The sequence below is a fragment of the Xiphias gladius genome, chromosome 6 (genome assembly GCF_016859285.1).
Source record: "Xiphias gladius isolate SHS-SW01 ecotype Sanya breed wild chromosome 6, ASM1685928v1, whole genome shotgun sequence".
NCBI lineage: Eukaryota > Metazoa > Chordata > Actinopteri > Istiophoriformes > Xiphiidae > Xiphias > Xiphias gladius.
In genome coordinates, this window is record NC_053405.1 from 14,179,489 (window position 1) to 14,467,846 (window position 288,358).

At 39.4% G+C, this 288,358-nt stretch overlaps 7 protein-coding genes and 1 long non-coding RNA gene across 18 annotated transcripts in view; 3 read left to right on the forward strand and 5 right to left on the reverse strand.

Annotated features, from left to right (window-relative positions):
* Positions 1–6,206: 6,206 nt before the first annotated feature.
* Positions 6,207–42,136, reverse strand: xxylt1 (xyloside xylosyltransferase 1). 4 transcript variants are annotated; one of them, XM_040129598.1, is made up of 6 exons: positions 41,757–41,854; positions 38,437–38,513; positions 36,208–36,848; positions 28,029–28,176; positions 19,049–19,181; positions 6,208–10,129 (listed from the first exon to the last, which is right to left on the reverse strand). In XM_040129598.1, exons 3-6 carry the CDS (start codon positions 36,742–36,744, stop codon positions 9,733–9,735), a joined length of 1,215 nt encoding a protein of 404 aa, XP_039985532.1. In that variant the 5' UTR covers positions 36,745–36,848; positions 38,437–38,513; positions 41,757–41,854; the 3' UTR covers positions 6,208–9,732. The 4 variants fall into 4 exon arrangements, with proteins under 4 accessions (XP_039985534.1, XP_039985532.1, XP_039985531.1 ...); XM_040129597.1 differs by lacking the exon at positions 41,757–41,854 and adding an exon at positions 38,781–38,938; XM_040129599.1 differs by lacking the exons at positions 38,437–38,513; positions 41,757–41,854 and adding an exon at positions 38,781–38,938 and having other exon boundaries at positions 36,208–36,750.
* Positions 41,147–51,479, forward strand: LOC120791268 (serine/arginine-rich splicing factor 11-like). 3 transcript variants are annotated; one of them, XM_040129594.1, is made up of 12 exons: positions 41,147–41,239; positions 43,715–43,848; positions 46,766–46,875; positions 48,084–48,173; positions 48,271–48,317; positions 48,428–48,561; positions 49,033–49,114; positions 49,265–49,378; positions 49,867–49,956; positions 50,163–50,234; positions 50,336–50,513; positions 50,664–51,479. In XM_040129594.1, the coding sequence occupies exons 3-12, from the start codon at positions 46,792–46,794 to the stop codon at positions 50,868–50,870; spliced, it is 1,098 nt and encodes a 365-aa protein (XP_039985528.1). In that variant the 5' UTR covers positions 41,147–41,239; positions 43,715–43,848; positions 46,766–46,791; the 3' UTR covers positions 50,871–51,479. The 3 variants fall into 3 exon arrangements, with proteins under 3 accessions (XP_039985528.1, XP_039985527.1, XP_039985529.1); XM_040129593.1 differs by lacking the exon at positions 41,147–41,239 and adding an exon at positions 41,338–41,715; XM_040129595.1 differs by lacking the exons at positions 41,147–41,239; positions 43,715–43,848 and adding exons at positions 44,179–44,927; positions 46,379–46,498.
* Positions 51,480–54,272: 2,793 nt separating this feature from the next.
* On the reverse strand, positions 54,273–142,359 carry LOC120791028 (ankyrin repeat domain-containing protein 13C). Of its 4 annotated transcripts, none has more exons than XM_040129128.1 (14): positions 141,906–142,359; positions 79,194–79,235; positions 72,809–72,913; positions 67,928–68,013; positions 66,314–66,359; positions 65,136–65,202; positions 63,655–63,799; positions 62,456–62,587; positions 61,448–61,609; positions 59,489–59,539; positions 56,694–56,773; positions 55,971–56,069; positions 55,553–55,653; positions 54,273–55,322 (listed from the first exon to the last, which is right to left on the reverse strand). In XM_040129128.1, the coding sequence occupies exons 1-14, from the start codon at positions 141,931–141,933 to the stop codon at positions 55,192–55,194; spliced, it is 1,275 nt and encodes a 424-aa protein (XP_039985062.1). In that variant the 5' UTR covers positions 141,934–142,359; the 3' UTR covers positions 54,273–55,191. The 4 variants fall into 4 exon arrangements, with proteins under 4 accessions (XP_039985062.1, XP_039985059.1, XP_039985060.1 ...); XM_040129125.1 differs by lacking the exon at positions 141,906–142,359 and adding an exon at positions 81,855–82,528; XM_040129126.1 differs by lacking the exons at positions 59,489–59,539; positions 141,906–142,359 and adding an exon at positions 81,855–82,528.
* On the forward strand, positions 67,501–69,236 carry LOC120791030. Its single transcript, XR_005707596.1, has 2 exons — positions 67,501–67,823; positions 67,937–69,236. It is a non-coding gene; the product is annotated as an uncharacterized LOC120791030 (long non-coding RNA).
* On the forward strand, positions 85,126–97,099 carry cth (cystathionase (cystathionine gamma-lyase)). Its single transcript, XM_040129129.1, has 12 exons — positions 85,126–85,389; positions 88,297–88,378; positions 88,603–88,698; positions 88,919–89,028; positions 89,388–89,522; positions 89,661–89,718; positions 90,217–90,294; positions 90,788–90,940; positions 91,311–91,432; positions 92,137–92,189; positions 92,416–92,554; positions 95,753–97,099. The coding sequence occupies exons 1-12, from the start codon at positions 85,204–85,206 to the stop codon at positions 95,768–95,770; spliced, it is 1,230 nt and encodes a 409-aa protein (XP_039985063.1). The 5' UTR covers positions 85,126–85,203; the 3' UTR covers positions 95,771–97,099.
* A 6,521-nt stretch (positions 142,360–148,880) lies between the features above and the next one.
* On the reverse strand, positions 148,881–155,963 carry ptger3 (prostaglandin E receptor 3 (subtype EP3)). The gene is made up of 2 exons (XM_040127761.1): positions 155,051–155,963; positions 148,881–154,309 (listed from the first exon to the last, which is right to left on the reverse strand). The coding sequence occupies exons 1-2, from the start codon at positions 155,900–155,902 to the stop codon at positions 153,983–153,985; spliced, it is 1,179 nt and encodes a 392-aa protein (XP_039983695.1). The 5' UTR covers positions 155,903–155,963; the 3' UTR covers positions 148,881–153,982.
* A 2,534-nt stretch (positions 155,964–158,497) lies between these two features.
* On the reverse strand, positions 158,498–163,329 carry zranb2 (zinc finger, RAN-binding domain containing 2). The gene is made up of 10 exons (XM_040129660.1): positions 163,163–163,329; positions 162,435–162,487; positions 162,235–162,343; positions 161,801–161,883; positions 161,636–161,712; positions 161,264–161,413; positions 161,007–161,167; positions 160,373–160,432; positions 159,673–159,822; positions 158,498–159,430 (listed from the first exon to the last, which is right to left on the reverse strand). The coding sequence occupies exons 1-10, from the start codon at positions 163,216–163,218 to the stop codon at positions 159,373–159,375; spliced, it is 957 nt and encodes a 318-aa protein (XP_039985594.1). The 5' UTR covers positions 163,219–163,329; the 3' UTR covers positions 158,498–159,372.
* Positions 163,330–230,629: 67,300 nt separating this feature from the next.
* The window catches only part of negr1 (neuronal growth regulator 1), a 135,937-nt gene continuing 78,208 nt past the window's right edge, over positions 230,630–288,358 (reverse strand). For 2 of the 3 annotated variants that reach the window (XM_040129654.1, XM_040129656.1), the window contains exons 4-7: positions 282,228–282,359; positions 272,826–272,946; positions 270,241–270,389; positions 230,630–230,861 (exon numbers count right to left, since the gene is read on the reverse strand). In XM_040129654.1, the coding sequence (XP_039985588.1) occupies positions 230,761–230,861; positions 270,241–270,389; positions 272,826–272,946; positions 282,228–282,359 (503 nt within the window). In that variant the 3' untranslated portion in view covers positions 230,630–230,760. Of the gene's footprint in view, positions 230,862–258,913; positions 258,956–270,240; positions 270,390–272,825; positions 272,947–282,227; positions 282,360–288,358 lie in introns of all 3 variants that reach the window. The other variant, XM_040129657.1, reaches the window with a different exon arrangement.

Consider the following 288,358-nt stretch of genomic DNA (forward strand, 5'->3'; position numbering starts at 1 on the left):
AAGAATTCAAATGGCTACGGTGATTTTTGCACATGAATTACGTATACGTTTGAGAAGCTTGAGCGCATTTATTGAAATAGATAGGACCACTAGTCACCAGTAATACTGAATGAAATACCAATTTTTATCAGCCATTTACTTGTTTTCAGTCTAAAACTATTAAAAAACCTAATCTGTCCATGAGAGAAAAGATGATAAACAAAAATAAAGACATTAACTTACAACAAAATCATGCAAGTAAGTAATGTCTTAAGCCCTTTTCAGACACAGAATACTTAACATTGCTGGCTTCATCAAGCTGTTGAAGTGACAGGTTTGTGTCTTTCAGACATGGGTGACCTTTATCATTATAGAAAGAGCCAGGGTACACATGTGATATTTGGCATCTAACATGCAAAACTAGACAGCACAGGAAGTTACGTATAACAACAGTATCCCTTTTACTCCCGTTAAGATGCCTGGTTATCTCGCCCTTGGCGCAAAGGGAGAGCTGCTTTCTGATCTCAGCGTCTGACCAATTTCCAGACATTTTTGCTAAATATTTTCACTTGGGTTGTTATCCAAAAAATCCCAAAACAATTCTTTTTTGCAGTTGAACCTACTGCTCCTCGTTGTTGATTGGTGGGCATACTATACATAAAAACCTCCTACGTCACTACAGCATAATCTTGGACGTGCCTATCCGTCAGTTTGACTGCGTTCATTCAAACTTGTTCCGTGTTGAACGTGACATGGAAATATTTCTTGGTTCCACCTAGTAAGATTGCCGCTGTGACTTTTACAGAAAAGTGACCACGGGCCCTAAAGTATTTTAAGACTAAGATTATTTTAGTGCCATTGTAAGTGTATGGGCTAAAATCCATTTAGCATTATTATTATTAGCCGACATGTTAAATTGCCATTAATCTGAGTCAGACTCTGTGCACCTTAAGACAAGTTTGCCACCCCTGATTTTAAATCAGATTCTGCAGCTGAATACAAGATTAGATGTTAACGTGGACATTTCTCCCCATGGACTTTGAAGTGTGGCGACACGGAGACCTAATTTCTGCTAAATGGAACCATATATTATGTGGGTCAGCCTCCCAGCCAGTGTTCACAGTTTTCAGCCTCCAACAAGGCATTGTGATTCCATATCTTGTGAATAAATGGCTATAATATGTCTAGATGTAGTTCTTGAGACAGTCTGTTCATATATCTCACAGTTCGCTCATTGTGAGACGACATGTTCCCTGTGGTTTGTGACGCACCGCCCAAATCCATCTTCTGTTCGCAACTGATCTCGCGTAGGTTTTCTCGTGTCACTCATACGATTAAAAACTGAACATACAGTACATATGAGAAAAATGGGCTTACATGTCTGGTTTTTGTGCTTCCTGTTGCTGTATTTTAATTGTGCTGTGCTGTAGGTACTGTACAAATTCCCTCTGTAGCTTTTGGTTACACATTACTTCACAGTGGCTTAGTTTATTCCATACCGTGTTCAATGGAAACTTTATTTACACTTGCAAATATAGTCTGTGACAGTCTCCATGTTACATGATGTATCTAAATTGGCTTGACAGCACACGACTATGGTGCTAAATTAAATTAAGTTAGTGCAGTTCAGAGTGCTTTACAGGTGAGTGACACACTAACAAGACATATAAACAGTCAAAAAGAGGAGACAAATGCACACAAGAAGAAAATTAAAGAAATGTAAAATTATAATTTTAAAAATCAATCAGTAAAATAAATTAAAGACAATTAACTTTATAGCAAACTCATTTCGGCAAAATGGAGCTTTTTGCTACCTTTTAACTGGTTAACTGCTTTTTGTCAGGTCTGCACCTTTTTGCTTATACCCGGAAATCAGCTGGGGGTAATTTCCTGTCAATGGTTTGAATTGTTTTCATTTATAAACTGCTCCAAACATAATGAGTGTGAATCTTCCAAATCACAAAGTCAGCGTGTAAACAAGCCGATATTAAAATGTATTTATTAAGTAAACCCAACAGTGTGTCTAAAGCTGATTAATTACACATTATATCTTTGTTTAATACATACAAAAAACTGAAGAGTAACAACAACAGGTTGCGGTCTGGCTCATAACCCCCCCCCCCCGTAGAGGTTGTGGTAGGTGGATTTTGTTGTTTTTGGACAGAGCTAGGCTAGCTGTTCCCCCTCTCTCTCCAGTATTTATGCTAAGCTAAGCAAAGTGGCTGCCGGTGCTAGGTTAATATTTACTGTACAGACAGGAGGGGGGTATCGATCTTCTCATTTAAGCGCTCTGCAAGAAAATGAATAAGCAGATTTTCCCAAAATGTCAAACAATTTCTTTAATTGATATTTTATGTGATATCCTGAATCTAAAATGAAATACCAAACCTCCAAATCTCCCCTGAAAACATGATGGATTATGGGTTGTAAATTTGTTTCTGGTGTCAAGGCCTTAAATCCAGCATCAGATGAAAATATTATATAAATTTATAGTATAACATATGACATCCTATTGATCTTCTCTGTCAAACAGGATCATTCTGGGGGTTGCAAGTATATTGTTTCATCACTTTTTATTGTTCCTGTTTGTAATGTTGTTCATCTACAGATTTCAGGTTATTTTACTGTTGCAGTCAGTGAATGGCAATCAACTCAGTGTGCACAAGAGACATTTTAAAATCACACACGTGAATCAGACGTGCTATTTACTTGAACTAATGAGCCGCAGAAATGATGTTTACAGTCAGTGGCCCAATTTAGAGCCACGCCATTTCGGCTGATGTTTCATCTGTTGGTCATTTACAAAATGACCCCCTGCTGTCAATATAATCGCCCCTCTTGTTTATAAGTTACAGCTGTTCTGACACTGAGAGGTTGAAAACAGAGAAATCTCTGAAGGCCACAGATGTTGCTGGAGTGTGTGAGTGGATCTTAATTTGTGTCTCTCACTTTGTGCATATGGAAAAATCCAGGATGTGAAGATGAGAGCATGATGAAAAACAGGAACGGACAGAGAGAGAGAGAGAGAGAGAGAGAGAGAGAGCGCGCATCAAATAATAACCCTCTGTCGACTTAAAAGGTAGCTTTACAAAGTTGTGGCTAGCTACGTCAGAACTACTTTCCCAGCGGATGGAATCATGTGTATGTGTATGATCAGTGGTCACAGTCAAGTCATAATTTTCCTACGTTTAAGACGGCTTTACTGAATGACTGGTGATACTGAGAAGCTCCCCTTTAGCAAGTTTCAACTTTCTGGTTCCTTGAGGCCACAGGGGCAACAGGCACATGGAAGGTTTCGACGCGTGAGCCGCAGCACCCATTGTTTCTGATTGCTGACGTTCACCTTGAGACCAGCCATTGTTGGCAGACTGTTGAGTTGTCAGGAAATAATAGGAGGTAAGTGGGTTTTGTGCCAGCCTCTTGAATGAAACACTGTCATGCATTTTGACTGTGTAAAGGTGAGTCAGAGCCACTGGTAAAAGACGGTGGTGTAGTGGGGCACATGAATATGGCAGATTTAATTAATAACCAGTAGAGACTGGGAGTGCAAAGTTACTTTTACAAACTTCAAGGAGTTTTTTATTTTTTATTTAACACTAAGTCATATAGTCATACATATTTGCACTTAAGTTGAAAAAACTTTCAGAAATAAAAAATAAAGTTTTTATAAATCAACATGGTGTCTTGCACATAGAGTCTGGGGCCTTTGTCTCATGTTTGCGTGTTAGAAGTTTAGGAAAAACAACAGAACAAACAACAATCGAACAAGAAGAATAATGGGCAGAAAATTTGAGTCCTATCTTTTTGGTAGAACTTAAAACTTCAATTTATGAAGCTTTCATTTTGTCCCTTTGCAAAAGAAGCCAGGAGAAGCCATGTGGAGGATATTATCAAAGCAAGGGGGGCGGTATGTGTAAGGCTTCACCTTTTTCTCCTACAAATCGTCAGTAGAAAAAGTTAGACCAGACTTATGTTTTTAAAATCATGCTTTTTAATTTTAGGGATTATAGACTATAAATGTACTCTGGCCTGAAAGGCCTTAGACTTACCATTAGAAAAGAGACAGGTTTGGTCCAGCTTGGGTTTAGCCTAGTTTAGCACAAAGACTGGAATTAGAGGAAAACAGCTAGCATCCAATAAAAGAAGAAAAAAAAAAATGCCCTCCAACTGGAGGCGGGTCATTTGGGGCAAGGTGGGGAACAGCAGAAAGTTTATTTTTAGTGGTACCGAGTAAGTCTATTAACCGTTATGTTGACAGGTGGTCCTTTTATTTTGTCCAACCTATTCAAATCAATCAGGGTAGGCTAAACAACAGAAACACATTTCTATATAATGCAATACAGTTAAACAGCACCACAAACTACATCCTCCAAAACAAATGACCACACAGCTGAGTCAACACCTTTTTAACAAAACCTGAACATTATAACATTCATGAAGGTGGATGTTATTGCAGGACTGTTGTATTAGACTGCATTAGTTTTAGCTAGGTGTTCCTAATAAACTGCCAACTGAGATCATGTCGGGAGCAGGATCTCCCTGGTTTTGTAATGCATTAGGCCGTCACTCTGTCTGATGGTACAAGAGAGAAAAAACAAAACGTACAGTGCCAAAATAAAAACAAAAAATAGTTTGATTTACTGATTGAATGTGTGGGTGTCAGAAAGAGTCCTTTCAAAATGGATTTGGAGAGACTCAGAGCTCGAGGTAATGCAGACCAGCCCGTAGTCAGTGTTTTTCTCTCAGTACAGCTAAGATGAAAGCGAGCCAATGTTCCTCTAAATGCCCCTCCATCGCCAAACAAATCAAATGGTGCTATGATGGTATGAAGTGGTATGAGTGTTTGTCCAGCTTTTTTTTTTATTTTTTTTTTATTTAATTCGACTTCATGTTTTTTTTAATGCCTTGAAAAACATGTGTAACATCTGTTTTCTGTCCCCAAAAAATATTGTCATTACTATAAAATGTGGTGAGATTAGCCAGGTTCAGAAGTGTCAAATTGCCAGACAGATCTGTCACAGCCAACAAGAAAAACATAGTCTAAGGCGCATGTTTCTTGAATTACAACATGGAGAAAGTTTAAGAATGTCCATGTTGTATCTGTGCTGTCTGCTAGCAGCGCTGAACATTTAAAGAGTTTCAGTGTGTTAAAAGCAAGTCACCGTCAGTCAGTCAGACAAACTGGGCTTGAACTGAAAACGAAATATGTTCCCAGCTAATCAGTGGTAGAGGCACTCGGCACATATACAGTACTGTTCCCTGTCCAAGAGCGTGCAGACTGTGCACCTCCCGGCGGCGCACAGAAAGAAACCAGGTCAATAGGTCACCTGTTGACATTTTTTTTTGGCTTTGTGTGCATGTTTTGTGATGTTTCTGCTGGCTTTCAATGCAGTGCTGATTCAGTGAGTCATCTATGATTAGCAGTTACAGCAGCAATGGAACCAGAGCTGCAGAGAAACACTCGGAGTCTCATTAAGCTCGGGATTGAGCTGTTTGTGTTTCTTGGATGAGACATCAATGCTGCTTCTGTATCAAATCTATACCAGCCTGCAGCCTGCCCGCCCTTCAAGGTAAATGTGCTCCAAGTGTTTGTCAATGAATCCAGGCTGAGGGATTTTAGAAATCACAACACACTAATAGACTGGATAGCCCAGGGTTATTATGTCCAACCTAATATAATTTCATCAGTGAAGGAGCTGTAATGCAAGGCCAGGCACTCGAAATTCAAACAGCCAGGCGAGGCAAAACAGTGTAAAAAGCTACTTTGTTAATGCTGCAGTCTGTTGACTGTCTGTTGAAACACTGTTGCTTATTCTCACATTTTAGTTGCTGTTTTATTCAAGCCAGTGAGGCACAATATCTGCTGTCTGATACAACACTACATATAAAGCTAGAAATGCATGAGCCTGCCCTCTCCTCACCCGTTGTCCACATTATAGAACCTTTTGTGCAAGAAAACATCTTTTAAAAGAATGTAAATGTTACACAGACACGTGAACCAACAAAAGTCTGGGACTTCTCTTGAAAGATGACTCTGATGTCATTGCAGACAAAGTCATCATTATACTCCAGCATATCTTGATACAAGATGCGTTTTAGTTACAGGGTCAAGGCTGATTGATGCTGTTTTTCTGTCTATGAAGCATTAGCTGCCTGCGTTGGCAAAGTTGAGTGACAGAAATAGCTCACGTCCAGATTGTGGCAGACAAACAAGAACACGGCCACAGGTTTGTATAATGAGAAACGTGAGAGCGCCCTGTTAACATACATTGATTTTTACCATCTCATTCTAACCCTTAAGTGACTAAAAGCATTGTTTTCTCCCTCCCACAAACACAAAGAAACAAAAAGATCATCATGTATGTGAGCTGTTTCATTAACTGAAACAAGAACAGAGAATAATTTGTTTGCATTTTTATTTCCCATAAAAAACATCATAAAAGATGATCATTTAATTGATTTAGTAAAGCTGAACACACAAGGGTAACAAAATCAGAAAGTTACTGTATTTCTGTCACAGGTAGCTCATCTATGAAATGTAAGGCTACTTTCACATTTGCTTTTGTTGTGAAAGAAAAGCGCCACCTTGAGTCTTTAACACTGAAAACAGCAGCCCTCTAATCTGTCGAGGGGATTGTAAGTGCGAGATGGAACATTTATTTACACTCTTACTTTCAAACATTTATTAGCCCTTTAAAAATATCATTGCACATTCATATATAGAACAGTCGACACAGAACAGTCACTTACCCCTTTCACACAGACACAACTGGGAAAAAAATGTGTTGGCTGTTGGTGTGAAAGGGGGAATATGGGTCAATACTGTAAATATAAGGTTACTACCTTTTTATCATTTATTAAGTTACACCAGATCATTTATGCCGCCCTCCATCCTCTACTCTACCTATTTTCATTAACGCATGTTATACACAGCAGAGAGAAAAGGGGCAAGAACAACACATAAAACGACCTGTACAGTACACAGTGGAAAAAAAAAAACAGCTGACAAAAACACAAAAAGGATTTTTTTTTAAAGGATGATATGAGTGGTTTTGCATGTTTTAGCCCATTAGCTACAAGACACCAATATTTTACATGACTGCCAACTAATGCAACATGTATAATTCTGGTATTTATAATATATAACAGTAATCTATAACATTGAACAACTTATTGCACTCATCAATTGGTGATGTGATGTTGAGCAGGGCCTGTTGTGGGAACTCAGTGTTGCTGTGGAAAAAGAAGCTCTGTAAGTGGGAGATTTGCAAAGTCTGCTTTTTAATTCAAGATATGACAAACTCAGTTGGCCCTTTTCACAATGTTTATGTCTGCACATTGCTTTCCTTCGACATCAGACTTTCCAAATACTAGTTCATCTCTGCAATTTATTTCAGCAGATGACTTTACTGTCTGGAATACTGGAGTGTCTTCGAATGCACCACTACGAAGAATTAGTTTTACCTTACTTGTGACTGCAATGCAGTAGTGAAAGGACTGGAAACCTAATGCTGCTTAAGGATTAGGGAATCAATCAAAAAACTACTATTACTATAAATTTATGGTTAATGGGCCAAAATGTAAAAAAAAACATTGGTAAAACATAACAACTGATATTAAAGACAGTAAAGTAAATGCAACCACCGACTTGTAAACAAAACCCTCGATGATAAAGCCTGTGTTTTGAAGTTGTAAAGTGCAGTCAAGATCTGAGAATAGAAGTTATTTTTCAGTATTTACTCTTTCTATTCTATGCTTCTCTTTCTTGCTAACAATTTGTGTCAGAGCTATGGAGACTGAAGAGTATTGTTCTGAAAAAGGCAGAAAAAACACTGACCAGTTTCAAGGTGAATTAAGGGAAACATAATAATTTGGAGTAATGTTTATTCTCAAGTGTCTTCAGTAACCTTTCTTTGACTCCACTGATGGGACAGCGCATTCAGCTTCTTCACTTTCACTGTGTGTATCTGTGTGCTTAATTGTGCATCACCTCTGACAACTTCCTGACTGATGAATATTGAGTGATGACATTTCTTTGGATCTGGGGGTTTTTCAGTGAGCACAGCAAGAAAACTCAAAAGTGGGTCAGTGTCGGCAGTCATGCTCCTGGACGCAGCACTCCTTATGAAACGTGCGTTTGGCCTCGGCTAAACTGCAAATGCAAAGCACTAACAACAGCCATCAGTAACATCATTGTTTACCATCATCTCCCTGACCCCTCCTCCACCCTCTGTTGTGATTTTTTTTTCCTCCCTATCTTCCAACCTACAGAAAGATGCGTTTGAAAGGAACCATGGCAGTGTGTTGGGTTCAGTGCCCGCCTGGCTCTGGAAAGATGGAGTCTACTGGTGTTAAACATACGCCTCCCTGTCTTCCACAAGTCACAGAGGTGGGGAGTAAATGGCACCAGATTAGCCCTCACCTGGTGTGGTACTGCAGGCAAATAAAGTGAAGCAGGGTGAACTGGGGCCACTGCTGGAAAGCTTGAGGTGCAGGGAAATAAAGTGAGCAGTGAGAGGGAAGTGAAAAACCGTACAGGAATCTTTTCTTTATAGGTGGCAATCAACACATTTGCTGACTCTATACTTAGTACAGATATTTCAATATTTGTTAGCAATTGGGGTGACAACTAGCAATTATTTTCATTATTGATTAATCTTCAGATTTTTTCAGGATTTACTAATGAATTTTGTTTATAAAATGTCAGAAAAGAGTTAAAAATTAAAAAGTATAATTTCCTAGAGCCTATGGTTAACGTCGTCAAATGTATTGTTTTATCCAATCAACAGTCCAAAACCTAAATGCATTCAATTTATCTATTTATCATATGACACAGAAAAGCATTACATTCTCACAACTGAGAGGCTACAACCAGCAAATGTTATGCATTTTTCCCCAACAATTTTCTGCTAATCAAAATAGTTGCTGGTTAATTTTTTGTTGATCTAATCTGTGCAGCTCTATTGAATGAATGAGTGAATTCCTTAATTGCTCAAAAATACAGTATCTTACACCACTATGTGCAACGGATAGATTCTCCTCAACTCAAATAACCAAAAAAGCTGTATGTTACATTATGCTACATCCCTATAAACATAAGTTCCCGCATTCACTTAGACGAGGTCAACACCGACAAAGCGGTGGTGCCGACGCAGAGTGCTCTGGCAAAAAAGTTGAACTTTTATTGTAATGCCGTGCGACATCATCCAACAAGGCGCAGCTTTTGCCAGTCACAGATGTGCAATAGCACGTTCCTGGTAGATTACTCAGTAATGCCGTGATCTTTGCAACAAAAAATTAAATGATTTCCACAATGATAGATTTCGAGGGCAGTAAAATCCTTCCTGATAATGTTGTAAACCGTTGGTATAAACCTAAACACTGGTATAAACCTACACTGATTCATGTATAAACTAATTCATATTAACGGATCTGTTGCTCAAATTGAACTTCATTGATCATATTTCATCCTGTACCTGCAGAAATGCTAATGCAGCCCCGTGCACTGCAGTAATGCAGGGCTGCTTTCTTAGTCTAAAATGACACCGATGAAAACCATACTTGTAGCGAGTGTGGGAGGGCCCTTCAGTAGCCCCTTGACCAGCAGGGGGCTGAGTCTGGGACTACAGCTGCAGGGTCAAGAAAGGAAAACTGCCGTAAAAGTCACGACCCTTCCTCCCAACAAGCAGGAGTAATTAGAACTGTAGATGTCATAGACTCCTTCTCAGTTCCGGCAACAGTGTGGGACATACATCAGTCATCTGGTATAGGGGAGTTACAGTTCCCATGGTAGATATAAAAAGGTCCATCGCAGCGATAATACAGCTGAAACACGTCTGCGTATCCGTGGTCCCTCCACCACGTGCACAGCTGTCTGTTCCAGCCACAGGTCAGGGAATAAAACAGTTCAGGATGCTCCATGCCAATCATGGTGAAGAAGTCCTGGTCACCGAGGTGGCCCCGGAAGCGATATTGGTCGGCCAGTTTGGCCACGTTGCTGGGCTCCAACAGTTGGTTGTAGAGAGCTGAGGCCCTCATTGCGCCTAGGTCCAATAACATAACGCCGCTGTTGAAGCCTGGGAGGCCATCAGGAGGAGGTTCACCTACTCTTGTCTGAGGGTTCTCTTTACGATACTGCCAAAAGGTATGTCTGCGGAAAGGGAAAGAGGTGTTAGGTGCCAGGCTAATCAGCAAACTGTGAGAAGTGGTTTACATGACAATGAATGATGAAAATATTTTACGTTCTGGTCTATATTTGGCCTCACAGTCACATCGGTATTTATAACAGGCTCTCTTTAAAAAAAAATAAAAAAAACAAAAACAAAATTACTTCCAATGGAATGTCAATTAGCAAATTTGCCTGCAAAAGTAAAGGAAATTTGTGCAGAACTTTCAGGTAGAGCGTACTTTGTTAAATTTTGACAGATAAATTACCAGTTGACCAACTGCAAATCTTCTCAACAGTGGTGAAGAAACAGCTGGAGTCCAAAACTAAGAAATCATCATATTAGTTGTGTTGCAGCATCTTATTTATTATAACCCTGCTCTGCTGGACTGTACTCTCTGAAAGCAAAGTTTGGCAGCCAGTTGAGAAACAGGAGTCAGTGTTACCAAGCCCTCACCAAGGTGCTTATTTTGAATACGGATTTCAATGTGCCAGTTTCTGGTGCCTGCAGAAATACTTTTCTCTATGGCCATTAATGACACCCAAACGTAAAATAGGTAGAGCCTATTGAAAAAAATACTCTTTCAGGTAGTTAAAAAAATTTTATATGATAAGTAGGTGCAGAAACGTCAGGAACTGTGTGTGACACATCTCCCTCTGTAAAACACAATCAGTTTTTGGTTTAGTGATTAAAAACAATCCCTTCCAGAATCTGAACCCATCCCTGTGCACAGTCAAGAACCTGTACACCATTAAAGTGTCTCACTCACATGTATGTTTGGGCTGCTGTTCATTTAGAAAAGTGAGGGGCAACTCCATTTCATTGGTTTGCTGAACAAACAACACTGTGGCCAAAAGCAGGAGGAGTGTTGGTCCAGGACTGTCAGAGTCTTGTGCCAACTCAGCGCCCTGTTCTGTCAATATACCAACTCTGAGGTAGCTAAATGACACAGAGCTTCATTCAACAAACTTCTGTATGCACAGACTTGATGTATGTACACACAAGTAAGACCTTGCCCTGGGTTTCCTAGGCAAGAAACGTTTTAGTCTAGTGTAATATATAGTACTTGCTTTATATTATGTTATGCATAAAGTAAAGAAGGGTCACTATTTTGGGGCACACTTGACTAACATGGATGTCAGCAAATCTATCAAGCAATCCTGTTGCATTTTTAGGCTGTATGAAAAACCTGATCTAGTTGAGTTATAATTTCTCAAGTGAGTAAAATATACTACATTATTCCAGTATTAGTATTTGCTGTATTCATCTCACACTTTTTGCACCACTGACAAAACTGGACTGCAAAGAGATGATGTAGTGGCATCAACGGAATATACTGAAGGTATCTGTAAAACCGAAAAGTTTCTAAACTGGGACAAGATGTTCAAAGAATACTGAGCTACAGGAGAAGAGCTACTCTTGTGTGAAAGCCAAAGAAGGAAGGGAGAATTGGGTAAGGGCCAGTTCGTCTGACCAAAGCTGGGGAAGAAACACGAATGTCCCCCTTTTTAAGCACCGGGTTGTTGGTCTATTCAACCCCTGATGTTTGAATATGTATGTGTTGTTTTCTCATCCCTCAGGAGGAATTACTAAGAAACGAGGGGGGGGGGGCAAAATTACAAAACAAAAAAAACAAAACAAAAAACTGTCATGTCTACATCTGTTGTTTTGTTTTCTTAATTTGCTCATTCTGCTGTGGTTTTAGTACTTCTATCAAGTCTATGGACAACACCGGTGTCTAAGTTGAGTTGTACTACTTTTATTTCTTGGGGCTGTAAAGTATTCACTTCAAAAAAGTCTTTTCTGTATTCTGACTAAGAGCTTGTGTCTCATTTCTACCAAACACAAAGATAAAGAAGAATGTACTGTTTCTTGAATGCATGTGTACACACATATGCTCTCCACAGATTTGAGATTATTCTTAGTACTGGCCAAGATGGATGAAAACCTACTGTAGATTAAATATTAATGGCAAACTGTACTGACTAAAAACACATTGGGATAGAAGACAGACAAAGGGCAGTAAAAAAAAAAAAAGAATAATTTTAAAATTTACAATCACCTGAGCTCTGCTTGTTCTCTTGGTGCAGATAACGTGGGAAAATTGTGTAGAATAATTATGCTTGTTATAGTTGAGGTTACTTATCTCTCTCTCTCCCTCTCACTCCCCCTCTCTCTCTCTCTCTCTCTCTCTCTCTCTCTCTCTGCAGTTTGATCAAATCTAGTGGGAGCAGTGGATTCTCTGAGTTGCACTCTGATATTATTACTGACCTATATTCAACAGCTGCACTTTGTCCACACAGTTTTATACAGTCTGTTGGTTTGGTAGCTCCACAGGGGACTTGTGGCCCCTGTGGTGCATTTATCGTCTTTAAGACATACACTGGGTCTACGTGCCCGCAGACACATTCAGGGTGAGCATGGTCAGTAAGGGAACATTTACACAGACTTTTCCATTCTGCTGTTTTCACATAAGAATGTACTAAGTGATTTAAACCACATTTACTTCAGTGTCATGACGGCCATGATATACGACTGACACCATACTGGTTATGAAACATGACAGATGTTAGCGGTGATGGGGGACAAAATCCACAGTCCTCGTTTATTGAAAAAAAATATACACCAACGTTTAGCTGGAGTGAGGCCTCAGAATTCTGCGTTAGACACTTAAGTGCTATCTTTGGCAGCTATACACATTTTAGTACAAAGTTGCTTCTATCTCTCCACTACCCCACGATAACACACAGAGGGATTTTTTTACTATAAAGGACTGTAACTTTGGAAGATTATCAACTGCATCTGTGTAATTGCCTTAGAAGTAATTTTTACACAAAACTAGGACTGATACATCTTCTTCACTAGCACAATTTGGTTGATTGTATCATGTCAATTTCACACCAAATGTGTAACCTCAAGCTTGGTTTTAAAAATGTTCATCATGAACTTTACTGTAGCCTTTCATTTCATTTTAATAAAACAGAGAATCAGGGTAATTAAAATCAGCAGCTTAAAATACGTTTGAAAATGTTTCAAGTCAAGATCTTACATAAATAACATCAGGAACTATTTACAGAAGAAGGCATGTGTTTACAATCACCAGCCTAACTAAAACCCTCTCACATTTTGTATCAAACACCTCTTTGCTGTTTTCATGCTCATTTTAGGGCACAACAAAACAAAAAAAACTGCAAAGAGTTTGGCTTACATTAAATATTAACCTGCGTGGCCATAAGAGACACATGGGTTAACTTCAATATATAGGAGCATGCTGCGATTACTTTCTCTTGCTCCAGTCCTCAATAAAAAGTAGTCACTCTGGCCTTTGAGAAGTTGTGAGATTTGAGTGTCGAGAACAGAATGCAGCTCTATTCTCTGAGACAATGTCTTCAGGTTTTTCTGTTCCTTTGTACCAGAACACTCAAAGCAGGCTCAGTCAAACTACACATATAACCTCTCATAGTAGCTTAGATCACCGCTCCTACAAGTGCCTCTTCTCCTGCTCTGCCAATTCACAGATCCATCGTCTCCTGCCTCCAATTTTCACTGCCAAGCTTTCAAGTGAAGTGTCTCTCTCTCACTTGCAAAAGAATGAAAAGCATTAGCAGGTGACAGGGACATTCTGTGCTGCCGTCCTATCCAAATGTGTCCTCCACTTTGTTCTGGACAAGTAACAGACTACTCTCTGCAGGCCGCATAAACCACTTGCTGACAGAGGGGAGTGTAGTTCTGGTGTACACAAATGAAATGTCTTGATGAAAACTTGATGAAGATATATTAAAGATAATTCCAGTATTGATGGAAAAGAGAAGCCTTCAAACAAGAACAAGGTGTAGAGTTAAGATCCAAATTTACAGAATCATAAGTAGTATGACTGAATTCATTCATTGCATACCTTATAAATCTAGCTTTACTGTAGCCTTTAATACTTCCTGTCCATGGAGTTAGGGGATTATGACTGTACAATGTTTTTTCATGAACATTATATCTGTCAGTTGCAAAACCTAATTTTGATCAGAACAAAGACAGACAAGGAAGCCACAGTGAGACTGCTACACAACTCGGAACCATCTGACTGAAAACATGGGGATACATAAACACTGGAAAATATGATATTTCGCATTCAACATTTGATTCAATTTTAGAGCAAAAACTGGGAATACGTGGGATGTATCACAAAACAGAGACTCGATACACAAAGCATAAAGAGAGTGACTTGCTTCTGGCTAATGTCTCTCATTGTGTTTGTTGCTTTGACTGTGACACTTATATAAGTGGGTCTTTTCTCCCGGGTTTTATAACATTACAAATGCAGCTGCAGAGAAAAGACATGGGGCATTTTTTCCAATAATGAACTTTTCAGTGGCAGGATGTGTTCTGAATGTGGCTGGTGGGAGGATGCGTTCTCCTGCATAATGCTCTGTCCATTAGCACTGAAACAGAGTGGGAGCTGAGAGCCCTCTCAACTCCACATAGGAAAACACTCCAGTGGAGAGGACGCACACAATGCCTCGCTAATACCAAGTTCCAAAACTTAAAATATTACGAAGTCCTTCGGCCACTGGCTAATGGCTAACAAGCCAGCTTACTGGGCTGAAAAGCTGGTGGTGTATTTGTTTCTCAAATGTTCTCTCTGGCTTTTATTTATCTATAAATTTTAAAATAATAGATTTAAAACAATGACAGTGTAACAATGCTGATTTCTTTTGGGATGCAGTGCAGCTGCACAGATGAACTTCCCTTCTCCTTCCAGTGAATTTCCAGCAGGCCACCATATTTCTTTAAATAAAAGACAACCCTGATTATGATTTATGTTTTCCCTGGATACTATTACTCCATCCAGTCTTTAGTCTCGTAAAATGAAACATGAACGTCTATTAAGGCATTATGTAAATCCCACATTTATCTAGCTCATCGCTCCACCAAAAAATATGTGTTGTTCCTTGAATTATTACAGCAAAGCTGCAGAGCTCTACTGACTGGATATACAGCAATATCCTTGAGTCTCAGTGACGTGAACCCCAACTGATATCAACACTTTTTAATTACTTTAAAAAGAAGATAAGGAAAATCAACTGCTGGTCCTGGAATGTGATCCAAAACTCTGAACTTGAAAACTCAAATAGGCTGGTACAGAGAGTTGTTCTTCATAACACTGCAAGTGTTGGACTCGCACACAAAGATATCACCACGCACGCACGCACGCACGCACGCACACACACACACCCCTTACATTTCAACCAGCGAGGCTGTTCATGCTAAGAGGCACGATCTCCTGCTACGCTGCCGTTTGTTCTAAATAAGAGTGTCTGGGCACACAGGAACAACATTAGCAGGGGATTCCCAGGGTTAGTAAACCATTGAGCCAGTGCAGTGGTGGGGCCAAGATACAGATCTGTTTAGAGACGTTGGTGCCAACTGAAGTCTGTCAGGAAAACTACGGCTCCACTTCTAAAACTACTTGCTCAGAAACCTGACACCACCAACATTAACAGTTACGAAAACTAAGCTTTACCGTCTCACCTACACACACCTGCTCACACAAAAGCAAATGACATAATCATATATCAGCTTTGTTACACCATGACAACCACGTCATCAACAAAATCATGAGGCAGACAACATACACTAGCATAAAGAAGCGTTTCAGGACTCGACATTTTACTGCCATTACACATTCAGGACATTCTCTCTTAAGTGAACTGATATCATCAGTCATAAGATGTGAACGCATTTACTGTATAATTTCAGTGAGTGATAGTGAGAACACACTTATCACTGTCAACAAAAAATGCACGTGGTTGAAAACCTAAAGCCTTCAAACATTTAATGTAGAGCTCCAACGATTAGTTGATGAATTGATTAGTTGATCAGAAAATTAATTTGCAAATATTAATGATCTGATAGACATTTGATGACATCATCTTTGGCTCTAGGGAGTTGTGACTAGCTTTGTAGACTTTTTAAAAATGTCTTTTAGCCCAAACAATTAATTGGATCAGATTATTTGATTATAAAAACAATTGTTAGTTGCAGCCCTAATTTCATAAAATGGCGCTCGTTGATAGTTCATAAAATTAATAAAGGAACCCTACACACACATTTACAGAGAGAGAAGATACTAAAAAATAGGACTACTTATTAGTAAACCATTTGAACGATCAAACTTGAAAGTCATTATCTCCATTTGCCTCCTGACTAAAATCATGTTCTGATTTGTTGTTTCATTCACACACAGTCTTTAAAACCCCAGAGGAAACCACCTGGCTGTGTGTTTATCCCAGTAAGCAGCTGCTCTCATGAAACCTCCCACCTGACCTTGCCTCATGTAATCTTGCTACCCCCCTCACACACACACACAGTCCAAGTGATGTCCTGTTTTGATGCTGTGCCTGGGTGGAAAACAGTGAAGTAGTCTAAACCGACCAGGCGTGTTTGTTTTACTCTCTTGGAGAGGGACGGAAAAATTAGCTGAAGAACAAAGAGCTTGAAAGTCAGTTACGTGTGCTCTCACACATGCCCAAACTCACATACACAGTAACAAATCTGGATAAAGCTGGTGTTACAATTTAGTGGACAAATCTGCTTAGCGTGTATCTTCATTATTTTAAATCAGATCAAAAGTCAATATGGGGAAAAAAATGGCTGATGGGAAATCTGAAGTCAGATGATAATACGAAAACTTGATGTGTACTAATTCCAAGAACCTCTTACTCAACAACTTTCCAGACTGATATGCACAGACTTACTGTGCCAAAAGAAACAGAAGTTTATTTCAACTGTACAAACCTTTTTTCCCGATATAACATAACGTGCCAAACTTCTTGGTGAATTTGAATGTTGACTTAACACAGGCAGCTGTACAAGAACTTTGCCTGTATAAAAATCAGAATTGAAATTAAAAATGGAAAAGTTATGATTTAGATTGGGGACATTGCTATTCACAGAATAAGCAAACAAGTCTAAGAATCTGTCCATTTATAACTTTCCGTAATTTTTGCAGTGACTCTTCCACACACATCCTTCCACTGTGCACACTGCTAAGTTATGAGTTGTGTTCATAAGGAAAAAAACAGTGGTTTGAGAAGGCGGTTAATTCTTCTTTTATATCTGGAGAGCAGGACTACGGATGAGAGAGGGGACGAGTTCAATCTCGAGCCATCCATGGCCATCAATGTGCAACATAACCTGAAGTCAAAGGGCGTTCAATAAGTTTACTTGAATAAGGTCAAGTTTCTGATGAACCTGATATGTAGGGAACACACTGGTGGGTAACCTTCTCTAACACGCTGTTAGAGAAGGTTACCCACCAGTGTTGCCATAGTTTGTCAGTTCGGAGGATAAACAGATTGTTTATTTACTTCAGACAGGTCTAACAAAGAGACAGGAGGCACAACTGATTCATAGGATGAGAAGAGGCGTCTCCCTGCTTAGATCCTGCCAAATCCTAAATTATTACTCTATCACAAAGGACTTAAAATAGCTTATTCATGAAAACATCCCATCATACTGTCAGTGTTGCACCGTCTTGCAACTGTTACTTCAGGGCTGCTGTGATGGATCACTGTCTTGCATCACTGTCTCGATGCTGCCAGGTGAAAGGATGGTTCTTGGCAGATTGTGATAGGTGGCTGACTGATTTTTGTACGATTATTTATCTGATTATTGATGGTTGGAAAAATTTCCAGAAGGAAAACCACCACTGCACTGATCTGGGCTTTATGGCAGAGTGGCCAGACGGAAGCCTCTCCTCTCCTCTCCTCTTGTCTGGTCTGATGAAACCAGCCAGCTCTAGGAAGAGTCCTGCTTGTTCCAAACTTCTTCCATTGAAGAATTATTGGGGCCACTGTGCTCTTGGGAACCTTCAGTGCAACAGAAATTTTTTTTGTAGCTTTCCCGAGATCTGTGCACAATCGACACAATCCTGTTTCTGAGCTCTGCAGGCACTTCCTTTCTATCACATGGCTCGGTTTTTACTCTGATATGCATTGTCAGCTGTGAGACCTTTATATAGACAGGCGTGCGCCTTTCCAAATCACGTCCAATCATCTCAAAGATGATCAACAGAAATGGGAGGCACAGTTATTCATGTGCATGTCAACAGTTGACAAGCAATGGCAAAGCAGCAGACTGGTTCAGTGCGGTCTGTATCAGGTGAGACTCAATGAATGCGCACTCAGAATTTTTGTATTTTGTAAGACCCTGACAAATTGGCATCACTGATACAGGGTATCTACAGGTCTTGAGAAATCTTAAAAAGCACTGAATATAGTTCTATCAAAAAAATGATTATTTTATATTTTTTTTTCTTGCCTACCATAGACGGTAACAGTAGTAATAACTTTATTTTGAATAATGTTAGGCTGTCAGGAGATCTTATACATCTGTAAACCACAAGTGAGACTGGTGCGACGGTTGATTTCGCACACTGGAGGCTGTTCAGTCTCTTTTTGTTTTTCCCTTTTCTTGAGTTTCAGTCAACACTTTCATATGTGTAGCAAAAACTGTCACTACCGCTGGCTACATTACAGGTCAATGGAACGTCCAAGCTAATTGACAAGTGTAAATTTAATCATATATTAATTAATTGCTGCTTAATCCATCCATACATTTTCTGCCTCCTATCTGAGTCCAGGTCACGTTAAGTGATAGTAATATTTGTACAGTAAAAACAGACAAAAATGTGACACAATTGTTCATGTCCTTATTAATAATAATAATGGGCCTTATTTTCCTACTGGGTTTCCATCATTCATTGACTAGTATTACAGTGAAAAATGTATTAAATTGCATTCTCTGTGGTATTAAAAAGGTGTTAAATGTCTATAATTTAGTCTTAATTTAATGTTGTGAACCAAGCAGAAGCCCTGCCATAGCTGGTGTGTTGTGTGCACATCTTCTACCTGTAGACTGGCTGCATCTCTCTGGTGATGCCTATTACTGCTCCTGGAGGAAAGCGGTCAAATTCCTGGAAGAGGTCCCTGATGTTGGTCCTGTATTTCAGATCCAGGTCAAGCTGTACTATGCGCAGCAGACCTGAAAGAAAAGAACCCTGTTAAAAATCACCAAGTGTACAACACAATGAGGAGATGTCAAACTAATCACTCTAACTATCACCACCCTCTGCACAGTGACCTCTTTAAAGCCACTCATCCGGCCAAAACTAATTTTTATCTAAGATCGTTCTAAACATATGTAAACGACTAAAAGAATGGTTTATGTTTGATAAAGAACAAGCAACCTTCCTTCATGTGGATAAACCATAAATAAGAGTTTCTTTTTAACCACGTTTAATAAATGATAAACATGAGTTCTCCGTTTTTAAAATGATCCCAGAAATGTACTTCTGAGTGAACTGTAGATGTAGGCTGAATTTGTCTGACCACTAGCACATTGTTCAATGACTGCCTTCCTAAGCACTGCGAAGAGTCCTTCCGGTAAGACAGAGTTTGAGGAAATAAGAACAGACCGATAGATTCTTGAAAAGCTGGTTGCTCTGCAGCAGTGTATTTGACTTTTGCCTTCTGTAACGTTACCATTGACCTAAAAAAAAAAAAAAAAAAAAAAAAAGAGGAAACTGCTTGACAAGGTCTATAAATTGTAGGGAGAAATGTATATAAAGTTGAGAAAACTGCAAAAAGCACAAAGTGCAGGTTGTGTTTGACAACTATGAGTTTACACATAATAAATGATTAAGACTGTAGCTTGTTGTTTGTAGATGAAATCATAACAGTAACCAGGATATTCAGGCCCTCATCTGTTCATTGTTTCAGCTTCCTATGTTTTGCTGGTTGGCATGGTGATGAAAGGATGGGAAATACTCAGGAATGGTGCAGCATGGGCACAACGCAATCACTGGACTGATGAAAACACTTGCCATGCCAGCTTGAGAGGTACTGTCAAAGATGACGGCCTGTAGTTTGAGGGCAGTAAACATTTATTGGCAATGCAAAAGGTTGGTTTAACAACAACTGTAGAACTGGTGCAGCTGGTGCTGACAGACTCACATGACGGGGCTACTTAGAAATTATGAAATGCATGGTTTGTCTTTGTATTAGTGATATAAGCTACTGAACTCATGAATCTTTATCAGAGCTCAATATAATATTTCAAATCTGTTTTTAATTCATCATAGCCTTGTTGAGACCCAGCATGTTTCAGATATATTAAATCACGTTAATTAAGCTTAAAATTTTTATAATTTAATCAGAATTATGGAGGCACAAAATGTGTGCAACGATACTAAGGGACTGCAGAAAATTTAGTTTTATTTTTGTTGCGTTATCCATCCATAATATCAATAAGTTTTAACCCTAGAAAGAAAATAAAATGTAAGAATAAAAAATTGTTTATTGTAAAAATAAACTTACTCATTTACTACTTCACTTAATGTAAAAGCACGGCATAGAAAGTTTAATTTCCCCATGTAGATTTTCCCAATAAAGAGAATCAAACTGGCAGCACATTAGCTGTTACATTTTAGGGTTCCCAGGGTAGTCGGTGTTGCCGATGTTACCGGTGCTACATGGTGTGACACGTTGTTCAGGCACACACACCGATTTCATAACTTGCCCACCGGTCCCCACCGTCTGTTTTCATTTTTTTTAATTGACATAAAACACATTTGGTACATTTTTGCATATCTGTGGTAGCAACCAGGTTAATCCAATACAAATCTCGAATCTGTAAAATGCTAGTCATCAATACTTTGTTGGACGCTACAATTATAAACTGAAAGTGTCTGCTCAGTGCAGCAGCAGAGCAGAGTTGCATCACAGAGTAGTGGAGTCTTATCAAGTGACGAGACGAGAGTTGACCAACAAGACAATGCTGTCAAATTGGTGTCAAGGCGAAAAACGAAAGTGCATATTTGGCAATATTTCGGATTCAAACCCAATGCCAAAGGGGAACCTGATAACATTAATGAGGCAATCTGCAATCTATGTCTGATGAAAGTGGCAGCACCTGGAGGTAACATGCATTCGTTTTGTTCAAAAAGTAAGAGGAAGATCTGAAGATCTAACATTAAAGATCAAAGTAAGCGCTCACCAGATATTGAGCTGACACAAGTCGTTTCCTGTAAAATGTCCGGTGTAGTCGGTAACACCAGTGTTGTCATGAGTTTATTACCCAGTGGGAAAATTTCCACACCGTAGCATCCCTTCTACATATCTTTCTTGTTAATGCTAATGTATCATCCTGAAGCTGAAAAACTTAATCTATAACAGTTTCCTAATGTAGATCTGTGTTTTCAAGTGATTAGAAAACAATGCAGTGGTGTCTTGTCTCTATAATTTGATTTAATTTCGGTCCAGCTAAAAACTGGATCCGGAGGTTTAACATTCTACAGGTAGTAACTGTTAAAAGTTGGTATTTTGGACCATAATCAGCGCAATACTGAGCAGTCAAAAATTCCAGATGTTCCAAAATGACTAAATTGTACCATGATACCTCATGACACAGTTATTGTGTACTGTACTACTGTGTGTACTGTAATTAACAGGCAATTGTCAACTATTACAGACATGGATGGTGTCTGTGTCTTACTCTATTGTGGTAAAAAATAGACAAGCGAAATTCCAGTGTAGTACCTGACTCAGCAGGGTCAGCAATCAAAGACCAACAGAGTTTTTTTCTTGGAGAAACAAATCACAACCTTGGCCTCAACAAAGCCAACTCAACTGCACAACAATAAAGGGTATAACCATGGGGAGATCATGGCTGGACTAGAAGTATGTGCTAAAAGGTAGTGTGAAAACAAATGATGGAAAAAGAAGACTCAGCAATACGGCAGTGACCTGTTTTCTGTGCTCTCAAAACAAGGAAGCTCCCATCACAATGCTTTCATGTACTGTGGCAACAGAGAGGGGCAAGGAAGAGTAATCTCCGAGTGGTCAGCGCTGTTTGTTTGTACTAACGGGGCTTAACTAGTGGGAATATAACAGGAAGGGGGGGTCTCTCTAGTTGTTATAACTTTGTGATGTGGTGGGTTTGATGTTAGATCAGTGACTCAACACCAACTTCTGTGAAGGTGAAAGTAGGGCTGGATAGTATGGGCGGTGTTTTTAAGCACAGCTTATATTTCGATTAAATGGTAATGAGAGCAAACCGTATACTTTATTAGCCCCTCATGATTTCAACCGAATGTGATTTGAATGTAATACACAATTACGTTTTCTTACGGCAGCTGTAGTGCAGCTTTGTGAGTATGTTTCAGGTGTAATATTTGCCGTTTGGTATTACATCTCATAAATCCAGTGTTTTCACTGCTGCCTTAGAGCCATCTCTCTCAACATTTCATTTAGGCAGCATGTCTTTCGTAGATGTCCTATTATGGCATGTATAAAGGTTCTTCTACTAGTGGCTTTTCTTATAAAAACAGAGACCAGTTAATCACCAAAGCAACCTGTCTGAATTCTTGTTATTTTTTCCCCACAGCTAGAGTTGCTCGTGTCAGAGCTGAAAATCCATTGCTTGATAAATCATAAAATGGTCATTATCAAACCATTTAATGATAAACAGAATATTAAAGGGAAAATGATTATCTTGAAAAGAGTGTGAGACAGATTCTGCAATAAAAAGTGCATTAGTATTTCAGGCTCTTGCCAGTGAACAGAAAGCTGGACATAAGCCTGGAGAGACAAAGAAAAGGAGACAGAGGGTCCATTTCTTATTTGTATCCTTGCTTCCCGCATTTGCATTTCTTCCTCCTCCATCATTTCCTGTCAGCATGAGGATGGAGAAATCAAGGGAACGTGTTTCTTTGTGAAACAGAACTTCCTATTCGGACAAATTTTCTTCTGTAGTGCTGCCAACTACTGATGACTGTTACACAGCTGGATCACCGCTGGGGCTTTAACCTGCTCTGCACTGTGTGTTTGTCCTAACGTTAAAAGCTTAAAATAACTGCAACCGCAATTTAGCCAGTGTAAACATAAATCAACCAACAATTTGTAAGTGTATTTCACTTGCGTCTAGGTGCTAGCCACAGTATAAATTTATTTTTCAAATAAGTCAGTGGTGTTTTATATATGTTTGTGACCATGGTCTTTTTAAACTAGATGACTCTTTGGAGATGCAGATATGGCTAAGGCGCATGTTTTCAATTTTGGTGCTTTTCACAGAAAAAAAAAACCTGAATTTTTTTTTTTTTTTAAAAGGAGTTTAAACTGACTTTCACCTGAATTGACTTTTCATTTCCTCCCAGCAGAATTAAGAGAAGTGAGACTTTCTTAAGGATGATAGAGGATATGAAATAAGGGGAACTAAATGCACTTAAATAGGAAGAATAAACCCAGTAGTAGGAGTCTACTGTTGTAGACAGACAGTGGAATGAATTGTATATGATTGAGTCCGTGTACTGCATAGCACTGTTTTATTTCAATAACCTCTTAACTATATATGATGTTTTTCCATGTTTACAACAACAACTTTTGAACAAAATGGACAGATAGAAATAACGTTGGCCATGTGCATGGATGTTGTAAATTTATTGCAGGACTAATGTCATTAGGATGGCTTAGTGCTGGCCCGAGGCTCTGGTTAGATCACACATTCGTAAATCGACTAGACCTCAACTCAGCCACAAAAACCAAACAACAGAGATACCGTTATCTAACATCACTTTTTTTTTTCAGAGAGAAAGTGGGTCAACTTCATTAAGCCCTAACATCAGTCTTGATGTGAGCACTTAAAGCCTCTTTGTAAGGGTCAGGGTTGTTTTGTTTTTTTTCCTTTTACCTACGTTCACTGGAAAAACACACTGGTTCTTTGTTAAAGAGGTGATCACTTGAAATTCATTTTCCACAATCATTAGGTTCCCATGCATCCAATAGCTGATATGATTCCTGCAGCAAGAAAAACTGTCTGCTGCTAAATAGTGTCCTCTAGTCATGAGCACTACTTAGAGAATACTATCAGAAATATATAGTGAGGAGAAAAACAAAACGACAATGGGGAACTCCATCAGTTATTAATTTTATTAGATTTCATTGCAGATTCAAGGGATTCGTATTTGAAGCTGTCATACGTGCATTTCAACATCTGTTGGTTAAACAGTAATGGTGTTTTTCAGTCGTCTGTCTCACACGTCTGATGGATCAGATATGATTCCAGTTTAAATCAATACAGCTGTCTACACAGGCCACGTAGCGTCTCGTGTTTTACTCATGTTTTACTTGCCCTGTATGTTTGTCAGCGTGGGCCAAAGCATATTTTCATGCTCCAAGTTAATTTCCTTCCATTTCACACGTGTAACTATAGTGATTGTTTATTTAGCTCTGAATCACTGCCAAAACAAGGGTGATGTATAACTCAGTACTCATTTTGAAGATGAGAATAGCCCAGAGCTCTATTAATACTGGAGGTAACCTTTAAGTAATATTGCAGTTTTTTAATACAATAAATCAGTACTGTGCAATGTTTTAGTCACTAAAAGTAAAGTTAAGATACTTTCAAAAATAATGCCATGAATAGTTTTTATCCATCAGCTCACTTCATACAAAGTGCAGTAAATGAAATCAATATTTAGTGCGACCACTGTTTGCCTTTAAAACAGCACCAATCGCACAAATTACACTTGTGCACAGTTTTTCAAGGTACTTGGCAGGTAGCTTGTTCCAAGCATCTTGGAGAATTTGCCACAGCTCTTCTGTGGTTTTAGTCTGTCTCTTTCTGTCTCCGCATGTACTCCCAGATTGACTGGATGATGTTGAGATCAGGGCTCTGTGGGGACCAGACCATCTGTTGCAGGACTCCTTGTTCTTTTTGTCTCTGAAGATAGTTCTTTATGACTCTGGCTGTGTGTTTGGGCTTGTTGTCATGCTTCAGAATGAATTTGGCTCCTTTATTATTTTGCGTGATAGATAAGAATCTAAACATCTTAACTGCCTAAAACTTTTGCACAGTACTCGATAAAACATCCATATTGCTGGGATTTTTTTTGGCAGCCCCACTATTTAAGTATGGTGAAGTCTGTCCTCAGGTCACTTCTCTAAAAGTCCAAATCAAAGTCCACATTAGACCCTTTGTGGTCCTGATCAGCTTTATAACTAGACAGCCCTCGGGACATTTAAATTCAGCTCTAGCCCGATCCACTCCACTGTTCCAGTCACATTCAACCCTGGCCAGTTATTTTCTATCAATAAATCCATGGGGCAGAGTTATTAGTTCTGGAGAAAACAGGGTGGGAAGTATGATTACAGCAGCAATGTCTACTAAATTTTGACTTTGTTTAAAAAAGGCATTAAATCATGTATTAGAAAGACTAAAATTATTAAAAGATTTTATCCCCAAAGAAAGTATGTTTTTTGTGCTCCATCTTGGAATTTCACCAGTCTCTGATGGGAAGTGTTGCTGAACCCATCGATTTCATTGTTGTCAAAAAGCAAATAAAGACGGAACTTTCAAACTACTGAAATAAATCTACACTTTTGACATATATCTGCTGTTATTTTTGGCCTGTCTGACAACAAACAGATCAGCTCCTACTCTCACTTCCAGGTACCATCCTTCTCATTTAAGTAAAGCAATTCATGCATGAGCAGTGCCACTTCTACCTTATGTGAAAAATAAAGGTCAAGGTTGTTGAAGAGGCTCATGTTCCAGCATGCTGAGACCTCTAGAGGGGATGCAAAACATGCAACACCTTTCCACTAACAAAAGCAGTGTTTGTTAGGAACCTTATCATTAATTACAACAGGTTTCCATTGTGCAGCTTTATTTCTCACCCTCCAGGGACAGGTGGTGTGAAAGCAGAGTCTTCTCTCTACGTGATTCCTTTCATTATGGTGTGAGCCTTTCACAGTGTTAGAATTTTCACAACAAGTTGTTGTTAAATGCTGCCAAATATTTGGCAAAATTATCTTATCTTAAGGTCTACTTACTAGCCTTTTCCTGAGCTTTCAACCATATGTCATAGTCTCCATCAGGAGACCACATGCCAATTTGCTGTGTGTGTCCCTTTAAAATTTGGTACACACAGTTCAAAGTTAAAGCTCTTCCTAACATAAACTAATAGAGTATATAATCTATTCCTACCTTTGTAAAAATGTGTTTTGCACTTTAAAGCTTAATTTTACTTACAAAGACATTGTGGTGTATGGTAGATGGCTGTCTTACAATATATTATCAGGTCATGAACAAATGTTTGTTTTGTGATACTGTTTTTATTATGAGAAAAATATTGTGGTGGTATTGTGTTATTTGTCAGTCTAGACGTAATAAGTCTGATAAAAATAAAATACCGACCTCAAACTATTTCCATTTATGTTGAGAAAAACACTTTTATTCAGGCTGTGTAGCTGGCTTAACAATGAATCCAAAGTCCTGACAATTTCTGCTAAAATCACTTCTCCCACTTCACAAGTCAGAAAAGAACACTGATTTAGGTTTGTGCACCACATTTCCACTCTCTCTGTTAAGACAACCACATTATGACCTTTCTAGAAGAAAGCATTCTTTAAACAGAAATGGGTACTTGGATACTCGGAGCAGACGGGTAGCACATGTGGTTGATCAATAAGCCTTTTAAGGAAACAACGTGAGACGTCAGCAGACACGACAACAGATCAGCTGCCATACAAAACACCCAGTGCCACTTTATGAACATATTGCCAATCTAGTTGAAACAAAAATATACTGTACCACAAATTACTTTTCAGAACTGACAGCTGAATGACAACCACACACTCAAAAGTTTCCCCCAAGCAGAATCTTTTATCTATACATCCTTTTTGCTTGGATTTGACCACAGGGGTTTTCAAGCCTCCAAATGTGGACATGGAGTATATTTCTTTGGCAGAAAACTAATTAAATTGGAAAATTCAGGTTCTAGCTTACACATATGAAGATGATTCTCAGTACTTCCATGTTTACAAAAACAGTTTTATGAATTAATTCATCATGGAGTGCTAAATGATTATTGATATCACTATACCCTCTGTTATTAAAATGTCATAACATAACTTCAAAGGATAAAAGTGTTATGATCCAAACTGTCCACATTATTCTCTCCACTGTGCACCCTAAGTTAAAGTTTAAAAATATTCATTGGGACGATGCCCTGCTGTCTGCAAGACAGAATTTTCGGGTTTCATATGTGTGCCTGTGTTGTCAGTTGATTCAAATCGGCCTAATGGTTTGGTTCATCTGGGGACTGATGCCCCATGCTGCACACCCACTGACGTGAACCACAACAGTGACCAACAGAAGAGATTGCTGCTGCGGTCAGCACCAACACAGGGGGCACTAATGTGGGCAGCAGTGACACAGCACATCCCTCCTTTCTTCACTCCCCAGGGCCTGCGCAGCATGCCATGTGTCTGTTAGATACCTGTCCATACTGCTTTTTCCAGCTGTGCACTAACAGTGCTGGAATAGCGAAGTGAGCCTCTGAGTGAAATTAAAACACGGTCTGCCAGAAAATCAAAGCAGAATGCGGTGTTTTAAACTAGAAAAGGCAATATAATTATGTGGACATCTGAATATTCATCTATAGGACTTGGACTTTAAAAATACATTTCGCTGTCAGTGTCATTTTTCAATGGTCTGAGCACCATAATCGAAGGTCCTTTCTTCCCTGCTCTTTTAGTTCGGCAAAAGACATCCCAGAGACAGATATCTCAAAACTCTGGTAAAAAACACCAAAACTATTTGCATGGGCAGTTACCCCTTGGGGTAGGAGAGAGAATATGTAGCTTCAAGACATGGGCAAGGTGACCCTTTGAAATTATAGCAAGTTACCGACACCTGTAACATTTACCTTCAGACTCTTCAGAGTCGATTTAATCCAACACTCCAACCAGGTAAAGCTATTCTAAAGTGAGCTATGTCTGTAGCTGAACAACTACTACAAAGAAATGTGAGAAAATGTGCTTTTCTTACTTTCAGGCATGATGTGATGCATGGCCACAGACATGAAGAAGATGGCATCGCTGTAGTAAGCTCCAGAGCCAGCACTGAAGTGCTTCTGCATGGCCTCCACAATAGGGAAGAGCTTCTGCGTTAAAGCCACCACATCATGAAACATCACCTGTGGGGAAGATCAACACAGTGAAATCATGTTAGTACAACAATCTCCAAACTGCAGAAGAGCTGGGAACTACTCAAGATGTTGTTTTATTAGACTCTTTGTACATATAGTCTGAGGTTTTGTATTGGCTTAAATTTGTGTTTCCCTTAACACAGTGTTAAAGTTTTGCATTGGATTTTATTAGAATGTTCTGAGAAAAATGAACAGTGAATGCCTCTATTTGCTTGGTTATCACATCAACCTCAACAAAAATCTGCGTCACAGCCACCACATCAGAAAAAGGTTCTCAGATACTGTAGTAGTGTCTCAGAATTGAACTAGTATCTCAGATACTGAGACACTACTTCATTTGTTCACTGAACAAATCCTAATGACAATGTCACGGCATGTAATGGAATTACAGTGGATTCATAAAGTATTCAGACCCCTTCAATTCTTTTCACATTTTGTTATGTTGCAGTCTTATGCTAATTAAAAAAATTTTTTTCCCTGATCAATCTAAACTCAACACCCCATTATGCCACCGAATCTAGATTTTTTTTTGAAAAAAAAAACTCAAATTGAAAAAAGGACAAAAAAGGACAACCAGACATGATGCTTAGCATGGAGGCCAAACAGTTTCTTGGTTTCTTTAGACCAGAGAATCTTGTTTTTCCTACTCAGAGTCCTTTAGGTGCTTTTTTGCAAAATTTTCCATTGGCTTTATGGCAGAGTGTCCATAAAGCCCAGATCGGTGGAGTGCTTCAGTGATGGTTGTCCTTCTTGAAGTTTCTCCCATCTCCACACAGGATGTCTGGCGCTTAGCCCGAGTGACCATCAGGTTCTTGGTCACCTTTATTACCAAGGCCCTTCTCCCCCAGTTAAAGTCACCAAGACCTGAACTGGGGGAGAAGGGCCTTGATAAGAGGCCCTTCTCTCTGGAGTAGAGGCCCGATCCATTTTACTGTCCACAGTTTATCAAAAAGATCATGGTGTATTTGGAAGAATAAGACGACCAAATGTTTAGTTTTACCAGATTTTTAAGGTTTAATGTCAGTTTTAAAGTTTGGTCAGACAAGACACACTGATCTACAACCCAAATTCTATTAAATGCTGTCGTCTTGTGTCGAAGTTTCCTGCCTCTCAATGCTGCTCTTGTGAGCTTTAAATCCCACAGCAGCTGTGAGGCTGCTGTTTCTGCTCTGATCATATACAGTAGATATCTCTACAGATTACTGAAAGAGGATTTTTTTAAAAATACAGCAAGCACTGATTATCATTAAAGCTTTCCTGCGGGAGAAAAACTAAATATGTTGATTTGGGGCAAACAGTATTGCCTGAGGACGATCAAGGCATATCGTTTTGAGCCTGACATCAGTAAGTGTGTATGTTTGAGGCTTCGTGTAAACCAGGACAATATGGCTGTTGTGTTATAAATCAGACCCTTTGATGGGCAAACATCATTTAAGGATTCCTCACAGATTAAGGTAAACCCTTGGTCGTTTATGGAAATCGGTGCTGTCCTGGACTGCTGTTAGTAATGTGATGCAATGGCATATAAAATCACTGCTGTGGGCAGAAGTAGTAATATTTCCAAAGGCCTCATAAATAATGCTCACTAACTAGGACGGCAATGGACAAATTCAAATTCCATGCATTTGTGATATTTTGTTGACCCGTTCAGAATAACCCAGTTGCATCACAACACTTATATCAGACCATAAATTTGTGTTCACCGTTTCATGTCAGAATACACATTTTTAAATGACTAAAAGAGTTACAACAGCAGGAGGCATCTCATTTCCACTTGTTGCTGCTCAGTTTCCATGTTTCTCTATACAGAATAAAACTAAAGAAATTACATCTAAAACCTAATGCTGTCTGTGTTTTCTTAAAGAAAAAACAACTGTCAATCACAACCAATACAAGTCAATGGACAAACCAAAGGAAGACATACGATTAAAATCAAGGGAAAGTAATGTTAGGTTTTCTGCTGCACAGAATGTAACCTAGCAAGACAGATCTAACAGTAACTATGGATGGAGAAAGTTAGTTAAGGACAATAAATCCTAAATCCAACTTTTATGGCATGTTTATTATTGTAAGGTTTTTGTATATTTCATGAACTATTTTGTAAAATTTCCCATGAACAATTCATGTAGAAAACACAGCAAATCCATAACCTTTTAACTTTCCCACAACTGTGCCACAATTATAAACAAAACAAGGTCATAGAAACTCTTAAACTTAATTGCTTTACATATTTCTAACATGGACTGATATTTACTCAAATAAATCACACATTTGACATTCTGATCAAAAGGTTACAAATGACTGTTTCAGTGAGTCTTTTGAGAACAGGTGGATAATTTCTGAACAAGACAAGGTCAAAACCTAGAATATGTCTGGACAGTGTACGGTCAATGTGCAAAACTAAGGACGTAGCTGAAAACTGTTGTGGATCACTATAAATTTGCATTCGTTCTGTAGCTTTTGCAAGAAGACCAGACCTACATTTTTATCTTTGCAACATAAATGCATGCTTTAAGATTTTTTTGGAAACTGATCAGAAGCATTAAATGTAGCCACCTTCGATAAAAGGTCCAGAACCAGGGGAGTTCACTGACTAACCAGCCTTTAAAAGCTGAGATGCTTGAACGCACAATTCAAACTTTGTTGTTTTTTAGTAGCAGCCACGTTTAAGCACGTAAGTGATAGTATTTAGAGTATTTTGTAATTAGACCATGTGGTTTGTGAGCAACAAGTTAAGGACCCACCCTTCCCCAGGAGTTGAACACAAATGAGTTCTCCACCTGTGAGCAGCTGTTGATGGTGTTAAACATGGAAAGGGATCTAATGTTTGGTGAGATGTTTTAATTAAATTAGAGGAACGTTATACTTTGCTTAAAGACTATTGCTTACAATTTTAGAGTGCATAAAAACACATTGTATTTCAATACAATGTGTGTAAATCATACCCCAGCTTCCAACCCAGATTTTTCACAGATCACAGATTTTAGGACATACTGACAAATGTCGAGTAGCCCAACAGCATTTTATATTCAGTGATAAAATAAATACTGTTCTGTTGTATTATCGATACTTCTGACACCTCTGGTATTCAGTCTATCTGGCTAAATATTATTATTAGCTTACAAACAAAACTAGCTGCACGATGCTGACTTGAGAGACTGGACATGTTTGGCAGTCATTGGCATATTGTGCTTTTCGAAGGGACGCCAATACTGTATAAAATGCCCTCATTTAACTTTAGTGGCAGTGCTCGCTCACCATAACCTCTACTTAACAGAGTATGGGAGGGGGAAATTGAGAGCTTTAAGCATGTATACATTTTAATAGTAATAAAATAAAAATCAATAACAATAATGCACAAATCTTTTCATCTAAACAAGGACACTAGAAGAAGATAAATATTTACAAACATAAAACATAGTTTGGCCTTGGTAGCACTACTTTAAATGTATTTTGGTCTGTACTGGGCTCGACCGTCATACAGCCTTGACAAATTACACACTGTTTGAAAGCTCTAAGTCTCCTGATTCTGTCTGTGCAAAGCATTTTCAGCTCCAGATATCACTGCAGCAGCTGTTGACACAGAATTAGTTTAGACTTGTGGCTATGGCTCCAAAGTGTTTTCCACAATTTAAAAAAAAAAAAAAAAATAAATTACTCTAATCAAAAGGGTTAAAGAGCAGTAACCATTTTTATACTGGGTACATTATTTTTTAAGCATGTGAACAAAAATAGGGGTGTCTGGTAACAGGTTAAACTCGAACTATTCTGGATCCATTTATGGGGTCCTGAGGCCTCCAAATGTCTTCATGATAACTTGTGATTTTTCCTTATTGTAAGTTTCATTATATTAATGTACTGTATGTACACTGCTGCTGACAGGAAGAGGATTATAAAATGGAAACCATATCACAACACTGCTTGATTTTTTATCACTCATTAGCACCAGAGCACACGCTACTCAAGACTCGAGTACATTTCCTGAAAGATGGTCAGCAGTAATGAGCACAGCCTCTGGGCAGCATGACTCTGCAGGCTGTTTGTTACGAATGTCAAGTGAGTCATTGAATTTACTGTTGTTGGGAAGTGATGGAGGCTACAGTTCTTGCATAACCGCTGCCTTACCCTCATGAAACTCGGCATGTGCAGCAAAGTATGTCAATGTGCTCAAATACACTGCCACAGTCACGCTCTGGGGTCTCCGTCCCATCCCTAACTTTGGCAGGACTTCTCTGTGTGAACGTTTGTGTGCACATCAAGAGAGACATTGGCTGCACCTGTGTCAGCGGTGTTAGAACATTATTTCATGATTCATTATCTCAATCCCTGTTTAAAAGCAGTGGTCTGGAATTATACCATGAGATTCATAAAAACCACTGGGTCATCGGCCTGCGGGTACAATCCAGGCACAGTTTGAATTTATGGAGCATGTAACGTTGATTTACAGAAGCCCACAATTGTGTAACAGAGTTATGAGAACTCGTTTCCCTAGACCACTGTATAATAACTAGAGCCTGACTGACACAGCACTGATATTTTTGGCCAATTTTGTCGGCATCAGCGCGTACGTCATCAGGTAAGTAACAAGATAGTGCAGTACATCAGTACAGAAAGCTAAAGATAGAGTATGACTTTTTAATTAGGAGTTTTTGGGGGACATTTAGTGCCTTTGTGAACAGTAGAGAGATGATAGAAAACCAGGGGAGAGAGAAGTGGGGGGAGGCCCCAGCCTAAAATATATTTGAGGTAATTCAGGAACAAAGTTGCCTCTTCATAGTTTGTCCACTGCAGACAAAACAAGTAAAAGAAAAAAATAATTTTGATAACCTTATCAAAATTATAGCCCGATTGATAATGAATTTTTGAGGTAGATACTGAAATGGATATTTAGCCATTTAAAAAAATTCCATTAATGATATATCGGACGATTGTAATTTTACAGAACATAAACACATAACATAAACAAACTTTTGATACAGGCCCCTTGGATTTAATTTTTTCTAAGAATTGTGATCAAGATACACACTAAGTGTTACTTTTTACAATTAAAAAATCCACTTGTCAGTGCCCTCTGGTGGACAATTATGTAATAGTGACACTTTTTCTAAATAACTTCAAACTTTGTTTGTCATTTCTGTCCCGCAGTTTCTTGTTATTTATCAGCTGCCATATATACCAATACCAATATATCTGCGATGAGCTACTAACGGCCAATATGTCGGCCCCGCAGATTTATCCGTCTAGCTCTACCAAAAATGATAAAAAATAAAAATATTAGACAATACTGTATATCATAATCAGATTTTAACTCTTATAAATCAACATCTATATCAGCCTCAAATTCCAGTATTTGTCAGATTCTGCTATGTAAACCTGTGGTTCATTGAGAGCACACACCACCAATGGCTAACAGCACCAACGGTTGGTCTGTAAACCTGAACTTATCTCTTATAAACTTAAAATATCTCACAATATTTACACTGTATTTCCACAGCAACACTCTGCTTCTAAATTATTCCTCACTGAAATGTTTCTGGCTGACAGTTTACATTAATAAAATCAAGATTTTTTTTGTCAAAATGTTTGGGTATTTGTTTTTGATGCTGCTACGTCAAGACCCTTACAATTCTGTATTTTTTTTTATAATTCTATAAATATACCAACATCTTGCTAATGCTGTCAATATCCTGTCCTACAAATGTGTTTTGTATCTGGGCTAAATTCAATAGTTATACACAGTACAATTATTAGTATTATTAGCTGAGTAAAGCATTAAAAGGAAGGGGTTGGGGTTGGGAAGTATTCTTTGCATGCCAGTTTGAGCTCTACTGGTCTTATCTGGTCTTGTCTAGTAGTTTGGTAACGCAACAGATTAGTTTTATATTAGTGTAGCCGCTGTCATGCTTTGACACCTGCTACACCTAGTCAGACCTGACCAGTAAACGTGTCCAGTATTTTACATTACACACTTCAGCTGTGTCCCTCCGAGACTTTGAGCACAGTGTTCAGTATGGAGAGTTAAACGAACAGTAAGCAATCTAATCCGCAGGCTCAAAACTGCAGATATGCCAAGCTGAGCAAACCTCCAGCCAATCCAAAGCAGGCACGGGACGCTAACAGAGCGCTGTAACATCTATACCAGATGTTGCAGATGATAAGACATTCCTGAGAGAGAAGGCCTGGCTGGTGATGAGGGCTTGGGAAGGGATAAGAAATTTGTAAACAAGTTTAGGATCGTGTGCTCTGTGAAGAACAAAAGAGGAGAAATGAGGCAGGACATTGCATGTAACAGAAAAAGCAACAGAGAAGGGATATAATCCTCTCTTTTGGCACAAAGAGCAGAGTTTGGGTGGGATATCCCCATTACTGAGGGATTTGTTTGGCAGGCCAACACTGCCCCCATGTGTTTCAAATTTAAACCACATCTACAGCCAATATTCTTCTGTCAGCGGAGGCCTTTTTAATTTGGGTTGAGGGGTCAGGTTGTTTTAAAGTAAGTGCTTGTCATGTTTCTGAACAGAGTCTAAAACCCCCCCACACATTTTTGACATTTGGGGGCTGCGACATTTTCTGTAATTTACCTAAATCGACAAGCACACCCACTTCATTCAGCAATCAGCCAGAGGTGTGGAGATGTGAAAAAAGTCAGGACTGAACTTCTCTTTCTAGGCCCCCCGCCCTTGTAACTTTACTATTTCTGTCAATTTTCATGCTGACAAATGAGTGCAACACTATGAATGCCTTTGGAAAAAACTGTCCAAAAAGTGTGTGTCGTTCGGAGCTACAATGATTAGTAGATTAATAGGAAATTAATTGGCAACTATTTTGATATTTTCGAGGATGTTTTGTCAAATAAAAGAAGCAATTTCAATACATCATCTTGTTCTTGGGAAAATACAGCAGACACCTTTCACTATTTTCTGACATTTTTTAAATCATTTCTAACCTATTTAGAGCAGTCCCCATCTCTCAAAAATGAAATATACCACATGAATACCATGCTCAAATCCAAATAAAAACTTGACTATTCTCCAGTCATGTGAATTTTGGGCCCTTAAAATGGGGGCAAAGGCCAAAAGAAGTTGAAAAACTCAAGTCTTACTGAAATGTAAAATTATAATAAGCAGTCGACCCACCATATTTTTTGGATTGCTCATTTCTTCCTGTTAGAAATATGCTGGGAAATCTAGTTTAATACACAGTCTTTCAAATGGTGTATTTTATGTCGAATGTGGCTGGAACTAACACTTATTTTAATTACTGATTAACCTGACAATTGGTTTTTTTTTTGATTCATCAATCAATTGTTTAGTCTACAAAATTTCAAAACAGTGAAAAATGTCCATTACAATCAATAAAGCCCAAGTGGACATCTTCAAATATCTTGTTTTGTGTGGTCACCAGTCTAAAGTCCAAAAATGATTGATCGTCACGAGAATAAGACAAAGACAGCAAATCCTCACAATTACGAAGCTGAAACAAGGAAATGTTTGGCAGTTTTGCTTGTCAGTTGGGAAAAATTTTTGATGCTTAATTTTCTCCCAACTGACCAATTGATTATTCAACTAACTGTTTCAGCTCTAATGTGCAAAAGTTATTCTCCTAAGCAGAGGTTAACTTGTGAATTCTTTTTCATCTGACTCTGAAGTGCTGAATGTTGAACTGATACTAAATAAATTTGCAATACGTAAGAAGCTTTTGTCCGTCCAACAGAGTTGTGCAGTAAAAATACAAGACAGATGCAACAAGAAACCAAATAGTCTAATAGCGTGTCTCTAGGGCTTTTCAGGACAAAAATCCTAATACCAATATCAATTTCCATTTATCTGCCCTCACTGAACTGAATAAATATACTTTATAATGTAAAAAACCTAACTGACTGTAATGCACATCAAAGGAAACTTTAATAAAAATTAAATTTCCTTCCTTAAGTAAAACATCTTATAGAGTTCTTCTGTCTTGAACTCATTAGATAATTGACAAATGATACACTGCAAACATATCATTTAAACTGCCTACCTCATACTTAAATGTTGCGTCAAGGAGAAATTCCTCCAGCATCTTCTCTCCCAGTTCTTGGCTGGCCTGGTCGCTCACAAAATGAAGCACCAACACCTCACCTTCCAGAAAGTGTCCATGCTTCACCATAGACAGCATGGCCACCCTGAATTTGTCCTGCAGGCTCCGGCTCTTATCCACCTTGGTGAACATCATGAGTGCGTGGTAGCGTTGGTCAGCACCCTCAATGTCCCCTTTCGTTGACCTGAAACCCTCCCCCTCTCCTCCTATCTCTCGGCCTTCCCCTCCTTGCTCCTCAGATCCAGCTGTATGTGAGAGCCTGGTGTCCACAGTCAGGTCTGCATCGTTTCTGTTGCTGTTGTGGCTTGCCTGGGTCTGCTTGATCCTCTTTGTGGTGCTGGAGAAATTCTGCTTCTCGGAACCAAAGTAGTAAAAAGCTACAACAGCAAGTGCAGCAGCCAGGAGAAGCACGAACTGATAGGACCTGAATGTACTGATCCTACCCATGGTTCTGGCTATCAGTCTTAGGATGCCCATATCTCCCTGTTGGCGTCATGAGAAAGGGGGTGTAAATTAGAAAACATTCACCATTTTGTGTCCTTCCAGTTCATGGTTATTTTTCATAAGTTGCCAACATTTTCCTGTAAGAGAAAGAATACTAGTTTTAGTCTTCATCTTGACAATGGAGCTTAAATGAAAATTCAATTAGCCGATTGACAGAAAAATAACTAAGCAATCTATTCATTCAGTCATTTTTTAAGCAAAAATAGTGGAACAAGAGGCTGATTCTAGTCTCCCAAATGAGTGGATTTCCTGCTTTTCTTTGTCATGTGTCATTGTAAACGGACAATTCTGGGGGCATTTGGACTTTGGGTTTGAATAAAACAAGACATCTGAGGATGTTACATTCAGCTCTGCGAAGTTGAAATGGGCATTTTATTGACATTTTATGGACTAAATGATCAGCAGATTAGTCGATAATGAAGATAATCGTTAGTTGCAGCTGACCAGTACTTGACACAGTGTAGTGCCAGCCAAAAATAGTAAAAAAAATTGAAATTTGTGCACTGACTTGCAGCATGTTACCTACATATTAGAGAAGGAGACACAATTTAAAATGAAATTCAATCAGTGAATTAGTACTGAAACTATTCCTTGTACCTGTTGTTAAATTGAAAATGAAACTTAAGATTGTTTCAATGCTCCCTATAACAAATTGTTGTGGTTTGACATCCACAGCTGGATCTTATTTAGACTTAGAAACATTTCGAAATTCACTCTGAATGACATACTGTACTCTCCAACTCAGGTATAAACAAATATAGCAGATTTAAATTATTCATTTTAATTGTGGGTAAATACCACATTTGTTGCTGCGAATAAAAGGGTGCGTGTCCTTCAGTCTGTCTTTTCTTAAATGAATTTTCAAATTTGCCCCAAAACTCAGTGAGAAATGTAAGAAAAACGTGAAACTGAATAATGATCTTTTCTTATAGCTCCACTCTTTGACTAAGCCATTTAAAGGTGTAAGTGAGATGCTTTTACAAATATGGTCCTTTGTATGTTTGTTATTTTATTGTTTTCATATTGGTCCCATACAGTGGATCAGGTTTTAAGTAAATATGAACTTGACAAAGTTAAGAGGGACTTTTTCTGGTCAGGTCAGAGCTTATTTATGGCTATTAATTACATGTTACTTGATCCAATAATCTATTTTTGTGGTTTATAGGTGTACTGATGTGGATATTTATTTAGTTTTATTTTTGGTTTAATTTGCACTGATCTACGTTTGGTTTATAGATGAATGAATTATTGTTCAGTTTTATGTTACATGTTTTATGTATGACTTTTAACATATTAAAATAAATGTAACAAAAACAATTAACATTTTATTCCTTGGATTGGTGGGTTTTATAGACCCATAAATAAATCCAATCAAATGTTGTAATATTTAAGGTGTTGTTTTTAAGCCTTGCCAATCGCTTTTTTGTCTCTGGGTATATTGTTAGGTTTAAAATATTGTATTATGTTTTGCCTTCGTCTTAATTGTTCTGCTTGATACTTGCAAATAATACTGGTTTCTGGTCCCTCTGGAGGCAGTGTTTTCATGTATTTCGCGCCACCGTTGCACCGTCAACTCTTGACACTTACAAACTTCTAAAAAACCTATCACTACCATGCACAGAAAATATAATTTACCTTTATAAACAAAGTAGTTCATCCACTTACCTGTCTCATGTTGTAGCTCTGTGCAGTCCCATCCTGACAGCTTGTCCGGGGATTAGACTGCCCCGAGTTGCTGGATCCTGGAGTTTATGAAGCAATACTACATTAGCTAACGTCAAAATAAAATTTAACGCCGCCGTCACCGTTCACTCAAAAGGCATTAAAACCAAAACAACCGCAGTTACAATGTAGCAACCTGTTGACACCGACTGGCTACGAGGACGCTAAGTTAGCAAGCAACGACTTTGCGCCCAGATGTGTGTCGTTGAGTTGCCTTCCGACGTTGTGTTTTTCACAGGACTAGGAACTGTTTTATTGTTTGAAATAAAAGATGTGTGTGAGCATACCTTTGTCGATCTCAAACTACCACGGTGTTTGCACAGTTAGGTGATTTAGAGAGGTAAAAAGGCAGTAATGTTTGTAGCAGAAACCACCAGCTAGCAGCCTAGCAACAAAATCCTGTGACACAACGTTAACCACGCCCACTCTGGGTTCAGCCGTATTCCGAGTCATGCTGCCTTTACGTGCTGTCGGAAAAAAATTGAAAAACCTAATTTTTTAAATACCCCCTCCACACGTTTTATGATTTTCTGCTTTGAATATCAATTTGTATACGATTTTTTTCCTCCTTCACAATTGTAAAAGAAAATTACATCTATTCCTTCATGCTCAATGAAAAATCCCAAATTTATGAATATGCAAATATTTTCATGACGATAGAAATACCTGAGGAGGTGTGTTGTGGATACATGCTTGGGAAAGTCAGTGTATCCAATTCATTGACCTATTCAGCCTAACACTGGGCTTGTGTCTTAAACTCATATTCAAGGTGACGACAGAGAACCTTTACTCCAGCAGATTAATGTGAAAACAGACTTGTAGTGTCAAACTTTGAACTTACTTAATTCTGCGCAGTGAAGGTCAGAAATTCAAGTTAAGTAACAATAAACAAAAACACTTTTCAGTGGAAGGGATATTTAATTATATACTGCACATGGTGCACATTTTCTCTTCTTTATCCTGTGTCTGCAGATTTATGTAATGTCATCAGTGGAAAGTAACCTAGTACATCTATTCAAGGACAGTACTACAAATTTGAGGTACTTATACTTGCATATTTCCATTTGATGCTACTTTATACCTTTACTCCACTAGATTTATTTGACAGCTAGTTACTTTGCAGATTAAGAGTCTGCATACAAAACATATTAACTCATAAGATGTGATGCTACAACATTAAAATGCTGCCTTCATATCAAAGCATCAACAGTAATAATATGTAAATAGCATGTAGGTAAAAGTAGAATCGTTGCTTTCCTTACCTATCAATCAGTTTGACTGTCTCTCTTAACATTGCTCTGCTGATGATGTCCAGCTGTATGTATTTGTGTAACCCAGCAAACTTTCAAATGTTGCCATTTTGTCTTAAGGACATTAATGCCTGGAAGTTTCCTGCTGTTAAATTACAACAAAACTGACATTCTCGTCATTGTGCAAAATCAGATATTTGAAATTTTTTTTAACATACCTAGAAACCTAGAGGTCATTTTTTATTCCCTGTTGAAATTCATCTTGAGTCTGTTACTCAATTCCATCATTTTCATTGAAGAAACATCCCCAGACTGGGATCTTTCTTAAGTTTGCAACAGCTCGAACAAATAATCCATTGTTTTGTCTCCTTGTGTCTTGACTATTGTAATGCTCTGTATTCACTGATTAGACCAAGAAACCATAACATGCCTCCAATTAATTCAAAATTCAATTACTAACAAAGACTCCACTGTGTTTTACCCTGATGCCGGCTTTGTTACGCTGTCTTTCTGTTAAATTTAGAATTGTATTTTAAATCTCTAATTACTGTGGAGCCATATGGCTCCACCATATGTCAGCGAGTTGCTAATTCGGTACAGGGAACTTTGAGCTGAGCACAACAACCAGGGCTCCTGGTTCAAGACTCATGGTGACCAAGGTTTTTTTAGTTTTTTAAATCTCAACCAAAAACCTTTTTTTGCAACAAGGCATTTTATTGAGTCTTCCTTGCCCTAATTTTAATGTTTTTTGCTTGTTTATAGTAAATATTTATGAAATGCTTTTTATTTTCTTTTTTGTAACCAAAGCACTTTGTAACCCTCGTTTTGAAAAGTGCTATAAATAATTACTTCAGCTAGTACTTTTACTCTCAATAATCAAAGAACATTTCTCAGAACCCATCATATTATTGTCATTTTACTTGTTTACAGTTTTGAATAAGGGACTTTTACTTGCAACAGAATATTCATACATTGTGGTAAAAGTTTGAGCTACAATGATTAGTTAATTAATTGATTATGATAATTATTATTATTCTTATCTACAGAGCATTAATCTGCAACTATTTTGATAATTGATTAATCATTTCATGTTCTGTTTTCAGCCTCTCAAACATGAGGATTTGCTGCTTTTCTTTGTCATAATAAGAAGAATAACAACAACAACAAATCTATTTATAGAGCACCTTTCAAAACAGTTACAAAATACTTTACAGTAAAAACAAGGAATAAGAGTTTTTTAAGAATCACAAACTTGAATCCAAAACAATATAAATAATTAAAAAAATAACAAATACCAAAAAGTTCATAAAAAAAACACAAGAAAGAAGGGAGTTTTAAGAGGAGATTTAAAAGAAGATACTGAGTTTGCCTGTAAAGTGATCAAACAAAACATGCAAACTGAAGACATCACATTGGGCTGTGGGAAATTGTGATGGGCATAAAAATAACAGTAATTTTAATCCAGAAAAAGCATCGGAGTACTTCTTCGACCACTGGTAAATATAACCGAAAAACATACTGTCATTATTATGTTGTTTCGCCCCACTTTAATGGGAACAGTTGTCTTTACTATGATAAAAACTCATACGTTCGAGTTTACAAGTTGCAATTGAAAGCCCCATTTCTGCCTCACGACAGTTTTGGTCGCGGCATTGTTGCTCTCTGCTCGCAGCGGTCGTCTTTTGTCCGTAGCAAACGCCAACCACCTTGTGTTTTACAGGAAAGATGTTGGTTTTTCTTTTCGCCTAATGTTGTTTTTCTCGTAAACGTTTCCTAGCTCGTCTTTTTTTGTTTTAAATCAGGGCACGTTGCTAGCATAACGCTAGCCAGCTTGCTAACCAGTCGCGAAAATGAACTCCAACACGCACGTCATTCAGGTGACTAATGTCTCCCCGAGCACGACGTCCGAACAAATGCGGACTCTGTTCGGATTCCTCGGAAACATAGAGGAGCTGAAGCTGTTTCCACCTGAGTGAGTATTCTCCACTATACCCGGGTAAAACGTTGTCTTACCTTAGCCCACGCTGGGCTCCTCTTGAGGCCTTGTAGCGTCGGGTAGGCCTCACCGCACGGCCAGCTAATGCTAATGCTAACGCTAACGTTTGCCCGCGCCTTCGGTGTGCTGCAGTTACTCCCAGCAGAACATATAGAAACCATGGTTGCCAAAAAAAAATAATCATCATCCGACTAATTTCCTTGTTAATCGATATGTTTATAAAATGTAACAAAATTGTAAAAATGCCCGTTATTATATCCCAGGTCATGTCTTTAAATGTCTTGTTTTGTCTGAACAACCGCTCAACACCAGAAGGTGTTTACACTTACATTGTCATAAATGACACAGAGAGTCTTAATTTCTCACGTTTGAGTATCTGCAAATACAAAATGACCAATGGTTTAATCGACTAATAGTTACAACTTCAATTAACACCTTTTTTCCGGGTTGTGTCTATACATGAGAGAATTAGCCCAGATTTATATTCCCTCTCTTCCCGTAATTTGGGTCAAAAGCAGTTAGCCAGCTAAACTTTGATGATGGTCTAACTGTTTGATTCAATTATCAAACAAATATTTGTTAGGACTGCAACTAATGATCTATTGTCGACTAATCTGCCAATAATTTTTAGTCGCTAATATTTTAAAATTCAAGAAAATGGTAATAACATGCCCATTGCAGGTTCCCAGCTCCCAAGGTTACGTCTTTAAATTACTTATTTTGTGTGACAGGCAGAAAAGGAAAAATATTCAGTTTACAATGAGAACATGGTAAGAGGTGGAATATTCACTCATTTTATGAACTGAAAAGTAGAGCTGATACGATTTATTGATTGATAAATTATTCGATCGACAGGAATATAATCTGCAGCTATTTTGAGAATTGATTAAGCATCAAAAGTTGCCGTTTTCCGCCTCTTGAAGGGGAAGACTTTCTGTTTTCTCTTTTTTTTGGTCAAAGTAAAGTGAATACATATTGGTGTTGGAATGTTACTCCTCTGACAGTTACTCTAAAAATAATCGGCTGATTAATCAATAATGAAAATAATCATTAGTTGCAGCCCTACTGAAAAAAAAAGAAAACTCACTTGTTTGATAAATGACTTAAACTGATTATCAAAATTTTTTTATTTTTATTTTTATGGATTGACTACTTGATCAGTTGACCTTATTGTTTCAGCACTGAAGAAAAACAGACAGGCTGTTTCATCTTTTTTCTTCTTACTGTGTTTTGCATTACTACAAATTCTATAACGTTTTTTCTGACAATTTACATACTGAACAATTGCGTAAACAAAAAAGTAATTGTCAGAAAAAAAATAAATAAACATAAGTGCCAGATCTAGCTTTAGCAGCAAAGAGCTGAGCTAGGACATTTTCTGAATTTAGTAAATACTTAATAAAAATGGAAAACAAGTGACATTAATGTAAATATTATCACTGACTCCCTTAGAAATCCCTTGGGTTGCCCAGATTAAACTAGGATGCTTTGATTGAAGTACTTTCACATTGTTTATAGTAGGAAATAATTGTTCTCTGCTTTGTATTTTTTTTCTAATGAAATACACCTGGCTACTGTGCAGGTAGGAAATGTCTTAGACTGCTTTTCAGGCAAGATAACAGCAGCAGTTCAGTTGTAACCCACTAGTTCACTCACATTACAAGCGTCTGGTGAGAAGATGATGAATGGTCAAAACATGAGTTATTGGCAGTCTTCCTTAAATTCTCAACAGATTGTTGATAAATATTGTGGTAACAATACAACACGCTAAAAATATTATTTAAGCAGACTTAAGTTGTATTTCAAGATGATATCGTGTAGTAGTAACTAGAAGAGACAGAGCAGGAGACGCAGTTTTGTTCATAATCCATTATTAACTGAATTGTCCCTGGGGACACACAGTCACAGTTTGAAGAAGGCATGTTGGGTCTCCTTGTTTGTATTCTTTGCACAACGTATCTGTATTTTCTTCCAGTGACTCTCCCTTGCCTGTGACTTCACGTGTCTGTTTTGTAAAGTTCCTTGAGTCTGAATCGGTGGGAGTGTCTCAACACCTGACGAACACCGTCTTCGTGGACAGAGCCTTGATTGTGGTCCCTTTTGCTGAAGGTGGGTGTCTGTTTTATTCTTATGTCACTCACACAGCTATCTCTGAACGTACATCAAAATGTGTAGGTGTATTTAATAGAATTGCAAACACTATCTGAGCCATTGTGAGTTTTTCCGACCAAGCACAATTAGCTAAGCTTTTCAGTGCTTGGCATTTCTAGGTATGTAAAAGGGAAATGTACATTTGTGTCCATGTCTGACAATCTAGCTGTAAACTTCTCTCTCTGTTATTTGTGTTGTGGTTTTCATAGTGAACAAGTCATTTGCAGAGAGCCCCTTCCTTGCTGGCTGAAAGTGGTCCTCTGCTGCCATCAGGAGATTAGAAAAAATAATGGCACCAGGCTCGCAAGCCCCCTTCTCTCTCTTGTTCTGCAGTAAAATATTAACTCTTCATTTTTTTCTCTCTGTTCAAGGCATCTTTTCCTTAAAAAATTAGCCACACAACTCTTAAGCAAAATGAGGGGTTGGGGGAGAAGGTGCAGGGCAATCTCTATTCCTCACACTTTGAAGTATTTGAATATTTTTCAAATAAAATGTATGTCGATTAGTAGGCATGCACCAAACTAGGGATGCCCCGAGCAGATCTGTATCGAGGCCGATCAAGGCATTTTTAAAATTAATTTATATCTACTCTCAAGCTTGAACCATTTCTTATCCTCTGTTTATATTTTAACCTTTCTCTCTATGGATACACCACTTGTCAAAATTTCCCAGTGTTCATGGTCCACACTAACAGCATGCACCACTGAGAAAACAACTACAGCTAAAAACAGTCACTTTGTCTATTTCAGATGCATTTTTCAGGTGTTACACGCCTCTAAAAGACTTGCAGTTGAAAATGGTGTTTAAAGTAGGATATACTGTATAACTGATGTTATGTACCATGCAGCTAAGTTGCTGCAACAGATCCACACTGACACTCCTCTGTCCGTTGATATTTTATGCAACACTATAGGAAACCATTTAATACCCTGCGCATACACACAGGTGTTTTCAGTTACTGGCTGATTAGACCGATGTTTAGCTTCAAGTTGTGTGGGGCTATGGTGGGAGTTTGCTGAGGTCACCAAACTCCAGGTGTAAGTTGTCCCACTCTAACAGGTGCAACAAAACTTAGAATAGAGTGAGGGAGATGTCAATCAAGCATAGTCTTACAGGTCCACGCCGTCCTGAGAGGAGGTCTAATCGGCCAAACAAGTGAAAAAACCTGTGGGTTTGCAGTGGGTGTTCTGTTTTGTTAATGCAGAGCTGTTTAACAAACGCATCCAAACTGCACTGACTTTTCAAATGTAATCTTTGCCTGTTTACGGCAGGTTTACACTGTGCGACTGCATTACAAAGAAAAATATAAATACTGGATCAGGACTTGGTATTGGCAAATTCATAAAATTAACGTGCTCAGATTGGGAACAAAAAGAAATGTTCGGGACCTCCCTACACCAAAGCATGCAAGATAGATTAACTAATCAGCTCTGCATGCAAGATTAGATTTCAAAAGTGTGTACCATCATCTATTTAGTTATTTTTTCATCAGATGTTGTGGAAGTTAATTTGCATATAATTTGGTTATTAATCATGATAAGCACACAAACTGCCTTTGGCTTGTACTTGCTTCATGTGCCAAAGCCTTGTAGTATTTTACACTGTGCATTTGTATTGCCAAATTTTCACTAACACACAAGATGAAAAGTAGTATTAAGCCTCTGCTTGATGTTGCAGTAAAAATGCTTTTTTTATTGACCCTCTCCACACATGACTCTGAAAGAGTTGAGTAAATCTCACGTTAACAGTGGTGTTTCTTTTGTTGTTGTGTTTTACAGTTCTTTTTCCTGGTTCAGCCAGCCCTATATACCAGGCCCTGCTGAAAATGCCACCAACAGTTTTGTCTTCTGCAGCCTTATCCTGTTTCTCAAGTGTCCTTTCTGTTTGTGTGTGCGTGTGTGTGTGCGTGCACCTCTCTCTCTCTCTCTTGCTCTCTCTCTCTCTCTCTCTCTCTCTCTGTCTCTCTCTCCCTTTTTTAAAATGTAAAAATGTCAGATTAAAAATAGCCTGTTTTCAGATTGCACAACCATGGATGATCATCTCTTTAAGATTTTTCCCTTTGATTTTACTGTTTGGTTTTTCTTCAGCTTTGGGCACAGTATTCATGATTTTATCTCGGCTTTTGCTGGCATTAACTGTTTAGTGCAGATAATATTGGACATTGTTTAGTGTTGTTTTTTTTTTTTAGTGTGTGTGACATACTTTTGGCTAACACTTAGTACTGTAGCTTGTTAGCAGTACTTTATCTGATTGAGAAGTAAGTTTTTATTTATTTATTTATTTATTTTTTCCTTTTGTGGTGGGATTGTACATGGTAACCACCAACAAAAGCCCAGAAAAGGTAAATGACTGAACCTTTTCTGTTTTTTTTTTGTTTTGTTTTTTTTTTAAATTGGTAGTGGTAAGTGATGTTGAAATGTACCCTTGTGTCTACACCCAAATCATGAACTTTGTTTTCTGTATCTCAATGTTTTTGTGTGCTTTATAGCGAAGCAGCCGGCGCGAGTCGCTTGTTCATAAAACATCTAATGAAAGTTGAGAGCACATCCCACGGGACAACTGGCTGTGCTTGCTTACGTTTGGTTCATGACTTAAAAAACAAGTACAGGTGATAAAATCTTGGCAGTGTTGACCACAGTGTGTATTGTGACTTTTAAACTCATAGCTGCTAATCCTACAATCATACTTTGACAAAAAAAAGTCAGGGATCAAGATTTACAGACGAGACAAAGTGGATTTTTAAAAAAGACATTTTTTTATTTTTTATTTTTCACTACAGAGTAGTTAGACTGAGGTGGCTTGTCTGCAAGTCTTGTCTGAGTGTTTATCAATTTTTGCTCGGAGCATGTACTGAAATGTTGTTGTTTTTCTCCAGGAGTCATTCCTGATGAATCTAAAGCTATGTCGCTGCTGGCTCCAGCCAATGCCGTGGCAGGAATGATGCCTGGTGGAGGCCTGCTTCCAACACCCAATCCTCTGGCATCTGTGAGTTCTTACATTCATTTTGTTTAAAAGCTTACATTGGGGTTTTCTATTGCTTTATTTAGTGCTATTCATATACACCACTAATTGTAAGCCAAATTATGTTGTACGTGACATTTTAAACATTTTTACTCATTACATAACTGTTGCCGATTCTTTTTTTGATTTTGGATTGGTTTCAGTAACTCACGAAATCTGCCCACACAGTTTAAATATGCATTATATATGCTAACAGTGAATATTTAATCACCTATATTTGCCAAAGTTAGAACTGTTGCAAGTTGATGCATTTACAAGCAAGAGTCTGTAACCTTTACTTGGTGGTGTGTTCAGTGACACTCCGATGTCTGACTTTAAGAGTTGACTTAGAAATCTCAGAAATTAACATTTTATTTAAGGAGCCACAGGAGGTAAACAGCAACTAGGCATATTTAGACATGGGGGGGGGGGTATAGCATACAACTTTGAATTTCTGCCATTTAATGGCAGTAATTCACAGAAATCTAACATGGAGGAAAGGCACTTTGAAAATTGGCGTAAGATTTTCTGATGCAGTACTTTGAAGCGAAAGCCCATGCACTAAAATGAATACATAGATTTTTCCCTATTTACCATGGGCAGCCACAGTGTGACGTGAGCCTATTAAATGCTTCATGATAATGTTCGAGCCAGATGTACCCTGGCTACAACACTTTACTGTCAGGACTTAAAAAGGTGTTCATGTTTTTCATTTAATGGGGCATCTACTAACATTGATTAATAAGCTACTGCTTGTAATTAAGACTGGATGGTGAGCTATGTAAGAAATATCTTTCACATTTGGAAATCCATAAAGCACTGCAAGCGTACCTTTTCTGCTACTGAGTTTAAAATTGACCTAAGTAACCACAACCATACTTCAGTGCAATCACATACTCTTCTTTCTGGATGAAGGAATGTTATATGGTGGTAAATGGCAGTCAGTAATGTGGTAAACTCAGTATAGCCTGAGTTAGGAGCCATACTGGGAAAAATATAGAGGATTTAGAGCACCCCCGCCTTCGTCATGTAGTCCACCATGCTGACGATTTTCAGTACAAATAAAAACTGTCACTGTAACATCCAAAAGCCTCTTAAAAGGTTCCAGAAATCCGTAGTAAGTCAACTATGCTGTCGAATGCTGTTCATCAAGCTCTGCTGAGTATCACAACTGACTTTGTCTAATATTTCAGATGGGAGGGACACCATTTGGAGGTCTGGGAGCTCCCAACATGGAGCAGATGGCTGCCATGGGAATGCCGGGACCAAACATGAACCCCCAAGTGAGCAATTGATGAGTCACGTTCATAGTCGCAGCATATTCAAAAAAAAAAAAAAAAATGTGGGGTGTTTTTAACATCCTGTTCGTCTCTATTTCAGGCTCTGTCTGCAGACTTCCTGAAGCTCATGCAGTCCATGGACCCCAAGTAAGAAACCATACATAGTCTCGTCCAGAGTACGCAATCGAGTTTGCCCTAAAGTATTTATTAATTTTTATTTTTTTGAGAAAAATCTAAATGATCGATGACACTTGCAGATTGAATCCATTAGCGGCTGGACTGAACTTGAATCCAGGGCTCAAAACCGATGCCTCCAATAAAGAGATTGAAGAGGCCATGAAGAGAGTCCGAGAGGCCCAGTCGCTCATTTCTGCAGCCATTGAACCAGGAAGTGAGTAGTCGGTTTCTTGCTTGTGATGGTTAGGGTTACCCTAACCCTCTAAAAATAAGTTTTGGAAGACAATTTTTAGTTGGGCTGGTGTATTAGATACTAAATTTCTGGGTGGGTTCTTATAATAAGTACAGTTTGTTTCTCACAGCCTCACAAGTTTTAAGGTCGCAAAATGCATCCCTTTTTAAAAAAAAAAAAAAATGAAAACTCAACAACATGCCAAACACTAATCACAGAAAACGTCATCTGATAATTGACTCTTTGGGATGATGCATTTATTAGAGACCGCTTGCTTTATTTAGCGGTTTATAGTACATTATAATGACTGTACACAGTGAAGTCCTGTTCAGTTTCATTTGACAAGATCTCTAGAATTATAATTAAGCATTTAATTAGGAAGCATTTAGTTCATATTCATTCCGTCATGTAAGCAATACGTATACTGCATTTAACATTGTCATTTTTTTGTAGATAAGAAAGACGACAAGCGTAAACATTCCCGATCCCGTTCGCGTTCTCGGCGCAGACGGTCCAGATCCCGCTCAAGACACAGGTAAAGACACCAATGTCACAAATTCTGCCACCAGACTATTAACATCGGGTGTGAGAGGAGTTATTAGCTGTGTGTCCACATAAAGAACATTAACAATGAATAAAATGGTGTTATAATGTTTTAAAATCTGTTGTATCTTAATATTGGCAGACGTTCGAAGAGCAGGTCTCGGCGGCGGTCCCATTCGAGGAGTAGGAGGAGGTCAAAGAGCCCACGAAGGAGGAGGTCCCACTCCCGGGATAGAAGCCGCCGCAGTAGATCGAGGTCAGCAACTCTAATGTTGTCTTTAGCACCAACGTAACTGCCGTTTTATTTTATTGAAGAAGGACTTACTGACTGCATGTGCGACTGCCTCTTTGTCTCGCTGCCTGTTTGCACGAAACTTCCCACAGTACATATGCTTGCCTGGCATTAATCAGTCTACAAATAAGACTATTACGAACAAGTTTACAATAAATTAACGTATTCGTTATTCTTGGCTCTCGAAATATAGGTGTTGTATTAGAAAAAACAAGATTTTAAAATTTGTAAGATTAATATTATCAGTTATTGTATTGGCCGCAACAAACAGATCATTATCGGTTATCAGTGCGTCTGCATCCAGTGTTATACTGCTGGTGTTGAGCAGCTCCTCTTCTTGAACTTAAGCTTCCTGTGAGAGCAGGTTAAAGCAGGTTGGCTGTATGATCAGTGAACTTGCAGTCAAAGCGTTGAATGTCTAATGTCGTACACCTTGCTTGTGGCTTGAACAGGGACAGGAGAAAGGAAGAAAAGTCTAAGAAAAGGTCCAAGACGCCCCCCAAGAGCTACAGCAGCGCCAGGAGGTCTCGAAGCATCAGTCGGTGGGTGGTCTGACCAAAATCACTTGTAACAGGTTTACTTCCTTTTCAGTGAATGTTCTGTTATATATACAGCAAATCAGTTCAGATGGCAGCAGTCCAAAGTTTGAGAGCCAATAATGGAATTCAATGTAGACATGCCAACTTGAAGGAGTATTTGTTTTTTTTATTCTATTGATGGACTTTTATTTAATAATTTTGCCTCTCAGGAGGCATAGGCGTAGCCGCAGTGCGTCTCGGTCCCCCAGGAGGAGGCTGTCCAGGTCTCCATCACTGAGGCGGTGAGTTGTCATGTGTAATGCATCTTCTGTTTTTACATACAGTAAGTACACATTTTGGAGCACAGCAGCTAGATATAACCATCTATTTTTAATGTTCACAGTCACAAGAAAGAGAAGAAGAAGGATAAGGATCGTGAGAAGGAGCGGGATAGAGACAGGAGGGAGGACAGGGACCGGAGTAGAGATGAAAGAGAACGCTCCACCAGTAAGAAAAAGAAGAGTAAGGACAAGGAGCGAGATCGAGACCGCAAGTCTGATAGTGAGAAAGGAGACGTTAAGGTATGTGTGGTTACGTTCTATGTGATGTTGCTGAAATATATATTGAGAAGGAAGAGTGTCTGAAAGCCGTTGACTAATCCCAGAATTGTGAAATCTTCCGAACTCTCTTTACACTTTTTTTTAAACACCTTTTTAAATGTTGTGACACAGGTGACTCGGGATTATGATGAGGAGGAACAAGGTTATGACAGTGAAAAGGAAGGAGAGGAGGATGATGACGAGAGGAAGAGCGACTCTGGCTCTGCCTCTTCCCCCAAAGGCCAGGAGGAGATGGAGAGATCCGAGGGCCAAATTCCCAAAAAGTCCAAGCTAAATGGAGATGATCACCATCAGGAAGACATGGAAATGAGCGATTAAGAACAGCCCCGAGCCTGAACCAGACCGTGTTATCTTTCCAATGTCCTTTTATATTTTTAACATGGGCCACAACATGTCTGTGCCTGATCACTCAAGTTAAAAAGATTTGTTGTCTTAACTGTAGAAGCCTTGGCGAGAGGAGAGGGTGTAGAAGGAAAGGAGTCAAATAATTTTCGTAAAAACACGAGTAAACAGGGACTAAAATATGAATAACATGAGACATGGTTTTAAACTGTCATTGCTGTAATTTTTTAAGATCCTGTCGGTTTTTCTTTTTTTTGCCTTTGTGTTCAAACATTGTCTTCCTGACAGTAGAATACACAGCACTTGCTACCAAAATGCTGTGTTCGTAAATATTTTACAAGTCAGGATTGAATCCTTTCCTCAGTCAGACTGTTAGTCACTCACCACCCAGCAACAGCTTCATGTTTTTCTTTTGGTTGCTGAACCATTTTTGCTTAAACTGTAATGCACCCAGTCGTGTTTCAGCTGACCTTCCTATTTACAGCCCTTTGTAAGTGTACACTGTAGATTGAAATGTGTTGCAATGAAATAATTTGTCTTCAATAGGTTTTCCAAAGGAAACTAATAAAATTGGGTCAAACTGCCGACTCGTTTTTTTCTAACTACAGAAACTGATAAAAGAAAAGTTTGGGATTTTGGAAAATATGGTTAAAAATGATTTTTTTTTTTTTTTTTTCTGACGGTTAATCACATTCTGTTACTCTTGAGGTTTTGCTGGTTGCCTGGCAACTGTGCAGAGCTAAGGAACATGCCGCACGTAAAATGGTAAATTTTAATTTTTACGCTTCTTTTTAAGTCTAGATTAAGCAAGCAAGCTATAACATCAAGTACATGGATAGTGTATGTGAAAATGGGCCCCTGGGCACAGACCGATTTAAAAAGCCCCATCACTCCTTCTATAGAACCCCCCCCCCCCCAGTCTGAAAGTTTGCATCTCCTGGTCATTTTGTCTTTTAACTGAGAAATATGAAGTCACTTCTTATAGCAGGTCCGTGAGATGAGTTGGTCAGAAACGGTCCATGACCAGATCAAGTTCTGTCAAACTATTTAGGGTAGGGAAGTTTTTTTTTTTTTTTTGGGGGGGGGTCTTCATGAAAATGAAATTTACTAATTACAATCAAGAGATTAGCAATGACATACAAAGCCTTAATAACACATTGACATTTGGTTATATTAACTTGAGCCAGAGCATCTAGTTTAATTGAAAGTAAAGTCCTTTATGTCATTCAAAAACCTAAATGCCAAGGGGCAACCACAAAACAAATGCATTACTATTTCTGCCGTGTTTTGCAAAACGTGCATTCATAGTCAGTGTCAGCCATTTTGGAAATTATGTAGTTACAGGAGTAAATGCTGTATATGATCTTACAATGAATTTCCCTGTCCTCGTTTGAAATGCTGAATTGGAAGGCTTAAAACCACGTCTTAAGCCCATCAAAGTTACCAACTGACTTCTGGAAGAATCTTAATTGCAGTAGTGAAGTTCTTTCCATATATTTATTTTTGCCTTTTGGATCTGAGATTTTTACTCCACCAGCTTTTAAAATGGGGCCTGGTCTGATAATATTTTGATAAACTTAAGTGACATTTCAATAACTATTATACCTGTAGTAAGCCTTGGTTAAAGAGAGAAATTCTATTTTATTGGAAAGAATTTAATTTCAAGAAAATCTTCAAACATTTCAGTAGCAAAGATTATCCCCTTTCAGTCAAGTTTTCTTTTTATATATCTATATCTTTAGAGATAGATATACACACACACATATACACAGATTATTGATGGCAATGTTACTTGTGTTCCAGTGGAAAAATTCTGAATGCAAGATCATTTCCTTATAAATCCTGTAGATGGAACTTTGAAAGCTTTACTGGCAATTGGGAAATACTGTAATCGAATTCCTTCCAGAAACTGTAAACCACCTAGTGTTTTAGCTGTAGCTTCATAATTAACAGACAGATATGGGAATGTTTGTCAGTCAGTTATCAATCTTCTCATAACGCTAAAGGGAATACGCATATCTCCCAAAATGTCAAAATTCATTCAGGTAAAAAGCTTTCAACAATTATGGGTGTGAAAAAACATGGAGTCCAAATTTAGTTAGATATGTTGAAATTTTATTTTAGTACATTTTATATGAAAATAGTGTTGCAGACTTATACAACAGTTTTTGCTGTACAATGGACATGTAGATAGATGAATAATTTCCTAAAGAAAACGTAGAATTCAAGCAGCTGAAGTCAGGAAGGAGCATAAAGTCAGTGTCAGTGAGGGGACACACTTCCATTAGTTTCACTAGCTGGAACTGAAGAATGCAATGTTAAAAATTTAAACGTACTGTATTTGGTTATAACGATACTGAATGTGGCTATAAATACGCATGTTCTATTAATGTGGAAGCTGAACACTTTCAGCCACCAGAACATGTTTGTCCAGACTTGAGGGGCAGCCAATGAGCAGGCGTAGTATCCTCAAAAACACTTGTGTGTTTCAATGTCAGTAAGAGCTGATGAATCATAGCAACAGCTGTAAAGGCTCTTTGAACCTCTCCAGCCTCCATTTAATGCCTCCTGGCCTTTTACAGAATTACTTTCCCTAAGAACTTTGGTGCCTTGTGCTTTTTTCACATGGTGGAAATGATTGTTGGTTCCACACATCTGAAGGAGGTTTGTAAAGTTTATCAGATAGAGTGGGATGAAGGGGGGGAAAAAAATGACAGGAGAATAAAAAGATTATTTGTTTCTTTAAAACAACACAAGTATGTACAAAAATAGCAACTGCCACCATGTTTACAAACCAAATGACCGAATGAACTCACGTGACGCTACATAAAAATTTTCCACAACTCTTCCTCTTGTAGAGGACATCTTAAAACTCATCGGCACAAATAATAAGCAAATGTAAGATAAAAGACAAAAGCAGTAAGTCGTAAAACATGTATTTACATACTGTGCAGGGGAAAAGCCTGGTTCTTGTTATGTGTAAAAATTGGCATAAATGTTGCAGTCCCTCATTCCCTAGAATCTAGTTTCTGTACAATCTTCTGTTAGCAGGATTGTACAGTTTGTTACATAGTTTACAAATGTGAAGTAAGAAACAAAAGGCTTGGCCGTCAAAACTTACGCTCGCTGCCACTCAAACAAACACAGAGCAAAACTTCGTGGTACCATAAAAATCTGCAGCGTTTTCTAGCGTTGCTGTGAAGAAAACTATTATAATTGAAATGAAGTAAGGGTTGAGTATCACAAAATATGTGTTTATGAACTCAGCTGAATGTAGAGTCGCTGTAGTGGATCTAAATAGTGCCAAAAAGTTCAGTGATGCTACTCTATGCCCATGAAAATCATCGTTTTTACACACACACACACACACACACACACACACACACACACACACACACACACACACACACACACACACACACACACACACACACACACACACACACAATTTTATAATGTGCAGAGTTAAAGTGGAATTCTACAAAAAACTGATTTTTAGTTTTTTAACCTACAAAAAGTAACAGCTTAACATTTTCCAAAACTGACTTTTCAGTTTTGTGAATTTTAAGTGACATTTGAACAATGTTTATTAAACCTTTCAGGAACATTTCTAAATCTGATAATGTTCAAGAGGTGAGTGTAGAAAAGCTGGGATTTTATTCCCCTGTACACCTGTCTACGAGTTGTGCATTAGATTATAGACAGTTTTATGTCTTATTGACCTTATATCAAAATACTTAAATGACTTTGCACCTTGAATTTAAAAAAAAAAAAAAAGTCTACTTAAGTAGGAAAAGAACCTAAAAACTTATTTTTAGTGGAATTCCTCCCCAACATCTCACACAGTAGTATCAGTGCTTTACTACAGGTCAGTTAAACACAGTCCCTTTAAAAACATTACTTACATACTTAAATACATGGCATCAACTGAACTGGTTCTCTTTCATGTCTTCTACCTACACCCCGTATTCAGAAAACTCACCTGCTCGGCTGTCTTTCATTTTAACTTCAATGCCCTTTTACTGAGGAGACAGTCACACTCATCAGATATCGATGTCTCTGCCACGTTGGGCCTCCATCAGGGTTGACGATGCCAGTTTTGTCATGTTTCTCAAACGCTGCTCGTCCTGTTGCCGTCTGTGCTCAGATTCTGGATGGGCGATGGAATCCGTAAATTGTCGAGGAGCGGTTACCGTTTATTTTTTCCCCTCAGTTTTTCCTTTTGATTTTTAAAAAGTATGTTTTGTGGCATAATTTTGCCCTGTTGTACATTGATTTCCTGTTCCAGCTTGAGAGGTTAAAGATCGGGGAAGCGACTAGGGTCTTCTTTATATTCGTTGGGAATGGTAAAAATGGACTCATCAAACTCGTCGTAGCGAAACTCCTGAAACGTCACTGTGGCTGTGATCGTAGGAAAGACCGGGATGTCTGCAGGGAGGCATGAGCAGATTACAAATTATACCAATGACATCTCACAGGCCTACTTTTTTTATTTTTTTTTTATTTTTTATAACATTTACACTGTTTGTGGAAAAATTATCAAAGGGGGGGGGATCCCTTTCAATTACCACGTCATTTAGTTTACTCTTCCTTTATCTATTTAATCAAACTAATAAGCATGCCGATGGTGTACGCTTAACTGCGTAACATCTGCTTACCAAGTTTGACAGGAAAGCCGGGGGGGAGCTTCATCTGCACAAACTCCCTGAGTTTATTAAAGTGCTTGAAGGGTGCAATCACCTCCAGAACATTCAGTAACCTGAGGGAGGACAAAACAAACATGGTTTCAGAAAAATCAATCAACAAACAAACTTTTGGCCGAAATCCAGACAAATATAGAGCAAATTTTACTGGTTATAAATCATTACTTCTTAGATTTTGGCATATTCTCTTAGTTTGGGTACTTTTATTTCAATATTTTTTTCATTGATTTCCACAACAGTATTACTTCATTGGCTACTCCTATCAAAACAATTTGATCAGCTACCTGTCAAGAGAAAATAAATTAGGCGCTGCCTGTATTTGCTGCCTGCTTTTTAATAACCGCCTGGATGCCACGTTAAAGAGAAGACTCACGATTCAATGCCCAGAGGGAAGTCTTGACTCATGGCTATTGTGGCTTTGAAGTTTTTCTTGCTCTCTTTGCAGACCAGCTCTCTTCCTAGATGAGGTGCTCTGAGGGGAGACAGAAACAACAACCTGTCAGAATATTATCTCATGATGAAGCTGAGCTCACAGAGGAAGAGCTGAACAGACGCTACTGTTACACTGCAGTAGTTGTTAGTAGAATTTTATTTTTTTCTATATCTATATCTATATATCTATATAATCTATATAATCTATATAATCTATATATATACAAACACACACAATGGATGAGTGTAATTCACTCTGCTCTCTATCATTCATGATCTTCCCCCTGAACAGTGACTAACATGACCTTTATCAGTTAAAGGAAAAATCAGCCCTGAAAAGTGCAGTTAAATGTTCTGTGATCAGGAAAACTCAGACGTCTGCATGTGAGGATTTATGTAAAATCTATTACACAAAGAAATAGTGATGTGTATGGAAATTACACAAATTACACCCCAATTATATCATTTGCTATAAAATTTGATTAAGTTTAAGTCTATATTTCTGTTCTTTTAAAACAGGAAAATAACACAAAAGTCATCAGAAGTTTAGTTCCTTCATTCACAACTGTATCTATGACGTACAGTAACATTACGTCCTCTTAATGCTCCGGTTTGCTCTGTAAAAGTCTAGAAAGTGAAGTCTTCCATCTGTTTCGACACATACTTTCCATTGTCAGCAGTGATGTATTCTTCCCAGGATATAGTGTTGGGTGATGGGGGAGTTAGAGATTGCCTCCTCGCCGGCTGAAGCCCAGAGAGAAAAAAATAAATAAAACATGTTAATGTCAGATGTCACTCTAAACCACTGCAGGGTACACAGGGAAAAGACAGGTTCAAAGCTACACCAACAACGGACAAAACAAAACAGTATTTGATTAAAGAGGAGTCTAACATTAGGCTCAACCTCTGTGTTCTTGAAATGATAATTTGTAAAAAATCTGTGAGCTGCCAACTTCTGACCAGCTACAAATCAAAGTGGGATCTCTTTACTATTATTTTAACACTTGTTTTCTATCAGCCTTTCTCAAGTTATTCCCACAGAGCAATGACATGCACAGCACAGGCCACTAGAGGGACCCGATGAATCACTAAACCCACAGTAACTGCAGTTTGGCCCTTTTAGCCTCACACACACACACACACACACACACACACACACACACACACACACACACACACACACACACACACACACACACAGTATAGCACCACTAAACATCTGCAAAGACAAATACCTAACATGTGATTCCATTCAAAGTGGACTCTAATCTAGTTTTGTACATCTTGTCCTTAGTTTCTGAACAGCAGTGTTTTTGCTCTTAATCTTTTGCGCATTCATACTTCCCAGGCTGACCTTGGACAAGTGTTAAATACAACAATAAGAAGTAAAAGCAGTAAAATACGTCACCTCAGGCCACATACTGTTTCAGTGTACAGCTCAAGAGGAATGTTTGCTTTCCCTATGTATTTTCTCTTACTGTTTACCTTCTTTTTTTCTGTTTACTTTCGATGCTGCCTCAAGACAAACAAGTTGCAGCTCGTAGCCTGTTGTACACACTAACAAGACATCTACATCTGTGGCCTGGAGGAAAAACACCCGGGGGATGGAGGACAGACAGACAGAGCATGTACAATACAAACGGTCAATCCAGCGATGTAACAATACAGCTTCAAGAATCAGTGTTTACCATCATGGACAAATGTACAATATAAATCTCAAAGATACAGTTCACAACAGAAGATGTGTAAATTACGATACTGAAAGATACATAATGAATAATAACTAAAAGCGGGATTGGCTTAACCTACCCTCACTACACATTTGCTTTTACGTGACCAAAATACTTGTTTAATCGTCACTCATTACCTGAATTACCTGAATAAAATTCAGTGTGCTTCATAATGCTGTGCAACTTATTTTTTGTTCTGCCTTTGTTCAAATTCACCTGTAGTGCTTCTGGGGTCAATATCACAGATTGTTTTTTCCATTTTTATTCACCATCAGAGACTCTTCCCGCAGCAAAAAAAAAAGCATTAGCGAGAACAAATCTCTCCAAAACAAATCGTATAATCTTAGCTTCCTGAGGAAAAGTGTCTCGTCTCTGCCTCCTTGAATAAACTGTGAGAGTTCTCATTCAATGTCAGTTTATTTTAAAGTCGGACAGTCTGTTCTTGCTGACCCTGAACTGGAACTGGGATGAGCTCCATTCTCTTTCTCCCAAAATTGACTTTCTCCGAAAATGAGCTCGCTGTTCTTGCCAAGGTTCAGGTTAGAAAAACTGGAATCCCACCAGCTGACCTCTCTTTTGTGAGCCGTGGTTAAATAAGGCAACTAGGGCAGAATAATGTGGAAAAACGTGGGGGGTGACGAGACACCTGACTGTGCCAAGAGTCAGCCATATGAGGTGTGAATACAAATGGAGACAGCATCTGAGCTTCCCTTCATTCCCACTGCAGTCATTACAGAAACGTTTTGGTGGGGGTTTTTTTTCCCTGTGGCTTGGTTAAGTGCTCACTCTCACGCTGTGTGTATCAGCTCTGGCTTGTTGTTGTGACGAGGACAGAGTACACACAGGCTGCGGAGGCCCTGATCTGCTGGTATGCTGCGCCCGCCCCTCCATCATTCCATGGCACCAGGGGTTTTAGCCTTCATCCGTGTGATCAATAGTGTCGAGCCCCGTTCGAAAAGCCCCACGCTTCCCTCTGTCCACGGGCACGGAGCTGACCTGCTCTCCGTCGCTGTGGTAAACAAAGCTACGTCACGGCACCTGCTTATTTTCCTCTCACTCACTTCCACAGATCACTTTCCACCAACGTGGAAGGAGAAATTATTTCCACGTCGACACCGAGGCCCACTAACACACCGCTTTTTTACTTTAAACATGAGTAAGCACTGATTCAAACCCGTATATACAGACGGACAAACAACAGAGGACACTGTGATGAGACAAAGCCCCGCACAGAACAAGGGGGAGTCAACAAAAAACAAGCGAAACAAGCGAGCAGTTAAAAGGCATCTATTGAGTGTTGAGAGGCTTTGTCTTCACTGTGTGACTGGCTTTATGCTCAGTGTTTAGACAAGGGCTTGCTAAGCAAACTCTGGAACATACTGTAGTGAGGGGACGGTGGGTGGGAGAGTCGTCCCTGTGAACATGGTGCTGCTTTTTAGCTTTCACCACTAGGTGGCAGTGCTGGGACTCATTTCCATGCAAAGTGTGTGAGGAGGGGAGTAAACCTGTCTCATAACAAAAGTGACTGGAGCAGCTTTTCATGTCGGGAACAAATAAAACATCAAAGAAAACAACAGCGGGGAGTCAGACAGGAATTTTTCAATAAACCATGCAAAGTTGATTGACAAAGTCTGGCAGGAAGCCCATGCTGTTTCTACAGGATTTATCTTTGTGAAGATACAGCAGGGAAGTAGTGTGAGGTTTATTTTTTCTGAGACTTATGTCCTACCCCAAGGTTCCAGCGGGACAGGACAGTTTCGGGACTGGACTGGTGGTTACGCTGCAGGAGGTATAAGTAAACAGGATGTTTATCGAAAGAGCAGATTGTGCTCCAACCGGTTTCTCATTTTTGCTATAAAGTTGTAACATTAAATATGCACCTTTGCTCTAAGGGTACAGCTACACTCTACTGGCCATCCTTTTTTTCTGTTTTATCCTGAGAAAACCTCCAAGACTCAAAGGTTCATGCCTGTAAAGATCTGTCACAGTTATTGCCCAACAGAAGGCAATGACAGCAGTGCAAGTTTAACCAGGTTTTTCTCACTCGCTATGCAACTTCATCAAGGAATGAGAACCTGTAAGAAAATAAAGGCGGGTATATGGAGACAAGGTACGCTGCAATAATGGCATCAAAAACTCACATATCTCAAACAGAGATATTAGTCAAAAGTACTTTTAAGTGCTGGTAGGCACCTCCAGGGGACCAAGAATCTTCTGAGAAACCTAAACCCGAATTTCAACCGGTGGAACCCAGAACTATATTTAGTTCCTGTATGATAGCTTCAGGTTTAGAAAGCCCTTAGTGCTTTCTGTGGGTTTGGGAACTACTGGGATGAAGTTTTGCTTGTCGGAGACCCCATGGCAACTTCAATTTGTGCACCACTGCATTCATAAAACAAGGAAGTACTAGAAGCCACTGGTATTATTATTAGGTTGAAAGATGGACATTTACTCTTATTTATCAGCGTTAAAAACAAAGTTAAGCTTTTAAGCTAGCAATGAATAAGAGCGGGAGCAGTGGTAGAGAGAACAAGCGATTGAGATAAATCAAACTCTATTTTCAGATTGTTTAATAGTGGTTACATTCTAAAACAGAAAAAAATGACCATTAAACTGTCACTGTGGTATTATGAAATTTCAGTCTCCGTTTACTTCTCCGTGTGTCTCCTATTCATTTATTCATTACACCCAACTCAGACATCAGTCACAACAGTAAATGAAAAGAACAGGATGACTCTGATGTTTATTCAGTTTGTAAATTCAGTTTTATCTGTCATCGTCCTAACTTACGCAAACTTCACAGTTGTTCAGATGCGGCGGGAACGCAAACAGGAACGCACAAAAGAGACTTTTAGTTCCCGAATTTAGCTCCGCTCGTTCCGTATTTGTCGAAAAGGTCAAACTTCAATAAATAAGTCAGATCAGAAATCCTTAGTTCTACAGTGTCCTGATCAGTTTGTTTGTTTTCGTGGGCGGATGCTTCCTCCTAGTATGTAAAGTCAGCTCAATAACAGCACTATGGGAGAGGAGTTGTCCAACCACGTTGGACATCAAAAGTGTTTGTACCTGTTTCGAACTGTCACATTAGAAGGCAGAGTAAAAAGCCAGCCATGATAGAGAGCGGGAGAGACACAATATTGTGGAAAATTAGGTTATTTACATGAAAAGTGAGAAAATTAGTTGCGTAAGAAATGGAAAAAAAAGAGAGCTGAGAGACGTTCAATCCTTGGCTCCTCTCTCACCTCTGCACAGCTCGACAATCACCGAGTGAGGTCGGTGTGAAGGTCTGATTGTTGGTTTTGGAAAGCTTACAGAAAGGGTTGCAAAGAAAACCCCTGTATCCGATGCTGGAAAGGCTTGGGGGGGACGGGTTTTTTGAAGCTGTACGATTATCCAACAAGCAGTTTCGGAGAGAGTATAAAGCCTGCTTGAGGATTCAGTGTAATTTTTTAAAGGAAGGTAAGATGGGTTCTTGTATCATTTTATGTCATATAATCAATGTGCAGGTTTAAAGCACCAATCTAAATTAGATGTCAGGCTCAATGGGCCCTAATAACCTGCAGCAACACACCAACTGTTGACTGAGGCTGTAATCATGACTCTCTGATGGAATACCCATCTCTCTGCGTACTCCATCACCCTGCTGAGATGACAGGGGACAATCAGCCAGATTCGGTGCCCGACTCACCTCAAAGTTCTGCTCTATGAGGTTTCCTCCTTTACTCAGGCTCTCCATGATGGCTTTGTTCCTCAAGATGTCCTCCTCGCTCAGATGCTCCCGCCTCTTCCTGGACTCAAGGACCAGGCCGTTCACGGAGTAGAAATCTGCCAGGAAGTTTCCCACGCGCTCCTGGAGATAGGAGAAACAGTTCCCCCGCTGAGTCACCAAATTTACATTTATAAACACATGTGAAAAGGACAAAGGAGAGAAAGGACAGAAAGCAACACCCATGTAACTTATTCACGGCCCGCACACACACTTCTACCCTATCTGTGTTGTTGTTACCCCTGAGCCTATCACCTGTGGTTCCTTCCTGGGGTTATCACTGCTGCTCCTCAGATTAATTTACTGTCTTTTCCTGCCTGGTGTGGATGATGTAGCACAGGAATTGTGAACAGGAAAGTGGAAGGAGTCGACAGCACTGACAAGCAGAGCTGTAGTTTCTAAACAATAGTAGTACTTTGGCAGAAGAAGACTGACAGAGGGGTGAAATAGCAAGAAAACACAGAGAACCAACATTAACACGTCCAGCAAGTAAAAGATAATGGTGAAAGAGTTTATTTTCCATAAATAATTCAGAGCGCTTTTATGACCTTAAAACATTCTATCACTCTTGGTTTTTCAGGTCAGAGAAGTTGTACAGGGGTCAGTGCTCTGGTTCACTCTTGAGAAAACCAGCTGAAAAAGCATCATATATTGCAACTGATGTTATGTTACAGCCAAAGTGTACAATATATGCTGATATATGGTATATCTGTGTAATGATCCCCTGTTTGTTGCTTTCCTTCTATTTCCTGTTTTTACCAAAGAATTAATGAAATTCCCAACCTGCTGTCTGGGACAAGCTCCAAAAAACATTCCACAAATTCCACGACCGGCTGGAACACTACGACCCAGAGCCGTGTTTAGAAAAACTGCGGTGGCGGGAATAATAATATCATGATAACAACATCGACTGCAACAACTGACACCGACCGTCTTGTCTTCTCTGAACAGCCAGCCAGTCTGTGCCCTGGAGAAAGTGATGGACTTGGTGGAGAGTGTGGCAGAGTAAACATCGCTGCTCATCAGGATGTCCACTTCCTCCTCTGTCTCCATCTCCGACTCCTGGAAATTACAGGACATAGGTATCAACAAAGGAATGGACACTCAATATAAGATGTAAGGAAGGAAAGAGGAATGCTAACAATGATAACAAGCCATTAGAACAGGCTGGAGAGCAAGCTCAACTTGCTTATCAAATGAGTGCTAACAGAGGGCGTACCAGTGATTTCACTATTTTTATCACAGTCATTTTTCCAGCTAACTATATTTTTAAAGTCGAGCATCCACAGTTGAGTATGTGAGCTTACCAGCCTGTGGCATTTATGTGGCACTGATTTTCCACCATGTGAGGTGGAAAATCATGATAACAAACCCAGACTACCAGTTATGTTTTCCAGCTGGTGGTGGGAACAAATCTATTTTATATCTGTTGATCCGTCCAATCAAGATATCTCGAAAACCTACTGGCTTCATCACACTGAAATATTCTATAGGTATTCAGGGTCCACAGAAGCGGGCTGCAAATATTTGTGACATCTGACCTTTTCTTTAGCCCTACCCAGAGGACAAATTTTTCACTTGTGCACATAAAAATAGCATAATAAGTGGGAACATTGCCGTATCGTTTACAGACAACATTCATGCTCACCAGGGGATTGGCCTTTTTGATTTAACGTCCTTTACTAGCATCACTATCTGAACAAACCTTTACATTTTTAGCCCCACAACAGATAAACTACAAGGACAGTAACGGGGTAGCACTAAAACAATTAACAGTTAGTCGATTTAAGGAAAATTCATCTGCAAATAGTTTTAAAATTGTTTGTGTTATTTTTTAAACATTTGCTGCTTCCAATTTCTCAACTGTGAGGATTTGCTGCTTTTCTTTGTCTTGTGACAGCGAGACTGTTAGCTGGACAAAACAAGATATTTGAATATGGCTCTGACAAAATATGAAGCCATTTTTCACTGTTTTCTCATATTTTGCAGACCAAACTAGAAAGAAATGGGCACTGAAAATGATTGTCAGCTGCAGCCCTGAATGTGGGTTGTAATGAACACTGCAGCTTTCAGGGGCCATAAGTGAGGCTTTAGTCTTTCAGTGTTATATCTGTATGTGTCTCACACACCTCATGGTGTATTCGCTGGTAGACTTTCTGTTCGTTGTCCAGCACAACAAAAGACTCCGAAGGGATGGCATTGCCGTTGAAGATGAAGCTGAGGTCACCGCGCTGGCACTTCATGTCCGTGAAGTCTATCAGGGTAGTGTCCAATCTATACACACACACACACACACCCAGGTGCACGTGCATAACGGAGATTAAATTGGGTTTAGTGTAGGGAACTTTAGATAAGTGAAAGAAAGGAGAAGGAAACAGGATGACAGCAAAAGAGCTGGACTGAGTTTAGTTTTTGCCACATTCAAGCCACCAGCAAACACTGTCAAAAAACTGTAAGCTAAAGGAAAACAGTGACGGATGTTACACCTTTGCTCTTAAAGTGGAGAGGCAATGCGTATGGTAATCGTCGCCACAAGAGACCAACAATCCATTTCGAGAATCCTTTTTTTTAACTTTGTCGAAGTGGGTAGTCCTGGAATGAAGCATGGCAGCAAAAAGAAGAATGGATCAGCTTGTGAAGACCAGGAACAAAGGGGTAGGTGCTATGGGTAAGTATGACAGGCCTGGCACACTGTGGCACTAGAATGTAAATGAACTTTTTCTGACAGTTTTTTTCTTTCACTCTCTTGCTCGCTCTCTCTTCTTCCAACTCCAGGATAATAAGAGGGCATTTTGAATACCAAATTAGACAGCCAGGCGCAGTTTCAAAGAATAATGACAAGCTCCACATCAAGGCTATCTCACACACGAACAGCACGCAGTCACAAACACCCACCTTTAAGAACTGAATTCATTCTTCAAATAGATTTACTTGATATGTTATGAAACCCAAATATAAAAGCATTTGGGTTTGCGTTTCTGTCAAACATGTAACCCTGTAACACTCTTACTACACTATTAATGTGCGTGCATACGCCATAGCTGTGGCCATGAAACACGGCAGCATAGATTCCTGCTGCAGATTCGTTGTAGTCCGTGTGTCAGCCTGCATCAGAGTGTGACGAATTTCTGCCCACGCCCTTTGTAAGTGAGCTCGCCAGCACCTTAGATTCTACGGTAACTCTCCATCTATGGAGCTCTGATTTAAATTGCAACACAAAAGTGAAAGATCTGTGCAGAGGCATCGCCGTTCAGCTTCCTCATACAGCCAGGAACTGATTTCACACTCTAGTTAACTAAACTATCGTTGAGGAGAGAAAATGGGAGGTAGAGGGAGAAGAAAGAGGAGGAAGAGATGTTGTGTTGTGTGCAGCACAAGATGACAGTTAAATTAGTAAGCTTTAACAGCAACTAAGTGCCTCGATATAAGGATTTTTAATCGAGGAATTACTTTTATAATTGATGTGGTTTCCATAAGATAGTCGTTGTGTACTTTGACATTAATCCACAAAATATAATTTCGTTACAAGGCAGCTGTAGAACCGGCTTTCCTTTGTCTTTAATCACCACATATTTTACATAAATGCATTACATTTGTTGACGGGACTTGCCTGATGTTAATGCCCTGCTTGTAGATCTTACACGCATCTGAAGGCAGGATTCTGGAGAGCAAAGGCACTGCAACATGAAAAGATACAGTAAGGACATGTAACACATCTTGGAAGTGTCTAAATTTAGAAACCTCGCTCAATAATGAAGACAACCATCCACCTCAATGCTCCAGTAGCATATAGCGCTGTAGACTAGAGGGCCATATAACGTGTAGTTCTGTCGCTAAATACTTAATAATTCACAGCCTTCACCAGGTTAAGTTACTGTAGGCAAGAGACTTCCTTTGCTGTTCCATCATTGCACAAAACACAAGAGGGATTTTTAGCAATCCAGAATAATAACTGCACTGGGGGGAGAAAAAAAAAGGAAAAAAAAAAAAAAGCTGTTACAAAAAACCAAGTGGCTCCTCCAACCCAGCAGAGCACCACATGTAGTCTAAACGGGCCTGAAGGGCACCAAGCCAGAAATCCCTCTGACGTGAGCACAGATCAATGGTTTAAACCAAATTCTTTTCTGAGCACATACGTAAATCTGTAGCTCTCTGACCTACAAATATCATTTCTAGTTGTCCGTCACTATATCAAAGCCTTTACTTTCTTATCAAATTTCCCCATTATAAACACACTGTTATGCAACAAAAGTACATTTAGTTACTGTCATGCGTCCATTACATAATCTTTTTTACCTTGTCAATAATTCACAATGACACAGTGAGTACACAGAATGCAGTCCTGGCTCACACTTTGGGGCCAGACTTGTGCAGACTAAGAGAATGCTACTACATCAGTACCAGCAGATACAGATTTAATCTACCGTCACAAAATATCCTTAATTTGTATTATTTGTGAGGCCCTGCATTGTTTAAAAATGTGTGTACATTCAGCACAGGTGGAGAACAAATTCCGCTTCTGGTGTTGGCACATGTCACTGACATACTCATAAATGGAGGAACATCCACATTAGAGGATGGTATGTCAGTTCATTTCCAGCAGGAGGAGTAACTTGACTCCAGCAGTGGAGATCCCTCATAGCACAAGGGATGGTGTGTTTGGTGTTTCAGTCTACACCCTAACTGAGGACACATGGTTATTTTCCAGAGTGGATGATGTTTATAAAACTAAGATATTTTCTGTCAACCTTAATATCACGAGACAGCAGAAGGTGCAACTTGACTCACCCCAACTTTGGAAGTCCCAATGAAGCTCCAAGTAAAAGTCACCAAGCTGAAAATGAAGATAGAGAAAACTCATCCACAAGTAAAACTATATGGGTGGAAAAGAAAATACAAATTCATGCTTAAAATGCTGTATACCTAAAGGATAAGTCTGGTGATATTTTCGATTTTTCTTATTGTCAACAAGCACCCATGAAAGACCAAACAGGAGTAAATAGAGTGTTCGTTGGGGACTATTTTTAGCTGCGTAATAATCTACATTTGCTGCCCTAGTGAGTATTTACAGCACCAGGATGGCGTATGTGGAAATGTCTCAAAATAATCAGTGCCCATGTTCATGGTAATGAGGGAACATGCCAACCACTGCAACAGTGTGGTTCACTGATGTTAGGCGCATCAAGTCATTGCTGCTTTTGGACTTTTGATGGGATTTACTGACAATAAGAAAAATACAGAATATTTCCAGTCTTATCCTTTTAATAGCAGCAAAAGGTGCTCTTTGGATTGGACTAAGTAATTATTGTTTTTATGTGTATGCAACAACAACAGAGTAACTAGTCCCATTTTACAAACAATAAAAAAAGACACCTTTGCAGAATAGGAATCAAAATGCTGTATCAAAGCCTTTTAGTTTGACAGGCCTGAGTAAACATTAGCCTCTTCGTCTGTCCATGACAAATCATGCCTGACTCAGTACATCCTGATTATCCTCTGAAGTATGAGGCTGGGATGTACTGATCTCTTCACCACTACTGATGGTCTCAATCATCCTTCACTGATGACGTCAGGCTGCCAAGGGGATCATCAGTTCCCAGAGGTTTATTATCTCTGAGAGACGATGACGCAGAAAAATCATCCCTGGCATCTCTGCCTCATCATCCGGGAAGGCTCACATCATGTCACATCAAACACAGGCTCAGCTGACTCTCAAGCAACTTGTAAAGACGTCAAAGTCTGACGTTTACACTAAGCCTGAAGGTGAAAAGCCACTGAAACAGGCCTGTGATATGACTTCTTTCAACACAGTAAAATAAAAACACACATGGACTTAGATAGTTTGCAGCTTTCGGTCTTGTATTTCCCCATCTGTTTACTTTCTTCCTGACTCTCTTGTGGGCGTGGCGTTGCAGCACAGCTGACCTACAAAAGCACTGTGAGGCTTCATTTAGCCTTAAAAACCACGTCTCTAACTCTGACTAGTTGATAATGCGAGTGTGCGTCCCTCCTGGCTCTGCTTCGTTTTGATGACAGTAATTAGTGAATGACAAACTTGACTGAGGTCTGGGATGGACGTTCGTGTATTTGTGGGTGTGTATTTTGTATATTTAACCTTTTGTGTGTGTATTTGGTTTGACAGGGACACTAAAATAATTATTTCCAGTCAGTCAGTGGTGTTTTTGACTTCTAAGAGGTCGTCCGAGGGGACAGTAAGAGAGAGGAGGTTGGACGAAGAGGAATAAGAGAATAATCAAGAAGAAAATAGACAGGAGCAGAGCAAGAAGGCAGCAGGATGGTATGTAATAAGAGCAAATGGCCAGAAAAAAGGAACAGCATCAAGACATCAGGAGCAGCAGCATCAGAGAGAACATTGCAGACAGCTGAGTAAGAACTACATACCTCTTTCAGGGCTTTCAGCAGCTTGGGCCTCTTGTCCTCTACACTCTCCCTGGACTGTTGCTTCAGCTTCCTCAGCAGTGCTGTGACTGAAGGACACAGAGAAACAAAGACACAAAGAGAGATGAAGAACACAACTGAGACCAAAAGCATCAACAATGAGGAAGCTTTTTGCTGTGTGGCTTAAGAGCTTCATGTGGAAAAAATTATTCAAAAGTGGACTGGATGACAGCATTTGTTCCCTTAACAGAGGACTGTTAATTTTTTCAAATAAACTTTTGTTATGTTGAATCTGATCCCACCAATTAACTTGCTCCAAGTAAAGGATTTAGTCACTATATTCAAAAACTAATTTCTCCACCATGTTTTTGTTGTTTTGGCAAACGACAAGCATCCTTGCCAACCTCTGCAAATATGATAATTGGTTGCCTGAGAAGAAAAAAAAAAGAAAAAAAAACTCTTTTTCCTTTTTCTAAAACACTGAATCTTTCTAAACTTTAAAGACCGCTACACTCTTCAGTAAGGAGCTTTTTTGAGAGCGCCTGCATTGTGAGTGTTTTGAAGACTCTCTTTGATTTTATTTCAATGTAAAGAAGGTGATGGAAGTTTTGATGCACGAACACTTCCAGAGATGGCAGCTGATATTGCTGTACTATCCGTCACCCACCTAAGCAGCTAAAATGTGACTAAAACTAATTTCATATCAAAAAGATCAAAAAAATATTTTCAGGTGCAAAAATTACTGCAGCATTAATCCAGCACTCTACAGGAAAGTAGTTCAGATTTTGCCGCTTCTCTACAACACAGATGGGTCCTCTGAGGGTTAATGTTTAAGTTTGCCACATGCTGCAAGAAATGGAAAGTCTTATGTTTATGAATGTACCATAAGTCACCCCCATTATCGTAAGAACAGTATCTCTATGCAAATCCGGCCAACAATGAGAGCTGCTGATGGCAAAGAGCACACAGTTTACGGTAACAATGGCTTTTGGTTCAGAGGTATGCCAACTTCCTGTGGCCACGTGGGACACTCCCAGCAGCATCCGACCTTTCCCAGTGCACCGCCTGCAGGGATCAAAACGTTCCAGGAAGTTTAAAGGGAACAAGCACGGCAGATATAGAGCTCCCTGCTAATGAGCTGCACCTTTAACCTCCTTAATGACCTTGGGGAGACACTTTCTCACAGGAGACTTTTAACCATGGCGGTTTACATTAACAAGTATTCACAGCTCTTTAGCCCATTGGCTGCAGAAGACTTGTTTTTTAGTGAAAAAAGAAAATGGGGTTAAGGAAAAAAAAAAGAAAAAAAAAAGATCCACACCCAGATATCAAGCATTTATTTAAATATTATTTGCTGTTTCTAAGGGGAGTGGGACCGCAATTTTCTAATTGACATAACTGTGGTGCTTTTATGGAGCCAGGACAACATGAATGCGTCACTTATAAAACTCATGGAAACTAATGAAAAAAGATCATGTTTGGGTTGGGACACGCAGAACGCCCTACATTTTAACAGGACTACTAGCAACATTGGACATCATCATTAGCCTAACTAGCTCCTGTGCTCCTCTATGTCCACATGGTGAGCCAACATACACAAACATGTTGTACATATTGTCTGACCGGTGGTCCCCACGTGGCAGCGCAGAGGTGGCGGAGGGCTCAATGGTAAAACTAGGCCAAATGAGAGCACAGGCTCACACACACGAACACAGGCGAACACACACAAACACACAGAAACACATGAACGACACGCGTGCCAATTGACACAGACACAAATACCCGACGAGGGGTGTCTTTGTGGCCCGGCTGCCTAATAAGTGTGGACAAGCTCTAGATGGGGCTCCTCCTGATCCTCGCTGCCTCTCAGCGGGACAAGGAAAGAAGTACAATCTCACCATCTGCCTACGGATGCCCCAGCCAACACAGGCCGAGAAAGCAATCCTGACTGCTTCAACACTAAACCAAACTGACTCTCCATGCTGGCATTAATTCACCCCGATACTTATTAGGGCACTTTCCTGCCATTAATTAGGTGAGGGAACTCAGTAATCTAACTTCCGCACATTAATGAAAAGAGACAGAGTCAGGGCAATTTTGCACTTACATCGCCACAAGCTGCTTCTCTTTAACAATTAGTTCTTGGATCTATCTGGACAACTGTTGCTGGCTGGTCTCCAAGAACAGTCAATATTGACACAGGTACACCGTGGAGTCGCTGTGTGGTAGAGCAAAGCAGAAAGCCTGCTGCCGACAGGCCTATTGGACTACAGTCAAAGTCCTTATAGGCAAGTCTCTCCACTCGTTGGTCATCTTGGCAAGGCCCCGGGGCAATTATTTCGGGCCAAGGAGACCAGGTCCTTATCTAAATGACGTGGGAGAGAGAGCCATAACTTCACTTTCAGTGGTGACCAGGACATAAAAACTGCACGTATCACATCTAATAAAATCTGTTTAAAAAGTCTGGTGACTTTGCCCGAAAGTAAGGTTTAAAACACCTTTTTTCCCACAGGTTATATCTCTACTTCTCGCTTGCGTCAGTGCAACAACACAATTGGCTTGATATGTGTCCTGTTTGGCTGTTATTAAGCAGACAATTGGCTTTTGGGGGGGGAAGGGTGGGATTTGTGTCATACAACCGCAACCTTTGGCGTTACCGACTTTTCTATTCAAAATGCTTTAAATGGTTTGACTCCTTTCTTATAAAGTCTCTGATATAGTTTCAAACTTGCTGTTTAAACTTGCTGAGGCACAGTCAATTAGTTTCAATTAGACATCTAAAAAGACTCAAAACCGCCACATTAACTGAAAATAGCACACCACAGGCAGCACGGGGAAGTCTTAAAGTCTAATTAAAAATCACAAGCTGCTTTCAAAAAGTCTGCATAAATGTCAGCGACCTTATACTTGAAATGAAATAGATAAACGTCCTATATATGAGTTGAAACCGTACAAACGTTTTCTTTACCAGGCTTCAAACTTAACTAACTAGCTGCTGATATTCATACAATATCAAATTAAACTTTTCAGTAGCAAACCTCATTTCCGGTCCTCTATTCAACAGCCTACTACCAAGACCACTGCAGTCCGACACCCACATGGAAAAGCAATTCCCCGTCTAATGAACACCAACATGACCGAGGCAGCCCTTTAAACAAGCTCCTGAGGCTGACAATATAGCTGTGTGAGCGGAAGGCAAGTGAGGACAGAAATAGCTCTTTTTGGACAAAACACATGAAAAAAAAAAAAATCTATTTCTGAGCCACATTTTACCTCCTTCTTGAAATGGAAATCGTAAGAGACAAAACTCAGGTGACAAATACATCAAATCACAGCAAATGTGGGCTGACATCAGTGGAAATTAGTCACAAACGTTCACTATAAATAACATGGTAACAGCACTGACTTGGGATTTTTAATCACCACTTTCAGGAAATTGTTAAAAACGTTAATCTGACGGTCTGTATGGAGACCTGTTGAATTATTGATTGAAATAATGCTACCCGCTGTCTACCCTTTCCAGGCCAGGACATTTGCCTTACTGTAAATAAACAAACAAAGTTCCCTCACAGACTCCTGACAAACGCTGACTCAGCTCACACTGAATAACTGCTAGGCAGAGCTCTGCTAAGCTAATCCTGAAAAGGACTCAACCTTTATTGTGCTGAATATGTAAAAAAGTCAGTTTCCTTCCGCACCCCTCTCTTTTAATGTCATCATGCTGGGTAAATCCTATGCAGTATATGGAAGGCCAAATGTTAATCTTTTACAGTGCGCAGACTTTAGTCAGAAGCTGCTGCTGAACTGTCACTTCAGAGGCCCCACCCTGTGCTTAGGAGCAATGGTGAATGGTGACAGTAGCGAAACAGCAGGTTTTTCCACGAAGGAAAAAGTCAGAGCTACTGTTATATGCAACGACTAAGGAGAAAACACCAAAATTGGCCAGGAAATGCAGTATCCATCTACATAGTGTTAGTAGTTAGTATTTTACTTGCATTACATGATACGATACCAATATTTGGGAGTTAAAATGTCTAATAAATATACATTGACCAAACACATTTTATGAAAGATCACCCCCTTTTTATTTAGTGCTACAGATCTCCACCACGTAGAAGGAAATTTCGAGCTTTCCTCTTCCCATGATCAACATAGTAAAAGCTTTAAATGGATAATAGACAAAATGCACTTATCTGTGAAGCAAATACTCACTAGTTCACCATTCAATATTTGTAAAACTGGAGGGCCGATGTACAGGGGGTGTTCTCAAGCTATCCATTTACACCCAATACCAATAAAATTTTTTAAAAAAACAGACATGATTGGTTTCACTTATGTGTCAGCGATGTGCTTGTACAAGGCCGTGGTTACTATTAATAGTGGATATATCACTTTGAAACTGAACCTTAAAAACGTAACATTTCCAACCATAGTTTACCCCAGACTAAGGGCTGTGGGCAGAAAATGGGCAAGACTAGGGCCTGAGTATTATCAGGCCTATGAAGAGAGAGAGAAACATCTAATGAATTGCCTTTCATTGAAGCACAAAAGCCAGAGGGCCTTGAGGAATGTCCCCTCTCTCTGAGGGACAAAGGATGCAGGCCGGCGTCATGGCCTCATGGCCTCACTGGGAAGCAGCAGTATGGAAGAATGTACCAAGCCATTTGTTGATTTGCATCTGTTGATCGGACCTTTTCTCTCCCCCTTCACTGTTTTCACACAGGAAAATCCAAACTGAAACCCCACTGAAGCCATGTTTATTTCAGTAAACGAGTTGGCTGACCAACATGTTGACGTGATGATCAGTACGTAGCAGTGCTGGTAGGGAAGTTTCAAAGGTCTGTCTCAGTGTGTTACCAAGCAGTGCCAGTCACAGATACCTACTCATCTGGCGGTCTCCGTAGCTAATGGCCTCTGCGAGGGGGCTCCATCCCTGAGCGTTCTTCACCTTCACCGGTGCATTGTGGGCCAGCAGCAGGTGGGCACACTCTACAAGAGGTCCAGACAGACAGGTAGATAATTACCTGAATTATAAAAACTTTATTCGAACGATAAGTTTTACTAATAGCATCACAATTAAGACAAACAAGACAAAAAAAGAACATACATGCAAATCAAAGGACAGCAGCACAAACAACACGAGAGGAAATAAGAAAGAAACATCTTTACATAAATATGTGCCTTCCAAACACGACTCTGCAAGTGCTCCCACAACAAAGCTCTGTTTGTTTTTAGTCTAAAGATTAGATTTTTTGGAGTAAGCACGGGTCTGCTCAGCGATGAAGAGCTGCACAGGCTCATTCAGAGTTGAGGTGCCCGAAATGCAACTACAGTCAACTTTTGTGTGCCTTAAAAAAAGATCAGATCATCTGCAAAAAGGTTTCTCTGCAACAAACGGGCAACCAGTGAAGCAACATCCGAAGTGGCTCTTTTCTCTTTTCTCTATCTTAGCTGCTGCTTTCTGCTCAAACAAGAGGTGCTGGAGACACGTTTAATTCAGGCAAGAAAAAGACGGGCAATAAAAATGTTTCAAGAGGTTTGTTTTCTTTTAATTAGAGAGATAAAACACACACAAATGGAAAGAAAAAGAGGTTGTGGTTTTTAGCCAAAATGACCTTTATTAAAAGGAAAAATGCCAGTGGGTGCTTGAGCACTAATGATTTTCCTTAAAAGTGTGTCTGAAGTCCTGATGCATCCACAATGCATGCTGAATACAAAATGTAAAGGAAAACATCACTGGTTTTTCTTTAAAATATACACGTATGTTTGAAAAACAAAAAAAAAAAAAGGTTTATTTCTTCGGGGCATTAATAAGATGAGACTGACTTAACATCCCACTTTTCCCATCCCTGCTTCTTGTCAGCACCTTTGATGTTGCTATAGTGACTTGCAGATGTAATTCATACTCAGATCCCCCCATCAAAAAATCCTTAAAACTAATATGAACTCCATACTAACACTGTCTCCAGCTCTCATTTTGTGTTCAACTTGTCTTACAGAGTGGTACCACTCAAAAATAAAATAAAGTCTGGGATACTTTTACTGGCTTTACTTTATTTTTCTGTGTACTTCATTTCTCTCTGCTTTTTGGCCAATCTAATGCATTATCACAAACTTATCTGATCACTTTATAGAAATTCTAATACAGGTGACTGTCTGGCTGATTGCTATGTATGATACGAAAAAAAATGATTTAAAAATAATCCTGGATTAATAGAGGGACAGATTGTGTGTAGGACTGAGATGACAACTGACCCATTAACCAAAGAGCCATATGGGACCTACAGTTACACAACACTCAGCATCCTAGTTTAGAGTCTACACTGCTATAAAGTGAGGGAAAATTTTCAGGAATAAAATGTCAAACTTCGCAACAAAAAACATCCCCTGGTGCTGTGCAGAGTAACCCTCAGAGCTGCGCTTGTATTCCAACAATGGGAAAACAGCCAAAGAGCCTCATCCCTTTTCTATGGCAAGATCAGCGATAAGTGCAGCACAAAATCCCTCCACTCTCTGGGCAGCCTGTCAACAAACTACAGCCAGCCAAAAAATGAAGCCTGTTGTTCCGGCTCAGCTGTCAGTTTTGTCGTGACATCATTCGTTAATATTGTTGGCGTCTGTACAGCTCTGTCTGAGGACTGGGCCGGAGCAGTCACAGCCCTGTAAGCAGCAAACTGCTCAGAGGCAAAGCAGAGGCTAACTGCTAACAGCCTGCTGCTGGGTGGATACGTAGGGCTGTTTAACCAGCCTTCTCAGTGATCATTTAGTCCAACAAAAACTGCATAGAAGCTCTCAATATAACTGGTTACTGCCCTGATGTTCGGATTTGTTTCTCTGCTAAACACCACCAGAACCGTAACACACAGCAGCGTTGTCACATAGTCTAAAATACCACATCACCTTTCTAATCTACATACTCACTATGTTTTATTAATGAGAGCAAGGCCAGTTTCTCATACATTCTTTATGACAGAGAGGAATACATTTTGAAACTCCCCCTAATTAAACATATTATTCACACAACAAAGAGGAGTGTGGCTGTCCCAAGAGTATAGCTATAAAAAAATAAAAAGACAGATTGTGGCAGCACCCAAAGCACTTAGGCTATATTCTTCACAAAAACAATTATCAGCAAAACCATTGCTCTAATGTACAGCTGACTTTAAGGTGGAAGCATGGCAATGAAAATCAAAATGAACAAAGACAGGCCAGTGGGTAGTCGATGTGTTCAAACCCAGGGAGTAGCTGAAGTTCAAAGACTCGGCTGATGACTAGTCTGAATTTGTTTTTTTTAATATATTTCTGCCCACTTCTGCTGTGAAATGATCTGCATGTTAAGTGCTGAATATTGTCCAAGGGCTGACCACTTCAGAAACATTGAATAATACTGGTCCTACTGCATGCTTTTAATAAATAAAGAAGCTGTGTTGGCACCAGAAAGGGGGGATGTAACAGCAGAGTGCACCACTAAGAGCTTTGCATCAGCAAACAAAAATGCAAACCTCTGTGTTTATGCATTACTCGGATCTGTGCTTGGGCTCAGAGATGGAGCAGCTGATAACAGAAACCGATGTTGAGAAAATACAGGCGGCCAGGTGCACGAGCGCTTGCTTTCTGACGTAAAGCCCACATTCCCTCTTGCCTTTGACCGATATATTACCCTGCTAAATCCAATGATTGTGTAATAAAAATGGCAACATTTAGCAGATATACATTACATAACCGTGGAGAGGACAGCCAGGCCATGTGTCCTGGGCTGCAGACCTGCTAGCCTCTGGTGTGGGGGTTTAGGGTTTCAGGAACAATGAGAAGACTTTCACTGGCTTTGAGGATGAACTGATGATGATTTGAGACACCATAGTATTAAGGACACGGGGTTTCTATTCCGGTCGATTTCTACATGTTTAAAATGTATATCAGGTTTGCCTAGCTTGAATTAAATGCAGGAGTTATGTTTCACATTTCACCCTGTGAGACAGTAACTGCAACCACCTGCCATTTACGGATGGAAACGAACCATCTCTGATACAGTTACAGTTACCTGTGCAGCTCGGTGACAGGTACGTACTGTAGGTTGAAATTACAGGATTTTCTACAAAATGTGATGTGTGATACTCTTAACAATATCAACAAACAAGAGCCCCTCCACTGGTAAAACTGGTTAACATTACTCAATCTAGACTGATCGGTTTTCAATCCTACGAGTGAGACATAAATTTTAACTTAGAAAAGATTCCCCACCTGGGCAGTAGAGCTATTATATAATACAGTTACAATGTAATGTCATACGTATATAATGCAGTTTTTATGTGTCGGTGTTTTCCATGTAGGATGCTTGCGAGGAATAATCAAACAACTGCAGGTCATTCATTTAAATCAAATCAAAAAGAGTTGCCTGCATACATTAGCATTTAGCCTGTAAGTCCTTAGCCATGGTTTGCTGTCCCATTCGATCAGATATGCAGTTGTTAAAGTGTTGATATAAGGAAGTCTCCATGTGGGTTTCTGGGTTGACTGCATGTGCAGCAGCTGTGCAGGGATCCTGCTACAGTCACATACCACTCCGTGAGCGAGGCAGAGCAGGGTGGAGAAATAGAGTGCTAATCGAATGCTACACCACGTGCATTGGCTACACATGGGACACTTGTCAGGAGGCTCGGTGGGCTGTTAGACCCCCAGCATCACCATCCATTCTAATTCAGGGTGAGTTCGCCTATGAAATGGCTTTTTCGCTCACTTCCTCACCATCGACAGAATCACAAAGCACTTGAAGGATCACACTGTCAACGTCTCTAAGTCAAAACTGAAAACTCTTAAACAGCACTTGTTTTTGCTTTTCAGATTTGCCCAAACCCTTGATATATTTTTCTCCACACAAAACTAATGTTAAATGTACATAATGAGACTCTAATATTCTCTCTCAATTTAATGGGCTGCCTTTTTTTTTTTTTTTTTTTTTATTAAGTGATGACCTGATAAAATTTGCTCATTTGCCATTTCAGAGTAAGACTAACCCGGCCAGACTGACACATGGGCTCCAAACACTCACTAAATGGTTCTTATATCTCTGAAACCAGTTTAAAAATATCTCATGATTATATCCTTGTGACCGTGGGAACAGATATCACAACCATGGGACAAAAAGAAAACTTGGTCATTTTCTGTCCATGGCTGGGACATGACAGGAAACGGGCTCCTGGAAAAAAATGTCTTAATCTAACACCTCTAACACTGATGTTAGCGAGAAATTGGGTGTGGAATGCATTCTTTGGGGAGTGTTTCATTTCCAGGAAATGCATCCATTACCTATTACAAATAATGAGTCAGATGGTGACCTGAAGATTATCAACTCAATGGAAAAAAATCCATCATCAATCTGTCATTAATTTAGGAGTGTCTTCTCCTACCTCAGTTACTCTTTCCCTGCTTCTCTGGACCTGAAGCGATCAGGCGATTGACAGAAAACTAACTGCCAACTATTCAGATTATTGATTATTAATTTTTTTTTCTTCTCTTTTTTATTGCTTCTCAATACGAACCCTTACTATTTTTCCTGGTTTTATGTCATTTTAAACTCTATATGTTTGGATTTCGGAGTGTTAATTTGTGTTAACTGTAATGGGTATTTTTCACTATTTTCTGACATTTTATATACCCAACAATTCACTGAGAAAATATTCGGCAGATTAATCAATGATAAAAATAATTATTAGCTGCAGCCGTATACATTTCCCCAAAGTGGAGAAAAAAGGTCCCTATAATAGCAACAGAGGTAGCAATAATACATTTAATTTAGGTCAATGGTTCTGCGCATATAGCAATGATTCTTTCTCAGTATTTCACTTCATAACAACAGTAGAACTAAAAATATTGACTGCATTACGCTCCATTTTTAGCTGTTAGTGACAGAAATGGTCTCTCTTCTTCTTCTACATGGGATTTTTCACCTGTCCAACTGTTAAAGCTCACAATTAAAGGGACTATAAACAAGAATCACCGTCATTACTAGTCGGGTAAATAATAAACACACACCCAAACCCTTACACAAAGAGAGCCTTGTCCTCTCCATCCCATCAGAGCAGCCACACCCATACTATGATCTCATGCTAAAGCCTTCAGCCTGTCTGGCCAGTGCATCCCTGGAGGACGGGGCAGCAGCTCAGGCAAGAGACAGGCAACCTCATTAGCACAATCAATTCCATAGCGTCCCTTCCGCCACTACACTTCAGCACTCTGCTCTCCGAATTACCAATAAATCTAGCAACAGGAATTGAACTTTGTGAATGTGAAATCAATTAAAACCCAAGCTCCAGTGACAGGCACTAAACAAATGGGACTGTGCAGTACGAGTAACCCTATGCTTGAACTGTTCACTGAGAGCCTGCTGCAAAAAAGGGGGAATTAATTTTTCAATAGCATGTTCTGAAGTCTCTGTGTGAAATGAAATGTAAGCATCGATTCCCTACAGGGGCAGTACATTAATGTTTTATGCACATGCTTTCAGTCCAGCCAGTGCAATTCAGCTGAAAAAAAAGAAAAAAATCGTGCAAAATTGTTTTAGAAAGCCTTGATTTTCACGTAGTCATCATATACAACAAACTACACAGAGCTCTGTATGATAAGTGTCAAAATTTGCATGCCTTGGTGCTAACTAAATGAAACAAGTAAACTAATGACTAAGTGTAACCTCTTCAACACAAGTGGCGCCAGCAGAAAGCGCATAACAGCACATTAGGCAAATATTATGGTTGTTGAAAATAACATCTCTTATCTCGGCTAATTATCCCCTGTGCCAGCTTCAAACTATTAGTCTTTAAGCCAGTGGTGGAACATCAATCTGACCAAGAGACTTTAGCCATGGAGAGGATCCCATTTCTTGCAGTGTCATCATTATCTAATCCCCACTGATTAAATATGTTCTAATATTCTCTGTGAACGTATTAAATAGAGGAAAAGACCCATCCATAAGAAATGAAGAAATTGTTTTCTTGCTCAATCCATTTTTTCTCCAGGCAAAAGTCCATAACCACAACCTCTTTACTCAAGCATGAGCATCTTGCCCTCTGGGATTTGTGTGGTGAACTGTGACAAATGTCTGGTGGTTCTTAGCCGGACAAATGCATACGCGAAAACAGGAAAATAAACTTCAGCATACACACAAATAAAAACACACAAAAAAAGACATACAGCCCTGCAGAGATTCATTTAGAAGATCACAGAGACAGACAAAAATAAACCACATGGAGGGGAATCTTGAAACATTTCTCACCTTTGTGCCCCATCATGACAGCAAGATGCAGCGGTGTGTTTCCTGAGGAAGACAAAAAAAAAAGAAAGAAAGAAATACGAAAGAAAAGAATGTGTCAGCTGTCTTTGATAAGATCGATAAGAGATATCAAGTGTTTTGCCTCTGGGACTGTCACATTTGAGGTGAATTAGATGTTGAAATTGGGAGGCATAATCCACTAAATTCTGAATAATATGGTGAGTGTATGCCTATTGTATGTCCTCCTACCATGACAAGCAATATTACAGTCTATTAACCTACTGCACCCCCAAAATAAGATGCATTTAACAGGCAGGGACATGGCTTGTTAACAGACACACAGTAAACACTGAATGGTAAGTATTGCACACTAGAAAATGCATTCAGGGAAAATTACATTTGCATGAGGTGTGGAAAAGCACTGGTTTTCTTCCCAGGATGTGAAATGTGCCTCATAAGCAATGGAGAATCCCTCAAGAGGAAGCCAAACTGCCCGGTCAGCTCCTTCAGGCTCCTCTTCCAGGGGAAGAGTTGTGGGCAAGCATCCAGAGTAAAGAGGGCCTGCCTTGCGGAGGCCCTGGTGTGGGTGAAAATACAAGCTGGAAGCTAGAAGTCCCACTGGATGTTGTGATAAAATGTATAGATAGGGCAGTGGAACAACTGAGGCCAATTCTGGACATACAAAGCTGTCTTAGGTGTGTGGCGTGAGAGCCACTTCTCCTGTTCAAGTGGCCTAGTGCAATACACTAAATATTTACCTGTATCACTGAAAGCGTCACTTCATCCAGATTACAACGATTATACGCAGACAGTTTTGAGATACTCTCTTAGATTTTTACCGCCAACAAATTGGATGGAGATGATTACATTTTTCAGTAGTTTTCATTGGGTTAGGGTTGGGGACTATTTCTTCTGTACAAGCATGAATAACAAAGTGATGAAATGATTAGTCAATTCATCAATTACACTGCTCAATGTTGACAGTAAATTAAATGGTTTAAGTCATTCATCAAGCAAAAATGCCAAAAAATTGATGGTATTAGCTTCTCAAATGTGAGGACTTGCTGCTTTTCACTGGTAATATCAGTCAAGCATGCAACATAACTTCACTTTTCATAGTTTTCTGGGCTTTTACAGACACTGATTTAAAACTGTGAGATTAATCAGTAATAATAATTGTTAGTTGCTGCTGTATTATAACTCAAAACATTGGAGCATAATATCAACATTATCTTCATGGTTTGATTCCGATACTGGTACAGTAAGTGAGAAAATGATGTGGGTTTATCAGTAACCACCCACACTGGCACGTTTATAACCATTAACTGTACGTCATATTTGCTACATATGTGGCAGATGTTGGGCCAAAGAAAAGAACGACATAATTAACAAAGCTTTCTTTCTTTGTTCTTACAGCACTGGCTGATAATCAAAACGGAAACAACATGATCAATTCCAGTGACATTTTGTGTCAGTTCAGCTTCAGCTTGTATGCACCACAAGCTGAACTGATGTGCGAGAGTAAACACACAAACTGCTGCCACTGAGCCACACCGATCCACAGCAAGGCAGGCAAAACTGCTGAAAAATACATGTTCAAGTTCTAAAACAACACCAGAGGCAAATGCCATGCCTGACACCTTTGCTGCATTAAACCATGTCAGAGCTTTGGTATGAAGACGGAGTAGATTCCATTGCTGACTATGAGCACAAATACAGGCCTTTTTTTTTTTTTTTGTCTTGGCATGTGAACCGGAACAAAACGATCTTGTTATCTCAACAGTTCAGGAAGGGTTTCTTTGGAAATATTGTGCTGTTATCTGAGCATACTTTGCACTGCAGAAGAGGTGTTATCAGTCTGAGACTCCCAAAGTTTTGCAAAGGACCCCTTAATACATCAACTATAAGCTATGGACCAATTTATCATAAGTGTTTATCCCAAGATGACTTATCTGACCAATTTTGTGACCAATTCTGATTACAGCAACAATTCATTGATTAATCAATCGGCAGATAAATAACTGACAACTATTTTGATGATCAATTAATCTTTTGGAGTCATTTTTTTAAGAGAATATGACAAAATTCTCTGGTTTCAGCTGCTCAAATGTTTATAATTTCAGGTTTCTGTCGTGCTCTATGATGGCACACTCAATATCTTGGGACTTTGGCTGTTTGTCTGACAAAACAAGACATCTGTAAAACATCACCTTGGGCTTTGGGGAATTGGGGTGGACATTTCCACTATTTTCTAACATTTTATTGATCAAAAAATTAATTGATTCATTGAGGAAAAAACTGACAGATGAATCAATACTAAAAACAAACCGTATTTGCAGCCCTGATTCTGAATAATGGGGAATTTCACTGAAGCTTCTGATGCAAACAATCATTCACTTTCTCCTTATGCTGACTTTTGGAAACTGCATGTGGTGAAGTTGCAGGGTAGAGGAATCGAACTATTCCTCCCTGTGGGAATCAGTTCAGTTATCCAGGCCTTGGCAGGGAGAAGCCTCGCCTACTTTCGGTGCTGCTGGAGAGTGATGGCCTATTAGCTAAAACTAAGCTTCACTGCACCTTGAAATTGGGGGTTCACGATGGGATTTTTTTTTTTCTTTGACTCCTGCCTTCGGGGCCAATGTGATAAGCAGCTGGTAGACTCACCGTGGACGTCTTTCTGGGCGATATTCTGCGTCCGTATGAGCGAAGACAGGCGTCGGACATCTCCTTTAAACACACATTCGTGCACCGGAAAGTCCTGCCCGGTTCGGATAATGGGGTTCTTGTTGTTGTCATCGATAACATCCGATGTTGACAGCGTGTTGGTGTTGGCATTAGTCTGCGACTGCTGCTGCTGCTGCTGCTGTGTGGATGAAGACTTGATTAACTTGTGATTGCTGAAGATTTTACTCGCTCTGCTCTTGTTGGTCGTCTTGGAGGCGGTGAACGTCCCGGTCGCAGCCTCTTCGTCCGGCTCCAGTAGATCCTCGTCCTTGCTCGGCCTTTGGTCCTTGCGCAGGGAGCGGATCTTCTCTCCGGTCATTTTCTAAACCGTTGGCGCTAACGGAGCAGAGGGTGTCGTCGCGGACGATGACCCTCCGGGCCAACTGATAGGATTCGCCAGTTGGAGGTCTTCACGCAAACACCGTATATTGCACAACATGAAAACACTTAATCCTAACACCGGATAGAGCAAAAAACAAAGACGAACAAGCAGCAGCTCCCGATTGGGCACCGGTTTAAATGAAAACAAACACTTCGCCCTCCTCCTGTCGTTCAAAACTGTCGCTGGTTGCTGCACAACGTAAGCGGCTCCACTTGACTGGTACGGAAGATGCGGCCGATGTCTTCCGCCTCGTAGTATCGCGAGGGTTCGGGAGAGGTTACTAGTGGTCACTGGCTGACAACGCTCGCGCTCGCGGTGGGTGGGCCAGCGTGTTAATGAGAAGACGAACACGTGAAGTTGAAAAAGTGTTTCCTAAGTGTTAACAGTAAAATATACAGTTAGGTCCATGAGTATTTGTGCAGTGACACCATTTTTTTGTAATTTCGCCTCTGTACACCACCACAGTGGGTTGGAATCAAAGCCATCGAGATGTGACTGAAGTGTAGACGATCAGCGTTAATTCAAGGGGTTAAACAAAAATGTCACACGAACCGTTTACGAATTACAGCCATTTTTGTACATAGTCCCTAATTTTCAGACGTTCAAAAGTAATTGGACAAAAGTAAGTACTCCTTATGCAGAAAGGGCCCCCTGTGAGTGTTTTATTATAAGATATACTAGATTATTGGATTGAAAACACTTAAGCATTAATGTGTAAGTATGTTACTGTTGTAGGTTATCAGGGAGCTCATTTTAAGCACTTTACATTCCGTTGCATTGTTAAATCTATAACAATACGTTATATTTAATAAATTCATTAGGATTAGATTTAGCATCCTGATCCTTCACTTATCCTAAAGTGCCAGTATCAAGCTTTAGAAATACTCCATAACCAGCCCACAAAGTGTTATCAGCCAAATGTAGTTAAAGTAGAAAACATGAATTCTAGTTGCCAGATATGTTACGCAGTAAAAGGTAGAAAATTTCTCTCCCACGTAATAAACGTAGTAAGTGTAAAATAGCAAAAACTGAAAATACTCAAGTATCACGTAAATACTTCAAAATTGCAATTAAGTACACTACTTGACTAAATGTACTTTGTTACTTTACACCTCTATTAACAGTATACTGTATAGTTTATTGTACTTTACTACTACTACGTCAACTATAACTACCAATCTTAAAATCTTGCATATTTTAAATCTATTGCTGATTTGAATGTTGATTCTCTAGGAGCGGCACATAAAATACGCTGGGCCGATACCTGAGGAAAATATGGGAAAGAAGGATAAGACTTCACTTTACATTTTGATTATAAAAATACATCATAGATGACACTAACAGCAGCCCCAGGACACACAGATAGATAATTAATTCCAGTCCTCTAGTTCACTTCAAGGTATAGCCAGACAAGATAAATGAACATTATAGTCTTTATTCTCTGACATTTTAGCATTTTGTTCTCTTTTGTCGGTGTCACCACAAGAGAGAGCAAGATGATACGATCAAGATTAAACAGAATTTGTTTGTCGAGACTGTTTTGAGTTTTTCCCATAGCTGGAGAAGAGTGCTCACTTGGACTTATTAATATACAGTCAAATTTTTATCACAATCAATACAGTATTAGTATTATTAGAGTATAGTCCTGGTTTTTACTTAAGTGTCTATTCTCAGATTGTATTTTATTTAAAGCTGATACAATCAATTGATTAATCGGTTAGTCGATGAACACAAACATAATCACCATCTATTTTATAATCTATTAATCAGCTGTTGCTTTTCAAGGAAGTAAAAACATTTGAAGATGTAACCTCGGCCCGTGGGAAGTATTTTTTGGCATTTAATGATTAAATGGTCGACTGAGTGATCGAAAAAATAACTGGCAGATTAAATGATAATGAAAATAATTATTATTTGCAGAACTAATTTTATTCCAGTTTATTGTTTATTGTTTTTGTGTTTTGTGTCCTACCCACTTCATCAAGTGTCCTTATCTATCTATCTATCTATCTATCTATCTATCTATTTTTAGTTAATGCCGTCTTCCTTTTGAATACACACTCAATACTGTGTTTGACAGGTTTTACTGGAGCAGAAAAAGCAGACCTCCAGTGTTACCACCCAGCCATTACAGAGCACTTCCTCCCCCTATGGCTCAAGAGCGGAAACAACAGCTACACTTCTCTTGTGCGTGCCACGAGGGACAGAAAACGCACAAAGTCCAATGTACCATCTCACAACTACAACGGTTATGGTGGTGGTTGGGTAAAACCCCGAGCACTGAGTTAGTGCATGGCTGGACTAACCTCCTAGGGGGCTGTGGGGCAAAGGAACAAAAAAAATGTTGTTGGGCCACTATTGACCTCCACTATACCTTCCACTATGGAAGGGGCAGTTCCATTATATCCCCAGGCACCTAGAAACCCAGCAGTACTCTAGAGCTGAAATGATTAGCTGATTTGATTGATTGAAAATTAATTGGTGACACTTTTGACAACTAAGTCATCCTTTAAGCCAAAATTGGGTTTTTTTTTTGAGTGTTTGTCTGGGGGGGGGGGGGTTAAATGTATTTGCTTGGCTAAGTGGAAGGAACTTTGAGGAGCCGATCCACAGATGAGACAAAAGAGTAAGACGTCAACCGTCTCTGACTCAAACAACAGGAAACGTTGCATCAGTATGTCACACACAACACGCTCACAAAGGGCGGGCTCACGAAGAACGCGAACAACGTGCTGCGTCACGTGGGTTTTACGCCCCTGCGGAACCGCCAATCCGCTCCTTGTTGATGGGCGCTGATTGGCGGAGAGCGACAAGCGCAGCGCACGGCTCCGTTAAATGTTTTTTTCCTTTACCATACTGCGGTAATGCATACTCATCACGGGTTCGTTGCGTCCACTCCCTTTGGCCATGGATCGAAAGCACCACCAAGACGAGCAGAGCGACGCGTTCACCGGTTACCGCACGGCTTTTAAATCGTTCGCCACAGACGCGATTCACGTCGGTCAGAAGCCGGAGCAATGGAAATCCATGGCTGTGGTGCCGCCGATTTCGCTTTCTACCACGTTCAAGCAGCTCGAACCGGGAAAGCACGCCGTAAGTCATCCGATATGACTTGGTTATTTAAGTGTGTGTGTGTGTGTGTGCGCGCGTGTGCGTGTGCGTGGGGGGTACACACGTGTAGGAGCTAGTCGGACCCTACACAGCGTTGTGGACGAGGACTTAAGTGGGCCATTAATGCATATTCGGTCGTTGGTTTTTGTTTGAAGATATTAGAGGTCATAGAGAATCTGTTGCCAGTAAAGCTAAAGATGACGCCCCACCCTCGTGTCTTCACAAGATCTTTTGTCCTATCACGAATCAAAGAAGTCGATACTGTCTGATTCAGTATGTTGAACACCGGAAGACAGATGCTATGTTACAAGTAAGAGTCTGTTCAGATGTGTACCTAAGTAAAAGTACACCTCAGTAAAATCTAAAGTATGAGAAAATAAAAGTACTTGGCCCCTGTGACTTATTATCATATATGACACTATTAGATATTTAATATTAAGGCATCAGTGTGTAAGTAGCATACTGGTATAGCTGATCAAAGTGCAGCTAGTTTCAACTATTTCCTATACAGTTTGGTACGTAAGTTCGCTGGTTCCCGACCAAGGGTGTTTCAGGGCCCCTCCAAAAAGTCACAAGGTAAAACAGAGGGGTTGTGAGATGATTAATGGGAGACCAAAAAAAAAACAAAACCTTGCATTCTTTGGTCTTCAATGTGTCGAAATGAAACTCCTAGACATCTGAAACATCACGATGGGCCCCAAGTAGACACTACTTTCATGTAAGGAGTTTTGTGTAGCGGAGTTTTGACTTTATATCCCTAATTTCAAACCCCTATATAACCCCATCAGAGCTAACTTTGATAGCCAGTAATTCATTGGCCATCATAAATAAATCCAGTGACAATGGGTATCCTTGTTTTAAACCTTTTTCTAGAAGCAAAAGAATAATAAAACCTACTAAACAACTGAACTGAAATTAAAAATAAGGATGATACTCTAAATCTATATACAAATATAGTCCCTGGTAATATTCTATACATGGTTAGTGCAGGTCAATTATATACTGTACTGTTTGGAGCACCTTGCTCTGCAAGTACATACATGCAAATGCATATCCATTTGAATTACATAGATGAGTATTGGGAGTTACTATACAGAGAATCTATAAAACCATGCAAGTATGTGCAATATTGGAGTGCAATGTATGAATTATAGATATGTAGTAAACAAAGCAATAAATAAGATTATTAGCAATAAATAATAGGTTATTTTAGGTCTTCGTTTTTTATCTGTCTTGTGTTAGTCACTGAGTACATGTCATACACCTGTATTAGCCCATCTGTTAAATTACCGCCACCATGGGTGCGTCTCAGTCAAAGGTTAATCTAACTTAAGATAGATTCATTTTTTCCATCTTGGTATGGAAATGACCCCGAGGCCATTTCTGGGAATCCGTTGTCAGGAGTTTTGTTCCAGTTTTCTTCCCTCACTATCATATCCTCTCTGTAGTTCAGATAGGACAAGTAGGCTCTTGCTGCATGCAAGTTCTGTACAACTGCCATTTGTCTCTGTCAATGATTATTGTGTAGGTTACAGATTACAAGATTGGGAGTGCCATTACAACTGCACTGGCACAATGGCAGGGGTCATTGAGGCTTTTACATATCTATTTTTACACAAAGGCACAATCCATTTACGAGGGCAATTAATCGCCTGTAACCTTTCCCAGTTTAAAAAAAAATCTTGGAGAATATGTACAGCATTAAAAGTTAAAACTGCATCCTCAATTAGTTTACCACATTAAAAGAACCCACCGCTGATCACCGATCTCCTGACCTCTTGACCTTGTTTTCTAGACCGTGGTATGCTCCGTCCTGCTACTCCAACAGTATTCTGACCGAACTCATATAGTGACTCTATTTCAAATGGAGTAGAAAGTTTGGAGTGCCTCTTTACCTTTCAAAGCACTGGCCGATATTTGTTCAGATGTTAAATACTCAAAGAAGGATTAACTTGTCAAACTAGAGCAGTACCAATAAGCGTGTCTGCTCTCTGCTTTACCACTGCATTGTAACAGGTGGCCTTGTTCGCAGAGAGACAAACAATAAAAAACCCTGTGGTCAAGGCAATTCAGGCTCAATTTAGTGCAATAGGCAATAGCCTCCAGTTTTCATGTCATTTATCTGAACATTTATTGTTTTAATGATTATGTGGGTTTGATAGTGTGGAGCAGAGGAGCCCTCTCTCCGTTTTTACTTCAAAAATTTAATAAGATCAATGATGAATATCCCTCAGAAGTCTCCCTTTTTTCCTATCATATAGTCATTTTGTGTCAACTATGAATCTCCCTCTATATGCTTCCTCTATATGTACATTCTTGTAGGCAACACCAAACTCTTAATTTGGGCTACATTTGCTACATTCATTTAACCTGAATAACCGGTTTAGTTTTCTCTAACCAGTGCACTCATATAACATCTTACTCTATTCAGCAGTGAAGAGATAAATTACTGGGTGAGGTCACCTGTCCTCAACTTACCCTGTTATTTTTAACAGACATACATATAGTCTCTTACCTCACATTCACTGGTTTGTTATTGACGGTTCTCACAGTTTTCTCACAGTCTTGTGCGCACACATTTTTTTAACAGGTAATCCAACGAAAGACAAACTTTAATACTGATTGTGGTAGCCGTAAGCCGGTACAGGGAAGGATGGGGAGTTGCGAAACCCTGTTGCCTGCCACGCAACTAGGTTGGTAAAGGTGTTAAAGAAGTTATGATGCTTTAAGGCATTTGAAGCATTCTAAACCTTAAATTTATTAGCATACACTTGTGTCGGGGTAACCTGTCAACAAAAAGATTGCTTCTTCTTTCTGTTTGATGACAATATATTTTTATAAATGTTGGTTTTGGTGACTGAAATGTTTTTAATAATGTGTTTTGCATAGGGATTTGAATACAGTCGGAGTGGAAATCCTACAAGGAACTGTCTTGAGAATGCTGTGGCAGCTCTGGATGGAGCAAAGTACTGTAAGTTAGACTTTTTGTTAATCGTTGTTAATCGTGGCATATTCCACGCACAGGAAATGCTCAACAACAACTGAGTACGAAATATTGATAGCTTTAAAACATGTTTTTGCTTTTAAAAAAGATGAAAAATAGGAAAACTGCAGCCAAGCATTTCAGTGTAAAGTTACAAGATGGCATGAAAAGGATTTTTTGATCTTGATGACTTGCTTTTTTTTTTCCTGCAGGCCTTGCTCTTGCGTCGGGGCTGGCAGCCACAGTGACAATCACTCACATGCTCAAAGCCGGTGATGGGATTGTCTGCATGGATGACGTGTATGGAGGTGAGATACCTCTGTGAGGCTTGGGCACTTGTGTAGAGCAGAACCATTCAGCTACGAGATGTTTTCTTGCACCATTAGATACTCACGAGTTGCATCATGCTTCTCATTTGTTCAAAATGGTTGTTGGTCTTAAAGGGCAACCATGCCCTGAGTTGGTTTTGAGCTGTAAGTGGGGTTATTTTTGGATGTGCTGATTGTGTTTCACTTTCTTAACTGCAAGGCACAAATCGCTACTTCCAAAGAATTGCCACCGAGGTTGGTCTGGAGGTGTCTTTTGCTGATTGTACAAAACCGGAGCTGCTTAAGGCTGCACTGAAGGCCAACACTAAAGTAAGTCAAAGAATGTTTGGAAGTACCCTTTGTTGTTTGTCTAAAGCTCTTGTTTTGGTAGTTTGGTCACTCTTCCAACAGATTTTATTAATTTATTTAATTAAGCACATCCTGTATTAAAGAAAAAAACAAGTCCTTACAGTTGCTTCTTCAAGTCCAGTTTTACTACTATGTTGCGTCTCTTCCCTTTGTGCAAATTTTAAGTGGTCACTGAGAACCAGTGCTTTCTGTGATGACTGTTATTGGTAAATAACATGGTAAATGCACTTGCAGATGAGCTGCCTCTGAGCTTTTTCTAATGCAGTCAGCCTCCTGGACATGCAGCTACAGAGAAAATGACATGCTGTCTTTGCTTGTAGCTGGTGTGGATTGAGACACCCACTAACCCCATGATGAAGGTCGTTGACATCAAGGTCTGTGCTGACTTGGTCCATGAGCACAACAAAGATATAGTGGTGGTTGTGGACAACACCTTCATGTCTGCCTATTTCCAGGTGAGAGTGACAGATGTGCACTCCATGCTCTCTTGATTTTGAAAAGGCTGCTTAATCATTTCCTGAAATCAAACTCCAGTTCAGGTGGAAGCAAATGGTTGAATGATTAACACTGGTGTTTGTCTTCTGCACTTGTAGCGCCCCTTGGCTTTGGGAGCTGATATTTGCATGTACTCAGCCACCAAATACATGAACGGTAGGTTCTGTAAAATTTCCCATTTTTACCTTAACAATATTTTCATTAAAATTTGATACATTCTAAACCAAAACGTCTGTAGATTTACAAAGGTACATCATTAGGTTGTCTTAGGGCAGGACTATAGGTTAAAAAAGGCACGTGAGTAAACAGGTGGGAGCAGTCAACTTCTGAGTAAAAATACGGGAAGAGGAGTTGTAGTTCATACTTTTCACCAGTAAGGACCTCATCTAATTATTATACATTTTTTCTCTTCTCAAAGTATAGCACCATTTTCCTGAAATGTCATGTACAACTTACTTCTCATATAATTATGACTTTTTAAACCAAAATATTGCAATTTTACTCTCAAATTCAAGATTTTTTTTTGCCCAAAGAGGGGCCCTGTAACCCTGGTACAAACACACAAATGAATCATTTTCTGCTCCAATATCTATCACTTGTAATTAGGAATTCCTAAAATATCAACCTTTCTTTTATCTTGTCCTTATTGTGCAGGTCACAGTGATGTGGTAATGGGTCTGGTTTCAGTGAACCGGGACGATCTGCATGAGCGACTGAAGTTTCTGCAAAATGGTGAGTAGAAAAACAACAAATTCAATTACTCTTGCAGTCTGCATACTTAAAAATGTGTTTGTTAGGTACAAAACACGCCCGTGCCATTCATCCGGTTGCGTCACTGTAATGATAACTCAGCTGATAGAAAATTAATCGCTGAATATTTCGATTGTTGATTAATGGTTTAAGTCATGGTTTTACCAGATCCATGTGTAATTTATGGACATACGGTAGATCTCAAAACAGTCCTGGAGTCTTACCTAATTTCCTGCTCTGCCGCACTCAGTTTTTGGCAGACTGGTTATTCCAACCTGACCTACATTCACTCATTAAAGAACCAAAATATGCTCCTGAGGCCAAAGTTCAGAACCAATTTAAAACCGTTTTCATTGGGAAGTGTTTGTTTATGCATCTGTTTAATCACCGCCACCATGGGTGTATCTCGGTCAAAGGCTATTCTATTTTAAAATAGATTACTTTTTTTCTTACACGTGTTGATGCGGTGGTTCAGCACTGGGTGGTGTACCATCTCCCTTTGACTGCTTCCTGTGTAACCGTGGACTGAAGACGCTACACCTGAGGATGGAGCGGCACTTCAAGAACGCCATGGCCGCTGCCAGGTTTCTGGAGGCGGATCCCAGGGTGGAACGCGTCATCTTCCCAGGTAATCAAATAACATATTAGCCACCTCACCACTGGCTGTCAGCTAACCAGTAACCCGCCGCCTCAAACCCACTAACCGTTGCATTTTGGGTTTTCATAATCCCCAGCTACGCCATACATACACCTGCAGCCATTTGAATAGCACTGAGCCACAGTAGCAAACAGTCTAGGGTTAGAATATTCCACTCCTAGCATGTAAAGAGTTGATGTTCCCTTTTACACCTTCAAAGAGGCACCCATAGCCACAGTGTTCAAACCAACCCACCGTCTATGAAAGGACCTGCATCCACTTGTCCTTACTTTAGGTGGTGATTACAGGATTTTGTCTGCGTCACTAACTGGTTTTTCGTGGTTTCCCTCCCTTGACACAGGCCTGCCCTCTCACCCCCAGCATGAAGTGATGAAGAGACAATGCACCGGGTGTCCGGGGATGATCACCTTCTACATCAAGGGGACACTCGAGCACGCCAGCACCTTCCTCAGTAGCCTCAAAGTAATACGGCAGTAAATTTCTTATTTAATCTGGAGTGTTTGGTTTTGTGTTAAAGAAGTGGGTGGCGTTGTGAGGCTGGATGAGATTATGCAAAATGCTTGGTTCAGATTCCCAGACTGACAGGAAAGGTGAAGGGGGGAAAAACACTTCAATACCACAACTCTAAAGGCTGCTTTAGCAAAGCACTTAAGTCCCACTTGCAGGCATTTCCTGGCAGAGGCTTTAGATATTTTTAATCTTTCCGGTAAAAGAGATGATGTCCAGATGTGAAACAATGATTGAAATATTTTATTCATGAAAAGGCACTGAGGATAAAGTGACCGTAATAAAACTGAATCTGTACACAAAGAATGTTTTTCAAGTGATTCCCAAACTCATTAAATTTGATCGCGGTAGAAACTCAATTTAACAGATATTCATTTTAGTTTCATGTTGATTTTGAACAGCTTAATTTAATTTAATCATGCCTCAGTATTGCTTAGTGGTTCATTGAGTGGGTCATGAAGACCGGATTGTATTTTACCGTTGGAAATGTTGGTGTTTTTGAAATGGATCCAAACCACAAAATGAAAGCAAGAATAGACGGTCTTTGTATTTGCTTACATATCTTCCATTTGTGGCTTCTACTATGTTTCACTTTGTTCACATCATTTTTATGTCCTGCTCTTTGCTTTTGCGTCATGTCCTCTGTTTTCTTATTTCAGGTGTTTGTGATAGCTGAGAGTCTTGGTGGTTATGAAAGTTTAGCAGAACATCCGTAAGTATCCCGAAATAAATTCTTTCCTGTACCCAAAGCTGTATTGTATCAAATGGCACCACAAGGGAGCAGCAGAGATCAAGACTATCAGACTCTCAAAAACTGACTATAGTTGAGACACTTTATTCCCGTGATGAAGTCTCTGCTCTAATCTCTATTAAAGAATGTGGGTGTTTTTCTGTGTTGGCCTCATATATAATTGTCTCTGTCCTCTCTCATAATTTAGGGCGATTATGACTCATGCATCAGTGCCAGAAAAAGAGAGGCGCATGCTGGGGATCAGTGACACACTGATCCGACTGTCTGTGGGACTGGAGGATGAAGCCGACATCATTGAAGACCTGGAGCAAGCACTGGCTGCTGCTGTAAGTATCGCGCATCCAACACCGGAGAGCTGGAGTGTTCCTCAAGTCAGTATAGTTTGTTATAAATCCCAATCAACTCTTAAAATGGGGACGCCAAGTTTGCGGCGGAAGGGAATTTTTTTTTTTTCAACTCTCTCGATGAAAACAAAATGGCTCCTCCTGTCCACAAAGAAGGAATCAACTGGCCTGAGAAATTTAGGCTTATCTACTTCTAAGTTGGTCACAAACTGTCTAGGAGAGGACTCGTTCTGTACTTAAACTAACCTACGGAACAACCAAGATGACTCGGGGGTGTCTGACTCATCTTGGTTGTAGCAGTTAACATGGGATCTGGTCAGATCCCTGGATTTTAATAGCGTGTTGATGTCTCTTCTCACAACCTGGCGAAGAAACAAAAACAAAAACAAAAGAGCTTGCTTTAAGGTGAGACGGGTCACTCAGTAACTTCTCATTTATGGCTGTTAAATCAGTGAGATTCTCTGATCAGTGCTGTGCTGATCATCTTGGCTGTGTGACTCTGACAGCTGCAGCTTACCTGTAATTCTGGTTTGATACAGAAGTAAGACCAGCAGTTTTGGATTGAAATAGCATCACTTGTTCCTGATTTTTCTAAGAACAAACTAAAAAAGAACAGATGTTAGGTAGTCAGTGAGTGACTGATGTAAACTGCTGAGTTTCTTTTCATCTCTTCCTGCTGCTGATAAATACAGTAAATTTACTTGCTGGTTTTGTTTTAGTTTATTTAGTATGACCACTTCTACTTAATATTGCATCATATTGTGAAAATTTAAATTTTCATTTTCTGCCATTTCAAGCATCGGTTGGTTTCCATTCATATCCACAAGATATGAAACTGTTGGCACACTCTTCAAGATCTTGAGCTATACCGTCTATCACAGCAATCATCCTGCCTGTATTTATACCGTATATGTGTCCGTATATAGGTCTAATATTTTGAGTTTTGACTTGATATCTATTGTTTATTGGCACATTTTGATAGCAAACAGCAGTAATTTCATATGGGCTTTAAAAACTGAGGGTAAGGGTGCTCTCGTGTTAATTGTTGCTGCACATTTTGGTTCTGAGACTATTGGTCCATGTTAGGTAAAGTTCAGATGTCTGTCAAATAATGCACAACATTACTTGGATGTAAAACCTTGTCATCTATGTTTGTGGTCATGCTAAGGCAGTTACTGTGTGAGGTGTTTGAAAGACGCAGAAGTATTACTGAAGCTTTACTTTTGGATAATGGATAATGATAATTACATACAGTCACTTCATTTCATGTTCAGGGCAGTGTTAGCGTTGCGACCTCGTGGGGACACATGCAGGATTCCTTTTTTTTATAAAGGGCTGTAATTTAAAAAGGACGGTTCTTTGTTCTTGACACTAAATTTGAAAGCTGGTCAAAAGAGAACCTAAGGAAACTTAGATGGTATTTAATTCACCACAGCCTCTCTACTCCACCGCAGCTTACATTACACACCAGGCTTTATGGTTTGACTCCTGTGAATGTGAGCTAGATGCCACACGTGTGACTCGCTAATGATTAATCAGAGGATAAATGGACCTGTGGCCCTGTGTACTGTACAGTTACGAGGTTATATCTAATCAGTGCTGCGTGGGATGTCACATGAGTCAAGACCTGCGATTGTGGGCAGTATTTTTAAAAGATTCAAGGTGCATTAAAAGATTCCAGGGAATATATTTTTAGGAATCTAAAAGAATGATCTAATTCATAGCAGCCAAAAAAACTGTTCCCATTTGGAGTTGAAATCGAGCACGCTGCAACTTGTTTACTTTAACAGGGAACACGTTCATGCAGACTACGAACTATGCATTTTACCTGTATACTGCCAAATAAGACTTATCAGTCAAAATGAAGATAAATCGGGCCTGGAGATGACGTGGTAATTATCTAGGAAACATTTAGGTAGAGCCAGGCTGGGAGGGGTTACAGACCAGGATTAAGTTAAGCATGCAGTGGTTTCATGCTGTGCACCTTGCATACAGCTTTGGCGTATCCACCCATCCCATAAACTCGCTCTCTTTCTGCTGCACAACCAGATCCATCATGCACTGTGAGGTTTTTGTATCTGTGCTGCAGTCTGGGGCAGGCCCCTCACAGTGCAGTCCACCAGGGATATTCGTCTATTTGCACTTGCTCAGCAAATCCCTGACAGTCTAGACTGTTTATATGTAATCTCCCAAAGCTCTCCTTTGTTTTAGCCTAAGTGTGGAAAGATGTTTTTTTTCACACAAACACGCTCCTATCTTCAGTTAAAAATATGTGAAGTTGATTTATTAGCTGCATGTTTTTGCTCAGTATTTTCGTTGTGGGAAAAACTCAAAGTATTTCTGCTTACGAGACCAACACATGGCTCATCAGCCGTACTGCGGTCTCCCCAGAATTCATTTTCAAGTTCCTTGCTCGGTTTCAGCATTTTTTCACCTCTCACCAGTGCTGTGCACCGTTGCCCCTCAGGTCTGGCATGGTGAGTCCAGACATGTGCATTTTTAATCACATCTCTCTCTGCTCGAACGGCTACTGCTAACATGTGAGGTTTCATTGCACCTCTGTCTTTCTCTATGCTCTGGCAGGCGGCTGAAGTTTTACCAAACACAATTTTTTGATCAAATCTTTGTTTTTCTGTCCAGTGTGGAAAGTCTATGAAAGGGAGGGCCTGTATATTTCATGTTATGCACTGATGCATTAAGAGGAAAGAAGAAAAAGAAAGAGAACTAGAAACTAATGAAACTGCAAGGACACAACAGCTCATTTAGAATCATTTTGGCATATGAAGACCAGATTTGGAGAAGACTTTATCGCGTTAAAACTGTATTAACTGTGGTGGGTTTTTTGTTATAGTTGTTGTTGTTGTTGTTGTTGTTGTTGTTGTTGTTTTTCTAATTAATTTTTTATTCACCGGTTTCCTCTGTGGTGGGCCATTTTGTCAATCTGCTTTTGACTCGCCTTTATAGCAAACATCTTGGCTTCCAGCCTCAGCTCATCAAGCAAAGGAAGGAGGAATCAGTGTCTCGATTTTTTTTTTTTTTTTTGGCTCCAAGAAAAGGCGTCATTTCAGAAAAATCGTAGCACATTATTAACTGTAGACTCATGTCTGTCCGCTGTTTCCTGAATGTGGACTGTACTGATATCACTGGTCAAATTTTTCTTGTCCTGTTTTCTTTTAATAGCATCCAGAGAAGAAATAAAATGTCTTCAGGGCGTCCTCAAGGCTGAGGTTGAATCAGTCGAAGTCAGGATGAAGACCGGAGGTACCCGGAGTCTCAAATCATCGCAGATTAACCACATGGTACCTCAGTTCAGCACACAAACAGCACCTATCAGGGAACAAGCTGTTCTTTAAAAAAAATATATATATACAAAACATGTTATATCTGAATAATTAACACAATTTTTAACTGAGAATCTTTGTAATGCGTATTTTACTAGAACATCAGTTGTGATCTTATTTATCTTATGCCAGGTTTGCTTGTTTTTATGTTCGTATGTGTTTTGTTTTAACTTGGAAGGCTCTAATGAGGCAAAGTCCTATTCAGTCAAGACTGACACAGTACGAGTTTTTGCAGAAAAACACCAAACACAATATTTTCAGTTTAAACTTGCTGTAAAAATTTTTTTTCTTCTGGCTAATTCCTAGTTTTGATGCACAGACCTAGTCTCCAAATGGAAAGATTCATATCACTGTACTTAGTACATCTGCAGCTGTAATCTGTATTAATAATTTGTCTTGTTTTCTAATTCTAACTGGCATAGATTGCTTTGTAAAACATGTAAATGTATTAATGAATTCGCATTAGTCGAACTAACCAGACTCAGACAAAGCGAATGCCGCAACCTGCTGTACAAAAGTCAGAAGAATTTTCTGACTGCCTGCCAGAATCTGCTCTAAGATATTAGAGGCTCTTTCAGAAGCTTTAGATGATGAAATGAAAAAAATGTGAGTAGAAATGTGTTCATTTTGCTGCAGAAACAAAAGCATAAACCGGATGCCAGTTTTGTTTGACTAGAACTTGAAATTAGGCTTCAAGGGTATGTATGCCTTTGTGAAGATGAGGAGAGCAATCTTATTCCTCAAGTTTGAGACAAATCAGGATACCAAGAAATGAGGGAGTGTTTGGTACAGGCATTCAGTAGTTGGAGCAGACTTTCCCTGCAACGACAATATTGAAGGTTTTTTTCTTTTAGTTTTTTTTTTTTTAATAATAACCACCGAGGGTTGTTGCAGGAGTGTTTCTCAGAAAAAAAAATGTTGAAAATGATGAAAAGCTTTATGTGTTTGAACTCAAGTCAAAGCGTTTGGGCCGATGACAAAAGCGAAATTCCTGCCAGGTCAGAATTCACATGGTTTTTATCTGTGCAAAGAACATGTTTTACTCAGGCACTCCCTCCTCCTGCTTTTCCTCCCATAGTTATATGTCACATCACTTCTCAAGTATACGCTTCCTTTGGGACAGACAGCTCATGATCAATGTCATTTATGTAACCGACAGATCCATTAAAACTAGTTTGCAGTATGAGTCTCTGTGTCTTTAACTTCCTGTCAACCATCCGGCTGCACAAAAGACGAGCGGTGTAAATGTGAGTTCAGCGTCGGCAACCGTAGCGAGTCGATACGCCACATTCAATTTAGCCTGGATAACGGTGGGCTTCCATTTGGGGTTTTAGCTGATGGATCAAATGAGCTAGTTGCCGTCTTAGTGACCAAACTATCAATAATGAGGAGACCGAAGGTGTCAGTTCTCTGTAGATTATCCTCTTTTAAAGATTCTTGTTCACTGGAACTTAAATCTGGAACTTTCCAAAGCCATTTTCCTGGCGAAACAACTGAGTGGACGAATGAGTAGTTATCTAGTGGGGTTTTGAGTTTATTTTACAGATATAACAACAGTCTCTGCCAAATAATGTGTGCTATCGCCAGTTTTAAACAACAAAATCTGTGGCAAAAGTCTTCAATATAAACATAAAGTGGCAGTTGTGACTCCCAATGCATGCTTTCAATCAGTTGCATCATAGTAAGAAGAAACCAACCCCTTTTGCTGGAAGTGATCTGCGTTCCATCACATATAAAGTCGAAGATGACATCCATTTAGGAAAATCTGTAGATAAGAGGTCCGGAGCTCATAAGGCAAAGCGTTAAGTCAGTGACCGTGACTCCAAAATTGGCAGCAAGAGGCCACTGTTATAATGTTGACTTGGGTTCCCAGAAATTCTATACCGTGACATCAAACAGCAAACAGTGCGGTCATGTTTGTAAGTCTGGACAGTCCGTGAGCACTATATTACCAAAAGATACCAAAAACAGCTCTTAAGATGCAAGAGTAGTAAGTGTTGCTGTTAAGGACACAGTTAATATAGTCACTTCAAGTTTATTTTTCACGTCAAACCTGTGACGGCTAAGCTGTAATTTAATTTGGACAAATGATGAGTGGTAGTACAAGTCCCAGTAAAACCACAACTTGTCGTTTTTACACAAAGAAACCGGGTATAATGTGTTAATTAGTGAGCTTTAGAGTACGGGAGTTTATTTATTTATTTATTTATTTCAACTTTAGACCTAGCCAGCCTAACGGTTTCCCCATTTCCAGTCTTTGTGCTAAGCTAACCGGCTTCTGGCTCTAGCTTCACAGGAGGGAGTGGTCCCGATCTTGTCATCCAACTCTCAGCAAAAAAACGACTGAGCATATTCTCCAAAATGTTGACTAATCCTGTAAAGTGAAGGTATAGCATCCCAACTAATAGGGAAAGGTTGCTCTCATCTGTTACAGCCTCACTGATTAATTTAGTACTTAAAAATGGGTGCATTTTCATCAACATTGCTTTAATTTATATTCTGATATCTGTCCTGTCATGATTATAACATGCCAAAAATAAGCACAAAAAAAAAAAAAAAAAAATTCTTACCCACCCAGTTAGCACTGATTGGTCAGTTACAGGTCAAAAGACAAAATTTCACTAAATTTAGTTAAAACGTAAAAGTTTCAATAGCATTTAATTGGCTATATTTCAGTGTCAAGAAGGTTCTAATTACACAATAGAATATAGTCATTGAAATGCTGTTGAAACAATGGTTATATGTAACCAAAGTGTTTAAAAAAAAAAAAAAAAAAACTTAACCCAATTTATTACCGAGCAAACTCCATCTGCTGATGTGATATGATCAAAAGCCCCAGAACAGCTACTAAACAGACAACATGGTGACATTGTTTTCTCACATTTAGTCCAGTTTTAACCTGGATGTTTTATTGCTTTTTGACATGCAAATCCCCAAATGAATCCTTACTAGCTGAACTCAACTGGTGCCTAATTTTGCTGGTAATCTGGTCCCTCAAAGTTTTTTCATTTTGGACTATATGCTCAACGAGAACTATAAAACAAATATATTCCGGGAGTTGCTGGTTTGGTGAAGTAAGTCTGTATCTGATCGTGCAGACTGTTTTGCCTGATGAGAAAATGAACGATCTCTGAACTCATGAACTCTCCCGCATTATCCAGTTTGTTTGCTCGGAGCAGAGACCTGAGATTAAACAGCAACAGTATAACGTGCATGTACTGGGTTTTATTGTCCATGTAAATTACTCTATTACACTTCATATACAGTGTCATGTCACATAATTTAGTTGTAATGGATGTCCACATTGATGTTTATTTTTATAGCATGCCTCCATTTATAAATGGTTCTGCAGCTCTGAATGTCAGCCCTGCCAACCCTCACACTGAGACACACTGAGTTTAAGCTCATACTTGACGTAGTTTCTTTCAAAGTGAAACCGGATAGAACAGGGGCCAAAATTTCCACAGATTACTCTAAAGTATTTCAAAGAAGAATTATCCTCTTCTTGTCGAATAATGTTTGCATAAAGGGTGATCACTTCACTTTGCTAAGGGCAAATCTATTTTTAGGTCCAAGCCAATAAACGGCTACGCTGAAGTCCTTTCGATAGTGTCAGGTGAAGAAAACGATAATTACATGTCTGAAGGGTTTTCAATCACCATTCTTCTCTTAACCACTCAGCACTGGAAAGGGAAAGTACATAATTAGTCCTGTATTGATTTTGAGTAATGTCAATTTTGCTGCTGTTCTGGGAAAGAAACAGAAAACAGCAGTGATCTTGTAAGCGGAGATATTATTTTAACCCATTTACTCCGACTGCCGAACTGCAACCGAGGTCAGTGATCTGAAAATAGACGTCTATGTAAATTTTAGCCGATTTTCTGTAATATGACTCAGTCACTGGAATATGTCCGCTGAAAGGCTTCTGCCATCAAATATAATGACATTGAGGCCAGAAGGGATAAACCGTTAAAAACACCTGCAGGGCTGAAAGTATAATTAAATGTACTCATCAAAAGGCTGAAATAAAGGTTTTAACGGCAGATCTCAAACAACATATCCTGACTCTTTATATGGAGTGATTAGTTCTCACCAGCATTTAATCTTAAAGCTGAAATTCAATTGAGATGATCACTAAAAGATTTACCGAACATGTAGTATTGTTAGCGGAGGTGCATTTAACCCTGAAATGCACACTTTGGCAACGTGGGACTATATTACACCCTGTCTGTATCAAACAATGTTCTGGTGTCAAAATGTCCAAAATTATGAAATGCGTTTCGGCATCGAGCCTTTGTCAGGAAGTCTCGATGCTGAAACGTGTCAGGCTTTGTTTTTAGGTTCAACGTGGAGCATGCCATGATAATAAAGGCATTTTAATTGTTTAAAAGGAGAGAGTGCCCTGGAGTTTCTTGTTTTTTTTTTTTGTCTACACATATTCTTTACAAGGAGCGCCTCAAACAAACTCAGTTTGAGTCCAGGAAGCGAGTGTTAGCCTCTTTCCCCGTGGAATGCTGGATGCAAGTGATAGCGGATAATGTTTTCCAGTTTGACCTCATGGTGGTGGTGGTGTCTCACTGTCGCTATAATTAAGCACAGACACAACTATGAAGAAGTTTGTTTATATTAGCTTAATGTCACAGTAACTGTCACTACTGATGATAAAGAATTTGTTACTGTGCCAGTTATGAATCAGATCACTTAAGAGCAGACCTGGAGCATGAGGTGGTGATAAAGCTAGCTCAGACAACATGAGCTCTGAATGGGACAAATTGTCAAGATGCCGTTGAATTCGCAGTCCCAAGAGAAAACTGGCATTCGGCTGTTGTGGCCCTGGCTCGAGAAAAAGGAAAGGGGTGCTGAGACTTCCAGAAGCCGATGGAAGCTCTATAAGTCTTTGGTCTGTCCAGACTCGGAGCAGAAACAGCCTCAGCTCCCACAAAAACGCTAGAGATGCCACATCTGCCCATCTGCATTTGACTGCACAGCAGCGGAGTGGTGCATGCAGTGCGCACAGCCTTGTTGCTATGACCAGAAGCAATTAACTGTGACTAGTGATAACTGTGCTGATTCATTTGGGTCTGGTAGGTTCCAGTCTTTGAGAAGTTCCAGCAGGATGTGTGCAAGATAAGATGGCATAAACATAAAATATAACAGGCTAAGCTGAGAAATATTAATGAATTAAAAAAAAAAAATTCTGACATATATAAATGATTGTAAAAAATTTTAAAATATATTTTTAATTGTTAATATTACATTCTGAAAAGTTAACCAGCAATATGCTTTTGATATATGGCTTAATCTAGTTAGAGCAGCTGTTTAGTCCTTATGACGACCAGGTTTAATTGTCTGCATCCTTGTTACAATAGATATTGATCGGGGCAGCAACAGGGAAAGGTGGCTCTGAATCCAAGAGGTCATGAGTGATGCTGAAAGGAGACAGATCTGCATCCAATAAAACCGAGCTCATGTACACCCACCGTCTGGTGGAAACTTCTATCAATATCAAGTACATAGTACACAGAGTTCATTCATTTTTTGTAGGAGCTTTCCTTTGTGATTTTGAAGCCCATGCAACTGCACTCAGCTCAAGGGAAGTTGCCTTGTTCCATTTCAAACATGGGATATTTCTTTTCCTTTTTTTTTTTTTTTTCTTTTTTTGCATTTCAAAATTATGCTTAAGAAATATCAGAAACAAAAGCACTGGCCTGGTCCTCGATATACTTACGCACAGAACAAATTTACAGACGGATTCAAAAACACACGTACAGCTAAACAATGATAACAAGCTTAACTAGTATAAGCAAACTTAAAATTGTAATTATTACATACAGGCAAGAGCTGGACAACAGACCAAACAGGTCACTTTGTTACTATTCACTGTACATACAGGGTTGTGCTACACGAAGTGCATGAGAGTAGGTAGTACAAAGATTGCCGGAATAAATATTGTCTGGATAATATGTTACTCTGTTTAAATAGGTGGTTTTATTTGCAGGGTCGAGAGCATTTGTAGAGCAGATTTAGTATGCTTAACCTTACATAGGTTAATGAAACGATATTATATAGATGAGTCTACATCACTCTAATCTAAGTGGACCATCTAACAAGCACTTCTGAAGAGGCATAATGGCAGCTTTACACTATAACCATAGTAGAGTGTGGTGAAAATTAGGAGAGTAACCAACCACGAAAACCCATTAACAAAATTAAAAAGCAGCTTCTGTGGGCTCTTGCATTTTAAAAACATCAGTGTGTGTCATGAATAACTCATGAGCTTTGAGAAAATTTCCACTTTAGAAGTGATAAGCAGGTTTTTCAGATGGATTCAGTCCACGAACACAGTGAACATAACCCTGCTTGAAGGTACCATACCATTCTGGACAGACTGTAAAATCTCTCTGAGAAATCGGAGGTAATAAAAAAAGAAGAAGAAGAAAACGATGCAAATTTCCACTTAAAAAAAGGGAAAACGTTCATAAACTGCACAGAATGGGGCCATAAAAGTCTGCGTCAACTAATTTAGAAAAGGTGAAAATGTCATGTAAGACAAGAGAGAGATGTTTCCGTACTAATTTGTTAGTGCTTGTATGCTGTACATGTGGACACTTTAGTGAGGGTGCACTGTAGCCATATTTGATGTGGAGGCCTGATGGTGCAACACTCACCATGGCGAGCAAAAATCTGTACCAGCACAACATGACAGGCTGCCCCTCTGCATACATCCCAGGTAGTAGATGTTTGTCATTATAACGCTCCATCTGCTGGATGTATAGGATCCACGCATGTTTTCTAAAGACTCATCTATATGCCACGTTTGTGCTGCCTCTCCAAGAGAGAACAAGGTCCAACAGAAGTCCGTCCAAATTAGAGAGTGGAATAAAATAACTCCTGAGTAAGAAAATAACCTGTCAGTGTTAACACAGAGGAGATGGATACGTTGGCCGGTTGAGCTCCTGACTCTGTCAAGGTGAGGTATCCTATCATTATTCACTTTCTGAGGTGCGTTGTGTTGTTGTGAGAACAGAGAGCATCCTCTTTTGTCCCTCAGCCTGATCTGCCTCAATCTAATGTTTTAATGTGTTTCCCAGAAGTCCTTGTCTTTGCTGTTAAAATTCACCATCCTGTAAATCAAAAACATCCTACAAATAGTGTACCCCCCCCCCCTCTCTGTCCTCCGGACCCTCAGCCATTTAAGCTGCTGTGACTCACAGCCAACAAAGCAGCATATTATCAGTCACTGAGACCACTAACACAAACAGTATGATTAATGTTGAACAAGATGACGGCTCCAAGTGTCTTTGAAAAGGAACAGTTTAAATACACGGACAGCAGCTTAAATTGTAGATAATTCCTGGAAACAAATGACAATTTCGCTCAAAAATATATCAAGCCCTGTCTCCCCTTCCCCATACACCTACCAAAAAACCAGCCCTGCTCCAAACTGAATAAGCAGGAGGGCCTGTGGGAAGTTCTTTTTTTTTATTATTATGAAAAAAAGACACATTATGAAATCCTTTTCAATGATAAGAAATTTAGTGTAAAAATTGCTGATTTTGTTCTTTTGCTTGTTTTTTCATCCTATAAATGATAATGTTAAGTTGTTTTAATTGAAGAGGTTAATGTATATTTGACTTATATTTATTTTAAGTTACTCATTAATGTCCAAGAATTTTACCATTAAAATCACATTTAAACTGCAAAGGATGTAAAGAATCTTATAGAGCGTATCAGTCTTGCATTAAATAGTGAATTCCACTGTTTACAGAATGATGCATGCATGTCTGCACAGTGTTATATATTCAGGGCTGGCGTGGCCTGTGGTGGTGGGCTGGTGGGGCCCCATATATCTTTTCAAGGGGGCCCAGAATCCCTAGTGGCACCCCTGGCTCACTGATTAACATCAGAGGACTGTGACTGCACTGGGTTTCTCTCGAATGTGTGCAGACACGCCAATAAGGGGTAACTTGAAGCCAGCATTATGGAGTGCCGGTGCTGCCTGTTCTGACAATCACTATGAATGTCGGTTCATCTAAATTTGCAATCAACGTTTATTTGGAAAACAAGAGGAGAGAAAATAACGGCTACAGGGAAAGTCAGAACTAATTTAATGATGGCACCGCAGTTTGCATGAAATTCAGTTCCCTAATGCTCGCACAGCACCCACCTACCTGACCTCCATCATTCAGGTTTGTGAGCCTTCTCGTTCAATCTGATCTTTAAATGAATGACAAGACTCTTTCTCTCTATCTCTATCTCAAAAAAGTGTTACTTCATGCACCCACAACCTTGCGGAACTTGGGTACTTATTCTCCGAGGCTACTCCTTGATTTACTGTGGATTGTACCTCATTTGTACGTCGCTTTAGACGAAAGTATCTGCCAAATGACTACTTGTAACTTTAAAAAGGAGTCTTTTTGCAAGTATTAGCAGTGCTTTGTGGTTGAAAGCTCTGGAAAAAGCTAGTGTAGTAAGTGAGCCTTTGACCTTAGATTATTTTGCAACACGTCCCAAGGCCAAAAAAGGAATATGTTCAATCAGCTACACATTCTATGATGCCGGCTGCACAGATCTCATCAGTGTTTTTGACATATGAAGCCTCGGATATCTGTGTATCAGGAGATATTTTTAACTAGAATGATTTTTACTCGCATCTGTTTTATGAACTGTTCTGCCATATTTATGTGTGAATTATTGGTCACTGCTGTGATAATCGAATTTCCCCTCAGGGATTAATTTACAGTACTTCAAGTTATGAAACAGCTTGAAGTCAGGCAGAAATGCCAAACATTCTCATGTGTCAGGGTTTGCTTCTTTTCACTGTAAAATGCTTGTGTTTGTGTTTTGAGCTGTTGCTATGACAAAACTAGCAATTTGATTACGTCAAGTTGTATTTTAGGAAATTAGGATGGAGCTTTTTTCCCATATTTTCTGATCTTATAGTCTAAACAATCAAGTGATTAAGTGAAAAATCATCAGTTATAGCAAATGCTACAAGTAGATTTTGGAGGTTTCACATAACATTTGTAAGTTTTTTTAAATAAACCTATATGAGATCAGACTTGTAGTAAGATCTTTCTAGTTTTCCAAACTTTACAGGCAAAGAAAGCGAGGCAGCTTTTTATTCAACAGGATGGTCTTGCTCATGCTGTACTGGATCATGTGTACACCAAAAAAATAATTACAACACTAGATTACAAAATAATTCAATTTGTGATGCAACAACCACAAATATTTGATACCCAACAGTGCACAAGTGCCTGAGATGTTCCTCCTTTAATAATTTCTCAGTGCTGCCAAATTGGTGCTCGGAGAAAGAAACTATGGCATTGATTTGGCAGGTAGGCAGAACAGATTTTAGGTTGAAAGGCGTTGTTTGCCACATGCTCACATAATGTGTGCGCAGTGAAATGCAGGGCATACTTTTTAGGTTGCGTTAAGAATGCTAATCTTCAATAAAGAATTACTATCAGAGTAAGAGTAAAAATATGAATCAGAAATAGAAAAGGATAAAAATTTCTAAATATACATAGAATAAGTATTAAAATGTTAAAGTGTATATCAGCCTGGTATGTAGATGTAGGCTGTTAAATGTTTCAGGTATAAAATGCAAAAGCTGTAAAGTTGTAAAGCAAACTATAATTTAAAAAAAAAAGATATTCATTGGCTGTTTATAATGTAAACTTTTCTTAAAATAAAACTGCACTGTTTATTGGCAGATGGACGTGTAGATAAACTGGGAAGTTGGAGCTATTAGGACTATAGCCTAGCAGTTATTTTCATACGGTGTTAACGTTGATCCTTGCAGTGTTCAAGGTAAGTCAGTAAGTACATATAAATCAAAAAATAAGTGCAGCCTGTTTTAATACAAACGACAGTTTAAATCTACATAGATCAGACACATAAGATAGATACATGAAGATTAAGTCTGTATAGAAATTCATCAATCGCAGTACATCTGAGTTGTCACGACAACCAAACTGAAAATGGCTCCTTCACCACCTGCAAATTGGAAGACATTTTCAACACTTTTTTCAGCTGGGGCGGTTACATAGTTACAACAATAGCAGATACTCGCAGTTTGAGTTTATTGTACATCAAGAGGCACATGTGCAGTGCACATACAGCACATGTGGACATTTTGTTGTTGGGCAGTATCGTGCCAAGGATGAAACTGTACTTTCAGCATTCCGTTAAAAAAATGTCTTGTAATGGCTCGGGTCAAACCTGAAGATGGGCTGAAACCTACGGAGACACAGGAAGATCCTTTTCAGCAACTTGCACGGATTTTTATTGGCGGTGGACAGCCCCACAAATTCTGCGAGAAAAACCAGCTGTTGTGTGTTCCTGACCAAACAAACATGGACGACAAGCAGCAGCTAGCACTGTTTATATGCAGTGCAGTTTTCTTGGAAAAAGGCCAAAAAGCTGGCAGGTCTTTGGTGAAATGTTGCAGAGGCACTCATTCTCTTGCCATTGTTCGGTTGTTCAGTGCACTCCTATACTGATATCGGTCACAAGTATCACACATGTTTAAAGAAATAATGAAAACGCATGGCAGCGAAGGGGGCCTCAAGACTTAAAATTAAAATCTTTACGTATCACGCACCATGTGATTTTATCTGTCGACACCAACTGACCCAGACTAAAACAGACCTGGTCCCATTTGGTCACGCCCAAAATCACATTCTTAATCAGGCCAACAGTTGTAATGCCTGTCCCTGCCTTTCCCTGAGCTTTAGTAAAATAGAAGAAGTAAGAAAAGGTAAACAATTAGTGGCAAAGGTACAGACAGCTTGATTTAGCATTTCTAAGCAGGACATATAAACATTTCCTAAATGGTTTATAACACACTACAATGGAGATGAAAGCTATGAGTTTATTAATATTTTTGTCTCCTGTGAGCAAACGTAAGTGGAGGTTGCTCTATAAACAGATAATGAATGACAACTTAGTAAAATTTTTTATAATATAAAATTATACATTCATAGAAGTTATAATTGTGGACAAATACTGTACATTTATAAACACTTAAAAATGTACTTACAGCTGCTTGTAATTACATTACAGGGTTTTATATACTGCTTATAATGGTTAAATGGGAGCAGCGGGTTAAAGTCACAGGAAAAAAACCTAAACGAATGCTCGCGCAAACTAAACGAGCGTAGATGTTTCCGCCATAAGCACGAGAGGTCGCTGAATGATTTGATGAGTACTAAAGTAATGTGAATCCCATGCTACGGCCTCCACAGTCATCAGGTCCCAGGCCACTGAAGAGCTTAGCTTGATATTTTGGATTGGCTACATCGGTCTGTCCTTAGATCCTCAGCACACAGGACGGACATTGATTGATTTTTCGTCTCAGATGACTTTGAGAAGTTGTTTATTAAATTTTCAAGCTTTGCAAAATTCTGCGTTGGCATTCAAGGCTCATCATCGTGAAAAGGGCAGGCCCAATGACCGCTTGGTTTTTTGACGTTTCAGTGGTTTACTTTTTCTCACGACATCAATGCTGTTTCCCAGCATTAAGGACTTTTTTAAGCATTAGTACAAGGTGTTGCAGTAGAATATGATTGGGTTTAACAATGTGTTAAAAGAGTGTATGATTAGATTTTCATAAAGTATCACCTTGATTTTTTAATTTTACAGTTGATGAACATTTTGGAAAAAAGTGATGGAATCTTTGGAAAGTAAAATCAATAACTGGAATAACCCTTTTTACGGCTTCCACGGCTCCTGCCGCAGACTTCACCTGTCTGGTCAAAGGAGTTTCAACATGTATCACTTTTAGCTGTGAACAGCAGACCATTGAGGCTACTGCTCTTTCAGGGGTTCAGATGTTTTATGCTGCCTTTTATTTGGCCGCTGATTACAACAATCTTTGCAAATAAATTTGAATACGTAAATGTTCCCTGCCGCAGCTCTGACGACAAAAAAAAGAGCATAAATGAAAGTGTCACAAAATGACAAACAATGAAACCTTTTAGACTTGAACTGATATAACTTTGCACACTGAGAACAATGAAACCAACTCAAGGCCAATGTAATTATAGCTTTGCTTTAGCACTTCACTGGCTACAAGCAGCAATCCAAAATTTATCTTCCGTCTCTTTTTATTGATTTTCTTCTGTCACATTTTAAAATTGGATTTATGTTTAATGTTTGATGAAGAAAAACCAAAACTCCCCGTCCACTATTTGTCTGCGTTACAGTACTCAGATATTGTGTTCTTTAATAATAGCCACTCCAGCCTGGTGTGTCTGTTTGATCAGTACAGCATTGTTTTAATGTCCATTTGATATAAAACATCACGGATAGACCAGGTGGACAAACATGGGCCTTCTGTGTCCAGTTTACTAATTTCACAGACTCCACGGCTTCTGGGAGCTGACGTTTTGAATTCACATTTCCTTTTTCCATCCAGTCTCAGTATCCCTAGAATGTGTGTTCATAGTGGACAATTCTGCGCCTTGATTTACATCTAGAGTCAACAGTCTGTGCAAACGCAGGACGTCATGTGCACTTTAAGTATCATAGTGTGTCTGACTTCTATGGAGGAGAATGAAGCTCATGTTCCCTGACGGACCTGAAATTTTTGCAATGGTCGCTTTTCAATGCACAGATTTAGTAGGAGATAAAGACATTTAAAAAACTGGCATTGGATGTTAATTTATCACGTGAAGTCGGGTAAACTGTGACAGAGATGTGAAGGTGCCAGACTGAGTCAGCAACATAAACCTGAATACTTGGACCTATAAGGCAAATCGGAGTTATAGGGTCTTTTACTAAAACAGACAGATCTGAATTTGTGTTGAATTGAAAATGCCAAATCATTTTTTATCCAGTCTCATAACCGGGCCACGTAACACAGCAATGCAGTGATAGATGTTTGATTAATTCTGACAGGAGTCAAGGTAAATTTGCACACCTGCAGACACACTCTGATCTGAGACTGTGGCAGATTTCTATAACAGTTGCTCAGATGATTATTTGATCGTGTCACATTTTCTCAATGTCATATCGAAGGAAGAAAGCCAACCTAAGTCAATGAAGGAACATGCCATTATTGTTTATGTTAATTCGATTACAATGTGGAGCCCCCCTCCTCGGATCAATGGACGTAAAATCAATTGGCAACGATCGGCTGATTTGGATCATGACAAACAGCAAACACGAATATACTGCAATCCCACAGAGCTGTAAACACAGAAATCTGATCCGAGAGGAAATTAAAAAACCCGAGTCTGTAATCCAAGAGATGTATTTTACAGAAACTGAATAACAAATCAGTTTTGTTTGATGATTGGATCAATGTACTTTTTGTTTATTATTTAATAAAAAACGAAACACTGATGTAAATACGCCTGAAATAATAAGATGTTTATAGACACAGTAAGCATGTTACAATGTTTTGTCATGAAATTGGTGACTACATAAAAACGGGTAGGTTGACACTGATATTATGCTGACAGGACTTTTTGATGACCTCTCCTCACCAAATTGATAAATGTTGTATGTGATACATTGTCTGCATTAACCTCGTTACTCTTGAAATCTCGATAGATTTCCGTTACGCGAAAGAACAATTTACTGCGTGGGCATAATGATGAAAAAGAGCCACTCTACAAAGATTGAAGACACACCCCATTAATGCTGAATTTGCATCCTTGAAAACATTTGACAAAACCAGTTTACTACGCCATTAAGAGAGCGCTGCTTATCCTCCGAGACTACACATATTTATGAATAATTTGTTTCACAAATTCTTCCACTACAGTGTGAAAGTGTAATAGACTGGAGACTCTCCCTCCTTTTACTTGCCCTTCTGTTATAGGTAAAACACAGGGTTCATAAAGTCGAATTGTGCTGTAAATTATTGTTAAGGACTACAAGCTGCAGCTTCAAGTCCAAATGTGCAATAAATCAGATCTATATTTGACCCTCTAGCCACTTGTTCTCCCTTTTTGTTTTCACTTTGTGACCTTTTTCAGGGGAAATGATTTCATGTGTTTGCAGGGTCACTGACCACATGAAACTTGAATAAAAGGTTTCTGAGCCGAGAGTGAGTACAACTTATTGCAGGCTGTAAATAAACACAGTTTGCTCTTGCATGTTTGACATGAATCAAACGAAATAAAAAATTAGCTGTTAGCTCTTGTTTGCAGGCAGCTGGCTTGAGCAGGGACAGGAGTTTGACCAAAAAACAAACCAAACACTAACTGTACCTCAAACTGTGGACTTTACTGCAGTGTGCAGATATTTTATTCCGACACTTTACAGTTATTTTAAGCGATGCAAAACAAGAGTCCTGCCAAGACATAACACAAAAAGTTTTTGTTGAGAACACTACTTTAGAGATTTGTGTGTTGACTCAACTCTAAGGTCACTTTATAAGATGTACTTTATGCCAGTGTTGTTTGGAAATGTACTGTAACCATATATGGAGATGCAACATACTGGAAACACCACTACAGCTAAACTACAAACTACAGACACAAAAATAACCTCAGAGATGCATTAACAGCATGTAAATTAAGATCAACAATTATGATTTTAAAAGACTACTCATAAGACTACTTATAAGACTACATATTACCAAATTAGTACTATATGAATGTAATTTCTAGGATACAGGTTTGTTATTACAGGAGTGTTGTATTGAATAGAATTAGGATAAACCAAGGTTTCTACGTATTTACTTTGAACATAATAATATCCATCAAAGGAAACATAAATTAGCTGTCAATAGCGAAACGGTCCCAGTGGCAATGAATAAATCTAACTTTATACACCTGATACACCAGCATAATGCTAGTGCCCACAGCAGCACCCCCCTATGACTCCAGATATTTTTTCAGTTCAGAAGGAATCAGAAATAAATAACTTTTACCATTACATTTCTATGCTCTTTGCCCGTAACTTTCACACCTCAGTGATTTGGGGAGAAAAAAAAACAAATCAGTTTTTAAGCCGAGCTACACTCAGCGATGTAGCTGTCAGACTCAAAGAGTCTTTGTAGTTCTGTCCCACTACACAACAATGTGCACGATATTTTTCTGGAACCTGACTGACCAATCAGCTCTCTCACCAACGTCTACAGGGTTTAGCTAAAAATTTTGAATTTAATTAATATCAATTGGAGCTGAAATGATTAGTCAATTAAACGGTTAGTAGATAAACCTAAAATTAACCTGCAACTATTTTTTATAATGTATCAATAGTTTGAGTCATTTTTAAAGGAAAATGCCAACAAATTTTCAGCTCCTTTAAAAAGGTGCAATATGAAGGTATTCTCTACCACTAAATAGACAACTTTTGCATTAGCAGCTGTTTACTTACCAGTCTAGAAGAAACGTTGCAACTTCAGCATCAAACCTCATTCTTTTACTGACCAAGAGCCGTCTCCAGCAGTGGAAGGCAATGCCATTGGTAACTCTTGTTTTGCTTCTATTTTCTATCTCTTCTTTTCTTCTACTGTATTTAGCATGCTAACCAGCTAGCCCTGGCCCGGCCCTCACGTCACGTCACTTTCTGAAAGCGAGTCTCTGTAGCGTCCCGTCTGCCCTGAAGAAATAGCTCTGCTATCCTAACCTCCTGTATTGTAAATGCAACGATGTCTGAAGCTCAACACCACTGGCTACCTGCAAAAAACCGCATTCAGATGTCACTTATCAGTCAGAGAAACGGTGATGGACATTTTTAACAATATTCTGGCATTTTTAGAGACCAAACAATTCATTGAAAAAAGAAAAATAATTTGGAGATCAATCTTTAACAAAAATAATTGTTGCACCCCTTGGTAAATTACAATAATTTGTTCATTCATGAAGTGAGAAGAGGTCAATACAACCCCCCGACAGCAGGACATTTGTATCCAGAATATGCTGATATTTAGTGGAATCCATTCATACAACTGTACAGCCTGTAGGGGACCATCATTCTATGGTGAAATATCTGCCAGCTGTGCATGAAGCTATGTATTGCACTTTTGTCTTCTCGCAGAAAATCAATTTGTTCTGACTGTCCACCACCACCAGGTCTGCGGTTCAGATGAAACTGGAGAATTATTTCACTTCATGGAGCCAATTTTTGTTGATGACTTGAGATGGCCTGTGGTCACACAGACGATGTGAGAAATTCATGCTCTCAAATCATCAGCAGCTCGCGGCTGCAGCAGATGTCTGAGAAGCACCTAATAGCCTTCTGCACCCCTCCCTTATGCCCGTGTGTTCTTTAACTCGGTCAGTAATGACATTTCCCCCGAGCAGCTCTTTCACTTCATACAGATCGGAGCAAACATGTCTGAGCCTACTCTGTTGTTTCACAGGCGAATGTTACTGCTGTGATTGTGATTTACACGTAATAGTTCATTTTCTCCTCATTTAGTTACTGTTGACATTTCTGATCACTAAACACAAATAATGACACATAGTTTATCACTCTTGTAGTTTATTTAGTACGTTTGGCAGTACATTATTTTCTATTTTTAGCGTGCACATTTACTACAGTCACACTTTAGTTTGCCTATAGTTATAGTTTGCCTATAGTTATAGTTTGCCTTAAGTTGTTCTACGTGCTATTTCTTTTAGTTACTAGTGCCAAGGGTGCTGCTGCTGGAGGGACACATTTTGGCAGGCCTGAGCAAAAAATGTGTCCACTAAAGTAGAACATCTGCTGGATTTTTAGTTTAGGGATTTTGTTTACTTCTTTAGACTACATTATGTTTTTGTTACTTTTGTTTTGGTTAGTATCTTGATTATCTAAGATGACAGATGAACTTTCATTTGTTTTTTATTCATAGTTTAGTTGGTAGTGTTGTTTGTCTTTTTCTTTGTGTTACCCCTTTGTTTCAAAATGGTCTGATCAACTAGTATATATGATCCCTTTTGGGTTCCGTTATGGAGGTCTTTTTTTCTTTGTCTTCTATCTTTCTTTAGTCACTTTGGTCTGTTCAGTTACGTATAGTCACGCTTTGCTAAGTAAGTAATGCCTGACTCTAGTTCTAATTAGTTGGCCTCACTTTATTGCATCTTTTGTAAAATGTTATATTTTTCAGTTTGGGTAAATAAAGACCCTCTTTTTCTGAAAATCTACCCGTGACTCCTCTTACCTGCCAGCTTGGGCCCTTACATTTGGTGGCTGAGGTCATGCAGCGGGTTGGAAGAAGTGGAAAATGGAGCCTCTGGAGGGATGAACAGAACTGAGGGCCAAGGTAAAGATCCAACAATATCAGACCTGGTTTTCCTTGTTTGATCTCATATGAGGCAGCAGGAGGCCCAAGAAGCCAGACAGAGAGAGAGGACAATGCACTTGGAGCACTCCAACACCAGTTCCAGCTGCTACGTGGAAGTGCAGGCACGCGCCTTCCAGCCGCTGAGCTTCTCTCAGCTGAGCCTAAACCAACAGATCCAGAGCCTCTGGAGGTTGACTTCCCTCCCCAAGATGCTCCCACCAACGACACTGTCAACCAGTCGTATGTCTCATCAGTTCAGTCACGTTTTCATGAGCCCAGATTGGAAAAGCTTACAGATGATACTGACATAGAACAGTTCCCAATTACCTTTGAACGCACTGCACTGGCTTGTTGGTGAAAAAAAAAAAAAATTTTTTTTTTTCTCATCTGATACCATTACTCATTGGCAAAGCTAGAGGTACATATTTACACATTGACAATGATGACTCTCTTGACTGTGATTAAGTTAAATCTGCCATTACCCATAAACATGATATTAATAGGCAAAGATTCCGCTCCCCAGATGTAAATCCTGATGAGAACCTAAAGGACCTCTTATATGGAAAGTGGATTCACCCAAAAGGTAAAATAATCCAGGAAATTGGTGAAATCATAATTTTGGAGCAATACCTGAGGATGCTTTCACCGGAGTTGCAGGTTTGGATATGAGAGCACAACCCAGGTTACGCGGCGGAGGCCAGTAAGATGCTGATTGCTGACATGTGTGGCTGCACGGAGAAGTGACAGCCATGGAGCTACACCGCACGGAAAATGAAGAACAGCCGCAAGCCAGCCACTAAGCACCAGCAAAACCCAACCACAAGTGTGGGTAAGTCTCCTGTGAGGGAGAGCCAGCCAGCTAATGTGTCCTCAAAGCCTCCAGCCATAATGCTAATCTGTTCTCTGTGTGGAATAGAAGGCCATACAAAAAAATGTGCCCCATAAACCAGGCCAAGATAACCCAAATGTGTTTTGTGCCATGAAATGTTGAACCTGAAGTGAAACTTGAACTATGTGTAAAAATGACTTAATTGAGATTAATGGTAAAACCCTAAAGGCTCTTTTTGATACAGGTAGTGACCAGACCCTTATACACAGGCAGTTTGTCCCACAAAATCCTATCAACACTAATGAGATTATTCCCGTTTTCTGTGTGTGCGGAGATGAAAAGCCGTACCCAACAGCAGACACGTACATCAAGGTACAAGTACAAATGTACCTCATAAACATTGGGGCTGCTGATAATCATCCATTTCCTGATGTGCTTGGTCTGGACCTGCCTGTGTTGTTTTTTTTTTGTTTAAAAAAAAAAAAAAAAAATTAGATTCAAGCCACAAATATAACGTTACAGTGACCAGAGCTCAAGCTAAGAAGTTGGAGGGAGCCCTCTTAAACACTCAGTAACCTGCCTTTCTATGATGCAGACCTGGAAACAGCACCCAGGAAGTCTCGTAAGACACGCAGACAGAGAAGGCAAGAAAAAAATGTCAGCACACTCCTGTAAAACCAACTTCCAACAAACTGCCCTTGGGTTTCAGAAGCAGCTAACAAAGTCAGTGAATTGCAACCTAATGACCCAACTTTATCATCTCTTTTGCAGAGAGCTAAGGAGAGGGAACAAGAAACTGAGCCAGAATGCAGACAGAAGTCAGGACTTCTTCCTTCCTTTATCGTAATCAAGGGGCAGACATATTGCTGGTGGTTTCTAGAGGGAAACTGTGCTGACCCCGTGGCACTCTGCTCTGTTGGCTGGGCATCTTGGGAAGCACAGAACCATTGCTCGCATTAAAAATCAATTCCATTGGCCTGGCTTGTGTCCAGATGTACCCCTGCTATACAAAAGTTGCCCCCAGTGCCAGAAGACCTCCACCAAAATCCCCCCCAGAGCTCCACTCCAGCCCCTACCAATCATCGGTACCCCATTTGAGCGGTTAGAAATGGAAATGGTTCGCGCTGTTCAAAGGAGTAAAGCAGGAAATTGAGATACAGTATGCTTTTAATAACAGACTATGCCAAAAAATATCCTTATGTTTTCCCTTTGAAATCCATAAAGGCTAAATCAGTTGCCTTTTTGCCTTGTGCAGTCCTTTGCAAGGATTAGCTTTACTTCTGAGATCCTCACAGACCGTGGAACTATCTTCATGTCCACTTTGTTGAAACAGGTTTACCAACTTCTTGGGATTAAGAGCTTGAGGACAACTCCATACCATTCTCAAACTAACAGCCTCACCGAACGCTTCAACCAAACCCCTTGAGCAGATTCTACGGAAATTTGTGAATGACACTGGTACAGACTGGGATCAGTAGCTTCCCTACCTCCTCTTTGCATATAGAAAAGTACCCCAGGTACTCCACTGGTTTCTATCCTTTTGAACTGTTGTATGTTCATGAAGTATGGGGCCCTCGATTCGGGAAAGGGGCCTGGAGGGATGGGGGCTGTTAACATCATCTCTTACTGTATGTTGTCCAGATGCAAGACAAACTGGAAGGGATGAGTGTGCTTGCCAAAACTTGCATGGCAGAAGCCCAGGAGCATCAAAAGATCTGGCACGATTGGTCATTCTGGCATCCTGGCGCTATATTTTATACACAGTTTTTATCAGCTGCTTTGTGGTAACAGTAAATTGTCTTTCTACATTAAAAAAAAAAAAAAAAACAGCATTGCATGATCCTAAATGTAAATTAAACTGCTTCATCAATATGTTTCTTTTGAGCACTTTTGAATAGCTATAGTTTAAGAAGTTTTCATACTCCTTTAAAACTGGAAGCAGTGTTGAATTTATGTCAGAAATGTGTTTAATTTTCATATGGCAATACAGGCTGACAGATGCAGTCCCATTGTTGGTGCACTAGAAACGACCAAGCAAGCTTTTCATGAAGTCCAAAAGGTGGATAATTTAACTGTCAAACATCTGTCAAATAATAAAGCCCTATATACAGTTGTTATAAGTTACTAAATTAGTCCTAATTAATTATTCTACTAAAAAAACAAGCAAAACAAAACACTATCACATGATTCTTAATGTAAAAAAAACATCTTGAAATTTCTGTGAAAAAAGTTGAACAGCTAAAGCAACAGTTTAGATTTTATTCTCTTTTAAAAATCTCACCTTACCTTTTCAACATTTGTGCAATCATTTATTTCCAGTATAAATTATCTTGGAAAAACAAAAACTTGGACACACATAGGTAACCTACCGGAAGCTGTCATTACGATAGTAACATATGACATTCTCAAGCCAAATGACAAAGCAAAACTATTACCAGTGTAAACTTAACAGCTACTCAGTTTGTGTTAACAGCTGTCATGCACACTGTTAAGATAAATGAAAAATTATACCCTTTGAAAACTTGTTTGCTCACTGACTTTATAAAAATCTTTCTTCCATAAATAGCTGTAATTTTAGCAGGGGCCTTTTACTAAACAAAACCATGTATTATACCCATTAGTTGAGGCAATAAAACTCTGGGAGCATTAATCTGGTCCTGTTTTGAGTGACTGTAGCCATCTGGTAGAAACTGCAGACCAGCTCAGGCTCGGGAACATTGATATGGATGATTTTATGAACACGTCTGTGCAGTGAACAGTAAAATATTCAAGGTTTTGCCGTTGGCTAATTTGTTTAAACAGGAACTCAAGCTTCCCTGGGCTACAGTGACTCCATCTGTTGTCGGGGCAGGTTTGTCTGGGGAAAAAGCACTAATCACAGCAACATTCACAGTCATTAGAGTCAGGATTGATTATGGACCTGCAGCATGTGCTCCTGCACAGCATGACTTTAACTTAGCAGTTAGTAAACCTTAGCATGGGGGTTTATGTTACTACAGTTAACAGTGAGCTATGCAAACACATGGTTAGATACATAAGTATGTGGACAGTGACATAATTTTTTTGTAATCTTGCCTCTGTACACCAACACAATGGAGTTTAAATTAAGCCTTCAAGATGCCATTGAGGTGTAGACTTTCATCTTTAATTCAAGGGGTTCAACAAAAATATCAGATTAACCGTTTTGGAATTACAGCCATTTTTATACAAAGTCTCTCATTTTCAGAGGTTCAAAAGTAATTTGGATAATTGACTATCAATCAGTTTCATGGCCTGTTCCCTCGATATTTCATGACAAATTGAGCAGATAAAAGGTTCGTAGTTGATTCCAAGTGTTGAATTTGCTTTTGGTAGCTGTTCATGGGAACCCTCAATAATCGGTCCAAAGAGGTGTCAGTGCAAATAATGGAGGCGATCATTAGGCTGAAAAAACAAAACAAACCTATCAGACAGACGGCAGAAACTTTAGGAGTGGCCAAATCAACAATTCGGTACATTCTTAAAAATAGGGAATGCACTGGCGAGCTCAGCAACATCAAGAGGCCTGAAAGACTATGGGAGACACCTAAAGTGGATAATCACAGAATTCTTTCCTTGGTGAAGAGTAAACCCTTCACAACATCTAGCCAGGTCAAGAACACTCTAGAGGAGGTTGGCATATCATTCTCAAAGTCTACAATCAAGAGACGCCTTCATAAATGTAAATATTACAACGAGGTGAAAACCACTGGTAACACTCAAGAACAGAAAGGCCAGATTAGACTTTGCCAGAAACCCTCTAAAAAGCCTGCCTAGTTCTGGAACAAGATTCTTTGTACAAAACCAAGATTAACTTGATGGGAAGAGAAGAGTATGGAGAAGGAAAGGAATGGTTAGAAGATAGAAGTAGCAGGATGAATTCTTAAGTGTATAGGGCAATACTATCTGCGGCTCTCTGTGCTTCACATATACTGGGAAAGAAACCAAAGAGCTTCTCAAAGCTAAGAAATGGAATATCTTCAATGGCCAAGTCAGTCACCTTACCTCATCCCAATTGAGCATGCTTTTCACTTACTGAAGACAAAACTGAAGGCAGAAAGACCCACAATCAAGCAGCAACTTAAGGTGGCTGCATTAAAGGCCTAGCAAAGCATCTCAAAGGAGGAAACTCAGCATTTGGTGATGTCCATGGGTTCCAGACTTCAGGCAGTCATTGACTGCAAAAGCTTTTCATCCAAGTATTAAAAATATTCCTCATAAGTATAATTATGTTGGTTTTTCCAATTAATTTTGAGCCTCTGAAACTGAGGGATTATGTATAAAAATGTCTGTAATTGCAAAACGGTTAATGCAATATTTTTGTTAAACCCCTTGAATTAAAGCTAAAAGTCTACAGTTCAATCACATCTTGATGGCTTTGTTTCAAATCCATTATGGTGGTGTACAGAGGAAAAATTACACTGTCAAAATACCTATGTAACTAACTTTATACAGTATTGGTTACTTAAAGATACATGTCAATAGTAACGCAAATTGAGGTTATATTTCCTGTAAGACTGTTCTCATTTCCACAAACAGTTGTCAGAATTCCGATATTATTGTTTTTAGTATTTCTTATTATTTATCATTATTTCTTATTATTTATAATTTCAGTTTTATTTATATAGCAACAAATCATGACATAAGTTCTCTCAAGGCACTTTACAGAGATTACATTATAGAGAGAAACCCAACAGCGCAGTGGAGGGGAAAGCAAGTAACCCAAAAAGTTTAGCCAAACTAACCTGCCCAGGTTAGCTTGATAACTAAGAGATACGAGGAAAAAAAAACTAAAAGCCTAGAAACAAAGTCTCTATTACTGATCATTAGTTTACCAGTGCTCTGTGATTCTTCGGCTATCTCTGGTGAGGTCTTTGTTCTCATTTACATCAGAAATGACACTTCCGAGCATATTAATGTCATCCATCATTTGGAAAAGATTCAGCTTTCAGTTTATTCATGGACAGATTAGTCAAGTATAAACTGTTCAACACCAAGAATCTGATGGTGGCCTAGGTTTCTTCGTAAAAACTTTTTTCTGTTTCATTAAGTATGTGCTATGTGATCCAGAAGAACACCTTAATGAATACATACTACTACTACTACCACTACTCCTCATATGCCATGCACCCATACAATGTCTATAAACAGTATATATACACACAAGTTACTATGTGATTAAAACTGCAACTAATGGTTATTTTCATTATCGATTAATCTGATGAATATCTTCTCTATTAATCAAATAGTCATTTGATCTATAAAATGTCGAAAAAAAGTGAAAAATGTCCACCACAGTTTTCCAGTGTTGAGGGGGGCATCTTCATATGTCACGTTTTGTCCAACCAACAGTCCCAAACCCAAAGATATTCAATTTTCAAAAATATAAGTGTAGCAAATTATCACACTGGAGAAGCTGGAACCACAGGATGTTATTTAATTGATTATCAGAATAGTTGCTTTTCTGTCATTGGACTAAATATATAGTCGCAATACGTTTCCATTCCGTCAAAATGTCCCATTCTCGGATACGAAAAAGGACGTGATGTTGTGACTCTGAAGCGACTATAAAGTAAATATTAATCATAGCCATCGGAAACTGTAGACAGCGTATGAAAGTGACACTATCGTTTTAGTGTTGTGCAATAATGCCCAAAAATTGTTAAGTACCATGCTAGAATAAATTTCCCAACACTGTGCATGATTGTTTCTATTGCCTGACTGAGCACATCCGCCCTGTCAACGTTGGACAAAAGTGAATTCTGACCTGCAAGTCCACCAGAGCCAATGCAGAGATCGCACTAAAACAGGAAATGCAAGCTTGAATTTGTCTGTCCATTGTACGGGCCTCCATATAAGTGAAAGGAAAACAAAGTAAATATTCGTAGAACATACTGTAATGTGACCATATCTTAATTTAACTACTTTTGCAGCTCTACGTGTGAAAATATATCAGGGAAACTGAATTCAAGACCTGAAAGGGAACAGGTTTGTTTCTCCCTAGAATTTCCCCTGATAAAGAAATCACTCTTATGTCTCTGCATAAATCCTTCATTAATGCATGACCTGTTCGTCTTACTTTGTGGGAATAATATTTAGGGGACAGGAAGAGGAGTTCATACGAGAGAAAATACAAATGCATTCAAATTAGGCTGCAGATATTAGAAAGACAGGCCATGTGCAGGCCATTATTTCTGTCAAATATCATTCATTTTTTTAGTATGAAATTAAAGGATTTTATAACCATCTCGGTGGGAACAGTTGGGAGCTAGAGCAGAGCTAGATGGAGAATAAACAGCTTTGTTAATAGTATTAAACAGAACTAGTACTGTTTTGTAAGAAGTCTCAGTAAGCCCGGCAAAAAAATTATTTACAAATACTCCCATCTACGGTCACATATCAGTGCAACCCGTATAGCCTCCAGCGTGGACATTTTCCTTCTATTGGAAGTGATCAAATCCATATTCCCCAATCAAAGCAGCTTTTATCATACAGTACATTCTGCAATTATCTGATTTGGCTGGCTTGTGTAAGCTGAGGCAATTAGCTTCCATTTTGTCCAATATAGGCTCATTGCAATTCAGTTCAGTCTTGGGTCTGGAGCATGAGACCTTTTACTGAGTTACTGTAAATCGAGATAGAAAACGAGATGCCTGGAAGTAGTATGAGCTACTCACAATCCAGGGGAAGAGAAAATTCTTAATGATTATTTTGGATTGTTGTGGTGTTGGACTGTTTATGGATGTATATGCAATCTTCTCTCCTGTTTACAAAATGCCACCAATATCCCATTATATAAAATCCATCGTACAAGGTGTAATTATTGTACTGTTAATTTATTTATTTTCCTATTTATTTATTTATACTCTATAGTCTCGCTTAGTATTGATTTTAGCTTTTAATGTGACTACAGTGACAGGCATGATGTGACTGCTGGGGCTGGAGCAGCAGTGGTCCACCACTAATGGTAACACAATAACCAAAGCCGATGGCCTCAATGCACCAAGCCAGCCATCTGTTTTAACATAATTGGTTTATTTACTGAAACGCAGGAGTCACTAACAGCCTTATACCTAACACCCTGTAATCAAAAACCCTGCCCTCCATTCAGCACTGCGGTATAACATTGATGTGCAAAGGCCATTTGATTACAACTTGGGGGCATAGGTTCTATACCAAATTGTATTGATTTATCGCTGTAGCTGCTCCATTAAATTTCAATTCCATCTGAGAAGCCCGCACACATCCCCATGTGCTTGGACAGGCGTTTAGCATCTTGAAGGCTGAACTTTCTCCTCATGACATTTGTTGCCAGGGCAAACAGAGTTGCTACGCAGGGCTCAAGTCCAGCAAAGTACAAACATCTTCCATTAAAGGAGTCAGGTAAGGTTAAAATGGTATCTACTGATTGTGTACATGAATGTCAGTAAATGGTACGGCAATGATACTGCTCATCTTACTGCAGTAAATGGGAACTTTCAAAGTCATATCTTCTTGCTCTGGGGAATCTCAGTGATCCTGAAACTGTCAAATGTTCCCTTTTGCCAGACTTTTCCAGCCGCAAAGCCTGTCACTTAATCTGGAGATAAAGGATCCCTTTTCACAAACAATGATCCATTCAGTGCAACCATGAAAAGAAAATGCTGCAAATGAGGGAAAATAGCATTAACTCAGGGTCGTAGTAGCTTTGTCAGAAGCACCCCAGGTGTGCAGAGAAGATAATTTTCTGTGTGGATTTCTGATTAGTCTTTTACCCAAACTGATTAGGTAACAGGAATTGAACCTGGGCCAAGGCCCTGCTGACTGTGGACCATGACTTCTCCCTGAACAATTAGTAAGCAGCCCGTCCCTTTATGTCATCGGAGGGTTAGTGGAATTCAGGCATTTTTGTGTCAAGTGAAAGGTTTGAACTCATATAAACTTGATTACTTCATATAAGCATCTGCCCAGAGTGATCAAAGTTCTTCTGTGACTCAGTATGAAATACACCGATTTGACAGTTGTTTTGTTTTAACCAGTCCCTAGCTAACAGATTAGATCAGTGATTCAGCTCCTGGACGATTAATGAGTTCAATCTCCACAGTAGTTTAAAAAGTGAAAGAGTAACACTTCCTTACTGTTAAACAACTGATGCTCATTTTCCACTGAGTCAGGAATTTAAGTCACACTGAAGCAGGCTTGTTCTGGGCAGCTCTGACTGGTGTTTTGCTGTTTAAATATAAAGAGAGAACACACAAGGCCTGCACACTATGTCTCATTGAAAAATACTGATTATATGATCCTTTGTTGACCCCGTGAACAGATCCTCTCTTTTTTCCTCCCCCCAGATCAGCTACAGTTCCCTAGTTTCAGGGATTCGGTGTTCTTGTCAAGGGTGCTGAACCAGGAGCTAGCTGCAGCAGCTGTTCTTAAGTTCAAATTAGTTACAATGCTTACAGGTTCAGGAAACAATGTGGTTTGTGTTAAAATAATGTCATGGTTACAGTAATAAACACGCAGTTAAGGCTGGGGAACAGCCATGGTTAAAACTATATGAGGACTATTTGTTTTAAACGGGAAACGAATAGCAGTATCCTGTGTCAAAGTCCTGTGTTTTGTGGACCCATCCATCCACCCCAACATCCTCCTAATGCAGACTTTGCGCTCTTTATAAAACATCACCGGACTTCCTCCTGTCCTCCTGTCATAACTACCACGTCCACTAGAGGTCGCCTAACAATAAAACGTAACTATGAGTTGTAATAAGCTGCTTGCACAAACGATCTATGTGGTCATTTTTTTTTTTTTACTAAATTTGAGATTAAAGCAAAATTAAAACAGGTTGTGAGGAAAGAACCATCACTCTTTGACACCATTATACAACAGCAAGTGGACTGAGTGTTTTTTGTAGTTCCAACAAACCCAACAGAGTGATAAATCTTCTCTCTAGCTGATCGGGAGTTGTATTCTCCCAGCTAATATTTATGAAACACACATAATTTAACCATGTATGCATATACAAATAAAAATCATGAGCAGTGAATGAGCCAATGGTTCTGAAGCGTATATGAAACAACTGATGCCTATCAGCCAATACAGCATAATTACAGTGCGCTCCCTGAACCAATGCTATGCTTTAATCTTTATAGCTTTTTTATTTTTTAATTATGCAACCTAATTTAGTCAATCACTAGCTTTAAACAAACTTGTACTTACTTAGAACTTAGGAAAGACGTTACACACAAACTTAGTGATGGATTTACAAATAGCTGGTACAACCCAGTCCAAGAGGGAAGTGGGTGTCACTGGGAATTAAACTTGGATGTTTTAAATAACTGGTCATCACTCTGCTGATCCTGTTGCCCAAAGGTTAATACCAAAAATGGAGATTACAGCAAATGTTTTTGTTGTTTTTGAAATTGGTGACAAGCCATTTGCTCCTGCGAGAGCTGTTCTGCTTCATGAGTGATGAGTTATCATGTTTATGCAGCTGTTTTCTCTGACCAATCGCTGTCGATCTGCACTGTCACAAACATCAGACTATCTAGTTACCTTTCATTTTAGACAGTCTGTTCCTTCATGTTATTCTTCCTTAGGGCTGTTGCTCTTACATGCAGCTTCAGCGAACATTGGATTTCTGATTTTTCTCTCCAGTATTCATACTGGCTTCAGTGTGCTGTGCTGTCAGGAGAGGAAAAGCTGTTGACAGTAGTTATTATTTTTTTAACAATTTCCAAAATTCTCGGATGACAGCAGGGAGGGGAGGAAAGTAGTTCAACAGTCCTTCAACGAGATGAGTAGGGTTCAAGCCCCTAGTGCTGGCAAACATCCACCCTCTAGTGTCTTGCTCTGGGAGCTCAATTCAAGACTCATACTAGCTGGAGTGCAGAAAAATATTTCTTGATACATTTTTGATTCTCTGCAGGTTCAATCAATACTGAACAAAGATGTCCAATCTACAGTTAGGTACATAAGTATTTGGACAGTGAAACAATTTGTGTAATTTTGCCTCTGTACACCACCACAATGGATTTGAAATGAAGCCATCAAGAGTAGACTCTCAGGTTTAATTCAAGGCTTTTCACAAAATGGGGGAAGTCCCCCATTTTGGGAGTCTCAGAAGTAATTGGACAATTGACTGACAATCAGTTCCATGGCAATGTGTGGCCTGTTCCCTCATTATTTCATGACAAATTAAGCAGATAAAAATGTTTGGGGTTTGTTTCAGGTGTTGAATTTGCATTTGGTAGCTGTTCATGGGAATTCTCAATAATCGGTCCAAAGAGGTGTCGATGCAATAGATGGAGGCCATCATTAGGCTAAAACAGAAAACAAACCTATCAGACCGATGGCAGAAACTTTATGAGTAGCCGAATCAACAATTTGGTACAATCTCAAAAAGAAGGTATGCACTGGTGAGCTCAGCAACATCAAGAGGCCTGGAAGACCGTGGGGAGACAACTAAAGCGGATTAGAGCAAAATTATTTTCTTGGTGAAGAAAAGCCCTTTACAACGTCTAAACAGGTCAAGAACCCTCTCGAGGAGGTAGGTGCATTATTGTAAAAGTCTGCAAGAACAGAAAGGCTGGATGAGACCTTTCCAGAAACCATCTAAAAAAGTCCACCCAGTTCTGGCACAAGATTCTTTGGACAGATGAAACCAAGATTCACTTGTACAGAATGACTGGAAGAGAAGAGTATGGAGAAGGAATTGAACGGCTCATGATCTAAAGCATACCACATCATCTGTCAAACATGGTGGAGGCAGTGTTATGGCATGAGCATGAATGGCTGCCAATGAAACTGGGTCGCTGGTGTTTATTGATGATGAACTACTGATAGAAGTAGCAGGATCAATTCTGAAGTTTATAGGGCGATACTATCTGCTCATCTAAGCCAAATGATGCAAAATGTATAGGCTGTTGCGCCACAGTACAGATGGATAATGACTCAAAACATACTGGGAAAGCAACTCGAGAGCTTCTCAAGGCAAATAAATGAAATATTCTTCAAAGGCCAAGTCAGTCACCTGACTTCAACCCAACTTTTCACTTCACTGAAGACAAAACTGAAGGTAGAAAGACCCACAAACAAGTAGAAACTGAAGGTGGCTGCAGTAAAGAACCGGCAAAAAACAGGGATACCTGCTGGCCTAGTTTTGATGCATACAATATAACACAAAGTCAATTCTGAATGGAGACCTTTGTTGCATCTCATCTCTGTCTGCATTTCCTGCCATTATGTACAATATATCTAGAGGCAAATGCAAAAAACTAAAAAAAAACCTTTCAAAAATAAGTAATGAAATAATTTCCTCAAGCCCAAGGTGACTGCTTCAGATTGCAATGCAAAAATATTTACTTGGATTCATTTTTTCTCAAAATGTTTACGTTATTCCGAGCCAAGTTCTGTTACCGATTGGGGTTATGAGTCTGGCTCAAGGTAAGCATTGGTGATTTAAAGAAGTGTAGTTTTGATTTGACAATGCACTGATATTTTCTGTAATGTTGCAGTACAAATCAATGGGGAATGTTGTGTCCGTTGTGTGACACTGTTTCCTGATAGATTAAAAAGCTGCCTTACAGCTGAACCACAGGGATGACAGTGTTTTGTCCCTTTGGCTTGACTCACTGACCACCAGCACATATGGAGCATGAAGAGTGAACAAGCTCAGGGCACTTCAGGAGCCTGTATTTCTCAACCAGCCATTAACCTGTCAACATGGCGGACTGTGACAGAAGCTTTTCTACTCCATTTCTCTCTGAATATCTGACCTGCTCTGGAGTGAGACCGTCATGAAAGGATTAAAGGAAGTTACGCATACAGCCGCCCCTTCTTATGAGTGAAGGAAAGGAATTTTCCTTTCCTTTTCAGCCATGAAAAAGTAGTAAATTAAAAATAAAAAAGCTCTCTTTAGAGTGCAAATCTCTGCCAACCCTCAACAATTCTTGGACTGTGAAAGCAGCCTCAAAGCTGCTTAATTTATCATTGTGAAATCATATCTGAGAAATCACAACTATTCAGTTCAGCTGCAGAAATCCCAGATCCAGATCAACCCCAAAATCTGCTAAACAGATTTTTTGTTATGGCTGCTATCAGCAAACAGAAATAGCAGACATATTCATAATGGAATAACTATAAACAAGACCCAGATGGCTGTGAGAGGCTGTACTTAGGCACAGAGCTGCTTTGAGCTAAATGATAATGATAATGCTACCATGTTGATGTTTAGCAGGTATACAGTAATGTTTACCATCTTAGTTTAGCTTATTAGCATGCTGATATTTGAAAATTGGCACTAAACACAAAGTACAGCTGAGGCTGGTGGGAATGCCATTAATTTTGAATGTATCTATTCATAAACCAAAGTATTGGATAAAAAACTAGAATGTGACTCTGTACAGCGCATATCTCCACCAAAACCAAACAAGTAATAAAAAAATTCCTGGATCCGCCCATGTAACTGGATCCGCACCACAATTTATTGGGTTCTTATCTGGGCCACACCCCATCCCTCCAACATGTTTGGTGCCAATTGGTTCAGTACTTTTTGTGTAGTGCTGCTGACAAATAAACCAACCGACAAACACAGGTGAAAACATAACCTCCACAAATCTAACCTGATGATGGAACTAAATAAAAGATCAAAGGATCAAAGTTTTTACATTTCATCCTCTGGGGGCCATGAACATGTGTACCAAATGTCAGTAGTTGATAGGATGTTACAATAAAAACCCAAAAGGTCAACGTCATGGTGGCGCTAGAGGGAATGTAAAGTGATCAGCAAAATACCTGGAATTAGTCCTCTAGGGACCTTGAATATTTGTGGCAAGATTCACAGCAATCGATCATGTAGTTGTCAAGATATTTCACTCTGAACTAGGGCTGCAAATAACGATCACTTTCATTATCAATTAATTTGCAGATTTTTTAGAATTAATAGATAAATCTTATAGTCTATGAAATATCAAAAATAGTGAAAAAAAATACTGATCAAAAACCTAAAAGATATATACTTCACAATGAATTATGACAATGAAAAGCAGCAAATATTCTCAATTTAGAAGCTGAAACCAGAGCCTGCTTGAAAAATGACAGAATCAACAAATCGGTAATCAAAAGAGTTGCAGATTATTTTCTGTTGATTAACTAAGCGATTAATTGACTAATGGTTTCAACTCTACTCTGGCCCAAAAATATCGACCTCATGGTGGAAAGGTCAAGGTTCACCACAGTCAGTAGGATCAATCCTCTGGAAACCATATCTGTACAAAATTTCACAGCGTTCCATCTCATAGTTGTTTTTGATGGTTTTCAGTCTGGACAAAAATGGTGGACCGACTGATACTTTACATGACACCAATTATGCCAACATAAGTTGAAATAATAAGGGATAAGAGGAAAGGATCTGTGTTATTCTCCTGGGTTACACCGTACATCAGTCTATCATCCCCACCCCACTCATGACAAATATGTACTTTCTACAGAGATAATTATGGCGGATCCAGATGGTTTTGAGTAAGGGGAGACTCCAAGGAGACTGTGGCAGCTAAGATGGCTCAGTGCCATTTGGGTCCATCATCCTCATGGAGTTACTGCAGACTGAAAATGCACTCTCATTTAGTTCACTATAACATCTAGCTAATGGATTACAAGCCTTCTGATCATTCAGAAATGTACCACAGGGCCCCAACGAGACATCCAGACATTATTCAATATGTGTTTTAGAGCATTACGACGAAAAGAAGCATTTGGATGAGGGGACTTTCTCTGAGTCATGGTATAGACCAGCTGAGAACAGACTTGTGGTAGATTACACTAAAACAATCTAGTAGTTTACCCTTCATACACTACTGTCAAATTTGGATGAGATGACCACAGTCTGCTGTGTTTCTGTGAATACTGAATATGATTCCACAAATTTTGCAGCAAGTGCCAATTTCCAATCAAAACGAGGGTGGGGGTACTCTGGTTGGACTTTTTCTTAACCTTTTTGGACTTTAATTTTTATATATAAATACTCGAGACATTATTCTCATTTGGAATTCTGGACAATAAATTTCCTGTGGAAGAGAGATCAGAAATTTGCACACCTTGTTGTTCATCTTAAACAAAATATTCCTTCAGAGGCGACACAGAAAAACACACGGTAGTCACAAGCCAAGCCAGGTCGCTCTCTTTGTTTTCCATTTCAGAGACTTGCCCTGCAGTATATAACCTTGAGCTGCATGTCCTGAATGCTAAAATCAGTCCATATGCCCTAATAATCTCACTCACTGTAAACTCGATAATGGCTGGAAATCTACAGAACGTTTATATCCCTGTAAACGGAAATGTCCCTGCAGCACTGCACAGTAGTATAAGTATCTTACTGCATCCTGACGTATGCTTCACTCACTCTCACAAATGTTAGGAAATCAGATAAATTGGTGGTACACTGAAGGAAAGAAGCTTTTAATAATGAGGTGAATACAATAAAGTAATATTCGTCTGCAACAATAAAATGTAAGAGGTGAGCCAGTAAAGTGTTATTTTGTCCTCCATTTGATTAACTGCTTTTCACTAGTAGTAAACAATGTAGTGCAAAATTTTAAATTTTTTTTTCCCTTTTTTGCTGGAATCCTTCTCTTGCTTTTTGAACTAAAGGCGGATAAGTTTGTGATATGATTCTTTTATATGAATTGAACTTGCAACTACAACAACGATAAAGTGCAAAGTCTACTGTTTCCTGGAGAAAGAAGATTAGGATGTATTGAGCATAACAGAATAGGACTTCAATAGTCATTATGTGGTAATCAGTGAGGAGATTCATTGCCGTGTTTCTGCTCTGCACTTTTCAGAGATCACCTGTCTATTAAAGCAGTTGTTTTTCTTCTCTAGTTTCTTTAGAAACTGAAGAAACTTGTGCCTCTGTCTGCTGAGCCATGACACCATTACTGCTTTGTTTTAGTACTTGTGCTGTCTATTGACAACAAAATTTTATTTTGCGTTAAGATAATGCTAACAAACAATCATTACCTTCTTCTGATTATTCCATAATATCCACTGTGGCTGCTAGCTGAGATATGAAACTCAACATGCCAGAGTATTTTTTCCAACAAAGATCCATTTGACATGAGTTTTAACTACACTGTACAATAACTTTGTTTTATATCAACAAGTGACTAACTACAAGTGAGTACAGAAGAAAAACATACATGTGTAAATTTCAAAGTAATTGTTTTAACGGGTATAAAACCTCAACTCACTGAGAGAAAAAGATTAAAATGTATGTCGACAAAAATGGAAACTGCTTCCAGGTTGCATCAGCTACACACCAGTGCTACAGAAGACAAGGTGCATCACGTCTGTCACATACTTGTTTAAATTTTTATCTTTCTGCTGCTGGTACTGACGGCTCTTGAAAGTGTAGTGTATCTGTGTTGCTTGATTTCAGTGTTATAAAAAAGTAATCTTCACATAAAGGAGCTCCTCGGCCACAATCTGCCATCTGACTTGAATGCTTGCTGAATTTGACAATACAATTCAGATTCTTGCATGAATGGCAGGTACTCTAAACCATTAGCTTTTCAAATAATTTAAAAATACACTCATCAGGACACAAACAAGTGATGATAGCATAACATAAACACAATAAAACTTCAGGAAATTAGTAAAGGAAAAGTTTCCTTGTGAAATCCCAAAAAAGTATTTCAGGGCAGCGAATTCAATTAAAAAGGTGTTATATGTAAGTTTTTGCTATGGCTACATCGCCAGCATTAGCATTAACAGCTGTTTACTTACCAAGAGCTTCAGTCATTGTTGTGTTTACAAGAAAAGAGGTTAGAATACGCCCTCTGGGCAACGCTACTTCTTAATCCTTTCATTTTGGTCTTAGGGGAAACTGGACGCTACAGTGACTAACTATCGCAAAGTGGTATTGCGAGACAGAAAGGGACGGGGATATCTGGTTAGCATGCTAACTTCAGTAGAAGAAAAGAAGTGATAGAAATAGAAACAGAACAAGAGTTAACATTGACGTTGCTTTCCACCGCTGGAGACAGCTCTTGGCGACTAATGGCATGAAGTTCGATACTGAACTCGCAACGTTTCTTCTAGACTGGTAAATAAACAGCTGCTAATGCTAACATTGGCTATGTTGCAATAGCAAAAACTTACATATAGCACCTTTAATTTAATTCGCTGCCCTGAAATATTTTTTTCGGATAATTCGAGCCCACCTTCGCGTACATCTTTTTAAAAATGAGAGCCACCACCCCAGTCTTCCAGTCCTCTGGCACTGTCCCCGACCTCCATGCAATGTTGAAGAGGCGTGTCAGCCAAGTCTTTACACTCTGACTCCTCCTCAAAGGCCATGTTGGTCAGGTTCAGGAGTACCTCAAAGTTATTATTATTCGACATTAACTTTAAAAAATTGATTGAAAGCTCCAGTAAATGAGGAGTGAGTTATCATACTTGGGTTCTTGCCTCAGTTTAGTCTTCATATGTCAACAGGCCTCCACTGTTATTCAGTCTGGCTGCTTGTAAGATAACACCAAGTCATCAGGAGGGTCTTGACCAACTACTGTCCTAGACATTTTAGTGTTTCTGAACTGGAACCGGTGACCTGCATAGTCATGGCAGCTGAATGAACTAAACTCACATTTAAAATTCAATCGCACAATCTACACTTAAAATGAATCAGTATACTCTGCTTCCTTTGCTTTAATAACAGCAGATATGGAATAAATGCTCCTGGGGGCCATTATACCCTCTTGGCAGGGGTAAAAGTAATAAGACTAGTGGACTTACAGATTTGCTGCAGCCTGCCAGAAGGAGAAATAACTCTGAAGCTTGAGATTAGATTGTTATATCTGGCACAATAAGGCCATATTAATGCAAGGTTGGCATTCATAGGGTGTGGTTGACAGGTCTCAGGGGGAAAAGCTCAGTTTTCCTCCAATTTGCAGTGTGAGGGACATACTTGGTTAGACAGGAGTCGAAACAGAAACTCAGGAAAAAAATGTGTCTTTTCCATTTTTGGAGATTTGTTGTATTGTTATGAGTTAATGTTGATGTTGACTGTCAGCGTATGAAAGCAATAGCCACAAAGACCCACAGACATACTTGGAGACAAGCAAGACTGAGCTCCATCCTCAACTTCCCTGACTTCCTCTGATGATCATGTCAGATGTTTCATTGTGTGTGATTTAATTTTTGTTGGAAATGCATAAATCAATTTGAAAACCTTTTACGTTAAAATATCACTGAATCAATAAATTAAGATGGTGCTGGTGTTTAAAGTCTTTGCTAATGCTCCAGAAAATGGTATCTAAATAGAGATGATGAATAGGTGGGTTTGTTGTCAGAGCACAGCTGCTGTTTTTTATCCAATGCCATTTTTTTTGCCTTGGAGATGTATCAAAACATTAAGTTTAATTCCTCAAAGTGATCCATTTTCCTTTTCCCTCCTCTGAAATTATAGTCGAGTAATTTATTTATCGCAGAGGAAAAATTCAATTGCAACAGCAGCTGAAAACACAACAAATGACATGATGCACTGGTGAAGCTCAGCAAACATGACAGGAACTCAGTGCCTTGCTATGCTATAATTGTTTGCTTTGTGTTGCCCTGAAACAACAAAACATACAGTACCAGCTGTTTTCCATCTCAACAGGTGTTCATAAAAGTTTGCACATCTGAGCCTTTTATTCAAAACTATATAGGTGATGACATTTTAAATACACACATGTATAGTACAGATTCTGCTGTGGCATGGTGTAATTATGTAGCTGGCACACAGAGTGCATCTTTCTGACTCTAAGAAGAGAACTTCATGCAGAAGAATATGTTAAAATACACTAAGATACTCTAGTTCTAAGTACATATTTGACAGGCAACTCCAAGTCATTGAAGGATCGAAGTGTGTAATCTGATGATGCTACCTCAACTTTTCCTCAATGAATAAAAAAATATGCCTTCTTAGTTGCTTTATAATGTTCCGTCCTTTGTTCCAGTCATTGTAGAAGTATGCCGGGGAGGAGCTTTTTGTTAGTGTCATTGGGTGAATGTGAGGCCTTGAAAAGTCTGCCCTGCTCTCAGGTTAAAGGTACTATGAAAGTGCAGTCCATTCGCCATCTGTTGAATTCCACATCTACTATGCACCTCTGTCAATGATGGAAATAATGTGTGTCTGCTTGCACTTCTGCTTTTGAAAGTAGTATACTAAAAAGGCAGCCTGGACATATGTCCCAGGCAACCTTAGTATGGACATTTCAGACGATGGGCTATTTCCTCTAATATTTGGTCTGTTATGTGACAGACACAAGTATTCTCTGTACACGGTGTACTATAATATGCTCTAGAAACAAATAGTTCTTCTCTGTATAGTCACCTTGCTGTGATGTAACCCCATATAAACAGCACAGATATTGTTAATAGATGTCTGGTGAGGAGTCCTCTCTAAAAAGGTTACATTTATTAATAAAAATATTAACAGGTGAAAATGAATACCAAGGAAAAATCAACAAAATAACTTAAGCTGAAGGGGAAAACAAAAACAAAGTCTGCAATGTCACAGAAAAAGCTGCCACACACTCTCCCTCTCTACCGACCAGTGACTGGCATTTTACTTTTCACCCTCACGGAACTGGAGCCTACCACCTGCTCACGTAAGCATAGAATGAGCTAAACAGGTACAAGGCATAACACAATATGAAATAATGAACAAAAACATTCATTTAACATTTCTTGTCCACTGCTGACATCACAGTTTACCTAGGGGCACACATATAAACAGAACATCATTTACCGAAAAAACAATTTGGACCCGTCCTCCCAGAGCTCAGCAATTCCCAGTCCTCCACTGCTAAGAGGACCTAATGATGCAAGTGATCAGCTGATCTACACCAAGATCACAGGCAGATCCACAACAGAAAACACATCGTCATACACACCACAGCAGAGCTTTCTATTCATACATTATCTCCAAAAAGAATTCAGGAAGGTGTAAAATTGCTATTATTAAATGGATGTGGTTTGGAGCAGGGACAACAATCTGTTATTCAGTTATTCTTTTTCTACTATGAATTTTACACAGTACGTGCAGAGCTCTCATCACCATAACCTCCAAAAACAGCTTGAGCTAATGTTTGTGTAACACACATCTTTCCACTAAAGAACAATAAACGAGTAAATTCTCTGACGTGATCTGCGGGGTTAATGATATCTAAGAAAACAACATGATAACATGATTAAGCTTTAGTTTCTGAAGTAATTTCTCCGAAAACAGCATCACTCTTTGCTATCCGCCCACTCTTATGTATTTATATTCCGAAGTGAGGCCTCAGTTGCTTTGTAAACCTGCTACATTGTGACCACCGTGGTTTTTTGGAAACATGTGACTCTAACTTGACCTTACCTCTTCCAGCGTTCGCTTGTAAGTCCTGGAAATTCTTATCAATCCCTTCATTTTCCGTCTCTTGATAATACAAGCACGTAAATAGTCTTGCTGTTAAACAAGCAAAGGTATTTGATTTCACCTTGAAATCAGAGTCGTATTATTTTAACTGTACCCACCGAATAAAGATGAGTGCGGACAATGTGACACAAATACAGCATAACTAGTTGTACAAACAGACGGAAGGACGGACAGACGGACAGTAAGTCAGAGAGACTAGAAAGTGAGGAGTATTTGAAAAAGTCTCTGGGGGCATTTTGATACTTTACTTGGTTTTTTATACCATTGGTATCCACTTTAACCCACAAAATCTCAGGTTGGGACAGTGTACAGTGAAACAGGCTCTGATTTCAGTCATCTACTGAGAAGCTTTGCATTCATGACCTACTTTATGTTATTTTAAAAATGTGAAGACACGAAGCAAAAAATGCTGACGGTACATTGTTTTTCTATACTTCAGGACATAGGGCCTCTACAAGAACATTTCCATACCCGTATTCTAAACCTGTCTAAAGTGCTCCAAGTCGGATTTATCAAACTCTCTTAGCTCGCTCATTTCAACCTGATGGATGGCAGCTGTTCGTGACGAGGTCTACGTCGAGATAATTACCATAATCAATGCCACTAAACTGTGGTGTAAAGATGCCTGTCTGTTAGCCGAGAGTAAAAAGAGGTATTTCACACGATGGAGCTCTAGATTCTGCTGTCAGAAGTCAGTGGTGAAAAACAAAAGACGTTCAGCAGTATCTGTAGTCAAATTAATGGACCTGAAATTAATTTAATAATTATTTAATAATTTTAAAACTTTTAATTGTACAAGAAAAAAAGAAAGAAAGAAGAGTCCTCCCTCCTGACGAAAAAAAAAAAATATGAATTTAAGTTGATTTTTTTTAGTTAGTTACTTTATTTAGATTATTCAATAATAAATATAAAGTGAACAAACTGCTTTTTTCATGTGTGGAAGAAAGCAGACTGTCTGTACAGTGCATGACAGGTCTGGACGATTAGACAAATCTGTTTGTACCCAAGAGAAAATTCCAAATATGAGAAAATTGTTGAATGCGACAACCTCTCTTTTATCAGTCATACATGTTTAGAATTTGCTTTACTACTGGACATTAACTTTTAATAAAATTCATCCGATTAAAACACCTCTTTTCTACCAACTCACATTCACAGTCCCATTTATTCTCTCGCGTTCTCGTGAAATCTTCCTTTATATATTCAATCCGTTCAGTGACAAGGGAATGTCAACAGGGAAATGTTGGCTGACCTTGTAGAACGGCACAAATTGGCAGCAGACTTCGAGCACTCAAACACCCACATCCGCTTGGAATTCACATGGCTAAAAATGCAGATGACGCTCTGCTCTGGCCTTTATAAGCATCATTCGCACATAGCTTTTTCTTTCCGGAATTTTTTTTCCTTTGAGTAAATTTTTTTTCTTTAAGAATCGTCTACCTGTAGTGTAAGCACAGTGGCTCAGTAGTACTGATACTTAACCCTATAGGGTTCTTGTCCGAGTCTGTCCTGCCCACGTGTGTTACTGGGACGGTCCAGCAATGCAACAGGGGTGTTTTCTTGTTTTCTGCCCAATGTAAAGGCCTCATTGTGCTTCAAACAAAGTGCTTGTGGGATCACCTAACAGCGTCTGAAACCCCCGCTCTAACAACGGGATTGCAGGGGCTTTGTCTCACGGTTTTTATAACTTTTTAAAAACAGACAATCCAAGAATCACTGCCACTTCTCTTGAAGAAGACTGAGACCTTTCAGTGGGTCAAGCAGCATAAACACACAGAGAAAGACAAAGTAGTGACACACTGGTTGGTGTTAATGCTAATACTCTTTAAAAAGTGGTACTACATTTTTTTTGATTGTATACTGCATTTGTGTACTGTATACACACGGGGTTGGTGGGAGGCATTCATTAATGCTTTCGAGGAGGCTGCACCAGCACTATTTAACTGAAACATCCTTTTACTATAAAAGAATGTAATTGAGCGAATTAAACACACACGATGTCGGGTTTGAGTTTTGTTAAAGTTCTGTTACGTCGTGAGTTGAAAATGTAAACTGATCTTTTGGGGTACATTCGTGTGCTGAAACAGGCTCTGATTTCAGCCATCCACTGAGCAGCATTGCATTCATGAGCTACTTTACGTGGTTTGAAAACTTTGAAGACGAAAAATGCTGACGGTACATTGTTGCTCCAAGTACTCCTGCTTCCTAATAATGTTACGACGTATCTTACTCTAAAATCTTGTCTGCCACACTAAACTGAACTGTTCCCCCCCAAATAAGATCGGACTGATAATCACATGATTCCTGATATTGGCTAGATTTGCTGCATTATTTCATCGGAAAAAAAGGGTGAGCAGTAAGTCGCAGCTGATAGACTTGAGACATCCGACTTCACATGAAAAATGACTGGATGAAATGGAAAATGTACCATGCATCATCTGTTAAGCAGCACGGAGCTCAGCAAGATCCTCTAAAGACAGAGCAAGTTATTTTACATTGCTTCTTCCTCTTTTATATAATCCAAAGATGAGGATAGATAAACAGTGCGAGTATATTTTCCGTTGAATAATATTTGAATATTGCTGTTGATTTGTGTGATGGCAAGTGTGTAGGTGTGTGTGTGTTTGTGTGTTCATGTATGTCTGTTAATCGTGGTGTGGGATGGTGTTGGGTTACTTATGTCTGTGTGGTTGATTGTGGGCGAGCTCGCGCCATCTCTCAGCCCCCCTCATTTATTCCCTCTCGCTCATTTTCTCACTGCGTCAGGATGTTGTTGTCGCCGGTCAGACAGAGCAGACAGCCGAGCAAACACTCGCCCTGTCTGCCCACACTTTCACTTATCCTTCCCAGAATTCCCCAGGGCGCTGGATGGTTGCGGATATTTCATATTTCCATTTAATCATTTGCTGGTTGCTGGATTATGTCATGGTTAGAGCTCAAATGCTTAGTCGATGGACAGAAAATTAATCAGCAACTATTTTGGTACCGATGAACCAATTTATCGTTAAACTCATTTTTAATGCAAAAATGCCAAACATTCTCTAGTTCCAGCTTTTACACTGTGAGGATTTGTTGCTTTTCTTTGTCCTCTGTGTTAGAAAGCTTCATATCTTTAGGTTTTTGATATCATCAGCTTGTGCTCCAGGAAATTCTAATGGGCATTTTACACAATTTTCTGACATTTTATAGGCCAAAAGAATGAACAATCCTCAGTTGTAGCCCTAGTCATGCAACAGGAGCTTTGCACTACCTACTGAGGGTTGTTACTAATAACAAGAAAATGAAGCACTTTAACGTCGTTTCTTCGCACTTTCCATCACTAGAGTATTCAGATTCAAACTCTTTCTGTCGCGTTGCCCTTGTGGCCATCAAAGTGAATTCTGAGCTGTGTACTGTTTAGAGTCAAGTACATACAAAGATCTTTTATTGAAAAAAAGGAGGTATCCCTCATGAGTGTTTGTTGAAGCTTGCTGCCTTGAGAAACACCTGGAGAAAATCAGTACAATGTCCGAGAGCCAAAGGTGACACATTCAAATTACTGTCTGAACTAGTAAAACTTTTGAGAAATGACTCAAAATAATTGCCGATTATACTGCTATTGAATGACCAATTGTTGCACCGCTAGATTAGCTATATAAAAACAAAAGCTATGATAAAAGCATTTTCATATTTCTAAATTTGAGGTACTGAAGAAAGTATTGTTTTGATATTGTAAAAGCACAGGTATTGAGAGTCCTACTTACACCTGGGCTTTTGGCTCGGATTCACCACGTAGCAACCCTTTCAAAAAACAAAAACGGGTTTTCATACTCCTTTGAATCTAACCTTGAGCCAAGTTTGTAATGTAATTTTTAGTGCTTCGAAACAGAAGAAATTGTGTTTAATAAGCTTTTTGATTAAATGGCTGAAAATACACAGAGACAAGAGCCATTAATCCATAAACCACAAACCATCACGGCTATAGTGAAATGAAAGGCTCTTCCTATATTTCAGGTCTCATGACACAAACTGTGTGTGGCTACGAGATGGTCCATTTTATGCTGCCCTCCCCTATTCACAGAGTATCAGAGTATAAGACAATAACATTAGCAACGACTGTTTAATTTACAGCTGCTGCTGGATTTACAGTCTCCTTCACAAGCTTCTCAGTGGCCAACAGTGTTTATACTGAGCGGTCAGGGATAACACTTCTACGTGTCCCTTTGAACGTATAAAGCAGGGCAGTGTAAAAATAGCACAGACACTTTAGATATATTCAGGTTAGAAATGTCAAATAATGTAGATGTGAAACATGAAGCAAAATACGTCATATTCAGTGGCTGAACTGAAAAGAGCCATACTGACAACTCGCCTCATGCTACCAGCCATTAATTTCCTGTTCCACACTGCCGTTCTCTCTCAGTTCTCATTAGCTCTGTCTCTCAGTTAGGAGTGAATTAGAGTGGGAAATCATTAATTATCATCAATAATTAGCTGATAACTTAATTTGCTTCTACTGGCCTTTAATGAACTTTCTCTCTTCATAAGGATGTATAAACTCTGCAAAGCCTACAGAGACTTTTATTTTTTCTTTAGCCAGATTTATTCATCTAGTTGTTCAGTAAACTGTTATGTTAATTAAAACGCTTAAAGTTGAACCCCCCCCCCCAGAATATCCTCTACAACTAAACACACACACAGGGTCATTCAGTCTTAAATAACTGCTAAACCTTAAAATCAATGAATGTTTATGGGTCTCATTAGTGAAACTGTTTCATTATGTTCTCAAAGAGGAATTTCAAATGCACAAAAAAAAAAAAAAGAAAATTCTGAGAGAAAAGCGAAAAACTTTTGGTGTATGTGTCTCAAAATTCAGTTCACAGTTCTTTTGTCCATCTCAAAGCACTTCCGGACTTCCCCCGCCTGTCTGTGGTTGACAAAAAAGGGTTAATACCTATGATGTATGTTTTGATTTATAGTTCAGTGTTGGATTTCTCCTGTTTATAGCACCGCTGCAACTACAAATGAATTGTATGTGATCAGGCAAAATCATACTTAATTATATCCCCGACAATAACTGTTTACATTCTTTCATTTGCTTTATGGGACAAATTACTTTGGTCATTTTAACTATATTATTTTCATTGAAACTGATTTGCCCATTACTGGACCGCTATCTCCCATTAGATTGTATAAAAGTAATTTGCAATATGTAAATTCCAGTAACTATCTTGGTAATATGCTTACCACAAGCATGTGTGATGACAGCTTGAACAAGTGCCAGACTCGTTCTGTGTACATTAGGACTAACAGACTCCTGTGAAAGTTCAGGCGATGCTCAGTGCAGGTGAGACAAGCTCTTTTTAGGGCTTTCTGCTCCCTGGTTTTTCTGTCTGCCTTACTGGTGCCCATACAGGAAAATTGCTCTCGACAGACTCCGAGTAGCGTATAACAATGCATTTGTATAATGTTTACCTTGCCTGGCAGATGTAGCCCCAGCAAGATGTTTTTGACCAACTATACCAATACTTTTGATGCCTTAATGAAAAAAGGTAAAAGACACTGTATACCAGTTTATACAGCATCTCCGCACATCTACAAATCACATCGTTGACATACTTCTAAGTTCAACAAGTCCTTGACGCACAAGCATAAATCCAACTTCGCCCCAAGACCATTTATTCCTACTAAAGACCTAAATCTTTAAGGCAGCTTATTTTTATAACAATGATGTATCAAACCAAAATGTGAGAGGTCTCACACTGATGAACCTACAGAGCATTATCACCGGAAAAAACCCACTGTACACTACCTGCTCGACACCAGACAGCAGACAAACGCAGTTAGCGACTAGCTGGTGAACATAGTGGAGCATTTAGCAGCTAAAGAGTGAGATATTTCCCTCAGGACTTGGTGGAGACCAAAGTGGAGACCAAAAACAGAACTAAAAAAGAGAGTGAATATTGGATTTACATTTATCAGGTGGACACAGACAAGACTCCAAATAAATGATAATGTTGCTGCGTATCTGCTAGATGTATCAGGCTTTGGCTACACAGACAATACTTGTTAGTAGGATCTATCCGTTGTTAGTTTTTAGCCTTTAACATGATTTATTGACAGTAAGAAAAATGTACAATATCATGAGACTCATCCTTTGCAGTACAAAGAATGGTTCTGGCCTTCAGAAGCCCATAAGTCAAACCTTACGGCACATATGACATGACACTCACTCACTACGGGCATTTATCTCCTCACATGTTGACGTCCCCCTCCTGACACAGACACACGCCATGTACAGAGTCAAAACCTGACCTGTCACATCACTGGATGTGGACAAGAAGCATTACCCTCCAACACCACCTACTTGTGAGCTGCAGAGGGCATGACCCTCATCCCTGCCTCCCCTCTGTAATTATTTTCAGAGGGAGGATAATTGAATAGAGGCCGGATCTATAAGACAATATGTTTCAGCTTGCTAAGAGGTGGTCCAAGAGAGATTTTTATGAGGTTTTGAGGTTGATGAATCCTATGACTAAATGTGAGTGGCTGTTTAAGTGTCTTTACATTTCAATCTTCCCTCTTAAAGCGAGTCCCTTTATACCAGCAGCCTGCCGATAATGATAATCAGTAATAGTCACTGTGTAATCTCTCACACAATTTCAAATAATTGCTGTACGATTACAGGCAGGATGATTATTGTGGAAAAATTCTAGCTTCTGTCTCAGCCTGATTTAACTCCTCTAATTTAGTTCCCTCGTGTGCCTCCCGCTTTATTGCCTGAACTGAAACACTCCACCAGGATGTTCAAGGATAGTGCCTTTATTTTTACAGCAGCTGTTTGTTTTGCTTTAGCACGAACAATGAACCTCCTGCTGTTGTACCAACTTCAAACATATATAGAAAGAACAGAGATGCATTTACTACTGATAAAATGTCTTTTCCTGCTAAATTCAATAACTTCAAACTCCCATGGGAAAACAAAGAGCGGTGCTGTTGCTAATCCTGCTCAGCAAGGATGTTTTTCCTCTAGTGAGACTGTTTAAGTAATATTGGAAAACCCATTATATCTTGAAGAAAATTGAATCATAGATGCAGGGTGGTTAATATATAATGTAAAACAAGCAGAACTGTCATTACTGAGAAGAAAAAAACCCAAGTCAAAAGTCCATTTCTAAAATGAACAAACCACAGACCATGCTCTGTGATCTGACTACTTAATTTTGCTTCAATTTAAGCATACGATTCTGGTGTAATAACACTTCATCAGTGTTGTATCCTCCCAGACTGATGTTTTTCGAAAAATATTTAGCCACAACCCCAATAATGTATTGATTTGTGGTGATCTCAGTCTGTGTTTGCCCAACGCTTTGGTCCCGAGCGACAACTGCCGGCCAGATTTCCAGAAAAATATGACATTGTCTCAACATTAAATAAATTACAGACCAACTGGACCACCAGACCACCATCAGTTTACAATATCCACCAGTACACAATGAAATTTAAAAATATATAATGGTCAGATTTACATTATTTTCTGAGGACATTACTTGCTCTCAAGAAATCTCATAATGTGATAGAGAAATTGCGAAGAGGGTGAAATAAAGACTTGATTTTAATGAATAGATTTTTCACAAGCGCCACTCTCAAAGAAACTTTACATTTTTGCCCCAGTATTTGTTAAGCTCTTAGAAATGTGAAACTGTTTGTATTATCTACTATTTTTGCATTGCAGAGAGTAATTCCATGTCACACTGTCATGCCCATGCATGAGAATTAACACAGAAGAAATGTAGGTAGCATGGCGTAGTAAAAAACCAGAGGATGCCAAGGGAGGCAGGTCATCTATGAAGGCGCAAAGTGAGACATGTATCTACACTTTTGGATTTCAAGGTTGTATGGGGTTTTCCTCAGCCACAGAATGAGATTTATGCATTTAATTTGTGATCAAATTAAACAGACACAGTAAACAGATCATTAAGATACATGACTTACACTCATCTCTATCTTTTTAACATAAAAAGCTTAGAACCTACTCAGTTAGGAGTACAGCTCGGTGCAGTATAACACACCGCCCAAAGAAACAGCCCATTTTACTGCACAAGTTAAGTGGAATACAAGGCTGACAAATCAAGCAACCACCAGACCTCTACACAGGACACACACACACACACACACACATACACATGCACGCACACACAGGCACACAGGCGCACACACACACACACACACAGCAGTGACCTAACAGGTGACCCGTCCGGAGCTGCTGAGTGTGTTTATGGACAGCATGCAACGGCGAAATTCAGCAGGCCGGACCATAATAAATAAAATAAAATAAAATAACAACAGCTACGTTCAGGCAAACAAGGCATATTACAATTTAGCTTTTACAAGCAATGTGACCACAACAATTGCACAGAATGTACATGACAGAGACAGGCACGGGGCCATTTTGGCACCAAGAAAGCCACGGAGATAGCAGATAACTCACCTACCTAATTTGAAGAAGTCGTCATCTGTCATCTGGCAGCGAGCCGTTCAGTTACCAAAGGAGACTCCAAGGATACTTTGCCTGTGTCCAACTCTCCCCTGTCCACATGTCCACATGTCGTCTTCTTCCTCTTGTTCTTATAAACAGGGCCCAGGTCCAGCATTCAACCATTTTGGGCAGTAGTTTTTCACCCACAGCCCTGAAATCTTCCCTCCGTCGCTAGTAAACAACTAAGTGGCTGACTGGCAAACAAAAGCATGGAATCTGTTCACATTAAAAAAAAAAAAAAAACCACATACACACACACAGGGAATCTTGTCAGTTAACTCTCTTGTGTCATTTGAGTAACGTTGCTGCCAACATTTTATGGTTTCATTGGTGCCAAGTCTCGTTGCTGGGGCTTTCCTTCACAGTTTTTCATGAAAGTAGCTACTAATCAAGGTAATGCCATCCTCACTTGTGCTCCACCACCTAGACCAGCTGTGGCTACTAAACACTGACACCCAAGGGGGCGCTCTTTCACCCAGTGAAAAACGATGCGCATTAATCTCATGCATGCTCAGGTCCAGCAGTGGTGCACTCCCAACCAGCTCTGGAATATCACAAAGTACATTAGTACGTACATTTACTGTACTCTCAATAGTAGAGAGTAGTAGTCCGGTCGTGACGGTGATCAATTTCATTATGTAGTACTCAGTATTCATATTGCCGTTGTCATGCACTGCCCTCCCCTCGCCTCCATGCATTTCAACACAAGCAAGCAGACATATAGCTACAGACACACATATCCAGGTCTTTCATATCAGTAACTCCATGATTTACTTTGCACATCACAACAGCGTGTTTTTTCTCTTTTCTCCTTCTTATTTTCCTTTTCACTCATCCTTTTCTTTTCAGGTTTACTGAAAAGGCCACTTTTTACTCCACTACATTTATTTGGCAGCTGTTGTTGCAAGTTACTTTGTAGATTAGCTTTTGCATATACAATATAAAATCAGTATGACGCCTTGTTAAGGACAAAACTACCCAACAATATATGAAGTATATAACATTAGTTCCATATCAACCAGCTACAACAGTAAAACGCCACTTTCATATCCTATATACTAACAGGAGGCCTTTTAGTTGCAAGATGGGTCCTTTTAATTTTGAATACAGGACTTCTATTTGTATTGCTACTTTTACACAAGTAAGATAATCAAATACTTCCTCTAACACTGCACATAACACATAAAAGCTTAGAAAACACTTTTGTATTGATGTATAGTACAGAACTGGGGCACTGTATTAGTCTAACTAAGTAACTAACTAACTAATTATAATTTAGTGTTTATCAGAATGGTTACATTAGAAAAACCCAGAACGAATTCCAGCCAGTCGCTGTGAGAATGACCATTTTAAAGACCTTATATGCTCATCATTTTTACATCTTTTGATTTGTTGTTCTGTGGTGAGGAAAGACAGAAACTCAAACTGAAAATTGGGAGCAGGGTAGCAAACTGTGAGGATGCAGGGCCGAGTGCCATTATAAAGACGTATGGGGATGGATTTTGGCCCGTTAAGTGCTCAGGCAGCGCCAAGCAGACTGGAGGATGCAAAGCTCATCACATAATTTCCAAAGTCATTCGTAAGGCACATCACTACACCCAGCCACACGGAAAAACATCAAATTTTTATGACTTCTGGGAGCCAGTTTAAACATCCAGCAGATTGAAAAAGAATGGGGATGTTGAGCGTTTTTGTCGGACGGCTTAAGATGGCAGAAGAATCTCAACCAATAGCACTGAGTGATATTTGTCTGACATTAAATTACTGTCTTTGTTACAGTGTTGCCCTGGACAACGTGACTGTAGTAAAATTCAGTCATGATTAGTCTATTATATTGCTTTTTTTTTTTTACTGCATTTGTGTGTAATAGTCAACAGGGAGCTGTCACCAAAGTGTTTCCATTCTGTTTGTTATTGAATTTGAATAAGCACCCCCCCCCCGATGTGAGCAGCACTATGTGTTCATACTGCTAAACTTTTACAGGTCCTAGAACATGTTAAACTCATTTGTTTTTGTATTCATTCAAGAATTGCTCCATCATGACAATGCTAATCTAGTTCAGCGAGGGCTATTGACCACAAACAGTGTTAAATGCATGCATCAGTCAAAGAGAAGTGACTGTTTATTGACACATTGGTCACTAATGTGCAGTAGTTGTGTAGTCAGCCACAAAAAAACAGTGAACAGTGAATTTTCCTTGTCAAATTTATACATTGCAATACCTGGTACATTTGAGGCATGTCTGTTAAGTCTGCCACTTTGGTCCAGACTGGAATATTTCAACTACAATTGGATGGATTGCTTTAAAATTCTCGAGAGACACTTGTGGTGACCAGAGGACGAATCCTACTAACTTTAGGGATCCCCTGACTTTTCATGCACTAGTGGCACCACCAGTGGGTCAGAAATTCTCTTGTCCTGTGAAATATCTCAACTTTGTACAACAAAACTATACAAATTAGGTACAGACATTCATGCCTCCCTGAGAATTAATCCGTTTATTTAGGTAATAGCCTGACCACCACAAGTTTGACATTTGTGATTTTAAGTGTGAAATGTCAAAACATGGATGGATTAACATGAAAATTTCATGTCCCTCTCGGAATGAATTGTAATAACTTTGGTGATCCCCTGACTTTTCCTCTTGCGCCATCATAAGGTCAGAAATCATAATTTGTCCAATACTTGGATTTATTCCTGCAAAATGACATTCCATCATCCTAAAATGGACTTTACGCAAATATCAGGATGCTAACATGCTAAACTAACATGGTGAACACGGGGAACATTAAATCTACTTTGCATTAGCATTTAAGCATTATCATTGTTAGCATGTTAGCACGCTGACACCGTTTAGCTCAAAGCACAACCTCACAGCTGGAGACTCTTTGTCTTGTTCCTTTGTATGTATATATATATATATATATAGAGAGAGAGAGAGAGAGAGAGAGAGAGAGAGATAGATAGATATAGATATAGATACATATTAATATGGAGTTTAAATGCATACCAACATCAACAAGAAACGGCGTCGCCATGGAAATGAATCAGGGACTTTGGATTCAGTGTCTACTCGCTGTGTTTCCTGAGAGCATCAGAGTGAGAGTGTTTACACTAATTCTATTAGATACAACGTTGACAAATACCACTGAGAGGGTGTACAAAATCCTATCTGAGTCATGTCTTCATTCCAGGTTTGTTTGTTGTCGCTGTTATCTTGGTGCTAAATGACACAAGGTCATAACAAGCTTAATAGACAGGCTGATAAAAAAGAACAGAGCCTTTTAAGCTTGAACTTGAAAGGTGCCCTCACATGACTCCGAATGAACACGCATGCACGCACACACCCGCACACAGGCACACACGAACGAACACGCACAAACACACACAGAGAGGAGGTATTATCTCTGGCTACTGTTTAATGTTTACCCTCCTGAACACTGAACAAAAAAAAATGATCAAAAAGGTATTATTACGGTTTTAATGCCCTTCCATTCAAAATAAACTACAGTAACAACAATAACTTCTTTTCGCATTATTGATTCTCTAATTTATTGACACTCGAATGACTTTTTATGATGTTCATATATATTTTGTACAAGGTTTTTATTGTAGCCAATAGAACAGGCACAAAAAGGTACACAATATGCTTTTTAATCAGTCAAACATTGCTTTAGCAAGTTATTAATGTTTAAGGCTTTGATAAAGTTTCTCCATTGCACCATACAGTCCAGGTAAGTATCATGCCATCTGTTTTTCCACTCAAATCTTTAGAATTGATCAAGTTGTCTACCAGCCTTCCAAAAACGACCTACTATTTCTGCAGAATACTGGATTTTTTAATTTTTCTTTTTCAATCTGTTGTTCTTAAATATGCAGTTTTGTTGCTGATTATTTGACATTTGCTTTTTTGGAACAGTTAAACACAGTTTTAACTATTGCATCAATTATGTCTAAGGCGAAACTAATTGCCATGCAGTGAATAAGCAGTATAATTTGGTAAACATGGCTCTCTGTCAGACTGAACCTCCACAGGAGCGTACGAAGGAGAATAAAGTCAGATGTAATGTGCTATTGTATAATTAATATCAACCTGAGGCAAAAACCACAGATGCTGAAACAGTGTCACACTGGGCAAAATCAGAGCACTCACAATTGCTGATTGTTGCTATATAAACCAATTATATAAAACATTAGACATATTGAGATATTGAAAACTGTTCTCCTAATCTAAGACTCTTCTTTAGTAAGTGGCAGAGATTTAATAAAGGCTTTATGGTGGTTGCTAATTGATTCTCCGCATCAGTCTTCTTCCTGAAAAGAAGCAAGTGTCCTAATATTTAACATGGTCGGTAGAAACTGTATAATCTTACCATTCATTATCACTGAGGCGAAGAGGGTGATTATTTAATTTTTTTTTTTTTTTTTTTAAGATACAGGCTTGACTGCTAAGGTTAGACAACTATTGATCAAAGATGAGTGTTTTTGTAGGACAGGAATCACTAAGAAGGTGTGGGAGGATGGATTTATATCTGTGTCTGCGTTTGGACGGCTGAGAGCAACAGTGATAGACTGCAGGGTAGAAGCTGATAGGCCGCTCGAGACGACTGGCCACAATTCTCCCGCTATCAGTAAAAAAAATAAATAAATCAGGTGAAAGATTGAGAGGAAAACAATGTGGCAACGAAGCACTGAATGTTAATGAGGTAGTCTATACGTCAAAGTGTGACTGTTGAGGTCATTTAAATTTTGCTGAAATGACCTACAGCACCTTTGGATATATTTGTGCATGCGTTTTGTCCCACTGGAAACCACATGTCCATTCTCTTATGATGGGTGAACAAGCTATTTACATATCTTTCCATTTCATGGTCAACATGGCTCATAATTTAGGGTTTTCTAACAATGTCGTGGAGCGATAAGGGAGGAGCAGCAGTGAGGACATCGTCAGTCATTTTTTGTTTGTCCAAGGAAACTATCCTGAGTCTGACTGCTGAGTTAGCAGGAGAACTGAGGGCTGCCACTTTAGGAAGCCACAATATCTCATCTCTACTCCAGGACACACAGCCAAACCTTTTCCAAAGCAATCTGAGTGACTGTGTCCATGGACATGGACGCTACTGGATCCTCTCTGCAGCCAGCCGGCGACCTTTTGACTCATCCGTGTTGTCCACCTCACCTGAGGTTACTTTGTCCTCAGACAAAGCACAGCAGCAATGTCTTGCCTTATTCCCTCAGCGCAGTCTGCGAACAAAGACTTTGTCCATTTATTAAAAGCATAAGCAAGTTAAAGTGGAGGCATCCATCGTCAGCCTGATTAATTTGGTTGTAAGTAATGAGAGGTCCGGGAGGAGCAACCATGTAATTGAGAGTGAACAGACATCTTTCTTTGCATAATTGTCCACGGAAGTAGAGCATTAAAGAAAGAATAGCAGTAGTGGCCTACCAACATCCTCCAAGACCACAGTCCAAACAATAAAAAAGTAAGTGAGAAATGTGCTTCACCTTTCGCAAGATATTTCCATTTAACCATTTAACCACCAACCCTCTTGGTGAAGATAAAAATGCTAGAACTGATGCAGCTGTGTGAGTGCTGGGCCACTGAGACTGAACTCAACTGAACCTTATTTCAAGCGTACTAAGTTTTATATCCATACTTCATATTAACACCAATATGGGACAATACTGTAAATCATGATGCAGAAGTGTTTTTTCAACGGCCTTTCCTCATAAAAATTATACATCCTCAGTTTATTGAGCTTAACAGTGATGAATAATGGGACGATAAAGCCTCTAATGGGCCCACTAGAATTTATCAGATGCAGACAGCACCCTTACTCAGCAATAAAACGACTACATGGTGTGCAGAGCCCAGAGAGAGAGAGAGCCAGGTGATTTGCACAATTCATGACTAATTGAATTAAAGTCTCAAAATCAGTCACAGATGTCATCTATAAAGCAATGAAAAGGTCTATTGGGGAGGGTATATTGAACAAGCACTCCGGGGTCTTTTTTCAGCATCTTTAATTCTTCATTGTCAGGCAAGTCCACACCTAGACGCTAGGACTCCGTTTAGAACTATTGGCTCTGAGCAGATTAAACATTTGAACGCTCAGGCCTTCATATACTTTGCTCAGGGGCTACCTGACTGTAGCTTAGATATAGACTGCAATGTTCTCTTACAACCTCAAAAGGAGGTCGCCGATTTCCCTACAACTGTGGGGAAGTCAAGTTCGCTGACAGTAAGATACAGTTAGAGCTTCTTTTCATTGTAATTAGTGATTTTGACATTGCTGCACCTGCATACTGCCAAATTCTTTATACACTGGTGCCATTTAAACTGGCATTTCAGTTTTCTCTTTAAAACTTTGTCTTCTTCCCTCTGTGAGAATTAGTGTCCTTTTGAACTTGGCAAGTACTGCTGGAAAGATCACCATACAAAATGCTAAGGTGTAAAAAGCCAAAAATTCTAATATTAGGAAAGAAGGTTTTGCACACTGGAGTCAGATGTGAGTACTTAATGATAAAGGCTTTGTTGTTTGAGGGACTATTTTATCGATATTTTGACAAAAAAAGGGATTACCTAATGTAGATTAAGAGGAGCTTTGGTAACTTTTTGTTACGCTCCACCTGATGACCAAAAGAACACTTTTTTAACATGAACACATTTAAATAAATAGACACTTATAGTTGGTATAATATTTTCATATAATATATAATCATATTTTCTGTACTCCAGTCTTTGAGAAGTAGACATATCTTACTCCCCACAAAAGTATGAATGATTATTTTTGTTTTATTTTAAGCAATGTAAAAATGCAATCATTTAAAGTTTTGGCTTTGGCTCATGACTCACACCTCTGAACAAAATCTGTGAGTGAAAATATTTATTTCAACAGTGTAGAGAGACACATTGTTCCATTTATTGGCCAATGGGAAAGACATTGCATAAGGTCAGCAAACAGTAGGAGCGTACACATGCTTTGCAATGGCCAGCAGCATTTAACAACATTCACAGTGTTCAAACCATTCACCAGTGGACAACAACCACATCATTCTCAGTTAGATTATCAGTAACATATGTGTAGAAATTTCAGTCCAGAAAAGAAGACCACCAGGATTTACAGTAACATCTAGAACGCCGCACTCAGCTTTATACTTTTTCTTTTTTTTTTTTAGGAATGTTTCTGACTCTTTTTCAGTTTTGAGGATTTTTTTACACATAGGAGAATTTTGAAACATGCAATGTCCCTTGCCATACTCAGCAAACTGGGGACTTAGTGGTTTTTAGACCACTGGGCATCCATTACTCAGTTTTTGAATATATTGCTCAGTTCGGATTAATTAATTAGTATGACGGTTAAGATGTATAAATATTTAATAACAAAACATGCTTCGGCAGTCACAAAAGCCCAATGCATATTGAAGACATATGATCATGTCCTTTAATAAAATAACAACGTTACACCATCATATAAGCCAAGAACACTGCAACAAAATGAATCAAAAGTGCATTGCATGTTGAACTGATACAAGTCAAGTAGCGACAAAGATGTAAAATACCAAAAGGACACTTTGAAAAGTAGAAAGATTTTTTTTTTCATCACAGCAACATGTTATGAATCCTATCTATGACAGATATACCAAAATATCTGATGGAAAAAATACAAAAGGTTTACAGCATTCCTCACCTTAACACGGAAGAATACCGCGGACAAAGGAACAGGGACTGTGTGAGAGCACAGAGATAGCCCTCATCTGAGAATCGTGTCTCAGAGTCTGAGTTTGGAGAAGCTTGAGTCAGGGTGCCGGAGTTCTTGTTTAACATTCAAAAGCAGAGGTAAAACGTGAACAAAAGATAAGAAGATGGACATCTGATAGACATCCAGTATTTACTTACATTCCGTAGTGGAGACTTGGCTGGTGGGCCAAACCTGTTTCCATTGTACTGTACTGTATGCACATCTGACACTATCAAATGCTCTTTCTATAGATTTGAAAAACACTTTGCTTGTTGGACCTGCCAGGTTGGTTCTCCCCTCTTTACATGATTACACTTAATGTCTGACTTGTTTGTCCCTTTACTGTATGTTCATCTGGAAATGGCTTTTGAAACAAAGCTTATGACAACAGTCTTACAATATGGAAGTTGTACAAGCAAACTCTGCTTGGTGGCAGCTACAAACTGGCAGAACATGTGAAGCCGCTGGGCCAGTCTGTGCTTTCTTGATACCACAGAGACAAGAAACCGAAAAGATCTCATCCAGTTATCCAGTTCTTTCAAGAAAGGACACCTGCTCATTGCTTTGAAATGTGAAAGATTAAATGCTTTTTTGTTCTTCTACCCCCACTTTAGGATGATAGAGTACAATGTTGGTGTTATATATGTTACAGAGATGGTCCTAATGATTATTATGGCACAATTTTTTTTTTTAAATGGGTCAGAAATTCAATTATCACAAGAATACTAAAACATCAGACTGTAGGAGTTCAGAGGAAGTTGACAGAATATACTCAACAGGTAGGAGGGAAACACATTTAAATATGCCATTTTTTCAGTATTTGGAAAATACACATTTAAAAAGTGAGCACAAGTGCAAAATATCAAATGATCAAACATTTTTATCAGGAACAATCTCATCTCATCTTGTCTTGAAATGTCAAGTTACCAAGTGACTCCTCAGCTCATGAGACATTCAGTAAACAGCTTCCATGCAATAGTGACATGAGTGAGTGAGATGGAGCCAGCATGCAACATCAAATTCTCCGAGCCTCCTCATAAAGCCTTTTTCAAATCATTATGTAATTCTACCCTCCCGTCTGTGCCGGTGCACGACTGGTGTGTAATCGCCTACTGAAATGGCCTGTTCTTTATAGAGGTCAACACCATTTAAGCATGTGAGCAGCCAGACATGACAGTCCTTCCAATTAAAGCTTGAATGACCTTTGTTGTGTCTTTTCTTAAAGGGGTTCATACGTAACTTGGACATTAATATGCATTTTAGTAGCAAAAAGCAAACTTAGCTCTGAAACACTTCTTAATGAGGCCACACATTAATTATCATCGCCTTTGAAGTTTACACCTTGTGGATCACTAAACTGGAGTTTGCGGATATTTTCATAATATAACTGTGTAACACCCCAAGTTGTAATGAACATTCATATCATATAAGAGTAACCTGTACTGCAGAATCACAGAAAACACTGTCTGTAAACATTGTGTATGTTTTTACTGGGTCCATTAAGGAGGGTTGAAATGTGTCATGTTTTCTATTTAAAAAATTAAAGTATTATTCTTCCATTTTCCTTTCCACTGTGGGGCTTGGTCAGTATGTAACACCCTGGAAAATTCACTACCTCCTATAGGGCCAACTACTTTAAAGGCGATGTTCTTTTGTGTAATTATTTTTCCTCTACTGAAGAGCAGGAAGCTCAAGAGTCTCCTGGACAGAGAGCTGAGATAATTACATGATGCAGATTCCAGTGGAAGATGGCCGGGTCAGTCGCAAACCCAACATATCCCGCAGCAACTTGCGGATAAATGTAGTCATTGTTTTAAATGCATTAACTGAACCCCAGATGTTACCGCCGAAGCCTGTATTAACTGCTGCACAACATGAACAAATGCCTAGAATAAATACTGCTAATGCAGCGACACAAGCTCAGTTAGTGGAGCACTCATTAAAAGGAACACTGCTCATGTCAGTGTGATAGCACTTAGACCTTAATGAAAACTTATCCCTTGCTGAAAATACATTTTTCAAATGTTAACAAGCGATATACCACAGGTAATTGTCGACGCCCATTCATAGCTGGCAATGAACTCAAGAAGAATCACGAATAATACTAAATAATTTGTTTCTGTGCAACACACTTGTTTTGTTTCCCTCTATTTTTTTTTTGTTTTCACTCACCAACCAAGGTTAATCCTTTGAGTGGGCTACTAAGGCAGAGTGGCTTCACAATCAATACAAGATAAACTCCACTCTCTGTTGGCGGATAAACAGATACATGGAAACAGAAAATGCTCATCTTTCGCATGGCTTTTGCAGATAACAATTTCCGATGGGGAAATTATCAATGTGCTTGTGTGTATTCTCACATTCGACAGGCAAAGGCAAGACCAGGCAGGGCAGAGTGTACAGTACATTAGTCTAATCTTGTTGGCTGCTGTGCTGAGAAGGCAGAGTTCTTGGTTGGTGCTGATGAGAGAGAGATTGTCCCATAGCCTGAAGGTTACCATGACAGCAAACGTGTCCATCCTTGAGGTGTCTTTCACCAACCTTAACAAATACATTTACAGTATATACAGCAATGAGATGGTGTTATACAAGACAAAGTAGCCAAAAAAAGACCATGTTTACACCACTGTAAAAGGAATGGATTGCCATTTCTTTCTAAAAGCATTCTTCGTCAATTACATTTGGTCAGATGGAAGCAAAACACCTCATTAAAAAGTGCCTCAATTTCATCTGAGACCTCTGGGAAATTGCAGTAAAGGACATTTACATGTACCTTTATTTAGAGGTAGTATCAGGGCTACAAGTAAACAGTTTAGCAGGCAAGAAGAAAAATTATGGATTACCGAAGGACACGCTCAAAATGTTCAGGGGTGCCACCCATCAAATTAAAAGCATGAAATGAATTAATATGGCTAGTTTAAAACACACTGTACCTGCAGCTACAACCCCGTGTACTGGCAGAAGTACATTAATGTGACCACCTTACACTGTTGAATGCTTGACGTAAGGTTTTGATACCACAGCAGATTGTGTTTAGCAGTTGCACAAGCAGCTTCAAACGTTCGAAACAAAATGTAGGTTGTCTGTGTTTTGGACAGTCTGGACATGATCTTCAGTGTTCCATTATTGTTCTGCTAATCAACCTCAAATCCAAAGAGCACTCTTCTCTCTACTTATATTAATAATACTGGTCATAAGACTGCACCAATTATCTTTTTTTTTCTCCAAAAAGATTTGGCTGGTGAAATTAGGTCCCCTTGCCAGTACACATTGTGTACTTAACAAAGCACAAATGCTTTTAATCCAATGAAATCGGCAGGGATTGCTCTATGACACTCAGCTACAGCCCTGTAACTACAGTACCAGCCTGTCATGTGCAGTCTCAAAATGTTAAAACTTAACAAATCTACAATTCTGTCCCTCACACACATTCATACCAGTGCATTCATAGTCAGGATAGAAGGTGGCTACAAACTAAAAGCTTCACATTTCGTAGTCCTGGCTGCTAGCCGAGGAACACCACATACAGTGTTTTATAAGGTTTAAAGCAACTGATAGCTAACAGGCACCATCATCAGCATTCAGCTAAGAAACAATTAATTTCATATTACTACAATATACTAATAAATACTCTTACAATCAACAGATGGCTCCAGTTTAGGATTTGCATTTTTCTTCTGAATGACCAGTGATCCTTTTTAAACAAAGTTGTTATATTTCATGTAAGATATGCCAAAGCTATTTACAACGTAGTGTAAGCTATTTACATTTGCAATTTTTAAATTTACAGACATTCACAAAAACTATTTGTCCTTTAATTGTCTTATGGCTTCAAGTTGTTTAAAGAAATGACGCAGATCAGAAACTAAAAAAAAAGCGCACGAGATGCACCACTTCCATATAAGTCATTTTAGAGTCGCCCATATTCAATGCTTGGGCCTGGAAGATGTTATTATCAAGACGGAAAACTAGCAGTGAGAGAGTTCCTGGGAGCCATGCTGTAGCCAAATGCAAGAAGTGACACGGTCATGCATCCACATGCTGGTTAGGTGACTTTGAATGGAATGTGTTTTAAGCAAAACAAATGAACCCACAGCAGAAATGCCTGGTTCTCATTAACACTGCTGCAGAGACTACTCTTGTCCCCCAGTGCACAATATCCTTCAGTGTAGAGGGTTCCATTCTTTTGTTTTTCCATAACACATCCAAGGCAATACTGCATCCATTTTCACATCCATCCAATCTGTACTGGCTTTAAGTCACCAGATAGCAGCTCCTGCCAAAAGTCGACTTAGCTACTTTGTGGTTTATGAAGGTTGTTGCTGTCTCGGCTCTGCTTGTTAAGAGCATCCAGTGCCACTTGGGTCTCCTTGCAATCCTCTCTGGAGCAGTTGGACACGGCATAAGCGACAATGCAGAACTTGCGGAAGAGGATCTCCCTGAAGAGCAGATAGACCCACGGGTCCAGGATCTGGTTGAGGGAGGCCAGGCGGATCACGGTCAGAAAGAAGTTACAGTCTAAATGGACATCCTGGCTGGAGGTGTGATTGGACATCACTGCTGTTGAATTGCACTCATGGGAGGATACCTGGGTGGAGACCATTCTCAGCATCAGCACCTGAGGGGAGAGGCAGCAACAAGTTGGTACCAACAAACGTCTGTCGACTGTCCTGTCGACTGTCCATAATATGATTCTGAAACAAGGCCCAAAGTATTTTAAATATTAGATACACTGAGAGAATTAGGAGAAATTGTGTCATTTAGGGAAATGTACCACTGAGAAGACCCTCCAGAAGTCTATATTCTATTATATACACTCTTACTGGCTGAGAGATCTTTTTTCTTTTTCTTTTTTTTTTGCCTTTGCAGGCAGCTTCTTTCATATTTAATGTGACTGATCACAAGACAATCCTAAGAAATTACTGTATCAAACAACTGGGAGAAAAACACAATATTCACACTCTAAGTACTCACACTCTGCCTTTGCTGCTGCCACATTGGCTTCTATTAATATCGCTGGTGGGTCTGTTAAATATATGACTGACAATGCAAGACCTAACAGCACACTGAGCAGACCTCCCAAGCAGGACTGGGCTAAGTGGATTGCTCCTTAATGGCAAATGGCAGCAGCGTTTCAAAGGAAGCACACATGACAGCATTTATCTAACTAGGAACTATGGCTTATGTTTGCGTGTTTGGGGCAAAGAGAAGAGAAATGAAGGTAAATAATTTACATGACCACAAAATAGTATTTTGTATCAAATCCTCAGTGACATCCCGCCATAAATTATTAGTACAGGAACTATTGGTTGTGTGCATGTAAGCAAGGTATTGGCCGCAGTCGCCTCTACAAACATACCAGCAGAGGAGACCAGCATACAAGCAGGACGCACATAATCCCTAAAAGTTGAATGACGGTCTCCGTGGTGAGTCGTTCCCAGTGTTTTGAAGACTGAGACGTGCCTGACTTTGTTTTGCACCGGATAATTAAGCCCCGGATCGTCACCACATTGCAGGAAAGTGTCACGAGCAGAGAGAAAATCCCAAGTAAAGCGAAAGTAATGGCGAAAAACATATTGCCCGCGACTTCTCTGTCCCCCGTGCTGATAAAGCACCAGGTGCCCGGCCACTGCCGCGTGTATTTCCCAACCCCTGCAATGGGCAGCAGGGAAAAGAGCAACACGAGAAACCATGTGACGGCCAGAATCTGCTTTGTCACACTTGTCCTCATGTTATTGGAGTACCAGTGTGGATTTGTTATCGCCGTGGCCCTTTCAATCGCCATGGCACTGGCCAAGAAGAGTGCGCACAGGCCAAAAGTTGTCATACACACACCGAAGAAACCGCACAGTTTGCCCGATGAGTCGATGCGCTCCCAGTTTAGATCAGCTCTGTAAACTGATATCACTATTGGACTCGTCAAAAGCTGTCCAAACAGGTCAGTCAACGCCAGCGATCCAATGCAAAGCAAGAACGACCTTTTCCGTTTATTTTCCTTCTTTCTGTAAGAGATGTACACCAGAATGAGAGCTAATGAGTTGCCCACCATGCCAGTGATCATCATGGTTATAGGGAAACCAACTGATACTGATCTGTTACTGGAATTCTTGGTGACACAGTCTTCGCGCGCTGTCGTGGAGACGTTAGAGCACAGCATTTCTGAAACAGTCGTTTGCGAGCCCTCTAGAGAGTCAAAACTGTCCGTGGTCATCCTTTCGGAAAGGATGAGCCCGTATACAGCGAATAACCCACGTGTGTGTCCAGCATCCTCTTACGCTCCAAGCTGTTCCAACTGAATGCGGTGCGTAAAAGCGCGTCGGGTCCTTTACGCGCTGGAGGCGGGGCTACTTCGAGGGGCGCCCAGAGGAAGCAGAGAGCTGGGGCTGCGTATGGTTTAAATATATTTCATAAATCACAAAACCCGATTTCTGGAAAGCTTGTAGGATGTCTGCCTTAAGATGATCGAGGTTCATTAACCTCCTGGTCACAAGTAGAGGCTATGGCGCTTTGGATGAGTGGGAAAATATCTCAGACGCACCTGCTTCGGAGCCACACGAGAGATAGTCATCCAATTCTGATGGAGCGAGCACAAAGGCGGACTCATCTGATGAGACAGGGAAATAAAGAAACCTGCTCTGCGCCTCTTACGTGGGAAAGTACGGAAACGTTGCCCTTAAGCATCCGAAAGCGGAGTCGGGGTATACTAGTCTATATATAGATACAACAGCGGAATATATTAAATCGTTAGGCTACCTCCTGCTGGTGACCATTAAGGGGGGAAATCACATTTAAGGAGACCAGATGAGGTTTGTCTTCTCTTTTGAAGGCGTTTTTGTATCGGTGCATTCAGTAAACTCTATCAATCAGGCTCATATTATGAGAAAGGCTCAGATTATATAGACGCTATTGTAACTACCGGCACGCAGACGGTGTGGGCAAGCTGTTGGGTTGTTCCTTCCCGAGCTGCTTAAAACCACCGGCAGCACATTTTCACAAAACTTTGTGGTCGACATATTAATTTCACCCAGTTGAAATGCAGTCCGTGACATTTTGCGTGAGGCCCCTGTGCTATGCCACTCATTTACTTGCCCTCTCGCTTACTCCCTATTAAACACGCATGCCACAGTAGTGGATTCAGCCTCCCCTCACAGTAAAGTTCAGGACGCCGGGAGTAGCAACAAGCGCCACCTGTTGACCGGAACGGGAACGACGACGCTAAAAGTGTGGAACACGGGCCCATAGTTCAGTACTCACCTGCACAGAACTTAGCCCCGCATCAAACTGGAAGGACTTTTCAATAATTAGTTTGAGATCAAAGATTAGCCCAAATTAGCTGAACGGTATTTAATAGTCGGTCGTATTGTCAAGAGAAGAATCTCCGGTGAAGCGAGTTAGTTTTTCTGAGGAATTAATGGAAATAGCCGCTGAAACCTTCAATCCGAGGCCGAATCAAGACGATATATTTACAGATAGACGACGCATCTGATTCGGCAGTTAAGGAAAAAGTCGAAGGAGATTTATGTTTTAGTGCCGAGCGGCCGATTCACCGTTTATTGGATCCACTTTCTGTTAGGGCCTCGCAGTTAACACCTTCTGTTTCAGACTAGCAAAAACCTTTATTTTGCGTTTAATTGCGTTTTTCTCCTGCCACACAAAAGACCATGTTCAAAAAAATCCTATATTTATACTTTCCGAACCGGTAAACACACGAGTAACTGCTTAAAAAGTTTCAGATTTGCGAAACCTTTCTTCTATTTGTGAAAACGCAAAAAAATGGCAACCGCAGTTTTGTTTTTGTTTTTTTTAACCAATGCAATGAATCACAAATCTGAATCCGTGTTTTGACCAGTCTTTAGCTTCTCCTGGTTAATCCAGTCCAGATTTGACAGGTCTCGGTATATGTAGACTTGGTCTGATGTGCTCTGGATAGGAAAAAAGCAGTGAAAGTGCCCTTTTTAGCGTGTTTTCGCAAATCTGAAACTGTATCCTACAGTCGTTTGCTTCTCTGAATTAATATTTGACAAGTCTAGGTAAAGTGGTTTTCTGATTCAGACATGGTCTGATGTGGTCTGGGGGTGAAATCGATATTCTTTGCTTTCACAAATGTCAATGTGGTTTTCAGACAGAATTAAGGTTTTAACTACAATGTCTAAACGCACTTTCACAACGGTAAGTTAATCAAAGTCAAAGAAATAGGTCGCTCAGTATAATCAATAGTTTCCCTAAACTGGCAAATCGGAGGCTAAGTTCAGGGTCGCCAGCATTACCCAGCTTTAAGCATTAAGCGATGAAACGTTACATTTTAAGTAGTTAACGCAGTATTTAAAACTAAAAAGTAACTGCTCCACTTACTGGCAAAACGGTCACTTTGGAGAACGCTAGTATCGGCTAACGTTACCCTGTAACGACGACGTTTGGTCGGCTAACGTTACTTACCCTGACGGGAGCGTTACTTAGCTAGCTGTTTAAAAAAAAAAAAAAAACCCTGCATATTTCCAGCGAAAACAAATGCACCATAACCAAGTACTAGTTAAAGACCGCGCTTGTCAGCATCCTCTCGTTTCCCGAATAAATGCTGGCGGTCGAACAAGCCGCGGCCGTTAACGGTCCACGGTTCAAAAAACTCCGCTGCACGGCTGAGGACACACCACCCGCTTGTCGACCGACACCTCGCTACACCCTCGGCGGATTAGGCTGGGAAACTTCGCTGGCATCGCCTTGCAGCCATGTCCTCAAGACAACTGACCTGAAGGACTACACTCGATTGACCAGGCCTCTATAGACAATCCACACAGATAACAGGAAACAATGTCGACAGGATTTTATTTACACGTGTACATTTTAGTTGTTTCACCAGTAAAGACTGTGTTGCCGCAGTCTACCATAAATCGGGACATGTGTTTGTTGTTGCTCTTACTGTTGCACTAATCTGCTTATTTATTGAATTCATTATTTGCCAAAGTGAAAAATGAAGAGGAATAACGGAGTGGTAAATTAGGCAAAATGTGTAAAGAAAAGTTACACTTATACCTTGACCAAAGAATGTTGAACCTACTGCGATTTACTTAAAACAAGCAATATTAAAAAGTAAAATACTTACCTTGAAAACACAAAATAAAATATAAATTTATCAGGAAAATAAACCAAACGGGCCAAATTCATTGCTACACCCCTAGAGTTCTAAATTGGTACTTAAATACTTCAACTTTTGTTTTCTGGAGAAAAAAAAAATTTTTTTTTTTTTTTTTTTAAACACAATCTCTGCTCTGAGGTTTCCTAGGGCCAAAAAAAGTTACCAAAAATGCTGACTTCATTTTCCCCCACAGTTGAATAGAACAAATCTATTGTCATGAGGATATGCAGAATGGGTTAAAAATGGGATACAGCCTCTTCACAGTGTATCTGATTTTCTTACAGGACCAAACATTTATGTTTATTGGACACCTATAGTTACAGACAATTGTCACAGATTGTGGGTGTATGTGGTTTTAAAAAGGGAGCATGTAATGATAGGTAACAGCAGAGAGAAGACACATTGCCGCCGTTTTCTTTTATGGAAAATAAGACTTTGGAGGTTCTGTGAAAATGAACAGCATACTCAATGGATGTGGTTGTTTTCCTTGCAACACAACATGCACTTGTACTAAGGTTCCTTTTCTTGGTTGAAAGGCTGTAATAAAGTTATTTCTTTTTTGAACTGGAGCCAGAATGGGAGGATCCAGAGGACTGGCCACTGCGCCTGAAATCACACAAACACCAGGGGAAGAAGAACAAGGTCAGCAGGCTCAGCTATTGACATTCAGTTACGCATACACGAGTTACAAGGTTGTAAAACATGTAAAAAAACAAAACAAAAAAACAACAAAACAATATAATAAAGCAAAATGTGAACATATTTCTGTAAATCTGAATTCCCATAAGCGAGGCGAAGGATGGCTAATAATAATCAGTGCCATTGTGGTATTCCACAGAAACCCAAACCTTTCGGACGAACGTGATCTAGAGCGCCTTCGTTTTCTCCCTCCAGATGAGGACCTGGAGCGACTGCGCTTCTGTGTCCTCTCAGGTGAGGAGGAAGGTGATCGGGACCTCTTCCGGGGAGAGGAGCCCTTTCCAGACCTGGAGCTGGATCTTTTGGAGGAATAAATCAAGCACTGAAGTTAGTAGGGTTCAGGCAAGAGCTTCACCAGGATGGGTATTTATCAAGCCTCTCTGAATAAGAGCACTGAATTATGGTATTGAGAAAATTTTACCCAAGACTGTGTAAGGCTCACTGACCAAAGGAAATGTTTAGCTTCTTATGGATATCCTGACATTGGCTGATTTGGCAAAGCCAACACCACTCCTGAGAGATGCTTGATGAAGACCCCAGATGTCTATTCAGACTTTTGAGCCTTGGTAACATTCAAACGCAATTAAAGACTGTAGTATTCTTTACTTGGGCCTAACTGAAATCTGGAATATACCTATATCAAGTGAATGAAAACCGCCATAACAGTTTATGATTTTGCCTCACGACCAAAATTACAATCAGTAGATTAAGAAAAATGAGTTGGAGTGGAGTAAGCACTATGAAGTCTCTTTTAAATCTTTAACTAGTGAATAGGACTGTTGCTCTGGAGCCCACAGTCCCATACATACACTCTCTAAAGGGAGAGAGAGTGCATGTCACCTCATTCACCTGGAGTGGGACCTCGAACGAGATCCAGACCTGGAACTGGATGAGCTTCTAGAGCGGGACCTGGAAGACAATAAAAAACAAACCTTTCCAATATTTTCCATACAAGAACATAGCCACATACGTCGTGTACATGGCAACGCACAGACAAAATATTTAACTGCACTTTAGTCTTGATAAAAACTGGTTTTAGCTTACTGTATACCATAGCAGTTTAGCACATATTCAGATTAACTAGATATATCTGAGGGGTGACTACAGAAATAGAAAGGAACTAAAAGATACCTAAAACCTGTAGTCAAAAATTCCGTCAGACTGAAGCAGGTGAATCAATAGATAAGTGTAAGAGGAAAAGCTGGTGTGTTTTTTAACATCAAGTCTAAATTATAAATAATGCATTCCTTCCATCTTACGTCGTAGACATTTCAAAACCCAAGACAAAAAGATGTTGTCAAGAAAGATCAATCCATGTGCACATCACTTGTCTTACAGCACAGAAGGGGGAGGGGTTAACAAGAGGGAAAACAACAAATCAGCAGAACAGCACATTTAATTGATGTTGATCAGTAAACCAGAAGGAAGATTGAGCTGATACTGACATTTTGCCCGGAGTTACCCTTGACCTGTACCCTTTTACCTGGACCTCGACCGTGAACTGGAGCTGGAGGAGCGCGAGGATGAGCGGGAACGGGACGATCCTGAGCGGCTGCCCTTTTTCTTGGCTGGCTTGTCTTCTTCATCACTGGCGTTCAAGTCGTACTTTGATAGGTCCCCATCTTCGTCGTCGTCATCATCATCCTGGAGAGAAAGGGTTTTTAATATTACATTTGTATTGGCTAGTATTTTATGGATAATTAGTTTTTATGAATTTCCAACTCCAGCCCCCATTCTTACATCCAGTTTGTACTTGGAGAGGTCACCATCATCATCATCGTCTTCTTCCTCATCATCATCTTCATCTTTTGTTACTTCTTTCTTTTCACTTTCTTTTGAGGAAGATGTGCTGTTTTTCTTCCCACGATACTTTTTCTTTTTCCTACCAAACTGCAATATTAAAAAGAGAACATATTCCATATCAGTAAAAATTACATCTGCAAATGCCAACTTAATTAAACAATATTTAAACTTGTAGCTTTACTCGTAGGATAGCATGTGAATTACATAAATGTATGCTCATTCACCAGAAAATGACTACAATGAGGACTGAAGTGTTTCATTTATCGAACATTACAATTGATTGACGATTCAGTACCAGCTAGCACTCACCTCATCATATTCACCATCAGATTCCTCCCGTTCAATGTATTCTACATTTTCCCTTTCATTGAAACCTCCACCATAACCTATTAGTAGATGAGAGGAAAAAATAAGTGAAGAACTCATATTGAAAAGCCCAAAGAGAACGGACTAATTATATTTTTGCTGCGTTACCTGTTCTCTCTTCAAGCTTTGCATATTTCGGTGTGTTACACATGTTGCACTCTGACCGTCTAGCCCAGTTCACATTGCCACATCTTTATGAAACAATAAGGAGAGAGGGGAAAAAAAAAACTGTTAAATATTTTATTGTATTTAAAAGTGAAACTAATGAACTTGTCATCACTTATTAGGACTCCTAGTTGTCATACATTTCACCTGAAAAAAACGTCTTTGACTACCTGCTCCACATGCAAATGTAAGACTTTGCTGGTCCTGCTCAATTTTTAATTAGTTCAAATGAATGTTCAAATACACCAAATCTCTTAAGACTTCATATAAAAACTGATGGAAGTGAAAATGTTTTCACTCACTGACAAATGTGACAAGTATGTGTTTGATGATGACAACCCACAAAACCTGCGCTGGTATTTACAATAAACACGTACGTTTTGCATTGCCAATCATTTGCACTGAAGAGGCCTCTACTCTTCTCAGCCAGGGTTTTCCCAATCTCTGTTCCTCCTGCTTTCATCATCTTTGCCTCTGTGGTTTTCTCTGTGGAAACAAAACAAGGGTTTATAGTAGAGCAGCTTTCTGAAAGAGGGTATTCTGCAAGATACAATAATTTGCATTGAGAAGGACTCACCCCTGCCACATCTGTTACAACTTGTTCTTCTAGCAAAGTTCACGTTTCCACACCTGCGAAAGCATATCAAATAAATTGAGCTTGTTCCTTGACCCTTTAGGAATAACCTGAGTGTACAAAGAACGATCGCCAGATGATTAGTGTTGATTTATTTATTTTTACATGTGCCACACCATCAGTTTGAAATCTTGCGTTGGACACCCAGTGTCAAAGGCCTGCGCACTGACAACTGCAGCCTGCTTGCCTGTCACTCTAGACAGTTTTAATACAGTTCCTTCGTAACATGATATTGCTGAAGTTAAAGCTTCACTCATGACAACTTGGCTTTTGCAATATTGTAAACACCAACCACAATAGTGAGTGTTGACTCTCACCCCAACCCACACAAGCTAACGACAGCTAGCTTGCTATCTTGGAAGTCTGCGCACGCCGACAACTTAAATTGAGACTCCCCGACACGAAAATCTAAAACAGGTCCCAGCTATTAAATGCACACTTGACATGTCGCGTTTATTCTGCTAACAGCATAGCTAGAGTTTGGAAATAAGGTAAACATTAGCTAGTTTACTTTGCGAGTCAACTAGCTAGCGTGAACCAAATGCTAGAAGGCCGAGGCTAACTAACGTTTGCCTTTTAGCACGACCAGCAAATAAAACAGACGTCTGTGGCTAAATTTAAGCACCTGGTACGTAAAACGTGACTTTGTTCTATGCGTGAGGCGCACTTACTTCTTATCGGGACAAATCCAGTCCCCGTCGCTGACTCGAAAACTCTTCCCCGACATTTTCGTGCCTGTTAACACTGTGCGGCTCGCTTGCAGGGTGTGCTCAGTGTGCTCATGCAGTCAGCTCGGCAACACCGCCTCCCTCCGCTGCTGCCTTCAGTTGCTTTTGGTAGCTCGACGAGCTCAGAGCTACCAAAAGCTGGTCATTTTGGAAATATGGTTTGTGACATATTCTGTGCAAGGCGAAAATGGTCCGTCATTGTGCCAGGTAAATTTTTGGTCATCAAAAATCACCGTGTGCAACAGTGTGAGAACACATTTATTATTCTGTCCATAACCTTAGCATATAAGGTTACATATAAGGAGTGATATTCCTGAAAGCACATGAATGCAACACTGACAAAGGAAAAACCTGCTTTTCTTGAGAAACGATACACAATGAAAATAAAGTATTATTATCGGAAGATATAATTGTTTGGTACAAATGTAATAGTGTTAAATTTACAGGGTTCTGTCAGTTTTTGCATTTTGTCACTAGAAGATAACTGTAATAAGTCACATGTAATGCCAATATCACAGTAAACAATACAACACTGTTGTAAACCTGCTCTTGAATACCATACACACTTAACATATCTATAGGTATAGCCTATTATATTTTTTTCTGGGACAAACCCTCTTTTTCACCTATTTGAAAAGCAAAGATATTATTTATCTATTTATTCATTTTAATAGTAATTATTAATGTAGACTGTGTGAACTACCACAGTTTCATTCCCCTGCATACTCAATGTTTTATACGGAGAGGATGATAATAAATTCTATCTTGTACAGTATCTTGTACTGTGTACCTCGTAAAAAGGTACATTTTAAACGAGCAGTACTGCTGACTCTGCCCAGGATGTCACGTCTTTAGAAATTCAGAATCCAAACTTAGCAGTTTGAAATTCTAAACTGATCCCGCTGGTGTTGTCCTCTAACAATGTCAGTAGTAGCCACCAGATGGCAGTTCATGCCAGCGTTTAACGCCACACGTGTTCCGAGGCCCTCCTGGTTTATTTTGGTCTATGTCATCTGCTGGCAGACTCCCAATGATTTCGCCCGTTCCTATAGATCAGGGCTGTGTAAGGTTATGGAATGAGAAAAAAGTCACTTCAAGAGAGCTGATGCTCACATGGTCTTCTCTACCTGATATAATACATATCATAGTAGTCCCTTGAATAATAGCCCATCTACCTAATGCCGGAGTAAATATGATTAAATTTAGTTGCACATTAATAATGTGAGTTTTGCAGGTTCGGCTCTTCCTTTAGTGTCACTGTCACTGAGAAACATTTGAGAGATTGTTACTGTATACTTGCAATGTGTAGTAAAATGTATAGATTAATCAAATTCCCTGGACATACACTGTACCATCAAGCTTTCAGGACCCTTGTTTCAATACAATATGGGTGTGTTATGTTGTTACCCTGGGTAAGCGAGCAATTGTTTTGGGTGTTGCCTGATGCCAAACTTGCACACAAAAACTGCTTTAAAATAAAAATGTTGATTCTAACAGGTCCTTCAAAAGATCCTTGATAATATGTGGCAGGTGATAGTAAAATGATATGTGTTCAGCTGTATGGAATTTTTGGCAACAATATTTACCGATCTATGGAAGCCTTGTAACGCTTGACTAACATCTGACAACATGTGGCATTGTTAGGCCAACATTGAAATGTTGGTGAAATATCCACTAGTTGGAAGTGTCTGCCAGTAGCATAGATATAAATAGAAGTTCAGTAAAGCAACGATCTTTCATAGAACAGCTTAAAATGGAGAACAGGGAGAAAGTCGCCTCATGGTTCTCCAGGGGTATGTGCCGAAATCATACAGGTAGATATGAAATGTGGGCACAAATAAAAACTACTATTTATTCAGTACAGGAAAAAAAAAGCTCTAATTATCTGAAGTTCAGGTCCGGTCCTTTATTCAGTTGCTTGACATTTAACAGAATCTAATCAGTAAATATTATCGCAAGTGATTTATTCTAACTTTTTTTGTGTGCTAAAGAACCCTCAGTCAAATTCGACCTTGCAAGAACAGAAACAGTGGAATTATACTGACGCAAAACATTTCATAATTCCAGAAGAGAAAATTTTACAGCTCTAAATATCAGGGTAGCTAACATGCAGGAAGTAGACACGCCATGTGTTGTTGAGATGTAAATTGCACTGATGAAGAGGAAGAAAAGGCTTTTAGTTGCAAGTTCCTTATATTTCTCATATAATTTCTCTTATAATACTGAACAACTGCTACAATTTAAGTAAACACCAGAGCTTAGGCTGCTCTATAATTGCCCTTGTCCACCCAATCTGCTGTCGGTCAAAGTCAAAGACCCTTGGAGGTCGCCGTCACAGCTGGTCAATGACCCTGAGGTCACACCAGTAGCCATTTTGCTGTTTCAACAGGAGTTATTTACTTTCTTTTTCTGTGCTCTCTCTTCCTTTTGCCTACTTTTGACAGAGGTGGAATGACATTGCTGAGGCTTGCCCCTTATGTCTTGGACAAGATGGGTTTATTTAATTGAGTACACTGGAGATGAACTGAACGAGATTTTTTAATCATACATTGTTTTAATCATCTTGTATCTGTTAGGGAGACAGGTACTTGATTTATGAGCCCCACACAAGGTTTATTAGGACTAGGGGCCGGCAAAGATAAGGTATCAGAGGCAAGAGAGGAACATTTTATGATTCAGCCTTTTTCTGTTAAAGGAAATGACTCTTGGACCTTCATCAGTATAATTCAGAATATTATACATAGAGACCAGAAGTTTGATATTACATGAAAACATCAGGCTCTAGACACACAGTTTGTTATTTGTTTGTGATAAGGCATCCTCTCTGCTCCGTTTCATTTCTGTTTACTTCATCAAAGTCATAAGGAAACCTGTTTTCATCTCACAGACAGCACAGGAGCCATCGTTGCTCAGAGGTTTCAGCTGAGGAAGTACTTTCTGCTAGCATTCAGGGTTGCACAGAAAAGAATGAGGAGAGATATGAGGCAAATGAAGCCATGAATAACTAATAAGGAGACATTGCCAATGCTGTTGTAAGCTTGTTTGCAGCACAGAGTTGCATGAAAGCTTCAGAGAGGAGTCAGGCAATTAAATAGCACTTAGGTAAACAACGTCCAATTACGTTAAAGTGGCTTTACTGTTGGTAATGTTTTCTTAACTTTACTGTGTCCTTTTCTGGCCAACGTACAGCCCACCATCTGATTATGTCCTGGGTCAATAACACTACTAAGAGAGATTTTTCATGGGTTTCAATGAGGCTTTGGCTAAGCTGATACCGTTTTCTAGCCCAGTGGCTGGTTACGGATGAAGGTACATGCACAGCAGAGTCTCTGACAGGGAAAGGCAGCCATGTATGCAGGTTTGGAAAAACCTGCTGCAAGCCACCAGGGCTTTCCAAAACTGACAGATGGCAGGGAGCTGTTCCCGTGAAAAGAGGTCGGGTGAGGGTGAAGAGTTGGAGGCTGGTGGAAGCTGGCACACTCCACCCACCGCTCTTTCTCAGTATCATGATTCAGCATTAATCAGGAGAGTTACATGTATGTCCCATGGGCCATACAAAAGTTTACTTTGGGGCTGTTTGTTAACTGGATGTACTTTGATACTCTGCCCTTATGGGGTTTGTCTGTACATCTGTTTGTTACTGCATGTTTGTCAGTGAGGTGGACCTATGTTCACACTTTAGAGGCGACAGGTGGACTGTGAGGTGACTTCGCACCCCATCAGAATTATATAACGCAGACTACTGCACAGTGACACGGCTTGAGCTGGGAGATGTGCCGCTGCATTGTGCCGTATCCCCTGTCCTCTCATCCGGTCCTTATCACTAAAGCACATTCATTTTGGGAGCCAGAGAGCATGCATTTTACAATCCAGTCTCACTACTTCTTGTAAAAGTAATCTACAAAGCATGATATGATGTGTCAAATTTGAAAGTAATAAATCTACTCTTTGGCAGTAATAAAATGCAAGATGGATGGTTCCAATGGATCATCAGTTTTGACTGTGTAAGTGCATGTTAAGCATTCATCTACTGGTGCTTATTGTTTGAAGCCAATAACACTGATATACTTTTTTAAACTAATTGTTTCCAACTTCATTTTTTTCAGTTTTATAGTCCCTACAGAGATAATTCTTATGGTCTCGAGTTGGTTAAAGATCCCCCATGAAGAAAAAGAACTATTCCAAAATCATGTTCTTTTTAACAGAAGCACGATTCTGAGCAGAGACAACCATAATACCTTGAGCTTGCAGGTGATCTTGAGCTTTCCTCGCTGACAGTATTGATGTGTCAAGTCCGGCAGATCTTGACAGGCCAGAGAATTGGAGGAGTGGTGTTTGCACCGAGTCAGAGACCAGACGTTGTTCCTAAAATGGAATCAGAGAATTCCTCAGATAAAGTGTTTACAGGGCAAGAGGTGATCTCACTTGATGATGCCCGTGTGTCAGTACAAAATGCAATATTGAAACCCCTGCTTTCATTAAGGCAAGGCCAGCGGGACATTCTCCGCTGTCATTTCTCAAATGGTTTTGTCAGGTCTGTCGAGCAGATACTTGTTTAATTGCTGTGCATCACTTTTGGGGACCACTGGAAAAGGAAAGAAATCAATGTCCTTCATGCTCCAACCCCAGGCAGAATAAAGTAAGTATTACTCACCCAGCACGCCTTTGTGTCTGTGAATGACTAAAACATAAATTTAAAAAAAGAAATGACGTGCTGAATTCATTCATACTAGTAGTTCGATTGTGAAATATCTTTAATCCTTGTATTTAAGCTTCATTGAGTGTAATTAGAGATATTGTAACATGTTCCAAAGCTGTTTACGTTCATTCTATGATAACAAAACAGTGAAGATTGATCAGCCTTTAATCAATTACAAAACGTAATTCATGAAACCATCTTCACAATTTTATAATGCTTGATGTATTTGATTTGAATATTTCACACACCACATGGTGCTCTGCTTTTTGGATGATGTATATTCTTGCGGCAAAAGAGACAAAAAAGAAAATGAGAAAGGCAGAGTGAGGAAAAATTGTCAGATGGACAGACAAAAAGGAAGAGGAGATGGTTTCACAGTAAAGTACTCTGTAATTAAGGGACCTGACTTCAATTACAAGCATTATGTGGGGAAAAGGGTTATTGTGATTTCACACACTCAAGCGTGCATTGACCCCACAATTCTTCACCTGTTATCTCCTGCTACCCCGCCTTATTTGCTTCAAGTTTTACGTCACCACCTCGCCGCTGGGCTGACAGTTACTGAGGAGGTAATCTCATTGTCATATAACAATGGCTAATGCAGGAAAATAGGAAGCAGCTTCAGTGCAGCTTTGGCCCATGCTTCATCTGGCTCCACTCTTGGCATTGACATAGTCCTGGCAGTGGGGTGATTAATGTGATAGGTGGAATTTGTCTCGTTATGTTGACACCGGCTAATAAATGCCTTGTAAACAGCCAGTCACAGCTGTTAATGCATCATCATAATCCAGGATTAGGAGGTGCCAGGCATGGCCAATAAATGCAATTAGGCTCTGACAAAATTAATTCGCCCGTACTCTGACTTTCTGGTGCCCTGTCCATTCTGAGGGAAACTCAAGTGTGTCATGTGATTCTTCACAGGGTCGCAAGGGGATAAGCACACTGAAAATCTCCTCATTAAATAAAGAATATCTAACTCAATTTGTGTTCACTACAATCCATGATATGTGGAAGATCGACTCCAAGTTAGATTGAAATAAAAACAAATATCCCTACTTTGCCTCTCAAATCTATTTGGAATCAGCTTGGAAGGGAAAATCAAAGGAGAAAACCGTACTCCGAGTGAATAAAAGTGTGGAAATGTTATCAAGATGAAAAACATCATGCAAATGCTGCGTTTCATTCTCACATCTCAATATCTCTCAGAGGAAAGACGAGGCAGGTGACTTTTAAATGTGACTGGTCGTTAGAGAGGTCACCAAGACAGCCATTAACTTCCTGTCACTCATATCCGTCACGCCTCATTGGAGAAAGTTGTGATGCATTTCTTCACGTTTTTACTCACCTTGCTTATTTTTAGCAGCTGGGACTTTGGTTGGATGTTTTTCTAAAGATTTTAAAAGACACCCCACTCAGCCCCTCCTATTACCAGAGTGATGGTCAATTGAGATGATCAATTTGCATAATGGAGCATTAAATTGGGCCCGTCACACCCACCTCTCAGCAGCTTGCTCCCATGGAAGACTCACTGAGGATGGCAATTGCTCTTGAAGGGGTGACATGTATCCTCCTTGCTGGAGTATCCTTTCACCATGCAGGCTGAAGCATTTGGCTGGTTAATATAGTGCCAGACACTGAATAATGTAGGCTCTTATTCATGAGTAATCTGTTGCTGGATGGAGAGGTTCATGCCAAAGTAAGACTCAATTTAAAGAACGAGAATGTTAATATGATTATGTTGAAGCAGAATTAGAGCTCAGATTGAGATTTTTCACTCACTTTTCCTTAGCCTTCCCCTCCCTGCCTTGCCAGAAAAGAAAAAGAAATCAGTGCTCTTATTAATTATTCCCCTAAGAAACACCCAACTTAATATTACTTTTTTTTTTCTAAAAAAAAATAATGAAAATAATTCCATCCTCTGTCCTCATCCATTTCCATTAGCTTAACAATGTGCCTAATTGCAACGTCCGTCCTCATAGTGACCAGTGGTCATTTCTTGCACACAGAGCAGATCATTTTGATTAACCATCGCCAACGAAAACAAAGACCGTTATCTCGGGCAGATTAGTTGAGCTTTTTAGAAGTATTTCAAGGCCTTAGGACCTGTGACAAAGAGCATCTGAGGACCTGCATGGATCTGAGGCCGGCAGGCTATGATTGATGTGTGTGCTGCGTGAGTGGCAGGGAGGAATGCGATAGGGCCACCGTGCCGCCTTTGTTTGAGGCTTTTTCACTAGGGAGAGCGCTGTCTAGAGAACAATATGTCAGAAGCTCCTTGGTGTTCCGGTTTTGTTAACTGGCCATTTGTAAGTGCCATTATCGCATGGTGAGATTTGGTGGCTGGCAGCTAAAGCAAATTTCATGAAACTAATTGCACCACTAAGATGGGCTCAGATGTTTATACAGCCTTGTACACATTTCAGATGATTTTACATCAATTTGATATATAAAGATGTTTTTACTACATTTGCTACATTTTTATTATAATCACTCTCCGTGAAGAGGGCACGGGGCATGCAGGTAATTTGCTCATGTCATGAATAGTAACTGAAAAATTTTAATTCCCATGAGTGAGTGCTACCTTTTTCTGCCACAGTCAGTCTGCCGGGCTGCTGGCAGACTATCAGCCGTGGCCTGACAAGTGATTGACATTAAAGAACTGAGGGATTCAGAGGTAGTTGTGAGGTGATGGTCTGATACGTTTCTGTGAAGCTTTTGTCAGAAGTTTTTGTGGCATTGCTATTGGGTGAAAGTGCTCTGTTGAATGTAATTTGGCAGTTTCATGAGGGGCTTTTTATTCTCATAGGAGCCAAACCCAAGGGCAGGTTAATTAAAAATATTTACAAATAAATTGCTCTCCAAAGTGAGATGTTGAGTTTCTGCAAAGAGTTGTGCTGACCTTTGACTGACACAAAATGGCAAAAAAAAAAAAGGTATACCAAAATATGGTACATTTTAGAGGGTGGTAGTTGATGGAAGTATTACACATTTGCTTGATTGAATATGCAGTGCAGCATTTTAAACATTAAATGATAAACTTGAAAGAAATGCCATATGGTTAAGTGTGACTTATATTATCTGGTGGAGCAAGGTTGGATCACATCACATCTTCTCTTTCGATCATTTAGTCATGAAATGATCTTGTTCACAGATGAACATGAATTTGTATGACTGTACACGTGCATGCTTTTTGATGTGGTTATTTGGACTGTAGGTGTGTGCGCAAATGTGCCTCTCTTCAAATCTGCCCATATGTATCTCTGTGGGTGAGTAGGCAAGCCTTTTTGGATCTGTCTTGTCTACATGAGTCTGTGTTTAGAGGCTCACACAGCTTGGTTGGTGGGGGGATTAATTGGTAAGGCTCTGCATGCATGAGTGCGATCTAATTTACCTCCAACAGTTGATACACAATAGTAAAGGTCTCTAAACAGGCAGTGATGAAATACATCTGAAGGTTTCATTCCCGTTCAGTGTCTGGTCTGGTTAGTACAAGTGCAACCTGGCGCCTCTACTTAAGGCTGTCACTGAGGCCAGAGTGAAAACATCCTGCTATCTGACTGGAATCTAAGACTTTCTTCATTCCATTTTAAATGTCACAGCCGCAAGACAACATGGCTGAGTATTTGCTCCTCTACGCTCCAGATCCATACCATTAGCATAAATGGAGAATCAATTATTTCAGCCCTGATGGAGCTGATTATGCAGAGGCAATAAAGGCAGAAGGAAGGAGTCATAATTACAAGATGACCTATGTCGCCTGTCCAACATAACCAGTGTCCCAGCACCATGTTGGTATTTCATGGGTGAGCTGGTAATTACCTGCTAAGAACTGCTCGAAAGTGGGAAAGCTGATTGGCTCATTTTGCACATCTCTTTGAATGCGGCACACCTGCACTGAAACACGGACAAACTCTGTATCTGCCGCAACCATGCCCCTACACCCACTCACATACCCTCTCTCGATACACAAAGAAGACACACTCGTCAGAGGCACCCACAGCAAAAATGTTGACTCTTCATTTTACATTAGCAGTCAAATTTAACCGATGTGTCGGAGTCTTCGTGCTGCTGACCATTTGATGATAATATCCAGTGTAGCGCTCAGTGGGCTGAGGAATACAATTCAAATGGCTCTATCTCCTGAGCCAGAGGTTCTGTGATGTGCGGGCTACTCAGCTGCACAGCCCACAACCAGAGGTAGGGCTTACCACTTCCATTTCATGCCTGTCAAAGTAAGAGAGGGGGTAACATGGACGCAGAAAGAGTGGGGGGGGGGGGCTCCAATGTGGCTGCTGAATAAAAACCCCAGCTCATATATCTCTGCTGAATATCAGAGGAAATCTCACAGAGGTGATATTAAAAGCCGCAAATGACTATTTGCTACATGGGAATTTATGAGCCATTAACCCTTTCCCTAAAATCAGCCCCGAGCCCCATCCCCCATTCATGAACAAGAGGTGTCTAACAGACCACCAAGAATTTCAAGCAGAATCCTACTTTTTGGTTTGACTTTAGGGAGCCCACAGCCTGCTGGAGTCATGGTGGGAAAAACATGGGGTAACCCACTGAGTAGGGACTGAGTGATATTAGCAAATGTGTTGCAAGATGTTATGAATTATTTACATCGCGGGGAAACACAGCATCCTCTTATGAGGACGACTTTAAAGGCGCTCCTGTTCCTACCCTCGTAATAATGTTGACTATATGCAAGCAGCATGCATGTATGTATCAGTCGGAGCAGGAATCGGTGTGAGATCAGACACCACTTCATCATTTCTACTCTGCCATCCCACAGCTTGCTTTGAAGTGCCTGGCTACAAAGAATAATGAGGATGCAAGGTCATTTGGGATGATTTGGGTACAAGCCCACACACACACACACACACACACACACACACACACACACATACACACATGCGCAGACAGAAACACCTCTGATATCACCACAGAAGATCGTGAGAAATGGTTAGAGGAGGAAAGAAGAGAAGAAAGCCTGAGGACGTGTTTGTGTTGTGGAGGCAGAGAAAAAGAAAGTTAAACATGATATAGAGATAGATGCCGAGAGCAGGTAGAGTCAAACAGAATGTGCTGTATAGTTATACTTGTAGGCCAAACACATGAAATGTATGAAAACATGGTGATCTAACAGCTCAGCAGCTCTTTATGACTCTTGAAAAAAAGGTTGAACCTATAAGCATGAATTGGGTTGCTGAGTAACTGTATGGAAGTCGGTGGAGCAAATAAATTCTTGTGTAATCCAACTGGTACAGGTTGTGCAAAATGAAGTCGGCATGCTTGTTTTGGTGATGGACATAAGAATAAATATGGCCTAATGGTGTATCGTCCAATTGTTGGACACTCAATTTTCTTCTAGCACATTTCCATACCCAGAATTCTTTGCAAATCATGCCGGATTGCTGCCACCTTTCGAGACAGCTGGGCGCAATTGTGTCTGGCAGATGTCAAGGCATCCTGGCAAAGCAACACAAATCTGGGAAAGTTGGACTGAGGCAACAGACAGACGGGACATCTCCTAAATCCATGCCACCACAAGAGGACACTGTTGATGTGTCAGCCTAGAGAGCCCCTTGTTTATTAATATTGATGTCCCCACCTTTTTTATAATTTCAGACTACTTGAGTTTAACATAACACATTTGAGATGAAAAGGTAAGTGGGAATATGTTTTCATCATCATTGGTAAATTGGATTATTAAATAGTTGAGAGGCCTCTTATTTCATACTCTATCTGAGAGCGGATGTGTGCGTGGAATTTAGTGAAGGGCTATATATGGCTAGCCATTTCACTCTCTAATAACCTCTGCTGAAATGAGAGTTTTGGGGATTGAGATAACAGCCGATTATCACTCTGTGTTATTGTGATAAGCATGCAAAGAAAACTACACAGAGACACAGGGCATAGCCAATTATGAATATGAAAACCTAGTCATTTAATCAAGCCCTATTCTTTTCAGACTGTAACCGCCTGACACAATAGATATCCTCTGCTGATTCCCAAATGACTTCCTGTCATGTTGATACAGATACAGGTTTAGTTGAAGTCCATGGGTGTGGTGAATCATAAATATGGAGGCCTAATCACTCAGCAAACACTATTAGGCTACAGTGCATTATTCTCTCATTCCCATAAACATCCAGTCATATTCATACTCAATCATGCTGCATGAATGTCAACGAGGGTGTAAAATTATCAACGTGAACACCTAGTCACTAGAAAGAAAAGTACAGACAGAGCTTTCTCAGTTGAAGTTTTTTTTTTTATAATATATGCAGACACCTTGTCTCGCTGTACTCCACTCAAGCGGACATATGTGTCAGTTTGGTGTATTTCATGAAAATAATGAGCAGCAGCACTTTATTCCCTGTATTTCCATAAATATCCTGCCAGATTGATACAAAACAGGGTTTAGTGGATGTCTGTGATTGTGGTGAGTTATTAGTGTGGACACTCAAATACAGTGTCTTCTCTCAACAGACCCATTAACTTACAGTTGTGTTTTTGCAGACACAGGTTTATTGGATATTTGTGGTTAAGCTGAATTATCTCTGAGGAAATTTAAATACAGTTATTTTTCCTCGTAAATCTTTAAAATGTCAGTTGTATTAATACAGAAACAAGCTCGTGTTGAGTGTGTGGAATTATCAGTGTGGGCACTACAAATAACAAAACAGCTGATCCATTATGTACAGTACTGTGCAAAAGTTTTAGGCACTTAAGATCTTTAGGTTGTTATCCATCACGCAAAAACCATCAGCAACGCATCTGATTGGTCCCAGATTCATTCTACAGCATGACAATGATCCCGAACATACATCCAGAGTCATAAAGAACTACATTCAGAGACAAGAAGAACAAGGAGTCCTGCAACAAAAGGTCTGGCCCCCACAGAGCCGTGATCTCAACATCATGGAGTCAGTCTGGGGTTACATGTAGCGACAGAAGACACAGGGACAGCCTAAACCCACAGAAGAACTGTGGCAAGTTCTCAAAGAAGCTTCGATTAACCTGCCCTCGAGTACTTGGAAAAACTGTGCACAAGTGTATTGACGAGAACTGGTGCAGCTTTAAATGGGTGGTCGCAGCAAATATTGATTGGATTTAGGTTTTTTTCTGTTTACTGCACTTTGTATGATATTTATAATAAATAAAAACAATTCATGGTATTATTTTTGAAAGCATCCTCACTTTAGTTTTAGTTGCTAAAACTGATGCACAGTACTGTATGTATGCTAACTAGACATTACTAGACATCCTTATAGTATACTAAGTAGTTAGTATACCACAAATTGATGTACCTCACTGTTTTGTAATAATGTACATGCATACACATCCATCAATCAAACTGCAACTTTAGAATGCCATGGCTCTGCTGGTTGCTAACTATATATATATATATATATATATATATATATATATATATATATATATATGTATATATATATATATGTATATATATAACTCAGCCAAAATAAAAGTACTTGTATTTTGAAATTTACGGGTTGGAGGTGCAACATGGTTTGGAGGCTGGACATCCATGTGTCCAGCTCTCATGGTCTCACTGAATAACTGATGGAGATTCAGCATTCTTGCAGCATTCACAAAGTTCAAAACATTTTTCAAAATATTTGAAGCTATTTTTTGTTGTTGTTGTTGATGTTCTCTACGTTCTTCTTTGAGCAGTTTTACCACCATGCCTGATTATGTTTTCTCTTTTTGCAGCTGCTAGTAGCTGCCTGATTCCCTTTTTGCACTGTATTGAGGACAGTACATATAAACAGCACACTCAGAAATGTCGAATTTTTTAGTATTCATGCAGATTGTTTTTAGAGTAATTTTCTAATTTTCCCAGTGTGAACATACTAAAAGCCCGTGTAGACAGTGGGTTCTTATTTGTAGTAGAACATCTAAATTACTGTAGAACATAGAAATGAGAACCCATTTACATTGCCTTAACTTCCATTTAAAACAGATGCAAATCAGAGCAAAGTGGATGTCTACATCTTTATTATTTTGCCATTATGGTTACCAACCAACCCAATCAAGACACTGTGCTTCCTTCCTGCATTTCCATCAACTTCCACTCACATGAATGCATATCCTGAAATGAAATGTCAGGACTGAACAGATATCTATAGCCATCTCTACTGAGGTAAAATAGTGGAATGTGTTATACTGTAGCTCTCTAACCTCTGTATAATACCTCCAATCCACTTTCCATTGGAGCTCCCTGCTTCTTTTCTCTTCATCACAGAGCTGGTTCCTATGAATGCATGCTGACCCTGGGTGCCTCCTCAGTATGCAGGATATGTGTGTGCGTGTGTGTGTGTGTGTGTGTGTGTGTGTGTGTGTGTGTGTGTGTGTGTATGACAGAGGGAGAGTCAACAGTCTGGGTGGTGAAGCACAGAATGTGTTATATATCTAGATAGGTGTTGGTTTGTTAAAAACTTTCTGAAGGCTGATTCATGACGGTGATATTTTTAAGTTGAAGCTGGTGATAGCTGATATTTGCGTTGGTGTTATACAGGTCTAAATTTGACATTTCAGTGTTTATTTTCTTTTATGAGTTTATTTGCAAGAAACGATTAAATCAACTTGAACTGGTTACAAACAGGCTGAAGCACTAATTTTCTTTGTTGAGAGAACAATTCCTGTCCCTTGCTAGGCTCATAGACTGTATATAAGTCTATGGGCTTTCCCTCGAGACTATAACCGTTAACCATTAAAATTTGTCAGTGCTTTGCAGTGTAGTTGGAAATTGAGTTTTTAAGTGTTAAATTCTTGATAAAAGATCACTACTGATGTTTTTTCTAAACTTTTAACTCTTCTTTTTAACTTTATTGCTTATTTAGTCATGAATGTTTAATGTTATAGAAAAAAACTTAATTTTCGCATCCACGTTTTAAGGGGCTTTAAAGTAAATACAGTATAGTCCATTACTTTGTATAGTAAATAGGGAGTGATTTTGGACACAGCCTAAAACAATTCAGTGCATGTGACTTTTTTGCAGCTTTCATTGTAGGTTTTATAGACTGCAACCCCTGAAGCTGATGAATAAACTCACTAAATCATACCCTCACCTCAGTCACATCAACAGCGGGAAACACTAGCTACTTGTATTAGTATAAAGAGTGTGTGTTATTTTCCCTAGCTTATCATTGTGTGTGTGTGTGATTTCGAGTATTCGCATGTGTTTGTGTTTGTGTATGGCATGTGTGGCAGCGCCAAGCAACTGACGTGGCCGTCAACTTGGCCAAGGCCCAGGAGGCCACATCCAAACATTCACAGCTGTTGCGACTGTCCTCTGTGGCAATCGGGAAACACTTTAATTCTGAAATATCCTCTCACAATTAATTCTGATTCCATTATGGGCTAACTCCATATCATGTTGGTTATACGGGGGAAGAGCAGGAAACGCTGAACGTTACAGTGTATTGGCTCCTAACATCTCCGCTTCATTAAAATGCCCTTGATGAGTTCATCTCGCCAGGGTTGGCTAATGAGTTTGAAAGTCGGGTGTCTGCTTTGCTCAGGGCTTGCTGACAGCAATAAAAGCCTGTGAGTCCTCTGCAGTGATGCCTCAGATGTGGAGTGGCCTTGTCAGGGGCTGACAGCTCTGCACGATAGAAAAGCCACACTAAATGCACTCTTTGTTATGAACTAATCATTTTGAGACTGATCAATAATTTAGCTTTACTTATTGTAGTTGGTCTGATGGCTCTCTTTTACCGTTCTTCTGTTTTGTCCTCTGTGTGTGTTTGTTTTGGGGTACACCACTTGCTCTTTGTATCTAAATTTTTCATTGCTTTTGTCTGTCTTTTGTAATATCTTCCTGCTTGTTGCTGTTTTCCATGATGGGGGGATTTTACGTACAAAATGTCTTCTACGATCAAGTTTACTGGTTTGTCAAATATTATCCATTTACCTTGGTATGTACCTTAATTTACCTGACTACATTCTCTATCGACTAGAGGTTGTTCCGACTTTGTTGTTGATCTGAAATATGTTAAGGATGTCAGTCTTGAAAGGGAGGTTTGTTCGTAGTCCAGAGAGCTGGTTAGGTCACTTTGACACATTTCAATCTGGGGCACTTGATTGCAGTATACCAAGAAATCCCCATGGAAATACAGTAATCTAGGATTATCCTTTTGCAATACTTATCCCCCACATCGCTGAAATGGATTTCCCCAAGACATCAACAAACACATGGCCACAGACTGCATAGACTGCAGTGGCTCTCATCTGTGGTGCCATTTTTGTCCATATGTGAGAGTGACATCTCAGAGGATTGGTTTATGCCAGTAAGGCCCCTGATGATTTTGCCTGTCTTTCATGACCAGAGGCAATGGGCAGTGGCGCTGCGCCAGTCGCCATGGCATATCATTATGTCCATGTGTGAGGCCTTAGAGGGTTGTCTGCCAAAGGGCACACACTGTGGGTAGTGGGTATCTTAATCACAAAGCCTAAAAACATATCCAACTTCCTCCCTCAGACACTAGACCATGCCAGACATTTCCAGTCGGTACCTCTGTTGCTAGGCAGAGCTCAGAGGGATGTGCAACACCCTTGTGTTGTGTTGGCACTGACTTTACTTCTACATTGTTTGTGGCTCCACAGACACCACAGATGCACTTGTAGAAATTATATTTGTAAAATCCACCAATTTATCTCTTGCAAATTTTTTTTCTTCTAATCCTATTAAAACACAATATGTTTTGATTGTTTTTTATGTTTCCATCAGAGGTCAAAAAACCTAAACATATTAAAAATATGGAAAATACCATAAATCTGTCTATTGACTATTCAATAGTTGGATAGCCTTAAAGTGCCAGAGGTTTACAATTCATTCATGCAGTATGGGCTATCCAAGCCATTTGCCAAAAAGTAATTCACAAACAAAGAAATGCAGAGTAATCTTATCCTACGTTACTTATATTTGGAGTCAGATGGACCCAAGACTTCTCTTATGAAAAAAAAACAGTAACAGAAATCCAAATAGTCCCCTTTGTAATTTGGGAGGGGTAGTGTGTTGAAAAAAATACTGTCAACATCAATCATAGAGGTATCATGGTGATAAAACAGTGTTAAGTATGTTTTCTTGATGCGGGGCAAGGTCTCCAGGACTCGAAACAGAACATCAGAGTTAATCGACTGAAACTTCTCCAATATACCCTGGGGTTAAAGTGAGCCGGAATTATCCCAATCGGCGTTCAGTCACCTTTGATTAATAATTAGGCCTAAATAAATCTGACTGGCAGTTTCATACATAATAATGTCAAGCAAGTTCATTTTTCATGGGCTGCAGGCTGGCATTCCTTCCAGCTGATGCCATCGAGATGCTCACTCAACAACTCAGAAAGTAGGTCAATGTCACCCCCACGGTCCCGCCCCCACTCTCAACACACATCCTTTTTCAGTTCTCATCCATGGTCAGACTAGCTGTCGTGTATACTGGGATAAATCCCAGTGGGCTGACACGTTGGTGGGTCGGGGGACTGTCAAAAATCCATAAAGTTTTTACCAGCCCTGTCAGTCTCTTTACCGGCCCTCTCTGTGTGCCTGTCATTCAAAGTGGGCATGAGAGCGTGATACGTGCCCCTCGCCGACACTACACCGGATCTTAGGGTTCCCCCACCTGCCAAATCCCACTTTAACCCCAGAATATACCTGATTATGTATGTCTCTATGATATACTATGTGTTTGTGTGCATGACAGAATGTATCAGTAGAGAATTATAGAGGAGCAATAACATGGAATATAAGTTGAGCAGTTGGTAATGATTACATAAAAAGAATCCGCAAATTTGATCAAGAATAATGCATTGGTGTGTTAAGTGTGAAGCTGCCACTGTTTGAGTGATCCTGTGACTCACACAGTCTGCGTTTTATAAGAAGAAAATGCTATGACTCTGAGCTGTGTGAAAGTCACATTCTGTAAATACTAGTTACACTCCACAAAGATTCAAAGGGTTTAAATATGCCCTGGAAATGTTTGCAAGTATCTACTGGCCAATTCTTAAAAGAAGGAAATAAAGATTTCTATCTATCTATCTACAGTCCTGGTTCAAATAATTGGCCCCCCTGAATTTTAAGTACAGAATTTAGAACATCTTCAGAAATAAATGCAAATTAACTCATTTTGTTTAATCTGAATATTTTAAACCCAATTATTGGCGACATTCACTAATATTAGGTTCCAGAACCTTTGTCAACAGTGACAGCCTCTAAACATTTTCAGCCATTCTTTTGTTCTTGATGGATGTGTGCTTCGGGCCGTTGTCCTGCTGAAAAACCCAAGACCATGTTTTACTGTAGGTAGGGTTTTCTTTTCCCTATGGACTTCATTTCGTCATCTATAGACAAACTGATGCACTGCATTCCCATAGAGCTCTACTTTGGTTTCCTCTGTCAATAGAACTTTATCCCAGAAAGACTGGGGCTTATCAATGAAAGTTTTTGCAAACGTTAGTCTTGCCTTTTGGTGCCTTTCTTTAATTAGTTGTGTCCTACTTGGCCTTCGCCCATGGAGCCCTACTTGGTTTAGTGTGCAGCAAATGGTACAGACTGAAACGACCTCTCCAGATTGCTCCAGGTCAACCTGAAGCTCTTTAGATGTCATGCTTGCTGTTTTTTCCACAATTTGCATCAACTTTTGCTTGAGTTTCTTCTTAGCACCACATCCTGGGAGTGTCTTAACAGTTTTATGACTGTGAAACTTATTGATAACATTACAAACTGTTGAAACAGGGATTTTGAGATCCTTGGGAATTGCCTTGTAGCCTTTGGAATTGTTATTTATTTTGATAATAGCATTTCTGATGCTCTCAGACAGCATCATGTCTTCACCATTGTCAAAAAGAAAAAATTGGAAACAATCAGCCCCTTTTTTTATGGAGTCAAACCATCATTCATTGGTTAATTCAGGTCATGTGAACACTGAAAAAAATAAATTAATCAAAAGGGTGCCAATAATCGTGTCAAGCATACATTTCTATTATTAATGAAATAATTTTTGTTGTTTTTGTTGTTCATTTTATTAAATATTCTGATTATACAAAATTTGTTCATTTGCATTTATTCAGGAGGATATTCTAAATTATGTTGTTAAAATTTGGGGGTGCCAATAATTTCAACCAGGACTCTATCTATCTATTTATCTATCTATCTATTGTACCTACCTACTGATCTATCTGAGTATGAAATTGTGTCTTTAAATATCAAACAGAAAGCCTCAACAATGTGGCAGGACAAGAACAAACAGATGGGCTGACTGTTTGTACTGCCCATTAAATTGCAAGTCAGAGTCAAGTGACCAGTGGGAACAGATGGATCGGGTTTAGAGGGGGCCTTGATGAACTCTAGCCCTGTCTCTGTCCCTCCCTGTGTTACATTGTCCTGGCGGTCCTCTGGCGTTTGACGAATGTGCGTCATCGGTTCCATGTGGAGTAATGGGGTGTCAATGTGGATTCAAGTCCAGCCAATTGCTTACAATACTAAATGTCTGACCTGTATTGGTTCTGTCACAGTGATTGGTGTTGTCTGCTGCCTGTCACAAACCTGTTGGGCCTTTTACAATCACACTGAGAGTATCAGGCCTCTCTGCCTGACACAGATGAACTCTGGAGCCTGGCCCAGGTAGTGGATGATGTAGGCTAGCCACAGGCCATCGATGAGCAGTCCTTGCTCCCAAATTCGCTCCTTCCATGCTTTCTATTTTCCCTCCCTCCCCCTCTCCTGCACACTCCTCCCTCCAAGTCTCCTAGGCATGCTGCACCTGTCCCTGCACCAAAAATACCCAGGGATGCCAGAAACCCTGCAATCTGTCACCTGCAGGGCCTCACTGACATTTTTAATCAGAAAGTGATAGGATCATGGGTATAGAGGATATTTACCCCCTTAGCAAAGGAACTCCCCATACTCAAGGCTTACCTAGGAGTATGATTTGTTTGGATCATTATTGTATTGAGAGTGGTTCACACTGGTTTTGGAGAGAGGTAACAAAAACAGGAGCACTGTTTCCATCTGAAAGCTTTTTGTCTCCGCATGGTCCATGCAATAGGCACAGCTTTGTGGTTACCAAGACAGAAATACATCAAAGGATACACGTGATGAGTCCAATTATTGGAGTGTCAGGATTAGAGGCCAATATGTAAAACACACTTTGCACTTTCCCATCCTTTCATGCTTTCTTAGTCTCACACCAAGGGGGATAACGATTTCCCCACAGCAAAAAAAGAAACGCTGTTAATGGGTACTGTTCTGAAAGCAATACAACAAACACAGGATATTAGCACTTTTAATAAAGGTAGTAGATACTATGCTTAATCAGGCTCCAACATTGTTCATGCAGGTAACAAAGACTGTATTGGAAAGGCTGATGAGGAAATTTTCTGTCACACCTAACATACTGTATTTACCTGTGCCAAAATTTTTGTCACATCCCATTGGCAGTTTTTAAAAATGTGTGCTGAAGGCAAATTTCCCTGGCCCTCGCTATGAAAAAATTTCTTTTGTATCAAGGGATGCTGCAACCTCAGGAAAAATAACAAAGAGTCTCTTGAGCAGGGTATCCTAAATAAATCCCACATGGAAAAATACATTTTGTTTTCTACCTCAGCAGTGCTGACAGATAATTAATGCAAGAGTGAACAGGAGAAATGTCCTATACAGTCATTATCAGGACCCTGCTGAGGAGAAGACTCACACACAGGCAGATGTTTCCCTTAGGCGACTGATCTACAATAGGATTTCTCTCTCCTCCCCCTACTTACCGTGGACAGTAGGAGGCAAAATTATAAAATCATCTCTGGATCTGTGAGAGGAAAAGTGTGCACCTTCATTAGTGCAGCTATGGGCTGTTGAGGCAGACAGGTGAACAGGGCAAGTAATCAAATGAAAAGTTCAAAAATCCACCAACCCCACCAGAGAGATAAGCTGTGCTCCTCAGTCAAACTTAGCTGCTGTATAATTAAGGGTTATGGAGTGTCTCTCATCTCACTATTTTCTATTGCTCTTTGTCAGAGGCAGCCTATATAGTCTGCTGTGGCTGTGCCCCATTTTCCAGATAAAAAAATGCCTGGGTAAGGGAATGGCTGCCATCCCCTCTATGGTTGAATAATGGTGTGATGCCCTTGCTGCGCAGCCCCTTGGGGATTATGTTTCAACAGTAACCTGCCAGAGTAAAGGTTGTGGCAGTAATTAAAACCAAATATTTAAGAGCTGGCCAGCAGTCCAACGCTGAATTTTCAGATCAATGTTGGCCAAGCCCAAGGACCTTGTTGCCTGCCCAGGGCTCCATGTGCCCCACAGAGAAAGTCAAACAGATTGAGTCAGCCCAGCTACTGGCTAACTCACTGAGCTGTAAAGCTGCGTTGCGTGCCTGCTGGGACCTCTTGTTACAGAGCTTGATTCTTTTTCTCACTATTTACTAAAGAGAGGAATGGAATGCACTGCTGACAACTCTGAGCACTGGGCATGTTCACTGTGAGCATTCTGCTTCAAACGGTCCTTTCCCAGCAACGGCAGCAGAATTTCCTCAGGAATTTCTTGAAATACTGGCTAAATACTAGTCCTGTTGCTCCTGGCCTGAGGCTACATGCTTGATAGAACCATTTTAACACTGAGCCCCCCTAATAAAAGCATTGGAAAACTCACATTTCACATACCACTGCGATATGAATGCATGTTTCATGTGGCAAAGTGTGTGTGGTACCTGCATTCATGACTCATTCATACTAGTCAAAAGACTGTTAAACCTGGTTGTCAAACGCTGATACAAGACAAGACCCAGGTCTCTGTTACCATGACAGTGCAGAGGAAGTGGCATAATTGCACTAGATACATTTATTTACTCACAGTATGGAAAGGAGCGCAGCAACCCACACTGCATAATCATCACAACCAGTATCTCTGACCGAAGGTCAACAACAACATTTGCTACATGATAATAGTAATTATGTTATAATTTTGCATTAACCTTCATAAACTTTATTTTATATAGTAATCCTAGTGTTATTATATGTAGACATTTGTGTTCAAAATGTCAGGAGCAATGTGCTCAAAAAGAACTAGTTTGTGAGATGTGTTGTTGACCACACCTTAATGCAAATCTGTTCATAACGGTTCTGAATGACTACCCTCAAAGGCCGAGTGAAGAGCCAGTCATCCCAGAGGGGGCTGAGATGGGATAATTGAATTTAAGCTTTGCTTACTTTCCCTCCTCCATATATCTGGCGACAGCCGCTGTGTGAGGCTGGTGCAAATGTCAGATTTTTGGTTTTTTGGAAAGAAATTGTCAGACGCAGCCATATTCTGATGATGGAGAGGTGTTGGGAATGGGGGGGTTTCAGACATGGTTTGACCATCCAACAAGCACTTCTGTTGGAGTATACTGGAGTTTTAACAAAGCCAGGTTGAAATTCAAATTGTCCTTTAAAGCAGGTTTATTTTACATTACAGAATTGGTCCGACAAGGGTGTGAAAGGTGCTTTAGGATAGAACTTCTTATCTCTGCCTTCTTACATTATTACCTCAAATGGTTGTAGTTATTAATAGACTTACAGAGTATAGCACCCTTCAAAGCCAACATGAAAAACTGCTTAATTGTCTTGTGTAATGATGAATATTAGGGAAAACTTCCCATGGAACTGCAAGAGCTTTAGGGACTCAGTAATCTAAGTCTTTCAGTCCCTTTTGAATTGAGTTGTTCTTTTGATTCACTCACCTAACATTCAAAAATAATTCAGGAACCAAAATCACAGGACGACTGCCAGCTCCACTCCCTGGCAGCCTTCTCCTAGAGGCTGTTAGTGGGCTGGCAGATAACATCCTTTGAGGATCATCGCATCCTCTCCACTATTTCTTCGAGATACTTCCCCTAGGCCAAAAACTTAGGATTTCAACAACTGAAAATGTTTTTTTTTCTCCATCATTTATACCCTCTGCATTCACATATCTCAACACCTACAAGTACAAAATAGTCTGAGTTACTGCAAAGTGGCATAAACACATGACGTTTGAAAGCATTTAAAGGACTGTGTTCACACTTTTTGTTACATTTTCAGTATGTTTGTCTTGCTAATTACATATTGTTTATCCCTTTGATGTATACTGAGGTTTTTGATGTGTTAACGAGATTTTTGAAGAAAAAATTCTTATTTTTAAAAGCACGCCTGCAGTGTGTGGGTGGAGTCAGCACGGCATGTGATTGTCAGTATTTGTTGAAGAACAAATACTGTAGTTCCAAGTATCATAAAAATGACTATTTTAAGCTGCAGTGGTGAAGCTTGGTGTATATGCAGATTTTGGAAAAAAAATGTAAACAATTACACTTTCTTTGCTGTGGAGGGGCTTTTGAGCCCTGTCCTAAAAGCCTTCCCACCAAAGGAAGTCCACATGCCCACATGGGCTGAAAGTTGAAAAACAATGGCTTATACGCGAGTAAGAGTAAGTAAAAGAGTAAGTAAAAGTAGGCCAATTTTTAAATTTCAATATCAGTATAATAACATGATGTTGTTTTTCTACCAAAAGATTCGGTAAATGTAACATTAAATGTTAAAAGTCTGCACTTATATGAACAGAAGTAAACAGGAGGTACAATGTTGCCATGGGTTCTTTGAGTTACACTGTGGGCTACAACCTGAGCTCTGTTTTTTTTAGCCTCTATTTGTTTACAGTTTGGAAATGAAGCATGCTGAATTTGGTACTAGCAATTCATGTTTGCTATGTACCACCAGATGTACTGACAACTATCAATTAATTACTTTAATACTGAAGAAAACTTAAAAATGTGATGATTTGAAGTTCTAGAGTTGTAAGGAGTGTCTTTTTTCTATGATTTCAAGCAGGTTTATAGACATTTATTTGCAAAGGAAATCTAAGATAATGATAACCTCGTCACACTGAATCTAAAAATATGTGTATCATATCTGTGTGTTCATATTTGACTGTTATGACTCAGATTTTTGACACACATTACAGCAATCAGGTGCTAAGGGTTTTAAAGTAACCTACCTTAATGTCCTCCATGAGCTCTGCATCACTGCCACTGCTGCTGCTCCAGCTGTTTGGCTGATTGGGTTGATAAGCTGGACTACAGTTGTTTTTAGAACACCTACAAGCAACTGTCCCTTTCACCTCATGCAGTATCTTTGTCTCAAGTCTCTCCCTCTCCATCTCCCCTGTGAATCTCCCCCACCTCCCTTACGGTTGGAAAACCTCTGAATATAGCGTAACTTTTTGTAGGTTGCAGAAAACACCCTGGCAAAAATGAGCAAAACGTTCAGTTGATGTTAACAGCTACAATTACAATGATAGATGATACATTATATTGCTATAATTGTCAACACTTTTTTGTTTGCACCAGTGAAAGTATATATTTTTTTCCTTTTTTATACATGTTTATTTTTACACGTTTAAACCTTGAAGGCTGGGTGCTTTACCTCTGGTCGTACAACTCTCTACCAGAGATGCAGGAAAAATATAATAGTGGAGAAAAAGTGTTTTAACCCCTGCATCTTCATGAGGGGGTTACAACACACATGGAAGCTTATATTTTGCAGGAGACAGAGCCTGGCCAGGAAAATTGGTTTCTTCAAAGTGTTTTATATATCCAGTCAAGGTCAGCCATTCCCCACCTTTGCTCAATACAGTCTGTGCCATGCACTGCTTTACCTTGGGACTATTAGTATTTGCCAAAAGGGTTTTGAGGGGCAACCGAAAGGTCTTCACTTGGGCTTCCTCCTACACCAAAGCTTTTGCTTTTGTGACTACAGAGACTGCAGTTCTTCAGACTACGTGACACTCGTCCCATTTTTACACTTAAAATGTATTAAATGCATAAAAAGACAGACATGATGCTACAGCCAAACAGCTTTTATCAGATCCATGGACAGGGAATACCATTCAGCTCAACTCTGTCTCATAGAAATTTCTTTTATATTAAATATTTTTCTCAACTATGTCGGACTTTGACACTACAGTCTGGGGTAGACATCCCGAGTCCTGTCTCTGGTTCAAGTGACAAAGGCCCTTTGGCTAAGGTTAGGGAAAGATTGTGGTTTTGGTTGAATGTTGATAATCATGTTGTGTTTTGTGAGTCAAGTCAATGTGGACTTTTTCTGTATTAAACCAGACCACAATCCTCCCCTAATATTAACCGAGAATAATAATACTACTAATACTGTAGTCACTATGAGTGGACATTGTATTGAAAGATCAGAAGTTTTCGCGGAAAATTAATGAAATACATCGTTTATGAACATTTTATGTTCAGTATCAAGATTTGTTAACTTGACAGATATGTGAATTAACAATGTTTACTCATTATGTAATAGGAAATGTAATGTAGACTGCATTACAAAATGTATTTGCTGTTGTAATTTAGTTGTATTTCTAGGATAGCTTCTAGCCTGGTCTCACCAAATGGCGTATGAATAACAAAGCAATTTCCTGAAGTCATTTTGTGTGTTATCACTACGCATTCTTTGCCTTTTGCGTGTCATTTCCCGCAACGTCATTTCTCAATTGACTAACCCCTAACCCTAACCAAAATGGCGTTAAATGACACGCGAAAGGCCCAGATGCGCAGACAAGACACACTAAATGTCTCTGAAAGTGGCATGCTATTCAAATGCAATCCCATGATAACATGTGGCAGCTTCAGCTTCTGTTACTGTATATGGGACACACTGGGCAGTTCTTGTAAAACCAATTTGTAGTTATGATCTAATCAGCAACTCAGACACATTTTCTCTTTGACCTTTTTTTGTTTTATACATCAGCTTGATCGTGTGAGACATAGCTCTAGACAGAAGCACTCAGGTTGGGAGGTATAGATGTCTGATTGCGGTGATCAGTTGTTTACATGTGGACACAGTAGATTTTCGACAACCCAAATACATTGTTGGGAGGAGTCAGATTGACCTGATTTAATTTGATCTGATGGGAGCAGTGGTGGGCATAGGCTCTCCGAGGGACAGTGAAAAGGGGCATCTCTTCCATTGGTCTAAGGTTAAGGCTAATTTTTGCCCTACAGTCATATGACAGCAGCAACACAGCTTACTTGAGAGATCAGGAGGGCACCTCGTTTGGCCGGAGGGACACTTAGGGGAACCTTCGTCAGGAACTAGGTCTGTACAGAGAGGCATTGGAACTGACCAAGGGAAAAAAAATTAAGCATGATCCAAAGTGTCCCATTAAGGCACACATATAACAGGCACTCAAAAGGACAGCCCCGCCACACACCACCTTGCACCCCATTGAATGGGAATTTCAGCAAATATGATAAAGATTGCGGTAAAACGACACTACCTCCAGCAATTTTAATGTCAGTACTCAATCATATCTTAAGAGCATTGTGTACTGTGTGAGCCTAGTTTTGTTACATGACATTATTAGCAAAACATCTGGGTCACTGTCATAAATATGGGGAAATTAATTGGTTTGATTTTAGGTCTCCAATAACAGACCTAGATCTGAAAAACATCATGTATGGCTATTCCACTGGGCCGACACCTAATGGAAATAAAATAACCACTGCGGTTTAAGATGCATCAGGCTGCACTTGAGTCTTAGACAAGACAACAGTGCATTCATACAACAAGCAACTGTGTCAAAGGAGGTTCATTACTTGTTGTGTACTTGTTTCACAGTGCAGAAACTTTGCTAGAGCAATGTTTTCTGCAACATCCAATTACAAACTAGTACTGCTACATATCCTGCCTATTGCGTGCAGTTTAAAGCTTGTAATTAGCACTAAAGCTTATAGTTACAATATTGATCGGCCATTGGCCAGTAGCATTTCAATATTTCTGCTGGTGATGTGATTAAGAGTAGTGTGGTAATGTTGTTGGATCACCAGCTCTAAATATTGGTGGATAAAGGTATGTGCTATCTACAAAAGATTTAAATACTTTATTACACTACACAGTAATAGCTAATAGTAGGAAAGAACATGGGTCATAGTAATAATATCCTGCTCGTATTTTTGTATTCACGTCATATTAGATTGTATAATTTGTGTACTGTGTAACACTAAAACATTAAATATTTGTATAGTAACTCTGTATCTGGCTGTGTGTAACTGTGTGGCAACAGGTCATCTAGTTTCCCAGCAGAATATACTACTGCATCCAAATGAAGTGCAAGTTTTATCGCTAATTGCTAACTGTTTATGTTGATTGTGCCCTCTCTCACTGAACTGATAACTGCAATCTTCTATTAGAAAAATAATAAGGGTTGTGAGTTGTGGGGTGGTTTGGGAGGAAAAGAAAAGGATAGAATGCCAACTGCCTTGTGAATGCAAAGCTAGCACCAACTATGAATGACACGTGGATAAAAGTCTGGGAAGAGTTTAATCGTCAGCTCATGTCTTGCATGGATGGCAAAGTGAAAACAGCATAATTTGAAAAATGTCTAAGACAGGAGCAAAGAGTGAATACAACAGGCTAATAGCTTACATTTAAAAGAAAAGGTCTAAAACTGCATTCTGTCAGACTTGAACGCTTTATTTAATATCACGTGAAGATTACAGAATTATTATAAGACATGGCATACTTTGTTTTCTATAAAGCAAGAGAAAGTCTGTGACTTGCTTAAAATTTGTTTTACTCTGGTGTGTTTATAGTGCTGCTCACTATGTACCAAATTAGCACTCTCTGCCAATATCAGAATTGATATTTTCTGTTTCCTCATCCAACGGTGACAAATTAAAAAAAAAAAAATTTAACTACAATCCCCATAGAAACTCCTCAAATGACTCCAGCAGCACTGACCACTTTTCTGCTGCCCATCCGTATTCTAATTACATTCAAAAAAAAATTTCAAAATAATTTTTTTTGAAAGAATTTTTTTGAAAAAGGTTGTGCAAATCATTTTTAAATACATTTTTCAAATAAACTTGCCAAATCTGTTCTCTCTCTTTTGCCTTAGTCTGCAGAAAGAAAGAAAAATGACCTTTGCACAGGGATTTCAGTAGAAGCCTAGCAAACACAGTTTCGTTTAGAAATATTCTCAGTAAATATCTGTATTGTTTGAGGTAGCCTACAGTGATAGAGTAGTCTATTATTAACATACAGTAAACAATGCACAAAGCAAAGTTGTATAATGTTATCATTGCATGAAGGTGAAGGTTAAATTATGCTAGGTTTTCAGTCAAGCAATATGAGGGCTGAGGGTTGGGGACTGTGCTCAGGTGATGGGTAATCTATCTTCTTTGACAGATTGGAGAAAATAATAACTTGTCATTGTGCTTTTGGTTTATGGGCATCTGAGATCACTGTGTCAAGAGAGTCAAGTTTTTTTTTTCACCCCTTGGAACGGCTGAAGATCCATCAGAATGTGTCTTCAAGAGCCTTGCAGCAGTATAAAATCCCTTGACATTATACTTTATGAATGGTCAAATGAGAAAATTTCAGCTAAATTAAAGTATAAAACAGTCAGGCCAGGTACTGTCTCTTCATTTGAAACACTTATCAAGATCTGTCAAGATAGAAACTGCTTTTTGTTTTTGTTTTTAATTGTCATGAACAAGCTATGCAACTGATAAAGGCTTTTTATCAAAAGTCGGAGTAGTCCTGCTCCTCTAAACATGAGTTTGCGCTTCCTCACATTTGAAGACTTCAACCCTTTTTCTCTAAGAGCACCAGTCATTGTTTGTTGAGTGCACTGAAAACATCACAGTCTTTTTGGACTTTTTCAAAGTTAATGATAGCAAATGAGAAGTCTCTGAGTACTCAAATATTGAGCACTGTAGTGTAGATTTGCTCATCCCTACATAACGAATGGGGCACAGGGTCTAGACAGAGGCAAGTCCATGTTAACAAACCCATAAAAACAAGTCTGGGACCACACAAAAAAATGTCTTGAGGCTGTAGTTGAGGCAGAGACCAGATTCAAGCCCTTACAACTCTCTAGGAATCATCTGGCCCAAAGAAATTAATGGAAATCAAAATGCTTCTTGACACAGCACATTTGATTGTCTTGGCAAGAAAGACAATTACTATCAGCTGTTTCTGTCTCAAACACCCAGGGGAGCACAATATTTGCTTTCTCACTGTTCCTCGCAGTCTGGACACTACACGCCCAGTCTGGAGGAGTCAGGAAACAAGTGCAAATCAGCCCATCAGCTGATGACTCTCAGTGGGAGGGGACATCATGGCCTGATGAGACCCACTCCCAGGGGGAACCATTAATTTACTCGGCTATCACAGAGACCTTGTAAAACATTCAGATTCTTTTACTTCTTTTTTCCCCTTGTTGTTGTGCATTTATGTGAGTCTGTTCGGCAGCAAATTTGATGGTTTGTAGATGGGAGACTTGAAAGGCAGGGGCAGAGCTTTGAGGCCACGAGGATTTTGAATACAGAGCAAGCCTGGAGTGTGTTGTGATTCATCCTAGGAAATCATTTTTGCTTTGTGCTGGAGCTCGGCAGATTGGTGTCCCGTTGATCGTTTTTGTGTGATAACATGCATTGGTACTGAGACTCGAGGCGGAGCAGAGGAATGGTCTTCTGAAAGCACTTACTTCACATGTGCAGAGGTCATTAGGAACGGCAGGAAGGTAGGGCTCAAACAGTGGGTTATCGTGTTTTGTCTCCAACTTGAGGCAATGCATGTACCTGAAGGGTTTAATGACTGGAGCGATGCACAAACAATGATAGGGTGAGAATTATGACTCCCCTTATGGTTACAAAAATTATTATCTTTTTTATGCCACTGGGAGTTTTTTTTTAATGTCATAATAGGTATCTGGTAATGACTTCAGGTGGTTTCAAGGTGTAGAAGTTTGCTACCAGAGGAACTAGAAATACTCAGTTATGGTCCCCTAGATGAAGCAGATATGTAGTAACATGGTTGACACCTCATAAAGTTTATATTGTATACATTAAATTATTATATATACATTATATTGTGAACCGTTGTTACACATGTAAGTATAATAAGTAAGTATAATAATATAATAATTCATTTTTTTTTCTCTGTTTTTGGTCATTACCGATGCCTGAGGGAAATTTCTGTCTCTTTGGGTGCTAAATACTCCACTATGTTCATTGTGTAGTCGCTAATGTTGTCTGTCTGCCATTTGGTGCTAAGCAAGTAGTGTACAGCTGCAGCTGCCTTCAGCGTCTTAAAATGATGCTGAGCATGAATCAAAACAGTAACAGTTGCGAACCATAAAACCAAAACACAGAGGAAAAAGATGCTAAAATGCTCAGTAGAGCCGAGGGGAACTCCAAACTTGGGTGATAATTATCTGTGGGTCCATCACTACGATCAACCAGTTCCACATTATACGTAATCATTTGAGCCGTTGTTAAACCACACTGTTAAAATACTCTTTGACAAGTTAAGGTCCTGCATTCAAAATCTTATTTAAGCACAATTAAAAAAGTGTTATCAGTTTAATGTATTTAAAGTGTAAGTGAAAGCACACGTAATGCAACAGAAACACCCCTGTCAGAGTTATATAATCAGAATCAGAATCAGCTTTATTGGCCTAGTATGTATGGACATACATAGAATTTGACATTGAATTTCCCTTCCATTTGTTTTGCCACAAATGCACAGAAAGATACAAATACAGGAGACTTATAGCTAAAACAAGGACAGCAAGCTAAACAGAATGTCATTGGATAAGAGTTGCATAAGACTGAGCAAATAAACAAAAATAGAGAAAGCACTCGAGCTTACAGAACTGAGGCAGCCATCCTTGTTGTCATTTTCGTTATTGGATTTTTGTTACTTATTCATAAAGGTGTCAGAAACATTTCAATGTTATATTTGTTTGAGGCAAAGCAAACTTCAGCTACATCATGTGCTGTTGAGTACTGTTGATGTTCTGTTCATTTTTGAAGATTTTTCTTCAGGAAGCTGGTGGGGAGGGAGGGGGGGGGGGTTGTCAAAAACAAGAAAAGAAAAAAAATGTTAGTTTAATTAGTACATTGTTAGTAAAATATTCTATTAATGATGATAGGTCAATAATTAACTCATGTTCTGATAATGTTTTAGGGCCTCTGTCAGTCACAGGCCCTTAGAATGTACTGACAGTTCTTGATGTGCCTTACAAGTCGTAACAAGTCAATTAAGACCAAATGAGTGAATGAAGTTTGAGACTTTACAAGCAGAGGGGCGTCCACACTTTTGCACATGCCACAATTGCGGTTTAATTAAAAGAGTAACAGTACATTAACATTTGAAGAAAGGCTCAATTTAATGTCTGTTTGCTGCAGGGGTTGTATTAACTTGTTTTCACTTAAAAAATAATTCATTAATTAATTAATGAATTGTAATTTGCCAACGTCTGCCCAAACCTTTGAACTTTTGCATAAAACTATTTACTCAAGTATTGTAAGGCACTTGCACGAGAGTATTCCCTTTTGTTGCTATATTATACTTCACTAAATTTTAGTGAGTATAAGTATTTTGTGATTTTGCAGATTAAAATTCTACGTGCAAAACAAATGATTAATTTATACACTATGATGCAATACTAACGATTAAATTACTCAAAAGTGTATAAAGTCGGTAAAATTAGCTTACCTTGTACCCGCATACAGTAGGTGATACACTGTATGTGTCGATAAAGTTAGGATTTGTGAATTAGGCCCTTGACATGACATAAAGTTGTCTATAAGGAACTATGTATGTGGTGACAGTGACAGGACACAATGGGGGCCCTGTGCTCTCACCCTTGCTCCCGCCACCGACTCAACAGACAGAAGGGGGCGAGTGAGTGAGTCCTGTTGCTAGGATACGGAGCATGGCTCTCACAAAGGAGAAAGAGGAAAACAGTGAAGCAAAGGATTCTCCCCACAAACAAACCTGGTTTTCAGGCATTGCAAATATGTCACTGATCAATGACACCATCCGCTTTAAAATTTGTGTCATCGGTGGTGCTGGTTTGCCACGGCATGAGGTTCATCTTAAGGCAAGCGGCGCAAATGATCCATAGAAATTAAGGAATTCATTTATAATTCAAAAGGCATCAGTGATATTGACACGTAGGACCTATCAGAGGCACAATCATTAATTCTCCATTTTGTATTCTTTCGCTGAATGCATTAAAAAAACATTAAAGCTTTGTCTCGGTGCATCAAGCAACACCTTTTGTGCTGCAGCCAGGTGGTTGAAGTTCACAGCACTTTGTTAAAGTGACTTTTTCTTCCCATCAATCAACAGCACTACTGACCCTAAAACCCCACGCCGTAATTGCCTTCAGGATTAAAATGGATTGGAGCCGACGCTGAAATCCCGCATGCATTTTCCATTAGTAGGAAGCAGGAAGTTTGCAGATGAAGACTGAAGAAAGGGACGCAAGGAAAATCTTGGATTAGTTTTTTCCACTTTTTCATCTTTATGAATATTCAAAATAGGGTGTATAAATAAAGCAGTACATGCTCTTATAAGCTGATTACCATGCAGAGTATATACTGTAGTTTGTTGCTTAGGTGAAAAATGGCTGTCAAAACCCTATGTGATTTTTCACATGTATTTAATATCGTATTTTGGCCTCTATTAAGAGATATGATCATTTTAGGCTCTGTGTTGTCTAGAGCAAGCAATAGATGTAATTATATCAAACATTAGATTACATAACATTAGATTATAGCTTGATCCCTATTATGAATACAGAGAAGGTCAAATGACTCACTACATTGCCTGTAATATGATTACAGTTGAGTCAATGGAGGATAAGCATCCATGAAAGAAAAATTATGTTATCAAATGGATGTCACAGAAGCTGTGAGTTGTTGTTTTCTATTTATGCTGCGAAAGCCTATTTAGGATATGCACTGTAAAAAACAAGCAGTATCAAAAGACAGCTCCATTTGCATATTTATGATACAAAGAACCCTAAGAATATTGTTTCACATATTAATTGGGGCTGAGCTTTCTTGGCCATAAATAGAAACACGCATCTAAACATGTTCCAGCCTTACATTAATGAATGTTTGCTCCCCTCCTAGTCAAGTCAATTGTTTATTTATTTCCTCTCTCTCTCTCTCTCTCTCTTTCTCTCTCACACACAAACAGACACACACGCACACACACACACACACACACACATGCACGCACACGCACGCACACACACACACACACACACACACACACACACACACACACACACACACACGCACACACACACACACAGTGTATCCTTGTGCGGCGATGGGGAGGCAATGCAACCTGCTCCCATTAGTTTGCCCAATGCTCCCTGTGTTCTCCTCCTGTGAATGCTGCAGTTAACCTTGTGTGTATGCGGTTTCATTACAGACAGGCTCTAGCATATATCCTCAATCTATAGTTTACTGTGTGTATGGGGCTGTACTGAAAGAAAGCAAGAACATCTCTTTCTCTTCACCCTCTCTGTCTATCTATCACTCCCCTCTGTCCTCTCATTCTGACTATTACCATCTCTGTGACTTGTCCTCCAGGTCTTTCCCCTCTTTTCTTGACATCTCCATCAGCCACACAGGATCGATACATGTATGGGACCAGAAGGGACTGCATTTTTACCGGGAAAACAGAAAAGTGCATTCAGCAACTACGTTCCAATCTGCTACCATTTCCAGCTGATCCAGTCTTGCTTGCGTGTTTCCCTCTCTGTGTTTCTCTTCTGTCTTGCATTAATTTCAGAATCCAAATCAGATTTATTGTTAACACGCATATGGAATTTGGCTACAGGCAGCACAGACAATATGCAGACAATGTACATATTATATACAGACAATACACAATATAAAAGCAATATACAGACTATATAAAAGAGACGCAATATAGATAAAGTGCAAGTGTGTGGGAGTGCAAAAAACGGGAATGAAATACTGACAAATTATTATTCGTACAATTCAGTATTTGTAGATGTGAAGCAGGGTGTAATAACAAGAAGAAGAAGAAACAAGACTAGCTATGGTAACGCAGATGATACTGGTCATCTATTTATGAGGATGATGACCTGTACTCGTCCCGAACCGTTTCCTGGTTCGGGAAGAGTACAGCTCCTTTAGGGTGGGCAGGAGAGCACTAATGATTTTTTTCGCAATCCTTACTGTTTGCTGCAGTCTGTTCCTATCCTGTTTTGTAGCTGCTCCGAACCAGACTGTGATGGATGTTCACAGGATTAATTTGATGACTGCGGTGTAGAAGTGGCTCGACAGCTCCTGTGGCAGACTTCCTCAGTTGCTGCTGAATGTACATCCTGTGCTGGGCCTTTTTGAGGAGTTGAAGAGCTGATGCTGGTCTCCCACCAACATCAGGCAAATAGTAGTTCCCCGAAACTTGTAGGTCTCCTAGGTTGGCACAGGGCTGCTGGATATTGTGAGGCGGAGCAGGGCTGAGAGGTGTCTCCTAAAGTCCACTGTCATCTCCGCAGTCTAGAACGTGTTCAGCTCCAAGTGTTGACTGTCCGTATATCAGTAGTGACTTCCCCAGTCTCACCTGCTGTTTCCTGCCTGTCAGGAAGCTGATGATCCACTGACAGATGGTGGGGGATACAGTGAGCTGAGAGAGTTTGGAGGATAGGATTTCTGGTATTATCCTCCCGTAGTTTGTGCAGTTTGGAAGGCCTTTTCACACTGATGCAGGGTCATTGGCTGAGAACCTGCTCTTCAGCTTTTCTGTGTAGCTTCTTTTATCCACTCTGATCTCCTCTGTCAGTGACTTTCTGACCTGATTGAACGGGGCTCTATCCCCACTTCTGTAGGCCTCCTCCTCGGCACAAAATTGTCTTAGTCTGGCTGTGAACCATGGCTTGGTATTGTTGTATGTGCATAAGGTCTTGGATGGCACACACACATCTTCACAAAAGCTAATATAATATGTCACAGTGTCAGTAAGTTTGTGAGTTATTGCCAGATTCAGCATTTTTCTTATGCATGTTTCTTTATCTCAGAGAGAGAGAAAAAAAAATCTCTAATATATCAAATAAATTTGTGGCAGAATATCTTAGCTTCACAAAGGGATATCTTGATTTCAGTACTCTCTCAGTGAAGTTTTGATCTATATTCCTAATATCATTAATTATTCTAAATATTTGTTATTGAAATCAAATAATCACTTACCAAGGCATGTTGCTTTCAAACATGTCGCCCTTCACAGGAAAACATTTCCTCTAATCCCGCTCACCGAGAACAGACGATGTTCTATGTGGGTGTTGTGTCCGGCCAATTCTCAATGGGCCACTGAAGTCATATCTGTAAAATCTGCTTGATGAGTAACGCTTACGTAAAGTCTTTCTGCCGGGCTAACAACAGACTGGTTTAGTGACCCGAGCACGCGCCTCGTATCATCCCGCAGTCTGACGGGAAACATGAAAATATATATCTTTTTTTGTAATCACATAGCTTGGTCTGATTGCACTGTGGCGTTATGGTGTGTTTTTCTTTGCTGTTGTTTGTGCTTGTTGGATGGGTGTGGTAAGGTGAGAGGAACAAGCTGAAAAAAGCAATTTGATCCCACTGTCAGTTAGCGTCATGCATATTGCTCCTGTGGGAAACAACTGAATCAATTTCCTTTTGTGTTATTGAGCGGCGACTGTAATGCTTCCATTTCTCTGCTAGTTTGACAATGAAATCTGTGTGTGGCAGCTCAACAGCAGATTGCCAATGCGAGTTGTTTTCATCCATAAAGCAACATGCAGGACATTTTGAACCTAAAAAGGTTTCATAATTAGCATTTTTTTGTACCACTGTTGACTTTGACCTAAGGTTTCTCAACCTTTGGGTCACAACCCCACATGGGTTTGATTGATATGTCTGCCTTCAGGCCACCTTTTATTATGTAAGAACCACCCTCTTGAGAATGGCAACCAATCAAAAAACGACAAATAAAAACCTGTGACCATGACATTAGTAAATATCATGGTCACAGGTCACATGATAAAACTAAGATGGTGAACATGGTAAACATTACATCTGCTAAACATCAGCATGTTAACATTGTCACTGTGAACATCTTAGCATGCTGATGATAGCATTTACCTTGAGCACCATGGAACCTATGTACAGACAAATCCGTTAACTGGTTCAAAATATAATTATTTGCTTACAATCTATGTGGAGCCAATGTATTTTGAGATACCTTTACAAGTCCAATTGTCACATTAAAGATAAATAGATAGATGGCATGACAAAGACAAACACAAACAAAAAAAATGAGAATGAAAGTTAAATATTCACCTTGGAATCAGTAACTGAATTGCCATTTGTAATGGAGTTGTAGATGTTTAAAATACATTTTTTCTGAGCACTTTAAGAGCTTCTTATCCATGTTGGCTTGAATGTGGAACTTCAAAATTCACTCTTGACCTCAGAAACAGTGGCGGATGCTTTGCTTTCTACAGTGTACCACTTGGTGACTGTAGTATAAAGGTTTTGGAAATAGTAAGTGTCAAAGTTTATACATTCTTCCATGTCTGACTTGTCTCAGTCCGTAAATGAATTTCCCTATTAAGAACTGGTAAATGCCAAAAAATGTCCCCAGAGTAACTCAAAGTAATGGGCTTTCCTTCCACATTCTGTACAAACGGCAACAAAAACAATGGCTGCGCTCACACCTCCACCAGTCAATATATCATACAATGACACATAGGCCTACTGTATAGGACAGTGCATCTATTAGCGTGTACCTAATGTGTCTACTCCATCATGGTGGACGTTCAATCGTTTTTTCTGCTGCTGTAGATAAAACATCACCTTTGTTAGCCATCTTTTTCCTTTTTTTTTTGTCTTCCAACTTCGACAGCAGCATGCTCTTTAATCACATTTGATTACATTTTAGTTAGTGTAGCAGGTGCCAATTCTCGCTTTCCTATAAAACAGAAGGGCAGGCAACCAGGCAGGCCACAGTGGTTTAATTGGAATAATATATGAAATGAGTCAGATTTGCAGGCAGTGTTAACAGCTTCGGCAGAGATCAATGCACCTAACCTCAATTCAGGAAAACATTCTTTAATGGATCCCCCCGGGATCTGTGCAGAGCCTCTTCCCTTCTCCTCCCTTATTTATTTATTTTTATCTTTTTTTTCCCCTCTACAAGTGTGGCACACACTTTTTAATTATCCGCCTGAGGATTACCAGGCCAGTGGGAGAGCATGATTTTTTATCCTGTCACACCAAACAATACTGTTTTTACCACATTTTTTTTTATTCACGATGCACACTATTCTTTCTTTGAGGACTGTATACTCGTGAGTGTTTCACCTGACAGCATATTATGGTTACACTTTGATCTTTTGCTCTCTTTAACATGGCATCATGTTTAGCCTAAAAGTAGCTCAAATACAATGAGCCTTTTTCCCCAAAAAGATAGGGTCAAATCATAAAGCAGTTCAGTGTGTTTTTGTACTGATATGTGATTGTGTGTGTGTGTCCTAAGCTTAAAATTTGGAGCATGGTGATTCCTTATCATATTTAATCATCACCATCATTTTCTTGCTTTTATTGTCCATTTTACTCCCAAACAATCACACACTTGTTCAATACTGAAACAAGATCAGGGCAGAGAAAGGTAAAAAAAGGAAATGATGCTGTATCTTTTTCACAGTCGACATTTGCTCCATAGAATTGCAGCACCTCTCTTTGGAAAAAGAAAATGCTGTTATATCATGTCTGCTGTTGGCTTAGTGCATTTTCTCATGGACCGAACTTGCAGCTGTTTTTGGTTTGTTTTGGTATCTCGAAGTTGTTGGATGCATGGGAAGGCATATATGAGAAGGAACATCAGAAAACCACAAGAACTGAGTGACAAAATATATTGCAGATGTGACACAATCTGTGCTGCTGGCTCACAGAGAAACAAATATGAGGTAGGAACTGTCTTATAGTTTTCATGTCTACTTTTTGTCCTCTTGGGAGTCATTAATTATTCATAGGAATGAATTATGTCCCAGTCTGGATGCCTGGATTTGATAAAACCACACCACACAGTCACATTGTGTCAGTGCATGTATGTATGTACGTTGTGTCAGTGCGTTTGTGTGTATAGATACATATATATATATCTATATCTATATCTATATCTATATCTATATCTATATCTATAGCTATATCTATATCTATATCTATATCTATATCTATAGCTATATCTATATATAGATATATATATGTGAAAAGCCAAAACCAGAAGTCACCTTTATGCCTTCTTTCATTGACAAAGTCTATACATTGCCTTTAGGGGAGGAAAGCAATCAAAACACTTTTGACATTTTCAACAATTAGATGCCTGTGGCTGTAAGAGATTGAATGAAACAATTTAATAGTCTGACGTTTTGAAGGTTTGTAAAGTTCTTTGCAGACGTACATACAATATGTTATTGACTTTGGAACATTAGATTGTAGCATTTTAAATAAGATAATTTGACACTTAAAATACTAATGATATGTCTTTTAACAGGGTGTTGGATGTTTCCATTCACCAAAACATATTGCCTGATAAATATGATATATGCATTTCCTTCCTCACAAAAAAGCAGCAAAACCAATTTATTTCGAATTGGTTAAATCCACTTCTATTTATTCCCTGCCTTTTGCTGTGGCATTGCTATGTTTCTTGAGGTGCCTATAGACAGTGCAATGACAGCAATCTTATAAGTTCTCTATATGTCATACTGTCAAGATAGGTCTAAAAAAGTCCTGGTCACAATCTGTGTCAGACTATAAACTATCAGTTTTGAGGTATGCCATGTGGTGTGATGAATAACAGATGTACTATAAGCAGAGACATGTCATTTACTCGCACCATCCATCTGCAATGCTCTCATGTTTTGAAAATGTGGCAAAAGAGTAAACAAGCTTTGTGTCAGCCGTTGCTGGACTTGCTGCACAGAGCAATCTAAGACCAATGTTTCTGAGTGACGACCAAACATTTCACCACAATTTTCTCCTGATTGCTAACTTTCATCTGAGACAGCTGAAAGGTGCCCTGTGGAGTTTACATTCAATCTTACTCACCAAAATTCATTTTGTGAATCCTTGAGGTCTGACAAATGTTTTGAATGTACTCCCTTCATCATAAAACATATGCAAAGCTGATTCAGCATTGTGTACATCCACGTTCAGCTGCTACGAGACTTCCTCTTCCCTGCCTTGGTTGGTGCATTGCAGCATATCCCGGCGTGTTATCTCCTCCTGTTGATCAGTGGAATAGTCAGGACTCTGTATCGCATCACCCACGAGGACCCACTCATAGAAAACAGCTACATAGTGCTACTACAGTTCAAAAACTCCACAGGGAACCTTTAAAGGGGTTACATGTAAGTTTTCTCAGCTGCCTAGCGTGGTTTCTTGCCTGTAGCAGTTGGTGGGGATGGTTGCTTGCCATGAGGCTCAGCCATCGCCACAAGACTAGAGGTTAGAATATGCCCTCTGAGCAGCGCTACTTCTTCATCCTCTCATGTTGGACTGAGGGAAGCCTGGACGCTACAATGACTCACTATTGGAAAGTGACGAGAAACGCCAGCTGAGCCTGGGCTAGCTGGTTAGCATGCTAACTTCAATAGAAGAAAAGAAGTGATAGAAATAGAAGCAAAAGAAGAGTTAACATTGCCGTTGCCTTCCACTGCTGCAGACAGCTCGTGGCGAGTAAAGGAATTAAGTTTGATGCTGAACTTGCAACGTTTCCTCCAGACTGGTAAGTAAACAGCTACTAATGCTAACGTGTGCTATGTAGCAATAGCAAAAACGTACATATAGCATCTTTAAAATCAAAGGGGCTATATGTAAAAGGGCCTTCAGTGTGTGGCTGCTGCCTCCAGGTGATAAGTGGAATAGCATGAAACCATCGATGGGAATGTGTATCTCGTGGCGGCATTCTGATACACATACAAATTGCATCTTCTTTGGCTTGTACAAGATACAAACAAAACAGGGGACCTGCTAATGAAACGATGGGTCATAGCTCCTCAGTGTATTTCTAATTGGGATCCATTGTTCTTGTGATTTTTTTTAGACTGTTTGAGACGTGTCTTATTGTGGTTGGATAATTTTCTCAAAGAGATAAGTAAAATATGAGATTACTGTCACAGCACCCCATCTCTGTTTTTGGTTGTTGGTTTGATTGTTAGGTTGTCAGGCTAGGGGGAGTAGGCGTGTCTTATCACTTGAATCAGTGGTTGTTTGTTGAAGTGACAGTGTGTCCAGCCTTTCCTGAAGAACATGTGTTTGTGAGAGTCAAGGTGTTCCCAAAGGAAAGTTTGTTTGTGGGTCTGTTTGGTGGCGTAGCAGGACCCGCAGCACGTCCAGGCGGAAGGCAGGAGGCAAAGTTCTGAGAGACTCTTTTAGAGCTTGACAGCCGAACACCCTGCATGAATACAAGATATTACATAAACAAAATTACATTATGTTTCACATTTTTGAATTTGGTACCATTACTGTGACACTGCCATCATCACATTTATTGTTTCCCCATGGTAAATAAGTAAAAACACAAATAAAAACCGAACATGACTTGATGTTTCCAATGTATTCATGCACTAGTGTACAGCCAGTGTACATCGTGACAGGAGGGCTCTGAGTAACAGATGTGACAAAGCCTTTCCTCACTGTTCCTGTAACCATGGATCTCTTCCTGTCACTCCAGTCCCACATCATCCGCTGGCCACAACATGCCACACTGAGATGCGTTGATCAAAAGCCCGAGCTGTCATCATAACCTGACACTCTCATTCCTGTTTCCTCCTCTCATAGCGTCTTGTGAAAAACAAACCAACCCTCCAATCATTCCCTCCTACTGCTTCTGTCTTGCAAATAATAAGTATTATTATAATAATACATTTCTTTTAACTACAATATTTTCAAACCTTCTGTTTTATATAATAATATAACTTAATCTGTACTACAATACCCATAATTCTATTCAGGTAACATCTCATTGCTTAAATTAGATTCACCATCTTTGGAACAAGGCATAAGTGAATGATTTGTCCCAGAAAATTGAGGAGCTGAAGCTCTGTAACATCTATTGCTAAATGTGGCTGGTTCTATTGTTGCTCTATTGTGATTTTCTGAATACCTTGATTACACCAATCTCTCCAGCAGAGGTATCTGCCCTTTGCGTATTCATATGGGATTTTTTTTTTTTATATATACAGCGACAGCACCTTAAGCTCATTTTCTCTTTCTTCTTCTAACACTTTAAATCACACAGTAAGGATGGTTCGAGGAGAATGGAAGTGACAACATCCTGTGCAAGCAGTGTGTAATAATCTCAACAATTTGGATCATTTAGGGAGGGACAATGTTTTTAATCTCTACAAAATACGTTTAAATTTCCACTCATAGCACTGCCCAGTATCCCTATGAATTATGTACGCACTAGACCATTTCCCACTCCACGATTTATGTCCAATGCCAACGTTCAGTGCCAGTGCAAGAAATAGTTTGCCCTTTATGTAGCAATGTGGAAAGTTGGGATGGGGAGGTGAGGATGGTGGATGAGAATGAAGCACATTCATGTGGCACACATATATGTTCTTTATAAAAAAAGTTATCTTGTTAAAAATTCTTTATTAATAACATCCACTCCTTCTCCCCCATTGTCTTAAACACAGATTTAAGGAGAGCAGAGACTTTCCTCTTTCAGCAGTTGTGTGAAAATGTGAAAACTAGTTTCAAACTCTGCACATACCTCCTTTATGCACAGTGAAGCTCAAACATCAAAGGGAAGTCACAATAAGCAAAACCTGTTTTTGAGTGGAGGTGGACTCTGAGATTAGGAGCGTAATGATACACAATGCAGTACATAATGTACCTCAGTTTTGGCTTCACAATCTGGTACATTTTCAGTAAAACCGGGTAAACAATCTAGAAATGTAGAGGATATATTTTTGTCCTTTATTCTGAAAATTTCAACATTAAAAGGAGGCTCATCGGCCATAGCTCTCACTGTAAAAATTAAGTGAATGACACTCAGTCAAGAAAAAAACCAAAGAAATGTCAATATGCCAGAAAAGATTCAACTAAGACTCCAACCTGCATATCATATATATAAAATTAAAAAAAAAGGTGTGATGTTACCTTAAGCTCAGCTTCTCTTTTTTCTCACATTTTAAACCATACAGCAGGGATGGAAGAATGGAATAGGCATAGTGCAGTGGATTTATAACTTAATTAAAACTTTTTTATATTTATAATTTACTCAAAGGGGTTTTTGACCTCTATGGAGCAGTTTTTATGAATGGGTCTTCATTTTGCTTGTCTCATTCATGTTCACACAGGTGACTCAATACACAGTCATGCCAATGGTTTCCCATTATTTCACTGCTCAACATTTGACGGTAATGTGCCTAGATATGCAGCAATGCAACAACAAAAGCAGTGAAGAAGACTGCTAGCATGTAAACAGGGATGTAAACAATGCAACATTTAAACTTCTTTAAAGAATCAGCTTTTAAAATGTTACATGTTGAGGAAAATGCACTCAGCACGTTTGTTAGAGCTCAGCAATAAACACACACAGTTTTGGAGAGTAACACTGAATGTAAACGACTTTGGTTTACAAGACAACTCCGAAGCCAGCGGTCAAGTTTAAGGTTTTTGACTTACAATTCAACAGTTTATGCTTATTACTCAGTCAAGACTGACTCTGATCATTCCTAGATGACTGCAGCTTGTGCTCATTTAAGCAGGACAGCCACAATAGTCTGACAGATAGACGTGGCGCATAGTGGATTGTTTCTCTTTCCAGTGACCCAACTTCACTTCAACAGACAGACTGACAGTTTTCATCGGTTCCACTCTTTGTCCAGTGTCGTTGTGACACCAAGGGAGACCATAACACCTGTAACATCACACACCTGCTTAGGAAAAAGCATATAAAAGTGTGTATAGCATGGCTAAATCCTTTAAGCTGGTTTGCTATGTATTATGAGAGGATTGGGTGATTTTTTTAGTACTAAAGCAGGTGCAGTGTAACAATATACATTGTGAATATACTGTATTCACAGTTTATCATTTCATTAATTTCAATGCTTGACACATACACACATTGCATTGTGTATTCATGCACAGAGTAGAAAGATGGGCAGCACTGTGTGCATTGATACATTTCCATTTCTGTCAAACATCTGTTGTTACCATACACAGTATTCATTAGGCTGCATTGTTTTGGCCTTTCCACTTATATCCGCATCCACAGAGCAAACCATTATATATAACTCATTCTGATTATTTACTGTCTGAGGCCCCATTGAACAAAGAAGCAGAAGGCTTAAGAAGCACCACGGGCCAGCGGATCATTTGTAGCTGCTCCTTCTCTGCTAATTGAGAAGCGATGAGAAGCATGAGTAGTATACACCCAGGACGCCCAGGTACCTCCTGGAATAAGCAACTCACTTTTTTAGTGTTTTTATATTAACAAGTTTGAATATATTAGTTTGCATTCTGTGTGTGGATATGGAGAGGTGAATATTTTCATAGCAGTACAGGAGATAAGTAAGAAGGACGATGCTACTATAAGAGTCAAAAAAGAGTCAAGAGTAAAAAAAAAAAAGTCTAAATTATGATGGAGCACAGTGCTTGCCCTGCTTGTTGTAGAGTGAGCAAGGTGAATTCATGTGGGAGGTCTCACTCGTTGAAGTGCTCAACAATTGCTTGGGCATAAAAGTGTAAAACAAATAAATACAAACAAATACTACTTGACTATGGATGCCTTTGAAATGCTGCGAGTATCACACATGTAGCTTGTTAGCAGCCATGTGCTTTGACGCCTCCCATGGAAAACATCCGGGAGACTTATCTAGACAGTTGTACAGGATGATGGGGGAAAATGCCAGACCGTACAGTCCAATAGGGTTTGCTAGGGTCTGTTAATGTTTTCAATCACACCTACAAACATTACCCATCGTCTTCCATGTTCTACACTGGCCAGAGCTAAACCAATTATTATGGTCCAGCTATGAATTATGCTGTCAGTCAGCAACTCTCTGCCAGGTGCTACAGGTCGGCCCGTCCTGGGGTTAAAATACAGTATGAAAATACGAATGAAAGACAGTGGCGAGGTGTGATTAACTGCTTATTATGTCAAGGTGCTGTGGAGGAGCCGGGAGGAAAAGCCAAGGGGTCATTGTTTATTTTACACATCCGCCCTGAAATCATTAACGAGCCCCTGACTCCACAGGCTGAAAAGATAACAAACAAAAAATAAAACAAAGCATGAAATAGGGAAATTTAGTCCAACTATCAGAGGATTCGTTATGACTCTATAAAACTGAAACTCTACTTCTGCAATGGCTCCTGTTCCACATGTAAAATTCCCATTCATAGTAACCTTGTTATTCTCTAAGTAGTTTCCTATAAAAGTTCCTATCAGAATGAAACGACCTGTGTGAGTGGCAGCCATGATACAAGCTGGTCCAGCCTCTAGATATGAGGAAAATGCGATTCATTTGTTCCTTTCTTTTAGCTTCACACAGCACCATCCTTCATGAAAGGAACAGGGATACGTTATTACATCCCACAATTCATTGCTTCATCTGTCCAGCTGTTTACTATCTGATCAGTGAATTTGGTGACTCGTTATTATGATCATTTATACGGTATGTTAACTGTAAACCAGTGGTATATTGTGTAGTAATTCATCATTAACTATACTGTATAGCTAATAATAAACAACTGATCAACAAGTCATTTACAGACAATTGAGTTATTAATTATAGTATTCTTCATATAACTGAATCTGTTGTCATTTATTGCCATTCATTAATGAGTTATTTTGTTTTAAATATATACTCAAAGCTACAGTCCAGACAACAGAAGGAGTGAATATTAAAAAAATATCTGACGAATCTATCAATGCTCAAAGCTTGGAACAGAAACTTTGATCTGAGGGACAAAGACATCTCCTGGGCAAATATTTTTAAAATGAGGAAATATACTTCAGCTATCACCAACTACACTGTATCCTTAGCACCAGTTATCGCATGAACCATCAAACAAAAGCAGAGTTTGAATTGCAAATATGGCGCAACCAAAAAAGACACTTTTTAGTGCAAGATGGCCATGCCCTCACAGTTTTACTGTAAACGCTGCTGGAAATTGACTGTTGTCTGTGTCACTTTGGAGATTTGATCACATGTAGGTGCAAATAAGGAACAAGCTTAGTGGGTCATAAAGATGGGTTCCATAGGCTGTCATTTACTTAAAAATTATAATGCACATGTGGAGTCCATAGGAGATGCCAGGGAATGGAATAGTGAGGTGGCTTAAAAGGAGTGCCGCCAGCCAGGGGACTTTGGATGCAGGTGGAGAGTGGATATATACACTATGTTCAAATGTTTGGATTATTTGTGCTTGTTAAAATGTTTCATGTTTGAAAATTAAGATTTCAGTCTAAAAGCTACTTACACCAATTGCACATTCTGTCGCTCATCTCTGCGCTATTTGTTTTTCGGCCTTCATCTGTATATTCTCTATGAAAGTAAAAGTGTGAATCATTTGTTTACCATGTATTCATCCTGTTACTACTATATGCTTTGCGCTCGGTCCTTTGTTTGGGGAGATTCTCCTCTTTGATTCAAGGCTACAAGGCATCTTGTCATTCATATTGTCTACAATATACTTCTAATATACTTATTTTTCTTCAGCCCATCAGTGTTTTGTATGTTTGTTATGTCCAAACAGGGCAACTTTCTGTAATAGCTCCATACTGGCAGCATATTATAACTCTACTTTATGTCGTGCCTTCCATTATTTATTTGTGAAAAAGTTCCTTTATCTATTGTATATGTCCTTATCTATAGTAGTTTTTCTATGTTTACATTATTGTTTATCTTATAAACTTATTCTTTATGGAGTTATTTTTTATTGTTTATAATTACTTTTGCCTGCAGTAGTGTCCTGAGTCTGATATTGAGCATTTAATTGTACAGATGACATGTGTTATGCTACATAAACACAAACAAAGTTGAACTTGAACTTAGTCACAAAAACCCATTACTCAATAACTTAATCATCAATAAATCATTTGTAGACATTTAGATATATTAATAAATGCATTGCTTTATGAACAACACTTTAAAAACTTATTTATAATGTTCATTTTTCATTGTTTGTAAATAACTAAGAGTAATCATTACAGCATTAATTAATGGGAAGAAAAGTCTGTCATCTTTCTCTGAACTAAGACACATTTAGTAGTAGATCCTGAATTATATATATCAACTGAATCCAAAAGTTAAACTTCCAGTTTAAGTGTTTTCATTGCCTGTGCACATCAAAGCCAGAAATTTGATTAAGATCTTGTAAATATGGAGAAACTAAACTTTTAGGAGACATGTCAAAACATTGTTTCTTTAAATAAACATACTGACAGTGTGCAGTAGTAATAATGAACCTTTGTTTATATAATCATGAGTAAAAAAAGGCTTGATTTTAACAATCGCTGCCGTTTGAAAAGGTGGGGCTCTGATCAAAGTACCTGATTTAATTTGCTCTTATTTCCTCCTTTGTTTCTGAGTGTCACATGTGGCATTATCATTACTGCGTAAACATTAATGAGGTATTTGAAGTCAGGGTTGTTTTTAGAAACACATACACACACACACACACACACACACACACACACACACACACACACACACACACACACACACACACACACACACACACACACACACACACACACATTTGTACTTTAATCTTTGTAAGATACAATCATTGACATAACGCATTTCCTAGCCCCTTACCTTAACTTTAACCATCACAACTAAATGCCTAACCCGAACTCTTTCCTTAACCCAGGCCAAAATGTTCTCACCTCAGTTGGTTTAATAGTCAAACTGGTCCTCACAATGTATAGCAATACAAGCACACACGCACACACGCACACACGCACATACACACACACACACACACACACACACACACAGACACACACACACACACACACACACACACACAGAGGAGAAGCTCACTCTATCTATCTAGATCTAAATCTAGTTGAGTCGGTTCCAGCAGGCTGCAATCAGTCGCAGTTCCTGAAGATAATTTTTCACCTTCAAACACTGTATTGTAAATGGGTCCGACTTTATATCCAGTTGCAGAGTTTATTAATATAACGGCTGATTTGAAGTAAACATGGAACTGAGCTGTTTCCTGGCAACACAACTTCAATGAAGTGGTCACCAGTAGCGTTTTGAGTGATCACTTAATGTAGATTCAAAGATTCTTTCCCTATAATTAGGTTATTTAATTACTTTCCTTTTTCTATTGTTACTTTCCTTGTGCCATGTCACTTGACAAGGCAAATGAGCAACACCATATGACTTATCACCTGACAAAGTACTGTGACGTTGTCATGGTCACCAGATTTTATACTTTACCCTTAATTTCACACCATCCTTGCCCTGTGTGTACATCTAACCATGACTGACAAAGTAGCTTTAATTTGATCACTGCAGCGGAACCGCTTTTTACTCAGAGACTTTAGCATTTTACACTTTGTCACTTTCCACGTTTGACTCCTCAGGGAGCATTTGTCAAGACAGCTAATTTATCATATAATAAAATAATGATAATGATAATTAGATTAATTCTCCTGATCATGACCCGTGCACTTCGAATGCCGATTACCATGTAAACACAATCTCTGTGTGATTTTCCAGGCCGATAGCTGGGTGCCAAAATCAGCGCGCCACACATGTATCCCAAGGTCTAATGAAATAATAACTTTAGCTGCTCAAGCATAGTCAAGTTTTACTTCTCCTTTTCATGCTACTGTACCACTAACAACAACTCTCCTGCCTGCTACGAAACATTAGCCATCAATTATCTTGTAATTTTGAAATATCTACGCTTTGGCACCTACGACCACATTACAAATTCTCCACAGCTGACTGATTTCAGAGGATTGAAAAGCAAACGCAAAAAGCTTTTCAATTTGGAAAGAGGATGTAGGCTAATTGAGTAAAATGGTCTTTTATTTAAAATTAACACCATAATATGAAGAAGTGACTGTTTCTGTAAAGAGTCACATTTGTTAAATATGCAGATATACTTCATCACAGCACTGACTTCTGCAATCTAACATTTTTTTTTCATTTCATGGCAAATAAACCACATGAGTAGACTACAACTGACATAATATTTGTTCCTCTGTCAGTTTTTGTTTGTGTCTTACTGTGCTGCCCTAATGACTAGAAAATAGCCGTTGTACAATTTCTGCATGCAAATGCACCTGTACAACAGAGATTTCAAGTACGGTGTGTATTATTAAAGATGACAGCAGGTTCTTGAATGCATAGCCTGCACTGGCTGAAGAAATGTCACACCCATAGTGCTGCAGAGAGCTCTTCATCTAGAGCAAGCAGGTGCATACACGAAGGGTCTCACAGTGAGTTGAACCCCAGTCTAACCGCATTTGCTCAGCTGTTTATGCATTTAATGCCAGATACAGCTATACGTGCAGCAGGCCATGAATCACCGAGAGGACTTTTGGGTGGTATAAATCATTTATATTGCTAAGCTTTCGAGCGGACACAGTCATTTATCCTCAGTTCAAGGAGACACAGGCAGCTTAAGACACTTGTCAATGACGTGTTTGGAGAGAGCCCATAACAGGCTGTCAAGCAGAGATGAGATTCTTCCATGTACTAATACAGCGTTAAAACCAACATCCTCATGCTTATCTGTCCCATAAAGGGGTGCACACATATGTAATGGATGGAAATTGTGCCAGCACTCTGTCCTCTGGCCTGCAGCTGCCATTGTAAATCATCACGTGTCATATCTTTGACATTTCAGCAAAGACACTTGATGTGGCGACGCTGGAGATATGAATTTCGGGGGGGTGTTCTGAGGGAGTTTTGCACCCGCACAACTCCATGCCAGCATCCTACGTTTCCCGCGCTGCTATCAGTCTATCTTAAGAGGATAGATCAAAACATGAAGACAGTGGCAGTTTGTTGCCTGAACAGAGATCAGAGTTAGGATAGGTTCATCTTTAATTCACCATGCCTAATCTGCACAAGGCGAGATGTGTTCGCTGAAAACAGCTCTTGGTGTTGTGAGAGCACGTAGGCAGTACAGCTAGCCATATGTCCAGGTGGAAAGTTAAAACACAAGCATATCCAAGCTGGCCTCACATGAAAGACACCAAGTAATTAAATGATTCTTTATCATTAAACATATGCCAGTGTCAAGAGAATATAGCCTCAGTTCAGACAAACAGTAATGAGAAACACCTGTAATTACTTGGAAATGTCAAGTTCTGTGACAAAGCGAGTGCGGATATGTGTTTGAGACGGCGGAGAGTTACAGCTGGTATGAAAGCTCATGTCTGGAGGTAAACTGCATAGTGAGTCATTTTGTATTGCAGGTTGCTTCTCTAATCGCCTTGTTTTTCTGTTGAAGTTTCTCCAGAGGGAGAGCTGGCCGAGTTCTGAGATGGAAACGACAGAGGGGGAGGACACACTATTCCCGTGTGGGATTGTTCTGTCTTCTGTAAAGGTAGCAGGGAACCTTTCAGCCCACCAGCTCCGCATGTTTCCACAATGCTGCCTGCAAAATACCAGTCAGCATTCTGAGGAAAACAGTCTGCTTTAACAAAGAGAGACACAACAGAGATTAAAAAAAAAAAAGTTTCATAATGAAAAGGAATTTCTAAGATGCAGAAACATTGAGAAAACAACCTAAAATTATTCATTTTAGAAAGTTAGATGGAAGGATCAAGATGATACCACTCTAAGACCTTTCCTGTAAATATGAAGCTACGGGCCACCAGCGGTTAGCTTAGCTTAACACAAGGACTGGAAACAGGGGGGAACAGCTAGCCCGGCTCTGGTAACAACATCTTCCTACAAGCACATCTAAAGCTCATTAATTAACACATTATAACCGGTCTGTTTATTCTGTGCAAAAACCCACTTGTAAAATGACAGGTAGCCATTGTATGGGGGATTTTGTGCAGGACTATACCTTGGCTGGGTCCAGTAACTCAGGTGGTTGCCTGGTAAACTCACGAGACACAGACGAACTATAATGGGAAAATAAATGTGTTAATCAGTGAGCTTTAGAGGTGCTGGTTGGTGGATTTAGTTGCTTTTGGACAAAGCCAGGCTAACTTTTTCTCCCTGTTTCCAGTCTTTATGTAAACTAAGCTAAATGGCTGATGGCTCCTCCTTCATATTTGCAGTCATGAGAGTTGCATTCAGTTCAACTTTAACTGCCAACTTTACCCTTATCTTCTCCCGGAGGATATTTGTCTTCCAACCCCATGAAACACAAAAGGCACACAGGTTTGAACATAAAGCACGATAAAATGTATAAAAAATATTGCAAAAATTTGTTAAACATATGCTAAAATCCGACAAACAGCTCACATAAAACAGTGTACATCAAGTGATTTGATTAAAGCTGGAGTACATCCAGCTGTCATCATCCAACCCAAACATCGATGGTTAAAACAACACCACTGCAGTCACCCGCGGCATTAACCTGCCAAATGCCACAAATTCCAATTTTTATCAGCTTGCTGAGTTGGGTTACATTTTAAGAAAAATATTTCCTGGTTTAGGATCAGTCAGATCCAACACTGTAACTGGAGAGCTCAGAATTCCTCTTGTATCTTATGTCAAATAGTTCTGCTGAATCTTTGTGATACCATTTGCGCTCTTTATCTGATAAAAAGCAAGTAATTATTTGTTCTGAAAGTCCAAGTCCCTCCGATGCTTTAACAAAACAAGCCAAACCCACTAAGTTTTGAAGGCCAGTCTACTCACAGATTGTCTGTCTGTTCTGAAACACAACACTATTAAGGAAAACCTGTTTGAGATCGTTTTTAACCATTTTTACATGCGCCATTTATTTCAGCTGGTGTCTTGACATGCGACTTCACAGGCTGCCTCGGTTGTGATGAACCAGTTGTACTTCCCAGTGTTGACTCAGGTCAACTCTTCAGAAGAGCAGCAATTTTATCACCTTCCCTCCCAGGATCATTACATCCTGGCTACTTCACCTTCACCACTTTTGTCTGTGCGATGCATTTGTTGAGTGCTTTGGACGTCACTTGACATGTGCCAAATGGTACAACGCTGCATGAAATAGTCAGTGTGTGTGGAACTTAAAGATAGATAACAAAAACAAAAATAAGAATGAAATACCAATTAAATTGGTTTGTTATATGACCTTTTGTAGTAGTACAGAATAATGGCTGTCTAAAACTTAACCAATTTCTAGCTAATACAACACTAGATTTGACTAGATTTGAAAAACGTGCTTACTGTGAAAAGCATGCTGGGATGACGGCAAATCTTCATATCTCAAACCTTTATATGTCTCTGTGTTTTTTAATTTCCTTTGTTTTGCTACTTTGAGCTATTGTTTCCCCCTTAATAGAATCCCATTCATTTGGGTGCCATTTTCTTGTATAAAGAGGTGCCTAGTTAACAAAAGGAGAAGAAAAGCCATTAAAATGGATGCCTTTCTCATTAACAGGAAGCTACCAAGAGAGGCACAGAGGCACAAGTTTTTCTGAAACCCTCTTAATCACCCAACAAACACAATTATCACCATTGTTTTCCCGTGAGCTGATCTCAGGCGACACTGTTTGAAATCAGAAGTCATGTTTTAGCCAGATTACATGAATTCATTTAAAGCCGAACAGTGAAAGATAAAGCTAAAAGATAAAGAAAAAAGCTTTGACGATGTGGAACAACTGAGTTTGACCAGTGAGGGGATTGCCTTATATGCTTACTTGCATTTGTCTGTCTGAAACAGAGTCATGTGGTTGTTTTGTTTTTGTCATTACGCTGTTATGAAAGAAGAAAACAATTTTGACAGGTAAACTTGTGTTATCCCAGCAGGGCATCATGCAGCAAGCTCCCTCTCTCTTGTAATTTTTCCCAGACCAGTGTAGTCAGTAAATTCCGCTTAGTTTGTCTTCATTTAGAAATCTGAATGCTTGCTGAAGACACAGTATCTCTGAGCCAGAGTGAGTGTCGTTTTATTATTTTTAACTCTAAGGTGTTTATGAGAGATTATACATCAATGTCAAACCAGAAATCTGCAGCAGCAATTAGCTGGGGGCTGTTGCTAAACAAATGCTTCCATTGTCTCAACCTACTGTATGTGAAGGTGTACAGCAGACTTAAATGCAGGATATAATCAACACCTTTGAGATTACATGAGGCTCTAGCAGTGCTTTTACAATTTAGGCTGATATTACACAAAGGACAGAGGCTGTGAGCATGAAGTGCCAGGATTCGTGTAATGACTCGCTCTCATGGGCCCCCAGTTCATGGAGACGTTTGACAGTGTTGACAGTATCTGAAGCTATTCATCGAAGTCCAACCGCTAGCTGTTGAGGTCCAAAACAAGACATGATTAGCGATGCCTCTGCGGGGACGCGGCTCTGTACAGCTGAACATTTGTACTGACAGCAAGGTATCTGCCAGATTGAAGCAGGTGAGGAAAAACAAGAAACTTAAGAGAGGGACAGCTATAGCAAGTGAACCACCTCAGTTGCAATTGAGGGCACACGACAGTCCTGCAGCTCTGCTGACAGCTATATTAGTGCTAATGACAGGCTGTGCTACTGTGTGGGACAGATGCACCTGGGCTACAGGAGAGAACAAATGCTGGACAAGTGTGAAAACATGTCGATTCAGGGCGCACAATGAAGCCGTTTAATGGTAAATTACATGGTAAAAATACATCCAATTCGGAATGAAACTTGGCTCAGGCGAATAATTAAAAGTTTTATCACCAACTATTACAACATTGTAATTCATTTGGAGCAGTGTTTCTGTTCACCTGATGAATGTCCAAGTCCAATAGTCACTCTCTTTTAGCTGTGTTTTCGGTCTCTACCAACTCCTGGTGAAAGCATCGGGCTCTTCAGCTGCTAAATGCTCCACTAAGTTCACCAGCCAGTCACTAACTTTGTTTGCTGTTTGGTGTTGAGCAGATAGTGTACAGCTGGCTTTTAGAGCTTTTTTGCTGAAAACAGCTGCCTGCTGCAGCCCAGAACTGTGACAGTGAAGCAGTTCAGCTAAGCCGTGGGCCAGGAAACTGAGCAATGAGCTGAAACACGCTACGGAGCCATGTGAAGCAGACGGGAGCTACAGATTCAGGTGGTAATTCTCTGTAGGTTCATCGGTATGAGCGACATTTCAAAATGTCATATTGTTTACCATATTGTCATTTGATACACTGTTGTCACAAAAATATCAATTATAGCCATTTTAAAGTTGTAATCCTTAAGATTTTCATGAATCTAAAGCTTGTTATTTTCAGCCGTTCATGGATTTACATTCTGTAATTTCCTCTCTATTTTATTACTTTTCATTGTTAGTGGTGGAGTCTGCCATTGCATGATGTGGATTCACATGAAACGATGCAGTGTTACTGTTTTTAATTTGATCTCATCGATACCGGCCCCCATGTTTACTGTTCTCTTTACGCCATGCCAGAGCTGTCTTAAGTTTCTGCTGATGCAAACTGAACATTTCCAACTGCTCCTAGTTCACATTAAAGGCATTTGACCACTGAAACATGGGTTGGCTTTTATTATGAAACAGTCATAGAAAACAGAATATATTTGTCCCCGATGTGAGTGCTGACTGTGATTGTGCATCGCAAATGCAGCCACAAAAGAAGACATGGTCCTTTTGGGCATTTTTTGGACATTGAATCAGTTTAAATTATTGATCGACTTCTTTATTAATACAACATGAGTTTGTTTGGCTGTCCTGAAAGTATATACACAAGCTACTCTTCTGTTGTATTTCTGACAAAGTAGCTGTCAGCCAGTGTTTGCAACTAGTGTTTGCTGTACTGTAGGTGTTGCCAAATCAACCGGGACTGAAATTTTAAGGATTATAACTTTAGAGTGCTCACAAAAAATTGAAGTTTGAATAGCTACACTTGCATTACAACTGTCAAAACTTCATCTGCCGATGAAGATCAAATGATATTATCAAAAGCACTGTCACAGACCTTGTGGTGAGATAATCTTAACAGCTTTTGTTTCCAAGGTCAGAAATGTTTATTCTCAACTCTCAAAGAAGATTCTGTCATTTCCAATTCTTCTATCAAACGTTCATTCTGGGTGCTGCGGTTGTGACGACCATTTGATACTAAAATAAAAAGTGACATTAATGCTTTTGGCATCTAGATGTCGCCTGTAAATCTGTGATTAAACTCTAAATGTCAGCAAATTAGAAAACGGTCTAAAGCCAACTTTGAATGGATATTTGAAACACAGGCTCGATGGATTCACGAAACACTTTCGTACTGTTGCTGAAAGCCAGTGGGATCATTTTGAGATGAAATACGGAATCTGTCATGTGTAGGCAGCACATGCATGATTCATGCAGTTACATGTGTCACTGCAACCTGTGCAATTACAAGAAATGTCCCTCTATGGCCAGTTGAGGAGAACAAGGTAGTGTCAATCCTTTTCGTTGGAGGCACAGAATGTTGAGCATTCAGATCTTACCTTTTGGCTCAAAGTTTGGACAGGGTAACACTTGAGGAGAGCACCGAAAGGAACAATTTCAGCCCAAAATAATTGGAGAAAGCTGGGAATTTTGAAGGATTCTCGCACGTTTCCTTTTCTGAAGTACTGCTGGTTTGTAATGACTGCAGCAATTTAGATTGCTCTTTATTAATTTAGGCCTACTGCCAAGGTACTCAGGCACCACTGACAAGAGATATTCAAAAAAAATGGAAACATTTCTATGGCTAAAACAATTTATTCCATAAATGATAGGCTCTGAAATATGGTGCATACCACTTCGGAGCCATCAAAAGGAGGCTTCAGGGAGAAATTGCATGAGAAGGCATTATCAGGCTTGTCAGCATGGCCTGTCTAAAATAAATACCATTTGCATCCTTCTTCTATTTATCATCTGTTGCATTATGCCTGCTGTCCTCTCTTGATGCTGATTAAATTTCCATTAGCCATGCTTACTAGTCGTGCTGAGGAGGGGGCTCCTGAAAAATGCTCTTTGAATGTGATTGCTCTGAGAGAGTCAAGGTTGGGTAATGACACAGTGGCATGATAATTTTTTGGGGGGGATACACACCGTGTGACAGTGTGTCTTTTTCCAGTGCATTTCTGGCTCTAGTCTTGGAGACTGGCAGGATGAGAAAGGAAAGACAAAGAAGGAGACTCCACAAGATTGAAGGGGGTGGAAATGGGAGGAAGATGGACGTTTCAATCGGAAAGAAAACATCTTTTTGCGAAAACCATTCATGTAATAGGATGAGAACCACTGCTTGAGGGTGTTTGAGAAAAAATAATCTTTCAGCAAGTGTGTAAGAACGCTAAGCCCTGCATTTGCATTGAAAGATGAACATTAAAATTACCTAGAGAGTCTCCGCTTTAGTATGCTTAAATTAATAATCCACAACATGTTCATAGAAGTACTGTAGTGCAGGGGTTCTCAAACTGAGGGGTGGGCCCCCGGGGGGGGGTCATAGAACCATTGCAGGCGGGGGTGTGGCTGACCAGGGGAAAAATATGGAGTGAAAATATAAGTTGATTTTTCTAGAGAATATAAACAAGAGTTTGCTGATGCTATCGTGCTGACCTTTACTTCTCTAAAATTCAACTTGATCCTTTTTTATTAGTTGCTTCCCTTATCAGCGTTAGAAAATGTGTGTGAGTGTGTGTCAGTTCAGTTTTATCTATTTATTTAGCCCCAACTCATATATTTGTCTTAGGGTGCTTTATAATCTGCACAACACATGACACGCTCTATCCTTAGACCCTAGATATATGCATGATTGTTATAAGACAAATTATTCAGCTAACACCCAGGCTGAGAGTTCAATCCTCTGGTCACGAGGAGTTCTGGGTTTTATGTTTTTGGCTGCAGCAATGGTTTGTTTGGAATAAACAGAAGAGGAAAAAGAAAGTTGATTTTAGCTGCAAAAGGCAGCAATTGCGGCAGAAACTCAAATTTATTATCAACGGGAAATCTAAAGGCCAAGACGGTTGTCACTGGGATGTGCTGTGGAAAAACATAAAAATAGTGAACACCTTACAGAAGCTACAGATGAGCACTCTCAGGAAACAGACAATGGTTTATAGAGGTGTAAAGCTCCAACTTTCTCTAACTAGCTGCAGTTCTCCTTGGTTTCCTTAATGGCTAGCTGGATTGATTAGTCCAGGGGAATGGGCGGCCATGCGGCCTGCTGCCTCATTAGTCTCAGTTTGCAGGTGTTCTCGATGGTTCGGTGCCCCTGCTGCCTTGGCACGGAGAAGACAGAGGACAGAGACCAGACCCACCTCGTTCATCTTGCGCGCTGTGATGGAGGTCATGCAGGAAAGCACTCTTGCTCAGAATAAGTCGCTGGGAGTGACAGATGGAGTTGCAGAATGGGAGGGGAATCAGCTCAGCCTCAAAGTGTTTCATTTGTTTTTCATCTCAGGACGGCGGCTGCAGGCACACTGTTGATGACAGCAGCCACTAGGCTTACTTTATGGTTATGTAAGGCACCCTGACTGTGTGTGTTTGAAAATTACAACATCTTGATGAAACTGCAATGTGTGTACTGATTGCGTGTTTCTCGGTGGGTTAGAACCACGCAATATGTCTACGTTTTGGTACGTTTACTTAGCTGGGGCACAGTGACAGAAAAAATGTGGTAGCCACATAATGAACATGAAAATAATGCACTCGTGTCATTTTATCAAGATGTATTGAATTATAGAAGAATCCAAAATATACTCATGTACACACACATACTGGAGTCTAGAAATAGGAGTCTAGTGAGTAACCAAGTGCAGGGTGGGTGAAGATTTGTCTATTTAAGCCACAAATAGCTCCTAGAAATGATGTTTATATACTAATTTGTTTTGCTAACTATGTCTTGATGGGAGACATAACGGCTGCCTGGAGTGTGTTCACTACGTTTATGTACTGCACAAAATAGCGCAGGACTTTGACAGTGGAAACAAGGGTTTGCATCCTGAGTCCCTCGTGTGGTTAGGTTTAGGGACGTAAACTCGTCCTGAAAAAATACAAGTGTACTGGAGGGAGCCCTCTTAAGATAGTGGTCTTTCCCCCAGCTGGGGCTCCACATAAAAGTACTTAAATATGCTAACATATACATACATATTGTACTTGTATGTGCATGTAGATACATGCATATATATATACACAGACATACTTTAAGACTAAATACAAAATCCACTACAAACTTCCAGGTACAACCAGTGGGTCTGCTGGTTAAATAAATTATTATCTTAATTTAATAATTTCTTAGGGTGTCACTGGGACAGATGTCCTTCTTTGGCAAGACATGTGATGACTGGAGTCCATCTGTTCAAAAACATTTTTATTCCTAAGCTTGCCATCATGTTTTCCATTACATACAGAATACTAATTTTTGTCTTTCCCTCCCCTGCCTGATTGTGGCTGGTGGGTTCAATAACCAGCAAAGAGTACTAACTTTTCTCGCAATTACCAATAAAGTTCTTAACATGCACACTTTGTTACAACAGGGAACATTGCTGGTGCATCTCCTGATATAACGTAGCACATCAGTGTTTAAAATGGTTTTGATCTCAGCATGTATGCCTTCAGAGTACTCGCTGCTGATTCTGGAAAATCCCAAAAGTTATGGGTGTGGTTGTCAATTTGCCCACAGCACAAAGGTGGGTGACAACTATGGATGTCAATTGTCATTGTGGTTTTAAAATATCTTGTTTTTCAAGTGGTTTTTGAAGACAGAGAGGGAGTCCTCTGAGCGTTAGGTAACTCAAGAGAAACCACAAAAGGAGAAGAGTTTGGATTGAGGTTGTTAACATTTTGCAACGTGGCAGATATATTCATTAGCCACCTTTCCTGATTCAGTGATTTAAGAAAAAAAACCTAATCAGGGCAGCATTGTGTTTCAATCAAAGCATATTTTCTGTTGCAATTTTTTCTTATGTATGAGTAATTTCTAGGAGACAGGGTTTTTAAAGTACCTATTTGAATGTCATCAGTAGAGATATTTGAACGAAATGCAAACAACACAGATTTGCTTTTACAAGCTTCCTCGTCAAGTGTCAAAAGCTGAAGGCACATCATCAGCCAAATGCCCATCTAGCTTGTCTCAGTCGACCTAATTGCTGTGTGAGAGCAGGGATCTGGCTGAGACACAGGTCTCATTATTCTCACTTTCATTTCACAAATACTTGGCAAATTCTTTCTCCCAGACCTGAACCGCTGTCACTTATTGTTCTATCTCTGAGCAGGGTAGTTCTGGATCATAAACTCCATCTCTTCGCATTTGCATATTCTCATATTCTGCCTCAGCTGTCTCGTCAGAGGAGAAGGTAGACCGTCATAAAAAAAAAAAAACGTTTCAGGCTATGCCAACTGCAAGGACACTGCAATTAAGCAATGTGACCAGACCTGTTGTTTAAGTCTCTTGAATTTATGCAGCTTATTGTTGTGCGGTGTATTATCTTGACAATCTCTGTGGGCTTTAATTATTGGAACACTTAAAGTGTGCTGTAGAGTTCATCCGTGCTCTGTAACACACGGCTGCCAAGAGAGAAACGAGTAGGTGGGCGGGGGGCAATTAAAGTGTAGAGCAGCTTCCACTCAACTCTCGTCCCACAGGAATTTTGTCTTCACATTTTGGTTCCAGTCAATAATTCCGCGCCCAGATTTAACCATTTGTCATCATATCAAACTCCCCATTGCCAGTGTGACTGGCTTTTAGAGGGGCTGCAAAAGAAGAGCCGTCAGGGTGCAAGAGTGCATCCAGGTCAGCCCATAACTAAGGAAATAATTGAATTTCATTGGTAGAATTTTGTTGAGCAATTGATCAGTTAGTTTAAGTGAGATTTTTCCAATAAAACTTCCTTTCAAAACAAAATCAAATTGATGTTTTCTGATCTGAAGCCTCTACTGGTAAGTGACAATAGAGGCTGCCTCCCGGAACCCCTACACACGACGGTTTCAAAAACAAATCATATCATAGTTTCTGATCTGGGAATTTTGTGGTTAAAGTCCATTTAGGTTTGGGCATACAGGCTACCTGGTTAAGGTTAAGGAGAGACTGTGGTTTGGGCTAAAAAAAAAAATGACATGGTGAAGTTCATTCCTGACTTTGGAAATAGTAGTTTTTAAACCTGGGACAAAAATGAAGATGAACCGAAACCTGCTGGACTGGACAAACCACAAAAGATTGTTTCCACCGACTCGGACAGATGCTTAATCTTTGGTAGTCAGAAAGGATCATAAATCTTACGCCTGAGTAAACACGTTTGGATACATACTGAATCACTGGTCAGTAACTGGTATTAGGAATTCCAAGCAACCCTAGAAATCAAGTGGAGAGGCTAATTGCAGTATGTTCTTCAAACAAAACAAACACAGATGACAACCAGCGAGATTGCACTGTTTACTGCAGTTTGTGCTGAAAAAGCTAAAAGGGAGAAAAAAAAAATCATAAAGTCTGGGTCCTGGATGGAGAAGCGTGGGTAACGCAGACTGTATAGCCAACAACAGAGTTGGGATGATACCTAACACTGATGTCAGTATTTTAGTTTAAAACATTAAAGAATTAACTAAAATTAGCTACAGAACGTGAAGATATAACAGCTTTGATGTTATGTTAATGACGTGTATGTATTGTGTTGCAGAGATATCTTCTGAAGTTAGCATGCTAACCAGCTAGCCCTGGTTGCCCGTCTCACTTTGCAATAGTGAGTCACTGTAGCGTCCAGTCTGCGCTCAGTCCAACATGAGAGGATGAAGAAGTAGTAGAAGTAAGAAAATTATTGATAGAAATAGAAGAGTAAGAAGAGTTAACACTGACGCATACAGCTCTTGGCGAGTAAAGGAATGAAGTTTGATGTTTAACTTGCAACGTTTCCTCTGGACTGGTAAATAAACAGCTGTTATTGTTAACGTTGGCTACGTAGCAACAGCAAAAACTTACATATAGCACCTTTAAAGTTTAGCAAAAAATCATGTTTCTGCTGCATGAAAGCAATGTTGACCGACGATTCATGTCAGGTAAAGGTAAACATAGGTTGCTTTAGACATTTGAATAAACAACAGTTACTGTCTTTTTTTCTGGTGAGGACAGTCTCTCTGAAAGTAAAGGAATAATCTCTGTGTTACTGTACATGTTTTGTAATTACTATTAAATGTCAGGGACTTCAGGGAAAGAACACAACTCTGCCTAAAAACACATTAAAAATCGATGCCTGTTAATACCAAACCTATGTTAAAAACTACTGAATAAGATATGGGTTTTTTTTCTAAGTTTGCTGCCACTTACGAGCAACTTGCAGGAATCACAATGTGTCTCCTCATTAAATGGATGACTTGGATATTTTTAGTCCGTAACATGTTACGTATAAATTATTCATTCTTTTCCAGTGTGACTGCAGAGTGAGTCTCCTCAGTCAAATCACTCTCTCTTGAACACATATAAAAAGCATGACAGTGTTGCTCAGAGCACAGGGCATCGATGTTGTGATGGTCACATCAGTTCAATGCAAACACAATCTATAATTCCATCATCAATTGCCATTTATTAGTATCAAACCACTGCTACAAAATTACATCAGACATGATGAAAATGGACTTGCATACGTGCTATACACAATGTAAGCTTTAAAGTAATTAAAGTACATGAATTTTCTGATTTCTGGACAAATATCAATATATATTTGTATATATTATATGTAGATATAATCAATGCCACTTAAAGCCATATATATCATTCCAGTGATCTAGAGCCTATAAATGTACAACTATATCCCTGGTGGCTAAAGGACCCTCATACACATTTAAGTAAACATTTCATTTCCAGACTTCTCATCCCATTATTTTTCAGCATGAAGATTTGAAGATTAAATAAAAACAAACCAGATAAAAAAAACAAAAAAAACAAAACAGTGCAATAAAAGTTCATACAGAAAACTTAGATGTGTTCCTTTCAACCTTATTATGTCCATTCCCATTTTTTGTAAAAAGAAAGTAAAGCGGCATACGTAAATATACTCAATTTACAGAAACCAACAAAAGAAATGCTGCACCTCATATGCCGAACTCTACTAGAGGTCACTCCATTTAAACAAATATAACACTGAAGACACATTTTATGATGAACTGGTGCTGTAAAGAACTGATCTGCTGTGTCATTCAGTGTTTAGAAAACAATATGTAATCTGGCGTTTGAGGCATGAAAACAAAGGAAATAGGATTGCATTTACTGTCAGTAAAATGATGACCTTTTCTCCATGGCAACATGTTCAATCCTTCATGAAAACCAACAATTGCCCGGGAGGTTCACATGAAAACTCTTCGCAGTGTGTAATTCAGTCAGTGGCATCATAGAGAGACCTGGCTTAGATAGTTTGCTTTAAAACCCAGGCATTATCTCGGGCTCTGCATCATTGGCTGGCAACTTATTTTCCAGTTCAGTGGAAATAATGAAGGACTGGTTGACAAATACTTGATGCAACCTCTTTTTAAAATAGCACATCCCCCCCTACATTGGCAGCTGCCACACTTATCAGATTTCAAAGAAAATGGAGAGTCACACCAGTCAGAAATTACTCACTGTTTTTGTAGCAATTGAAATCTTTAAGAGAAAAGAAAGAGGCCTATTTTTTTTTTAAATGAACTTTTTTTTTTCTTTTTCCATCAAACTTGCCCATAGACTGGTTATAGGGAGAGAAATTCAAGATTTTTCTCTCTTCCTTTGACAGGAGGGATAGCTTTTTTGCCTGCTTTTTGTGCAACAAACACATCTACCAGACTGAACGCCAGCACTCAGGAAACAGAGGTTTTTTTTGTTACTGACAACTCAGTATGCTGCTCAGGGGAGTGGGATGGTGACTCCAGGAGCCGGGCGGCAGCTCCAGCGTGTAGTATGACACAATCTCCCAGTTAAAACTGACAAAGGCACAGGAAGGGTTTCATTAGCCGCAGGGTCAAAAGGAATCCCTCTCTCACAACTCCTCAGGCCTCCTCTCTGTTCACGCTGGCCACAGACGCCTTCGTGAAGAGACCAACACCGCTTTGACACCATGCTAGTCTTTTCCATAACCTACAGTATATGATGGCTTAGTTTGGCTGCAGGATACACTGTTTTACATCGATTAATCTGCTGAATAAAAACTGCAAATATCCAGTTTCAGTGGTCAAAGGACAATACACTGTAAAGCATTATGTGCTGAAAACATACAGTATGCTGATACATTGATTATTAGTATTAGTTGCAATACAAAAGGACTCGTTTCAGTGCTTGTCACAACACAATCATGTTTGTCTTTTAAGACAGTAAATGCCACTTGCAATATATTACCTCACCTCCCTACATGGGCTCTTATTGGCAATGCAGTATGTGCTCTGCTGTAACACGGTGTCACAACAGTCTTTGAGTTTGTTATGATGTTTGCTACACTGACATCCAGAGTCTCACATCATCTGCAAAATAACTCTTGCTGTTTGTTTAAACTCCGGGAAGTTTTTTATTTCTTACTGCAGCTGGGAAATTGTAGATGTTTGTCAGGTACAGTGTGTCAATCACAGAAAAATACGAATCAGAGACGTCCCTGCCCATTCTGAAGCAGTGGAAACAAACAGTGAGGATAGTTTGTGTTTACAGTCTAACTTCATAATACCCAGGATAGAAAACGTGCTTCTGGTTCCCTGGAAGATAAATCTACATGACTATATTACAACCTAACTATTATTAGCCATAATTATTTTAATTATAATGACATGTAACTATGTTGAATTCAGTTTTTTATTTGTTTCCTACGCTATTTAGGGGTTACACGTGTCACAATAACTGTTAAACTAAATTATTCTTCATGAAACCACTTCAAACAAGTACATATACATGTAATTATGTAGCCTATGTGCAGTTCTGTAGTTTGCTTCTGTGCTGAGATATTGAATGTTTTGTTGTTATAAAAAGCTAATGTAATGGAAACTACTAAGCGAGCAAAACACTGCATACAAAAGCTTTCGCTTGGGTTATGGCAATAATGATCTAAATAAGGGTTGTTTATGATTAATGAAATACTTTAAAGGCACATTCAGTACAGTACGTGACCTCCTCCGAGACTCAGTTTAAACAGCTGCTGTTTCATAATGCAACAAATCCAAAGTCTTGCCACTCAAGAGCCATCTTGCCAACACCCAGAGGCGGTTATTCCGGGCTAACAAGACTAGGTCCCTATCTAAATAAATGGGGAGAGAGAGCCATAACTTCCCTTTCAATGGTCACTAGGACATAAAAACTGCATGTATAGGATCACCAGTCAAATCCGATAAAAACCGCTTAAAAACTTTGGTGATTTTGCCGCAAAATAAGATTTTAAACCCTTTTTTTCCCTAAGGGTTATACCTCTGCTTCTACAGTTGGCTTTTTGGGGGAAGGGATGAGATATGTGTCATACAGCTGCCGTCTTTGGTGTTACTGACTGTTCTATTCAAAACTCTTTAAGTTGTTTGTCTCCTCTCTTGTAACGTCTCTGCTTGTAATAAATGCATGCAAGCAGAAGAGCATGATTCTGATACGTCAGGGTGATAGTAAGAGGATGCGTTGAAATGGGCAATTTAAAAATTCAGGGCGGGGATTGTGTGCCTGCAATAATACCCACTAGCATGAATATTTTAAATCTTCTTATCTTAAATTTAAAAGTGGAGACATTTTTTTTCCCCGCAAAGTGAGGCGGTAATCTCCGCAGGTGGGTATCGTGACCTCTTTTCAGCCTTTACATCAACATGACTTTTTCAGCTGAACTTTTATGAGGTAGGTCACACACAACCGTAGATGTTTAAGTCAAGAGTGTATTGAGGTCAAACGATACTCAAAAGTCCCGTGCTACTGGGAAAAATGGTATAATCTACCCCAGATGCATTTTAGAATGGAATGAGCAGTGGTTTATGTTTGTAAATATCTCCAGATCATCTACACTGAGCGACACAATCCTGTCAATGATGACGATGCAGTGCAAACGGTGATTAATTCCATGTACTGTGGCATCTGGCCATCTGCACTCAGGATGATTTATACAGTGTGTTAGGGCAGAGGGGAGAGGATCAAATGTGCATGATACGGCACAACTAAGGCGACTGGATAACTCAAGTTACACTGGAAAAACAGACAGATATGTAGAGAATAATCCCAACAGTTTTTGTATGGGAGGTGGTCGAATTAGCCCAGGAGTTCTTTTCAAGGGGGGCAATAAACAAAAATGCGAAAGCTGTACACTTGGTAAGTGCTCAAAAATAATATTAAAATGATCGGAAATTATGATGCAAGTAGGAGGAATAGGGTGATCAAGTACACCCCTTTTGATTCATTAGAGTTTAACTGTACCCCTGATAAATACTGTCATCAGCTTGAATTTAACTTCAAAGAACTTGAACTTCATTTTACTCTACTGACACCTGCACCAAAGCAAATTCCTCATACACATGTACTTGGTACATACATATGATTTAGTGACAATAGCTACATTACTGTGATACGTAAAATATTTTTTTAAATTACTGCAATCAGTACATTTAAAAGTGGAATTATATTTAGTGGTGAATGTTACGTAATCTTCTGCTTCTGGTTATGATGACAAACATTTAAAGCTGAAGATAACAGGTATCATCTAAATCAATCCTTCCTAAATTTATCCAATTGTATCTTTTGCTAAGATTAGCTGTTGTACCGTTAGCTAACATTACCAAGTCACAAAACAAGCTGCTTTCAAAGATCCTGGTTTATGTGATTAAGATAGTAATGTGTGATGCATAAATAAGGGATTCTTTAGTATTTGCTAGTTTCAGTTGATAGTAAATTTTAAATAAAAAATGTAGAAGATATAAGATAACATCTAAATTTTTCCAGCTGTAAAGTTAGTTGACAGTAGCTATTGTAACATTCGCTAACATAAACATTACTATTGTAGCTGTTGTAATGTTAGCTAACGTTACCGAGTCACAAAACGAGCTGCTTTCGAAGATCCTGATCGATGTGATTAAAATATTAATGTGTGACGTCCTTAGAAGTGTTACTGAGGGATTCTGACTATTATTTACGATCTGCTAGGTTTAGCTGTATTAGGGTTGAGTTTGACGTGCACAGTCAGCTAACGTAATATTGTTTATTGACCAACAGACTCATTACTCAGCAAAAAGAATTAAGCCTTGTTAAGTTTTTCCAAATCGAAATGGTACAGAGTGACGTTTTTCCTCTTCAACAAACCACCTTTGGCCGAGTGTACAGACACTAGCTTCTGATGCGCCTTCTCTAGATAACAGCCAAGAATTCATTGTGTTCATTGTAGTTTACCTGACTCATGAAATAAACGTTAACAAAGATTATAAAGTCTAAAACCAATAAGCCTGTTAACAGCTTTTGGGAAATTTTTTGCTTTAAAGATGACACTGTTGTAATGTCGTGCTCTGCCTCAAACCCACTTGCAGTGATAACGACCAACCCCTTTGAGTGCTCATTAACTCAGATATGGGTTTATATTGTAACATGAAGACTTTTATTGCAAATAATAGTGATTCAATAAAAGGGACTTGTTAATACCATTATTCAAAATAATCAACATCCAGTACATTTCATATGGAATACTAGCATGGTCTTAACTGCTTAGACAAGCAACCAATATAACTCCAGACTGTCACCAATGTGCCACAATAATTATCATGACTCTGAATAGCAGTTTTAGTTTATCAGCAAAGTTGATTCAAATAAATCAGAAACAAACATGGCCTGATGATCTGTAGGAGGTATGTATTTTTAGACCATAACCAGAACCACAGAGTTTTTTTGGAAAAAACTGGTTCCATTCGAAAAAAGTATGAATATCTGTAAAATGGCCACCTCAAAAACACAGGTTAACTTTGACATGCAGCACAACCATACTCTCTGCACATCGTCAAACACGCGTGTGTGAAAACTATGACTACACACTGGCTCTAAAGATCAAAAGGTATCCTATTTTCTCCAAATATACACACATTGATTCTGTTCTATAATACTGTTATATTGGTTCACACCCTCTGTTTCAAAAAGTAGGTAATTTGATTGCAAACATTTTTCTTTTTAATTTACGTGTCTGACAAAAAATCATAAACAGTTATGGCATCTAAATGAACCTGACAACATTATAAACTATGCCATACTGAGTCTCATTCAAATAAATGTCACATATTCAGTTTTACATGTTTCAAATGTATCTTTTATACATTGTTTTCATAAAGGAAGAGAATAAATATATTTCTGACCCATTTTCAGTATACCTTAACATTTAAACAAGATCATATGGTGCAGTATTTTCATAATTTGTAAAACAAGCTGATAACAATTTCAGTACAAACAATGAAAAAAAAAATGTCTAGCAAACCTTAAAACAAATCACCACAAAACGTAAAAGTAGACAGTGTTTGTGCTTTAAGTCTTTTAACTGCGATGGCTATTTCTCTATAGGTTTGCAGTTACAAGTTCATGTGAAAATACTGTGTGAACTCGGGCACTGTTAGTCCCTTGATTGTGGGGCAAAATATAACACAATCCAAATCCAAACAAGACTTGGACACATGTTAACTTGTACGACAAATACTGCATTTCTATCAGATGCAACTGGCTTATTTTAAAATACCTGCGAGAGCCATAGGTTGAGAGATTTTTTTTCCTAGTGAATATAAATCCTAATTTGAATGGCTAATGGACATTCAATCACCAGCAGTATGTAAAACAAATGAGTTGTATATTATTCAGAGCATCTGGAAGTGTCCTTCTAAAGGAGGTTAATTTAATGTCTATGGTACTATTAAGGCATTACAGTACAGTGTCTCTGTTTACACCATGGATTGAAGATACTTGAGGATGGATATGCCATGCTGACTGTCTTGTCAAAAAGTAAACCCTTACAATAGCTGTGTTCGATCCTTGATATGATTAATTCGAGTAAACAAAAAGCCACAGTTTCTCCTATTAAACGACCTCATGGTTTAATTTATTCTGAACTCCTGTGGACATTCACTGGCTCTGTGGACACTGTTAAACTTGCACCTTAAGCCATGTTTTTAGCAATAAGCATGTTCATAATCTTAATTGTGTGTTCTGTTCCTCATAATTAACATGAGAAGTACTTAGATTGGAGTCAAAGTGGGTTTCATTATTGTATTGTAGTGTAGATCATGTACTTAACCCCATATTTTGGTGTATTTACCAGAGATCTTAAGCGATGTGGGCTTTGGCTCTCTGGATTTCATCCATCCATCCATCCATCCATTAGCCATACCGCTTATCCTTCGAGCGTCGCGGGGGGTTGGTGTGTGTGTGTGTGGGGGTGGGAGGTGGGGGCAGGTTGCCAGTCTATCACAGGGCCAAAATTAGGAGACAAACAACCAATCACGCTCACATTCACATTCATACGGATAATTTAGAGTGGCCAATTAACCTAGCCAGCACGTCTTTGGACTTTGGAATTGACCACATATGTGGTATATTTACCAGAAATCTTATGGGGGCTTTGGCTCTCTGGAGTTCAATTATTTGTTAATTAGTACAATGAAGTAGATATATTTACCGTGAAACAGACTTGAATATATTTAAGTATCGAATTATTTGTAAGGAAAGACAGAGGAATAAAATTCTGTGCTGCAGAATGCTGCTTTCCCAGAATCAGTTGTCTAAGTATCATGCCAAAAGTTGAAGTCAACAACTTCCCGCAGTCTACGGCGTGCTGCTGTGGGTTTTCAGCCAGAAGATGATCAGTAGAAGCAAATTCAGAGACAAAAAGCTCTGCTCAAATACCTACTGGAAGTGGCATGTTTCAAAGAACTGCATCTTTAAGAGAAAAACTTGAAAAAGTTGAACTTGGGCTCTGTTTTTTCTTCTCGACTACAACAGTTTGTTCTGACATTCACGTATGCAGACTCACTTAAACAAAAGTATGGAGAATATACTGTAGGTATTTATACTTTCAAGAAAAATGTAAACAAAGGGCAGCGATGTTCCTCCCTTCACACTGTACAAAGTCATGAAGTGAGTTAATGTTCTTGGTTGAATGAGAAACGCTGGTCCCACTTTAAAACAAAAGCCTACACTATATTAAAATGTAAAGATACAATACAGTATACTTTGCTACTTTGACGGCTGCCTGATCAAACCTGTTAAGCAGGCATGGTAAATGAAGGACCCATTTCGGAATACAACAAAGCACACCTTCAACACTGTTCATCCATCTATTGAGTAATCATGACAATACAGGTCCTGAAAAAGCCCTGCCTTTTTTGTTATTTTGATTTTTTTTCTCAGTTTTTTCTATATTTTTAAGCACACTCCATAATCAAAATTTGTATTGTTAGGAATCTAAATGCCTTTCCTGTGTTCAACAACCCATAATACATTCAATACAACATTGGTATGGTAATTCTGTGTACTGAGAGACTTGGCACAATTGCTTCTTTTTAGCCATTTACAAAAACGGATGGAAATGTAAATTTTGCGCCATCGCCTCCCAGAGAAAGAGGCTTTAAAGTATCTCATTTGGGAAGTTTGGGGGCTTTTGATATGATTGGAGGTGGAGGGGGGGGTAAGCACTGATTCACAAGGTGGTCAATCAGTCAGAAAAGAACAAAAAAAAAAAAAAAAAAGAGAGAGTGGATATTAATAATAATAATAATAATAATAATAATAACAATAATAAAAAAACATCATAGTATTTACATGACAGAAATTTCACAAAAAAGCAAAGAAAAAAATTCCCCACACAAAGTAACGCTGATTATTTTCCCCTCACGGCTTTTCAACAAACTGTACCAGATTGGATTCCAGCCATCAGCAATGTCAAAAACGATTCATAAATGCTCTCGACAGTCATTGTGTCTGGACAGGGCTCTGCTAGTACACGCTGATGAAGGAGGAGAGAACCAGGACCAGGTATTGGCAGGCCAGCGGGACTTGTGCGCTTCCTGTGCTCCCATAGGGCGCAGTGTTGGGTGCTGTGGGCAGGAAACAAGAGAAGCTCTGATTAGTTGTGATTGCACTTTCACTTCGCTGCACCCACCATTTGCAAACGCGGAGTCAGCTTGGTATGGTGCTTCCAAATGAGACTTTAAAAAATGCAATTACTTTACAACTGTCACGAGTCAAAAGGGTCGGGAACCACTGGTTTAATCTTAACAATGCATTGTATTTGATTAGCTTATCATGTTTCCAAGTCCACTAACAGGTATTTTCACTTATGTTGTGTAACCAGCCCTCTTCTCGGAACTGATTAGAGACATTACATTCTATTGACAGCTTTCTAACTCTCCTGTTAGCCACAGGTAAGGCCAGGACAATTTTACCCTATTATTATTCTTATTGGTCCATAGATTTGTGACATTGTGTAATTTTAACCACATCTAACCACCCAGCTTTAACCTGACTGGAGGTCTAATCAGTCTGAATAATTGAAAACACCTGTGTAGGTGTGGGCCTACAATTTGAAAACTAACCAGAACAGTAAGTAACTACAACTAACAGATAAAGTGGAGTAAAAAGTACAATACTTCCTTCTGAACTATAGTGGAGTAGAAGTATACAGTTGCATTAGACGGAAATACTCAACCAAGGTAAAGGCACCTCAGTCAGTGCATGATTATATGCACATTTGTACTTTTCCTCACTGATTCTGAAATATTATAAAATACTTTTCTTCTGTCTCATCCTTTTCTACTTTGGTGTCCAGTCACTTATTCCCGCTTCCCTTCTTTCATATTAGTGGTACAAAAAAACCATCTGTGGAGAGAGGAGAATAGATGAGGGCTACACAAGGTCTTTTCTTCACATTCCTGAAGGTGAAGGTGGCTTTGTTTCGTGCTGTTTGTGTTTCTCTGACCAACAGACAGCCACAGTAATATGAACAGGGCTCTCTGGAGAGCTGGGTCCGGCGGGCAGAGGGAGAGGGCAGCCTTTCATTTGGAGGAGCTACTCTGCCTCCTCAAAACAGACACACTCTTTTAGCTTGTAGCTCAATAAAGCACAGCTCACAGGTTACAAAACATGCTCTCCATCAGTACACACATGGGGACACACCCACACACACCCACGCACACAAACGCGCGCGCGCACACACGCACACACACAAACACACACAAACACCCACACACCCACACACAAACTTGCATGTACAGGTCACCTGCATGCCGGCACACACACACACACACACACACACACACACACACACACACACACACACACACACACACACACACACACACACACACACACACCCACACACACACACAGAAACGCTTACATATACACGCGCACACAACTCAGCCAGGCAGCGCAAACAGGCTCTGCTCTACCAGGGGAAATCATGTGGCGCACAGCCCATATCAGCAGGGAGCTTCTATTTACACGGCCATGCAATTAGTGCACAATGTAACTCCTCTGTTGTGGACCTCACGTTGCACAAACACACCAAGCAAAGCAACAACATAACCACACAAACACACATGCGCACGAGCGCGCACACACACACACACACACACACACACACACAAGCTGTACTCACACAGATGCAATCATGAACATATACCGATCAGCCACTACATTCAAACTGGTGGCTGGTTTTAATGTTGTGGCTGATTGGTGTATAAAGTACTTTTCTTTGTGTATTTCTAAGGTCAGAAATGGCTTGTGGTTGCACATTTTGCAGAGAAGGATCCAACTGTGCTGTCGTCTTGGTGGACCGTTCATTTATTCAATAAGAACCCGCACTGCTTGTCATTAGAGTGGCACATGGCTGTTGTTGTATTTAAATAGATACGATGATGCAAAGGGTGATCTGTTTTTTTTTTTTCCAACATAATAGCTTGTTGGTGACAATTTTCACAGGAAACGCCAGGGAGAGAGCGAAAGAAGACATATCCCATTATCACCTGACACAGCACTGATTTTACCTGATATTTTCAAGCATTATTTGTCAGGATTGAAGTTGTTTACCTATTAGAGTGAAAACTATAGCTCCGCTGACAGAATGAAAAGGTGGGAAAAAAAAGGAAAAGTAGTGAATAGAGGAGCACAAACGGGGTGCAAATTTTGATGATGTGTGTTGTAGATGAATGGTTGGCCTGTGTGAACTGCAGCCCCCCTCCTCTTTCTCCTTGCCTTTCTATCTTTGTCTCCCCTTTCTGCCTCATTCTCTCTTTGTACCCCCCCTTCTCTTATCCAAAGTACAGGATAATGACACAGTTTTCCTGGGCTGTGCAAGCGAGCCGAGAAATGTAACCATGGCAACAGCTCCTGTCCTGCTCAGCCAGCCCTCTGTTGCTGAAGCCTGAGTGAGCTGCATTGTGGTAGCCATGCTAGCAAAATCATCTTGGGTTTGTGTGTATGTGTGTGTGTGAGTGTGCGTGTGGACGCACAAGGTTGTGGTGGATGTTGAACAGGCAGATGCCACTGTTTCCCATCTTAATTTTCTCATCTGATCAGTGTCAGTGTAGTTTCTGGCTAAGTAAATGCTGCAGTAATCAAATTAATATCACACAACTTCTTTTCATGCAGCAGTGCAGGGAGCTCACAAGGTAATTAGTGGATCTCTGCTATGACTAATGTTGACTGGACTGGAGAGCGTAACAATAAACCCTTCAATCCTTCACGAAGGGAAGTGTTATTGCAAGTTGGGGGTATAGTCAGTGTTACTGGATTCCTGCCTCCTCACAGTGTTTGATTCTGGGCTTGTTTAATATCTTCCTGTGACACTGTGAAAAAACAGGGGCTTTCATTGTTTTGACTGTGTGGGTTGTTACATGCCATTTTAATTAACTCCCCAAACAGGAACTGCCTGCAACACCGTTACTCTGCTTATTAACATGAAGGGAATAGAAGGGGAAAAGAGACAGAGAGAGACAAAAAAGAGAGTGCAAAAGAAAGACAGATATGGGGGAGAAGAGGGGGGAATCAAAGGAAGAAAGAGCTGGGAAAAAAGACAGTGATTGAAAAGGGTGCGAGTGTGAGGCTGCAGCAGCAGTGGACAGGAGAGAGAGGAAGAGGCGGGGGTTCTGACTGAGCTCTACCTCTTTGGGGTTTGAATTTAATTACCATGTACATCAGTAGCGAGCTACAATGAAGTAACAGAATCCCAGACAATATATCATAGAGAAACCAACAGTGTCAAGATGCGCAAACGCTCGGAAGACAAGTAATGCTCCAAAGGGAGAGGAGCAGAGGAGATAAGTGGAGTTGAAAGCCATACACTTCAATTACTGTTTTGCAACAGAACTGAAATGAAAAACTAAAGCCTCCCCAGCACTGGCCAGAGTCATATGAAAATAACAATCCCTGGTTCTCTTCTCTGATTGTGGACTGGAGCCATCAGCTTTAAATAATATTCTGGGAGCATGAGCCAATCCCCCCCTCCAGTCTCCATCGACAGCAGTTTGGTAACCCACATATCATATGCACAACAAATGCTAAGGCCCTGAACCTCAGTCACTGTTGACACAGACAATGAATCATATTAAAATATGCAACAGTGACACTCGATGCAGGGTTGGTGTTGAGTACCATCTCAGGTATTATGCACTGCTCTGTAATTAACTGGAACGTCATCATTCATCAAGTAATAGCGCGAGCTCCTTTCCTTTCCTCTCTTCAGCATTTCGACCATGAAATGAAAACATGTGCTCCATTCGGAAATTCTCAATCCTGTGTTTGCTCACCTTGAGCTTCATACATGTTCCATACTGCACATGTGGAAATGCAAGAGGCAAGAAGAATAGAAAAAAAATCTCCCATGTTTTTGTATTGGATTAAGTGTCCGATTCATTCATTGGTCGTTTAGTGGATGATTCATCCCTTGAGTTTGTTGTATCCTCCGAGCAGGCTGTCCCAAGCGGCGCACAGACAGCAGCCAGCCAGGCAGCATCCCAATCTCCCCGAGGACATGGCTTCAGAAATGGGCTTCTATGAACAAGGGGCTGGGGGAGGGGTTCAGTGTCCTTGACCATCAATCAGTGGCCTCTGGGCCTCCCCCCGCGGCTTCCCTGAGAGAGCCCACACGAAACACTTCAGAGCCAGAACTGATCCTGCACACAGCATGCTGTAAATCGGGCTAAATCCCTCTACATGCAAGGTTCACAGCAGCCACCAACGGTGTCTTTAACACACTGCAGTAAATACTAAAGCAGTTTTTTTAGGGGTGGGGGGGGGGGTCGGGGGCATCTGCCTTGCTGATGTTCTGTAAAGAGTATAAATGGAATATCACGCAACGCTCATGACATCTGATGAGGGGATGCCGTGCCGTCAAAGAATGTGCTGCGCTTCATCATCTTCTAAGTGCTTACACGCCTGGAATGTGCGAGCATTTTATAGAAGGCGATCAAGACATTTTCCATGCTTTACCTCACTTCAATCCACTGACAGTGAAATACATTCGTCCCCTTCACCATTCATCGTGTACGCTCTTGCCTGCAGCAGCCTGCCATATTGAGTTGGTGCACAATTGACTCGCCGACCCATCAGCTCATTCATCCATTTCTCTCTCTATTCCTCCTGTTCTTGTACAAGCAAAATGTACATCATGACTAGATATGATTTTCAGAGCTCCTCACCTTTGTCTCCTGCTACGATCATCATACACTGCTGCTCCACAGAGCCCTCATTCACACGGGCCTTCATACTCATTAGCCCCACCAATCATTTGCATTAGTGCTAGTAATGAAAAGCCTCAATTAATAAGATGGCCTTCAGAGATCATTTACCCTCCTCCGCCTCCCAGTACTGCCGTATCCTCACCCCTTACCCACTACACTCAATCCCTCTCTCCACATCCTTGTACCTGCTGGTTACCCAACACCCAGCAGAATGCTTTTTGGGGGCTGGGGCCCGGGCTCTAATAGCTACCCTCACCATCAGTATCTGACTGGAGAATGAATGAGCGAGAGAGACGGGTCACCTGATAGCTTACTGAGTGAGCTGGTGGCTCGCGATTGCAGGCAGGCTTTGGCCTTCAGCTTGACTTAATCATCGCCTCTGTGGGGTATCTGGACACAGAAGAGAGCCCTCAGCACAGTGTGAGCTGGAGGAAGGAACCCTGACAGAAGAGACATTTCTGGCCTTCTCCGCTCAGATACTGTGTCGTTTCATTATTGATCGACCTCTCTCTCTCTCTCTTACAGTCTCCTTTTCCTCCTCTTTCTTAAACAGAATATATGTGTATGCCTTTTATTTGAAATGAATAGTCAAGTTATGAGTCTGGCATTGAGGTAATCCAAAATTCAGAGTGACCCACACGTATGTTAATTGCACCTATCAATTCAAGGACATGCTTTGTGCAGGAAATAAATGAGCTTGCAAGTTATGTACTTCATATGCAAGCCTGATGGATAAATAATAAATCTCCATTTAAAAAAAAGTTTTATGAATTTTCCCTTGTAGGTTTGTTTATTTTTCCTGAATCTAGAGGGTAAGTCCACATCAGCACATTCTGGGAAAACAGTGTGGATTGATACTTTAAGCAAGCGTTTTTAATCACAGCATTTCCAAAAGCATAATTACTCTATGACTTTGGCTGCTCCTGCTAAATCTGTTTAATGTTAGAGGCTTAATAAAATGCACAGGGACACAAACAAATGGCGTCGGCATGTAGCAAGTTCCTGCAGCCCCACTTTTCCTTTCTCTCTTCCCCCTACTGTCTCTACAATAATCTCCCTCTCATATTTGGGTCTCTCACTCCCACTCTCTCTAATAATTCCCCAAGCCTTGTCTCTCCCTCACTTTTTAATGCTTATCAGGGTTTTATTTCTTTCGAGTCCTGCTGCAGGCCCAGGCCTTTTGCTGAGTCAGCCACTGCTTAGCCCCCGTGACGACAGTGACCATTTGGCCCGTTAGGAGGAATATCTCACAACAAACTGATGCTACTTGCGTCTCCTTGACCTGCTCCATCAATACAACCCAATAACATCTGATCTCCAACCAGGAGGCAACCCTTTCTTCCTACCCTCTCTGTTCAACTCATCTCCTTCATCTGTAGCCTCCTAAAATAGTAATTCCCTGCTGTTAGGTATGTGGGATTATGATAAGATAGCTCTCTTTTATCAATTTCCATTATGGTGCTGATAACACAGCAGGGCTGAATGTAGAGGGTTAAGTGCATTTTCTTCTCGATGGATATAAGATATAAGAACTTTATCACTGAAGACTGCCTGGTTATCACAGTTCACTTGGGGCTAGTCAAACCTGACTAAAATTTGATTGCACTAAGCATCCCTTCACAAGCACATAGACTGCAGCCAGAATTTGCTCAGATGGTCATACTGTATGCAGACCAATCCATATTTTTATGTTCATATTTACCTACCCTGAGCTGTTAATTGATTTCTCTCAGATCAATTCGGTGGTGTACAGAAATTGTTGGACCAAAAAGGGCCAAATCAATTGCCAAGTGATTAGCATGTGCAGTGGATTATTTCTAGATGAGGCGCTGCACAGAATTGAGGCTGCATGGAGGAGAGGCACAATTCAATGGAGGCACACGCCATATGTTTACGTTAATTATTGCTAGCTGAAAGTCTGCTTTAGATAGTGTACGCCCATAGGCTATGAGTGTGATACATGAAATATTCCTTTATTACGCCAAGACAGAACCTGAGGCAGAGAAAAAGCTCTGCAGTCTCTACTCCCTGCCTTGTTGCTGACTGGCCTGCAGGAGGCTCAGATAAAAGCTAAGGTGTCCTGAAGTGAGCACCATTGATTCAGAGGGGTATTTTATACAGTAGCTTGAAACAGTGCAGGCGCACAATGCCAAACTTGATCAGGTTTGTGTGTTTGTTTGTGTGTGTGTTTGTGAATACCTACCTTTCTCATACACTGAGAAAACTATTTAGTGGTTTTAACAGTTCAAGGTCTCAGAACTGGATATACACATGCACAACCTCCCACCATCTCCCGCCACAATGTCCGCTGCAGCATCGTGGACAATGAAACAAACTAAACAAAATAGAGTGCTGAACCTGCTTACATGACCCTCTTGACACATGTAGCTTCGAGAGATTGCAGTCTGGAATTAAAATGAATCCCGTTAATACTGAAACTAGAAAACTAATTGTGGTGCTGTTAATTAATTCTTAATAGCCTCCGTCTGTTGTCCTGAAGATGGGCTGCGCTAAAAAGGCTAAAAACGAAATCACTAATGTCAGTAGCAGTTAATCTGGGGATCGTATTTAAGGGAGAAATTAGGAGTGAATTTGACGTGTGTCACATTGATGCTCTCTGTCTGACATTTCTGTGAACTTGCTGCAGACTGGAGGAACGAAACATGATGGATCCAGCTTCCTAAAGGTCTGAGTTACATTACGATATGTAGGGCCTCTTTATACAGTTCTACCTACAACAGATAATTAAAAAAAACAGTTTATATGCTTAGGAAGTGGTGGAAGATGAAGTTTTCCGTATGTATACAGTCCTTCAGTTACATGAAAGGTACTTAAAATTGAATTTATTATTATTATTATTATTATTATTATTATTATTATAATCATTATTGGTATTATTGTTAGTGAAAGCTGCAATACCACAATGTAAAATACTCTATTAGAAGTAAAAGTCCAGCATTCAACATCTTACTGAAATAAAAAAAAGGATTTTCAGAAAAATGTGCTTAAAAGTATCAAAGGTATAGGCACTTATTATTCAGACAAACCAGAGTGTTAAAAAATTAATCTGAAAAGTAACTAGTAACTATAGTTGTCAAATAAATTTAGTGGAGTAAAAAGGACAGTATCCCTCTCTTTAATGTAGTGGAGTAATGGCATTTATTGTTTATTATTATTTATTTATTAAGTAACTAACATACTTCACACTACTGTGCTCAGGTAATATTCTTCTCAGTGTGACTAATTTTAGCTGCATTGCTCTGCCCACTTTTGAAATGCTTCAGAAAATCAAAACAGTTTAAGAGTAGACATGTCAAGGTGGTTTGATGCACCTAAAAAATCTCCCAAATAAAAAAGATGGGTTCTTAATTGCGTGTGACACACATCCAATTTGCTGTGAGTTTGATTTGCGTTCCATGCTTTATTCGACTATTTGATAGTACTGAGCTGTATGCTCTCTATACAATGACAATAACTGTGGAACACTACTGGATGTTTAGGTTGTATGAATAAAAGACAGACTATATCACCTCACACTGAAATGTGTCAGATCCTAAAAAAAGCCCTGAACTCTTATCTGCTCCTCCACATACACCCCCCTTCTCTAAATCCACTTTAGCCTTTCCTCTGTAGGCTTATCCTCTCTGCAATACTGACGCTATCTATGTGCAACTCTTGGTTGCATAAATACCTGGACTGACGATGGTGATACATGCTCTTCTCCTTTGATTTGGGACTTTGCTTGGTGACTGCAGCTCCCAAGTCTGTGAGTACCAATCTCTCTGCCTTTGTATTCCTGTTTTTCACATGAGGTCAAACATTATTGACTGGAATCACTGAGGGGAATGAGTCTGCGTTTACCAACAAATTGGACCGGTGGATTGACCCTTGGTTCAACTCAGCTGGGTACCAGGAGCAGCATATATCAATACGTCTGGTAAAACACACACATCTCCCTTCGTAGCTGAAACCAGAGCAAATGTATTCACATTTACACTACATACTGTATTCATCATCATCTTGACTCACTGCTCTTGTGTACAGGAAATGTCGCTTCAGTTTTATTGCGTTCATACCATTAAAGCCAATTATGGCAGAATGTAAAGGGTCAAAAACAAGCCATATAAAAGGGTGTAATACCCTCTGTCTAGAAAATAATTATCCAAGTTCCACCAGCAATTTCAAAAATACTGTTTTATTGCTTAATCGGACCTGTATCTATATTAATTTGTACTGTACACATCATCATCATCATCCTCACTCTTTAAAGACCATTTCCAGATTTAATTGCAGACCTGCTAAACCTACAGAGAGTTTCAATTGCGTCTTGTAACAAATAACCATCATTTCCAACATGCCCTCCTTGTATGATTCATGACAACTGTCTCGCTTCAGTCTAACAGCGTTCAGCTACATGTACGCAGTAATTGAATAATTTTTCACCTTGAAAACAGAATTAGTCAATCTAGAGCCTTGTGCAGCCCTGCATAGAGCATCTCCAAAAGTCTTTGGATCTCGATTCTCTTTAGATCTGAATAAAATATGCAGACATCTCGGATACGGCTGGTGATATTCTATATTATCGTTATTATCAAGAAATACCATGGAAAGACCAAAAGCAACAGTGTGTTAGTCTGTCTGTCTAAACACTTTTAACACAGTAAACACACAAAACACTGATGGGTTGAGGATTAAATTATATTGTACAATATGGAGACAGTTCCTTACAGGAGTCAGAAGTCAGAAGGATGTGTCTTAAAAAAAAAAAAAAAAGAAAAGCTTTTTGATAGTTTTTCAGAGACAAAAGACTAGAACATGATTGCCCGAAAACAACCTGAAATTAACCAGTTGGCAAGAAACCACAAGATGTTCACGAGCTGTCCACACACTAACCTAAGTTGTCTGGATGACCATGGATCATATTACAATTCCAGGAAAAGAGGTCTTCCACATTCCTCAGCTACCTGAATCCCAAAAGGCATATTGGCACAGAGTGATCAAAAGCACATAGTAGTATCAGAGTGAACAAATGATAAACTGATGATTCATACCAATTGTACTTTCACAGTCTCTCAATACTTTCCCATTCCCCCAGCTTGTCTGTGGCAGTCCATTCTCTCCATAAAGTCGTTTCTACTGAAGACATTTTTCAAAACGGATCACAAATATATACTTTCATTTTAGCTGGGGACTATTTTTAGCTGCGGATTAATACAAATTTGTTGCACTAGTATGTATTAACAACACTAGGACGTTGTATGTAGGATTGACTCAAAATAAAATGCAGTAACATATTCAACACAATGAAGGAACATGTCTCTCAGTGCAATTTTATGGCTTAATAGTTTTTCGACAACATTGGAGCTCTATGGTACACAAGAATAAGCTTTATAAGGCTTTGGATACACCTACAATACTTCTTCGCTAGTGATGACTTCGTGGTTGGTTTTGGTCTTTTCATGGGATTTGTTTAAAATAAAATAAAAGAATATGTTATCTGACTTACCATTTAAAACCAAACTCAGCATTTGGAATGAGAGCTATTAATCCAAAATAACACTACTTTCAAAAATAATACATCTTTTACTTTACAGAGCTATGTTTGTTGTTCACCAGGCAAATATTAAGAAAATTAAGGATGTCCTAAGTTTTTTTGGCAACGATCGCGATCGGTGTCCTATAATAAACTGGTATCTCCAATACAGAGTCAGATGTGATACTTATATTTACATAAATATTGATACAATACTGTATGTATCTGACACACTGAGATAACAGATGTAAACTATTAAATTTGGGCACACATACACTTTTTTTCATAAGCTACTTGATCCAAATACTGGAGGTCCTGTTTCAAAACTGTATACTTGATAAGATTAAAGTATTGATATGATATAATGAAAGATAATTTAGTAAAATGTGAGTTCTGAAAAATTACATGATGTGATCCTCTAGAGAGAAGGTGTTTCACTCTGTTTGATTTGTTGGAACTACAAAAACACTCAGTCAACGTGTGGTTGTACATTGGTATTACAGAGTGGAGGTACAATTCTTGTATCTCACCTTACCTTACCTTACCTTGACTTGGGTTGCAGAGAGGACTTTAACCAGAAAAATGTAGTCCTGTTATCAAGTTACTCACAGAATTAATTAGCAACAACTAACATGACGTTTACTGATGGTTATTTACGGCTAACAATGAGAAGCTGCTAGCTGAATGTTTAGTATACTGCTCTTTTTAGCATTGGAGTTCAGCGAATCTGTGTATTTTGTCAATCTGGGTGTCAGAAATCAGAGTCACACTGTGAATATATCAATGTGTAACACCGTTAAACATTGATATATTCACTTTCACACACATTGCTGAACTGTAGAGCCTGGCAGTGGTAAATGAGATCAGTGCTGCAACACTAGCAGGCTGGTTTGGAACAAAACACAGTAGAAAGCAGTAAAGAAAGGATCAGATTTTGATCAGCTTTATATCAGCTGATACCAATCCCTCAAAATATGCCTGGATCAAATTCAATAGGATCAAATCCTTAGGATTGTCTTGAAACATATCAGAAGAATATACTTGGATGGTTGATAAAGTAACAAATTATATTTTTTCGGAGGTTGATCCATCTCCTCTCTACTCTGGTTAGGATTACGTTAAGGTTTAATTTGATTTTGGGCAAAGTAGAGGGTTGCCAGTAATCTCAAAACCCACATCAATCAGCCATACGTCAACAAACAAAGCAAAAGACAATGCAAAAGAACAGTCATGGAAGTCGGGAATATCCCTCTGATTCCGATCTGTGCTAGGATTGCTTTCTGTTCTGGTGAAAGGCACATGGGCCTCTTTCCAGTCATTCTCTGCTACTTCATGTTGGGATGCATATCTGTGGCTGGGGGCCCACTGGGAGCCACCCACCATCACTAAGATCTCCCTATGCTAGATGGCATTAGGAATAACAAATGTAAAGCAAAATGGTTTAATCCGCTCATCGTTTTTCAAATGTGCTCAGACAAAAGAGCCTGGGATTCTTCAGTGCTAATTAACAGTGTCAATGGTGACAGGACTCTGGCTTGTGAGTAGCTCAGCCCATTGATTGTTTCAAACACGTTACAGTAATTCAGCAGGAAGGGAGGACATGGATAAAAAAAAGGGCTGTTTATCACTTCAGAGGCTGATGCAGCCTTGGCGTATTGAGTCCCATGATTATTTCGCCAAAGGCATCTCTCAGTAATGTTCATTGACCGTACTTCATCATTAGTGAATGTAAAGAGGGTGGAATCTTGTCAAAAACCTTGAATAACTCATCAGCTGCAAGGCCAGGGGAATAGTAAAGGGTTAATGGTTTCTGTTTGGGGCCTTTACCCTTAAGCACTTGCATTTCAATTCCTCTGTTGCATGAGAAGAACTGAGGATAGAGGCAGAGAACTGAGATAGCAGTTAGCTGAGCAGGATGCATAAAAGTGTTTGTGTGTGCGCAGGGGGTTTGTTTTTCTGTTTGTGTGTGTGTGTGTGTGTGTGAATGAGTGTGTACATGAAGAAGTGTATCATTTACATGTCAGCAGCAACCCCCTAGCCATCCACCACTAATGCACCAATCCTAACACACAGGCGCCACCACCACCAAATGGGAGCATACTTGGCGTGTGATTGCTTATACAGTGTGTGTCTTTGAATGTGTGTCTGCTCTGCACTCTTTATTAGTCTCTAGAGAAGTGTATCACACACGGTGACACTACTCCAACTTGCACTGAGAGCCTTTAGTATTAGAAGAGGGCTGGCCACTCTTTACTGATGTCGAGGACGCCAAACAGCTCGGAAATTGAGCCGATAGAACTAACCTTATTTAATGGCCAGACATCCAAGCCATTTCCCCCAAGACAATGCCATTTCTGAATGTCATGACCTTTTCTAACCGTGTTTAAAAACCTCCAAGGTCTTCAAGGTGTGGTTTGTCAATAAAAAGATTTTGAAGATTCGTGGGGAGTGGTATAGAGAGAGAAAGGCGATGCATATGCTCAGCTTCTAGTGGGTGGTTTATTGTAAATACTGTCATCTGTTGTCGGGTTGATTGAGAGGTTTTTCATGAGGCTTGTGACAGTGATTGAAGCAGTGTGTTTGTGTGTCTGAATGTGTGTGCTAGATGAACTTTTGTGCAAGTCCACACTGTTTTAATAGCGAAATACAAGAGAAATAAGAAGAGAAAAAATGCTTTATGTGTGTGTATGATTTAGTGGGTATGTTTGTGCATAAAAGGAGTTGATGCTATTGAGTGGGTGATGGGCAGTGTGGACTGATTTGAAGGTAAGGGAGAAATTGTTGTAAAGAGCAGCTCTCTCTGTCCAGGTCTCGCGGAGATAATTGTCTGCCGGAGTACTGTGCACTGTGAACAAGTGTAGCAGCATTGCCGCACCGGGCAGAGTTCCTCCTGAGAAGGCAGAGGGGCGACATTGAAGACAACAAACTTGAAAAAAAAGAAGTAAGGAAGGAATTAAAGAAAAGATGAGAGGAGGGAGTCTGAGGGAGTGTGATTTGATAAGATGGTGGACAAAAAAATATTCGCTGTGCCATAAAGACTGCACATATGGATCCGCATATTCGATAAAACAAAACCCTACTTAAGAATAGCAGTCGCGAGCCCTCCCTATCACATTTCCTCCAGTATAATCTTGCATACAAAGTGGAGACCAAATGCATTTAGACTTGTGCTGTTTGTCCCAGGGCCGTTGTGATTAAGAGGAGCTTGAATTCTGTTTCTGCCAAAGCTGGATGAAATGCAAATCAGTAGCCAATACGGTCACATCTTTGATGACTGCCAGGCATTTTCATGCAAGTGCTGTAAGTAGGAGTTAAAGTTCAATTGATGGAATGAGCCTAGGACATAACGACTGACCTCAGGTGAGCCTTTTCTTAAACTTTTCTAGTGAACCTTGCTGCAATCCAGTACACAGATCTGAGAAAAACCAGTGTGTCATCATGTTGACTGGACTCTTTTTGACACATTCCCTCATCGAATGTATGTATATGCATTTTTATATGCAGAGGGTTTTCCCTACCATTATAAAACTTAAGCAGAGCGCCTAAGCATTTTTGTTCAGCACCTAAACTGAATCAACTGAAAAAACTGTGCTGATAGTTCTCTCTACCGCTCTGGAGGGAAAGAATACATTTTTTAGCCCTAATATAAGCCAGTATTTTTTTTCCCTGAAACTTAGATTTAGAAAAAGTGGGGGTTGTCCTATATTTCAGGACTAGAAAATTATGTGTTAATTCATTACAACAGATATTCTTTTTGAATAGAGAGAGTACCAGGGGAACTACATCTTTTACATGTTGCATTATGGGTTATTTGTAGTCTTATTATGTTTCTAGGCCAGTGAGTGTCTTCGAGTCCATCTATCGGAGTTAATCAGCCTTAAAAGTGTTTTGTTAGTCCAGTTTAACCTGCTGGAGTTTTTGAAGGTTGGGGTAACATGTTCTTCTACCACAGAGGAAATAAAATCATGATGAGTCAAAAAATGGTTTCTCAGTGTCTCCCGACATCTTTAGTACAGAAAAGAACCAGGGAGAAAATCTGTCAAACAGCCAGGAATTACATCTGTCACAGATGATGAGCTCAAAAAGAGAGTCTGAAAAATGCTGACTGTCAGAGATAATAACTATGCAAGAGGAATTAAAGAGAGAGAGGAATCGACTTGCTACAGTTACTCAGTCAGCTGACTAGTGGCCACTGGGAAAGGGAGCTATCAACAGACGTCCAACTGAACAAAAATTTTGGTAAGTTGCCAAATGCTGTCACATTGTCAGATGGCTATGGGAGGATGAGAAAATTGCAGTTCAAATCCCTTCACTATAAGTCTTGTTTTACCCAATATTATTTTGTATGGTGCACAGTGCGATTACTCACAAAAGTATGAAGTATTACTTCAGGACATAGCGCTCACTTTATCACTGAGCATATTTGTTTTCCTGTTGTTCTTGCTAATGTCTGAGTTACTGTGAAAAAAACCCATCCCCGTTGTGTTTTTATAAATATTGTAATGATAATGGTCACCAAAGCGCCTGAACCTCCAAAAAACCTAGGGAAAACCCTGATGCAGATAATGACTGATCCCAATTGAATTTAGTTTTATGAATAACACTTTTCTTTAAGTCCCCCTTTTTCCATTTATAAGCAGTACACAAACATTTAATTAATGGTTAATAACACCCTATAATGAAGTAAAGCAGCTACAAGGACATGTGTTTATTAATGTACAGTATTTGTGAACAATTACAACTTCTTTTATGATGAGATATTTTCTATTATAAGAGCTATTTAATTATGTTATCTTTCGTTATCTGTTTATACAGTGACATCCACTTATGGTTGCTCCAAGGAGGAGTTATAAGTATTGACAAATACAATAGTAAACACTTAAACTGCTTAAAACTACATTATAATGTGTTATAAACCATTTATTAAATGGCTATATACCGCTTATAAATGCTAAACAGGGGGCCTTAACGTAAAGTTGCTGTAGTGTGGTTTTATGGGGAAATCTAAATAATATTTATCACTTTACACAAACCAATATGGGTAAGTGTATCTAATACAATGTAAATTTAATATCGCAATATCAATATATATTGAGATACATTTTCTGGAAATTCCACCAAGAAACGGTTTAAAGGATAAAATAAATATATACAGTACAAATGCCAGTTTCTGACTAATTCTGTGAATTAAATACATGAAATATCAAGGTACTTCATCATATTGATATGAAAACATTGCATATCCAATATTTCCAAATTTGCACTCCATGGTTCAATAAAACCAGATATATTAAGAGGAAAGATATCTCTGTATAAACAGTATAACAAAATGTCTGACTGTCTCAAATTACTATCGTCTTACCATCATGTTATCCTCCCTTAAAACAGCCCACACAGTAAGCAGTGTCACTAATCTGGTTGTAGAATTAAGAAGGGAAGAAAACGATTCAACAATAGATCTAAACAATAAAACAGCAGCTTAAATGCATCTCCATATCATTACGTCTGTATGTTTGATTCATACAGGGAAAAAAATCAGAGAACAGATCCTAGAATTTTTATGCAAATTTGGGAGGCAAGGGTTTAGCAGAGGTTGCTTTTGGAGGCAGTGGGAACAGTATCTTTACTCCTCAGACTGCTTCCACTGTCCATGTCAGTCAGGGTTTGTTTAGAATGGGCAAACTAATTACTGTGTAATTCCCAACACTTATCATGGAGTGACATATAGGCCCCCCGTCCGTGTAAGATTCAAATACATGGGGAGAAGACATGCCATGGGTGGGTGGAATTCGTGAGGTTTAAGTATTATCAGGATATTTGTCAACAAGACACAACCCCCCCTGGCACAATCACATGAAAGAACAGTAATCTGCCGGCAGCCAGCTGTCATATATGAATATATATGAAACCCAACAACAAGCTGCCCAGGCCTGACAATCGAAATCACAAATGAAGAGCACAGGAAATGGCTGAAAATGGTGCCTGAAAGACTTACTGTGAAATAAATGTTCAGTGCTTCAAAGTATTGCGAGGCATCGTTAATTTCGTCAACTAAAAGTATGATGCAATATATTGACTGATCACGTTTTTCTCAGGTGAAAACAAGACTAAAACTAAAGCAACCTATGAAAACACAAACTATGACTAAATGTTCTATCATTTTCATCAACAAATAAAAACTGAACAATAATCTAAAAAATTGACAAATGAATAAATGAACTAATTGATCTTCTCATGATTAGTAAGACCATATCTTCTAAAAAAAAAAAAAAACAGGTTTAAGGACTAAATCAATCTGTAATCCTGCTATACTACAGTATGCAAGTAGCTGGGACATACAACTAAAACGTTAAGGCCAGCATACTGACATACTGTATCTAAAAAGGTAAGGTAATGTTAATGTAATAATTTCAAAGACTGTGGGTGCAATGTTCAGTTGGCTATCTTTGATGTTTATAAGTTATCAGTAGGAGTGAATGCAAGATTTATGTCAGCATTCAACCATCAAAATCCCAGAGAAGTTTGGAAAAAAGGAATATCACTGCATTAATGCGTTAATGTTTTTGCTGCTCGTCTTAAGCTAAACCCAGACTGTGAATATTATTTTAGTGAACCAGTGAGTGAATACAGCGCAGGGCATGTGGTGGAGAGCACAGGTAGCAGCACTACATGAGCAAGAATGACAGTGAGTGATCGATGTTACATCAAATTCTGTGACCCATCAGACGGTGGAGGATCAGCTATAGGAAAAAAAGATAAATGTTCAAACAGTCAGAGTTTGAGAATGACAACTGTATTTACTAAGGAGAGTGACTGTAGAGTGACATAGGCACTGTGTATGTTAACCATTACAGTCTGGTATAAACAAGTACTCAGCACCTTTTCTACTAACCTTGCAAAAGCATAAGCCTGTAGCCATGACAGCTGTACACAGCAAAGATGGCGACAGCTAGACAAAAACAACTTTAGTTTTCGTTGACTAAAACGAAAATAAAACTAACAAAAAATAAATGACTAAAATGTGAAATTTTGGTAAAACCAAATCAGAATCCAAAAATTCACAGTTTTGTGGCTCTTTTGGATATGGAAGGATGATGCACCTTAAGCCTGCAGCTCTGTGGATATGCAGAGTACAACTGATGTCTTAATTTATTGTCTCACCTCCTTATCTCTCTTGAGCTGATTACAAAACCTAAGAATGATGCAGAGTAGGGCCTCCTAACAACTGAGTGATGCCTGAAGAGTGCATTCACTGTATTTCCAAGGGCAATGACCACATGTCCAAAGCCTTTTCTCCATTACTACTAAAAGTGTTCTCTCTTTTACCTCAAAATTACACCCATTTAACTCTGCTGTAGAGTGCTCTCACCAGAGATGAGAGTGAAGACCTAAAGCACTGCACAGTGTGAACTCACTGCAATCTACAAATTGGCCAAAATGCCATCTTTTCTGATTTACCATGGCCTCTACTGTAACTGTGTGGCTAGCTTCAATCATCCTCCTTAATGCACTAACCATTAGAGTCTGTCCTGAAAGAGAAAATACCCTGGTGTCTCAATTATAGACCAAGACTGAATCCCTACAGCAGCCTTTCGTGGCCATAAAAGGAAATGACTATCCATTTTCTGCTCTAGCTCTCACACAGCAACCGCAGACTCCTGTCTGCTGTTGGGACCACCGAAACTCATCTTTCCAACTGAATTGTCTTATTAATCACCCTCACTGCTGTGGTGAGAGTGCCAATTAAAGTTGGAAAAAGATTTGAATTGACAAAAAACAGTTTCCTCATCCCTTTAACAGTGACTTCCCTTTAGTGGTCTTTTCTTCCTATTTGCAGAACTTTCAATTCAAGAGTAAGAATTCAGGTTTTGAAAAATAGTTGTATATACAACATCAAAAATGGGGAAGGATGTCACAGACCTGAAAGCGCTACAATGCATAGTGGGCTTTGATCTTTTGTGTACAGCGGTAGATGTGTGAGATTTGGTGATATGCAAACTGAAGAGTTAGGCTAGAGAAAAAAAACAAAACAAGTGACAGCAACAGGGATAAAAGAAGAGCCTGCAACAAGAGCTCAAATAAGAGGTGGGAATAAACACATAAAAGAAAGAATATTCTACGGCACAATTTAAAAACTGGAAAGGCTCTGACAGGTCTCAGTTTTAATACCCACCAACAATATTATCCTACCAAATACTGAGAAATATCCATGAAAGATGAACAGAGAAAAAAGTGAAGTCTGTGAAATAGTTTTCTTGTTCTTCTGAAGGCAGTTATTACAGTTTCAGTGCACACAACTGTTTCTACTGTGTGTGCATGGGACTGACAGCATGGCCAGGTTTGGATTTAACGGCTGGCATTCTTGAGGAGATGTGATGTGGGAGAGATAATCAGAGGTAGAGAGGAGAATGGTACATGTGGGAATGAGAGAGGCAGAGACAGGGAAACTCGGTGAGAGAGATGTGGAGTAAGTAGAATAATCTGCTGATTGGGGGGGGGGGGCAAAAAGGTGAAAAGCAGCCCTGAAAAAGAGTCTTTGAGGGGGGGAGAGAGGAACAGTGAAGGCTAAGTCCCATGAAATATGGACAATAATCTGTTTATGTAGAAAAGATTGGAAGGAAGAGAGGTAAGTGGGCCTTTGTGGGAGTCCAAAATGTGTTCTGTATGCTCTGTGAGTGGTAGGAATCAGAAAAATTTCAGGATATACTGTATTATAGTTAAACCAAATCACTTCAGAAGAGCATTATCCTAATATTTATTAAAGTAAGTACATATGATACGATTTAAGAGCTCCAGCTCTTCAAGTACACAGTTTTTTAACATCCAGTGCAAACATTTTTTTAAATCCTTACTTTCTACAATATCTGCATATTCCTCTTTCAGCTCATTTGGTTTAATAAGTAAGTTCATTCATCCTTATTAGCTTTTGGTTACCCCCGGGGTCAATTATGGTACTGCACTAAACATACCTGTCTTATATCTAAAACAGGAAGTAAGCTAGTTAATCGCAGACCCCATTGCAGAGCAGCTCACCTCAGAAGGCATCACCTGTAAGAAGATTTTTTGTTTTATGGTTCATTCTTTAATAGTGGCAGGTTATTTTGGTATTATTTGCTAAATCTAATATTAATAATAATAGAGCAGTCTTATTATTACTAGGGACTACTAGCTTAATTATATGATGTTTTTTTTGGGTAATCAGTTTAGCAACATCAAATCTGTTGCTTTGTTATTGAGACTGGATAATTAAAAATGTTTGAATTGGAAACTGTATACAAGTATACAGATCTTTTTTATATTTTACTCCTTAATCATTAAAACATGGTTCTTGGAGACCATGTTTTAGAGTGGAGTGAGTCTAGTTATCATTTTGTGTAAACTCAAGGAGGACAGTACACTGCACATATCAGATTCATGGTTATGGTAAAGATAATTTGGGTATGGTTTACATTAGGTAAGTACAACATAAAGATTGTGGTTACTGGGAATAAAAAGGCAACAACTAATTGCTGGTCTGTAACAGTACATGAACTGTGATCTCCCGCATGAAAGTCTGACATGCTAAATTCCTTTACCACCCCAACTTCCACACCCTTACAATCTGCTTAGTTACATATAGGGCACACTACTTCCTGCACTGGCACTAAACATTGCCTTTAGACGTAAAGCATGAGGTATAAATTGTCCAATGTGGACGTACACACTGGTATGTCCTTCCATCATCTTTTGATTTGTCTATAGCAACATCTGCACAATCAATATTTATTTCTGTTTCCAATGATTTTTTTTTTGAAAAGCTTCCTTTTTTGAAGCATATCATAAGGGTTTCATTATTAATTAACTAAAGCGAATAAGGGGAAAAAGACATCACTTTGTTTTAGAACTATCTTTCTAGCACAGTAAAACACAAAATCAATTTCAGTGTCAGTATCTCCTACATTTAACTAATCAGTATTAGCACTCAGAGTGTGTTTTAGGGCACTGTAATGAAAAAGCCCAGGGAGCAACCGCAAAAGAGAACCTAACCTGTAATGACTAATATCACACAAACAACTGAGTACCAATCAGCCAAATAGCAAAAATCACACTTCTCTTGATTAATACTCATTAAAAAGAATTGCAGAGTGAAAACAGAAGATCAAACAGCAATCATATTGTGTGCTATTGTGATGTAAAAGTAAAGGCTTTCATTTCCTGAAAACATATGCTGTTACAGTATGGTAACGCAAGTGTTTTCAGAAGGCATGGAAACTGTTGATTAATTAAATGAACTGTGGAAACCCTGGCACACTTGGATATTTCAGAGGATCATGCTGTAAAGCTCAGAAGTGCTATAAAATGAGATAATCAGTGGCCTTGCTGAATGCAGGATATATCGTGTATAATGTGCATTGTATAATTAGGAGTCTTGTAAATGCAGTTACTTAGTTTCTATTAGATACCGTATAAAATATAGGTTTGAGCAATTGAGGAAATGCATGTTTAATTTCTTAAGCACAACTCATGTGCCTCTAACAACAGGTTTTCGACAGGGGAAGCTCACAGGCTTCCCGTTCCACAGGACAAAACCCATCATCTATTTAAGTTGTCCAGGGATCTAGGGGTCAAGTATGATAGATGACATGCCATCTGCTTATCAGGACCTTCCAGAGATGACTGGGCGAGTTAGCACTCGGTGAAAATGAAGGTCAGCATATCACCTCAAAACAAGCCATACGGGACAGGAGTCAGGGTGGCGGTGCGGTGGTGATGGGAGGATGCGGAAGGGGTTTGCACGGCTCTTGATCTTACCACTATATAACTGATAAGGCTGGTAGAAAATGCATTGCCAAAAAGGATTATCTGTGGGTAGCTCAGTGTGTCTGACAGCAGGCATGCTGGGTAAAGAGGCAGGGCTGTTAACTGTAGAGGCTCCTTGAGCAGTTTAACACTGTAGTTTCAACTGGTCCAGTCCTCTAGGATTTACAGTACAAGTCTACGCAGACGTCAATGCAAGCTTATCAGTGGAAGATATTCCACCCAACTGAATATTTCATGAGTGCAGTGTATTTATATTGCCATTACCTGGGGGTGACTCAAAACTCGAGTAGTCAGTAGTCACATTGGTGACTATACTGTAATTGCCACTCGATAAAGTTCAACTTCAGCACTTCTGGCTCATGCTTCGGGCAACAGAAGTTTAAAGAAACAGTATACATAAGCACTGTTAACACCAAGGTCTTTTTTAGCTGTTGTTGGTGAAACACAGCTTCCAACTTCATGAGTTCTGTGCAATTCACCTCATGATGAAGTCTTTAACCATAACATGTACAATACCTACATCTGAGCAAAAGCAAAAAACACACAGCATCTTAGAACATTTTAAGTTTAGTGCAAGTTTGGTGACTGTTTGATTTATTTGCTTTTGATGGTTTCAGGAGAAGAGAGAGTTAAGAGTCTGCGCTCTGAACCCTTTTAAAATCTGGTACCCGGTTCTATTTGACTCTGAGAATGTGAGATTTGTTATCTGCTAAGATGAAAATGTCTGAAAAGACAGCATATAGGATATGAAACAAGTTTAGCTTGAAAAGAACTACAGATAACATGAAAATGGTGTTACGTAGTTTGTGATGTGGATTGACTGTCAGTCAGTCAGTTAGTGTGATTGATTGTGTCTGGGGTTAAACAAAGGACAGGCAGATCTATCCAGCTCATTCAATGGCATCCAAGGAATCCAATATCAGTCTCTAAGTATCAGTGTTCACCTGTACAATGTCAAAAATAATCCTGATGGAAATTAAGGACACACTATGGCATCAAAAATTATTACTGTGTCATAAAGCCAAAGACATGATTAATATTCTTTTAGTTTTTCCTTCCATTACTTTTGTGAATCTTTCACTTTTCCTGGGGACACCACCAGTTAATTCAGCATGACCCAGTATTTAGGTTATCAATAATAAGCAGTTTTCCTGTAGTCCTTGTTGACATGTGGTATATGTTGGAACATATGTATCCGAATACATTGCAAGGACGTAGTATGCACTGCTGCAGGGCCCTAGAGAAGAAACTTTCCCCACGTAAATCGTTAGCTCTTTTAAGGAAAAAAGTGTAATATTTACATGCTTAGAGCAATGAGCTCTGAGTTCATCATGTAAAAAAATTTGCAGTGAATAAGTGAATATGAGAGGCAGTTTCTCCACTTCAGCTGCTCTGATGTTCTGGCTTTCATTTTGAAATAAGACTAGAAATAGAAGTTTTGTTTGATGTGACACCATATTGACAACAGCCCCACAGACAAAGTACAGACGTTAGAAATACAGTGAATCTCATGGTTACTTTGCCTTCATTACAGGCCAGTAGCTTATAGTGGACAATATTCAGGCTCAGGAGAAATTGAGAGGTTGTCCCTCACTTACAATGGACTTCTTCAGCTGAACAGGGTGAACATTTAAAAACTTTAATTTAAAATTTTACTTCAAACTGTTACTCTTTTACCCCTATTAATTCCCACTGAGGCCAAACATGAAGAAAAAAAAAAGATAAAAAGTCAGAAACTTTTTAAACTTCAAAGAACGCAGCTAAAGATACATTATTTATTAGGGCTAAAGTTAGAAAATGTTGCAACAGTATTTTGAAAAACAGTCAGCTGCAGATTTAATCACCAAACTAATGCATTACATGGTTTCAAAGAGACCAAAATATGCTTGTGAGCTTTTCCAGTAATAGTTAGTCTAATATTTACAAAGTGATGGCCAAGAGAGAATATTAATTTAGAACTTAAGAGAAAAATGGCAAGTTGTTTATTTATTGAGAAAACCTTGCACAGTGTAAAATCAGCAAAATGTGCCTTAGGGTCCAACTTGTACCAACATCAGATAACAAAATAAAGAATTGAAAGAGGAAAAGGATAATCTAACCTTGTTTAAAGTCATCTTCCAAAGAAGACATTACCTCTGTTTCAGACGTAAATTAGCCAGCTGTCCTTTGATTAAAGAAGCTTTACATGCTTGCTAAAATAATTTGATTAACACTGCTCCCTGAGCCTTGGGGAGCTGAGTGAGTGACTTTTGAATTTTGGAGGACTTCGAAAGAATACTTAATAAAGTAGATTATCTCTTTGATGTTGTTCTCTGGACCTTGAATAAAGAAATATATATGACCTACCCTTGCTTTAAATGATTCAGAAAATGGTCTTCATTAAGCTGGTGAGACTTTCAATTTCAAAACATCTATATAAAGTTACTGATTTGATGGTTTGTTCTAGTAAAATGCAGTGAAGAAAAATGCATACCACCGTTCTGGATTAAAAATGAACTATTCTTAAGGGTTGCTCCATCATGGATCTCCTCATCCCATAGCAGATCTGTGTTTTATGGCCTACTCCACGGTATTACCAAGACACATAAACCTTCATGGACTCATTAATCTCTTCTTCCTATCTCCTACTGCTTCATACTGTGTCAGGGGGAGGGTCAAATATATGCTTCACATACCAGGCTTCCAAGATACATGACAGTATTAGAGTTACCTCCTCTGTAATTAGTTCAGATTATACCAGATATTGGGAAAAAATAAAAAAATAAAAACATAATCCAGCAGTATGACAAATGAGGGCGAAGAACAGGATTAATAGGGTGAGAGTGAAACAGTATGCAGATCATCTTCACTTAGCTACACTCAGGCTGTCTGAATTTTGTTTATTTGGGAGTTAACATGGCACATGGGAATCAGACGGAGTCACACTCACTATGTATAATGCATGTAATATTCCTTGAACCAGTAGCACTTTACACTGTGCCTCACATAGACAAGAAACGTGGCTCAGTACACTGTTAAGAACATTGTTTTTCTACTGTCAAATGATTGTGGAAATAAATACTAGTGAAAGCCTGTGGGAGCACTTGCTATTATCACAAATCTACATTTCATTGGGATGACAGGGTGGCACCAAGCCAGCTGCTTTGGAGTACTGGAACAGTGCTTCATGTATAGGTAAATACATACGAATCCACATGCTTAAAAAAAAACAAGCTTAAGACCTTTACTGTCAACAAAATGTGGAATATTTCCGTTGTCTACGTAGGCAGTGTAAACTTTCATGTGCGGTTGATAGCAACAACAACATTTCTATCTGTGTTTGGGGTTCCCTGATAGGTGTGAATGGATCAGTATGATTTTAAAAAGAAACTCTCAAGATAAGAGAAGATTTTATTGATCATTGGGGTTTTGGGGTTAAAATTCAAGTGTCAAAGGTCTGTCATGACCCCGCTGTGTCTTAGGTCATGTTTTACCTTGGGGTTATAAGCGTCCTCTCATTTCCGATCCTTCACTTCCTGCCCTTTTGTGACTCCTGCAAGTGTGTGTGCCCTGCCCTGATTGGTTTCACCTGTGTCTCATTGTCTTCCCCTTCCTAGTTTATTTTATCTCTGTGCTCCCCTTCCCCTGTGCCAGTTCGTCCTAGTCCTTAGAATCTAGTGTACCAGCAGTATTTTCTTGTGTTTAGCTTTCCCTGGTTTTATTATCCTAGTTTTCCTGACCTAGCTCTAGCCTATTCCCTGTCAGATTTTGTTTCCCCATTCAAGTTACTGCTTTCCTGTGTGCCGGACCCTGTTGCAAGGAAAGACTTTGATCACTGAAACCTGTGACTGTTTCTTAGTCGTGCTTTTGAGTCCTCATCTTTATGGTTGACACAAGATCCAAAATACAGACACTGTAGGTATAGAAAACTAAACAAAGTCAGATTTACACAAAATTTGCACTTCCAGTGAATTTTCATCATATGCCTGGCATTACAGCTGGCTTTAGCTGTGGTCCCAGTTGCTGTTGTGGCCTCTGATAGCAGTGGGCACAAGTGAGTCCCTGAAGTGCTCCGGCTTGCTCATTGGTGGAATGAGCTAGATTTTGAAATTGCTGTCCATCTGCACAATTCATCATAAAGTGAGTGGGACAGGTTATCCAGGACGTTTTTCATCATGTCCGTTATCCTTCTCTCTACCACTGCCTCCAGACTGTGCAGTCCCAGCCCAACCACAGAGCTGGCCTTCCTTACTAGTTAACTGAGTCTGCTGACAATGTCAGTTTTGATGCCGCCTCCGCAACACACAATAGCCAAGAACAGTGCCTTTGGCAAAACTGACTTTCTGCACCCTTTTGCACACACAGAAGGAACTCAGTTCCCTTAGAAGAACTTTCTGCGATGGCTTTTCCTGAAGATGTTGGTGCTGCGTGACCAGTCCATATTTTTTGTCTTTGTTGATTTGGAGCATAAGGTGCCTGTATTAGTCCACCATCTCCACCTCCTCTCCCTGGATGAAAACTTGGGCAGGTGACCCGCTGCTTGTATGCGTGTGAACCATCATGTCTTTACTTTTGTTGATAAGAGTTTCAAGTGGTTATTGTCGACCAATTCAGAAAAATTACTTATTATCATGTCATAGTCAGGTGGTCAGGAATAACTCTTTATGTGTATACAGTACGATTTGTAAGTATTTTCAGGACCAAGAGAGCAAAAACCAGTACAATTCATATACACTATTCATATTTTGAGTATCCAAGAAATCCATACTGTATTTAAGTGATAAAGTCAGTTGTGGTCTATTTTCACTCAACAAGGTCCCATGAACAGCTAAATAGTTAGCTAACCTACCTTCTGGTTATTATACATATACAGTATATTCCATTATCAAAACGCGAGATTAACTTAAAGGGCCATACTGCTGCTTTTGCTTTAGCAAATCGACTTTAACTTGCACACACTTCCTGTTTCTATTGTTTTCCAAGTTTTTCAATTGATTTAGTCTTTTTTGAACCGATTTCCCCCCTTTCAAGCAACCAATGTTTTCCATTTTTTTCAGTATACTACTTCCTGAGTCTTTAAACTTGCTTAAAATAGATATATACTTACTATTTATGTGTTAGTACTGGGTTGTAATACAGTTGCAAGCTGGGACAATTGTGAAAACTATCCTTTGGCATAAGGACATTCACCGTTGTGTCTTTGAAAGATCAGAGTATGCAAGCTCTGAGTCAAAACAGTCTAATATCTTGCATGCAAATAGGATCCAATTAACCTGCACATTAACATTTTGGCCCATCTGAACTAATTTTTATTAGTGGAGTAGTATTGGCACAGCAAGATTAGAAATAAAAGCACAATGACTGATGTTGCCTATTAACATTGTTTTCTCTCTGTAATTTGAATTTTTTTTTTCATTTGCCCTGGTTCAGTGGACTGAAACATGCACTGCAAGTGCTGTGGGTGAGCAATTTTTCTTCTTCAGATCTCCTGATTCGCTTACCTTACAGACTAGAATTTTATTCCTTATTCTGGGAGCACATCTTCCCCAACTCATTCATAGGGGAAATAAAAGCAGATAATATCCTGTTAAAATTAATTATTAAACTTGGTTAAACAACAGTTTGGACAAAGAGCCATTTGCAGGGATCTAAAAAAATTCCCTTTGCCATGCCACTTAGTGAGGGCACCATCAAAAAATTAACTTCAAAAACAACTTGGAACAAAACAAGAACAGCGGATCGGTGAGTACGTTTATCTCCACGACTGAAACCACTGGTGTTCCTTTGGACCATGAAATTGTCATTTGTGCATTTGCGTTACATCAAATGAGAGTTCAGGGCCATGCCAGGGCTGTTCGTTGCTGCTGAGCTTATTTTAACTTGTTATCTGACAGAATCTCCATGGATAATTATATTTGGCTCGGATAGACAGGTAGAAAATGCAGGCGAGAACGTGCTGATCCAGGGCTGTGCCTCCAAAAAAACTCAGGAGGAAAACAATGGTGTGTAGCCACAGATCTGGATGAAAAGCCACAAAAACTCTTAGCAGATTCATCATGCAATATGAATTCTCACATGTGATTACATTTGCACTGTAAGTACACGTGCATTCTAGCACGTCTGAATATTTCAACATGTTTTCATTTCAGTGTCTATTGTGCAAGTCCGTCCCGGTGAAAGCTTTGTAGTGTGAGTGTGTGTCTGCATGTTTCTCTGCACGTGAACAGTACTAAGCAAAAATAATGTAACCAGCATGAGAGATTACATTCTGTGTCTTGCTTGAAACCATTAGAGAGGGAGAAAAGACAACCAAGCAGCGGGGATTACTCTGGGCTGGAATGTGGAAGCGACAGAATACAGCGAGGGGGGAAAACAAGGGCAACATTGACAGTGTAGCAGCGACAACAGTACTGGCAGGAGATCAGGTTAAAGAGGGTGACAGAGCGCCAACTGATTGTTCTAGAAAGACGAAAGAACAGACAAAGAAAGGAGAGAGAGGGATACAGGAAGATTAACACACAGAAAGAGAGAGGGAGGCAGAAAGGGAGTGACAAAAGTAAAAAGGCAGCAGAGATTCCATCTTGCAAATAACAAACCAAGGGCCTTTGCCACCAACAGTGTCCTGCCTTTGATGCACACTGCATTTAGCTAGCACTGAGGAGAAATAGAATGGTGGTGTTGGTCGTGAGAAAGCCAGAAAAAGAAGAAGAAGCCATCAGCATTATGAAAAGCATCAGACCCAGAGGCATATGGAACAGCCACTTTCATGACTACTACTGTTTGCTCCGGGGGGGGGGTGATAGTGGCGGAAGTGGGGTTTAATGAAAGGAAGGGGGGCAGGGTGTTGAGATGACGCAGGCTGCAGGAAGTATATGTAGCCAGGCTGTAGAAGCCAACCCAAAATTTAAAATAAATAAATAAATAAATAAATAAAATAAAAGAAATTAAGGACATACAATGAAGCTGTAAGCCCAGAAGTCATTCCAGCCAGCCAATTTAAATAAATCAAGATGGAGGAGAGGATTTCGGCTCAGGTTAGTATAAGGCAGCGGGCCTCTTTGCTGATTTGGTGTACAGCATGGTGACATATACTGACCTGGGCTTGAGACAGCACTAGTGGTGGTGGGTTCAATAATTGCTACAGGGAAGGAGAGGGGGGAAGAGGGAGGGGGAGGGAAAGAGGACATTCATGTATTATTAACAGAATGGAGACGTAAAATAAAAAAAGAAAAATGCATGCAAGGACAAAAGGACAGGGAATGGAGAAAAATCCTCTCCGTGCATTAAGGACTGTGTCTCTCTGGCAAGATGCAACCTCCCCACGCTCATAAACAACACTTTTATCCCCCCAGTTGCCTCAGATTTGCATGGCTTACCTCTAAGGCATACCTGTTCATACCTGGCATTAATATGAGTCTTGGTTGATCCAATCCCAAGTGGACAGCCATTAAGTATGTCAGTTCACACCTGGCATTAGAATGCGTCTCCGCATACATCTTGGGGGTTAACTTGTGATCGGATCTCACTTCCCTGCTTTATATGCAATTTAACATGTACATCAATTCTGTTTGCAAAGACCGAATGTGTTGTTGTTTTTAACTGGGCGAATGCAACAGTCTGCACCTAGTCTAGTGGAAATTGAAAGAAGAAGAAATGAAAACAATATGGACTGGGTCTATTCCTTGGCATGTTATAGACAAACCAAACTGGACAAGATATTTGACACACTCGTAATATGTATATATGGGCTTTTTTAAATTTTCAGATGTTGTGGACAAAGCCAGCTTACGCAATTTGTACTACTTGTATTTGTCTGTGAATGAGTACGTACATCCACTTACGCAGAGGGCATCAATTGAGTGGGTGGTCCTTTAGTGTAGCCCAAAACAGCTTCGCGCGCACACTGCTTAAAGAATGTGACCAAGTCCGAATGTGGTCTGATCGATTGGATCTCAAGGTGTCCTCAATGCATCTTGGGTGCATTCACACCTGTACTTAGAGCTGTCCACGTGTGACCGGATCACCCAAGATGTATGTTAATGCCAGGTATGGACAGGGTGTAAGGCAAAAACTGAGGGGCACCTGGGAACTGGGGCTGCTCCAAAGCCTTTAAGATGTTTTGTGATCAGACAAAAAATTTCATCATAATTCTGGTATGATGAACAACTGGCTCTGTCTCACTTTGATGGCGCAAGATCACACCTGCTCAGTTAACACTCATAATTTCATCTGCACCTGCCCGGTAGTTCTTAAATCACATCAGTTTAATTTTATTTTCCCTCTCCATAGACCATAGAACAGTTTTCCATATCGTGTCCTCCTTTTAGGTTGTATGAACCAACTAAAGAATGAGCAAAAGAAATAAATTTTAGTCTGTCTTTGATCCTTCTGAAGAGTGAGTCCCAATCTGATTACATTATGAACTCATTCTAGGCTGAGCCACTGGTGGCATTTGGGAGATGGGATAATGTGACATCCATAAATGTTCAATCTAGTGTGTCAAACTACTAGAGCTGAGTGTGGCCACCAAAGGACGGCAGCAAACACATCTATACTTTTGAAGTGCATGTGTAAAATGTCACACCAAGTAGATTTTATTCTTAGTCACATTCATGGTAAAGATGTTCCTACTGATTTTTTTGTGGAAGGAATCAAACTTGGTTAGTCCAAAATTACGTCTATAATAGCTACTAAACTGATGAGAGGTTCAAACAGACCCAGGAAATAAAAGTGACACATGATTTTTCGGTCACATACTGTATCGTAGCCAAAAAATAACCAAATCACATTTGGGTGTGGATAAGGTTATTGATATCAAGGACCTAACACTTTGCCAATTTCTTTGATTTCTGGTTTCCAATACTCAAAGTTTATCCCCTACTCTGCTGTGCAGCATAAATTATTTAATGCTAGTTTGGTATAAATATATCACTGTAGTTTAAACAGCACTGGCCCTTTGATCTGAAGTTTCAAACAAATTAATAAATTACATAGCTTTCTGTCTGGTAATCACACACTTAATTTGAGATAAGCTGTGACCAGCTTTGTGCAGTGACTCACTTGAGAGCAGAATCTGGGATGTGTGGCAAAGCAAAGCTGTTCTTTACTATGAGAGCTCAACTCAAAGCGATACAGTGGTCGGGCTCATAGGGTTGTTTTCAGCTTCTTGTTTTTGATACAGAAACAGTGCGACTTATGCTTGCAGCTAAAAAACTATTATACTCCCCGCAAAGGTATAAACTACCTTCCTCCAGCAGGCTTCATGGCAGAGGAGGGAAACCAATGCAGCCATGATTACACCTCACATGTATCCATCCAAATAAAGAATACTACTTTATGTTGTTGCAGTGAGCTGTTGTATATAGGCCAATAGTTCAGAAGCTTACTTAAGACTCTCCATTTTAATCCATTTACATAGGAACTCAATATGGCCATTTAAATTGTGGGACAAAGTGGGTGCACCGTCATCCACAACATGCTCTCAATCTGTGATCTCTGTCGCTTTTCTGAAGTGTGGACTATGTTTTGACTGTGTTGCTGTTTAACGAGCTACTGTTAAGCCAGCAACAATAAAACATTTGCTTTCATTTGATTTCATCATTCTATTTGAAGAGAAAATTGTGTAGGAATCAGTATTCATACATGGAATGATATGCCTTTTCCATCAGTATATTGGCGCAGAAATGGTTGGACTAATCTTTTCTTCCACAAATGTTTCCACTTCAAGTACTCCTGGAGGAGCCGATATGTGAAGACAGTTTCTTTTTAGTTCTTTCTTCAAACAGGCAGGTAGGTACTATCTGATTAATACTTGAGCATGAATTCACCAGTGAATCATTTCATGAGCTCTCAGACGGTCCTCCATTACTGTGGAACATATCTTTTGACATACAATCTCCCTGACAGCTCCACACTGACCTGGACTCCTTCTCTCATTCAGCAGAGCAACGCATCATTTCACGTACTGTATATGGCAATCACTCTCTTGCAAAGTTTGCTCACTTGCAAGATAAAACATAGTTTTCACAGCTATTTCACTTCATGGATTGCTATTCTCTTTGTACTTTGTAGATGGGTCATTGTAAGAGATTTATGTGACATGATTTCAAGGAATCAATGGTCATGTTGGGCCCTGCTTGGAGTTTAGAGTTTAAGTTGCAAACATCAATATCACACCAAATAAGGTCTCTGGACAGCTACAATATGTGGACTTGTTGGAGTTTTCCCTAACATGACGTGTGTTTGGAGTTACAGTTTCACAATAGTATAGACAAGACAGCAAGTTAATAAAAGCAAAGATCCAAAAGAAACACAAATGGCTTTAAAATTTTAATTAGTTGAGAGTTTGTGCCAAAACTCAGGTTTTTAAAGTGACTTTTTGAAGCTAAAAAAATCAGTAATGCATGAATTACTTCCTAAGTCAATAATACTGATCAAAAATCTGAACTGCAATTTTATGCTATAGTGCAGTATAACTCTTAGTAAGCAGCCCTTAAAAGAGTATGTAGGCAGAGAAAGAAAGAAACTTTGCAGTCTAGGCATCCAATTCATCTTCACTGCTCCATTTGAGGGCATTATCAAGTTATTGTCATGCAGGCACACATTCCTTGTGTGAACTGTTCAGCTGTTCTTAAACATTTTCCTCACTTATGCCTCCATGATGATGGAATAGTCGGTGTTAAAGACTGTGTTAATTTATGAGTCAGCTAATTAGTTATTCATTCTATGTCATTTTTAATGTTGCCCAGAGTGTGTATCATCCTGTGGGCATTAAGTGGGCTCAGTCATCCAGGAATGAACTTCCCTAAAAGTCCATCTGGCTTCCTACAGGTCTCGGTGGGGGTGAGTAGGGTGTGGGTGGGTATAAAGTCCATTGCCCGCTGGGCTGAAGCACCAAACATTTCCTCATCGCAGTGCGACTGGAAAATGTTAATGGATTTTCTGATTGCTTAAATATGGAAATGCAGGTATTCAAATGATAGGTAAATGGCGCAACACTGTAAGGGTGCTTTTGGGGAAAATAAAGGACACTGCAACCTCACCATGTTCAATTTAATCAGCATATTTTGATATGTGAGTACTTGAAGGTTAAAAAAACCTAAAACTTCATTTTGTTCATCTTAACAGTTTTAACACTGAAAAACAACAGAAAACAGCTGAATATTGCCAAGATCCAACTTGTTTTATGACCAATGCAGACAAATACATAGAAGAGGGAGTAGTTTAACACAAGTGTGATACACCTTCTAATCCCTGCATTTTAAGCTGTTATCACACACAAACATTTCAGGCTGCACCTATAACTCCCATTTTCCTACATCTCTGCTCCATGACTCAGGTACAGTCACACAGTGTGGGAACAAACAAAATCATCAACAACAATGGCAGATGAGGAGACATGTCGAAATGACACCTACACATGCGGTGATTGATTAGCGTGACAAACGAACACGACGTTCATTAACCAACTAGCCAGCGGTGTCTCTCCTGCCTGAGGGAGGCTGAGCAGTGGGAGAGAGAGAGTATCTCTTTTTCTCCCCCATCAGTCTCTTCCGATTACTGCTCAGAGGGGGGAGGAGGGGAGAGGAGAAAGGAGGAAATGAAGGCAAAGGTATAGGTGGAGAAAATCTCCTCCAGGGCTAAGCCGAGGTGGGCTGGGGGATAAGAGCTTGACCAATTAAGCTGGAGGACTCCTCAGAAAATTGGACTGAACAGCCTCAGTCTTTTCATTGCAGTTCACTTCCATCTAGCACTTGAAATTGGAAGTTGAAATAGGTATTGCCAGTTTGGTGATTGTTATACCTCAGCTAAAATCATAAGGTGTGTATGTGTGAGTTTGGTGTGCATATACTGTATATGTGTACAAGGAGAAACTGTCAGAAAAACAATGTGCAGTGAATACTTTTGGAAATTTAATATCATTCATAATTGCAGTTCTTTGTTTTTTTCCCTATATTCTTGTGTTCAGCAAGAAGACTCCATAAACTTTCATTGAAGAATAACTATTTCATATTGTAAACTTTATCTCTTTGACCTGATAGTGGTCTATGGGAACTTGACTTGCGTCTACAGCTAACCCCAGTTTGTGCCTGATGAATTACCATTCACAAAGTTAAAAATAAATATCCGGTAATTTTTCAAGAACCCAAAAGGTTGTCGAACAACCCGAAGAAATGATATATGCCTTTGCTTTTTTAGTAAATCACAAGCAAAGTATTTTGGATGAAAGTATTTTTTCATCCAGATGGTTTGAAAAGTCAAATTTGAGGATTCTGAAAATACAAAAACAACAGTGAGTATTGTCAAATAACCTTGAAATGTAATACTAATGTGGTAACACGAGTGTCACAAACCAGGCTTAGCCTAGCACTTTTTATGGGTAAAATAAAGATAATGGTATTTTCAACATTAATCATTAACTAAAGATTATGTTGACAAACAACACGCACATTAGTGATGCATGTTTATGTCTTTGTTCAACAATAGGGACAGGTTATATTAATTAATGACTAGATTATTAACGTTTTGTCACTGTTTTGAACCGAAGCGTTTTACCTCTCCCATCTGTAACAGTTTTGGCTGTGAAAACAGTCGTTTTTTGTCTTTGCTGTTGCTTTAATTTTGACTACCATCCCTTCCTCCTCTGCTTTTCATTGGTGCCAGATTTGTTAGTTGTTGTTAGTTTTCACAGATCCTCATTTTTAACTTTAGTCACTCATCTGTTTTTACAAGCAAATCCCACTGAAATGCTCATACTGTTTAGCCTGCTATAGTAATCACCCCACAAACATTTGCAAAGCCAGCACTAATGGTATATCACAAAACAATATCAACAAAACAATATTCTGCATGATAAACATGCTGACTGTAACATCTGTACACAAAAACTAACTATTGGGATAGCTCTGGCAAATTTATGGTAATATTTATTAATATACACTGTCACTTTCAAATAAACTCAAGAGGTAAATCAACAAACAATCAGTACATTACCTACTGTAGATGACGACTACTCTTTTTCTATGAACGGGCATCTTTCTTAGTTTATGGACAAATGCATTGATCTAGTCCTGCACTGTAGGTTTTGTTCTGAGTGCTTTCATTCTTGACAAGTGCTATTACAAACTGACTAAAAAACGATAACGCTATGATTTTCTCAGAAAGCTGATATGTCATTAATTGAGATTGCTTTTCTATTGTATGCACTTTGTGGTTCGATTTGCTCCAGAGAGTGATGGGGAAAATACAATGGACTTGCTGAGAGAAAGCCTGTGTCTTGTGATTAAATCTAACTGGATTAAAATGAATCACAGCACGGATTACACCTGTGCAAGCACTGGTTCAGTTATAGTCAATTAAATACAAATATTCCACCTGCAAACACATATAGAAACACGAAGTCTCCAAAGTTATTTCAGAGTATTTCTATGCTATCATTCAAGCCTATTATCTTGGACAATTCATTAAACCTCTGTAACTCAACTGAGGTTGCAGTGTTTAGAAGTGCTGACAATTATAACAAGCATTTTTCCACTTTATTATTTGTTCATTTACTGATGACAATGGGTATTGTGTTATTAAAAAAGGTATAAAAAGCTTTGTGCAAAAACATGCGCTCACACACACAAATAGTACTCCAACAAGTAGTGACAAAGAGGCTGTATGCTTTCTTTCTGCTCCGAAGAACCCAGTGTTGTGTTATACCACAGCTTTTAACACACAGCTTAAAGTGGTACTTAGCTGAAAGACATTACAATCCCTGACTAATGGTTTAACAGCACAAAAACCCACATGATCTAACACAACCTGCAGAACTGAATCCCAACCACCGCAGAAGCATACTGTGAGGACACGGCAATCCAACTCATCTCAAAAATGGAGAAATTAGTCAGAATCTACCATGTTGACGTGCACAAAGCCAGAATGCAAATTCAGTTTTTCATCCCTGTTTGATCTGAAACAGAAAACAAATTATCTGTCTTCCAGTGCTTTGGGTGGAAAGCAAATGTGTTTACTTTCCCGGAGAGAAGGCTTTCCAGAGTCACAGTTCATCTCATCAGTGATAATGCCGAGCCTTTTGCTGGACTGATTTAAAGTCACTCTGTTAGGTTAAGACAAAAAGGATTTATGCCGCTCAAGGAGAAGAACCTTTAAACTTCAGAATCATGACAAATGACTAATGAAACTGAGCCCGGAAAACTGAGTATTTTGGTTTATATTTTTTTATTTTTTTTATTTCATCTTCCCAGTCACTTTTTTTCAAGGCTTTTTGAATGTGGATGACAATTACTTGACCGTATCAATTTATGTGCATCTACTAAACCCCTTAGTGTAGTGGAAACACCCAAGAAACGAGTGTATATACATATAGAGACAGGTGACAAATTCAAGGAAAATCCTCAATAAATGAGCGGAGAAAAATAACAAATGCAGATACTTCTACACAGGTGCACTGCATGGTACAATGATGCCTTTAACATCCAATAATGCGCTGTGGCATGTTTAAAAATGCTGAACAGGCCCAGTTGATTCTGATTTTGTATCAAGATGGAAAAAGGAAAAGATCTAAGTGACTTTGAAAGAGGGTTCATTGTTGGGACACAGATGATGGAGCCAGCTAGAAATGGCTTGCGTTTCAATAGGATCAGTGACTAAAGTGACATCTGCATTTACATCTGTGGGAAAGACATCAGTAAATAGGGCCAGAAATTGTGGTCAACAGCACACATTTGATGACCATGATTGTCGTGCATTAATGCGATATGTAAGGAAAACAGAAGAGCAACTCTCCTTCAGGTAACTGAGAATGTCAATGCAGGATGTGATCAGACTGTGTCAGCAAAAACAGTGCGTCGACAATTACACAGAGAGGGATATTATAGTAGGGTTGCAGAGGATCAACCCCTCATTACAAAGATGAATACGCATTTGAGATTTCAGTAATGAAAAACCCACAGGCACTGGTATACAGATATTTGGAAAAAAGTGATATGGACGGATGAGTCATTCTTCACCATATTCTCAACAAGTGGGTGAGTGCATGTGTGGAGAACCCCAAGAGAAAGGTAAAGGCCTGAATGCTTGACCCCTACAGTGAGGGGATCCAGTGGGAGGTATTTAGCTATCATGTTTTGGGTCTACTAGTCTCTTTAGAGGGAAGGGTCACTGCAAATCAGTACAAAGTTGTTCTAAGTGATCACCTTTATCTATGATCTCTTCCAGGATGACAATGCACCCATCCATAGGGCACTCGGGTTCACTGAATGGTTCGATGATTACGAAATTATGTGAATCATACGCTATTGCCTTCGTATTCACAAGATCCAAACGTATTTGAAGACTTATGGGAGATTTTGGACTGATGTGTTAGACACCACTCTCCACCACCATCATCAAAACACCAAATGATCTTTTGGAAGAATGGTGTTTCATCCCTCCAGTAGAGTTCCAGAGACTTTTAGGATCAATGCCAAGGTGCATTGAAGCTGTTCCAACGGCTCATGGTGGCCACTTTATGTTGGTTTTTCCTTTAATTTGTCACCCATCTGTACATACTCAATTTCTTAACCGCAAACCATCCTCATTGTGTTGCCACTTAAAATTCACCTCAATATATGATGTTCTAACAAATATGCATGCCCCTTTCCCCCTTCCCATCTTTCTCGTCAATAGCTATCGACTGATTCTAAAATAGCAATCCAAAGTCACCTGTGGTGAAATCTAACCTCTGGGTTTTGTTATTTGCGTCAACGTACCAGTGAGAGTGCGTTGCAGCGATTGCTTGCCATTTCTCATTAAGAGCAACAGCAGAATTGACTTCTCTTCCATTAGTGGAGATCATGAGAGAGAAACTGAGGGAAATGAGAGACTGTGTGTGTGTGCGTGTGTGAGAAAGAATGATAGAGAGAAAGAAAAAGAGACAAATGAGGGAGAGAGGACAAAAGAGTGAGAGAGTAAGAGAGTGAGATATGAGAATCAGATACACAAAGCCGTGATTGCAAGACAGACAAAGAGATAAAGAGAGAGAATGGAGGAATGAGAAGTTGGGTTGGCAGCACAGGAAGCTGCCTACTCTCTCTATTCTGAGGGTTTCTTTGCCGCTCTGCCTTTGAGGCCTTGCTAGTGTCACATTAAGATCATCCATTTGAGGATCTGAGACAAGCCTTTGATGTTCTTTGTGCATACACAAACAGGAGAGTGGAGTGCTCCTTTGACAATTGCCAACTCTACAGAAATATCTTTTTGTATTCTGAGTCTCTGGCCTGCTAGGGACAATGTTATCATCAGAGGGTGCAGCGCAAACTGGTGAATTATTTAATTCACCTGTTCATATTTCATCACTGAATACATTAAACTGAATTTTTACACCCATACTTGCTCTAAAATGTTAAGGGAAAAATGTTCCCTAGCCCCTTGCTGTCATTGCTTTTGTTGCCGCTTGGCAGGTACAGCAGATGGATAAAATAATGGAAATGCCTAACAGTGTAGGAAAATCATATACATACCAAGAAGAAAAGTATACAGCTCTGAGTAGGTGGGGTGCTCGTGAACAAGTTTGTGAATGTATGTAGATGGATACCGGACCATTTGTCAAGAAGGAATAGCGTCTTGTTATTTCAGTAATTAAAGTGGTTAAAAGCCACTTCCCATAGAGCTTTAAAAATGTTTATATCCATTGAGTGGAGCGGCTGTAGACTACAGTCTCATCAAACCACTCTAGAATTTGTTTAAAAGTGAGTATGAAGGATTTCTTTTCTTAAAATATATGAAAATTATGATGTGACCCTGTTTTTGCACCGGGATCCAAAAAGCCTTGTACTCCTTGCCTGCTAATTGACCAGTTGACAGACCTTGGCTGGTAAGCGCTACAATGAAAATTACCCTTAGGGAATTTTTAAGATGCTTTTATCTTTTCTGATAATCTCTGTGTTTTGAGCATCCCTGACATAATGTCTACCACTACAGAGTTTTTGAAGAGTTGGCAGCTTGTACTATTACTGATGGAGGCTTTTTAAAATCCAACCCATTTAAAAAGAATAAAAGATGATTCATTCCATCGAACAACCTTTCCAAGTGCTCATGCGTCCATTGTCTGACCTCCTCATACTAGGGCATAAGCATTTGTGTGATGGCCTTATTATCAAGCTTTTTATGAATGATAAGCCCCATAATTACTAGCTTTGCAAAGCTCATAATGTGAAGTTTTTGCATTGGTTGTGTCACTAAGGTTTTGATCCAGCTTTTTGTTTTTCTCTCCCTTTTTTTCTCCACCATGGCAAATTCCCATTTAACTGCAGTCACTGTGACTGCTTACTCTACTGTTGACCTGGGGAGAGGGTAAGCAGCAACACAGTCATCAGCCTTCACTGGGGAGGTCTGAGACTGCGTTCAAACAGAAAAAAGTACTGCTTCTTAAAAAAATACAGGGCTATCAGGCTAAAAAGTTGAAACTGGATCAACTGTTGCCGCAACATACGCTCTGCAATGTGTTTCGGCAAGGCACTACATGGGCAATTACATATGAGTAAGCTTGGTACATGACTTTATAACGTGAACGCCATATTTATACTGTGACGTATGACAAAAGATAAAATAATATCTACCATGAATTGGAAAATTTTTCCTGATAATATTATAAACCACTGTGCAGTGATTTGCCATTCAAACTCACGGACCTGTTACACAAACATGCGCTCACCAATGCAGCCCCTAAAATTAATTTATGAGGCGTTTTTCAGTCTAAACATTCACGAATATGGTCCATGATGTCAACCTGCTCTGTGCAGACTCCCTGGCAATTCTGTGTAGTCTTCAATACCTAAATTTATTTAGGAATGTTTCCCAAACCATATTAAATAATTCCGTATTCTATCACTGATGCACCAGCAGCTCTGCTTCTGATTATTTGGCCTCTTTAGAAACTCAGATAGATGCCTCATGGTGCTTTGAAAACTATGAAAGGGCCGACTCTCAGACCTCTTTAAAATCGGAGTCATAGTGCTATTTGGCATTCAACTTGGCATGACTGACCTATGTAGCTGCCTTTGTAATTGCAATGCTCTTACCTCAAAGCAAAATGTCTTTTTCAGGTAGTGTTTTTTGCAGTACACATTCACTTGTAGACTTTAAAAGCAGAAACACACCAACACACCATCACACACTTACAAATTTTGCAACCATATTGGACAACCAACATTCACAAAACTGATGACTACAATATCAGAAACCACTTCTACTGATGATATGTGGGCAACCAGTTTCAACACTGGGTTTAACTTTGGCTTTAATCATGTATCAAGAATTCTGCATCAAAAATTAAAACACTTCAAAGTGCACAAACCCCCATTGGTTTCCACAACACTCTTTCCGTATATGACTGTTCACCACTCCATTTAGCCAAAAGCAGGTAAAATGACAACTTACGAATGAGAGGCACACTGGCATTGGCCGTCCCTAGCTTGTTGGAGGCGACACATGTGTAGTTCCCGTAACGATCCTCTGTCATGTTGGTCACTGTGAGGACTGATCTGGAGCTGAGGCTCTTGATGTCAATGCCTTGACCCTTGATAATCCTGCAAACAGAGCACAATCACTACAAATGAAGCTTTTATATTTGTCACCCACACATAAAGTGTCAGGGGCATTCAATTACGGTACAAATATTTGTCAGCTTTTAGTGGATCTTCAGATTGTACAGTGCTCCATCACCCTCTTCAACAGATCTATTTATCCCTTGGTCTGTCGCATCTGCCTTGGAGAGACGCTTTGAAGGACTGAGAGGAGAGAGAAATGACCCAGGGGTGAACCAGCTGGGTACCACTTGACATGTTGTTCATCGTTTTGTTGCAGGTGCAGGGGTATTACAATAAATCCTTTTCCAGTTGTGCCTGGCATCTGTGCTGTGAAATGGACAAATGTTTAATTGTTTACCTTGGTGGTCGTGATGATCTTTAACAGCCTGTAGAGATTAAAATTCACTCTATAATGGCATATGCTGTACATCCTGATTTTGGGATTATTGTGGATATTAGAGCTAAATTTGTTTTCATCAGTGTGGTTTGTGTTACTGCTTCAGTTTCATATTATAAACCATAAAAACCACCAGAGATGAGACATGTTTCTATCTTGGCCTTACTGTGGCCCCCCATGATCCCTAGCTTGGCTCAAGTTGCTCTGAGAGGCACTCTCAGTTTAAACACTGAGTGTGACCTTATGTCCAGCAAATATCCACAAATCTGTTGTTTCTTCTCCCACAGCGACTTCCTCAAATGTTAGCTGAACATTCAGTGATAATCTCGACGGGTGTCTCGCCTCTTCACCAGTTCAACATCAAACTAGCCAATGCTCCCCTCTGTTGTAGTGAAAGAAGCCACCCCTCACCCTGCATACACACACGACAACACTCATCCACTTCCATTCAAGAATGAAAGCAGTGAAACATCAAGAGAGAGATTTGCTTGTCAAAACTGTCACAATACTTCCGACAGAGACAAACTGGCAGCACTGCACTGAGGGTATGGCTGTATCCATACAAAGCCAGAATGACAGGTGGCCCTCATTTCACATACACAGTAAATGGGCAATGAAATAGTCACAGCCAGAGTTAATATTAGACAGAATGCACATATTCAGTGCTTATGTCTTTCTAATGATGAGGAGTAAATGCAGAAACCACCATTTAGCCATGGAAGAAGTCACAGAAAAAACAAGTCCTTGAATTAAGTAAAGACTAGAATCATGCCAACTTGCCTCCTTAGCAATTTGAATAAATTGAATTCACCCTATAATTACAATTAGCACAGTGTGAGCTGATGATTGAAATTTTGCTCACCAGGAGTGGGTAAATGATGGGTAATGGGGGTAATCTGGTTTTTAAATTCAAGAACTGACACTTGAATCTAGACTGATTGATCTATGTGCCGCGAATGATTTAAGCCAGTTGCCAGCTAAGATTTTATTAGGATGCAAGGTGAGTACAAGGCACAAATGATTCTTGCTGGAACATTTCTGTGCGTTCTCCCCAAAGGCTGGACGAATGGGAGAACAAATTAATTCACTGTCTGTGGGAAAAATCACTCAAAAAAACCCAATACTTTTTCTATCATGTACCTGCCCACAATCAAGTAAAGGTATGACCTAATAATGCCATCATTATTGTCAAATTTCAGCATGAAAGATTACAGTTTAGAATAATACTTAAAACTCATTCAGACTTCCTTGTGGAGCTCCAGGAAATAGTATTTAAAATTATTAATTAGCATTTTTTTACTGTTTATGTTCTTCCAATTGACCTTCTTCAGAGCAGACAATACAAGGGTCCTGAAATGAGGTCACCTAACTGGAATGCAGTCATTTTTAATGTCGGTCAATTACAGCTGTGCTTTTCTGCTATGACATTCCAAAATGTCTTCTGTGAAAAATGTCTACACAGGTTGGGTCGGGTTAAAAGGGCAACAGGACAATTCAGATTCCGACAGTCTGCTCCACTATCTTTTCATGCTGGTTGTACATCCCATACTGGCTTGCATCTCTGATGTGTGAAATACACTTTGATTGTATATTTATTGACAGTTGACATGGATTTAATATGGAATGTTACAAATTTCTTTCTGATAATATATACTAATCAGGAAATACAGTAATGTGCAAAAGATATAGGCACTTTAGATGTTAAGAATTAGAAAGGTAGACAACTTAACTGCCACGTTGGTTATTAAATATATAAAGTACAACTACAAAGTACCTGTTATACATTTCATAAATGAGCTGCAAACATATTTTCAATATGCCTGTGCAAAAAATAAATGCAAAAAATTATCAGCAAACTTTTAACAACATTTGATATGTGACACAGACTATTTGAAGACACCCTGCTTCTGAAATACTTCCAGTGGACACTGGAACCACGATGTGCCTATGACACAACAAAGGCGCATCCAAGGGACATCTGGGGCCATTCTGCCAATACACTTTGTCATAATAGCTCCTTATAATAAAACTGGGCTCACCTTTTCTCACCCTTGTACCACTCAAATGTTGGAGAAGGAACAGCAGCTGCTTCGCACCTTAGCAGAGCTGTGCGCCCCAGACCAACTCCATGGCTTTTCATCTCATGGATAGCTGGGGCAACTGGAGAAAACAAAGAGATAAAGTATATTAGCGGGGAAATAATGCCAGTCTAAAGAAAAATCAGTGTTATCACGAGCGTAAGGGCAACCTAAAGGAAGGTTTTATTCAGACATGGGGCACAGGGGAGTGAGGGTTGTTGAACTTGAAAATGACAACCTCCAACTTCCTGGTCAGTACATACATTACATAGAGTAAACTCAACACTCAGAGTCCTCAAAGGAAGAGTTGGGAAGGGGAGAGGGCATTCATCCTCAATGTTAGGAAATGAAATGAATTGCACTGCATGGTGATAAATGGCTTAATGGAAGTTCAAAGACTCGGTTGCAGAGACAGGTTCTGTGAATGCAAAATGAGGCTCCTTTCATGTGCTGAAATGTGGTGTAAATCTGTTTGCCAGTGTCATGAAGGCAGATTTACATATGGTTGGATTCTAAAGCAGACCAGTCCCTTTGTTCTTTAAATATTTACCCTGCTTATGGTAACACAGCCTTGAAAGAAATGAAATTAATAAACTGAAGTAGACTTACAACAATGGACAAAACCAGTCACATAAAAAGATTTCCAGCACTCTTACCTTACCTTAGTCACAAAATGGAAATACAAATGTTTCACTTGTTGCATTTGCAATTATTGGCCATTATCAGAGTAATGCTGAATTCATAAACAGTGGAGGGTAAGAGATTGGGGATGAAGAATGCTTGCTGTGAGCAGCGCTGTTCCTCAAAGAACTGAATGTGTACAGTGAATCATACCCACTGGTTGTCCTGCTTCTCCATTAATCAACAGAGGCTAGGAAACAGGAGAACCAATCATAATAAGGCACAGGGCTCAATCTGACATTGTGTATTGTGTAAATTTGGCTTGACTCCCTAAAGCCTGAGAAATAATAAATGTGTTCTGAACACCCAATCGGATGCACAGGCATTTGACATACAATAAAAGCAAAATTACTTTGTGCCATTCATACAGGTTCTGATTAAAAGCATATGATACATGGAAAAACCCTGCACTCTTATGGTCCTGCAGCTAGCAGTAAATTGCTGAGCCATGTCTGAAAGTGAGATGTGGACTATTTATATTCCTGACAATGAGCCTTAAAGAACGACCTGTCAGTCAGGGCTCTAGCTGTATCCAGTGGAATGCTTGGCCAAGCGCCTGAAAACTTATACTTCCAATTGCATTTTGAGATGTTCCTAAAGGATGACCTCAGTACGGACTGCTGCAGCTTCCCTGGACAGCACAACCCCAAGGTACTAACTGGAATCAAACTCCAAAAACTTCAAACTGTGATAAATTAATCCAGTGAACATGTCTGAATGGTCTGTTCCTACAAAACAGGGTAGTTCTGATGTGTATTCCAGGAATGTGAAAGTGACAACATGCCTTAATAGCAAATATATGCATTTCTGAGAGACAGTGGTATTGCCAACATCTGAGCCTAATTCTCTACCTAAAAGGTAGAGAATGCAGCATGTACCCACTGTATGAACAGTCTCTCTCCCAACCTGTGAGAGTCCACATAGATAGATGAGGTGGGATGCAACAGATCTGTGCAACGTGAAAAACATACATGGGAGCATTTGTACATGTGGTGTATGATCATGTAGGAGAGGCACAGTGAGTTGACAGTGCGCTCTGTGATGATGGATGCCCTTTCACCAACCTTCTTCTGCATCCTAATGAGCACATTCATACGACTAGTGTATGTTGATTTTCCGTCCTTGCATATGTGTGCCAATTATACATTTTTTTCCCTCTTCTATGGCTGAGCTGAATAATCTGAAGGACTTGAGACAGTGAATCAAACGATGGGTTATGCTAGAGCTTTTCCTGTTCATTTATCATTGTATGAAAAGTTGGATGCCATGCTGGGGGGTATTAGTAGACCTTGTCTTCTTGTCTTGATGTCTGTGCTTGCTGTGTATGTGTTTGCATGTGTGTGCAAGATGCAGATCTGTGTACCCTTGTGTCTGTGAAATATCCAAAGTACACTTTTCTGACTTCACATGTGTATGTACTTTAATCACAACCTGCATTATTGGTCATCACACCATAAAGACAGCCTACAAAACAGTTACAGGCCACAGCACAAAAACCTGCAGCAAAGAGTAAGAGGGTTGCTAAAGCTTGTGAAAAAGTCAAACCAATGACAATGTGCACCAGAAGCACTTAAAGAAAAGGAAGGGAACATGGAGAGAAAATTGTTCAGAAATTGTTGAAAAAGCGGTTCTCTACCTCGCAGAAATATAAATAAATAATAAAAAATATTACAAAATCAATGCAGTAGCCGACCAACAGTGGCTTAGCCAATTCTCGTAATCCTCCATTGGTGTCATTGTGCTGGGCCATTGATTATCTGAAGCCTCTGAAAGCGCCAGGGTGACCTGGCTGTTGCGCTGTACAGTTACTAGGACAGTAGACATAGTGGTCCAGGCAAGTGTGTCAATACTTGAAACCTCACACATAGCGCCAGTCTTTCATGTTAAAACTGAGACGACAAAACCACTGGCAAATAGTCTGTATATTTCTTTTTTAGAGGAGGGAGCATTTTGATGTGTTCCTTTTTATTTATTACCAACTGGATCAGCTATTTGCCAAAAAGAGCGCTGTGATTTTTTCATTAGACTCAAAGTTGGTCTTGGACTTCTGTCCTCTATCACAAGTTGGTTAAAATCCTGGCAAGCAAAACTAAATTAAAAAAAAAAAAAGCAAGCAAGAAAATCTTGCAGATCACCATATAGTGTGAGCACAGACTATCCCTCCTAGTGGTGTTACTGAAGAGAGGTAACTATGAAGACAAACCCAGATTTCTCCCTAAATGATCCAGTGTCGGACCAGGCATATGTATCATCTATCATCACCCATCTTATCAAGGGCACCTCTCATAAAAGTTCACCAGAATAAAGTTTCTTTTCTTCAAATGAGAAAAATTCAAATGTAGTTTTGGCCCAGGTAATTGTCCTTTTAACCACTCATGTCATACAACTGTGCAACATTTTGGAATAAAGAAAAATATCCCCCATAGCTTTGCAGGTAGTCCAAAATGCTATAATTGTGTATGCATATCAATAATATCAAGTTTTTCCAATTTGGATCTTGGCACTAGGATCTGTTAAGACAGATCGTAGCCATAAAATCTAGTCCCATCCAATAATTCCAATTTCAACTTGCTGGCATGTCCTATATCATCATATATAGTGCAATACACCGCCAGGATTTGGAGAGTAATGCAAAGTAGTGCACTAAAAACCATGAAGGCCAAATAATCCAGGTAATTTAGTGTCTAGATAATGCTGTGGTGGTGCTGTAAATCATGCCTGGAGTCATGGTGACTCCACCAGATGGGGGTGACGGGTTGGGTCCAGGAATAGCACAGGAGTGGCAGAAAATGCGTCCTGTAAGGCCCTGCCGCGTGACAAATGGCCAGTTACAGGTGGATCACAAGCCGATTTCCATTACATCTGCATTATGTAGAGGTTGTCATCGAAATAAAGATGATGTCTCCAGTTATATATCTCTACAAAGTGCATGAATACAAGCGAGCTAATGATGAATAAAATGTTTGACCTTCTCTCCATTATAAATGGACAGGGTTTGTTTAAAAAACATTGCACCTTAATGTACAGGGCCTCACTGAGTCGCTTGCCTTAAGCGATCCGCATGTGACTATTAATGATTAATTGGTGTGTTTCAAGATTGAATATGATTTATTTAGCTACAAACTATTGTTTACCAAGAGAACCCACAGAACGCAGGCTTTTTAATTAAAGGATCAATTAATAACCCTACCTCTTCAGCCAGATCTGAAAATGAGTTTTCATTGCAATTAAGAAACGGACTCATCAGTGCATGACTTATCAGCTTACACACAAAGACACTGTTCCCCACTGCCATCTGTGGGCTTCATTGTCCTGTTTTTTGTCAGTCAGGAATGGTTCTGCTGCCAAGATTTATTAATTCATTAAGATTTCTATTCAGAACGGCTAGGGAACATTGTGTTCCTTCTTTTTATACAATGCAAAGCGTATAAATAACCAGCTTAGTGTGCAGGACTGTGTGGGTCGACAGCAGCAGGGATTGAATCTATTGTCTGCGTTTAACACTAAATGGTTCAAGGTACACAAATTCCTACCTATCTTACTAAATACATGTACGAGATGGTGGGGTGTTCTCATGAGGACCACTTTATGACAACACACATGGAAATATCCTTAATGCATGGCTATGCGAGAGTTCAGTACGACACCTCCAATTCTGTTAACAAACCAAAATTTAGCCCTGTTACAGGAATTTGCTTTTTGTCAACTTACAATATTATTTTGATCTGTCACTAAAATTTGCAGACCGAGCCCTATAGATGAAGTTGCTGTATGTCAATCTATCCGGAAGAAGTACTAGCAAGTACATTTATTTTGTGGAAGATCAAGATTCCGCTCATTTATTCATGCCCCGCATGCAGGAAGGAATCCAAATAGTAATCAAGACGATAGCTTTGGAGAGATGTAGAGAGATGGATTTACATCCAAACAGCTCAAGGGTACTGGCTTTAACTCTACTTAGGACTGGATCAGAATCCAATTCTAGGAAGCCTTCTCTTTTGAACTGAAAGCCATAGTATTTCAATGGATACTGCAAACTGTCGACAGATGTTCAGCAGAGACTTTGTGACTGATGTTAAAATACTCCCAACAACAGATTTCATTGAACTATGGAATGAACATTCATTCTACCTTTGATCCAATACTGCTATCCTCCACTGCACTGAGTCAGATATAGAAACACATAGACAAGCACACACTGTATGGGGGACATGCATTTTATCAAATGTAAATGCTGTGAACACCTTTGTCACAGTGTTTAATCATTCTTAATAAAAAAAATGCTAATACCGTGCAAACATGCTCACACTGCACTAATAGTTGTTTACTTTCTTGTCAGTACTTGACATTGTAATATTGGGTGGTCATGAAGATGTGTCTCCTGACCACAAGTAAACAGGTTTTGCCTCTTATTTATCCGAGATGGTCATGACTCCCCTGAACAACTCTGCCAGGGGAGTCAGAGGAGCATGTTGTGGGTGTATCTACCAGGACAGGGCCTGAATTCCAAACAGGTACAGATGACTGTGGCTTTAGAGGGAAAAGGCAGGGTCAGAGAACAAACAAAAGACAAGGTGATGTAGAGAATTTGAAGTATTCCCAGTGTGTCCCTACATTTCAATTATGCTCAGAAATCTATCAATACTATAGCTGTAATTGCTCACAGTAGTTCTAATGTTCATGCTCATAATTAATTCAAAATAATCACAGTCTTGTTGGCCAATTACTGTAAGCAGGAAAGAAAGTGAGGGGGTCTTCTTTTTATAAACACGGCCATGGTGAGTATGTGAGCAGAATTCACAGCTGCAGGGTATGGGAGGAGGAAGGACGCGTACAAATGGCTGGCAAACTCGGAAGCACACGAGGCACAGCTTCACTCTGCAGAGAAAGTGAAATCTTGCCATGAAGGAAAACAAATGATGTTGAGGAGAGAGATGCCTGTGCTGGTTCAAACCTGAACCCTACATCTAGATAAGAGTGGACAAGATCATACAGAAAAAACAAACAAACAAAAAAACAATGTACATCTACTGTGTCAGAGGTACCCAATTAAACTTCGAGATGTGTGTCAAAGACTAATCTACTGTAGTGTTTTAAGGAGAGGTTCTAGGAGTCTGACTGTTCCGCTCTAACTTTACCTGAAATGTGGTACTTGCATAACTAGTGACTTTATGTAATAAGATTTTGCAACGAAATAAATAAAAGACAGAGAGCTATTCCAAAAAACCCAGGATCTGCCTACTCCACATCAATAATTCAAATATCTAGGCTGCTCACCTGGCATCAACTGATTTGTCTTCTTTACGTATTTATTTCCTGAAAATTGACCCGTGGCAGCTTTTATCACATGGTCAGTGAGAGACAATCAGAACATGTGGCGTGGTTTCAGACAGCTTTAGTTGAGGCATATGAAACAGTGATGAACAAAAAAATGTAGCACAACAAGTCAGTTGGTTGTCTGTGTTCTTTCCACTTGAAAATAAAGTTTGCGTAAACTTTCAAGTCCCATCTTGCAATATTGGTGTTCATACTCTTTAGTGTTACTCATTCAATAAGGAGTGAGACAGATCTCTGTGGACGGGGGCAGCTTTCTAAACGATAAAGGAAGACACCTTTGATTTCTCAGCTTGAAAAAAGAAACAGGTTTTTTGTTATTGTTTTATGTGTATGTAGTTAGTATTGGGTGCTTTCATTCTACAACGAGGTGGGTTCATGAATTAATCAAACACTGGCTTTTTATCTCAGGCAAAGGTTTTCCACGTTGGTTTCCTTCTCATTCATTCCTCCGACTCAGCCACCTAGATGTGATATTTATGCTTTTGAGTCACACTGTGCAGTGAGAGTTTCAGCCAATAGCTGCACCCACCTGCAGTGAAGATGAATATGTAAATTTGAAAAGTAGGCCAGAGATCAAATTTCATCAGGTAAAATCACAGCTGAAATATCCTTTCAACAAGCAGGGCTTTTTAGCCAATCTGATTCGTGCGTGACCTTCCACACGCCTGCCATCATTCAGGTTTAGCTGATAAAAGTATCTAGTCACTATTCATTCATCACCACACGTATAAAGACAAAGGGTGCAAGCCAGTAATTTAATTAATGTTGTCTGATTAAGGTATTCTTTTGAGCCTTAGAAACATTCAAGCGGAGGTTAAATGTATTGGACTTAACACTTGAAAATAGCTGCACAATGACAATGCCTCATCATATCACAAAAAGCCAAATGGCAGGCTTAGTGTTATGGAAGGCCTAGTGTTATTAAAACTTCAAACATACTAGAGCTTAATTTTGTTTTCATTACTCTGGTTTGCTTATTTTAATTAGTGGCCTTAATCTGCAATTAGCCCAGAGGTCAACTATACTCTTGTTTTAAAAAAAAACTGAATTGTTTTGAAAGCAGGGAGAAATCGTTTGGGGATGTATTTAATTAGACTGTTAACCCATGAAATGTCAATGTCACTCCCTCCTATGTTGCCTTATTAGAACGATAAAAGAGACATAGTGCAGACATGGCTGATTGATGTTTGTGAATTTATTTAATTTAACTGCTGTTAACAAGAAGGATAATCTGAGAGGATCAATGCTGATACTCTGACAGGGTCAATGCACAACACGATGGCCTCTTAAATAATTGAACAACAAAATCCGATGAGACAGGTATGGAAAAAAAAGACTAATAGTACATTTTTTGACTTTACACTGTGTGATATTGTAAAAGGGTTATGGCTAAATGGAAAATTTCTCATTGTTGACAGAGTAAAACTGACACCTGCAGAATCTGCCAGGAGGACCTTGAAAAAGTTGAGAGGCTGATTTTGTAAGCCAAGTTAAACAGCTGTATAAAAATGTGTCCAGTACAGTTCAATATTTTTAAAAAGTACATTTCTTGATTCTCACTATGTACTTATCCTCTCTTGTTTGAGTTTCAGTGTCAGCTAAAGTCTTTATCTTAATTCAGAATTTGGCACACCAGCCCTCATCAATACTCCACACTCCGGGGCACCTGGTGAATAAAGTCTCATGTGAGACAGTAAAGCACGAATGATACAGTAGATTGGGATATGATGCTAATGCTTCTCTTTTCGCTTCACTTTCAGACTCTGAAAGTCTCATTTTAAAGTATTCACAGTGTCCAATAAATTGTGTATGATTTAAATATTATAATCCATAGCATATCCAAGAACGGCCTTTGATATGTTGCAATTAGGCTGGGTACAATACAGAACCTTAATTTTTCAGTCCAGAAGGCAGAAGTAATGTTCGAACGTTTAAAGCCTGTACAGCTACCTCTTTTGTAGTAGAGACATTTTTCTATTTCTGTAGTAATGAAAAAACATTAGTCTCTGCTATACCTAGAGGATTATGTAAAATATAATTAAATAGAAATCACAGTTTTCAGAAAACAATTTATAAACCATTAAAAATCATCAAATCAAAGGAGTCGACAAAAATATCTGGACAATAGTGCTCTGTGATATGGATCCATAACAAAGGATGAGTAACCTGTCAATGACAGGAACAGCTCTGTAGCTCTGGCAGCTTCAGATAAGTCTGGTCAGCGGGCAAATACTGCCTCAACACTTGACCAACTATAGCCTTCTCCCACCCAAAGTACGGCTCTGGTGCTCGAGCTGTGGTGACTTTCTCCGACGGCAAAGAAAAGTCTTCCCTATCAATTCACTCAGTGTGGATACTAAGCCCACAGAGCCCTGCTGTCTTGCTTTAAAAATTGGTGTCTGACTATGACATGCCTTATCAATCATTGTGAATATCTCCTTTGTTCTGTAACATAAAGACACTGCCAGTTGTCAAAGCACTTTTCATCCTTGAACCCATGTCTCAGTAGAGCTATAAATAACTGGCCTCTAAAACTCCACTCAGGCCCAGCTCATTAGAGTCAAGCATTACATAGAAATAATGGCCACAAGACTTGGTCTTATAACAAAGCCAGAACGAAAGCTGCCTTAACACAGAGAGGTGAAATAGAGTACACACATTATTGGACTCAAAGTTGTCGTAAAAAAGAATTAAATTGTCAAAACTGTGTAGGAAATATTCAATTTCTTAAAACTTGAATTAGAAAACTTGCATGATTAGCTTTCAGGATATGACTCATAACTGGGCCAGGAGGATTCTTTTTTCTTTCACTCTTCCACCCCCACGTCTATGTAGCTGACTGCCTGATAAGCTTTGCCAAAAGTGAGATTTAACACAGGGCATCTATGCAAAAACCTCCACAAATAACAGTGAAGAAAAGGAGCACTTTTAAAAAGAGAGGGAATGGCAATAAATGCCCAGCACCCATTCCTGCTCACACTTACAAGTGGTGATTTCCATGTGACCACGACACCTAAAGCCCAGTATCATTCATTAATGCCCTGGCTCCTCATTACTGTCTCCTCACACACAGACTCATTACCTGCATAATGGAATAGTGCTTAGAACAGTCAGACCTTTCCTTAGTGTGCATTAATCACCTACATGCACAGACAAAAAGGGAATTCTCACATTAAATATTAAGAAACTTCAAGCTCTAGTTTTCTACTTTTTCAAACTTCTAGAAGGTGTACTTTCTTGATGTGGACCATCAGGGACATGACACTGACATCACTGAAGACCGCCCTGGTGTCTTTCAATTGTCTGCAAGGCTAGTGCAGAAAAAGAAGAAAAAGATATACTTACAGTTGACTGTGACTTTTACTGTTTTGGTGTCAGGAGAGGCAATGTCATTTAAAGCGCTGCATTCATAGTCTCCAGCCTGGTCCCTTGTGATGCCGGTGATGTTAAGGTATTCGCCACTGTCATACTTCCTGGCTGGAAATAGAAAAATGGAGGCAAAGTACTTACACAAAGAATGTCTACAAAGAATACAAACACAGCATACAAACACACAGACAAACACACACTCAGTATATATATATAGCACTAGGCTTTCTGTAGCCCATGGTTAGTGTGTGGAAAAGCCCTCATTTGAAGAAAACAGCTTTCAAGTTTAAGCCTGAGGAGAAGATGCGATTGCGATTAGGTATTGCATTGAACCCATGATTACCTTCCTTGCATCTTAAAATAGTAGTGGGTCAGCAGTGTATCGATCTAATCAGACTGATATGGTGGCAGGAAATGAAATAATGGTGTATTTCCAGTCATCCGCTCATCATTTGTTCAACTCCACACCACACAGTTAGGGCTACTTCCTGGAAGACAGACAAATTTGATGGCTCAATGCACATGTCAGTGCTTTACAGTTAGCTAACGGTGCCAAAGGCAGGAGCAGCACCATGACTGGCATATTGGCAGGGGCGTAGTATGCCTAAAAAGTTGGAAGGAGCACAAACCCACACAAACATGTCCACTTCAATGCACAGAAACATAAAAAAAATATAGTGATAGGTGACAATTGAGCATTCTAGCTCACATTGTGCAAATGTATTTCTATCAGGAACTAAATGCATGATAATGGGGAGGAAGCAATAATGAGATACACTATGGTGTTTAGTATAATTCAGCCAGAAGGATCAGGAATAAATACAAGGGGAATTTAATTTAAGTTATGTATAAACTATTAATTTATATGTGATGGATGTAAGTTGGCTCGTTATATGTTGAAAGTACATGTGTATGTGCTAGTGCAAAGCCAGTGTGACAAAAACCTTTGTGTAAAAACTTTAACCAGAACAAAAGAACAACTCAAGTTTGTCTCAATCAACAGTATCAGAGATCTTAGCATAAGTATGCCACTCATTATATTGTTTAGCATTAGAGTTGCAATGAATAGTCGATTAGTTGCTGGACAAAAAAACAATCAAAAACTATTTTAATAATCATTCAATCATTTCAGTCATTTATCAAGTACTGCCTGGTCCTAGCATTTCAAGAGTAAATTGAATATGTATGAGTTTTGGAATGCTGGTCATAAGAAATCAACAGCTATTACAATACATCATCTTGGGCTGCGAGAAATTATGATAAAATTTAACAATTTTACTAAAAACTTATAGGAAAAATAATGAATGAACATTGAAAATAATCACTATTTTGAGAACTTTTCACATATTTAAACCGACTGCAGTGTGAAAAAATAAAATGATTCAGCCCTGATTGGCATTTGTGTCAGATTAAACTCCAAGTCTTGGTAATGAAAACCAGCTGCAGATGATCACAAATATTAGGCATCTGTATAAATCAATGATATGTTAATTAGCGTACATAATTTAGTATTTCATAGATAGATGGATACATATTAAATGAGAACACTAACAAGGAAACCATTCTGACTTTCTTTAATAAATGGTTGTAGGATCTCAGCAGGCAGTACTGTGTATATTAGAGAGACTGTGGCAGAGTCTCCCCTGACCAGAATTCATTTCCAACCCAGTGGTGCTCAGTGTGAACTCTATTTATATACAACTTTTCAGGGTGGTAATGGTGGGTTGGGATAGAAGATCTGTGGTTGGATTTGGAAGGCATGGGGATCAAACAGAGTGCACAATCAAGCAAAACTGAGCTCAACATACTCTTTAGAAAGCCATACAGACCAGAGACTGACTCAGCAATATTTAATAAAAGAGGAGCCACAATCAAGGTGATCCATGGTTCAGGAGTGGAAATACTGGCATTCTGTAGTGCCCATCTCCCCTACAAGTGAGCTGTAGGGGCTATCTACTATGATGTCAAAAAACTTGGAACTCAAGGCACTGTCAATAATGAGCTTTCCTGACTCTTCTCACACTGCTGTGATGGTAACGGAAGAGTACAAGAGTCTTAGCAAAGATATCGGTGGCTACCCAAACAGCAAAGGAAAGGAAATGTTTGAAAAACTGATCCAAAAACAAACCCGTTACTATGCCAAGAGTTCACAGGGATGGAGACATAACACAAAGAACTCTATTTTTGTGACGGTGCATGGCACATGGCTGGGCTTTGCACCAGTTAAGAAGAAGCAGTCTTTATTGGGTGCACACAATGTTTTTTAAACTTAATTCCACTGATGTGATGCGGAAATAATGTGTAGTACAGAGTGTATCAGTATAGTGATCAAATGGTGAACTGCAAGTTAGAAGTCAGAAATAACAGGGATTTGAACAGACTAAGTTAACAGGGTGCAATGAGCAGTCATGCTCTACCTTGTAGGGCTGTCAACGAATATTCTAAATGTGATTATATAATTGAAATGTTACAAAACACAGGCATTTGATTGTTTAAATCAATATTTGATTTAAAAAAAAAAAAGCATTACTGCGGCTGATTTCCTCGCAAGTTCTCACGTTGGCCTCGGCCGCTGCACTGAATGCACTGCATGACAGACAGGAGTCACAGGTCACTTTCTTTGATTCAAAATTAAATGTAGGTCCAACTGAAATGAGCAAATCATTCAACAAGAAACGTGTGGCAATGATTGCCAAGTAGTTATGTCTCTTGTTTTATTGGTTTGCCCTCTTATAAACATAATAAAACAGATATTTGAATGGTTTGAAACTATGTTTTTTTTTAGAAGATATAATCCAACGGCATTTTTCGCCAATTTTGACAGCACTACAACCTTGTATCTATGATTTTACCTAAGTGATGTGTATATGAACAGACGTGCCAATGCTGTTTGTGAATAATGTGCTTGGAAATTGGACACAATATCTGCCACAATGACGTGAATCTCTACAGGATACCAGGGGTCAGATATTAGCTGTTTACAGCAAAGGGATAGTTTTCCATAACTAATTATAATCAATAAATAAAGAATTATATTTAAATGAAAATTAACTTTAACTCTGTGGTTGTGTGACTTGTTCTTGCTGTAGTTTCAGTCCAAGTGATTGCCTGTGCACTAGCCCTGCTGAGACCTATAAGCTCAGTACCTAGAATTAAAGCTATGACAGATGCATTGGGATCACATATTATCAGTGTCACTGAATAAGTAGGTCTCCTGTTCAGCTAGGCTGCAAAAGCTAGCACCTCTACTCCTTCTAAAAGATGTCACATTTTCCTCAAAACTGTGCAAAAAAAACTGAAAAAATGATTTTTAGAAGAATGAGCAGAAAAGTGTTTATTTTACGGCCTGCTGTCTTTCTTGCTTACAAAATAATACTATTAATAAAATAATGTAATCTAAATGCCATTTGTGTTTGAGAGAAGCAAAAATCTTTCAGTAATAGTAAGTAGTACTATGGAATAAAATGTGTGGTTGAAATAAAGAGACACGGTATTGTTTACTTAAGATGAAGTAGTTTTATTTACCATCTGTTATTTAACCGTTAGACCTTATTTAACAGCAGTCGCTGTCCATATAATAACCTATTAAGAAGCTTTGAGAATGTCACAGAGAGAGCCATTGGTTTGCTCTTAACATTAGGGTACTGATTATTACTGAACAAAGTAAAGTAATGTCAAAATGTTTTGGTCTGCAATTTATCAGCCTGTACTGTGCAGTATTTGTCCCTTTAATGGTCATGCTACACCTACTGATAAGTCTTGAGTGTTTCTTAGTTGTGCTTTGCGCCTATAGCACAATAATAACCAAAATCCATTCTCCTGGCCATGTGTATCTGTACCGTATACCACTGACTGTGTGTCTCATAATACACTACTGATTCACAGAAAGAGAGCAGGTTGTGTACAATCGTCCATTGTACTTGACGGAGCTAGAATCAGATACATTCATTTTAATGAATGTCTACCTATAGCAAACACAGCTTTCATGGATTTTTGTGGACCATTTGTGGTTGCACTACTATACAGTATGTCTGGCTTGTTTACTGCAGTGATCAATGCTAGAAATAACAGAACATACATAGCAGGGCTATGTCTGTACAATTTGCCTTTTATTGCTAAGCAGTTTGTGACATCTGCTTCAGAAAGGTGCTTTGTAAAAACTTTTTTTTTTTTAACCTACTTGGATGGATTATAAAAGAACCACAGACTTTCACAGGACTTTATGTCTCAGTACCCTTTGTAGACCCCCCACCAAAATACAAGTAGTTGCACTACACGGTTGACCTATACACTGGCTTTAATGCACAGCTCTACAGTATTTGACTGTAATGGGGAATTATGATACTCAGTCCGTGGAAAACCACTTTGTGCACTTGTGTCTTTTACTGGGGCAATGAAATCAAAAGCACTGACCCATGAGGCAAAGTATGCTTGATGCTTCCAAAACCATTTACCAAATGTCTGGATCAAATGCCGTGTTTTCCACAGAAAACCACAGGAACTTTTTGTCACCTCTTGGGAAACAACCAATCAGTTATTTGCCACTTGGAGACGTTGGCTGTGTACGGCAATCATTGTTCAAAAAATAAAAAACGTTAATTAAAAATGAAACTCAGACATGAAATATACTAGACTCCTCTTCAATGAAAATGGTTGTGTGGCAATGTAAAAGCCACAGCATGAGAACAGAGATAGGCTGTCTAACATTATCACTAAGCCTCTTTTTTTGTACTGATTTGACATGAAATTGGGGTGGTGTCTCCACCTGCTCAGATGACCGCTAATGGTAAATCCAAAGGCAAAAGATAATTTTCCTGGCTTTTGTTGGCAGAGGTGCAGACACAGACCTCTGCGGAATAACAAAGTTTTCCCATGTTGAGAGCAGCTTATCTGATTTTGAGTCGAGTTCTACATTTCACTTTGCTAGAAATTTTTCATATAGTACACAAATCGTACAATTTTTAATGCAGTCAAGGCAGAGTCTGTACTGGATTGTAAGAATGGGTCATTCTTATCAATAATGTCATCCACACCAGCTTGTAGGATGTATAAAGTCCTTTCCTTTTAGTTGATTGAATACTTCTAGGCATTAAACAACATTTCTAGCATAGGGGATGCAGATATATTAATAAATTAATATCACACAAGGCACCAGGATCTATTCTGACAAAAGTCTGCACTTTTACTTTAAATGGCAAAAGTCCAAACCGGAAATGTTATTCTTGCCTGGAGAACACCATTTCACTCTACTGGACATATCTGTTCCACCCAATGGTGCTTAATTTAATGTGGTCTGAAGTTGTTTTGATCAAGGCTGCCGGTCTGCCTCCACCCTGCCTCATGTCCAGTTGTACGGCACCATAGACCACACTAAAATAATTAATTTAGTTTCCCTTTAAACATAATTTTGGTTAGACATAAAATATGTATACTACTGATGCTGAAAAGAGAGGAAACAGCTGAGTTTCTCAATGCTGCTAACAAGTGTAGCTTTCATGATAAGAGTGAGTGCAAAATGGGTCACCTATGCTTGGTTGACCATATGATACAAGAAGCACCAGACTGATGTTTTGGTGCCTCTAGCTAAGTGGCTTGAAAATGAGAACCCAGCATTTGATTCAATAATGACTCAATATAAATACATCTGACAAAGTGAGGTCTATATCACTGAACACTGAGGAACAGATGCACTGAAGACTCTGGCTAAGAGAATGAATAGGAATCATTTATTCACAGCATGAATGATGCATCCTGTCAGTGTAAATTTAAGTGTAAATCCAGTTAAAACACCATGACAATTTAGCTGTTGCGGCTTTGATTATGACAACTGGCAATGAGGAAATCATTCAACATGTTAACATACACCTTCCTTTTTTCTTTTACATTACCTAATATGGAAAAAGATTTTCTCATGGAAACACACATTGAGATAATGTGCATGGATTTCTGAAAAGGCCGTAGTCATGGCAGACATTTTGTCTTGTTATAGCAGGTAAACCACAAGTTAAGTTAATGAAATTTAGGATGGCTCCTTTCTGTGACGAGTCCCAGTAAGCCGTGCCAGTAAGCCTGTGTGCACATTTCCAGAGAATTAGAACTGGTATTTC

Coding starts and splice junctions, on each gene's coding strand:
- ptger3 (XM_040127761.1), bottom strand. CDS start 155,902: ATGACCACGGACAGTTTTGACTCTCTAGAGGGCTCGCAAACGACTGTT. Junction 154,310..155,050: donor TATGCTGGTCTCCTCTGCTG/GTATGTTTGTAG, acceptor CTCTCCCCTCAG/GTGCTGATGCTGAGAATGGT.
- cth (XM_040129129.1), top strand. CDS start 85,204: ATGGATCGAAAGCACCACCAAGACGAGCAGAGCGACGCGTTCACCGGT. Junction 89,719..90,216: donor AGCCACCAAATACATGAACG/GTAGGTTCTGTA, acceptor CTTATTGTGCAG/GTCACAGTGATGTGGTAATG. Junction 90,941..91,310: donor GGAACGCGTCATCTTCCCAG/GTAATCAAATAA, acceptor CCCTTGACACAG/GCCTGCCCTCTCACCCCCAG.
- LOC120791268 (XM_040129593.1), top strand. CDS start 41,594: ATGAACTCCAACACGCACGTCATTCAGGTGACTAATGTCTCCCCGAGC. Junction 49,115..49,264: donor AGATCCCGCTCAAGACACAG/GTAAAGACACCA, acceptor TAATATTGGCAG/ACGTTCGAAGAGCAGGTCTC. Junction 49,379..49,866: donor AGCCGCCGCAGTAGATCGAG/GTCAGCAACTCT, acceptor TGGCTTGAACAG/GGACAGGAGAAAGGAAGAAA.
- zranb2 (XM_040129660.1), bottom strand. CDS start 163,218: ATGTCGGGGAAGAGTTTTCGAGTCAGCGACGGGGACTGGATTTGTCCC. Junction 162,344..162,434: donor TTGTAACAGATGTGGCAGGG/GTGAGTCCTTCT, acceptor TTGTTTCCACAG/AGAAAACCACAGAGGCAAAG. Junction 160,433..161,006: donor AGTTCACGGTCGAGGTCCAG/GTAAAAGGGTAC, acceptor ATTGTCTTCCAG/GTCCCGCTCTAGAAGCTCAT.
- LOC120791028 (XM_040129125.1), bottom strand. CDS start 82,233: ATGACCGGAGAGAAGATCCGCTCCCTGCGCAAGGACCAAAGGCCGAGC. Junction 79,236..81,854: donor CGCCCAGAAAGACGTCCACG/GTGAGTCTACCA, acceptor TGTCTTCCTCAG/GAAACACACCGCTGCATCTT. Junction 63,800..65,135: donor AAGCAGGGCATTAACATCAG/GCAAGTCCCGTC, acceptor GTGTGTGTATAG/ATTGGACACTACCCTGATAG.
- xxylt1 (XM_040129598.1), bottom strand. CDS start 36,744: ATGGGCATCCTAAGACTGATAGCCAGAACCATGGGTAGGATCAGTACA. Junction 28,177..36,207: donor ACGCAACATTTAAGTATGAG/GTAGGCAGTTTA, acceptor TCTTCCCCACAG/GTGATGTTTCATGATGTGGT. Junction 10,130..19,048: donor GAGATGCAGCCAGTCTACAG/GTAGAAGATGTG, acceptor CCCTTTCCGCAG/ACATACCTTTTGGCAGTATC.